The sequence below is a fragment of the Alosa sapidissima genome, chromosome 11 (assembly GCF_018492685.1).
Source record: "Alosa sapidissima isolate fAloSap1 chromosome 11, fAloSap1.pri, whole genome shotgun sequence".
Lineage (NCBI taxonomy): Eukaryota > Metazoa > Chordata > Actinopteri > Clupeiformes > Clupeidae > Alosa > Alosa sapidissima.
In genome coordinates this window covers 335,889-586,618 of record NC_055967.1, presented here as the reverse complement: position 1 = coordinate 586,618, position 250,730 = coordinate 335,889, and the positions used below count along the sequence as shown (strand labels likewise).

The following is a 250,730-nucleotide window of genomic DNA, read 5'->3' as shown; positions in this document are numbered from 1 at the left end:
CCCACAGATGCTGATGCAGTCATAGTTGCAAATTAGCAAAAGGCTTTCTCAATGAAGTGGTGATTTAGGATTCATTTCTTATTATACAACAGTTACGTCTAGTCAAACTATTCATTAATTTCTGATTGGACAAGAGGCATTCAATGAGTCATCAGGAGTGGTGATATCTCAGTACATCCCCACTTGGGCGTTTTTTGCAGCTAATCACTCTGTATATGGCATTGAAGGATCTAACGCGAATATTCCATTCATTCAAAGCGACAGCAGCGATTTCATGTCACATTTGAGTGAGAAAAAGTGAATAAAGAGTAGGTGAATGTTCAATTTAAAGCCCCCCTTGGTAGGATTAGCTATATTTCCCCCTCTGCTGGAGAAGTTATGCTATTTCAAACTATGGAAAAAAGTAATAATAAAGCATATGGATTTGTTTACAAGCTAGCGAATGGTTAGCATAAGTTCCGCAGAACAATGTGGATGTTACAAGGTAAGAAACATGATTTAAAACGAGTTTCTTGTTTCTCACTTCTCTTACCGGGATGGTAGTCCCAATGTTGCAAGGTTGGTTTTCCGCCTGGGGACGCTAGGGGGAGCGGGGAAAGTCATTTTCACTGGAACAGTCATTTAACCATCCAAATGATTTCTAAACGGGTTTATTAAGTTGAAATATTTGCCAAGGTCCCCTTTAATATGAGACGTATACAGGCTCTTCAGCCAGCACATTTATTTCTGGTGGAGCGTCAGTAACGGCATCTTCTGTGTCTTTTCTTGTTCACTCTGGCACTGAATATTTAGTTTATGCCCAACAGGACAACTCTATTCATCTTTGACTCAAGCATAAATCCTTCAGCATTTTAACATGCTCATTCACTAAGTGCAACACCCAACCAGGTCCATGTAAACAGGTACGCTAAAACAATAGCCGCTACAACACCGGTCCATTGGAAATGTTTGTGCTGACTGAAAAGCCTTTCAGGAAGTGTGCAGCATATAGCCAATTGCTCAAGAATGTGCCCCTGGGTCTGTGCAGGTAGCTGTACGGTTAAAAAAGCCACAGACACAGCTCATAGCTTTAAATGGCTCATACGGTAGAATGCAAAACCGAGTGTACCTTGGTATAGTTGAATAACGGCAGCTCGGTGGGTAAAATGGACATACAGAGCCTCAAAATCCCATTGTCACCTCCTTCATGTGCAAATCTCACTACTTGAAACTGCTGCTGTAAAACAGGCGAATCTCAACGGAGCTCAGAACTGATGTAAATTCTGGGACACACACACACACACACACAGAGATATACACTCGCACTTACATAATCTGACACACAAAAAGGCATTGTTATTAACATGACCAGTCAAAAAACACGAGTCTCATTACACACCACACACTCTCCTGCTTCTCTCTGTCACACACACACACACACAATAACACTGACCTGCCTGTACATTGCAAACATAGGAAACATATTTTTCAGAGTATGATTGAGTACAAGAGATTGCAAACAGTTGTGAGACAAACAATAAAGAAGGTTTAAAAATAATATTGGAAAAGGTTTTGTAATTTGTGAAGAACCACACCAATACAAAAAGTGAAGTACTAATAAAGACCTTAGCAATTTAGACGGAAGAAAGGAAGGGAAGATACTATAAGATACAAATTTGAGTTGGGTAATGATACTGAGGAAGGTGGTGTGTATTATATGAAGGAATTGAATTGTGCTTTGAGGAAAGTGGGTAAATTAAGGAACGATAAGGTTTGTTACTCAATGCTAATATGGGTAGAAGGGGTAATCCCATGCGCATGGAAGGATTCAATCATCACTGTCAGGAAATCTGAGAGAAGATACTAAAGTGCCTGGTAATAAGGTATTTTGCCCTTACATCTCAGATGTGAAAGGCTATGGACAAATGGTAAACGACAGACTGGTACTCTCATTAGAGACTAAAGAGTTGATACAGAACTATCAGAGTCGATTTAGGAAAGGTAGGGGGACCATGGACCCAACAGTTACTTGAAAAGATGTCATAAGAATGGCCCAGATAAACAAAGAAACTGTCTTAGCCATATTTTTTTGACCCCCCGCCACACACACACACACACACCATTATACCATATCCCCCAAACATACAACATACCCCCTCCCCCACACACAGACACAACTACTGAGGACACAATTAAGTATAAGTATATACTCTTTTGATCCCGTGAGGGTCTCTTAGGGTGAATTAGTGAAACACACTCAGCACACACTAATCCCAGCGCAGTGAGCTGCCTGCAACAACAGTGGCCTCGGGGAGCAGTGAGGGGTTAGGTGCCTTGCTCAAGGGCACTTCAGCCGTGCCTACTGGTCGGGGTTCGAACCAGCAACCCTCCGGCCACAAGTCCAAAGCGCTAACCAGTAGGCCACGGCTGCCCCAATTTGCCTATTGTGTATCAACAACACTCAATAACAATTATAATGTGATGTGTTAAAGGAGCCATATTATGCAAAACTTACTTTTTCTGTGCTTTTGTACTTCCATTTGGGTCTCTGCTTCTACAAACACTCCAGGTGCGAAACAAAACCGTGCATTGAGTTTTTGTGGGTTAGTTGAGAAATGGTTGATGTCAGAAACTATGCACTTCTGTGAGCTAGTCAGAAATCTCCCTTATTGAGACATCACAATAAGGAAAATTTGAATGTTACTACCCCCAGAGCCATATACTGTAGGGCGCTGACTACTCACCCCCATCTGAAAATTCCCACCCACTATGTTAGGAACTTCCTGTCGAATATCCTTTATTTTGGTCTTAGCCTATCGTTTCCAACATTAGGCTAGGCTACACAAAATAAAAACGTCTTTTACGCACCTGATATCATCCATATTTCAAGTATACAAACAGAAACTCCCAAGGATACGTCTCCTTCTTGTTGCCATAAAAGCAATATGACATGAGTGGGAGCAGGGTTGGTAAAACGATATCCCCGCAATTAACGTTAAACGATATAGTCAGCCAATTTCACAAATGCTTTAAAACTTTTGAATAGCATTTAACATTGTTAGGCCACGTTACATCATACAGGTATCTGAATTGATTTTACTATGGTAGTTAATGTATTCAGCAGACATTTTGGTTAGACTCCAATAACTTGACTAATAGGCTACTAAAACAGAGCCGTCAATGGCGTTGGTCATACATTTTTTATTATTCCTGCATAACAAATTGCATTTTATCACTAGCAGTCAGAGGCTTTCTGGTGGAGAACCCTCTATCGCCGTGTCGATTCGTATTCCCGGTCGACCAAGCATTGACGTAAACATGGAATCAGTTCCTGAGTGAAGCGTGGCCAACAACAGCTCATTTGCATTTAAGGCAACAGGCCCAAGTCTCTAACAATTTGACAACCTAGGCTATTCAACTAGCCCGCTTGCTTGCAAGACACGGTGGCTGCGCAGTGTGCACCCGTTTATTTGAGTTTAGGGTACCCGGTTTTATGACAAAAGAGTTGAAATTGAAAGTAAGTCATTGTGTAGGCTATGTGTAGGGTGTATTTTTCATACACAATTTGGCAACCTGGGCCAGACTAACAGAAAAGAAGAATCCGTGATTTAAAAAAAAAAAAGAAGTTTGATGGTCGTGCAAATTATAGGAGTTTTCCAGGAGAAATAACAAAACAGAAGGGCGCTGGGAGATGACCTTCAAATATGGGAGAAACCCGGGGAAATGGGAGTGTTGGCAAGTATGGCGTGCATGTGTGTGTACTCATTTGTGTTTATATTTGTGAGTGTGTGTGAGACAGTCCTGCCTTGTAGCTTCTCTCCTCATAATCCTCTACCACCAACCCTTTGCTCAACACCAACATCTACAGTTGAACTCTTGCGGTTTTGCTCCTGCAAAGCCAGCATCTGTGATGAAGCTTGCAGTGTTTGTCAAGCAGTGGGCATTTCCTATCGGAAGCCTTATTTAGAGCTGGCCGCATCTCCTGGTGGGCTACAGACACACTGGCTCTGCCCTGCTTGCTCCTTCTACACAGCACAGCACCTTCCATCAGTCTCCTCAAGCATCACCCTTAACGTCCAGCAGATGAGTGTGACCTGGTGTCTCCGGCTTCACCATACACCAACTCCCTTCACTCTGGATGCCTTGCTCCTCTTGGCGCAATGGACTAAATAATAGCTTTTAGGTTAGATGCAACCAATTGGACTAATTTAACATGGATTTTTTTTATGTTTTACTTTTTATCATTTGTTTGTTGTCTGTCTTGTATGTCTTGGTGTCACGGGTACGATGTCGATTACGCTGCTCCGTCTGCCATCTTTTGTCTTGTGTGTTATGTAGTCATGGTGTCGCGAATGGCTACCTCTGTGTCTTTGTGCACTTTGTTTTGTTTTTGTTTGTAAACTCAGTCTGTCTCATCCTAAAATGTTGTCTATTTATTGTGTTATTGTATTTGATGTATTTTAATTATTGTATGTCATGCACATTGAGACCAAAGCAAATTCCTTGTGTGTGAATAGGCATACCTACTTGGCAAACCTGATTCTAATTCAGGCTGATGGGTGTACAGTCACTAAATGCACACATAGCCTAAATTCATTTATTGTATCACCCCCCTATGGACAGATTTCCACAAAACTTGGCATAGCCTACCTCCAGAGGATGTCAGGTTAATCATACACATGAAATTTGGTGCAGAACATCTCAACTGAAGATAGGGGTTATTAAAGCGGTAGGCTAGCCTATAATATTGCATTTTCATTTTTTACTGGGGAGTTGCAAATGGGATAGGTTGCTGTGGACCCTTGAGACCAACCTGTAAAACAGGTTTATTGGCCAAGTATATTTGCATTTACAAGGAGTTTGTTCTCTGCATTTTACCCGTCCGGCTAGTGTACCCAGAGACTTTCTAATGTGGAGACACAGCACTCAAAAAATACTCCATAGAAATGCATGGGGCTAGTTTGTCACGCCAATATGGCCGTTGTCTACATATATCCCACCCCTTCCTCGGCAAAACGTCGACATGTGAATACATTGAGCCAATCATATGGTGTGTTGTGAAGACATCGTGCCAATCATGTGTTGTGATCTCGCCGCTGGAGCAAGATTGGTGTCGGGAAGCCTTGCGCACGCGCATTTCTGCCGAAATGGATGCCCAACGAGTGCCCAAAAAGCGTTGTCAAATGGCTGCCGAGTGGAGGGACTTGCCTAAAATGACTTTGGTGTAGCCTACAACACACCCACCCACACACAAGGATACAAGGAAGTTTATTGTCACATGCATATAGTTACTGGAAGTAAGAAATGCAGTGAAATTATGTCTGGTGTCAGCCTATTTGTGCATTTATGGGGGGGGGGGGTAAAAAGTGCAGTAGAAGAGGGGTTTAGTAGATTAAGTGGCAAGGGCTGCATAAGAAAGGTGGGGAAGGATTGGGATTGGGCGGGGGGCACCAACAAGGAGCACCCAAGAGCAACAGGGGCAAGGAAAAACTCCTTTACCAAGGAAGAAACCTTGGGCAGATCCACGGCTCAAGATGGGATAGTGTGCTGTGTATGTGGGGAGAGGGCAGTGTGCAATATGTGTGTTGGAGAAGCTTCCTCATGAGACAATGTGCTGTATATGGGGGGGGGGGGGGGGGTGTGCTGCAAGTATGGTGAAGGGACGTACTTTTGCAAGCAGAGTACTGTATGTATGATGTATGTGAGTGATGACAGTGAAGATGTGTGTGTGGGCAGGAGGGGAGTGGAGCAGTGACTGTGTGTGTGTGTGTGTGTGTGTAGTGTGTGTGTGGGTAGGTGGGGGCAGTGTGCTGTAAGTATGTAGAGGATGTGTGTTGGAGAAGATCCTGAAGACAATGTGCTGTGTATGTAGGGAGGGGGGGGCAGTGTGCAGCAAGTATGTAGAGGAGGCTTACTGTAGCAAGCAGTGTGCTGTATGTATGTGAGGTGATGACAGTGATGATGTAAGTGTGTGTGTTTTTTTGTGTGTGTGTTGGGGATGGGGGTGGGGGCAGAAAGGCTAGGCAATCAAGGACATGGGTAGATAGATGGAGGAGAAATCAAAAATAATAAATAAAAAGTTCTATGGAGATGTGCAAAAGTTGGAGAAAGTCAGATATGTGTGTATGTGTGTGTGTTTTGACGTGTGATGAAACAAGAAAATAAATAAAAGGTCTGTAGCATAGGAAGAGGGATGTAAAAGTGCCAAAAGTCATGTAGGTGTGTGTGTGTGTGTGGGGGGGGGGGGTCATGAGTGCTGAGGAGTGAATGAGTGCAAAGTCAGTATAGTGTGAGTTCAGAGTTGGGAAATGTTTGAGAGTGCTGAGGAATTAATGTCTGCAAAGTCAGTATAGTGTGAGTTCAGAGTTCAGATGGCCTGGGGATAAAAACTTCTCCTGAGTCTCTCAGTTCTGGCTTTGTGACTACATAGGTGTCTTCTTGATTTCAGCGGTAGGAATAATCCATTGTTAGGATGAGAAGAGTCCTTCAGAATCTTTTGGGCTCTTAGGAGTACTCTTCTGGAATAGATATCTTGTAGAGCAAGGAGTTGAGTTCTTATGGTACGTTCAGCTGAGCGCACTACTCTCTGCAGAGTACTACAATCTCTAACTGTGGAGTTCCCATACCAGGTGATGATGCTACCAGTTAGAACACTCTCAACCGCTGAAGTGTAGAAGGCCTTCATGATGGATGTAGAAACTTTGAATTTCCTTAGCTGACGAAGGAAGTAGAGTCGTTGTCTGGACTTCTTCAGAACATATTGAGTGTTAACCCTTTAGGCACCAGAGGTTTTTTTCCGAAACGATCAATTTTGACATCTTCATTTCAAAAGGCTATATCTTAAAAGTGATAAGAAATAGAGACTTTCTGTAAATTAGAGAAATATTAAGGATGACCCAAAGTTTATGTAGAGATTAAATGTTTATATCTAATTTGCATATTATGACGTCATATGGTGGCGGCCATCTTGGATTATAGAATTTTCATGAAAAGTCGCATGTTTGAATGATAAAATGCACCACTTCTTTCCCCCCAAAATTTCCCTCACCTTCTGTATGCTATATTGCACAATACTGAATGCTCAGGTAAATAGTAAGTAGTGAACAAACTGTGTAAATCATTACTAATAAATGGCCGAAACAAACCAAATGCATGTAGCAGTAGACTGGCCTTTTGCTGTAGAGATTTTCCATTTACTACATACAGTAGGCACTCTGATTCCATGTATGGGGCACATATAGATTATTCAGATGACACACAAACACAAGTAGACAAGACCTGTTTAGTTCAAAAGCTCATTTGCCACGGCAAGGCACAGATCAGGAGTGAGATGACGAGACAAGACAAGAGACAATGTTAGTATTTCTTTTCTTTTTGTTGTTTTTGTTGATGTTTTTTTTTCTTAGCTGACAAAGACACACACATCACAAGGACATGAACACACAAAAAGGAACACATAGTGTATGTCCTAAATGATCAGGGAAATAGATAGCAAATCAACAGTGTAAATCATTACTAATAAATGGCTGACTCTCCTATGAGCACTTCGACCTCGTCTAACATACCCAGTCGCATTAGACAAAGGCTCCACCACGTTACTGTCGCCGCGATTGTGGAGAGGCAAAAGACAGAAGCTAGCGCTATTAGGCTACCTCCAGCCTTGTTCGCCACACCACTAACACCCTGCTAACTTCCCGATGAACACTCCGAACCCGTGAAACATTATTCCCACCAGTGACATTGGGCAAACGATTCAACGTTTGTGCTTGGTGTAAGCTAAACTATGGAGTAAACTCTCACTTTGTCCAGCTGCATCATTGAAGGCAGGGACGCATCTGAAGCCTCACTAAACGAATCACCGTCATTTCCTGAAGGCAGATATTCCCCTTCAGAATCAGGGTCCGCGAATAGAAGACCCAACACTTCATTTCAGGTAAACTTTTTTGATGCCATTAGACGATAATCTAATGCAAATACTCGCTAACGTTGACAATATCGCTCTGACTAAGTGGCTCACACGCACACTAGCTCCGGTATTGCACGCACTGATTCAATGCGCTGTAGCTCAAAACTTTTGTTTAAACCATGACCTTTTTCGGACTCGGGGATGACGTATGACATGTCTGCCACCTAGTGGAGTGGATGTCGAACGAAATATGACACCCTATTTGACTAAATCGGCCGTTTTATTCAGTACCGCATCTTGTCGAGTAAACTCGACAGTGGCGCCTACTTAACAGTCTTAAGTCTTCAGTAATGTGGACACCAATGTATTTAAAACTTGTGACTCTCTCTACAGGTTGCCCGCTGATCATTAGTGGGGTGTAACTGTAGTTCTGCTGCTGCCTTCTGTAATCCACTACCATTTCCTTGGTTTTAGTGATATTCAGTGTCAAGCTGTTAGATTGACACCACTGTGCCACCTCATCAACCTGATCTAAGTAGAGCTGTTCATTGTTGTTACTAATCAGGCCCAAGATCACTGTGTCATCTGCAAACTTGATGATGGAGGTATGACTACTGTTGGCTTTGCAGTCATGTGTGTAGATGTTGTACAGCAGTGGACTCAAAACACAGCCTTGGGGAGCACCAGTGCTGATGGTTAATGAGTCAGATGTCAGACCCCCCACTCTAACCACTTGTGAACGGTTGGTGAGGAAGTCAAATATCCAGTGACACAGGGTGGTGTTCAGTCCTAAGGCCTTCATCTTTGTGACCAAGGTGAGAGGTACTATCGTGTTGAATGCTGAACTAAAGTCAATGAACAGCATCCTCACATAATTCCCATTCCCCTCCTCCAGGTGAGTTAAGGTGGTGTGCATGAGGTTTGAGATGACATCCTCTGTAACGTTAGACCTGTTGGCTCTGTAAGCAAAAAAAAGCACAGTGTACACCCATAAACACACCAGCAGTGGGCAGCCTTAATCCTGGCGGGAGCAGTTGGGGGTTAGTTAGGTACCTTACTCAAGGTGCTCCGTGGATGTAGGATAACACTGTTTAATAACCACCCACAATTTTTCCTACCAGTCAGGGATTGAACTGGCCACCCTTCAGTCACAAGTCAGATTCCCTAACCAATAGGCTACGGATGCCTCGGTTTTTTAAGAAAAACTATTCTTTCTTAGAATAACGGAGTTAATAGGATAAATCATTCAGACCCACACTCCATTTCAGAAGGTGGCGGTAACGCAACCAAACGTTGTTTGCCAACCGCCAACAAAAAAGAAGGAAAAGAAGAAAACTTTGATGGAACAGCACAGCGAGCCGCGCACTCCGTTGCTTGGTAACGCTTGCATTGTAAGTTAAAACAACTGCTTTTGCGCATGCGCGAGATATCTGGACTCCTTGATAACCACCCGCACTAACGTGTTCTACTGCACCCTGATCAGCATAAAGTAAGTGACTACGTAACACCCCCAATTATCACCACTTTTGTTTAGAAATTCTAAAACAACGATGTTTTTTAACACTTCAAAATAACATTTGCTAAATTAACCTGACATTTTTCAGTAGCCATAGGTGTGTAGATTTGAACAAAATCTGTTTTGTTTGTTAACGGGAGCATTTACTGCCTGAAATATCCGATTTTGTTTACCACGCTCGGAGTTATAGTGCTTGGCCTGATTGGTCGCCTATTTACACCGTTTCAACGGCACATTAACGGTGAGACCGAGAATTCTCGTCGTGAAATTAAAATTCCACTGGAGCTCCAAGCGGTTGTGTACACGCAGCCTTACAACACTGTCTACAGCTCTTTGAGTCACGGTAAAATGTCATTTTTGGTACATAGCTAATTTAGATACATCTATGGTGTGGGTGGTTGCGTTTCTTTAGGAGTCTGCTGTCTTGGTTTGTATAGAAATTGATATTAAGTGACACAAACACGCAAGACGGTGGAAATACGGGACCGACGGTAATAGGGGGAGTTCCGATACATCCCTTCAATGACTTTCTTCCCTCTCTGTCCGCCTCACTGGATCATGAGCAGCTAACAATAGATATTCAGATACATCCTACGGAAGAATCAATGTTGTCTCGTTGCAGCTAAAGTTCGACAAGTTGAATCGTTCAACGTTAGCTAACGAAGCAGACTAACGGAAACTTAACGTTTGGCTTTCCCGGATTCTGTCTTTGACCCAGGTGTAATGGTTTAAACCAGGGGGTTTCAACCAGTGGTCCGCGAAGACTTTGCTAGTGGTCCGTGACCATGGATTCAGTCATGTAGTTGCAATGTGGGAATCAGTAGAATATTGAAAACCCCTGGTTTAAATGGTGACTGGTGTAATTGGTGATGTACGCTCGCCCACAGATGTGTTGACTTGACGCAACAAAAGCGATAAGCAATGCCACAGTCTTATTCGACTACCGCCGTCTCGCTAGTATCAGGAGAAATAATCTTTGGTCACCGCTATTTACCGATTTCCGGTTCCCATTGACTTTCATTCAACACGTGTTACAAAACGTCAATTATGTGGTTAAACTAACGCCGCTGACTTATGCCAGCAACCATTTCACTTTGATAATAAACTACGTGTTGGTACATATAGAGCAGGAATAACATAATTTGGCTTAAGCAGTGAGGAGAAATTGTATGCAAAGTGTCGCTCCTTTACCATCTATCATCAAGCAACGGAGGATGCTATCCCGACTCTGCAACACCGTCACTGCTGCCACTGATTCCACCTGTGCGGGCTCTGGTGGAGGCTAATCTCTGCCGGGTAAATCTCTCTAACTGCGGCCCCTTCCAAGAACGTCATGAACAGGACTCTTCTTTGGTTAAGTTTGCGGTCTTAAATGCTCGCTCTGTTTCCAACAAAGCATTTATTCTGAATGACCGTTTTACGTCCCACCATCTAGACTTTCTGTTTATCACCGAGTCTTGGCTCTCTGGTGATGACCTTTGCCCTGCTCACTGTAGTTTTTTAAACTCACCTAGCGTCTCTGGTCGTGGTGGTGGTCTAATTACAGTGTTTAAGAACAGTTTTAAATGTAGAATTGTACCAACTGATCTGTTTTCTACTTTTGAACTACAGCTGTTTAAGATAAATGCATCTGTACTTTGTGCCTTAGTCTACCGTCCACCAAAAATTTATTGTAATTTCATTCAAGAATTTGCTGAACTTCTATCTTTTATGGCCTCGTGCTGATAAGTTATTAATCTTGGGACTTTAACATCCACATATGCTGCCCATCTAAACCTTTGGTCAATGAGTTTTTAGGCCTTGTGGACTCTTTTAACCTTGTGCAGTCAGTTATGGCCCCAACACATCAGAAGGGTCACACACTAATGTTGTCCTCTGGTTTCTCAGTTTCGAATGTTAAAATAGTTGATACTGGTGTGTCTGACCATTTTATGATTTTATTAGAATCTTCACTGTTTTGTCCCCCCCCTCCACCCCCCTCATCCTACTCCCTTGTCAGAGCTATTAATTCCACCACAGCCTCACAGTTCACTAATACTTTTATGCTCTCTCTTTCACCTGCTGTCTTAGATTCTCTTTCCACCTGCACCGACACTGAGGATCTACTTACTCTTTTTAATACATCTTGCCTTGCCACTCTTGATTCTGTAGCTCCTTTAAAACAAAAGCGGTGTAAATCCAATAGGTCAACTACTCCTTGGCTGAATTCCACTACCTGTTCGCTCAGAAAGGCTTGTAGGAAAGCAGAGCGAAAATGGAAAAAAGATAAACTACAGGTCTCCTATGATATATTTAGAGATTCTCTTAAGGCTTATCAAATCACTGTCAAAGCAGCAAAGGCAGCTTTCTATGCTGAGCTTATTCACAAAAATGCTCACAGACCAAAAGTGTTGTTTAACAAAATTAATAAAATCATAAATCCTCCTACTACAATGTCCTCTCTTCCTGCTACAACAGAAACCTGTGAGATGTTTCTCAATTTCTTTATTGACAAAATTGACAACATGAAGTCTCATATCACACCCTCAATTTCTGATCCTGCTTTGTATCAGTCTGTAGTTTGCTGCCTCTAACAATTCCAACCAGTCTCTTCCTCACAGTTGTCAGACGTGGTCTCTCATATGAAGCCCTCTTCTTGCCACTCTGATATTCTTCCATCTCACCTTTTCAAAGAAGCTTTTGCGGCTATTTGCCCTTTTATCTTGAGCATCATTAATAGCTCCCTGGCTAATGGAGTAGTACCCTCTGGCTTTAAACACGCTATTGTGCAACCTCTCCTGAAAAAACCTTCCCTTGATCCCATTGATTTGAAAAATTATAGGCCCATTTCTAAACTGCCCTTTCTCTCTAAGATCTTAGAAAAAGTTGTTCTGTCACAAGTCTCTTCCTATTTAAACACCTCTAATATCCTTGACAAGTTTCAATCTGGTTTTAGACCACTTCATAGTACAGAGTCGGCCTTAGTTAAGGTCCATAATGATCTATTGCTCTCTGTTGACTCTGGCTCTTGTGCCCTATTGGTCCTGTTAGATCTTAGTGCTGCTTTTGACACCATTGACCACAAGATCCTTTTAAAATGCCTGGGTGTTGAAGTTGGTCTGCAAGGCACTGTATTAAATTGGTTCAGATCTTACTTGACTGATAGATCTTTTTCAGTGCATTCAAGCAATGCTTCTTCGTCATCTGCTCCCATTAAGTGTGGTGTCCCCCAGGGTTCTATTTTAGGGCCTCTATTATTTTCTTTATACATGCTTCCCCTGGGCTCCATTTTCAATCAATTCAATATTCGTTACCACTGCTACGCAGATGATACCCAATTTTATATACCGGTGGCCCCTGAAAATTCCTGCTCATTGACAAACCTTTTTCTTTGTCTTAATGACATTAAGAATTGGATGGCTAACAACTTTTTACAGCTAAATGACAGCAAAACAGAAGTAATAATTTTTGGACCACCAAATTCTGTCAACAATGTAAGCAAGTCTCTTGGCCCTCTGTCTGTTAACCATCACAGTGTGGTCAAGAACCTAGGTGTTTTCCTAGACTCTTCTCTGACTTTTAATAAGCAAGTCAACAGCGTTGTCAAGGGAAGTTTTTACCAACTTAGGACAATAGCAAAGCTCAAGTCTTCTCTCTCTCCTACAGTGATTTAGAAATCCTTATACATGCCTTTATTTCCTCTAGGCTTGATTATTGCAACTCACTGTATGTAGGTGTAACTAAATCTACTCTAAACAGACTCCAGCTGGTCCAAAATGCTGCAGCCAGATTACTGACTGGATCTAAGAAACGTGACCACATTTCACCTGTGTTGGCTAAACTGCACTGGCTTCCTGTGGAACAAAGAATTAATTTTAAAATTCTTCTGTTTGTTTTCAAAGCTTTACATGGTTTAGCACCTCAGTATTTATGTGATCTTTTAATTCCTTACTGTCCTCCTAGACCTCTTCGATCATCTTCCCAGTGTCTTCTTTGTGTTCCTTCTGCCTCTCTTAAATCCAAAGGTGACATAGCTTTCTCTGTCTATGCTTCCCAGCTTTGGAATAGCCTTCCTGATGTTGTGAAATCCTGCCCCACTATTAGTAGTTTTAAATCCAACCTAAAGACCTACCTCTTCTCCCTAGCTTTTAACACTCCCTGACTCCCTCACCTCTCCCTTTTTTTTTTTTATATGTTTATATATATGTATTATTGTTGTTATTATTATTATTATTATTTTTATTTTTATTATTATTTTATGTAAAGCACTTTGGTGCAATGCTATTGCTTTGAAATGTGCTATATAAATAAATTTGACTTGACCCCTTAACCCTCTATTGCATGTTGTTGCCATATGGCAACAATTAATTTATCTTAATGTTTCTAATTGGCAGTAACACAAAATCTATATTTTACTATTCATATGTGAAAAAGGGGATTTTAGTTTTGGTATAAAAAAATAATTGTTAGGTCACATGATGAGGATATAGTCTTAGTACTTCCTATTTCTACAGAGAGGTACCTCTACCACTACCTGTCCGCTACCTGTGGATGGTCAAAATTCAGAACTTGCACATAATTTCTTTGAAAATGAAAACACTATCTGGACTATGTAAACATGAACAATGTATCATTAAAACAAGTTTATATATAATGAGTTTTTTGTAAATTGGCAAAATATAATTGTTGCCATATGGCAACAGTATGCAAATACGGACCTTTTTGTGTCCATTCAAATGAATGGTATCATAGGATTACAATAGGATTGCATTGCACTAGGATACTCTGGGAATATATTAATTAATATAACAACTTTTGACAATATTTTATATTTTACAATTTTATATTATAATAATTTGAAGTAAAAAAAAAAACATTATTTACACTTTTATTTGTAATTTCAGACCTTTTGGAGGCTTTTAGGATTTTTTAAATGTTTACCAATTTGCAAATTATCTATGGAGTGAGGTTCCGACAGTATAGTGACTGGAGCAGTAATGATGTATTTTGTGTTATTGTTCACTACACAGTCAACTAGACATGCTGTTTTCATAATTTTTGTTTGGGATTTTGGGAAAGATAAAAGCACATTGTTGGCTCTTCCACCAAAGAACTGTCAGGATTAGCTATAATCCAGCAATGAGGAGAAAAACATTGATATGTGTAGCAGATAGAGGCTGCAGTCACCCATCCTGTCTCTTTAGCTACAGCTTTAACACTTCAGAGGCCCAAAGTTCAAGGGCAAATGGGGTGACCCTTCTCTCCTCTCACTATAAATGGTGTAAGAAGTGGGCTGGCTTGCTGTGGAGCCATCCAAGGCATGCCCAGTGTGAGCCTGTAGTATGACCCACACCAGAGACCCCTATGTTAGGTTGACCCTTGTGTGTGTGACCCCAAATATGGATGAGGCATGGCTTTACAGGGTAGGGAAAGGCTGTCAGGGGGATATGTGAAGGATACCTATGTCTCTCTGTGTGTATGGCATGGATTGGCACACTTTCTGAGAGGCATGGCTCTGTGACTATGTGGTCTCACTACAGTTGAATATGTCCTCTGACTGCAATCTAACCCTATGAATTTGGAAAATGAAAGTCATCTAAATGAAATAGTCATCTAAATGATGACATTATTTAATATTGGTTTTGATCAAAACAATTACTTTATGTCCTTACAGGAAGGCTATTTATTTGGCGGACTACACTATGACAATATTACCGTGACATTATCACTTTATTGCCCAAAATACAGTTGAATTTGTATTATGTTAGGTTTATAACTAGATGTATTAGAGCATAACTAATGCAAGCTTAATTTAGTTAATTTCTAAAAGATTTGTAATGAAATAAAAAGAAGTTTTTAAAGAAAAATTGGATTTGACAGCATTGCGCATTGTTGCCATATGGCAACAATTAAATTCCAAAACGTACCTTAATGATGCTCCACAATTTATAAAGGAACAAAGTTTAAAAAGAAAAACAATGTATCAGATGGATTACACGAATAATAGACAAGGAATTGTATTGGAAAGGAAAGATTTTTCGACGGTCGCTTCTTTTCTAATAAATATAATGGGCTACATTACATATTTTACGCCACTAGATGGTGGCACTTAAGGCCTTTTTTGGGATGTAAAAGCAAGCAGTGAAATGGCGAAGCGGCGTTAGTTTGAGCACATCATTTACATTTTGTTGTTGAATGGAAGTCAATGGGAGCCTGAAATCGGTAAATAGTGGTGACCAAAGATTATTTCTCCGGATAGCGAGACGGCGGTCATTAGACTGGTATTCTGTTTGTTGCATCGAATCGCTCGGTAACACGGACAGACCATATTGTACAAAGCAAGGTTACTGGTGTGCCAAGGTAACTTTCAGGAGTCACCATTCAACATGCCGCCTTAGAAAGAATAGGCCTAGTGTGCAGTGTTATTAAGTGATCAGCGGGGTGGGGTGTTAAAGGAGAACTATGCAACATTTTATTCAACAACACAGTTTAGAAATCATTGTCATGGTCAAACGACCTGTTGTGGCGTGAATGGACCTCTGAAGTTCTTCTACAAAAAAGCTGCCATCTTTGAGATCCGGTAGGGACTCCTGTTAAGACGGCAAACTGACGGTGGATTTCCACACACCAAAATTTTGCATAGTTCTCATTGAGGTTGAATGGAGACGAAATTCGCCCTGGTTGGGTGAAATGAGAGCGAATCGCCGAGGCAGGCGAAACTAAGTTGGCGAAAGTTTAACTTTATTCAAATGAGGACCATTCAAGAACCAATCAGGTCCGCGTGTTTGTGTTTGGAGGCGGGAGTTACAAAGAAGTCTGACCAAGATGGCGGAGACTAAACACGAATTGTGGTTTATATGCCACATGACCTTAGTCAGGGTACATACACCACTAAATAAACAACTGTTAGTTTAAACACTCAAACTTTTCAGCTAGCTGACAGGCCAACTGCTAGTATGTTCGGACATTGGATTTCATTGTAAACCTAGCAAGGCAGCTAGGCTACATGCTGCAACACAGATGAAATATATTATGTCTTAGTGACCTTGTTGACCTATGAACATGAATTGTTGTTTATAGGCAGCATCAACTTAGTCGAGGCATAAAGACCCCTGGATATCTTCATTAAGTACTTAAACTTTTGAACTGATTAGGCTAATCATTAGCTGATTAGTCTAATTAGCTCGCTTGCCACCAGTGGCTAGACACTGCAGTCAAACGGTTAGCGGTTTCGCCGTCATGCCCCCGAGGCGAAATTTCGTTGGCCGAAATTCGCGAGGTGTTAAGGTAGATTTCCACACACTGAAATTTCGCTTCGCTCTCATTGAGGTTGAATGGAGACGAAATTCGCCCTTAGTCATCCAGATCAGCCACAAAACTCAATTTTCCAGCCAGGAAAATACATTGCCTGTATCTATGATGATGACTGGTTCATTGGAAACATTGTTGAAGGTTCAGATGAACATGGTGACGTTTTTGTGTGTCAACAACATCCTCACATGGGAGGTATTCCATCAACCTCGCTAATGAAGGCGGCGCTTAACAGAAATAGCCTGGCTTGAACTAGCGTAGACTTTCACTTGGGGCTGAAGCCGTTCCATTAACTCAAGTTAGCGGCATCTTGGCCTCGTTTATTCAAGCGAGGTTTAGTTCAGCTTCATCTCTGCTCGTGCACGAGGTAGAAAAGTAGACCAAAACAGTAGATTGACGAAAAGACGATATATGTCGTAAAATTAAGACAATACTAGACGATTTCTGTTCGATAGGCAAGCACCATCTACAGGATTTTCATCGAAAGTCATCAAATTTAACATCGAGAGAAAAAAATAGATTGCCTACAGAAATTGGAGAATAAAAGCATAGCAATGCTAATGGTTTGAAATCAATTGCGAGTTTAATTGGCTTCACTCTTGAACACAGACTATACAGTCTGCTTGAACAAAACGAGTGAATGAATAAATAGTATAAACTCAAAAACAACTTTGGCATATATTCAAAACTATCTATACGTTCTTATATTAAAAGAGTTCACTCCAAATTATTGTCTAGGTGTAGGTGGTCATAACATAAATTATCAACATAATAGCCTATTGTCTCCCATAAGTCCCAAAGTGTTTGAAATAAAATGATCTGAAATGCAATGGCTTTCAATTCAATTTATGCTTAGTATTTAATCTGTGTAGCACACAGTTGATTTGACATGAACAATCGTTGACACATGAAGCAGTTTTTATTATTAGCTGCCTAGGCTACAGAATAATTATCTTTTGGCTTGCATCAGATATAATATAGCCCACTGGCAAAGCTGTCACTGGACAGCCTACCAAATGTGCATGACCCTTTATCAGCAGTAGACATATGTCTTTCATCAAAGATTATAACTAAAAATGCCATCATCAAGGTGATAAACAATGTAACCTTAATACTTCCTATGGGAAGCGAACCTGCGAACACGCAAGAATGTAATTCCTTTCCAGTGTTTCCCCTAGAAATTTTTCCAGCAGCGGTGCTGTTGATTGTAGGAATTTATCATTTATAATATATTATTTGTTGACATCAAACCTGAAAGAACGGCAGCTGTTCCTGAAGTTCACTTGCGTGTTTTTTTTTTTTTTTTTTTTTTTTTTTTTTTTTTTAAGTAGGCAACTTTTTTGCAGTGGCGCTTGAATTTCCATGAGCGGCGCTGCGCCGCTGATGAATACATTGTAGGGGAATCACTGCTTTCCTATGCCGTCTCGTTGCACGTTACACCACCACCGAACGTGACGTTAGAGTAACACGATTCCTAGAACCACACGCATGTGAAGTTAACATTTTTAATTGTATAATCTTAATACATTCTTTGGAGCTAGTGAATGTGTAAATCCATGCTTGGTGCACTGTCGGAAAAAACATGTCTATAGGCCTACTTCTATTTTTGAAGTTGTAGGCTACAGGTGACGAGAGCACAGGTTGAAGGAACCATCTTTTTGGACTCGTTTTCCGACTGATTGTTTTTTTTTGCAACACAGCTTAATTTAGCTTGAAAGTTAACCTGCTACAGAGCAGGTTAGTTCTGTGGCATAAATTCCCATGGTTACCAAGCTGGGATTCACGTTAACCTCATTAATGGAACGGAATTCTCACTAAAATTAGCGAGACTTAGTATAAGCCAGGTTTGGCCTTTAGCTAGGTTGATGGAATACCCCCCTGGCCATCGGACCAAAGACAGATCCCCTGTTGGGTGCCATTCCAACATGTCATTTGTTGTGTCAGTGTGCCAGACGTCTATGGACGCAGTGCTCGCCAATACAAACTTGACCAAAAGGACCATGACGCTTATGTCACTGCTTCCACAATTTCTTGGATAATATTTAAAGACACTATTCAATTTAATTTTCAATTAAATTTTATATGGAGAGTGACCGAGGCAAGGAAAAACTCCCTTCTATTTGTAGTGTTCTTACACTATGTAACATTTTGTTATTTAGTTCTTTAAAAGTTTGATGGCGGGTCTCTTTCATGGGGAATAAGGGAATAATCTGTGACAGTCTCGGTATTTAATTGTTTGCCATCACTGAGCATAATATTAAGTTATTTCCTCTATTTTCATGCTTTATCATCACTAAATTCTCCCTACATTCCAGACTTCTGGAAAAAATGTCCAAAATGGTGCATTATGAAGAATAAAATTCATATTATGGAGCTTCATAGTCAAAGGTTTTATTTCATTAAAAGAAAGAACAAATATATCTTTATCTGGTATAAATCCCATTAGGATGGTCATTTGGGGGTCCAAATACGGGGTTCCAAAAGAGTCACCTCCAGTGTTTCCCATACATTGACTTATTTGTGGTGGCCCACCACAGTATCAACATTGACCACCACATAATGATTTTCCATGTTGTACTATTTCAATTGGATGGAATTCTGTCATTGTAAAGCTATGTGCACCTTTGCGCAGCCTCTCCTTGTGTCTCTGTCTCTCAACGAATCTACATGCATGTTTAAAGAAAACGTTAACAATCCTGGAAGGCATAGAAGATGACTGGCAGTCCCTGCACTGGCTTCCAGTAAGTCACAGAATTGACTTTAAAGCACTATTGCTTGTTTATAAATCAGTAAATGGAGCAGGACCTAAATACCTATCAGACATGCTTCAGCAGTACGACACCTTCTCGTCCTCTCAGGTCCCAGGTGAAAAACCTTTTAGTAAAACCTACTGTTAGAACTAAACATGGTGAAGCAGCTTTTAGCTGCTATGCGGCTCAGCTCTGGAACCAGCTTTCGGATGACATCAAAAAGGCCCCAACTGTAGCCAGTTTTAAATCTAGACTTCAGACCAAACTGTTCTCAGATGCTTTCTGCTAGTTACAAATTCTGAATCTGCCTTGATAATTAGTGGGTTTGATCCAGCAAGCCCACTGTTGTTCTTCTTAAGTTTTCTTATATCTTCCTATTCACCCACTTTTTGCAAGGACTACTGCTCCTAGAGCGTTTGAGCTACCGACACGGTTCCAACTAAAAATTCAGGCCCGAACCAGTGTAGCATGCTTACATTTTTCGTGTGGCTGCCCCTTGTTGTTTTTGCGTTATTCCCGTTTTCCGGAGTAGCATAGCAACCATTGAAATGAATGGTGGAATGTTCAGGATTAGAATTTTGATTATGACATCACAGCTCTAATTGCTGAAGCTTGTGTGGGTACCTGATCTACATGGGTTACCAGATCTGCATGATGCGTCACAAAATACATTCTGATTGGTCTATTAGCCGTTGCACTTCGAGAATTTAATTGGTCAGAATGTTGTTTGCTGTTTGATAATTCGCCTGAGTTTATTGTTTTCTGTTGAAGGACCCAACGAGCAGGAAGGAACGCAGTGTCTTTGAAATATTGAACTAGCCGGCAAGCCGCTAAACATTGATAGGCCTACTGTGTCCTACCTACCATTTTTGTAATATAAAACATTTGTTGCAGTATTAAATTGCAAACTTCTAGCCTGTCAGTCCTACCCAGCTAGCCACCAAATATCGATGTACTGTCTAAGGAACGTCACCTATTTATCAACCGTCCCATATTTCCAACCTCTTACCTATATGTCAGTTAATATTAATTTCTATACAAACCAAAACGGCGGATTCCTAAAGAAACGCAAGCACCCACACCATAAGTGTATCTAAATTAGCTGTACAAAACATTACATTTTACCGTGACTCGAAGAGCTGTAAACAGTGTTGTAACTGTAAGGCTGCGTACTAAACCTCTTGGAGCTCCAGTGTAAATTTGATTTGCGTGAGAAATAGGCACCCACCAGCCCAGCACTAAACTCCGAGCGTGGTAAACAAAACGGGATACCGTTTTTGTCATTTAAACAAAGGAAACATTTGTTGCAGTATTACATTGCAAACGTCTAGCCTGTCAATCCTTGCAATACAGAACTACAGCTAGCCACCAAACATCGATGCACTGTCTTACCTACCGTTTTTGTAATTTGAACAAAGAAAACATTTGTTGCAGTATATTAAATTGCAAACTTTTAGCCTGTCAATCTATATGGCTTTGCTATTTCTTATCCTGGACTGCCACCCACTCGATAGAAAAGGGCAACAGCCTTTCTCTTTTCCCTGTATACCTCAGACTTCCAATACGACACAGATAGCTGCCATCTCCAGAAATGTTCTGATGACACAGCTATTGTTGGCTGTGTTAAGAAGGGGAATGATCTGGAGTATAAGGGGGTCATCACCAGTTTTGTTGAATGGTGTGGAAAGAACCATCTGCAGATAAACACCAGTAAGACAAAGGAGATGGTGATTGACTTCAGCCGTAAGGCATTATCAGTTGCACCAGTGAACATCCAGGGAATAGACATTGAGGTGGTATCAGTCTACAAATACCTGGGTGTTCACCTTAACAATAAACTAGACTGGTCCCAAAACACAGATGCCCTGTACAAGAAGGGCTAAAGTCGTCTCCACTTGCTGAGAAGACAGGTCTTTTGGTGTGTGCAGGTCATTATTAAGGACTTTTTATGACACAGTTGTGGCGTCAGCTATTTTTTATGCTGTAGTGGGTTTTCTGAGAGGGACAGGAAGAGAATAAATAAGCTGGTGAAAAGGGCTGGCTCTGTCCTGGGCTGCCAACTAGAGCCTGTTGAGGTGGTTGGGGAGAGGAGGATGATGGACAAATTGGCATCCATCATGGCCAATTCCGCTCATCCGCTCCATGGGACAGTGGCTGCGCAAAGCAGTTCTTTTAGTAACAGACTACTTCACCCATCATGTAAGAAGGAGCGCTTTCGCAGGTCTTTTATTCCATCTGCCATCAGAATGTATAACACCACTGTTATGAAAATTTGTAATGTTAATGTAGTGTCTGAACTTCATTATTAATATGTGCATTTTCCACTGTACATGTGATGTGAAGCTTTTTTTATTCACCATATATATTGGTTCACTCTGCCTCAAAGTATTGGTGAAACCCTAAGGCGTGTTGCAATCACTGTGATTTTTTGTTTTTTAGGTGTGCTTGTATGCTGGGCATACTGTATACAACTTTCTTACTCTCTACTTAAATACTACTGGGCTGTTGTGACAAGTCAATTTCCCAGCTGTGGGATCAATAAAGTCTTATCTTATCTTAGCCTAGTAATTATGTGAATAAAAACCTACATGTTTGAATGACCAAAAACGGACTAATAGGTATACCACACAATTGCACGTCATTGACGGTGAGTAGGAACTTTAGTCATTTGCATTTATCATGCTAAAAATCTGACATCAAAGGGAAAATTGTAAGTCTATAATGTTGGTTTTTAGCAGAAATGGATGCATACAATTAATTTAGATGAATTAATCACAGAGTATGTAATTAAATAAATACATATAACATAAGAAACATATTTATGACCTGACAACATTTGTCAGTGAATTGGTATGGGCACAACCTACTGACATGTCTTGAGGTTAAAATCAGACCCTCGATATATCAGACATTAAAATTTCTCTAATATGATTTACATGCAAACTACTGGAAACATTGAGGTTGTTAACCCTCGACAAAACCAAATCAGACTAAAGAAATTGACGAGATGCATGTATGAATAAAATGGGCAGCAAATGCAATTAATTTCTGTAAATGGGTGGTTGACGTGACGCTCAATTTTTGTGTTCCCAGTGACAAATATAACTAAAATTTGATAATATTTCATTAAAATTCATTTTTTAATATGCAGTTCATTCTTCTACATCGAATCCATCTGCAAACAATGAGTATCGTTCTTCAACTGTGCAAATATTCTGTTTTGAACAAGGCATTTGTCCACCGGTGCAACTGTCCTCGGTAGTATTACTTATCTTAAAACGATTGTAATTTAATGAAAAATTAATCTAAATACATTAAAATACTTGAATGCATGTCATACGAGTGTTTACTTATTGAATCTAGAGGTTATAAGTGTTAAGGTTCCTATGTAGAGTTATTATGACACATTACATTTTGTCCGCAAAACTGGTGTCCTTCTGGAGCAACGGCATTATGTGGATATAAAGCAGACATTAATGTGACCACCCCATTACTGAGAGGGGTCCTTCCAGAATTAGGAAGGACAGAAGACATCACTGGAGCAGATGGACTGCACACAAGGTCAATTCTGTCTCAAATATTTTCATAATATTACTATTTCCGTGCAGTGTTGGAACGGGTCGTCTTAAGGTAGTCCTTTGGTACAACGCAATTTAAGTATTGATCTGAATATTTTTTATCAATTTACATTGATTGATCATTGAAAATAATGTAAACCTTAACACTGTTACTCAGGATGAAGAATGTCTCTCATATAGCTAGGCCGCAAACTAGCATTGATTTCGAAAATGTCCACTGGTGCAACGCACTGTCCTATAGTACAACATGAAGTCAGTTTAATTTATTTTTTTCTTTTAGTCCTATCATAATGAACCTTACTATAGTGAAAGCAAACATGTAAACAAACATTTGTATTACAAGTTTTATTGAAAAATTAGTTAAAATATGCAAAAGAGATATAATCCGAGTCTAAAAAATGAATGGAGGTTAATGGACGGCCGCATTTGGATGGCCCTTCAACTAAAACCTTCCTTCCCTGTTTTGTTAAAGCTACGGTAGTTTGATTTCCATGTTGAAAGTGAGAGACTGAGATGACCACCAAGGAAAGGTCCAGGAAGTTTAGGGAGAGGCTGATAACATACTTGTCCCCTCTTTGTTAAAAAACAAAGCACTACCTGCATGACTACATCATGCATCATCAAACATCAGTCATGCCATAGACAACAACAAACAGGCTATTGGGATATTTCTGGATCTATCGAAAGTATTCAATACCATTGATTCCAATGGTTTACTTATCAAACTGCAGCATTATGGGATCAGAGGCACAGCATGGAGATGGTTCAAAACTACCTTCAGAATAGAGAGCAGTTCGTACTTATAAATGACCATAAATCAGTTCAGAAAACTAGAGATGCACCGATAGATCGACTGGTGACCGGAATCGGACGATTTTCACGTGATCGGCCATGACCGGCGACCGGCCGGTCAGTCTGAGACATGCCGATTTTATCCCGGTCAAATGCACTTGTGCACCACAATTGTAACAACACCCAGCTGAGTTTGCAAGGTTTGAAGAAGCTAGCAACCAGGCCAACACTCAGGGCTGGATGTAGCTACAAAGAAAGCGCTAATAGGCTACTGAGTTTTTCTATGCAGTAAACGATGTGCTTTGCCATTGGCCTACTGCGTGGAATTTACTAAGCTGTCACTTCATTAGGCTACGTAAACATCGCTCATCACCGCCCGTCACTGCCGCTAATTGCGTGCCCACAGCTGAACCACAAGCGCTGCTGAACGGAGATAACCGATTGCGACATTAAAAATAATCAAAGTTTAGCGATCATAGGCTACATAATAAGATGTCAACAAGCAGCAACATTCAGTAGCCCTAGTAGTTCTACTCCACTTAAAAAAAAAATACTCTGAACTATTTACTGCACTTAGACTAGGGCTAGGCCTTAAAATACCCTAGTAGATTGAGAAGTGGATGTCGTGAAAGTGAACAAATGATAGCCTATTAGAAAGGCAAACAAATGTTAAAGTTGCTTTTGACATAGTAGCCTACAATGAAGAAAACTGATGCTCTGAATACTGAATCAGCCGTCTCTGAAAGTTTCTAGGCCTATAGCCTAATTGATGCATTTAACCGGAATTTGGATTAAATTTTTTCACCGCAAAACAGACGTGCACTGTTTTCATATATGGTGGAGCACCTAATCGCTATTAGCACTTCTCCTCCCCTGTGTTTGGTGATAGCCTAGGCTACAACCACTTTTTCCTCGCCCTCCCATAAATTCATCAATGCATATGAAAATATGTTACATGGTAGCATGTTCAAATGTATCATGACAATTTTTCTTATATCTTTAGTTGGATATTGGATGTGAGAAGAATAAAATGGGTGTTCCATAACTTAACTTAATCCATAATTTGATACTGCAACTAAAGTTAGACTTGAAGAAGAATCTGTCTGCTCACCAGTTCCATTTTTTTTAACAGCCATTTCATTATTGATAAGTTGATTACATGTCTATATTAACATGTTCTATCAAAGAAAAGATAGAAAATAACTATTTGTGTGTGTGCTGTAAAATGGTTAGAAGAAATGAAATCGGAATCGGCTAAAATCGGTATCGGCAGGTCAAACTCTATGAAAAATCGGTATCGGCCCAGAAAATTGCAATCGGTGCATCTCTACAAAAAACTATTACTCTTGGTGTCCCCCAGGGATCCATACTCGGGCCTCTTACTGAATGTTCACCCTTTATATCAATGACCTAGATGTCTCTGATGCCTTTCATAAAGTGTTATTTGCAGATGATGCCAACCTGATCCTGTCTCACAAAAATCTTCTTGTCTTGCAGGAAACTGCAAACAAGGGGTTGTTGAAAGTGGACACTTGGTTTAAGTGCAACACATTATCACTAAATATCATTAAAACAAACTATATTATATTTCGCTCCACAAAAAATACAAATAATGTGGAAAATACCTGTCTCTCTATTAATGGCCAAGCCACTCTTGAATTTCCCCTGAGGATCAATAAAGTATCCATCTATCTATCTATCTATCTATTGAAAGAGTAAAATGGGTCCCCGCTATAAGCATTTCTTGCTTCTTAGGGATCGCACTTTTATGCTGCTTTTCGTGCTCTTGTATTGTCTTGCACTTTAGCATGAATAAATAAATAAAAAGTGACACACAAACACACACACTCTGCCCCACACACATACTTACTCTACCTGCTGTCTTTAACCCACCACCACACACTCACACACGCCCCCACACACCTTACCTGTTTTAACTCCACTACCACTCACACACACACACACACACACACACACACACACATATATATAAACACCCACACTCTCCTCCCTCTTTCTAACACACACACACACATCCTCCATCACACACAGACACACTCTCCTCCCTCTTTAACACAAAGACTCACACACACACTCTCCCTCACATACACACCTATACACTACTATCAGACTATTGCATCTACAGTACTAATCACTTCACTCAGGTCATAATAAACCATTCCTACTGTTGTGTATCTTAAGTTGTCAGTCCAGATCAAGATACAATTGAATGGGGGTCCTCAGAAAAAAATCTCTCCCACAAGGGGACTCTGGTACCAAAACCAAATTGAGAACCCCTGTTCTATGCACGTGCCCTATACCATTGTGCACTGACTTCCCCAACGAAAAGTATCCAACAATGGGCAAATGTTTTCTGAGGGCTAACAAGTTAATAATAAACATTATTATACAGCTCTTCACGAACACTCCATTGACAATGTCTAGAATATGGTCAGAAAAATCTACCGAGAAGTGTGAACATTTGAGTATGGAAAAAGTATGGACATTTGAAATGGAAAATGTGTAGGAACCCTGAAAATCTGATTATTTTTCGATTCATGACACTTTTCTTCTTATTTTTTAATGCGTTCTGCGGAGTAGGGCGATTGGCGTTGGTCACGGTTTGGAATGAAAGGGAGAAAACAGGACCGAGTAACACGTTTTTTTTTTTTTTTTTTTTTGACGATGTAGTTAAGGCGGCATGCTTGTTTTGCCAAGGCGGCCGCCTTGACTGCAAAGTGCCGCGGGAAACCCTGAAATGATATAACAAACCCACGTGAGATTAAACGTTGGTCTTCAAACAAACCCACGCACGATTAAATTGTTCCCTGATTGATGACATTTGACAGCTGAAGATACCATCCTGGAGTCACCTAACCCCACATTTAACGTAGGCTATGAGAGCTCCATGTGTGTGTGTGTGTGTGTGTGTGTATGCGTGTGTCCAAAGTCTAGGCTTCTCCAGCTCTCTCCCGTTTTCGCACGTAACACTGGTAAAAGTTAGCCTAAACATATTCGCTTGAAATTCAAAACATAGGCCTGTGAAATGGTTATGACTTTTTTCGGGTTGAATGGTGGCCGTCTCGCTTCCCCCTAGCGCCTGTGAGCGGAAAAACCACCCTTGCAACTGTGGGCTGGCGGGCCGACGGCCTCAGTGTCAGGAAGTATAACGAGTGTAATGAATTGCTTTACTGCATTCAAATACACATACACGCCAGGCACTGGCTAGAAAAAGGTAGCGATGGAGTTTCTCAGACATTCGTAATGACAGAGCCAGCGAAAAAGAAGCAAAAACCGAGAAAACGGTAAGGAAATTGCCAATACTGCATAGTTTACCTTTAGCTCAGTTTTGTACACCAACCTCAGGTTGTCCTCATCCTACTTTGAACACGGTTGTGTTGCATTTTGAGCACCATCAGCTTGGGAAGTTGGAAATGACTAGCCTACTGAAAAGATCAATTTTAATGTACATCTGAGAGTTTGGGGATATTCTGGCATCTTACGCAGTCATCACTCTTCAGCATATAGTAAGCTACTCCTGTTAGATGTTGTTGTAGCCTATGTTGCGTGACAGACAAATGGATCCATAACAATTCCGATGTGAACAGCAAATAACTCAAGTCTGTAGCCTATTTATTGGTGTTGTGTTTATGTGGTAAGAATATGAAATGAATAAATATCAGAAGAGGCTTTTGCGTAAGATAGTCGAAAGATGAACAATAATGTGCCATATTGTAGGCTATATGCAACTGGAAGTACAAGGAATGCTCTGCCATCTGCTTGACCTGGCTGAATGAGTACGCCCAGGATGCGGCGGTCACACCTCCCGGCTTTTCAATATACCGGGCAGACAGGTCAGCTAATCTATCACTCAAGTCTAAAGGTGGTGGTGTATGCTTCCTAGTCAATGATCGATGATGAGTTATGCTCCCCGGATCTGGAATTTCAGGGCTCTCAAGTTTTGAGGACAGGCAAGAGTGACATTCCCCGTCGACAATCCCCCCCCGTCTGGGCGTTAAAGGGGTGGCTGGTCAGACGGGTTGCGAGAATGGGGGTGTTTCATTAATAATACTACAACTTTTTGTTGCTGTTTAATAATATGCCTTCAGATGTTCCAGAGGTTGTTTCGTCCGCTGCTCACGGCCCTCGAACCCGCCACCTCAACACACCGACATGGGAGTCGAGCGCTCTAACCACTGAGCTAAAAGCCCAAGCTTCCAACTCAGCAGTTAGAGCCGTTCTTAAGGTTAGGGGTGTGAGGATTTACACGCGCAACTAGCATCACCAGCTAGCATACACCAGCCCCAGGTCGGTCAACAGTTGATCCAATATTAGTTGGGCAGAAATATAGACCATCTTATACACACCAATTTAATTGAAATAGAAATTGTAAAGATTTGTATTTTTTGTAATTATTCCATATTTAGTGTAGTTATATCAGAACCTGAAGTAGCCTACAATCCAAATGCAAGCATGAAACTTCAGAGTATTACCTTTCATTTGAGGCCAAGATTATGCTTATAAGGGGTTCATATGCAGTAGGCATTTGATTGCCAGTAGCCTACTGTATGCATTTTGGATAACCCAAAGTCCTATGGGGAGTTTTCATAGGGCATTTTACAAAATGCATGAGCATATCTTGGCAAATAATGGTACTCATGTTGTCATTCTATATTGATCTACTTTTGCACACAGCAAGACAAGACCTAATGCTAAGACTCAAGTCATATCAAGTCAAGACCTAGAGGGCTGAAATGTGGTCAGTTCAAAGATGCTTGTTATCCAGTAGAAAAAGAAAATAATAATCTAGCCTTTGTAACTTTGTGTCAGTAGGCTACATCACAGTTATTCTAATTGTTTTCCAACAGTGTCTCAGCTTTCCAAAAGAGAGCAGGCATTTGATTATTGGCTACAGTATGTAGGAGCAATGCCCTCCTAAGTCAAAATGGGGCAAAAGTATAATTTGTAATTGCTCAGATTTGCAAAAGAAAAGATTTGACACATGGCACTGACAATTCAATAATGGGCTTTTTCACCACCTCTGAGCATCCACTAACCTGGACCTTTTAGGGGGCTTTCCTCTCAGGGTGAATGAGAGGATGCTTAATTGCTTTTTACCTGACATTTTTGAATACAGATGCAAAGATTAATGCATCCATGGCCAGGATATAATTATTTGATGATTTTAAAAGTTACCTATAACAATAGGCTATGCAATACACTTTCATTTGTTTAGTGCTAATAAAATGATTAAGCCTATTTGGATTGAGAGATGTTTAGAACGTGACTGTCAGTCATCGTGTGAATGAAAGTAGGCTATGACTAGGCATAGGCTACTTGTTCTGAGCAAGTGTTGTCAATGAACAGGCTGTGAAACTGTTGGCTAAGTTACAGACAGTCATGAACAACTGATGCTAATTGTCTGGGAAACATTCTCTAGCAGCAGTCACGTTGTCAATTTTTTGTGTCAAACAAGTTGTGGATTTGTTGTAACATTAAATGATGACTTACTCTGTGCTGAAACCATGAACTGATGCTCAAAGCTTCAAGGTGAACGAAACAGGTTCGCGTTCAATAATTACCGTTCAACAATTCCAGGATACGCGTTTTTTCATTGGTTGTTGCGTTAAATCTTACCCAGATACAATAGTGCTATTTTCTGATTGGCTATTGTGTAGCCCCTCTCGTTATTTTTGATTGGCTGATAAGTGACAGGCTCAACTCCAGGGGAGACGCGCTTGATTCCTGCCGGGTGAGAGCAGCGCGGCCAGAGACATTTTGGGCGCTGAGGCAGCATACTAAATATATAAATAGTTTTTCTGCGTGAGAAATACTGTGTGTGGCGGGAGAGCGTGACACAAGACTGAAATGAGTGACTGTCACGCTCAATGCGTGACACTTGAGAGCCCTGGAATTTCTTATTGTCACATGCAGACCCTTTTACCTACCACGAGAGTTTATTGTGCTAATTGGTGTTTACATCCCACCACAAGCCAATGCCATCACTGCCACCTGTGTACTAGCACAGCAAATGTAATGTAATGTAATATAGCCGCAACTGAAACATCACATCCAGACGTAATAGTTCTGGGGGACTTCAACCACTGCAATCTGTCTGACGAGCTCCCAAACTACACTCAATAGGTGACATGTCCGACAAGAGGAGATAACATTCTGGATCACTGCTACACCACTATTAGTGATGCACGGTGCACCGATACTACAAAAGTATTGCAATACCCTGAAATTAAAAATGTCACGATACCTAATTTTATTAGTATCGATACTTTTAAGAAGGACTGTGTTCTTTTGAAGTAACGTGCATGTGCGCAAGGCATGCTTTTAGTGCCTCCTCCCGCCTGTGCGTCATTTCACACGACACGTATGCACACGCAGCGGTCCTGCCATAAACAGTGAGACATGCTGCTAGTTTAAGTGCTGTTGTAACCCATAATAGGCTAATATCAAGTTGATTTGCTCACTTGCATCTCTCAAGTTTATGTTGCTAACCTACCTAGGCTATGGGATTTAGGTAATTTAGGCCTACTATTGGGTTTAACGTCATTTAGAAATAGGCTACGCAACCATAGCAAACTTTTACATCTGGAGACAGCTCCTTGCTAACTATCCCGCTAGCTCAGGTCATGTCTCATTCGTGGAGTGGGCACTTAAATCATTAATGAACATTGCAAGACACTTAGCTCTTCTATGATCCCAGAAAGATTTTCTTTTGTCTAATGACATAGAAAACATAATGAATTGCATCCACATATCCTTACGCACTATGCGCAACTATTATTGACTAGCCCAGGGGTTCTTAAACTTTTCCACAACAAGGCCCCCCCAAATACCACTAGGTTCTGGCTAAGGACCCTCTTGATGTGTTATTAAACCCATCGACAATACAACGGCAAATGTAAAAATACATTAAGCTAATCCTAATAATTATTTTAGCCACAAGCACTTCGCAATGGAGTATACAGTGTGTAAAAATTGTATTTAAGGCTTTCTGTTATATGAGGGCTATCACTCTACTATTATTCCCAGTCATTATCATGGGAAATATAATGTTCAGATATGAGTCACATTATTATAATGGCATTGTATAACAACCCTCATAGTAATAGGTATATTTTACATTTTTTAAATGTATTTATTTTTATTTTTCCTTCCAACTTGCTGAGGCCCCTCGCGGCCCCCACTTTGAAAACCACTGGACTAGCCTAAAACCTGAGGCTGAAGGCTAATTAACTCTCAGGTATTTCTTAAAGTGACAGGCACTCAATTACACCTCTACACAACCAATGTGCACTCAATTAGCCCTAACATAAAATATATGCCTAAGTGTAATACTTTAAAAATCAATATGAAGTATTTATATTCATTTTTATGCATATTATAAAATACTATACATTATTAACAATAACTTTATATGAATTCCAAAATATATCAAATAGAAACATATGACATAAGCCATCATTTTCTGTTTGTGTGTGTGTGGAGAGTCAAGCAGAATCTAGGATGGCCACTGGTGGTGATCACACTACATTCAATATTACTTATGACGTGGGTGGGGGCCCCCAAATCAAATACATTTTTTAAAAAGTATCGAAGAAGTATCGAAATCGCAATTCTTGATCTGGTATCGGTATCGAAACAATCATTTTGGTATCTTGACAACACTAACCACTATCACTTCGGCTTACCGTGCATTCCAGAGTGCTCCGCTGGGAAAGTCTGACCATGCAACACTCTTCCTTGTCCCAGAGTATCGCCAGAAACTTAAATCTGTGAAGCCGAAGTCCAACATTGTGAAAGTATGGTCCACAGAATGCTATCGATACGCTGAAAGGCTGCTTTGAAAGCACCAACTGGGACATCTTTAAACACACGTGTCAGCCTAGACGAGAACACAGAGGCTGTGACGTCATATGTCCGGTTTTGTGTTGATGACTGCATTGGGACCAAATGCATCAAGTCATATGGCAATGATAAACCCTGGTTCACCAAAGAGGTTGCTGCACTTTGCAGGAAAAAAAGTTCTGCATTTAAAAAAGGAGACAAGGAGGAGTATAAGACTGACAAGTATGAACTTCGTTCTGCTATGAGAAAAGCTAAAGCTGATTATGCACTGAAACTGGAGCATCAACTGGCCACCAACAACCCCAGATCAGTCTGGAAAAGTCTGAAGGAGATGACCAATTTCAATAGAGGGCCTACTTCACTACCAGATGAGGACCCTGAGCTTCCTGATAGACGATAGATGCATTTTATGCCCGGTTTGAGGACAATCAGTCACCGGCAGTCTTCCCCTCTCCTCCCACCTCCCCCTCTCCTCCCTTTGTCATCCAGGAGGCAGAGGTGTGCAAACTTTTTAAAAAACAGAAGGCCAGGAAAGCAGCAGGACCAGATCAGCTTTCCCCAGCTGTTTTCAGACACAGATCAACTGGCACCTGTCTTCACTGACATTTTCAACACTTCTCTGCAACAGTGTGTAGTTCCACAGTGTTTTAAAGCCCCTCTACCATCATTCCGGTCCCGAAGACAACAAAAACAACTGGGCTCAACGACTTCAGGCTGGTTGCCCTCACTTCAGTGGCTATGAAGGTGTTTGAACGTGTGATACTCTCCCATCTGCAAACCACAGTATCACCACTGATGGATCCCTGCCAGTTTGCTTACCAGTCTAACAGATCTGTGGAAGATGCCATCAACCTAGGAGTTCACTCTATACTGCAACACCTGGAGTCAAGCAACACCTATGCACGCATGATGTTCATTGACTTTAGCTCTGCCTTTAACACCATTGATCCACTCAAACTCTTCTCTAGGTTACAAGCCATGAACATCAACTCAGCTCTGTGTCACTGAATTCTATTCCTCAGGAAGTCCAGTATCTAATCAGTGAAGGTTAACAATACAACATCATGCCCTCTGACCCTCAACACTGGAGCGCCACAAGGCTGTGTGTTATCTCCTCTTCAGTTCTCCATCTACACTAATGACATGATCTCACCATCACTCTGTCAAAGTATTGAAGTACATGCAGATGACACCACCATCATCGGCCTCATTAGTGACAATGAAGAGTCCCAGTACCACAAGGAGGTGCAATGGGCTACGGACTGGTGTACTGAAAATAAGCTCCATCTTAACGCCTCAAAAACCAAAGAAATGGTTGTGGACATGAGAAGGTGGCCTAACACCAAAGCCCCGTCTATTATATGTGAACAGCCTATAACCTTGACTGACTCCTTTAAATTTCTTGGCTCACATATCAGCCATAATTTGAAATGGGACATTAACACCACCCACCTTATCAAAAAGGCGAATCAGAGACTTTATTTTCTAAGACAACTGAAAAAGTTTCATGTCAACAAAACCCTTTTGCTGCTCTTCTACGAAGCATCATTGAAAGCATCACATCTTCAATCACCGTCTGGTATGGGAGCTCCAAGAGGAAATTAGAGAGAGTTGTCACCAAAGCCTCCAACATCACTGGTTGTGGCCTTCCATCAGTCCACTCTCTGTATGCTGAACACAGCTTTAACCGAGCAACCAAGATCATCAGGGACGCCTCACATCCGAGCCATGATCTCTTCCAACTTCTGCACTATGGAAGACGCTATAGATCTCTGAAGACAGAAAAGACACACTTCAACAACAGCTTCTACCCTTCAGCAATTAGACTCCTGAACTCCTGAAGATTTGCAACTCTACTTATTTATTTATGTATTTAATTTATCCCTCCCGCTATTAACCCCCCCCACCGGGCTGAGCTACAAAAAATACCACCAACATTGTTGTGTGGCAATTAAAGTTTCTATTCTATTCTATTCTAATACATTCCCTGTAAATCTTCTGATTTCTTACCAGCACAGCCAGTTCGTCAGTTTTGTTAACCATCAGTCACAGACTTGTTAACTATTTATTTAAAGAATGCAAAAGTAGGGTTCTTTTTGTTTAATATTCAACTGTTTATTTTGTTTTAGGTGACATCCAGGTGATTTCGTTTGAAGATGTCGTCAACGCGAAATATTGGCAACAAAGAGGTAACATGATGATTTACATTTTGAGTACTTTTGACTACATTTTTATTGAGGCAGCATGACTGGACAGCAGGAGCGTGCGATCCATATGGGCAGGTGGGGCAGCGAACTACCTGAAGCATCCTCCACAAAAAATAGTTCCTCAGTAAATCATTGCTCCAAGTCTACTTTTAATAATGTGATTGTCACATTAATTATCTATAGTTTCTGTAGGCTTTCCAACTATTTTTGGTCTATTGACATCAACTTTTGGATGATGGTGGCGATTCTCGTTGAGTTTAATCTGTCATGCAATGTTGGGGCAGGGCACCTCGACGATCGCATTCCTCAATAAATTATCGCATAACCCTGGCGGCTTCAATAAGGATTGCAATCCGCGCTAAAAGACGCCTGTATGGTCATAAAGTAGTCTGCCCCATGGTCATATTCTAGAACCAGCCTACTCAAATTATTCCGCCAGTTATAAATTAGGCCTATCGTTTCATTTCAAGATGCAGAAATGGCGAGTAGTGTTGCACCTGTTAACCGTGTTGAGTTTCTGTTTAAAAAAACTATTTGAGAGGTTGAAATTAGAAGATGCGTTAGCTAACCCTGGTGTCTTCCTTGGTTTAGTAGCTAGCTTCTAGCGGATTTAATAGCATCTTTTGACAGCGCAAAAACGAGAAGGCAACGGTGTTCAAAGGTATGGCATAGGCTGCTGCATTCAGAATGAGCTATCAATATAGCCTAGTTTCTACAGCGAGTTGTCAGACAATTATCCATAACACCCAACTGTCTTGAGTTGCAGTTATAAAACCCAACTACTTAAAAATATTAGATAGTTAGCAGGCCAGACAGAACACAAAACAAATAGTTTTGTTTACCCATAGCAACAACGATACCCATAGCAACAACGTTGCTATGCTTCGCTGGTTTAACGTGATGAGAACGGTGCTGATGGGTTACTGATCTACAATTCTGACTGACATGATTTAAGCATACCGCAAAGTCCTGTAAAATATGTAATTTTAATGTAGCCCAAAATGATAGGCTATTAAAAAAAGTCAGACTTTCTACCCTACCAAAATGTATGGTCACCGCACGCTACTGCTGGACAGTAAAGAATGTATTTGATGTTACTTGGCTAATGTGGGTTAAAGACAAGACGTGGTTTATCCTTGTCCCCAATCTATAAATCTTACAAAAAATAGGTAATAGTTAATGCTTTGAATAGAAAATGCTTTGAAATGACTGAACTTGTAGCTTTTTGTTATACATTAATGGCCCTTTTTCACTGCATGGTATCAACTCTACTCGCCTTTTTGTCTTTCCATTACCAAAACCTGGTAGACAGGGCAAAACCCAGAACGATCTGATTAAGGTCACTACCAAACATTTTTCAATTGATTCTATAGTACTTTTTCGCATAGAATCCATTTCTGCTTGGGATATTTTTAGATCACTCATAGTTAATGAGAATTTCCATATTTGAATACATTAGTGAATATTAAGTCAAGTCAAATTTATTTATATAGCACATTTCAAAGCAATAGCATTGCACCAAAGTGCTTTACATAAAAAAATAATAATAATACAAATAATAATAATAATAACAATAATACATATACATACATATAAACATATAAAAAAAGGGAGGTGAGGGAGGGAGTGTTAAAAGCTCGGGAGAAGAGGTAGGTTTTTAGGTTGGATTTAAAACTACTAATAGTGGGGCAGGATTTCACAACATCAGGAAGGCTATTCCAAAGCTGGGGAGCATAGACAGAGAAAGCTCTGTCACCTTTGGATTTAAGAGAGGCAGAAGGAACACAAAGAAGACACTGGGAAGATGATCGAAGAGGTCTAGGAGGACAGTAAGGAATTAAAAGATCACATAAATACTGAGGTGCTAAACCATGTAAAGCTTTAAAAACAAACAGAAGAATTTTAAAATAAATTCTTTGTTCCACAGGAAGCCAGTGCAGTTTAGCAAAATGTGGTCACGTTTCTTAGATCCAGTCAGTAATCTGGCTGCAGCATTTTGGACCAGCTGGAGTCTGTTTAGAGTAGATTTAGTTACACCTACAGTGGGTCCCCGTTAAGTTTGGACGGGTTCCTTCATGAATCACGCACCCCATTTTCTCAGCAGAAATGGCACATGCAGTTGACACAAACAACCACAAGGTGTCACTTGGGTGCCACTACTATTTTTGATGCGACTGACTTACTGCTTCCATGACGCAGCGGGGGCACGGGAACTTAAATTGATCACGGTAGTTTAAGCTTACACTTGACAACATTCTAATATGAAAATGTAGATGCAGTTGTTGTAAAATGGTGCAGCTCCTTTAAGAAAGCACCGTGTGCAGGGATGGAGAGAGAGAAAGCGAGAGGGGATAGGCCTACAGTAGGCTATGTGTGTTAGAACTTAGCGTGTGGAAAAAGTACGTGCTGTTGAGACTGGAGCGAGTCATATTCAAAATAATGCAAAAAAAACAATTATCCTCATTCATTGCAACCAAAGCATGCCTGCTTGCCGACGTTCAAACGAAAAATATATCAAAGCACCTTTTGCGTTTGAATGTAGCACAAAAAAATGTTTAAACAGCTGGACAAATGATTTAGCTAATTGATTATATAACCTGTACACCAGCAATTGTTGAACATTTACCTGTACAAGTACATTGAAAGTAGCCCATCCTAACAGCATGTTGTAGGCCTACTGTAGAAATTTCACTTAAATTGCAACCGCAACATGCCTGCTTGCCAACGTTCAAACGACAACGAAAAAGATAATAAAACAACAAGAGGGTTGAGTCTGAATGACACTGAGTTTTTAGACACTGAGTTTTTGTAGTTAAGAAATATTTTCGTATAAAAAAATGGTCAATGGTCTCCTTCACTGACGCCTATGGAAAAGGCTTAACGTCCCAAAACAACGATCAATGATCATCAAATTTCTCTCTCACATTGCTCCTCATAACTATCTACAAAAAAGTGTTTTTTCTTTTCTTTTTGAGCACATCCGAATTCCAGGACCCAGGACATAACGCACTGGACCTTATAATAGGCTCGATATATAATTCCAAAGGGGGCAGATAGGGGCCACTGCACTTAAAACTTAAAAAGATGAAGCTTTCCGAACTTTGAAATTGCAATCAGTGACTGGAATCGTGTGAACGAAGCTTTTCGAAGTTGATCAGGCTATTAAAAACTATATGCGCACCTCCATGTCACAGGAGAGACTGGACTCTCCCTTCTATGAAAAAGACGTTAGGCTACCTGCAAACTGGCCTATGATTTCATTGCTGAGTTTGCAGCAAAGCAAGAAAATGTTTTTTTTTCCTGAGTCAGGATATGGCGAGTCAATGTCATTTATTTGTCCAATGTTAGCCTATAGATACAGACCAGTACATCTTATCAATAGTTTGAATGTCGTGTGTTTCTGCTCATTGACAAATACCGTTCAGCACAATGATTCATGCCCAATTAATTCCCCCTGTTAAAGTGTTCGCCTTTGTTACACTATTTGGTTTCGTGATGTAGCCTATGATAAACACCATATGGCAAAATATGTGACTCAGCTAATGTTATAGGCTATACAATTGAATTTCCCCTCTTAAAGGCAAGCTGGTGTAGCTTATTAGACTAGGCTACTATTAAAATACACCGACGGTAGCCTTGGCTATGTGTAAAGTAAGCTATCGCATGATTTCATGCACGTAAGTGAAAAGGGCCTTGCATCTGTCAAGTTCGCACAGGGCCTCGCATCCCCTTGCGACGGCCCTGCAGCTCCTCCTAAGACGGCGAGGAAAAAGTTAAAATACGCAATGAACCCGGGAAAAGTTGACAGGTTTGTTTCGGTCCCGGTGATTATTTGTGAAATTGTGCAAACGACAGCTTTTTCAAGGCATTTCAAGGAAGGAGTCGTAGCATGCAAGCTCCCAAATTGACCCAGTAGCCTAAGGCATCGATAAATTGTTGGGACTGGGGAGGGTCATGCGTTTTTTCTCAATCACTTTGGAGGGTCATAGAAAAAATTCTTGCTGGCGAGGGAGGGTCACGTCTTTTTTGACTAACACTCCCAAAACTCCTTCGGTAGCCCCTTAATTAAATAAATAACGAACAGTCCCTAATTGATTAATAGCCTAGGCCTACACCAGCAATTGTTGAACATTGACCTGTACAGGACATTGACAGTAGCCCAGCCTAACAAGCAAATGTTGCAAAATACATCAAAAGACGCAATTAATCAGAAATAAATAATGTAATCTGCATCGCTTTATTTAACAAACTGCAAGCAACAGGAGCATTGAGTTCGCTGTAAGGCTTTGCTCTTGGGTTTGGCCTATCTGTTAAGGCAGTCGATAGGCTATATAACGAGCTGTGTGCCTGGAAAGACGATAGATGGCGGCTCTGGTCATCCCATACCCTCCCCCCACTTCCTGTAGCCTACCATTATGAAGGCCTGTAGCCTAAAACGACTCATTGCCGTTTTGTGACATTAAGCTTTTTCACGTTAAGCCCCCCTCCCCCATCCCCTTCTTTCACAAGCAGTGGGGGAGCGCGGGGCACAAAGTAACACTTTTTGGTAGACAAAGGAGGGTTCTCAGCGCTTCTGTCGTTTGGCCACAATCCGTTGCAACCAGGCCAGGACAGATATTTTAGAGAGGAGAGACGCCGGTGCAGCTCAGATGTCTTCTTAATTTTCTTTATTCTTTAGTAAAAGGTGCAGAACATTATTAAACTTTGACTAACATGTCGATGTGAACGAACATCGAAACGTTAGTCAAGAGAACTTCTCATGACTACGACAAAGTAGCCTACTGCCAGCTGACGAAGGTCTCATTTTAAAACATTACTGAGAGACAGACACTGTACAATCAAGAAATCTTGCCACTGAATCCAAAACTATGTTTAACATTATGTACAAGGCTTAGGCTACAGTGGACTAGCATGTTGCAGGGGCTGCTAAAAACACAGAGAAACGCACTGAAAACTCGGCCAATCACAGCCCTTGCTGTCGAATGCGCCGTCTGGTTTGACCGTGGAACTCCACAGCGGACTATGCTGCCCCCAAGCGGCTGCAGTTGTACTTACATTTCACCATTCACCATGATCGTGAATGAAGTGTCAATTTTTAACTGGGACCCACTGTACATACAGTGAGTTGCTATAATCAAGCCTAGAGGAAATAAAGTATATAAGGATTTCTAAATCACTGTAGGAGAGAGAAGACTTGAGCTTTGCTATTGTCCTAAGTTGGTAAAAACTTCCCTTGACAACGCTGTTGACTTGCTTATTAAAAGTCAGAGAAGAGTCTAGGAAAACACCTAGGTTCTTGACCACACTGTGATGGTTAACAGACAGAGGGCCAAGAGACTTGCTTACATTGTTGACAGAATTTGGTGGTCCAAAAATTATTACTTCTGTTTTGCTGTCATTTAGCTGTAAAAAGTTGTTAGCCATCCAATTCTTAATGTTATTAAGACAAAGAAAAAGGTTTTTCAATGAGCAGGAATTTTCAGGGGCCACCGGTATATAAAATTGGGTATCATCCGCGTAGCAGTGGTAACGAATATTGAATTGATTGAAAATGGAGCCCACGGGAAGCATGTATAAAGAAAATAATAGAGGCCCTAAAATAGAACCCTGGGGGACACCACACTTAATGGGAGCAGATGACGATGAAGCATTGCCTAAATGCACTGAAAAAGATATATCAGTTAAGTAAGATCGGAACCAATTTAATACAGTGCCTTGCAGACCAACTTCAACATCCAGGCGTTTTAAAAGGATCTTGTGGTCAATGGTGTCAAAAGCAGCACTAAGATCTAACAGGACCAATAGGGCACAAGAGCCAGAGTCAACAGAGAGCAATAGATCATTATGGACCTTAACTAAGGCAGACGCTGTACTATGAAGTGGTCTAAAACCAGATTGAAACTTGTCAAGGATATTAGAAGTGTTTAAATACGAAGAGACTTGTGACAGAACAACTTTTTCTAAGATCTTAGAGAGAAAGGGCAGTTTAGAAATGAGCCTATAATTTTTCAAATCAATGGAATCAAGGGAAGGTTTTTTTAGGAGAGGTTGCACAATAGCGTGTTTAAAGCCAGAGGGTACTACTCCATTAGCCAGGGAGCTATTAATGATGCTCAAGATAAAAGGGCAAATAGCCACAAAAGCTTCTTTGAAAAGGTGAGATGGAAGAATATCAGAGTGGCAAGAAGAGGGCTTTATATGAGAGACCACGTCTGACAACTGTGAGGAAGAGACTGGTTGGAATTGTTGGAGGCGGCAAACTACAGACTGATACAAAGCAGGATCAGAAATTGAGGGTGTGATATGAGACTTCATGTTGTCAATTTTGTCAATAAAGAAATTGAGAAACATCTCACAGGTGTCTGTTGTAGCAGGAAGAGAGGACATTGTAGTAGGAGGATTTATGATAGAATTAATTGTGTTAAACAACACTTTTGGTCTGTGAGCATTTTTGTGAATAAGCTCAGCATAGAAAGCTGCCTTTGCTGTTTTGACAGTGATTTGATAAGCCTTAAGAGAATCTATATAGAAATATATCATAGGAGACCTGTAGTTTATCTTTTTTCCATTTTCGCTCTGCTTTCCTACAAGCCTTTCTGAGCGAACAGGTAGTGGAATTTAGCCAAGGAGTAGTTGACCTATTGGATTTACACCGCTTTTGTTTTAAAGGAGCTACAGAATCAAGAATGGCAAGGCAAGATGTATTAAAAAGAGTAAGTAGATCCTCAGTGTCGGTGCAGGTGGAAAGAGAATCTAAGACAGCAGGTGAAAGAGAGAGCATAAAAGTATTAGTGAACTGTGAGGCTGTGGTGGAATTAATAGCTCTGACAAGGGAGTAGGATGAGGGGGGTGGAGGGGGGGGACAAAACAGTGAAGATTCAAATAAAATCATAAAATGGTCAGACACACCAGTATCAACTATTTTAACATTGGAAACTGAGAAACCAGAGGACAACACTAGGTCTAGTGTGTGACCCTTCTGATGTGTTGGGGCCATAACTGACTGCACAAGGTTAAGAGTGTCCACAAGGCCTAAAAACTCATTGACCAAAGGTTCAGATGGGCATTATATGTGGATGTTAAAGTCCCCCAAGATTTTACATTACATTACATTACATTTGGCTGACGCTTTTTAACCAAAGCGACTAACAACATGGTAAACAGTAAGTTTTAGAACAATTCTCACAATTTTAGGACAGTTTAAAAAAAAACATTAGAGTACAGTAAGAATAAGTGCGTCGGTGAGTGCTGTTTTTAACATTTACTTGTCAGTTTAAAACGGCTGGTGAGTGCTAGGATCAGTAAGACTTGTTGTAAGTGTTGCTATGAGAGTAGATGTTCTCTAAAGAGCTGGGTCTTCAGGAGTTTTTTGAAAGTGGAAAAGGATGTCCCTGCCCTTGTAGGAACTGGCAGTGTGTTCCACCAACGAGGAACAACAGATGAGAAAAGTTTGGATTGGTTTGAGCGCACCGGTGGTAGAGCTAGACGTCGTTCGTCAGAGGAGCGCAGCGGTCTGGAGGTAGTGTAAGTCTGTATGAGGGCATTCAAGTAGGTGGGAGCAGAACCGGAGACTACTTTGTAGGCAAGCGTTAGAGACTTGAATTTGATGCGGGCCGCCATAGGTAGCCAGTGTAGCTGGATGAGCAGCGGGGTAACATGTGCCCTTTTGGGTTGGTTGTAGACCAGGCGCGCCGCCGCGTTCTGGATCATCTGAAGTGGTTTCACTGCGCAGGCTGGGAGACCTGTCAGGAGGGCATTGCAGTAGTCGAGTCGTGAGATGACTATTGCCTGAACCAGAAGTTGGGTAGCATCTTGAGTCAAGTAAGTCCTGATTTTCCGTATGTTGTAGAGTGCAAAACGGCATGACCGGGCGACTGAGGCAACATGATCCGAGAAGTTTAGTTGGTTGTCAAGAACAACTCCTAGATTTCTTGCAGTCCTGGTCGGTGAAACAGACAAGGAGTCAAATTTGATGTTGATGTCGTGGTGTATGGTAGGTTTAGCTGGGATGACCAGCAGTTCAGTCTTTGAGAGGTTCAGCTGGAGGTGGTGTGCCTTCATCCATGTAGCTATGTCTGAAAGGCAATCTGAGATCCGTGCTGAAACCAGGGGGTCGTCAGGTGGAAAGGACAGATAGAGCTGTGTGTCGTCTGCATAGCAGTGGTATGAGAAGCCGTGCGAGCGGATAATCTGTCCCAAGGAGGTGGTGTAGATAGCAAAGAGGAGGGGGCCCAGCACTGAGCCCTGGGGGACCCCTGTGGTGAGATGGTGAGGTGCGGATAGCTGACCAAGCCATGATACGTTAAACGAGCGTCCTGTGAGGTAGGATTCAAACCAGGAGAGAGCAGAACCGGAGATTCCCATGTCAGCGAGTATAGAGAGAAGGATACGGTGATTAACCGTGTCAAAGGCAGCCGATAAGTCAAGCAGAATGAGTACTGATGACCGAGCGGTCGCTCTGGCTTCTTTTAAGGCTTCTGTTACAGACAGCAGAGCCGTTTCGGTAGAGTGGCCGCTTTTGAACCCAGACTGATTTGGATCCAGAAGGTTGTTCTGTGAAAGGAAGTCAGAGACCTGTTTGGAGACTGCTCGTTCAATGCCTTTGGATAGGAAAGGCAGTAGTGAGACAGGGCGGTAGTTCTCGACTTGAGCAGGGTTGAGAGAAGCTTTCTTAAGTAACGGTGTTACCCGGGCCATTTTGAACGCTGTTGGAAATGTGCCGGAGGTTAGCGAGGCATTGATCACGTGTGATGGCTGGAGCGATGGTCGGGCTGATGCACTGAAGTAGGCTCGTAGGTATAGGGTCCAGCGAGCATGTGGTAGGACGGCTGCATGTCAGGAGTCTGGACACTTCACTCTCGGAGAGAGGCGTGAATGCTGAAAAAGATGTTCCAGCAGTCCCTAGAGGTTGTAGGAGTGCGGTATCTGAGTCAGATGCGTTGAGTGGGCATGTAGAGAATTGACTGCTGATTGCCGCCACTTTGTTTGTAAAAAATGAGGCGAGGGTATCTGCAGTAAGGCTGGATGGAGGAGGAGGCAGCTGAGGGTTGAGTAGCGATTTGAAGGTTGAGAAAAGTTTTCGAGTGTCTGTAGCGCTGTTAATTTTGTCATGGTAGAAAGCAGTCTTAGCAGCAGTGATGCTGGCTGAGAAGGAGGTCAGGAGTGTCTGGTAGTTTTTGAGGTCGTCAGCTAGTTTGGATTTGTGCCATTTCCTCTCCGCGGCTCTGAGTTTGGTGCGCTGCGATCGGAGGGTATCATTTAGCCATGGATGAGAATGTTTGGATCGAGCTGGCCTTGTGGTAAGAGGGCACAGCTCGTCTAGACACGAGGTCAGTGTGGAGCAGAGCGAGTCAGTGGCTTCATTAACCTCCAGAGAGGAGAAGGTGTTGAATGGAGGTAGACCGGAGGCAACCACAGAGGAGAAGTGCGTTGGAGACAGGTTCCGGATGTTGCGGCGGAACGTGACCATCGGCTGAGGAGCCGGAGGCTGTTCTGACAGGCTGACGTTGAACTGGATGAAGAAGTGGTCAGAAAGATGGAGAGGCGTCACCATGAGGGTGTCTGTGCTGCAGTTCCGAGTGAAGATCAAGTCAAGCTCTTTGCCAGCTTTGTGAGTCGGTGGGCTTTGAACCAGTTCGAGGTCAAAGGAGTGGACCAGGGCCAAAAAGTCCGCTGAGCCTGGGGCATCTAAGTGGATGTTCATATCACCGAGAACAAGAAGCGGACAGTCATGCTCAGGGATGGAGGATAGCAGAGTGTCAAGTTCGTCAATAAAGTCGCCTAGTTGGCCTGGAGGGCGGTAGATGACCAGCACGTAGAGTTTTGCTGGGGCGATCACTGTGATGGCATGGAATTCGAATGAGACATATTTGTTTGAAGGCAGTAGCGGGGTGAATTTCCATTTGTTGGAGATCAGCAGGCCCGTCCCGCCTCCTCGTCCAGATAGGCGAGGGGTGTGGGATAGTGTAAGGTTAGTGGAGAGTGCAGCCGGGGTGGCAGTGTTCTCTGGTTTGATCCAAGTCTCAGTGAGAGCAAGGAGTTCCAATGAAAGGTGGTTGGCATAGCCAGCTATGAAGTCGGTTTTGTTGACTGCGGATTGACAGTTCCACAAGCCCATGGAGAAGGAGGTTTCTGTCGGTGAGGACCGTTTAAGTTCCTGGAGGTGAATGAAAGATGAATAACTTATCAGCACGAGAGGCCATAAAAGATAGAAGTTCAGCAAATGCTTAAAGGAAATTACAATTAATTTTTGGTGGACGGTAGACTAAGGCACAAAGTACAGATGCATTGATCTTAAACAGCTGTAGTTCAAAAGTAGAAAACAGATCAGTTGGTACAATTCTACATTTAAAACTGTTCTTAAACACTGTAATTAGACCACCACCACGACCAGAGACCCTAGGTGAGTTTAAAAAACTACAGTGAGCAGGGCAAAGGTCATCACCAGAGAGCCAAGACTCGGTGATAAACAGAAAGTCTAGATGGTGGGACGTAAAACGGTCATTCAGAATAAATGCTTTGTTGGAAACAGAGCGAGCATTTAAGACAGCAAACTTAGCCAAAGAAGAGTCATGTTCATGACGTTCTTGGAAGGGGCCTCAGTTAGAGAGATTTACCCGGCAGAGATTAGCCTCTCCACCAGAGCCCGCACAGTTGAAATCAGTGGCAGCAGTGACGGGAGCAGTAGCAACAACAGCAGCAGCAGCAGTAGCAGTAACAGGCATAGTCCGTATGGTGATGAGGTGTTGATGGAAGACTTTCTTGCGGAGAGCAGAGTTGCCTATAGGAGTGGACCACACAGGAGAGCCACACCGGGACTGCAGAGTGCATTTAATTATTAATGCATAATAAAGAAATGTATTGATAATATGGCTGTAAGTAGATAGGTTAATGACTTTAGGCCCAAATAATATTCAAATTATAACAAATGATCATACAAAAGTATGATTTTAGATAGGATATTGCAGTTACATTATGCAAATTAGGTCATTTTTTACCTTTTTCCTTCATGTGTGACTTCACCTTTACAAGAACATTGTGGCAATGCAAGTATGGATGTTTTTACTTAATTAGTGTGAATATGCACTGTGTGAATTATTTTGTGAGAGCTAATTTGCATATGGGTATCATTTTATCAACTAATTTGCATGCGAGGATGGGTCTGTGAAGAAATAGATTCTAGTTTTGAGGCTGTATTGTAACTGATCTTCCGATCCCCTGCAGTTGTCCACTGATTTTAGTAATACTAAATAGAAATAGTGTACAGTAATAATAAAATAAAAAAGAAAACATTTTACCATTCAATGTGAATTGGTAATCAACATTCATTTCTATGAAATGTACCTTTCAACCAGTATTGCCATCAGCATAATTTGCTAGCTGTCATATCAAGACTGGTATGTCCAGCTAACGTAACATTTGCATAGTAGGAGGCAATGGTTTATGTCAAAAAAATCTTATGACAATTTAAAGGTTTTTGGTCATATTTTCAGTGCACAGTGACTTTGTACACAAGCGCTTGTTTCATTCCTATTTTGCATTCGAGTGGAATACAGTGGAATTTTCCCTCCACAGACGCACATCGGTAAATTAGGGAATGAACTTGCGCTCCCGGGGGGTGGTTCAGCGAAAAGAGGAGGCGTGTTCCGGCGCAAACGTTCCCTGGTGCCATTTTGCAGTTTCAGAAAACAATTCCGCCACAGACCAGGAAAAGGTCAGTGGCGCGTTTTTTCAGATGCTATTTTAAGGGTGCATGCTTGGCAATAATGTAGCGTGTCCACAATTTGGTTAAGATGCGCTTGCTCATAATTTTTCTATTGCACAGTGAGATGGAGTACGGCTTGGGACAGAGAATTAGATGCAGGAGGGAGAGGGTCTGCCGGCCCAGACAGACCTATCTCTCCCTCAGTGAGGAGGAATGTAGGCGTAAGCTACGCCTGACCCGTCAGGCTGTGACAGATGTCTGCCATCTCCTGGCAATGCTATTTAATCTAAAACACACACAAACATGCCGTGTAATTGAACGAACATTCGGCATACTGAAGATGTGCTTCAGGTGTTTGGATAGGTCAGGAGACACTTTACGAGCCTGGAAAATCCAGACCCTGGTAATCTAGAAAGATTAAGGGTCTGGCCACGAATAATGAAAATGGCCCAACTTGAGGGGCGGCACCAAGCATGCATTTGAAAATCTCACTGCACGCAATTGGATAACACTACAACCAATGTTTACTGACTGATTCGTTGCAGCACTGTTGTCATCTGTTTAGCTTGCCTCAGTGCCCCCCTATATCAGATACACCGACGTGATTGGTTCCTTGCGATGCAAGGGGTAAAAGTAACGTGCATTATTACTCGTTGCCAGAGTGTCTTGCAGATAGTGTTGTCACGATACCAAAATTATGACTTCGATACGATACCTGCCATAAATATCACGATGCTCGATACTGAAACGATACTACGGCGAAATCCTAAGATATCTGGAAAAGAAAGGACTCATACCTCCTCCAAGTGTATTGAGTCATTTGTGTTGAATTCGGTGCACTTTTGTAGTGTGCAGGTCAATTCTAGGTTCTAAACTTCTAAACTTCCTACATAATTATTATTTTTTATAGTCAGTAAAATAGTAGGCCTACTTTGTATGACTAAGTCCTTTATTGTTTGTTATAGTTCATTTACATGGTGTTGTGTTTTGGCAATAAAGTAGCTTTAAATAGCCAAACTAGGCTAGATCAAGGTCAGTGTTGAAATTACTGTATGCAAATCACTAAAAGCTATGCAGAGGGGGCTAATCTTTAGGCTATTACAGCTCGTTGTCACGTCAAAATTCATTGATGAAGGATGGTTCGCTTTATCCCAGAGAACCATACCTGTCGTTCTTTGAACTCTTTAAAAATGTTGGGATATGTCTGCGAGGTGTTTAGCCAAGTTCCATGCGTAGCCTACTGCTTTTAAATTACTTTTTGAAACGTATTTTACAAACGGGCCTCTGTGTACCTGATGGCTTGCCTTCACTATTCGCGATGTAGGCTATCCGATGTAGTTCCAGATTTCACCTTTTGTTTTATCCACAAGGCCAAAGAAGACTGTCGGGAAAGACTATGTTGATGTTGCCTGCGCACTCACTGCACTCAGAGCTGCCTGCTTGACACGCCCACTTGCCTAGATGCGTGCTTGAGAGCAGCAGTTCAGACACAGAACGTTATTATTTTAACAAAGTATCGATTCTAAAAACGTCGGAAATCATATTGTTTTTTGCGTGAAGGCATCGTGATGCCTTTTTAGTATCAATACACCGTGCAACACAACTCCGAGACAATTCAGATTGTGCTTTCGCAAGAACTCTGGATTTCCAGGGTAGCACTTTACAGTACAGTCCGCGAAAAGTCGCAGCATTCTTTGTGGCATGTTGTGTTTTACACAACATTTCCATTAATCATGGATGTGCTGATGACATAAATGAATAAATATTAGAGGACTTAAAGGTGCTCTAAGCGATGCCACACGTTTTTTAGGCTAAAATATTTTATGTCACTCACTGCAAACATCACCTAACCAACCGCTAGCTGTCTGTGTCCTGAATACACTGTAAAAAACACGATCTCTGTGGACAGCCCAGGCTCCAAAAACGGCAACAAAAACAACCTGGGCAAACCTAGGCCATAAAAACATAACAAACTGTTCCAGCAAATCACAGATGAGATGCGCGTTTAGGAGAGTTTCAATTGCACGGGAGCAGCACAGGAGGGAGGGGGAGGAAGTAGCGAGCTAGCTTTCTGTTTTGTTTGAAAGTCAACAGAAGTGACGTTACCCAGCATCGCTTAGAGTGCCTGGAGACGTGATGTTGAACTGCATGTGCCGATGCCATTTAACCCAAATGCCCCAGCAGCAGCACGGAAGAGGAGAGCTTATCTGGCAGAAGAGCTGCATCGTCTATAGTGAGGTAGAGTGAAGCAAAGTAATCTCGGTCTGATGTTAGACTACATTGCAAAAATATCACCATGCATTCATAACCTCGTGATTCAGTGAGAGTAAGCTCAAAACTTTAGAAAGTATGTCTTTGTGACATTTCTTTATTTACATGTTGTCAAAAAGAAAAATGCCAGCCATGGAAACAATTGTGGCAATTTCCTCCCACGCCTGTTTAACCAAAGCTAATTTGGGTCTGTTTCTCCCATCCCCATACAATGCCATTTCTCTGTCTTTTACGGCCCTGACGAGAACGTCGGTCTCATCAGCTGTGAACCACTCCTGGCATGCACCTGGCAAATCAGCCATTATAATAGCAATCCGCCATGGGACAAGCACGCCTGCTTTTAAAGGGAATGTGAGATGACTCTCTGATTGATTTATTGCATGTGACGCCCAAACCACACCTATGAGTAATGTAGCTACAGACTTTAGATTTGCGTTGGGCACAAGAGTCATTTATCCCGGCGGTATAATAGCAACATTGCCCAGCGATCCACCCACAAAGCTACTTGCGTTTTGCGTTTGATATGCTACTTGTGTTTCCGATCGTTAAGATTGTCCACTCAAGACTTAGGGCCCTATCATTTGATGTGTTTGCTGTGGATGTATACTACCATGGAAGCTGCTACCTGTCATTTGCCTTCCCTTACAGCCGCTCAGAGACTACACTGGACAGAGAAGAAATGGAAAAAATGAAATATTGGGCTATATTTTGGCGATCTAAAAGGCATGGTCACTGGCGTAAAGCTTAAACAAATTTCGGGGTTTGTCCAGTCCACATTGGAGAAGGTTTTGTTATTAAACGTCGGCGCCTAGAGCAAAAATGTTGGTCTTATGTTTCTTAATCACAGTCATGGGTGAGGAGGATCATGGGGGCGTAACATCCTTTAAACCAATGAAACTGACATCTGTCATTCCCTTTAACAGCAAGCAGTGCAACTTCAAACAGCAATGGTATTTTGATAGTCAGCGGCGCAGTTGAAGGAATCTGCTTGCACCCGAGACCGTATGGAAAACTTGGTTTAGTGGAAAACAGGTATTCCACTAAAACATGCTTTACTAAAACCTAGCAGAGTATAGCCTACACACATCTGCACTCGTCTATTATTTGAACTCATTGGCAAAGTGAAACTAACTTCACCGTGGTGTCATAGTCAAAGACAAAAAGTGATACACAGTCAATTACTTTCACTATTGACTGACAATGGGTTATCATTGAAAACATAGCCTGAAAAAAGCAACACTTACCCCAATAATGTTTGAATGACAACATAAAACCAAAAGGACATTTAAAGGACATTTATCCTGCAGAAGAGTTGCTGCTTACATCTCGTGACAGTTCATCTTCAGCTGTGTTCCATATGCACCTCACTAAAAACAAGTTTTTTCTTGGTCAGTGCAATGCTTTTTAGATAGTGTATGATAGCGATTTTTAGATCTTGTGCCAGGCCACACCTTAGGTCGTTAATTGCCATACCCCTGAGCGCATTGTTGAATAAAAGAAAGACGCGCATTTGCGAAAAACTCGGGTGTACAATATTACACTGCAGATACCTTTACACCTGAAAGAGATTGGTTAAAGAATATTCTATCATAAAATGTCACCCAAACATAAGTGGGAAAATCCATACCCTTTATTTCTGCTAATTAGTCAAAATATGCAAAATGGCTCATTAACTATGCGTGATATAAAAAATGGATATTTACTATTACTGTATACTATTTCTATAAGTGTTTTACTATTACTAAATTAAGTGGACAACTGGAGGGAAAGATCAGTTACAACACAGCATGAAAACAATATGTAACAACAGACCCATTCTTGCATGCAAATTAGTCAACAAAATGATACCCATATGCAAATTAGCTCTCACAAAATAATGCACAGAGTGTATATGTGCACTAATTACGTAAAAACATTCATAAATGCTTTGCCATGATGTTCTTGTAAAGGTGAAATGTATTCAAATATGCAAATTATCTCATTAACTATGCGTGATATAAAAATGTCCCAAGCAGAAATGGATTCTACGCGAAAAAGTACTATAGAATCAATTGAGAAAAGTTTGGTAGTTACCTTAATCAGATCGTTCTGGGTTTTGCCCTGTCTATGGTACCTGGCAAAAAAGTTTAGTATGAACTTGCGAGATGGCTTACAATTAATGTGAATCACAAACTATAACCAAATAAATTAAAGGAGATTATTTGTACACAAATACATGCTATGGTTGTAACATGTCTTAAGTAGCTTATTCCTTAACCCTGTCCCCCTCAAATCACGTTAAAATAGTGTGTTTAGCAACCAGATTTTTTTTTTTTATGGGGGGGGAGACCCCCCCCCCCGAGACCCTGTGTTATTATGTTATGTTATGTTCGGCGAAGCCGCCAAACAGGAAGTGAGCTCATATCTCAGCAACCCTTTCATCTATCATAACCAAACTTAGTACATGGACTTATATCCCCATCTGTAGAGCACTCAAGAAATCTGGTGACCTTTGACCTCTAGGGGGCACTGTAATTAAGAAACATGCCTTTTGGCCTGTAGCAGCAGTTGTGCTTAGAATTAAAACCCACTAGTGGTGTCTAGTACTACTGTTGATGGTCCTTAGGCCGACCCAAGCCAACTTGCGATGTCATCGTAATTGATTCGGCCGCCATATTGGATTTAATCAAAAACATGAATAAGTATTCGCAAGTCACAAATTTCAGCTGATCCTCACCAAAATTGGCAGAGACCATCTTCAGACCATGCCTTATCAGTGTATTTTTTTCTGGAACAATTGACCGAAGCGTTCGCCTGTAACAGCCAATCGAAATTTGCGGCGAAGCCGCCAAACAGGAAGTGAGCTCATATCTCAGCAACGCTTTCATGTATCAAAACCAAACTTAGTACATGGCCCTCAGGACCAACCAGGAGGATGCTCGCGAAATTTGGTGACCTTTGACCTCTAGGGGGCTCTGTAATTGGCAGAAATGTATTTTGGCCTGTAGTTGCTGCATTATTCTGCAATGCAGGTCAATGCCAGCCCATAGAACCGTCTGGTTCATCCTGATGATGCACAAATAATTTGGTGACCTTTGACATCTATGGGGGCATTGAAATCACAGCAATCAATCGATCTTTTATTTTTGATGTCAAACTGATGACAGCGAGTTCCATCCAGTTAATTCTAAAGCGTGTGTGCAAGAGTGGGGCGGGGTGGGACGGGCAGGGGCGGTTGCGGCGGTGGGCTGGCTGGGGGAGGGGGCGGCGACACTCAGCCCTGGTTCAGCCCCACAAAATCAGTTATGTTTTGATGTGAAACTTGACCTTGTAACGCAGCCAATCTTGGGTTGTTTGACATGGAACTTGCTGTGACTGCTTAATGCTATATGCCTGATGCCACGGCATTGAGTTGCATGGCAAATCTGGCCTGCTAAACTGTCTGCTTGGTCCCCACATTGCTGCTTGCAGCTATATTTTTTATTATTATTATTATTATTATTATTATTATTATTATTATTATTGGGGGCCAAGCAGCGAAGCTGCAGGGCAACCCTTAGTGATTCTATCTTTTCTTCCCTATTATTATTACGCTTCCGCCATTGAAGTCTATGGCAGCCTATAGAACCGACTGGTGAAAAGTTGTGAAATTTGGTACACTGATTGGGGACAGGCCAATAATTAATTGCACCAAGTTTCATGCCGGCACCTCCAGCGCTCTAGCGCCACCAACAGGCCAAAGTTGGACGTGCATTCACGCACGTAACTTTTGACTCGTATGCCCAATTGCCAAAAATGAGGTATCTTTGGAATCCTTGGACCAAGCCGAGTTCAACGCACCCTATGACGTCAATTTCCGCCATGATGGATTTTCCGCCATTTTGGATTTTGTCAAAACCTTTTAAAGTTTCACGCCTCACATAGTTTGTCCGATTTTCACGAAACTTAGCACATAACACCTTCAGACCAAGCCGCACAAAAGTTATCAATTTTCATCTTCGGAACTATAACTGTTCACCCGTAATATCCAATCGAAATTTGCGGCGAAGCCGCCAAACAGGAAGTGAGCTCATATCTCAGCAACCCATTCATCTATCATAACTAAACTCAGTATATGGACTCATGACCCCATCAGGGGGAAGCTCAAGAAATTTGGTGACCTTTGACCTCTAGGGGGCGCTGTAATTAAGAAACATGCTTTTTTGCCTGTAGCTGCAGTTGTGCTTAGAATTAAAACGCACTAGTGGTGTCTGGTAATACTGTTGGAGGTCCTTAGGCAGACCCAAGCCAACTTGTGATGTCATCGTAATTGATTCGGCCGCCATATTGGATTTAATCAAAAACACGTACAAGTTTTCGCAGGTCACAAATTTCATCTGTTCTTCACCAAAATTGGCAGAGACCATCTTCAGACCATGCCTGATGAGTGCATTGCTTTCTGGAACAATTGACAGAAGCATTGACCTGTACCAGCCAATCGTTCATCGTTCATTCATCGTAGTATTTACAGACGCTATACAATTTCATCAATAATATTAGTCATGGCACATTTGAAAAGGCGTCAGCTTACTGATGAAGAGATCAGGGTTATTTTTACATCTAATGACGACTCTGATGTGGACATTGAACATCCGTCTGAGGTAAGAGCAGAGATATTCGCGTGTCCTGTTATCCTCGTGACAATTGTAACACATTGTCAGCGCGACTTAATTTGCGTAATCAGGTGCATGCATGCAACACGTGATCACATGATGAAAGCATGTGTGTGTGTGGTACTTTGCAATATTCACGTGAAATAAAACAGACCAGGGGCCTCATGTACAAAGCTTGCATACGCACAAAAATGCTGCGTACGTCACTTCTCACGCTCACGTCCGGATGTACGAAGGCTGACTTGAACGTGAGAATGTGAGGTCCTCCACGCAAACTTCATGTCTGGCGTAGGCCTACGCACATTTCCAATGTGTATCGTCAGTTGGCGACACTTAGAGGCAATGCAGCGCAACAACATTAGTTGATCGCGAGTCTAGGCCTTTATTTGCACAGTATATTGTGAAACGTGGGTTATTAAAAATGATAACACTTCGAAAGTAGGCCTTTGTGTCTATATTTAAATGGGCATATAACATGCGCAAATTCTACTAAGTTATGCAACAACCTATCTAATGACAACTGTAGACTTATTAGAGGATCAGAATTAAAAGGGAATGTGAAACCTAGCCTACACAGAGGCGATATTTGGTTACACGATTGTTGATGACTGGCTTATCAAACATTTCAGATTTTGAAGAGCTTTCCACAAAACAAATGGGGTCGGCTTCACGCATTTGCCCATGCCTTAAAATGTGCCGAGTGTTTTCCCTTCATATATCCGATAGTTTTCATTTGAAAGAAATACATATGGGACAGGATCATGCATGTGAATAGATAGGCTGACTATAATAAGCGTGAATATAAGCTATTTCCCTTAGTGTGATTGACTGCATAGGATACTTTGACTTTCCTCGAGTAAGCATTCGCATTATTGTTGTCACACTTGTGTGCAAATATAGGGATATGATCCAGAAATCGTAATGTTGTGGCGATGTGGCCTGGATCGACTTCGTTTATTCCACCTCGAGTGCGCGATGGACACGATTCATTTAATGTTTTTTTTTAATTAATGCAGTTGTGTTGTAATGGTTCGAATGCATCAAACCCAGTTATGCGAACCCTGTCACCTACTTGCAGACAGACCAATAATTCTGCCACAGTCTCTGACCCTATAGCTGCCACTGCTAGTGCTACGCTCTGCCACTACTGTTTTTTGTTTGTTATTAATTACAGATGATAAAGACGTGAGATTCTTGCCATTTCGTCGGATAAACACTTCTATCTCGCATCCGCACTTTTTTTTTATTATTAATTTGATGATTTTAATTATTAAACTTTGGAGCAGGTTCGAGTATGGATCCACAAATTAGTTTTCATTGTTATTAATATTGCGGGATAGGCCATTTTGTCTTTGCGGAGGTCTGCGCTCTCGAGTGGCCTTCTAGTTAGCATATTAAAATGAGTGTGATTGAGGTAGGAGAGAGGGTGGAGTGTAATGCTCGTGCATGTACGCTTAATTTCACGTTAATTGGGATGTACAAAGAAAAGCTGCGTGGAATGCTGCGTACGCACAGTTTCATACATCAGGATTTTGTTGTGCGTACGCTACTTTTCAGGTTTGCACGTACGCAATGTTTTAGTATGAAATCCACACAAGTCTTTGTACATTAGGCCCCAGGCCATGCTAACACTGCATAGATTGTAGGCCACCTAATAATGACTATAGAATGTCAGTGTAGAACGCTAGTGACGCAGCCCAAAAAACTCACCCAGTGGAGTACGTTGGTTTAAATAAAACCTACGTTCTTAAGGGTTAAGGCTATATGTCTGATGCAACGGCATTGACTTGCATGGCAAATCTGGCCCGCTGAACCTCTGCTTGGCCCCCTCATTGCTGCTTGCAGCTATATTTGGGGGCCAAGCAGCGAGGCTGCAGGGCAACCCTTAGTGATTCTATGTTTTCTTCCCTATTATTATTATGCTTCCGCCATTGAAGTCTATGGCAGCCTATAGAACCGACTGGTGAAAAGTTGTGAAATTTGGTACACTGATTGGGGACAGGCCAATAATTATTTGCACCAAGTTTCATGCCGGCACCTCCAGCGCTCTAGTGCCACCAACAGGCCAAAGTTGGACGTACGTTCACACACGTAACTTTTGACCTGTTGATCCGATTTTGAAAAATGAGGTACCGTTGGAATCCTTGGACCAAGCCGAGTTCAACGCAGTTCAATGATGTCATTTTCCGCCATGATGGATTTTCCGCCATTTTGGATTTCATCAAAATCACTTAAAACGTATCAGAGGTCACACATTTTGTCCGATCGACACCAAACTTCATAGATATCATCTATAGACCATGCCTCATTAATGCATTGCTTTTTGTCTTCGGAACTAAAACCGTTCGTGCGTAACAGCCAATCGAAATTTGCAGCGAAGCTGCCAAACAGGAAGTGAGCTCATATCTCAGCAACCCATTCATCTATCATAACCAAACTTAGTCCATGGACTCAGGACCCAAACAGGGGGACGCTCAAGAAATCTGGTGACCTTTGACCTCTAGGGGGCGCTGTAATTAAGAAACATGCCTTTTGGCCTGTAGCAGCAGTTGTGCTTAGAATTAAAACGCACTAGTGGTGTCTGGTACTACTGTTGATGGTCCTTAGGCCGACCCAGGCCAACTTGTGATGTCATCGTAATTGATTCGGCCGCCATATTGGATTTAATCAAAAACACGAACAAGTTTTCACAGTTCACAAATTTCATCTGATTTTCACCAAAATTGGCACAGACCATCCTCAGACCATGCCTTATCACTGCCTAATTTTCTGGAATTATTGACAGAAGCATTGGCCCGTAACGGGCAATAGAAATTTGTGGTGAAGCCGCCAAACAGGAAGTGAGCTCATATCTCAGCAACGCTTTCATGTATCAAAACCAAACGTAGTACATGCACCTTTGAGCCCATCGGGAGGACACTCAAGAAATCGGGTGACCTTTGACCTCTAGGGGGCTCTGTAATTGACAAAAATGCATTTTGGCCAGTAGTTGCTAATGTGCATTATTCTGCAATGGAAGTCAATGGCAGCCCATAGAACCGTCTGGTAAAAAGTTATACAATTTTGCACACTGATTGGGGACAGCCCAATAATTAATTTCACCAAGTTTCATGCCGGCACCTCAAACGCTGTAGCGCCACCAACAGGCCAAAGTTGGACGTGTGTTCACAGACGTAACTTTTGACCCGAATGTCAAAATGAGATCATTGGAATCCTTGGGCCAAACCGAGTTCAACACACCCAATGACGTTAATTTTTGACCACTATGTTTAAATCACAGCAAGTGTGATCATATCTCAGTCAATCTTTTTTATTTTTGATGAGAAACTGATGACAGCAAGTTCCATCCAGTTCATTCTAATGCGTGCGAGAGTGGGGCGGGTGGGATGGGCAGGGGCGGTTGTGGCGGTGGGCTGGCTGGGGGAGGGGGCGGCGACACTCAGCCCTGGTTCAGCTCCACAAAATCAGTTATGTTTTGATGTAAAACTTGACCTTGTAACTCAGCCAATCTTGAGTTGTTTGGCATGGAACTTGCTGTGACTGCTTAAGGCTATATGTCTGATGCAACGGCATTGACTTACATGGCAAATCTGGCCTGCTGAACTACCTACTTGCCCCCCTCATTGCTGCTTGCAGCTATATTTATTATTATTATTATTAGGCTATAGGTCCAAATTAATTAGTCAAAGAGTCATTGGGTGGGTTGTATGGAAGAATATTAGACTCAAAAGTTTTGTACGTGTGTATCACGTTTTGAAACTGTAGAAATTATTTGTAACTTTGTAATTGTCAGCTGTCACTATCTCTGCATTATCTGTTTTAACACTGTATTTTACATTTTCATGCACTGGTAATTCTTCGGAATTACATTTTCTAGTTATTATTATGACCGCCACTAGCGTAGCTTAATGGAAAATACCTGAAAGATAACCTGTCTATGATGCATCCTAAACACTGGGCTGGGACATTTCTGCTTGCAAGCACACTTATTGTTCTTCTTAAGTTTTATTATTATCATTATTATTATTCCCGTCTCCCTCATTTTTTGTCAGCTCTAGTGCCTAGGCCCTTTGAGACAGAGACACCGTTCCAACTTTAAAACGTCCGGTCAGTACCGGTGTAAGTTGGTCGCGAAGATGACGTCAGGTGGGCGTGTCGTTCGTCCGCCATATTGGATTGAACAGAAAGCGAAACTAAATTTTCACAGGTCACAAATTTGGTCCGAACGCCACGAAACTTGACGTACATTATCCTTGGACCAAGCCTCACAAAAGTTACCAGAAGGATTTTTGATTTTCGAAAGCGTTTGCCCGTCACAGCCAAACGAAAGTCGTCCATATCTCAGGAACACTGTCACATATCGATACCAAATTTTGTATATGAACTGGGGACTCCAATGTGAGGGTGCATAAGCTAAAAAAAAAAAAAGAAATATTCCAAAAGTTTCCATCATTTTGCAAACCACCCACAGGTATTTGGTAACTCTCACCATTCACCTTTGCACCATTCACCTTCTATCACAATGCCTTCCAAGTATGCTCAATGCCTCTGGGCAGCCCAATGTCTCCGAGCAACCTTGCCCACTCATGAAATCCTTGCTCTGCCATGGGATAGTATGGACTTACAAACTGAAATAGCAAGGAGAACAGTAGTTATGTATAGCTTACATAAGAGTTGTTTTCACATTCAGGTATTCAAATTAAATTTTTCATTATTTTTAAATATCATGATGGGAGAGTATTATTAAAAATGTTACAAGCATGCAAATTCATATGTTTACGGGAAATTAGGTTTTACTGGGATGTTTTGTTGTAAAGACATGCAAGGCATTCTGGGCCGTAATGAACAGTGGTCGGCAGCACTCCATAGGCTACGTATTAATATGAATAGGTGTTTCTGTAAACCTAGGGACAATAAACAGCTATCTCTGTTACAAAAACGAGCTGGTAATCGCTCATTGAAGAGGGAACTATGATAAAAAGATTTTTTTCCTAAAAGCATGGTGTTGACAAAAGAATAAGCAGGAAATGCCATGTTAATCTTAAATAGCCTACATCTGAACGCTAGGTGGCAACGTTGTATTACATTTCACTAAATGCGGTGGAATTAGTGTGAGCTTCACAAGGAAGGAAGGTGCAAATATTATGTAATTTATCATGGGAAATTATTGGAAATGTTATTTCTTGTTTATTCTAATTGCAAACCACACACATCCATTCGTAATCACACGTACACATTTAATACTGGAAGACTGTCATTTAGCTTATTTGATGTTGCTTAGCAACGGGGACAGACTTCAGAGCAAAGATTCTAGAACAGAGCTTCAGAGAGACACGTTTTGAGTTCGTGGCCAAGTAGGCTACCTAAAATATCGGTTTCCATGTGTATGTGCTGGATGGTGTGCTTCCTTTATGAAAGTAAGTGTTTTATACAGTTAACGTTACAAACATAATGAGTCATGATGTAGTGGTCCACATAAATGTGCCCCTTCTGTTATTAGAATGCTAAGCGGAGATTTTAACATCATTCATTTCTTGTGTGGCTAGAAGCTAGCTAGCTAGGTCATAGGGAGGAGATGTTGCTGTAACGTTATGAGATTTATGTTGCTTAGCGTAATGCCATGGTCATTTGATATGAGATGCTTGTACTCGTAACTTCGTCACTCGTAACTTTAGGACTCCTATTTTTTTATACTAAGAGTAATTCAGGAACCATTTTAGCCCTAAAAGTAGCCCCTGAGTCTGTGACCGCTTAAGCGAGGACTCCTAATAAGACCGATTCACAAACAATGTTTTGTGGTGGCATTTCACGTCGCGATGTTTTGAAATGCGTCTAACAATCACGAGGGAACAATTTTGCATTGTAGGCATAACTAAGGGATGCAGTACACCACCACCAACAACAACAACCAAAACTAGCCTACTCATTGTTTACATGTACATTAAATGTAACGTTTCATTGTGAATCAAATTAAAAGATTCTCCTCTTTGCAAACGTTGGCATAGGCATATGGTGACAGATTAATTTAATAATGTTGCTGCGTGAATCACGGTAAGCGCGAATGAAGTGGCCACTTCTTAATAGGAGTCACTGTATGGAAGTAGGCTAAGTAAAATAGAGATGTTTAAAATAAGATAAAGTTAGGATATGCCCGCTTGACAACGGCAGAGATAACTGGCCTTTGGCCTTAGCAACCATCCATTTAGAACGACTAGCCTTCATAGCAACCAAGGATCTTAGCTGTGATTCATGTAGCTACAGTATGCATACAATGTGATGCAAAGTATAGAAAGGTGATGAAATATACAGAGACAGGTCAAGAAATATAGTGCAATGTAGACAGTAGTATACTATTATACAGTTGATTTACAGAAGGTGGTTTAGAGTAATATGAATTAAATATAAATATGTGCAGTGTATTAGCAGTTATCTCATACAATGAGTAGAATAATGTATGTAGTAGTAACATTATAATAGTAGAAATAATAATATAGATATATGCAGTGTATTAGTGGAATATAATAAAACAGAATAAATATGGATATTCAATATGACAAATATATAACAGATATGTGCAGTGTGGAAACAGTGTCATTGTAGTGCAGAAACAACATTATAAGAGTAGTAAGAATAAGTCTATGTGCAGGATGAATAGTATAAAGATCAGTAGAATAACTATGTATAAATGTAATTACAGTAGGCCTATGTACATTTGTAAATAAATAGAAAACTATGGGTGAGAGGGATAAATTAATTTTATTTAATCGTAAAAGTAAATTGCATTCAATTAAATTGCAATTAAAAATCTTTCCAGTAGGCTTTAATGTCACGCAAAAAGTACAACCAAAGCTGAGCTTGATCAACTAGAACGTCTAAAGAACCAGAACTTGAGTGTAGTTTTTTGCTGGGTCCCAGGCCATGTTGGTCTGAGGGGAAATGAGAAAGCGGACAGTGCTGCTAAGCAAGCCCTCAATGAAGAAGTCACAGAATGTCAAATCCCTGCCCCAGACCTTAAACCTATACTGAACTCTTACATCTCAGATAAGTGGCAAACTGAATGGGATTAATGTACCAACAACAAGCAAGGAATGTGAATTTTGGCACATTTTCATGATCCACTGGGTCGTTATGGGCCACACAAAATACGGTGTTGCTAAAATTACTCCTATTGTAGCTATTAGAGACATGCGTTCATGAGTATCCAGCTACATTCAATGAGTTAAGTAAAATACATTCACACACAAAAAAAACCCCATCACTAATGTTGTGGACATACATCAATAGCCTCTCAAAACAATCCCAAACAGACATAAGGTCTTTATAGAGCAAATCCATATAGATTATTTGTCAAATAAACCAGTAAAACAGAATTAGGGGATGGAATATATAACATTCACACTCATAGCTCATATTTCTAAAATAAATCAGTGAAAAAGTATCCTGACAAACAAGCAGCATTTTAATGCCTTAGTCATATTTCATCATTTCAAATTTTCTCTAGGTTACCTGATAGCCCAGTTTGAGAGGTGCAAGACGTGTGACATTATTTATTTTTGCAGCCAATCACTGCTGTTGTTTTATTTTATTGATTTGATTTTAGCCATAGAAGCTAAATTCAAAGGCAGGCCACAGGTAAAAGCCAACGAACCGCATTCACCCCGCAAGGCAAGAGTTGAATAGAGCTTTTGAGGTATTGCCACTGCTCCAACACTGAAAGGCACTGTTAGAATGCTTGGATCAAGCCAGGTTCAGCATAGCGTATGTCACTGTCTGCTCACGTTGGTGACCGGACCAGGGCAAGCACACTTTCGCAGTTCCCGCCGGAAATGCAGTCTAGTTTTTTCTGCTGTTGATTAGCTCACAGTCCTTGGTGGCCCTGTCAGTGCTTTGTAAAATGTTGCATTAAGACCACAAAAAGTCAAAAAGCATCTGAGCTAACGTTCATTCCCAAACAACACTAGGCTACTTCAATCCTCTATTTTTGAAAGGTGTTTCAAGTAAGGAAGAGCATGGCTCAAAGTAAAGTAACTAGGGCTGAGACAACGTAATTGACTACATAAATTCGTCAACGTGAATAATTTGTGTAAACTCGTCACAGTGTAGATTTATTAACACACCCGTGATGATCAACATCTCCATTTAAACCAAATGTTTTAGAGCACACTTCGAGAGATGTATCAAGGGCAGGGCTGTACCTGTTGCACGTGCTACAAAAATCATTCTGTGCGATGGATGATTTACCAGCGTTACGTCTGATACAGTTTTGCCTATCTATACATGTGTGAGACTGAGATGTTTGTTTGTTTCTTTGTTTGAAGTGCGTGTTTAGGAGAGGGGAATTGATGTGCTTTGATTCCAGCTTGGTAGTGGTAGTCTATACGATTAAAAAGTATGTGTGTGTGAAGTATCCAAACAATGATAACACATTCATTATGGCTGCTTTAGCCACACTACAGACCTTCAGCTACTGTACAGTGGGTCTCATTTAGAAGTGGCCACTTCATTCTCGCTTTCCGTGATTCACGCAGCTGCGTAAAATGTATTACAACTTTTTGCCAAGAGGTGGCAGCTTAAGTCCGCTTGATACTGTAAGCCATTGGTTCCCAAAGGAGATTTTATTTGGGTCGCCAGCATAGCCTAGTGACAATTTATGTTGTGTAATAGGCCTAGCTTGTACCTTATAGGCTATAGCTTAGGAAAGCTAACAGCTTTCTAAAATCTAGTTTGTTAACAGTCACGGTTTTGTCATAACTCCCTCTATGCATTTTTGCATTTAGAATAGCTCTGGAACTGGGGGGCGAACGCGTCACAGAGGGGACGCCAGAGCGTGGATATCTCAATCGCAAAATTAAACAATATTTCTATCGGGCGCCTAACATGGACTAGGCTGGGTGAACCCAGCTTGATCTGTCTTATTTGCACCACTGGTTAGATGTAAAACTGCATTTCGTTTTAGACTACTGGTATTTAATTTGTGCATTGACAAAGTTGAATATCATATGAACTAAAGATGACTAAACTCTTGCATATGTAGAAGAATCCATGGCATGACCTCTCTTATTGATAGCTGTTGAAAACGGCATGGAACTGACCGGGATTGTTCTGTTTATTAATAAATAAATAAAAGTAAAACTGATACCTTCTGCTTTTCCCAAATTCGATGTAGCCTACAGGTGTACATGACCTTTCATCAATCCAGTTGCAATGGATGAACTGTGATGAACTGCCCTACTTGTGATTTGTTTAGAAATTTTAAAGGTTTTATAACAATGCTACACATTTTTTGGCTAATCTATTGACCTTTGTAGCGCCAGTAGGCTACTTTCTGTGTGGCCCTCACACACACACACACACACACACACACACACACACACACACACACAGGCATGCTAAACAAGCATACACAAAAGTGTCAAAGAGTGGGGGATGGAGTAGAAGATGGAGACAAATTGATTACTGTGATTTATTTTCGCGGGAACAGATGTACAGGACTGAGCGGCGGTCATATTTTGTACTGCTATGCGGTACATCTAGTTACTATTTTATTTTTTCCTAAACTTATTTTACTTTTATGGTTGTGTTTAATGCACAGAATGGTGCTATCGTCACAGTCAAATTTCCTTCGGCATGAATAAAGTATTTTTTTTATCTTGTCCTCTTATCTTACAGTATCTTATGCGTGAACCAGGGCTTTGGTTTAGCTATTGTTCTTAGTTGGAAAAAAGCTTCCCTTAGCCACACTACTGACTTGTTTATCAAAATTAAACACCTAGATTTCTGACCTCACTGTGGCAATTTACAGCCAGTGGTCCAAGTGCATTGCTTAGTTTAGCAACAGAGCTAGACGGGCCAAAAATTATTGTTTTCTTTTCATTTAATTGTAAGAAATGTGTAGCCATCCAACTATTTGTCATTAAGGCAGTCAACAGGTTTTCCCAAGTGCAGGCACTTTTGGTTGTTAATGGCAAGTAAAATTGAGTGTCATCTGCACTGCAGTGATATTGAATGTTGTGTTGGAGTGGGAGCATATCCTCCAAAGACCCAGCAATTCATTTGTACCGCTGTGGGGGACATGAGTCTAAGACCTATAACCTTTTATCTAAGACCTGGGGCAGTCGTGGCCTACTGGTTAGGGCTTCGGGCTTGTAACCAGAGGGTTGCCGGTTCGATCCCCGACCAGTAGGAACGGCTGAAGTGCCCTTGAGCAAGGCACCTAATCCCTCACTGCTCCCCGAGCGCCGCTGTAGCAAGGCAGCTCACTGCTCCAGGTTAGTGTGTGCTTCACCTCACTGTGTGTTCACTAATTCATGGATGGGATAAATGTAGAGACCAAATTCCTTAAAGTATACTTGGCCGAGAAACCTGATTTATGATAAGTCAAGCCACATTTATGCCATCTATTTGAGTCCTACTACACTCTCGAAGACATCCTGGGCTTTCTGGTGATGTCACAATTATATGTGTGTGATTAACAGAGCACACAAACTTTCTTTTCAAAATGGCAGAAATAGCATTTTTCTCATTTTATAGTGACTTGACGATTGGTAATTTTTTTTTTTTTGGAGATATTATGTTTTTATTGCTAATAATCAAATTGTTTCCTAAATATGAGGGTCTTAACTTCAATTTAGAGAGATTTTTTCAGAAATGGCCAGTCATTTTAACACTTTCAAAACATAACTTTTATTTAATGTCCTTCATAGTCTTAATACTTCTTGTTTTAAACCAATTTCCATGCTTCAGAAGGTAGAGGGCTGAGTGAGGCAAGGAGGTGTTTTCTCATAATTTCTCATAAATAATAGGGTAGTCAGTCTTAAAGGTGCACTGTTAGAGTCAGGATTAGAAGCAGTGTGCAGGCAAGGGCTTTAAGGTTTATTGGGAAATGAGAACCTTTTAGGTGAATTTACTTAATACAACAAAGCTTGATTTAGCAAACTAATGACACCATTGGCTTATGTATTTGGTAATGCATTTATTAAAAGTGCATTCACACTCAGAATTATCCATCCAAAGATCCCTCTACTGTACTTTTGCCATCCACACTCATATCTCTGCTTAATTTTTCAAACCAACTAACTTAGAAATCCAACTGACCTGGATTTTTTCGTCATCATTTTCCTCTTTTCTGGATTTTTTTATTATACAAGGATACAAGGAAGTTTATTGTCACATGCATATAGTTACTGGAAGTAAGAAATGCAGTGAAATTATGTCTGGTGTCAGCCTATTTGTGCATTAATGGGGGGGGGGGGGGGGTAAAGAGTGCAGTAGAAGAGGGGTTTAGTAGATTAAGTGGCAAGGGCTGCATAAAAAACCTTTATATTAAACCTTTTGAAAAAAAGGTTAAAACATTTTGCTAAAAGTTATGTTTCTTTGCAGTATTTGAAGAAAAGGATTCCTCAAAATCCACGTTATCAGCATGTGAAGTCTAGACTGGATACAGGTAGGATGATACACAGATGTTAATGTAAATGTCCACCGCTAATTTAGAGAACAGTTGAACTTGCAAGCAGACTTTCTTTTTACTGTAACCAAAGAAAATAGTAATGTTTCAACAAACTGAACAGAGTGTTATGTCATGTATTGTCATTATCGGAAAATAAGTCGCAACAGAGTGAACAGAACCCCAACATGAAGCCAATGTGTACCTGATGTAGCCTCCCTGGTATACTCTCATCTAGGATACTATGCATCCTGATAAAGTTCCCCTGGTCTTTGAAATTAAAATAACCCCACATCATCACATACCCTGGCATGGGGTATTTTCCATAAGATCATCTCTCAATGCAAATCAAACCAGCTATTAGGCTAACTGAAATAAAACCATGCCAATCTCTAGGTATGGTGAAGGGTATGTGATGTGGGGCTATTTTAATTCCAAAGGCCAAGGGAACTTTATCAGAATGCATAGGGTCCTGGATCCATGAAATAACTGGCCTTTAAAAATAAAAATCTGCCTGCCTCTATGGTCATTTTAACATAGGGGTATGTATACTTATGAGCCCCTGTATTTTAAGGTAGAACATTTATTTATTTACAATACATTACTCTTTTTAGTCAACTTTCGCATGTATGGACAGGTTATGTAAACTTATGAGCACAACTGTTTGTTTGGTTTTCAATAGGCTGCAGCCTGACCAAGGAAATGGAGAGACTTGAAGAAATGAAGAAAAGTATGTAATGCTGCATTCTTAATTTGTTTTATATAAAATGCATTATCTGCTTTTGTGTGTTTTTGTGTTTCACATTGATTACCCTTAGTATCAAGTTCATAGAAGAGACACTCATTGACGTTTTAAACACATGATGAAAGTACAACAGTATTAATAGACTGAAATGCTATTAGTATCTCACGGGATAACTTGTTGGGGCATCACCATTGTGCCATTTTGCTCAGGGTTTAGTTCCATCCATTCATTACCTGAGCTAGCCTTCATCTTTAAGAGGAAACAAATATTGCTCTAATTTATTGCTCTATTGTAACAAGCAGATTACAGATATAGAAAGGATGAACTTTTCAAGAGGCTCAAAGGGACAACTTTTGCTCAGCTGGTAAGTGAAATGTATGCATGCATGAAGATATATGATAATAATTGCTGTGCCACATCTTGCCATTTTACCATGTCTTGCCCTTTGTTGTTATTTGAGAAGTGTTAAAGAAGTGAATAAAGTTCACTTTAAAAAGTTACTAAGTTAGCAAATGTCATTTGTCAGGTTCTTCAAGTTGCTTCCGTCACAGATCTGAATGAGACTTCCAATGGAAAAGAAAAACAAGGTATTGTGTTCATGCAATAAGAGAAAATCACTGTGTATTTCAAGTTAGTGGAAAAATGAAGATAGTGAGTAATGAAGCATAACATTTTTAGACATGCTTAAATTATCTTTTTGTCATGCTATAGTATGAGTGGTTATTTGTGAATAAAGAGAAACTCTCAACGAACAGTCTGAAAAATGATAATTCAGAATTGGTAGACAAAATAACACATGAAATAAATGAGGATTGAATCATTCATTGGGCATCGGCCACTATGTTGACATTAGAAACAGCATTTTGTTGTTGTTGTTGCTCAGATTGGATTTGCCTATCTGCATGGTAGAAGGTGAGAGTGGAGTGGATTTTCACTCACTGTCTCACTCCCACAAGAATACTCCTGTCCTGCCCTGATACCCTAATTTAAAAAAATCTGTCTCATCCCAGTCCATTTATTTATTTATTTTTGTCAGGGAAAGTAAGGGAACGGTCATGGAATTTTACATTTGACTTAGAGTGAGAAGCCTTCAGTGTTATGCCAAACTCTTAAGAAACTGGCATACTCCCACAACCACGGTCAATGCACAAAGTGCACATTGTGCTTGTGATTCAAATTTAGTCATCAACATGGTTTGTGGGGCCTACCACCTCATTTTTTTTGTGCCACCAAAGTTTTTTGACGGTGTGTGCACAGTGCGCATGAACTGCGCATGAGAAGATGCAACCACACTGAATGGAAATCACTGTCTGGCCCACCTGGTGTGCTCTTTACTTATCACAGAGAATAAATGCATCTCTCCAGATAGCAGATCACCCAACATATTCCAGGACATTCAGCCAGAATGCTCTGCAAAAATACGGAATGCATAATCTTAGTTCTTGGTTAAACATCTGAGCCCACAATGTGTTGTAATTTCCCTTTTTAACGTCTTTGTAATTCATCTAGGTTGCCTGTTAATAACTGTGCCCAGTACCTAAACAAAGTCAAAGTAAACTTTATTGTCTTGAGAAATATTGAATTATTACACAGAAACAACAGCATTTTAGCAGATATTACTTCCAAATAGAAATATAACAGCATGCGGTAATTATCGGGGTCAAAGTAAAGTTGGAGGAAGTTCCCTTAAGCAGGTTGAATGTCACCGAATTTTGACCCACTAGCGGGAAAAACGACATTCTGATCAGTAGCCTGCCAGCCATTCTCAGCTTAAAGGAGAAGTTTGGTGTGATATTGACCAAGTGTGTTGAAACATGATACCGAGTGTGAACTTTTGTCTCATAGCTCATCTTGAATTGTTACAATAAGCATTCCCTATACACTATGTCACTAGAATTGTTTCTATCACAGCATGCGAGTGAATAGGCTACAGTTATTTCCATGTCAATGTGTGGTGAATAAACCAGCAGCAACCTTTCTGTACTTTACAGTTCGGTTCAAAGAGTAAGGGGTAGGGGTAAATGTGAGAAATAGGATTGGGCCTTAAGATGCATTGCTTCTTGGCCATCAATAGTATGTTTAACCATATTAATGTTGAGGAAATAAGAGGCAAGTCAGGCAAGAAATGTTATTGAATACAATTTTTTTGACGAACAGATTATTCCTGTGGACAACCAGAAACAGATGTCAGCCACTTTACAAAGACATCAAGTAGGATACAGCAGCCCTCACCAGTGCAGTTCAGTAATGATGACTGTGGAGATTCCGTTTCTCCTAGATCCACGCTTCAGAGGTAAAGCAAGTTGTCCCTGTAACACTGTGTCCAAACTGCATGTAATGTACTGTTTATGATCTCAATTACTTAATTAAGGTAATTACTTTGTTTGCTGAATGAGTTGGGTGCAGAGATTGTCCATGCTATGGCGAGTGAGACAAGGTACTCATGTGTTGTGTGATTAGTGCTGCCTCTAGCAACTAATTTTCTAACGACTAATCTTTCCAAAACATAAAACATAGGATATGTCAGCCTACTTTTGTTAGGAACTCATTAACCCTTAGAACCCTAAGCTGTTTTCAGGGCATTTTCACTACCTTTATTCATAAGAATTTATTCTGGTCATTGTAAGTGCCACACACACATATTATATTGTTTTTTTCAGCAGAGTCTAGGCTACCCAGATCCAGATCATCATTTCATGTATTAGTACTAGCATTGATTTTATTTTGATTTTTAAAGAATTAAAATATAAAAAGCGTATTATAAAAATTCTTATATTTTGACATGCATCTCACCACAGCAAGCTCATAGCTCTACATGCATTTCATGTGTGTGTAGGGCAGACTGTCCTGAATCTGGCAATGTAATTGCCATGTTGGAGGGATACACTGGGGCTGAGCAATTTACAGAAATATGTGGTATGTGATTGTTACAAATAAATAATGGCATTTATTTCTGTAAAACATGCAATATTTATAAAAATCAAGTGCAATGAACCTGTAACTATATACAACAATAAAAAAAAAATACCAGTTGCACTATGGTGATGTCACCTGAGAATGCCAAGTGCTAAAGCAGTCTCTTGAGGCCAACCCACACAATGGCACGTTGGGCAGTGCCAAGAAGTGTCCATTCTCTTTCCATTCTTTCCACATTGCACACACCTTTTGCGGCCTGGCATTTGAAGAAGCTTATGATCTGGTGACACAGCCATGTTCAAGTCTGTCAAGATGGACGTCACACAAATCTTCTGTCAGCCTTCTTCTGAAATCCAGGTGTGACATTGCGACCTGTCCAATGTCAATGAAATGGAAAAAGAATGTTTTGTACCATCTGAATGTTTTCCGGGATGTTGTGTAGGACTGAAGTCGTTGATCTGACAGATCCACTCCTCCCATGAATTGGTTGTGATCCTTGATTTATGCGGGTATATGTAATTGCCGCATCACCCATGAAGAATCCTGTTGCTTCTGACATCTGGTTACAATGTCTCCGGTGTAGACATTGTGGATGGTGGAACAGACAGAGACCAGTCTTGTGTCCATCCACCTCACAAATAGAAGTGGTCCATCTCTGATCCACCACAGACTGCCACGCTCAGATTTATTGGAAACCCCACTCTGTTTTCTCTTATGGTGCCACAAGCCCCAAACTTCATTTTAAATAGGTCTTTGAACAGAGTGGGGCTTGTGTAAAAATGATAACAGTAGACATTGTAACCAGTGCCAAGACATCGTGGGTTCATCAGTGCAATCACAGAATCATAGCTCAATCCCTGTCCAGTTCTGTGTGGTTCTTTCCCTGTGTAAACATTGAAATCACACGTGTACCCATTTTGTGAGTCACACAAGACAGTTTGTATCCCCATTCATGAGGCCTGTCCTTCATGTACATTTTCATCCCAATTTTAGCTTTAGTTGGGACCATCCTTTCGTCAATAGAAAGCTCTTGTTTGGGATGATAAAAAGTCCTGCAAGCGACTTTCATGCTGTCCATCAATGGTTTGATTTTTGCCAGCCTGTCGTAGTGCGTTCCTCTTCTTGAATTACAGTGGGCAGTGCTTCGACTTGGCCAGCTTCCCTCGCGGTCCGCACGCGGGATCACGTGGTATCACGCGACTTTAATTTGTATTTTTCCAGTGACGCTGCAACAACCAAGCAGGGTGTCTCGTAAAAAGAAATGGAGCCTGGAAAACCCTACACAGACTTCACTACAGACTATAGCAGACTGGTTTAGAAATAATTTAATTGCCAGAAATATGCCTGCCCTGCCCTAATAAAGAAATATTTGGTTACTGCGAGTGAATCCCGTTTGCAGCCGTAGAAGAAACGCAGGACAAATTAAACATTCTGGTTTTCTCCGAGTGCAACGATGATAGACAGACATAATTTGGACAAAATATAACAATTATCTGGTGCGCTATCAGTGTTGCGCGGGTTTGGTCACAAGCGGCCTGCGGTCGACCGATATTTTAATCAACCCGACCGCAACTCGGACCGCGAATATTAATTAGGACAAAATTATACCCGACCTGCGATCTGACCCGCTTATTTACAAAATGTGTGCTTTTGGTTATAGCCTGCATGCAGTGTGACAGTAGGCCATTTCTGTAAAACAAACTAATTTATTTGCGAAACTTTATGCAGTAGAACTACACGCAGTAGGCATGCAGGACATAATGTTTGCGCAGGAGAGAGAATGAGAATAAGAGCGCAAGCACGCACGCAACCACCAAGGATTAGAACACTAGGATAAGATTTGAAGGCCATGGACATGCATCTTTCTTTCGAAAAACAGAAATGGTGAGGCAAGGTATAGGCAAGAGAGATACATTGCTGGTCAAAACGTTAGCGTAAGAACTGGTTTATAATGCTGAATGAAGCACAAAGCACATTTACTAAAGCACATCCACTGTTTAAAGTCACAAACACAACGAACTAAGGTAACTTTTATGCATGCGCGAACCTATACATACCGGTAGATATGGCTGTGTAGTCTGTGCCATAACATTTATTCCTGCAGGCTACCCGTTTGGCTGTCATACTTTAGTATGACAGCCAAACGGAAGTAGGCCTACATAGACCATAACTTGTACTACTGTCATCTTCTTTAAGAATTTTTCCCAATATTTCCCATAGCCTATATCGCTTTTCCTGAAGGGGTGTCTTTATTATTTTAACTCGCGTCTTCAGCTTCTTTACTGTTGACTTTACTGTATTGATGCTAGCCTTCTCGTGATATTTTAAGTAGGCCTATTTGTAGAAAATATATATTTAATTAATTTTAACTGACCCGCCCGCCCGCCCGCGAATATCATTAAAATATTTTGTTTATGACTCGTGACCGTGGACGACCGCTTAATTTCAGGCAGACCGTGCAACACTGTGCGCTATGTAGATCGTTTCTCGTACCATTTAATTTCTCAGAATTTAGGTCTACTAGGCCTACAATAACGTCATCACCAAATACATCTTTTATTTTTAGTTGATCAACCACAAAGAGTAGCATAGGCCTACTGTGCACAGTCCACTGACGACTGTAGCAGCCCAAGGTAACCAGTTGTTGTAGATGAGAGGCAACCCCTTGTTTCAGATAGCCTGGACAACATGTTACCTGGGTGTTGCCTACAATATTAATTAATGCCTACAATAGTTAGCCTACAATAGTTAATTGATTCGCGTAACATATTAGTTGGCTCAAAGAGTAGGGAATCAGGATGGAGAGAGTCACGCGTGTGTTGCTTTTGCGAGATCGAATCCAGTTTAATGCTAGTTTTCAAAACATATATTTTTTTTACATGTCCTTTGTCCGAGTGGCTGTAATGTAGCCGAGCGCTCATGGCGTATGAAAAGCGACTTCAAACCGCCTAAAACAACTTGTTTGTGAATGTCTGACAACTGCTGCAGCGCATGCACGTGCAAGGAAACCAGTAGGTGGAGAAACCAGAAGGCACACAACACCGGAACGATTTTAAGGCTATTTCGCATAGTCCACTCAATGGTGCTATTTCACACGCATTATAGCGACCCCCACTCACCGGGGTTAGGTGGAAGGTGTTAATAGACAATTGGCGTAGCCTACAGTGGACTAGGGCTGTCCAAATTGCTTAAAAATGACGTTTGAATATCCCCTCTAAAATAAACACATGTGTTTGAATATATTGGAATATCTAGGCTATATTATTTGCGCATTATGTCAGTGACGCGCATCATGTCATCTGTTTTTAACTTTTTGTATGGTTATTGCTTGACAGGGGGGATCCCAAGCAGCTTTCAGCCATAAGGCATTTCCTAATTCACCCGACACTGATATTCAAAATGTTGAAACTATTTTGGCATAGCCTATAAGCAGTTTAATTAAATGTAATGTTAGTTGTAAACAAACGGGCTACTTGGTGAGGCTTCACTGCATGAAAAGTGTGATTTCCGTCGGTATGCGGCACTGTAGATTGTCGTGGAAGTTCAGTTTAATGGCTGTTCGCGGCAGTTTGCAGGCAATGCCGAAAACTGCCATGAATTGTCAGAAATTTGACGTGGGCCTTGCTTGGCAGTCGTCCGCCCATGACCCCCCTCCTCCTAATTCTAGGGGAGGAGCTTTAACATGTAAATGAAAATGCTATGAGCTATACAAATGCAAATCAGGGTAGCAGGCCGGGGAGTGAACTGTGCATACTGGCATGACTGTGGCCTTTGGTCTTGCTTAAACAACTCCTAGTAATACGCTCAACAGGCAGAAATGATGCTGGGTATGACATGTCTGTTCCCTGCAAGCTCCAATAATGTAACCTGACTTAAAACAGTCGATAGAGTTTAGATTCAGATTTTCCCTTCACACCAACACAATGCAACGCAAATATATAAAAGATTGTCTTTATCACTATCTTCATTCAACAAAAATATATGCAAAACTGCATATATTTTTGTTGAATAAAAAATATATACCTATATAAGTGACCCTGCTGTGGCGTATAGACTGAGAATGTTTTGGACTGTGTAAATAGTCTACTACCAGGGAAATAGCCAATCTATAATCTATAAATAGTGTAAATAGTCTACTACCAGGAAAATAGCCGATTGGCTATTTTCCTGGTAGTAGACTATTTACACAGTCCAAAACATTCTCAGTCTATACGCCACAGCAGGGTCACTTCAATAAACCACTAAGTCCAACCGTTACGCCCCCACGCCAACAGGGGAGACACTTCCTCTAGTGAGCAGTGGTTGCACTGTGGTCGCGCTTCCACCAGAACAGCTGATAGGATAAACAACAGTCAGTGTGCGGCGGCAAATTCAGAGAGGAGCATCTCCAAGCCTCACCAGCGCTCATTCCTTCTAGAAGAGGGGACCTTTAAACGAGCACTTCCCTTTTTGCTTGGAAGAATGGAGAGCATTGGATCTAGTGCCAGATGAGTGGTTACTTGTCTCGCCAGGAGAATGGACATCTGCTTTCGGAAAATCAGAGCCAGCCGTAGCCTACCAGGGTTCACTCGGAGACACATAGGCACTACCGGAGCAATGGTAAGATTTAAAGAATACTATGCTTTCATTCTGCTGTAGGCTATAAGGAAATAGATAGGCTACATTGATGGATACAGATCTTAACTGTACATTTTGTTTTCACAGACTAACTTTGCCTCTTAATGGGGTCGTGACCTCCTCTTTGCTCGGAGCTGTCTGCAAGTCATTCAAGCAATTAGGTAAACTCTAGGTTGCTGTCCATAGAGGACCGGTTGGCTGCTCTGGAGTCGAAAAACTGTGCGGGAGAGACAAACTTTAAGAAGAGAAGACTGGTGCACAATCCCAAGCTTGCGGTAAGAATATGTTCGATGACTGCTAGCTAAGCTAAAAGTACCCTAGCCTAAAACCAAAGCTAAGAGTAGCCTAGTAGCCTTGCAAAAGAACAAGTGAGCAGAACCAGCTTTATTAAAGTGTATTTTTTTGTGTCATTTACAGGAAGCAGTACGCCGTCTTCACAACTCGGAGACAAATTGCAGGCGCTACGAACCGGAGCAAGGGTAAGATTTAAAGAATATGCTTTCATTATGCGGTAGGCTATAAAGAAATGGATACGTGTAGATACCATAGGATAGATACCGATCATAACTGTACATTTTGTTTTCACAGACTAATCTCGCCTCATAATGAGGCGGTGACCTCCTATTTGCTCGGAGCAATATCTGCAAGTCCAGATTTACACGATGTTGATAAAGACGACATTGTGTGTAAGTGACTTGTTTTTACTGTTTCTCCTTGTTTAATGTTACTGTGACTTGCGTTTGATTTTTATTCATACCACTCTCATTTAATTGTTTTCCAGCCGCCTGTAAGACGTATTACGAGACGGTACGCAGGAGCTTTAGATATACCCAGCCAGAAAACTCATTGCGGGCGGAAGCTGCGAAGAGTTCAGCTCGGAGTTGAGCGAGAAGAAAGAGGGTAAGACTTTATTTGGTGACTATTTTTCAGGTGCATTGATAGATGTGTTGTGTCCATACGCAGTGCATCGCATCGCACAGTACTGATTCATTGTTTTTTTTACAGCTGCTGGAATCGAGACAGTGTGCTAGCAGATGACTAGGTGGAACTCTGGAAGTCCGCCACCGTAGACCTCATGTCTGACGAAGAAGATGGCGTTGTTGGCGGGGTCTCTGGATGGATTGTACGGTCGCTGTCATTTCGTAGGCCGGAGCTCTCTGAACTCTGTGCGAAGCTGCAGTCCCGGTTAGAGGCGACACCGAAGTACAGAGCCACGCACAATAGGCGTCTGCCTAACGGACCTGCCTCGGAAAGAACGCCGCCAGTTACCTACAACCCCGAGGAGGCAAACGGACAGTTCACGGAGTTGTAGTTTTTGGATCATCCTCTACCCATGTGTGGGCAGATCCTCGCTTTGTATATAGTTGTGTTTGTTTTAATAAAGCTCTTTCTTTGCATAAACATGTTCCTGGCAAATGTTCATTTCCTCTATAAATTCATTCATGTCCTTGATGGTAGCCTAATAATAGTGTAGTAGCCTACATAGGATAACATGAATATACAGCATAATATGAATATATAATATATATATACACATTATTATTGGGGATCTGCCAACCAATCACGAGTGATTTTACTTGTTTGAAAGTTGTGGTTTCATCCAATACTGAGTAAGGATATTTAAGCCAGGCCTGGCCAGCCGCGGTTTCGCTGCATTCATATGCTAATTAGGGCCATTAGCACTCTGAAAGCTCTCCACATACGTCATTGTCTGGTTCCGACAATTTGTGGCACAGACAAACGGCGACAAGCGCGGGTTGCAAATTGTCGTCAACTACCGAAAATGAGGGAGATCTCCGGTCGTTTACGGGGACGAAAATCACACTTTTCATGCAGTGCTTGGCCTCACAGATAGGCCTATTAATTGACCGCCCGATTCACGTTGGCTGGGGGGCAGGGGGGGCCATCAGGCATTTGTTCCCAAGGGTCTATGAATTGTTAATCCGGCCCTGCCCCCAACGGACGCAACTTTCCACCTCTGAGACAGCTTAAAAGAAGTCTAGAGGACTCCTAACTCACTGACCTACTTACTGTAGGCTGCGCAAACCACAGGCCTTCGAGGCAGGCTTTCTGTTGAAGAATTTTATATGAATCCTGCACTAACAGTAATCCTCCTACCCCCCGCTACCACAGCTGTGGATAGTGTGGCATGCTCACGCTTTATGTCTCCTCCTTGCAAACTAGGCCTATAGCCCAACCATTTACGTCTTCAAAAAATAACAACTTGCCAGATATGCCTTCATATGTTTGGGCTTCATTCAGTATTTTGTTCTTCCACTGAAAATGACTCTTCTATATTTGCTGCCTGCTGCATCCTTTCTGTTTGTATTGTTTAGAAAAGGTTTGACGTCTTGAGTTAATGCATTAAACATTGTTTGCTGGTAACCAGCCACAAATAGCCTACAGATTCTTGCGTGAGTACATTCTCTAATCTCTCCAAAATGTGCCCGTTCTATAGGCTGGCCAAGTGTGTAATTCTGCGGCATAAAGCAGATGTATTTGTTAATTGTACAGAAAAATAAAAATAACCTGTCAAGCAGTCAATTAACTACATTGCAGTCAATAAGTATAGGGCAAATTACGAAACCAAAACGTGGGTCATAGTTGTCTAAGCCTCTGCTGTGAGGCCAAACCCATGAACAAAGACGCATTGATATCTGCAATAGTGTTTTTTTTTTGGCGAAACAAGGTCACAGCCGAACGAGTCATAGCACTGAAGGGAGAGGCAACTGGCATGTGATCTCCCCACGGGCCAATGGATGTACAAGTTTTTTCCTGTGCCTACGATATTTAATCCAGTGTTTTGTCAAGTTGCAAAATGCTATTCGTTTTAATGAATTTTTATGATAGTATGAAGTACTTTTTGTATAGGGTACTATCTTAATTGTTTTATACTCAATACTTGACCAATGGCTATTGCATCTGTCTATTGAAAGTGAGAATGTGGCATGTGATCTACTGTGTATGCTTCATAAAATAAAATAAACAGATTGCTAATGGCCTACATGGGGTGCATTCAACTAACCAACATGTAAGTTACGACTGTTTCCCAAAACTGCCGTACTTACATAGTACTGTAAGTTTGGACCATGATAGTTTCCAAACTTCAGTAGTCTGGACTAAGGTGGTTAATGACGTTTAGTAGCACGTGAACGGGCACCTGTACATACTTCTGTGGCGTATTGCGTTAAGGCCGGCAGAAGACAGCCGCCGTTGCACAGCAGTTACCAGTCCCCTGTCCAAGAGTTCGAATCTGGGTTAAGATTTTGACAACAATATTGACATCGTTGTTTACCTAAGTTTATCTTTTGTGCAGATCATATTATCAAAATCAGAATCCGCCTTCTTGGCTTGGTTTGCGTAAACTAACAAGGACCCCCCCACCCCCCTCCATGAAAATCAAAGGCTACATATTCTCAGCTGACTCGTCAAAAAGTGCGCACCACCTTATTATTATCTGCAGGTGTGTGACTTTTACTTACGTGCACATGGCTGCAAATTGACTTTTAATTTATGTATTTTCTGCCTGGGGCATTTTAAAATATGGATGTATGGTGGTTAGAAGTGTAAATATCAATTAGAAACCTAAATATATTTATAATTATTAATTTGCAAACAAATAACTGGCGTCAGTGACGTCTTTGACATGAAGATCCCTGGAACTATGCTTCTGCTAGCATTCTACCACAGGTCGAGAGGTGTAGTTGTAACTACACAACTTTACGATAGTGGTTGCGAACGTTCGTTGCTACTATGGTTTTGGGAAACAAACACTAACGTAGTGTAACGAAGCATTGGACTAGGCCTATGTAAGTTCCAAATATGAATGTAATTCTGCGGCATAAAGCAGATGTATTTGTTTATTGTACAGAAAAATAAAAATGACATGTCAAGCAGTCAATTGACTACATTGCAGTCAAGAAGTAGGGCAAATTAATTTACGAAACCAAAACGTGGGTCATAGTTGTCTAAGCCTCTATTGCGTAGCCTGTTAAAAACGTCGCCAGATAGTATTAAATCGGCAACAACATTGTTTTCTGCAGAAGCCTACCCAAGGCTACAGATTAATTCTGAACAGTTATTTCTCTACTGGCTCAATTATCACACCACTGTTTTGATTTGTGTAGTTGCGTTAACCCCAACACTGACAATAATGTAGACAGCAAATTTCGATTTCGATTTTCGTTACCACCGTGTAGTCAAGCCTTAAGCCATACCCAAGTAGCCTAAATCGAGGTAATGTTTAATTATGCATGATTTATTTTGTTATTGAATTCGTAGGCTGGGATTACTCTCGGCAAGAATTATATCCTGATCCTGCTTTTTCAGAAGGGACCGCAGGCAGAGCGATGTACAGTGGTAGAGCGACGCACAGTGGCTGAAAGTGGTACTAAAGCTTCACACAGCTTCACGCCGCGTAATGCGCGAATGAAGTGGTCATTTGAAAGCGATGCCCACTGTAGGCTAGGCCTTTTTATTCAGTTATTTCTTCCGTCCTTGTGTAGCGCACACATTCTCAGACCTGTCACCTGCCACTCATCATAAGGGAGGTGTTTGGAATCATTCCCGCGTTATAATCATCAGCCAATCAAGGTGGTCACTTCAGTCAAGCTCGTGCATGAGTAATAACGTCATCCATAGCAACGAAGACTCACTCACTCTTAGACAATGATTCTAGAGCGCTCAGCTCCAGAATCTGTTCAGGAGTTGTCATTTTTCCTTACTAAGAGTAGGTCTGAAAGGCTTTGTGAATAACTTAACTTATTGAGTGCCAAACTTCCCATGCGTTGAGTGCTAAAAAACGTAATATTAAGATTTTAGCTTTTTTTTTTAATTACGAAACTAGACACTCTAATACACCTTATATGTAATTTTAGGAACTCTGTGATGAATGGAATTGAAATGTATGACGATCAAAAACTCATGAAAACGCACAATCTGGACATTTTATCTGGACATATTGGGCTATATTTTAACGGTCTGAAACGGAAGTGTCTTTGCGCAAAACGCAAGTCACTTTGTGGGCGGATCTTGGGCGCTGATGCTATTTTACCGGCGGGATATTTGACTGTTGCGCCAGGCGCAAATCTAAAATGGGGTGGTCTGAAGTAGCTACATTAATCATGGGTGTGGTTTGGGAGTAACGTGCAATAAACCAATCAGGGCGTCATCTCACATTCCCTTTAACAACAGGCACGCTTGTTCCATAGCTGATTGCTATTATGGTGGCGTATTTGCCAGGCGCAGCCAGGAGCGTTCACAGCGCTATAATTTTACTGTTCAGTTAGGAACTGTCAGCTATTGATTTTTCCTCTTGACAAAATGTAATACAGAATTGTCACAAAGACATACTTTCCGATGTTTTGGGATCACTCTCACTGAATCACGAGATTATGAATGCATGGTGATATTTTTGCTATGTACAATGTAATCTAACATTACCTCTCTATAGACAATGCATATCTTCTGTCAGTTAATCTCTTCTCTCCCGTGCTGCCGCTGGGGCATTTGGGTTAAATGGCATCGGCATGCAATTCAACATCACGTCTCCTCAAGTCATCTAATATTTCCTAATTTATGTCAACAACACATCCGTGATTCGTGAACATGTGTACGCTAGATTTCACATCTTAATGGACACCACACTGATTTCCCTCGAGTGGTAATATTTTTCTTTGAAATTATGTATGGTTTACCGAAATGGGAACTATGTTTTATAGATGAGTGGAGCAAAGTGTGCGTTGCGCAGCACAGGCGGCCTGTGAGAAACAGTTTCCAAGTTGACCTAACTTTCAACTCTGCACAGTATATCCCATTAACTGTATGACAGTAGGCTATTAACAATATTTTCTGTTAAGTAGAGTTTGTAAACACTTTATCATCAACTTAATGCACGCACAACATTCGTTTGAGCAGGAGAGAGAATGAATGGGTGCAGCAACTACAGAAATTGTAGCCATACTTGCTGCTTTCTTGTACTATTTGCTGGTTAACAGCTCATAAAAGCTGATTTAAGCTAATTCACTAACTCAAGACTTTAAGGCCATCATGGATATAAAACGTTTTTTGAAAATAACGAAAGGATGGAGGGAACATAAAGCTTGGAGTTATTTCAGATGGGCTACAACAAGGTAGGCAAAATTCTGGTGCTTAAAACCTTAGCACAGCTGGAATAATGCTTAGGCTGATGTTAAAGCGCACGCGATGTTGAAAGCCATACATAACGGTAAATTGAAACAAAACTAAAGGTAACTTTGGCCTTTATAGGGCTGTATAAAGTTGTCCAAATTAATAGGTCATAATTAGGCGTTGTTGTTGTAAATATATTGCATGTAGATGTTGTAGGCTACTAATTTTTTAGGTCACCAATGCACGAACAAAACCGGGAAATGGACAAATATTATCACGGGGGTGTCTGTAGATTGGTGTGCAACACATTCATTCACGCAGGCCCTCAAAATAGCATCTGCATTTGCGCCACAGACTTTAGACCAGGGAGTTCCTGGTCTGTGGCGGAATTTCTGAAACTGCAAAATATCAACAGTGAACGTTTGCGCCGGAACACGCCCCGTCTTTTCGCTGAACCGCCCCGGTGGGCGCAATCGAATTCCCTAATTTACAGGCACGTACCTGTGGAGGGAAAATTCCAATATGCGCTGACTGCAAAATAGGAAAGACAAAAGCGCGAGTATACAAAGTCAATTGCGCTGGGACGCACGAGCCCTTAATCTTAAAACTCTGCTTTTGATGGTTGCCGCTTTGGGTTGAATCAGTGACACATGCACGTCAGGTCAAAACCAGGCCATTTTTCGTGGGTTTATCACTAGGTGGCAGTCTCGCCAGGTCTCGCTAGGTCACTTCCCGGAAACTTTACAGGCAACACTTCATATTTCATCAAAGACGCTACATCTCCATTTCTAGAAATAAAACAGGGATTTTGATGAAAACTAGCCACTGTTTAGCTTGGGATTTCTTAGGAGCAGAGGCATGTAGAAATAAACGGTTTGTACCCACTGAGAGCTTAGTGTCTCACCTTTCAAACAAGCCATAGTATGTGTCCATAGCTATAACAGAATACGCTGTGGCTCTACAAATCGTCAACAATGATCAAGATTGCTGGCAATCTGGGCCAAAGCTTCCGAAAACAGTGCGGCATTCAATGAGTTAATAAGAGAAACTCCTTGCTAAAATCTTTTATTGCTATTTAGGAGTAGCCTACTCCTAGTGGTAAGATAAAAGGCTTTGTGAATATGGCCCCTGGTGTCTAACCCAATGCATAGCCCATTTACACAAAATAATGGTTGAATATTAGGCTACTGATGATCATTGTTATTTAAGAACATGCAGTGTGCGTAGGGCACCAAAAACATCTTGCTCATAAAAAATCATCATACCGCACATTGTGGCGGGTCTGTTATTTAACCTACTTACTGTAGGCTGCGCAAACCACAGGCCTTTATTTTGGGCAAGCCTGCATTCGAGGCAGGCCTTCTGTTGAAGAATTTTATATAAAGCCTGCGCTAACAGTAATCCTCCTGCCCCCGATACCACAGCTGTGGATAGTGGAATGTTCAAGTAATAACACAATCCAATGTGTGTCTCAATTGTCCCCCGCTGACCACCTCACACATTTCTCTAGATTTTGCAACGACCTTACATGACACAATGCCATAAAATGGCAGTTTTTAGGACACAGAATAATGTTTGTAATGATACCAGTTAGGCCTACGTTCAACAGTAACATAAGTGTAATGAGCTATTCATTGTCGAAGGTGCATGGTGAAGTGAAATTCTTACTTTGGAAAACAAACATTTGCCAATAGGGGATAGGCCTACTTGTTTATTTTTACGTAGCCTACAATGGCCAGTTCAGACAAAGCTGAAATTACTCATTTTGAAACATTTGTATGGTTATATTGCTTGACTTAATTCCCAGAGAGTAGGCTACCGCGCCCCACAGTGATGGGCCTAGCAGTCTTATGAAGCGGATCTGCATGAAGCAAAGGAGAGAGGTGAGAAAGTCTTTATAGAATTGGGTGAAAAGAGGCTACAAACTGATGAGGTAGGACTCTATGAACCAATTAAGAAAATGAAACTCAAGACCTTCAAAGACACTGCAATCTCAACTGTGACAAAAGCAAGATGCAGAGAGAACTCTAAAAGCAGACTGATTTATTTGGCAGATTAATTGTAGTTGGAACCTCAAGAAAGATCGACATACTTGAGATGCTTGCACATAGTTTGGGGCCCTTGCCAGCCTCACTAGCTAATTATGATGGTTCCCTCATGAAAACAAACAAAGCAAAGCTGATGCACTTTTTAGAAACAGCAGTCAACCCATCGGCGATAGTGGAGAACATTCCTGAGGGATCAACTTGGGTGTGGGATGCTATGGCACTCGTGCAAACCATGAAACCCCAAGCAACATTTGGGATGTTTGCAGACAAAGCTCTGAGGTTCATTGTCAGTGTGGCTAAAGCGAGCAAGTCCAAAGTGGTACATTTTGTACCAGACACCTACAAACCCATTAGCATCAAAAATGCAGAAAGAGATTGAAGGACTCTGAAGGGCTCTCAAGTCACCAAAATATATTTAGGCGGGTCAATATAGGGTTCAACGTCAAGAAAATTGATACAAAAGGTTTTTTTTATGGATTCTGGTACTGTTGGACATGCTAAATAACATATTAAAAATCTAGTAAAATCTGACCTTGGGAAAGGGGTCATTTTCAAAATGGCTGCCAAAATGGTTGTCAACAGCTTAGAATGGCTATATCTCAATTACTATTCAGCCTACAGGGGTGAAATTGATTTCAAATGATGGTCAAATTAAACAAGAATAGGATTTTTAAATGTTAAAATTGAAAATGTTTCAATGCTCTACCTTTTTCAGCCATAAATTAAAATCAATGTGTTTTAATACAGAGCAAATGCAATACAGGATTATTAACCATCTCCATGGCATGGAGGAAGATAAGACATGTCTTAACTGGTGTTATACTGTATCATCTAGAGGTTATATACTTTTAGAAAATATATGGTTTGGGGTGTTTAATCTGTTTTGCCTGGACAATATAGGCTAAAATGTATCTCCTTTACACTAGATTCGCCTATACAGAATAGAGGGCAATGCATTGTTCATGGCATGGAGGAAGATGGGACATGTCTTAACTGGTGTTATATCTCATCTGCAGTTATATGCTTTCAGAAAATATGTAGTTTAGGGTGTTTGATTTGTTTTCCCTGGACTGTACATGCCAAAATGTATCTGCTTTACACTAGATTCACCAATACAGAATAGAGGGCAATGTATTGTTCATGGCATGGAGGAAGATGGGACATGTCTTAACTGGTGTTATATCTTATCTACAGATTATATGCTTTCAGAAAATATATATTTTAGGGTGTTTAATTTGTTTCCCCTGGACTTAACATGCCAACATATATCCCCTTTACACTAGATTCGCCTATACAGAATAGAGGGCATTGTATTGTGCATTCATGGAGGAAGATGGGACATGTTTTAAATGGTGCTATATCTTATCTACAGATTAAATGCTTTCAGAAAATATATATTTTAGTGTGTTTAATTTCTTTTTCCTGGACTGTACATGCCAACATATATCCCCTTTACACTAGATTCGCCTATACAGAATAGAGGACATTGTATTGTGCATTCATGGAGGAAGATGGGACATTACATTACATTACATTACATTTGGCTGACGCTTTTTTAACCAAAAAAAAAAAGCGTGGACATATTTTAAATGGTGTTATATCTTATCTACAGATTATATGCTTTCAGAAAATATATATTTTAGGGTGTTTAATTTGTTTTCCCTGGACTGTATATGCCAAAATGTATCGGCTTTACACTAGATTCACCAATACAGAATAGAGGGCAATGTATTGTTCATGGTTGGTGTGGAGGAAGATGGAAATGTTATTTTGTTGATTAATGTTGTATTTCATGTACAGGGTATATGCTTTTACAATATGTAGAGTAGAGTTTGCGAGTAAGTGGCTGTTTTATGACTTTAATGAACCATGACCCATGTACTGTATAGGCATGCATTGTATATTTGTGTAGATCAATAATTGTTGGCATCTATCATTAGGGGGAGCTAATTAAACTGTATCTTAAACTATATGCATAAGTAGATCAGAAATAATTATTGTATCATTATTCATCATCCTCTGACTCCTCTGAAAGGAACTTGTGTGGATTGTCACATTGTTCATTTTGACACGTTCCACAGGCAGCAGTGCAAGGTAATCCATATCTTCTACACGAACAGCGGAGTGTCTTGCCGAAATGCACACAATTAAGAACAGTTGACTGTCTCTGTACTTGGATCTAACATGAAAGAGTATTTGATTGAGGTTGATTCCATTCCATTCGGTAATCAGTATCTGAAAGCTAAACTGAGGGAGCGGTACGGGAATGACATACGTTTCACAGAAGGGAAAGGTTTTGAAGGCATGGTGACACTGAGAGAGAAAACATCATGCATCCTCAGGTCCTACTATAAGAACTCTAAAAAAGGTGGAGATGAAGAGTCATCAGTGACCTCTTAATCTGATAAAACATGAAAAACACTTTCCTAGGCTGAATAATGCATCAGATATAGCCAAAATTAGCTTCCGGTGGCCATCTTGGACGCCATCTTGAAAATTCTAAGTCTTTGAAAATGATGATCTGATACTTTAGTGTGACATATGATTCAGTGACCGCTAAATCTGATTAAACACGAAAAACACTTGACTAGGCTGAAGAATGCTTCATAGCCAAACTTAGCTTCTGGTGGCCATCTTGGACGCCATCTTGAAAATTATAAGTCTTTGAAAATTATGAACTAATACTTTAGTGTGACATATATCAGTGACCTCTAAATCTGATTAAACAAGAAAAACACTTTCCTAGGCTGATTTAATGCTTCAGATATCCCAAATTAGCTTCTGGTGGCCATCCTGGACGCCATCTTGAAAATGACCCCTTTACTGGGGTCAGATTTTACTCGATTTTTAATTTGTTATTAAGTATATCTAAAGGTATCATAATCAGTTGAAAAACCTTTTGTATCAATTTTTTTGAGGTTAGGTGTTTTTTTTTCATATATTGACCCGCCTAATTCAGATGATCAAAAGATACCTAAGCAATGGGTAAAGTTCTTGGCTTGTGGTGAGAACAAAGAAAATCTCCTACATTTTTTCTTTGAGAGATGATGCAAATCTGCAAATGATATAATGGAGGACCTCACTTTGATTGTTGGACACAGAAGAGAGTGCCATGCTCTAGGAAAAATACCAAATACAAACAAACAAATCCATAAATAAAAGGGATTTAGAATTAAGTAAAACTGAAAATTCACAAGGAGATAGATACAACAACACATACATGTACAATACAATTAATGCAGTGAGAAGACCCTGTAAATAGCAGCAGTAGAATGTAAAAAAATGTGATAAAATGTGATAAAAGAAACAAGATAAAAGTAGATAGATACAGTAGATAGATAGATACCTTATTGATCCCCAGGGGAAATTCAAGAAGTGTGTTAACTAAAAGCTCTCGTATACAAGTATGTTTTCAGGTCTTTTTTTAAAGATGTTTACAGAATGTGCCTGTTTAATGTACTGTACAGAGGCAGGATGTCTCATAACTTTGGTGCATAATGGATAAAAATAGCTTCTCCACTTTGCTTGTGGAACACTTTGGGCACAATTAAAAGATTAGCATGGGAAAATCTAAGGTTCCTTTGTGGTTGATACGATATTAAAAGCTCAGAGATATATGAAGGTGCTATGCCATTTAGAGCTTTGTAAGTAATTAACAGAACCTTAAAATCAATTATATAGGAAACAGGGAGCCAGTGCAGTCCAGCTAACTCAGGGGTGATGTGCACCCTCTTTTTGGTCTTAGTTAAAAGTCTAGCAGCGGAGTTCTGTATAAATTTCAATTTCTGTATACGCTTTTTTGAGAGGCCAGTACTGCTAGTGATATGGATTCATTTCTCTGCATCTTGTGTTAAAGAAGGCCGGAGGCGGAAATAAGCTCAGGTGGAAATAAGCTGTCTCTGTAAAGTCAAAGTCAAAGTCAGCACTTTATTGTCAATTTCTTCACATGTTCCAGACATACAAAGAGATCGAAATTACGTTTCTCACTATCCCACGGTGAAGACAAGACATATTTTACCAATTTAAGTCCACAGACAAACATAACATTCAAGTAAACAAAAAAGTAAGTAAATAAGTAAATAAGAGGGCACATATAATAATGAAAAAATAAGAGCAGCAAAATTTGGTTGAAATTGTGCATGGACAGTCAATAAAATATGAGTGCAAAGTCAGGCCAATAAAAGGCTTGGGTAGTTCTGTTTGACCTAAGTAATAAAGAAAGTGGCATAGTGGTGCAAGTTATGTAAGAGCAGCAGAAGTGTTGTGTTTTCAGGACAACAACACCAAGTTGTAAAGTGTACAAGTGTGCAAGTGTGCAAGTGGAGTAGTGCAGGCGGCCATTGTGGGTCCAATGTCCAGGATGTTATGTAGCTGAGGGTGGAGGGGGGAGAGGAGGGAGAGAGTTCAGCATCCTTACAGCTTGGTGTATGAAGCTGTTGGTGAGTCTGGTAGTGCGGGAGCGCAGGCTTCTGTACCTCTTCCCAGAGGGCAGTAGATCGAACAGATTGTGAGCGGGGTGACTTGAATCACTCACAATTTTGGTCGCCTTGCGGGTGAGGTGGGTGGTGTAAATGTCCTTACTAATGTAAGTAAATGTAACTTTGCTGATATGGGGCTTGAAGCTTAACTCTGTATCTAAGATGGTGTACCAGGTTTCCAAGATTACTAAGAAGCTTTTTACAATATGACACACCAGCTAATAAACTAACTAAACTAGTTTCAGCTATTATCTAAGCAAGAAGAACATCAGCGCATGTGGCGCTAGATCCGCTGTGGTAGATCGTTTGTTCTCGCCATAGGGCTTCAGCAGCTTCTTTAGTTGTAGGCTATAGATACCTGTGCATGTGTCATTGTTAAAATAAATCTACAAAACATAACTGGAGGACTTTTTAGATCAAAGGAACATGCTCAGCCAAGACTCCATATTTATGCTGTTTCTCAAAGTCAATGACGGATCCTTCAAAGCTGCTTTTTCAAGTACGTTACGTCATTGAATCTCGCCAAGCACTGTTCCTGTCAGGGTTGCATGGAACTGGAGCTGGAGCCAGAATCAGGACTGGGGCTGGAGCCGGAATAGGGGCTGGAGCTGGAGTGGGGACTGGAGTCATGGGAGCAGGGAGGTCAGGAATAGGAAGGGCCCAGAAGTCGCAGGGAGTTGCCAGAGGAGCAAGACGAGGAGCCGGCACTGGAGTGAGGCTAGGAGCCGGGACTGGAGCGAGGAGGCCCAGTCGTTTTCGTCGGAGGCCCAGTCGTCCTCGTCGGAGGCCCAGTCATTCTCCAAGGCACTGGGGAACCTTCTTATTGCGAGCCGGGTTCCCCAAAAGGCTGACTTCCCAAAACCATCAGAGAAATTAGAGGAATCTTTAATGCGAAAGCACACCACAACCACGAAACAACATCAATGACCGACAGGGGACTGAGGGGAGACAGAGGGTTTAAATACACAGGGGTTAAACAAGGCACAAGTGGACAAGAAACAAGAGACCGGTGAACACAGGGCTGGAAATCATAATTAAACTAGCAGACTAATAATGAGGAACAGGTGAAGGGCGGAGACACAGGGAACTGAGACATGGCAAGACAAACAAAGGAGCACATGGCTGACAGGAACTAAAACACAGGGACAGGAAGTAAACACAGGAGCACAGGAGGTAAACAGAAGGTAAACAAAGGAGGGACAGGGAACACAGGATCGTTACAGTTGCTGTGTCAAGGGTGTTTTAAAATTCTATCAAGTACTCAGGGCCAGATGTACTAATGTCTTAGTATCATGTATGATCGCTAAACTTTCTTTTTCTTTTTAATGTCGCAGGTTGGCTTGTGGTTCAGCTGTGGGCACGCAATTGGCATTGTAGAGGGGGCGGGACGGACAGTGATGAGCGCTGTTTACGTAATGAAGTGACAGTTAGTAGTTAGTAGAATTAGTAGAGTTAGTAGAAAATTAGTAGTTTTTCGTCCCTGTAAATGCCCGGAAATCTCCCTAATTTTCGGCAGTTAACGATAATTTACAGCCTGTGAACGTCGCGTTTGTCTGTGCCACATATTATCGGAAACAAACTCTGGCGTATAGCGGAGAGCTCGCGGAGTACTAATGGCTCTAATTAGCATATGAATGGCAGCGAAATCGCACCTGGCCAGGCCCAGTATTGGATGAAATCATTACTTTTAAACCAGAAAAATCACTGGTTGGCAGATCTGTCACTATTGGTCACCCTGGGTCATTATTAATGTATAAGTAAGTATAAGTATATATACTCTTTTGATCCAGTGAGGGAAATTTGGCTCTGCATTTATCCCAATCCGTGAATTAGTGAAACACACTCAGCACACAGTGAACACACAGTGAGGTGAAGCACACACTAATCCTGGCGCAGTGAGCTGCCTGCTACAACAGTGGCGCTCGGGAAGCAGTGAGGGGTTAGGTGCCTTGCTCAAGGGCACTTCAGCCATTCCTCATTGTAGGGTTACGGCTGATTGGCTACTGCAACACTGATTTTCCGATGGCTGATATCCCTGGCCCGGCCTGAAGTAACCGCTCGCTTGGGAATAGATGATCCAACGCTCACCATTCCTCCAAGCAAAGGGAAGTGCTCGTTTCAAGGTCCCCTCCTCTAGAAGGAATGAACGCTGACAATTGTGGATGCGTTGCTGATGAACCACATTCTTACATCCAGGTAAAGTGAAGTAACCAAACTGTAGCCTTTCTGTTTCAATTTACCGGTGCTGGTTGGACTTATGCTTATTGAAGTGTTCTCTCTGCAAATGGACACTGTGGCGTATGGACTGAGACTGTTTTGGACTGTGTAAACAGCCTACTACCTGGGAAAATATGTATTTTATACGTATTTATTGAACTGCATATTTTTATTGAATTAAAGTAGTGATGAAGACAATCTTTTATATACTCTGAAATTCTCATTGTGTTGGTGTGAAGGGGAAATCTGAAAGTCGGGTTACATTATTGGAGCTTGCAGGGAACAGACATGTCATTGCCTGATTAAAACTAATTGTTCAAATAAATAGTTTTGTGTGTCTTTTTTACATAACATTTGCCATTGCTAATGCCATACACAGTAATTAATCTTGCATACTTTAATTAAATAAATCAATTCAAGCTAACATTTAAGAGTCTATAATTATGCTATACTGAGCCTGATCTATTTATAACAGAGTTTTTCTTAAAATAAAGTTAATACCTTTTAGAAAAATGTCACCTGGAGCAAGGCCCACGTCAATTTCCGACAATTCATGGCAGTTTTCCGTGTTGCCTGCAAATTGCCGTGCGCAATCGTAAACCTGAAGTTCCACAACAATTTACAGTGCCGTTTACTGACAAAAATCCCACTTTTCATGCAGTGTTCCTTAAAGGACAAATCCTGGCGAGTTTTCACATAGATGTCCATTTCTTGAGGTCACCGAGTACTGTCTGTACGAAAAAAAACGAAAACAATTGATTTTACCTAGCTCAAGTTGCTACAACCAGCAGCTAATTCAGCCAGGCAGCTACAGCGCTACACTCTGGATGCATGTCCGTGAGCTCCCATGTACATGAGTAGAGTCTGATTAAAGAGTTTGATTTTCTTATTTCACAGTGTGATTAGTGGTGTTGGAGAACTGGATCTTTATAGAACTGAACCCAACACTGTTGATCTGATGCCTGGGTCCAGTCCCAATGTTGAAGAGAAGCCTTACCCTGATTGTCCATACCTATTATTAGATGTACGTGAACGAGACTTATATGACCAGTGTCATATCATCAGTGGTAAGATATTTTTAGTTTTCCATGAATACTTATTGTTGGTATATCTGGCTTATTTGTCTTGGTTGAACTGTATTTAGAAATATGAGTACTTTCATTGTCTGTATTGATTCAATTAGGATTTGTTCTTCTTTTCTTTTCCTTATACAGCATTAAGTTATCCCATTGCAACCCTTTCACGGACAATGAACCCTTTCACCAAGGAAGTGCTGAATTATGTATCCTTACAAAATTGTGTGTCCTATTTAGGGCCTGTGGCTGGTTGCACAAAGCACCTTAAGTTTTTTCCCTTAAGTATTACCCTTAAGGCTTAATTTCTCCTTATGTAAGGGATTTACTTAAGGGTGTTGCACAGAATACCTTAAAATGTTTCCTTAGTTAAGGAGAAACATTAAGGGATTTACTGCATTGAAAGGGAATGTGTCAAAATGGCGATACAATGAATTTTAATATTCCACCACATGAACAGGAAATGAGTCTTACATTTCCCCATGATATGGCTGAAACTTCACAAGTTATTACACTGCATGAAAATACACTGTACTGTTATTCCTAGGTTTCTTGTTATTATCGTCTTTTATTACAGTGCATGCTAAGCAATGCACTGTATTGTAATCTGGTGGCTTCTTCTACTTCTTTTTATTACTACAGTGCATGCAAAGCAATGGCTTCTTCTACTTTTTTTGTTATTATTCTTCCAGGGTATAATTGCAGTGCATGCAAAAATAATTTTGACAGGTCCAAGTTTGCTGCTACAAATGTTGTATAATATTGGGTAGCATTTGCTAACTAACGTAGGTCAAATCTGGCACATAGACAACAAGTCAAGCGATTTCCGACTAAAATAAATAACGTTATCAAGCCAGAAATACTTAAATGACGTTAAACACGTTGAATCAATGTCAAACTCTGATGTTGATCCGTCATCAGTTTGCTTTTGCACCCTTGATTACTTAATTACTCATTTGACCCCTCCGTTCAACTAGGAATACTGATACAAGGCGTCTTTGATAGCCTACTCATCCCTCCACGAAGTCATCGTCCTGACCGCCTGCCATGATGCTTGCTTCTACGCCATGGCTCAAGATGTTGTGGAGTGGAATTGGCCGGCAGAGTAGGCTTGGTTCTCATCAGAGGCCAGGGAGCGCCGACAGGGTCAAAGATTGTAGTGGAATGAAGACTATAGTTTTCTAGCAACAATGATGTTGTGGACACTCTAAAAGCAGTTCCTTGATAATTCGAGCAGAGGTACAAGCGTAAGTAATCAGAGAAATCACACTTTTACATTATCACTAATCTCGGAAGGCGTTGTAAGGAGTCTGATGCCTTTTTCTCTTGGATCTCTTTTACTTATGAAACGCAAGTCCACTGTTTTCATTTGTGTTTCACTTTTCCAATTTTCCAGAAGTCACTTGTGTTGATGGCTTTTATGTAAGGGCAGAGCCATGTAGGCCCTTGAAGGTGAGGATGAGGACTTTGAAGTCGATCCTCAGTGGGAATACAAATACAATCTTGTATTTGTTATTTATTTATTTATCTTGATTTTAGTATTATCTTATTTTGGCCTTTTTAGTTAACCTGACCCTAGCCAGATGAATTTCGTTCCGCTTAGCTCCGCCTAGCTTCACTCACATCCATCTGGGACCTCTTCCATTGAGAGTGATTTCTGCAACCGATTTTATGGTACAGCCAATCAGGACGCAAGGCGGGAGTTTCATAGATGTGACATAGCGTAGAAACGACTGTGAGACTGTTATTAGCGTCACGGGTTGGCTTCGATGTGAGTGGTTGAAGTAGCATGTCAATAGATGACGGACAAGTGGCTTATTCAATCATATGCAAGCATTTTTGATTAGGCCCAGCCTTCTGAAGCAACACTTCAATGGATCGGTTCCAGATGGATGAGTGGAGCTAGGCGGAGCGAAATTCATCTGGCTAGGGTGAGGCTACTTTTTAGTAGCCCCCATTTATGTATTTATTTGTCTATTTATTTATTTGTTTTTTTTTATATGTTTTATCTCTAGTTTTATGGGCATTATAACCTTTATTCCTAGCTTGTGTCTTATTGTCATCTTAACCCCCTTTATTCTATACCCCCCCCTCCCTTTTTTTATTTGTTTGTCAGTTTCCCTCTCTATTTGTGTAAGTTAGTCTTACCTATGAAGCACTTTGGGTCAACTGTTCTTGTTTTTAAATGTGCTATATAAATTAACTTCTTCCTATCTTAAGGCAGTGATAGATTTTTCAGCATGAGCTCCAGTTCAATTTAACATTCCGCACACGAGTGTGTCAATTAAAAAAATGTGGTGTGGTTAGAGTCTAACCCAGTCGGCAACCTGTGGCTCCGGAGCCGCATGCGGCTCTTTGATCCCTCTGATGCGGCTCAGCTTTTGAAAATAATAATGAGTAGGCCTATTTAATTAAAATGTAGGCCTATTTTATTTTAGTTCGTAGGTATATCTGAGTAATTTACATAACTTCCCACCTCACTTGACTCCGTAACCGTAGCCTGCACAATATTGTTACATTCGCGGTTCGTTGCCATGTCAATATCAAACAAAATCACCGATTTCCCTCCATTTCAGTCAACGAGAACACCTGTCTTTAATTGTTATTGTTGATGTGTGCGCTTGCCAGTGTTGGGATGTAATTCCACTACTTTAGTGGTAACGAGCATGTAACAAAGTATTTTTGTAAATCAAGTAACGCAATTATAATTACTGAAATTTAAATGAGTTTGTTACTTGTTACTCTTGATCTTGAATGAACGACTGCAGACAAGATGACAGATGCACATTTGCTGCTTCTGATCTACTGTCTCCCGACCTTAGCTGTGTTTCCAGCGATTGTGTTTCATGTTTAGATTGCAGATGCATTCTTTACAGTTAATAGGAGCCTCCTCACATTCCTCCTTATTTCGGATTTATGCTAAAACACACAAGAGTGCATTAGGCTACAATTTAAATGGGCATCTTAAAAGCCTTTTCCCTTTCGTTTCCATCTCGTAAGCTCCACTACAGTAAAAGTGCATTGTTGTTTATCTCTGCTCTTGTTCGCCTATTGCGCAAAAGCCTCGTTATATCAATTTCTCATTCTTACAACATAGCCACGCCACAACACCAATAGGCCTACATACAGTAGCCTATATATAGCCTTGGCACAAACAAGCACACGTTTAACTCGTGAGGAAAATGCAGATTTCACTTCCCAGATAAAGAAACCTCCAAATAGCCTACCGTACAGCGACTTGAGTTATTTGCACTTGTTATTTGGTATGTTTACATCGGAATTAACATCCATGGTGTTATGTACTAAAAATGCTAACTAGCATGCTAACATACTACAATGCTAACCATGTTACTTAGCTAACTTAGCTAATCATTTTTAGCAGTTTTGCTAAAAATGCTAACTAGCATGCTAACCATGTGACTTAGCTAACTTAGCTAATCATTTTAAGCAGTTTTGCAAAAAATGCTAACTAGCATGCTAACTATGCTAACCATGTTACTTAGCTAATCATTTTAAGCAGTTTTGCTTAAAATGCTAAGTAGCATGCTAACATGCTAGCATGCTAACTATGCTAACCATGTGACTTAGCTAACTTAGCATGCTAGCATGCTAACTATGCTAACCATGTGACTTAGCTAACTTAGCTAATCATTTTAAGCAGTTTTGCTAAAAATGCTAATTAGCATGCTAACTATGCTAGCATGCTAACTATGCTAACCATGCTACTTAGCTAACTTAGCTAACTAGCTACAGTGGGTAGGAGTCATAGTTGATGACAAGTAACAGTTACAATGGCTGAACAGTTAAAAAGTTCAGTAGTTTAAAGGGTTAAATTGTTTAACAGTAAAATATTATAGTGAGGACTTTTATTTTGAAACAGTTTTTGGCAGAGGAAGCAGTTGAACAGGATGTGTAGTCTTAATAGGGCCAGTTTGTATGCTTAAAGCCTGAGACTGGCAGTTGGTCCAGGTGGCCCGAACACCTGCCATAGGATTCTAATTGCTTAACGGCTCTATTGTGATGTCATCAGCCCATGTTAAGTCTATGGGGAAATTTTGAACAGTTTTTAATTAATAGTTTAAAAAGTATAAAAGTTACAAAGCTGAAAAATACATAGCACCCATGTCCTAAGTAAGACCTACGTAACATAGTTTGAATGAAGTTTCTACGTTAAACGGTTGAAGCTGCATTAAACGCGTTAGAAGAAGAAGAATAAGAAGAAGCCTAGGAAGAACAGTACAGTGCATTTTCATGCACTGTAATAAGAAGCCTAGGAAGAACAGTACAGTGCATTTTCATGCACTGTAATAAGAAGAAGCCTAGGAAGAACAGTACAGTGCATTTTCATGCACTGTAATAAGAAATTTTGGAAGAACAGTATAGTGCATTTTCATGCACTATAAAAAGCCTTGGAATAACAGTACAGTGCATTTTCATGCACTGTAATAATAAAATGCCTTGGAATAACAGTACAGTGCATTTTCATGCAGTGTAATAATAAGAAGAAGCCAGGAGATTTCAAGATAGTGGATTCCATCCACTATAATAATAACTTATTGCTATATTGCAGAATTCAGTGTCAGTGCACCACCATGCATACTACTAGTACTAGCATTCTACTAATAGTAGTAGAAGGCAAGCAGTAGGCAGTGTACTGTACATATCTATCAAATCTATCAAACCACATAGATGGTGAGGGTGGCGCAAAACAAGGTCAGGGAGGCCTTCATGCATTGTAGAATGTTTTGGGGTCGGAAAAAGTTTGACAACTCATGCACGAGGCTATTGATTTGAAGGCCCGTTGAAACTTAGGTCTAAAAATTAGGTTTACTGGTGTGCAGGGTAGGAATTTCACGGTGGCCACGACGGCCATGGCCGTCGTAGCCCCTTGGGTTGGCCGTGAGGCCCCTTTGAAAATCAGAGGTTTACAGGCCACGGTGGCCTTGGTGCCCCCTTCTTTCAATATTCTGCTTTGCGTCCTACTAATGGCGATTTTTATTTAGCCTGTGGCCTGTCAAAATTATCTTCGCATTCACAGCGCAAATTAATTTAGTCTTTTACGCAATGGAGAAAGTGACAGCGCAAAAAAGAAAGTGCGTCCAAATTCACCCATTCTCAGTTGAACTACTCGCGAAGTAGCCTATTCATCACACAGACATCACAAGTATCACATGAAAGAGCTTTTTCTCAGCTTTTAAACAATGTTAGCCGATAATTGTGTTGAACGGTTCGCGATAAAAGTAAATAATATAATTCAATTTAATCATACATTCTACTGAAGGTTTTGCGTCCCATGATCTCCCTACCCATTCATCTCGGTGGAATACTTAACGAACCCTTCTTTTAACACATGACAAACCATATATCAGAATAAACAGCAGACCTTACCGAACACAAAGGTGTAAAGCAGTCCCCTGTACAGTTAGCCGTTCCAGAGTAATCCAGTTTTGAATTTGCAGTAAAGTTCGACATACATGGATGTCTCCAAATTTGGGCTTTAAGTTTTACAATGTGTTTAAATTGTTCCACATGATTTCATAACGGGCCAAATACAAAATAAATGTTACAAATATCACCTAGATATTGGTAAATCAGAGGACAGCTGACTAAGAGTTTGTGAAAGTAGCCTTAATGATCACAAAATGCTAAGCATGTATCTAGGCTATTTGAGTTTCTTAAAGCTGAGCTGTGCTTAAATTGTTCAATACATGATTTCATAACAGGCCAAATATAAAATAAATGTTACATATATAGCCTAGATATCTGTAAATATTAGATGATCAGATGATTTACAGTTCTATGTAATATGTCATGTTTCATGTTTTTGTAATGTTTTATACAGTGATGCAGGTCTACTGCAGTGAATAGGCTAAATACAACTTTGATCATTTTTATAGCCTACTACTGTATAGTTAACTTTGGCCTTGGTGCCCTGACATGTGGCCTTTGTGCCCCCACCAAATATGCCCAACTGAAGGCCAAGTGGCCTTGCCCCCAGAATGGTGAAATTCCAAGCCTGCTGGTGTGTGACTGTTCAGTACTGTTCATATTGACATTTTAAAAGCAGACTTAAAAGTAACTCAAAAGTTACTTTCTCTAGTAACTAATTACTTTTGATATACAGTAATTGGTAAGGTAATTCAATTACTTTTGAAAGAAGTAACTAGTAACTAACTAATTACTAATTTTCAGTAACTTGCCCAACACTGGCGCTTGCTGTAGGCTAGATAAGGAAAATGTCAAAAAGGAAACGTCAGCGACCACAGCTTGCAAGCGCGAACACAAGCAGGCTGAAATGGGAAAGTTTCCATCCGAAGACTGATTCTGAAAACGCGAAATGAACTGCCCGTTATATATCGCACACTGCAACGAGTTAGTATTGCTGTGTTAACCCTATTCCTGCATGTGAGAAATTGTTCTTACATATGAAAAATATAAAGACAAACCTGCGCTCACGTTTAAGGGCAATTCCGCGCAAAACTGTCACATCCATAACACCAACACAATGCCATGGTAGGCTATTTAGTTGGCGTTATGGATATATGACAGTTTTGCGTGGAGTTGCCCTTAAATGATGACGGCCTCAATTCTTGCATGAAACTTCACCTCACTGAATATGAGCCAGCCAGACTCCAAGGCCATCACCAAATCTAATCTCTGGTAGGCCTAATGTTCAATTTCGCCAATGACATGTCAATGAAAATTGAGTGTTGTGTTGTGAACTTTGATGTTACTTTGCATACCAAAGGACACTGGGAAAATAGGGGGTGGTGTTTAGCCTACATGGGAAGCCTAAGGCCTATACTTCTGTCATTCCACTTTACATTTCAAGTTACTTGCACATTACTTTTAAAACTAGTAGAAAATGTATTAAAAAATCCTCTGTTGAATGAAAGTAACTGTACATTAAATATCCAAACTTCTTCTTGTAACCGTCTTTATGTGGCTCTTCTGAGATTAAAAAATAAATAAATTTGGTAAAAGTGGCTCTCCAGGCAAAACAGGTTGCCGACCCCTGGTCTAACCGTTAGATGCATGATCCAAAAGTCGCTATCTAAGGCTACGTTTATAGGGTGACGATGAAAAGAGAAGACGCAGAAGTGGCGTCTCGTCTTCATTTTTTTATTCGCGTTTAGACGAGCATTCTCAGGGGGAAATCTTTGTTTATATGAAGACGCAAGAGTATGTGATATTCGATTGGATATGCATTCCAGACCGCTGGGTGGTGGTGTGATCATAGGGTGTGATAGAACCCCGGTACGTCACGCGCAGACATTCTAAATTGACAGTTTAGCCAGAGAGGTAATCAAGGATCTTTGGTTTAACCGTTTAGACGGAGACGCAACCCGGGTCGTCTTAAAAACTCTACACTCTGGAAGGAGTCTTCAGATTTTTGCGTCTTCAAGCCCCGATGGTGGGGTCGCCGTGTAAACGAAAGGCACTTATGATAAAATATTTTGTCGTCTTCCTTCGTAATCGTTCTTGTATAAACGGCCCCTTAGACCCACTAAAAATCCTTACGCCACTGACCAAAAAAAACCTGGTCTAAAGCAAAAAAATTGTTTTAATTTGCCTATGAGATCAAATAACAGGTAAGTGCAGATGCATGTAGGCTATACTCTGCTAGTCACACAGGTTTTAGTGAAGCAAGGTTTAGTGGAATCCTGGTGTTGCATACACGGTCTCGTGTGCATGCAGATTCCTTCAGATGCGCTTACTGTCAAAATATTGACGCGCTGTCTGATGTTGCGCTCCTTGCTCTTAAAGGGAATGACAGGTTTCACTGTCATTGGTTTAATGGATGTTATGCCCAAAACACACCCATGACTGATTAAGACAGCTAAGAACAACCCTTTTGAACAATGTGCCTGGCGAATTTATTACGGCGTTAAGACAGTGATTTGGACTGACCACACCCTAAACGTATTTAAACCATACGCTTCTGACCGTGCCTTTCAGATTGTTAAAATTTAGCCCCACATTATTTCTGAACCTAATTGTTTCATGTTTGTTTGTTTAAAAACCTTTCATTTACTGTATGTGTATTTGTAATATGTAGCAAGATCTTTCTATTGGCTTCCAGGCTGCTTTTATGTGCTACATCTTAAAATTGATCTGTGTGTTGTGGCAATGGACAGTAGACCTTTTGCCAGTGCGTGTGGGTTAACTTTGGACTTACACTTTTAAATGTAATGCTTTAACTTAACTTTAACAATGAAACATATAGAAAAATGTGATTGGAAAGATCATCATTGTCTATGATGAAGATGAAAGACTTGCAAGTCAGGCAGCCACTACAATGTGTGAACGGGGATTTGAGAACCTCTTCATGCTCTCTGGAGGTAAATTTCCATTCTTCATAATTAACATTTAATATACAATGATATACTTTCTATCTTTGTCATGTTGTGCACACAGTGATATCTAACTCAGACTTTTTTTTTTTTTTTTGAGGCTTGAAGGTTCTTACACAGACATTTCCTAATGGAATGACAACAGGCTCAGTTCCTGTATTGTGTCTGTCTGCGGGCATAGGACACACACGCTCCAATCTCCATCAAGGCTTATGTGAAACTGAGAAGAAATGGAGATTTACTGCTGAAGACCTGCACAACATTCAGAATTATTTAGAGCACTGTCTTGTCCCAGTCAACCCTAACAGTGAGTATTAGAGTTCATTGTTGCAATGAATTTAGATTAACCAGGAAGAAAGTGATATTAACCCTCGAATAGAGGGAGGGAGATTATTCCAGAGGAGGGGTGTGTGGTAGCAAAAAGCTCTGCCTCCTACTGTAGTTTTTTTATTTTTTTGTCCAATATTCTGTGATCGTAGTCGTCTAGGTGGGTTGTATAGGACTAGGAGGTCTTTAATATATTCAGGTGTCCGGCCATTTATGGCTTTCTATGTTAGAAGTAATATTTTGAAGTCAATGTGACTTTTAACCATAGACTGTATATATAGAACTGGACAGTGTGCCGTCTGTTAAGAACAATCTAAAAAGGGCGTGTTTACACCTATGATTGACAGCTGGCTGGCTGCGACGCTTTGTCCATTATGTTTTACCGTCTAGGCTGCAGACACTACCACGCCATCGCTCACTTATTTTAACGACACCTGATTTCGACACATAATCTAACCTAAATAAGTGTTGCTGTCATTATCATTAGGCTATATCTTATCACAGTCTGACTAAATACATATTGATAGTCATACATTGTGTAGTTGTTTGTAAGAGACATCGTTGTTAGTTGTTACAGATTCTTTGTGAAAAAAGATATGTGCTGTTCTTTCGTAGATGCTAAGTATATTAGCTCATAGCATGCTACATCATGCTAGCATTAGCCAGTTGATAGGTAAAGTAAAAGGGCTCTGCTATATTGATCCGAAGTGACGTTAGCCATAGTCCCCATAATTTACAGTCCTACTTGTTTCAAATGGTTTAACGTAACCAGTGATTGCCGCCATCATTGTTGCAACTTCATTTGAATACACTTTGTCACTGGAGAAGGCGATGTTAAGTTTCATTAACGTTAACTCTTGCTTAGTTTTGCGAATGGCAATAAACGCCACCTAGCCTGCTAGGTCGACAACCTCGGTATGCCCATTTATGAATCAGCCCGACAAATAACTTTACTTGTGTTTTAGTGAACACATTATTGGACCATAGCTTAACGTGAGGTAGGATTCAAAGTTACAAATGGACAATTTGCTCAGTATGCTCATAACAGCGGTATCTGAAAATGCTGAGTTAAGGTATCGTTGTGGTACTACGTTTAAAGAAACATTTTTATTCTTTGTTTCAAGTGCATAAGAAAATACCACATTATGATGATGATGGTTATGGTTACCCTTAACAAATACAAAACAATATAATACTTAAAACAGGGATCAATCAATAGCCTAATGAAAAAAACAATGAGGGGGGGAAAGCAATAATAAATAATAATGCCCATTCAATCAATAATATCAAAAACATGGTAAGACTACATTAAAGAGAATATCAATAATAAAAAATGTAAAATTAATCAACAGCCTATAATGAAAATAAAACAGTACTACTGCATACAAACCATAATGTATAAGAAGTGCTTAAAAGACCAAAAACTATCACAAGAACGAAGAGCACTGGGCAACTCATTCCACCAACATGGAACCACTGAGGAAAAGAGTCTTGAATTTGACCTAGCGTTTAAGACTGAAGCTCATCAGAAGACCGCAGTGGGCGGTTGGGGATGTATATCTTGATCATTGAATTAAAATAACAAGGAGCAGATCCAGTCAGTGTCCTATAGGCCAAAGTGAGAGATTTAAATTTAATTCTGGTTACTGTAGGGAGCCAATGGAGAGTAACTAGGAGAGGAGTTACGATGTGTCCTCTTTGGCTGATTGAAGACCAGTCATGTTACAGCATTCTGAATGATATATCACACAAAAGAAATAAAAAAAAAACATTCAATATTGATTTAGTATCAACAAATAATTATTATTTTAGTAACGTCTACATCTTTGTGTAGGCTACAGTTAAATACTAAGCAATGGCCTCTGACTTAAATACCAAGGCAGTTAAATGACCGTGGTATGGTATAGTCTACGTGATACACAGGACTACACAGTAAACCCATTTAAAAAGCATCATCATCTCAGTATACCCATTTAAAATAGGCAAGGATACGTATTTAATAACATTTGGGGTTGCTCACAGTATACCCACCACTACAACTAACTAACTAGACTACACCACTGGTTAAATGGCGCATTGCAATTTACAATTTGTGTGAGTTCAGGGGCATACAGAAAGTTGAAGTTTGGGTGACATCAATAAAGAAAATAGAAACAAAGGGATGTGTACAGACTCAAGTATGAATGATGTCACATTAACAGAAGGTTCAGAGCAGCGGCAGACTTTTCTTGGTGCCACGCAAGTTATTGAAAGTCATGTGTTTTCAGAGCGTAGTGGTGCTGTGCCATGTCCCATGTATAAGGGGCTTCATGTTGATCCAGTGACGGTGGGTGATGATGTCAGGGAAATGGATGTCAGGGGACTTGGAGAAAGGGGGAGGACATGCCACCTCAGACCACTCCAGCCAAACCACTTCACGTAGGCATTCCCTTGCTTGCAGACTAATGTAGATCATGGAGACCACCTTGCCGCCACCTCCAGTACATTCAGCCATCACCCATATCTTACCTGCAAAAAGGAAAGTTACAATAAAGTTAGTCAGACAATTTTACAACATTACAAAGCATCTAATCAGGCACTCAACACCACTAGTAATACCAATTAATTAAATATGTGTGTGCAATAAACTTTACAGCCTACCTAATGTTAACTACACATTTAAATATGCGGTGTGAATGTTATTAACTTGCGTCAGCTTGAAAAATAACGTCATCAGTATGACTGATCATGGACGTTAGATGACAAACTAAGGTCTTTCTCAAATGTTCACCGATATCCCTGGGAAGTGACTGGTTCTTGGCGTAGTGTTTAATGCAGGCGTTTCATTTATCGATCATTCACTTATGCGGTCTACAACTACCGACCTACCGATCTATTTTTTTTACAGTCTATGCTACCGACCTACCATCACAGAAGTAGCTCTAACAGGTGTCTGTCGTTAACGTTAGAAAAAATGCAACGCTGGCAAACTGGCTAGTAGTTACATTAACATGACGGGTTGATGAGGTCCATGCTTCACATTACGTTAACGTTAACTTGCGTTGCTTTATCACATCATACCGTTGCTTTATCACATCATATACTGTACTGACTGTCTAGTGTTATTAATCCCCATGTACAGTCAATGGTTACTCCATGTTGAGATGGCATACATTAAGATTGAGATATTTGAAAACAGCAACAACTAATAAAACCAAGTATATCATGCATCGACTGTTACGGGAGCTGTGTGCTAATCTTCACTTCAACGACTAACTTAGCCTCCCGTTAACGGTAACGTTAATGTAGCTGCTAACGTTAGCATCTAATTCGCTGTCCGTATTTCTGTTGTTAGCTCATTAGTATTCACCATACTAAATTGTCACAGTCTATAATCAACATAATAAGCTCTCTTAGACGTATTTAAGAACACCAATAGACAAAAAAAAACTTTTCAATTGATACGCAACACTTACCAGACAAGAACAAACCGATTGTTGTTTGTACTGTTTAGCTAACTCACAGCCGCAAAATTCATCCAGCCAGCTAGCCTTCTGCGCCGAGTCGACCTGCGTTGTGGAAAGGAGAAGGGGGCGGGTTTCACTTGACAAGGGGCGTGTTTAACTCGCTGAGTGGCAACTGAGTGGGCGTGCCTGACCGCGACTCCTCTTCACTGCGCATGCTTCAACTTTTGCTGCGCAGCCGCACTTCAAATTGGCTCCAAATTTTCCAAGATGGCGTCGCCTCGGCGGCTTCAATTCCATAGAACACTGTAGAATGCAGCCACACTGTCCAGTTCTATATATACAGTCTATGCTTTTAACAGGTAGCCAGTGTAAAGATGCTAGGATGGGGCCTGAATGCAATTCCTTTTGAGAAATAAGTAGCAAAAAACATTTTTTTTTGTTTCAAATAAAAATCCAGTAGTTCATAACTAGCTTAGCCTATTTCACATTTCGGTAACACTTTACGGTAAGGGTACATGAATTATCATGAATTCATGCATGAATTCATTCATGATTTATGCATTATGTATTCTGTTTGATGGTTCCTCAGTAAGTTCAGAGTTTGGAATAGCTATTTAGTTAAAGTGCTTCAGCTGCATGGAACGAGCTCCAGAAACACTTAAAACTGGAGCTCTTCACCTCATTAGATTTTAAGGTCTTTGTTGTCACTGCTATCTTTTTCCTTTGGTCAATGTTGTCTTTTGTCTTTCTGTGTGCTGTCTTCTTGGTCAGGCCCCACTTGAAAAAGAGATAACAATCTCAATGTGTTCTTTTCCCGGCTTAAATAAAGGTCAAATAAAAAATGTAAATTCTGTATTTATGACCTGAAGATAGCAAGTTTCTTAAAATGTTTAAGTTTGAGTGATTGCAGGCAAAATGAGCTTTAAAATTTAGCTATGGAAGCCACAAATAGCTTTTCTGATTATTTTCTAGGCCGGCTCAGCAGAATGTCTACAGGGAATGCACAGTCTAAATCGTTTTGTGTGGAAAGTCAGCTATCCATCTCACCGACAGGGTCCGGGCGGGGAAGAACAGAAAGCACCAGACCTTGGAAGTAACCAGAACCATCTCATCTTCCCATGTGTGATGGAAACATATATACACTGTACATATTTAATCTTTCCTTTTCTTGCCTTTTTCTGATGTACTTCACTAAAATCGCAATGTTACTCTTACATTTGGACAAACATCTGTTCTAAATGGTTTGTTTTTTTTATATATACTGTATATAAATGTCACATACATTGTATGCAAATATTTCATAGATAATACTCATTTAATTTTTTGGTTGTACTTATCCTGTAACATTTTCCTTGTCTGGTAACCATTGAAGTGCTTCTGATATGCCAGATGCAATGTTCATGAATGGTATTGAACATGTTGAACTGTTATTTTTAGCAGACATAGATTTTTTTAATTTGAGTAATAGCTTATGCTGTAAAAGTATTCTTTCAGACAGCATCAGGGTCACACTGATGTGTCCTCATTTCCATAGCGATCTAAGAAATTACATTGTTCTCAGACATATTTTGTGGATTTCTTGTTCAGAAAAAGGGTATTGCTTTGTTTAAGACTATTATTTTCACTGTGATATCTTTTCATTCTAGAGATAGGACATACGTTAATATTACAATAAGACATTAGACAAGACGCAAAATAAAGAAAACAAAGAATATGTTGCAGTTGTGTTTACTTTTGACATTAAAGATTTCCTTTGTCAGTATCTGCCCTTACAGGGAGTTAGCTTTTGTGTGCTCCATGATGGCAATTAGAGCTAGCCATGTCTCCTGGGCGGTTGGAATGATCTGCTTGGCCGGCAAAATGAAACCATAACGACCAGTATCCCTCAGCTCAAATGTGTAGGAGTACTTGATGCCTTGGTTATAGGTCCAGTCAATGGTGCCACCACTGGCCTGGTCTGTTGGACATTAGATTCAATGTAAATAATCAGACAAGATTTAGATCACATTTTGCAATGGTAATATGGACGTGTTATAACACAATGATTACTTGTGTTGTATTACTTCTAACATTATACACATGTGGTAGCTCTTATCTACAACATTGGATTCAGCATGATTCACATGAATAAAAAACAGTCAGTTATAATGGTAACTTACATATGGTATCGATAATACTGCCATATCTGTAGCGTGTACCATAGAGAGAAGCCAAGTCAGTTATGGCCTTAAATGCCAGGTTCTTCTGCAATGATCAAATGTTAAAGTGATTAATTGAATTGAATTGGATTTTATATGCAGAGGTAGAACTTAGTTGTTGCTGTTAAGAAATAATGCTTATAGACTTAAAATTTTAAAGGCCAGCTACATAATAAACATTTTATTCAAGTATTTTCTCACTCCTATAAAAAATACCCCAAACCTACCAGTTCCTCATGGTCTTTTGCAGGTGTTGTGGTATACCCATAAGGGTATAAAAGCATTTGTGAATAGCTGTGTATGGATATAAAGGCCTTGAGGTTTCCATGAGACAGAACAAAGTCCACAATTGATTTCACTTCAGACTCAGAATGAGCACTTGGTCCACGGTATAAGTCAGAGCAAGGAGATCCACTTGCACCAGCACCTATACAAGAAAGTCATCATAAGAAATTATCATTTAAAGCAGGGGTCTCAAACTCCCGGCCCATGTAATTCGGCCCTTGAGGGTATTTTTATTTGCGACAAACAATAACACTGGTTAAAATAGACGATAGATCTAAGTACGGTGACAAATCCCATTTGTGCTCTCCTCCACTAGTTGCTAGACATCCAGGGGCCTCATTTATAAAAGTGTTGCGTAGAAAGCATCCTTCATTTGATCTTAGATAATTTCTGAAATGATCGTACGTGTGATTCAGAGAAAACGAACGTACGCACCCTTCCAGATGTGCCCATTATAAATCACAAATGAACGTCAACTTGTGCGCAGCCGGATGGTTTTAGGTCTCCGCCTTGTAAACACCCCCTCATCAATATCATTAGCATATGTTTTAATGAAATCAATGGCCTAAAAGCTGTAGCCTATGTAAAATTATATATTGAAAACATTATATAGGCCTAGCCTATGCCATCTGATGTTAACTAGCCTATATGCGTCAGTTCGAATAGCTTAACTAATTATATTTTTTCCAAGCAAAGCTTTCTGGAAAGAGATTGTATGCATCCATGTCCATTGTCCTCTGCTCGCTTTCATTCCTCTTGCTTGCAGTAATGTGAATAATCAACATTTAGTATGTTTAGGCCTACTTTGTAGAAACAAAAATTGAGTAGGCCTATGAAGGAAAGACCTCTAGGCCTACAGCATAATCCTGTTATGGTACAGTAGGCTACTGTACGTTTCCAATATGATCCAGGGTAATATGCTGATTTAGCCTACAAAACAGGACTAAACTAGATGTACCGCATAGCGGTACAAAATATGACCGCCGCTCAGTCCTGGACATCCGTTCCGCGAAAATAAATCACACTTCAATTTGTCTCCATATTTTACTCCATCCCCCACTCTTGAAACTTTTGTGTATGCTTGTTTGGCATGCCTGAGTGTGTGTGTGCGGCTGCACAGAAAGTAGCCTACTGGTGCTGAAAAGGTGAATAGATTGTAGAATAGCCAAAGAAGATGTAGCATTGTTATAAAACCTTTAACATCTCTAAGCAATCACAAGTAGGGCAGTTCATCACAGTTCATCCATTGCAACTGGATTGATGAAAGGTCACTTACACCTGTAGGCTACATTGTATTTGGGAAAAGCAAAAGGTATCAGCATAATGTTATTTATTTATTTATTTATTTATTTTATTTATTATGTATTTATAAACAAAAACATCTCTGTCAGTTCCATGCCGTTTTCAACAGCTATCAAAAACAAAGGTCATTTTTGGATGGATGGATGTTTCTTCTTCTACATAAGATTTTAGTCATCTTTAGTTCATGTAATACTTTATTGTCAATGCACAAATTAAGTAACAGTAGTCTGAAACGTTATTGTTAATGCACAAATTAAGTAACAGTCGTCTGAAACGAAATGCTGTTTTACATCTAACCAGTGGTGCAAATAACTGACATGTCCAAATGGGCCTTGATGAAATGCGTCGCTAGACAGTTCATACACATTTTAACGGGCCAAAGTTGAAGAGCTATTGTCCGTTATTGTTCGTGCAAATATAGGCTGATTCATGTTCCCTTGCATTGTGTAACTGAGGTCCATGGCTAGTCTGGCTTTCATCAGACCAAGCTCAATCTTTTAAGAAATCAAAAAATAAATAGCGGGCAGATCAGGCTGGGTTCACCCAGCCTAGTCCATAGGCAGCCGATATTGTTTAATTTTCCGATTGAGATATACACGCTCTGGCTATTCTAAATGCAAAAATGCATCAGGGAGTTATGACAAAACGGTAACTAACAAACTAGATCCTAATAGAAAGCTGTTAGCTTCCCTAAGCTACAGGTAGGATTATAAGGTAGGCCTATTGACAACATAAATTGTCAATAGGCTATGCTGGCGACACAAATAAAATCTCCTTTGGAAACCAATGGCTTACGCCTTACAGTATCAAGCGGACTTAAACTGCCATATCGTGGCGAATGTTGTAATAACATTCACGCAGCTCCATTAGTCAAGGAAAGCGCGAATGAAGTAGCCACTTCTAAATGGGACCCACTACACAGTAGTTTAAGGTGTGTTGCTAAAGCAGCCATAATGAAATGAAGGTGTCATTGTTTGGATACTTCACACACACGTGCTTTTTAATTTCACAGACGACAACTGCCAAGCTGGAATCAAAGCACATCGATTCCCCTCTCACACCCTGCACGCACTTAAAACAAAATAAACAGGCGTCTCAGTCTCACGCATGTATAGGCAAAACTGTATCAGACCGGTGTAACGTTGGTAAATCTTCCATTGCACAGAATGATTTTGTAGCACATGCAATAAATGACAGTCGAAAGATACAAACAGTGCTGCTATCAATTTGCTTGGTATAACCGCATTTATAGTTTTCTACAAATGCAATCAATCAAATGGGCCTCCATCACTCAACCAACGCTAACGGTAACATTACCTAGGTCCTTATTGATATTACAAGATTAACGTACCTGCAGTAAAAACCAAGCATGTCCGATAAACATCCTCAGATTTATTTCGGCTTCAAGAAGAAATGGGAATTACACTTCATGTGAACATCGTCCTATCCTTATTAGATGTTCGCTTCGGTAAATTACAGTCCTTGTAGGAAGCGTCCATTGTTCTTCCAACCCACTTTTAACTTCCAACAAAATTACGTCTCACTGCAACGATGCGCCATCTAGTGGACAAACGACTACTTATCGCCAATACTGAAAATGCAGCCATGATGATGATGATGAATATTTATTTTGGCTTTCTTTTAATCCTACTGAATTTGTAATTATGTATCGGCCGTTCTAATACCGATAGTATGTGGGTGCCTGTGTGTGTGCATGTGTACATGTGTGCACCGCCATTTACAGGCCAATGAGTGTACAGTCACTAAATGTACACATAACCTAATTTTTTTAGACCCCCCCATGGATGAAATTCTACAAAACTTGGCATACCCCCAGAGAATGCCAGGTCAATCATACACATAAAATTTGGTGCAGTTCTGAACATCTTAACTGAAGATAGGGGCGATTAAAGCAGAATAATATTGCATTTTCATTTTTTACCGGGGGGATGGGGACGAAATGAAATTTTTGCGTAAAAGTCTAGTGGGGCTACATACCCACCAAATTTCATGTACCCCGGTGGTTCGGTGTCCCGGGTATCAATGACCAAAAATTCAGGAAGTAGATGACGGGAAAAATTCTTGAATTGTGTGCATGTGTGTGTGCATGTACAAGTTTACAGTATGTTTATGTGTGTGGGTGTGTGTGTGTGTGTGTGTATGTGCGTGCTTGTGTGTTTGCCTGCGTATGTGTGTTTGTGCATGTGCATGCATGCGTACATATGTCTACTGTGTGAGTATGTGTCATACGTATGATTACTGTAAATGTATGTGTATGCGTGTGTATCTGTTTATGCACATGTGTGCACATGGAATGGGTTAACATGACCCCTGGAGGCAAACATACGGAAAAAATTGGTCATCCTAGGCCCTACGGTTCTCAAGATATTCACAGAGAACTGTGTCTGCCCTACCCTCCTTTCGGGGGGTCCAGTCCAGCGGGGGGGCTACAGATCAAAACGAAAAATGACGGTTCCATGCTATCCATGTGGGGGTACATGCCCACCAAGTTTTGTGTACCCCGGTCTTTCAGTGTCCCGGGAATCCTTGTTGGTGTACGTCACTAAATGTACACATAAATTATTTTATTGTAAGGCCCCCCATGAACGAAAGTACACAAAACTTGGCATGCATTCGGAGGGTGTCATAATGATCCTACACTTTTAATTTTGTGCAGTTTTGACCTTGTCAGCCAGAGATATTGTGATGAAAACACCAAATTTTTAGCTTTTTAATTTTTAACTAGGTGGCGCTATACATGAAATAAGTGGTAATGGGATGGGTTAACATGCCCCCTTAAGACCAACATACATAAAAAAGGTGGACCTCCTAGGCCCTACGGTTCTCGAGATATTCACAGAAAACTGTCTCCGGCCACCTACAGGCCAGTTGGTGTATAGTAACATAAATTAATTTATTGTGTGGCCCCCCATGAACGGAATTCCACAAAACTTGGCGTGCATACAGAGGGTCTCATAATGATCCTACACTTCCAATTTCGTGCAGTTTTGACTATGTTAGGTCACAGATACCTTCAATTACAACACCTCATTTTTACTTTTTTGTGTTTAACTAGGTGGCGCTATACATGAAATGAGTGGTTATGGAATGGGTTGACATGGCCCCTTGAGATCAACATACAAAAAAAAAAGGTCCTCCTAAACCCTACGGTTTTCGAGATATTCACAGAAAACTGTGTCTGCCCTACCCTCCTTTCGGGGGGTCCAGTCCAGCGGGGGGGCTACAGATCAAAACGAAAAACGATGGTTCCATGCTATCCATGTGGGGTTACATGCCCACCAAGTTTCGTGTACCCCGGTCTTTCAGTGTCCCGGGAATCATTGACGGAAATTTGGGCATGCGAAAAAGAAAAAAAAGAAAGAAAAAAAAAAAATCTGACTAAACCTATATGACCGCCGCTTCGCTGCGTGGCGGTCATAATTATAAGTGTGATATGTCATGTAGGCTTAACATTTCTTAGGATAGGCTATGTTTTTGCTGAAAAAGTAGCCTAGTTCGCCGGTCATTATTCATTCATTCTGCATATCTTTGCGATCGTTTTCTTTCAATAATATCCAATGGCTTAAACATTGTCCTTTATTGTTTGCTTTAGGCCTACCTTTATATATTTTAGCCTACATTATCCAACTCATGTATTGTCATCTGATCTTGGGCGCTGCCAGTCAAAAAAAGCAAACAGGTGCGCGCTCTGCACCTCTTTACGCAACTCCGCCGCAACACTAAATATGAAGATGCCCTGCCTTCAGAGGATAACTTCTGTCCCTTGGTTGTATAGGCTATATATGATATAAAATATCTATAGCCTACATTGTATAGCTTACATTCAAATATTACCTTTCTGTTACAGAGCTGGGAATAGGCCTATGAGCGCAAATTAGGATGTAGTGGAGGCTAAACGCGAGTAAACACAGTTTATCCACCTCTTATTAGAGTTTATCCACCTCTCAAAAGAGTTTATTCACTTGTTGAGGAGTGAATTATTTAAGACAATGCCATTCCCCAGAGAGTGAATTATTTTCCTGGCTCCTTCTAGAATTCTATGCGAACGTTCTATAGTTTCAGTGTTACAATTGTTTAAAGGCAGAAAAGTCCCTGAGGGTAATTGTTGTGTCATGGTATAGAATCTTTTTCAAAAACGTTCTAATCACATATTTGTGATCATACTCCCAGGGGCCCAGCATAATCATCATAAGCATCTGATCACATATTTGTGACCGTACTCCTCAACAGGTTAACATTCAAAACTGTATTATCCAATACTATCCTATATTCACAATATTGTGCAATAACCTCCACCATTATTATGACCGCCGCAAAGCAGATTTTTTTTTTTTTTTTCTTTTTTGCATGTCCAAATTTCCGTCAAGGATTCCCGGGACACTGAAAGACCGGGGTACACGAAACTTGGTGGGCATGTAACCCCATATGGATAGCATGGAACCATCGTTTTTCGTTTTGATCTGTAGCCCCCCCGCTGGACTGCACCCCCCAAAAGGAGGGTAGGGTAGAAACAGTTTTCTGTGAATATCTCGAGAACCGTAGGGTTTAGGAGGACCATTTTTTTTTGTATGTTGATCTCAAAGGGCAATGTCAACCCATTCCATAACCAATCATTTCATGTATAGCGCCACCTAGTTAAACACAAAAAAGTAAAAATGAGGTGTTGTAATCGCAGGTATCTGTGACCTAACATAGTCAAAACTGCACGAAATTGGAAGTGTAGGATCATTATGACACCCTCTGAATGCACGCCAAGTTTCGTGGAATTCCATTCATGGGGAGCCACACAATAAATTAATTTATGTTACTATACACCAACTGGCCTGTAGGTGGCCGGAGACAGTTTTCTGTGAATATCTCGAGAACCGTAGGGCCTAGGAGGTCCAACTTTTTTTTTTATGTTGGTCTTAAGGGGGCATGTCAACCCATCCCATTACCACTTATTTCATGTATAGCGCCACCTAGTTAAAAATTAAAAAGCAAAAAATTAGGTGTTTTCATCACAATATCTCTGGCTGACATGGTCAAAACTGCACGAAATTGAAAGTGTAGGATCATTATGACACCCTCCGAATGCATGCCAAGTTTTGTGAACTTTCGTTCATGGGGGGCCTTACAATAAAATAATTTATGTGTACATTTAGTGACCGTACACCAACAAGAATTCCCGGGACACTGAAAGACCGGGGTACACAAAACTTGGTGGGCATGTAACCCCACATGGATAGCATGGAACCATCGTTTTTCGTTTTGATCTGTAGCCCCCCCGCTGTACTGGACCCCCCGAAAGGAGGGTAGGGCAGACACAGTTTTCTGTGAATATCTTGAGAACCGTAGGGCCTAGGATGACCAATTTTTTCCGTATGTTTGCCTCCAGGGGTCATGTTAACCCATTCCATGTGCACACATGTGCATAAACAGATACACACGCACACACATACATTCACAGTAATCATACGTATGACACATACTCACACAGTACAGTGGGCAGTGCTTCGACTTGGCCAGCTTCCCTCGCTGTCCGTGCGCGGGATCACGCGGCATCACGTGACTTTAATTTGTATTTTTCCAGTGATGCTGCAACGACGCTGCAACAACCGGCAGAGGTCTCAAGTGAGCAGGGTGTCTCGTAAAAAGAAATGGAGCTGGAAAACCGTACACAGTCTTCACTACAGACTTTAGCAGACTGGTTTAGAAATAATTTAATAGCCAGAAATATGCCTGCCCTGCCCTAAAGAAATATTTGGTTAACAGCGAGTGAATCCCGTTTGCAGCCGTAGAAGAAACGCAGGACAAATTAAACATTCTGGTTTTCTCCGAGTGCAACGATGATAGACAGACATCATTTGGACAAAATATAGAGCATATTAACCTCCGTTGCTCAGCCAAATGCCTTCCTGTTACGTCCCGTTATCACGGAGTTACAGGCGATAAACTATTTTTGATGGTCACAAGTTTACTTCATTAGTGTTTATTTCTTTGATTATTAAAGAGTGTTTTTCATTTAAAGGCTTGACTTCGTGCTTATTCAGAAGAGCATTTAGTGCTCTCCCCAATCCCAGACGTTCACATTGCATGTTTGTTTGTAATGGATGTAACCGCGAGATACGCTTGTCATAGGCGCCGATACCGTGGGTGTTCCGTCTCTCGGGCACCCACTGAAAACATCAAGCACCCACGTGTGCCAGCTTACAGTCCCGGCTAAATTTACATTAATTTAAAATCAAACATCACAGTTTATGTTAAATTCAGCATCTTTCATAATGTGATTGGATATGTTGCTGTCAATTCCCTACTTCATATACTAACCACCAATGAGAGCGTCTCTCGTATGAAAATTCCTGACACTTCCCACCTGAAGAATTAACGCAAGGCTTTGTCGGGTCTTCAGCCCCGAATGTTTAAAATGTATATAGCCCTGAATATTATTTTAAAAGTAGTCTGACAAAGCTTATTGTTTTGTGACACAACACTGGTACCTCATAGAACGTCTACACATAGCCTAGGTGGTCGCAACTCACAAAAGTAAAGCAGATAGAAAGAACTCACGCAAATCTAGCCTACAACACGCAGACAGCTTTATGCGCAGGGGAGAGAGCGCGCGCGCACTGTGCTTTATGATTGTTGCCTTCTGATGGTATCTTGCTAATTCACTGAACTGCATTAGGTGACACAAATGGTATTGCCTTTATCTTATAACTGCCTAACTCCTTGTCTGAGCGACTACCAGGCCTATGGTTTTTAAAAGTCAGATGTTCCCTGACAAAGACATTCGAAAATTAAGAATGTTTATTGACTTGAAAAATACACTTTTTTTTGCAAACTCCCTTCATTCAACCCTTGAAGACATCGCGGTCTGGTGCGCTATGTAGATGGTTTCTCGTACCATTTAATTTCTCAGAATTTAGGTCTACTAGGCCTACAATAACGTCATCACCAAATACATCTTTTATTTTTAGTTGATCAACCACAAAGAGTAGCATAGGCCTACTGTGCACAGTGCACTGACGACTGTAGCAGCCCATGGTAACCAGTTGTTGTAGATGAGAGGCAACCCCTTGTTTCAGATAGCCTGGACAACATGTTACCTGGGTGTTGCCTACGTTATTAATTAATGGTAGCCTACAATAGTTAATTGATTCGTGTAACATATTAGTTGGCTCAAAGAGTAGAGAATCAGGATGGAGAGAGTCACGCGTGTGTTGCTTTTGCGGGATCGAATCCAGTTTAATGCTAGTTTTCAAAACATATATTTTTTTTACATGTTCTTTGTCCGAGTGGCTGTAATGTAGCCGAGCGCTCATGGCGTATGAAAAGCGACTTCAAACCGCCTAAAACAACTTGTTTGTGAATGTCTGACATTCGTTTTTAAGGCTATTTCGCATAGGCTACTCAATGGTGCTATTTCACACGCATTATAGCGACCCCCACTCACCGGGGTTAGGTGGAAGGTGTTAATAGACAATTGGCGTAGCCTACAGTGGACTAGGGCTGTCAAAATTGCTCAAAAATGACGTTCGAATATCCCCTCTAAAATAAACACATGTATTCGAATATATTGGAATATCTAGGCTATATTATTTGCGCATTATGTCAGTGACGCGCATCATGTCATCTGTTTTTAACTTTTTGTATGGTTATTGCTTGACAGGGGGGATCCCAAGCAGCTTTCAGCCATAAGGCATTTCCTAATTCACCCGACACTGATATTCAAAATGTTGAAACTATTTCGGCATAGCCTATAAGCAGTTTAATTAAATGTAATGTTAGTTGTAAAAAAACTGGCTACTTGGTGAGGCTTGGCCTCACAGATGCGCTCGTGCCTTAAATGGCAATACAAATCTTCACGATAGGCCTATTAACTGACCTCTGAGACAGCTGAAAAGAAGTTTAGAGGACTCCTAACTCACTAAGACCTACTTACTGTAGGCTTCGCAAACCACAGGCCTTTTTTTGGGCAAGCCTGCATTCGAGGCAGGCCTTCTGTTGAAGAATTTTATATAAATCCTGCGCTAACAGTAATCCTCCTACCTCCCGCTACTTACCAGATATATGCAGGCTCGGACTGGTAATCTGTACAACCGGGCAAATGCCCGGTGGGCCGGTCCACATGTGGGCCGGTGACCTCCGGGATTTTTTTTTTAAGTCATTTAGCCTATTTGCGGCCCGTCGTGTAGGCCTAGGCAAATGCAGTTACATCCATTTGGCTTGGGGGGTGACTGGTCAATCATTTTGAACAGGTTCAGTGTGTGTTACGATCGCGCCCCCCTGCCCCACCCCTCAAGTGGATTTGTCCAAGCAGCCGCTATTTTGTGGGGAAATATAGCCTACAAGTGCATGGTAGCCTAGGCTGTATAAGTGCTCTCCGCTGGCTGGTGTTCACATCATCGCATTTTAACCATAAACAGCAATCAGAGGTCTAGTTTTATTCCATAAATATATTGTTTTTATAGACGTTAGTTGCACGCGCTACCAAGAGCTTCCATTTACTGCACCATGTAGGCTACTGCGGTTCTGTCAACATAAAAAAACTACGGGTAGGCTAGCCTACAATTTTCGCACAACTTGGTGGTAAAGTGTAGCACAGGTTAAAGAAAACCCATTCATTTTTGGAGCTGATCCTAATCAAAAGGAACTTCAAAGTATTTCCCATATAGTATAACCATAGCTCACAACGACAGTGAAAGTGAAACTTGGAAAGTGGAAGTCTCTCCACCGAGTGTTACATTAGATGCACAATCAATCGCGAGTCGATGCAGGTAAAAAGTATCAACTGGTAGGTTAGTAACGAAGGTAGCCTAATTTTGCAAAATGTGATGACGACAAAAACGTTTAGTATCGGCCTACACTTGTGGTGATAGCCTACAGTTAATGTGAATCGCGGACTATAACCAAAATAGGCTAAAGGATATTTGCACCAAATAAAGGCTGTGGTTGTGTTTCTACAACATGTTTGCACAAAACGTAATTTCTGTCAACTATTGTATGGCGATATCCATGTTCAGTAGCCAATATTTTTCATTTAGTCAAGCAGTGACATGTGGTTTAATGCAAGGGGTAACATGACGTGAGACAGACAGAAGATGAGCCTGTCTTTAGTAGCCTATCCCAAATCCCTCTCAAATCACTTTAAAAAGGTGTGATTAGCAACCAGAATTTTTAAAAGAGACAGAAATTTTAAGAGACACCCCCGGACCCCCGTGTTTTTGTGATTAGGCTCCAAATCTAAATGTTTGGGTTCCGTTTATGAAGTCTTGCTACAGCATAGTGTGTTTGTCATTTATGGGGGGAATCACAGCGGGTGATTTTTTTTGGGGGGGAGGGGGGGTCGTCGGTCCAGTGGTGGGTCGGTCCAGTGGTGGGCCGGTCCAGGAGAAAATTGCCAGGGCCGAATTTTGTTCCCAGTCCGACCCTGGATATATGCCAGATATGCCTTCATATCTTTGCGCTTCATTCAACATTTTGTTCTTCCACTGGAAATTACTCTTCTACATTTGCTGCCTGCTGCATCCTTTCTGTTTGTATTGTTTAGAAAATGTTTGACGTCTTGAGTTAATGCATTAAACATTGTTTGCTGGTAACCAGCCGCAAATAGCCTACAGATTCTTGCGTGTGTACATTCTCTATTCTCTCCAAAATGTGCCCGTTCTATAGGCTGGCCAAGTGCCTAATTCTGCGGCATAAAGCAGATGTATTTGTTTATTGTACAGATAAATAAAAATAATCTGTCAAGCAGTCAATTGACTACATTGCAGTCAATAAGTAGGGCAAATTACGAAACCAAAACGTGGGTCATAGTTGTCTAAGCCTCTGCTGTGAGGCCAAACCCATGAACAAAGACGCATTGATATCTGCAATAGTTTTTTTGCCGAAACAAGCTCACAGCCGAACGAGTCATAGCACTGAAGGGAGAGGCAACTGTCATGTGATCTCCCCACGGGCCAATAGATGTACAAGTTTTCTCCTGTGCCTACGATATTTAATCCAGTGTTTTGTCAAGTTGCAAAATGCTATTCGTTTTAACAATTTTTTATGATAGTATGAAGTACTTTTTGTATAGGGTACTATCTTAATTGCTTTATACTCAATACTTGACCAATGGCTATTGCATCTGTCTATTGAAAGTGAGAATGTGGCATGTGATCTACTGTGTAGGCTTCGTAAAATAAAATAAACAGATTGCTAATGGCCTACATCTGGGGTGCGTTTCCCGTACAACTACGGAGGTTAGCTTTTTACTAACAGGATGCATCGTTCAACTAACCAACATGTAAGTTACGACTGTTTCCCAAAACTGTCGTACTTACATAGTACTGTAGACCATGATAGTTTCCAAACTTCAGTAGTCTGGACTAAGGTGGTTAATGACGTTTAGTAGCGTGAACGGGCACCTGCACATACTTCTGTGGCGTATTGTGTTAAGTCCGGCAGATGACAGCCGCCGTTGCACAGCCAGTCCCCTGTCCAAGAGTTTGAATCTGGGTTAAGATTTTGACAACAATATTGACATCGTTGTTTACCTAAGTTTATCTTTTGTGCAGATCATATTATCAAAATCAGAATCAGCCTTCTTGGCTTGGTTTGCGTAAACTAACAAGGACCCCCCACCCCCCTCCATGAAAATCAAAGGCTACATATTCTCAGCTGACTCGTCAAAAAGTGTGCACCACCTTATTATTATCTGCAGGTGTGTGACTTTTACTTACGTGCACATGGCTGCAAATTGACTTTTAATTTATGTATTTTCTGACTTGGGCATTTTAAAATATGGATGTATGGTGGTTAGAAGTGTAAATATCAATTAGAAACCTAAATATATTTATAATTATTAATTTGCAAACAAATAACTGGCGTCAGTGACGTCTTTGACATGATGATCCCTGGAACTATGCTTCTACTACCATTCTACCACAGGTTGAGAGGTGTAGTTGTAACTACACAACTTTACGATAGTGGTTGCAAACGTTCGTTGCTACTATGGTTTTGGGAAACACTAACGTAGTGTAACGATGCATTGGACTATGTAAGTTCCAAATATGAATGTAATTCTGCGGCATAAAGCAGATGTATTTGTTTATTGTACAGAAAAATAAAAATGTCAAGCAGTCAATTGACTACATTGCAGTCAAGAAGTAGCCTGGGTGTTCCCATGCTGCCTTGCGCGCGATTTGATTCACGCTGCTAAGGCAGCCTGGAGACCATGGAGCAAATTTTCGCCTGAGATAGGGAACCAATCACAGAACAGGGGGGAAAGCAAGACGATGATGAGCTATGCACAGACGCATTTGATAGACATCCGTGGCACCCAATAAACGGATCTGGGCATTTTTTTCTAATACGAGAAAATGAACGTTTGGTTCCCAGACCACGTCTCATTGAGAAGTGGTGGCGCTAGCCAGGCTAGTCAAGAAGTAGGGCAAATTAATTTACGAAACCAAAACGTGGGTGATAGTTGTCTAAGCCTCTATAGCGTAGTCTGTTAAAAACGTCGCAGAAGCCTACCCAAGGCTACAGATTAATTCTGAACAGTTATTTCTCTACTGGCTCAATTATCACACCACTGTTTTGATTTGCGTAGTTGCGTTAACCCAAAACTGACAATAATGTAGACAGCAAATTTCGATTTCCGTTACCATCGTGTAGTCAAGCCTTAAGCCATACCCAAGTAGCCTAAATCGAGGTAAATCAAGCTTTTTCAGAAGGGGCGGCAGGCAGAGCGATGTACAGTGGCAGAGCGACGCACAGTGGCTGAAAGTGGTACTAAAGCTTCACGCAGCTTCACGCCTCGTAATGCGCGACTGAAGTGACCATTTGAAAGCGATGCCCACTGTAGACATATGTACGCATGCATGCACATGCACAAACACACACGCATAAACATAAACGTGTACACGCACACAATTCAAGAATTTCTCAGAATTATGAACAGGCAAGATGGGGGTGGGGTTGTATAAAATTAATTTTACATGTGAAATCTATGAACTAATCATGTTTTGGTACTTGTTGTCTAGCAGATACCAGTGAGAATTGAGTGTGGATAATGCAATTTAGTGAGACAGTTAGAATCATGTAGGCCTTTCAGCGTGATAAAAATGTGCTGGACTGGGCGGCGGTCATATTTTGTACCGCTCTGCGGTACATCTAGTTAAATAAGTTCTGAATGCCTTTTTAAAAATCCGATACCACATGGCGCAGTCCACCTCACCGAGATTGGACATTTTATGGTCAATATTAGATTGGTGAGAACACTAAATATACTAGATCACCTGTAAGAATGTTTCAATCATTCTATCGTAGGTCTTGGTGTTTTTTTTTTAGATATTATGAAATAAGTAAGCTATACGTTTTTTCACTTTCTTAAGTGGGCTATAGTTCTCATTAGCAGTTTTATGCCAAACCATGAGACATTAAGCTGTGTCCAAAAACGACTTTACAAATCTTCTGATATTGATCATGCATATGGCAAAGAAAGACTTGTTGGCATGGATTTGAGTGTACGCACAGTCTAAGATCAAATCTGTGCGTAAGAACGCTTTATAAGTGAGGCCCCAGAGCTTCAATTCAAGCCCAAATTCGCTGCACAAAGTTTTCAGGAAATACTTGTATTACGCGCAAGAAACATGAAGACGTGCATATGTTTGTAATGACTGGAAGCGATGTAGGCCATAATTTTCCACAAATTGAAGCAGAAATAGGCCGACACCAAATGTTGAAAAAACTTTCACGTGTGATGAAGTCTTGGGTAGGCTATGTTATTCACCTATTCTGATTCTGAAGGAGAATATCTGCCTTTTGGAGATTATGATCGACTATTGACAGTGATAGTCACGATGCGTCTCTGAATGGAGGTGCGTCTTTGTGTGTATACGACGGTGTCCACTAAGCATGCCATGCTTATTTCGACTCTCTGCCCAACATAGCTGGAGGAGGTAATCATGATGATAGTGTCTGTAATGGACGTGGTACAGACAGCAGGGGTAGTAAAAATAGGGCTCTGAAGAACTAAAAAGTCACTATGATAACTGTTTGTGGTTATAGGCTAGTAATAGTTTACTATTGTTGGTTTACATCTTAGGCCTACAGTTTTCCTGTTAATTTGTTATATGAGTAATATGACAAAAAAGAAAGTAAACATGCTCAAATATGTTCAACATCCAGTATTTACTGAAAGGTGTATAATTTGAGGTGCTTGCCATCCAGTGGCAAATTAGATGGGTAAATTTACCCCCTTCATAAATGTTTCTTTATACTCAAATATTTTTATATTTACAGTAGGACTTTATCTCTGACTACTTCCAACCCTTTTGAAATTTTTACGTCAAAATCCAATGGTGTTGTTTTCTTAACCCTGGAACCTAAAGTTTGCCATGCAGGTTTAAATACGTTATGAGAGGAAAATATTTTTATTTGGTGTGAAACACACACATAATTGTTTTTATGCTTTTTGTTTGTTTTCATAATTTGTATTAATATTTATTTTATCACTACTTTATTTATAAGCTAAAGTTGCTAGCACAGGTGTCTAAAAAGAGATAAAAAGACTTGCACTTTCTGTTTGCAGTTTTGTGTAGTATTTGAAAAAAAACATTGCATTTTCAGAAATAGCCGTTCTTTTTTGTATTCTTCTTTAACACTGACGTGGCCCTCCAATAAGATGACCATGGCCCCTGATTTAAAGCCTACCGTCAGAACAGGAGAACGGAGGATGCCATCTCTACAGCACTTCACTCCGACCTGTCCTACCTTGACAATAGTAACAACTATGTGAGAATGCTGTTCATTGACTTCAGTTCAGCATTCAACACCATAGTCCCCTCCAAACTGATCACCAAATTCAGTGAACTGGGCATTTATACCTCCCTCTGTAACTGGATTCTGGACTTCATAACCAACAAACCGCAGTCTGTTACAGTAGATCAGATAAACTCACCTCCTCAACCCTCACCCTGAACACTGCCGTACCACAGGGCTGTGTGCTGAGCACTCTCCTTTTCTCCCTCCCTAACACCTACAACTGCATACCTGTACATGGCTCTAACACCATTGTCAAGTTTGCAGAGGACACTATGGTGATTGGTCTCATCAGCACAACGCCTACAGGGAGGAGTAGAGATCCAGCACCTAACATCGTGATACACTCTCCTTAGAGAATGTTTACAATGTCATTGTCAAAACATCATGTTAAATAGAGATGGTAGGCCTACTCTTTGTTATCTCCTTTGTAGCAGATCTAACTTGAACGTTATGCTACTCCATTTAATTGGGAACGCGTCTGAGCTCACAAGATGGAGAGAGAGCGGCAGGTTCCAGCTGGCTTGTCATTGTTGATAATTGATATCTCCTTCTTATAAGAAACTTTTAAAAATAAATCATGAAGGCAACAGTAGTTCCCACTACTGACCTTTTATAAACTGTGAGAGGCTACAGCCATAGGTATAGCACAAGCCATAGCAGAGCGGGCAGAAGATCATTGAGAAATAAACATGAATTATTCTTAAAGCGACAGTGCACAATTTATACATTTTGTTAAAAAACATCAAATTAGCAGTATTTTTTTAGCAATTAATATTTTAAAACAAATACTTTTGATACTAAATGATAGGCTATAAAAAACATATTTGGGGGGGGGGGGGTTGTTGTACGGCTCGCCGGCCAATTTTCAAAACCCAATGTAGCCCTTGAGCCAAAAAGTTTGCCCACCCCTGGTTTATACTGTACCACCTGTCTATACCACATTGCACTTTTCTGGTTAGATGCAAACTGCATTTTGTTGTCTGTAGTCTGTACTTGTACTCTGCACAATGACAATAAAGTCAAATCTAATCTGATGTAATCTAAAAACACCTTGTGAATCTTGGCTTTTATGTGTGATCAAAACTGCTTTCCAGAAAATGGACACTCTGCAAATACAGTTTGTAAAGTCTCTTGAGAAACAGGATATACCAGATAGATGTCTCTTAATAAAGCAAAGCAACAGGTATAACACACCTCCAAAACCTGCATTCCAGTTTCGGTTGGGGTCCACTCCAACACAAGTAGGGTATCCAGGGTTAGGTTTTCTGGTCTTGCGCCACATACGATTCTTTGAACACATGAGTGCTTGGAGTTGGCTTACATTTTAACTACAAAATATAAACTTCTGATTTATGCATCATATTCCTGGAGGTAACAAATTAAATATGGTCACTTACAGAGTTATGAGTGAAATGGTAACCATCTGGATTGGTGACAATTTCAAGGAAGATGTCCATGCTGTCAAGGATTGCAGTAAGAGTAGGGTCGTGTCCATAGTCTGTCACAATCTGATCAGTGAAATGTAACCATGTACATATGACAAGTCACATATTGAGCAACTCACAAATTATGAAGGCAAACTGTACCAAACATATAGAGTTAAGAACAAAATTATTCATACCCATTGCAGTGTGAGTTGTGTGGGTGTGGGTGTGTGCAAGAGATATTTCCTTTCTCTCTCTTTCTGCTTGCTGCCAGTGGTCAGCTTTCAATCCTGTCTACGGCACTAATAAAGGGATTAATCCTATAGTCAATTGGACATCTCCATTCTTTAGGGCCACATCCTTGCCATACCGCGGCATCCCCTCCATTTCTCCACCAGGGGAGCTTGTTTGTCCATTGTTGTAACTGCTGTTGACTAAGTAAATGATGCATCTGTACTTTTGGTACCAAATAGTAACAATGATGTCCTAGTGGTAACAATTCCCATAGGTGGCGTAGTCAGCTACAACTTCCCCTTTGATTTTGCCACATTTGGTAAGGTCTGCTGTTTATTCTGATATATGGTTTGTCATGTGTTGAGTGAACAGTTTGTGAGATATTCCACCGAGACAAATGGGTGTGGAGATGGGTCATTTTTCAACAATTTATCACAGCAAATAGCGGCTGTAGCTAGCACCGTTTAAAAGCTGAGAAAAGGCTCTTTCATGTGATATCTGTGTGACGAGTAGGCTACTTCGCAAGTGGATCAACAGTAAAGAATGTGTGAATTTGGACAACAGTGAACTTTGTGTGCCTATGGTTCTGTCAAAAAGTGAAGCGCTAAGCCCATGCTGCAGGGAGACTGTGGCCCACTGGTAGCCTAGTTGGATAACTTCAAATCACTGCGATTTACCCTTAGGCTATAGGCTACTGATAACATTACATGATCCCTACTACAATACACTTTCTTATTTTTAACTGTTGGGGCCTATGAAAATTTGCACGTATCTGATTTGTGGTATATCTATTTACCCGTCACAGTGGCCATAAGTTGACCAAATTCACCCGCATTTGGCTGGTGGCGGGTGCTAATTTCCATCCCTGATATATATACAGTACCCTCCAAAATTATCGGTAACTTTGGTAAAGTTGACTACAAACGGGTATAAAAAATAATCTTTTGGTGTTTTATTGTAATCTCACAATGGAAACCATGAGGAAAAATACAACCTAGAAGAAAAGCAAATTTATCTGAGAAAAAGGGAAATCTCAAAAACATGTCGCTCACAATTATTGGCACCCCTAGAAAAATCTTATATTCAAAATGTAACAGAATCATTTCCCTATCTGATTTCAACTTCTTTAAGTTAATCAGAGTGTCTGTGAACTTTCAGAAGTAGTTCATGTATGAAAATAACATGACACAAAGGCTAAATCCCCTAGTCATTTTTCAACATAGGAAAGACAAGAAAATACACTAAATTTAAATAAAAAGAAAGTGTTTTGACGTTGTAAGTTTAATAGCTTTATTACACGGCTCTTCAGAGTGCTGCAGAAAGTTCCATTCACATGAATGGGCCTTCCCAACGTTCGGGCCTATGTTAAATCTACATAAATCACCGGCAAAGCATTTAATCACCGCTGTCAATGGCAACGGGTTTTGTGCTTCTGATTAATGTCTTTCATATCACTACGCAAGGACTGGAACTTCATTCAAACGTGAAAGCAGACGGTTGATCAGCTGTGTTCTAAAGAATGTTTGATTCAAGTTCAGCAGTGTGTGTTGTTGCGAACTATTTGTTTCTCAGCAAATGCCACGATGAACGGTAACAAATAGGCTAGGTTATGTAGGCTAAAGTCATATCGTGGGGAGTTTATTATTTCGTTTTGGCAAGTAGCCGTATAATAAGCGGGATAATGTATAGAACGCCGGTCATTACTGTGAAAATAAGTCTCTTCAGGGCGGAACAAGACGGTTGCTGTCCCGACGGTTCGCCCTGTCGGGACTTATTTTCCCAGTAATGACCGGCGTTCTATACATTATCCCTTACGTAAAAACTGGGTATTTTGTTGAAAATGCCAATATTTACAGTTAAAACAATGATTAAAAATGTTTAATCAACTGGAAATGTGACAATATCTTGACCCCATGCACAGTGTTCCCATTGTTGGAAACTTACAGAAAAAGGTTTCACCTTGGGGAAGTCTCCCAAATAATCTTCAAGTGACCTTACTGCTAATAGTTTATTTAGAGGGCATGCCAGGTAAAAGCCTGTCCAGTCATTTAATTACAAAGGTAAATGGCAGGAGTTACTGAATGTTACAGTGATTTTGTCTGGAAGTGCTGTCTACTTTTAGATTAAATGAAATTTGTGCTCTTTGGCCTGAAACACTTTAGGTGTGTTTAGCATAAATAGAAGAATGACTATACTGAAAAGATACCCATGCCCAATGAGCATTATGGTGGAAGGATATTGTTTTTATTCCAAAAGGCCTTGGGAACCTAATTAAGGTGCATGGTATCATGAACCCCAAGAAAAAAACGGAACGTTTTCAAAGGAAATCTGTCAATCTCTGCCAAGACACTAAAAGTGTGTCATGATTGGATCATTCATCAGGTCAATGAACCAAAACAAATGTCCAGATCATAAAAAAAAATTGATTAAACACAAAATCAAACTTCGGCCATTGTCATCTCAGTCCCCTGGGGCCTCATTTATAAAAGTGTTGCGCAGAAACCATCCTTCATTTGATCTTAGATAATTTCTGAAATGATCGTACGTGTGATTCAGAGAAAACGAACGCACGCACAAAAAAACGTGCGTACGCCACCCTTCCAGATGTGGCCATTATAAATCACAAATGAACGTCAACTTGTGCGCAGCCGGATGGTTTTAGGTCTCCGCCTTGTAAACACCCCCTCATCAATATCATTAGCATATGTTTTAATGAAATCAATGGCCTAAAAGCTGTAGCCTATGTAAAATTATATATTGAAAACATAAACCTAGCCTATGCCATCTGATGTTAACTAGCCTATATGCGTCAGTTCGAATAGCTTAACTAATTATGTTTTTTCCAAGCAAAGCTTTCTGGAAAGAGATCGTATGCATCCATGTCCATTGTCCTCTGCTCGCTTTCATTCCTTTTGTTTGCAGTAATGTGAATAATCAACATTTAGTATGTTTAGGCCTACTTTGTAGAAAAAAAAATTGTGAAGGCCTACCTTTAAGGAAAGACCTATAGGCCAACAGCATAATCCTGTACGTTATGGTACAGTGCTACTATACGTTTCCAATATGACCCAGGGTAATATGCTGATTTAGCCTACAAAACAGAGGACTAAATTATAAGCGTGATATGTCATGTAGGCTTAACGTTTCTTTTAGGATAGGCTATGTTTTGCTGTAAAAGTAGCCTAGTTTCGCCAGTCATTATGCATTCATTCTGCATATATATCTTTGCGATCGTTTTCTTTCAATAATGTCCAATGGCTTAAACATTGTCCTATACTGTTTGCTTTAGGCTGAATATTGAGATGCCCTGCTTTCAGAGAATAACTTCCGTCCCTTGGTTGTGTAGGCTATATATGATAGAAAATATCTATAGCCTACATTGTATAGCTTACATTCAAATATTACCTTTCTGTTACGGAGCTGGGAATAGGCCTATGAGCGCAAATTAGGATGTAGTGGAGGCTAAACGAGAGTAAACGCAGTTTATCCACCTCTGAAATGTCAGAAATAGAGTTTACCCACCTCTTATTAGAGTTTATTCACCTCTCAAAAGAGTTTATTCACTTTTAACATTCAAAACTGTATTATCCAATACTATCCTATATTCCCAATATTGTACAATAACCTCCACCATTATCAAACCTATTGAATGCCTTTTTTAAAAATCCGATACCATGGCGCAGTCCACCTCAACGAGATCGCAGAATTCATAGTTCACCCACCTCTTATTTTACCACTACATCCCTGGCGCAAATGTACTTTTCCTCTCCGAGGGAAATTGGACATTTTATGGTCAATATTAGATTGGTGAGAACACTAAATATACTAGATCACCTGTAAGAATGTTTCAATTATTCTATCGTAGGTCTTGGTGTTTTTTTAAGTATTCTAAAATAAGTAAGCTATACGTTGTAAGTGGGCTATAGTTCTCATTAGCAGTTTTATGCCAAACCATGAAACATTAAGCTGCGTCCAAAAACGACTTTAAAAATCTTCTGATATTGATCATGCATATGGCAAAGAAAGACGTGAGATCGTTGGTCGTGGAATTTTGAAAATGCATCGCACTTGGACTTCAGATTACTTGCAGTACCCCGGCATTACCACAAGGAAATGGTCGTACTGTACGTCAAGTTTGAACCTGACGTGGAGATAAGCACTTTTCCACGTCAAAGGCGGTTTTTATAAATCTGAGCGTTGGCATAGATTTGAGCGTACGCACACTCTAAGATCAAATCTTGTGTGTAAGAACGCTTTATAAATGAGGCCCCTGATCTAAACTCCATAGAAAAATAGTGGGGTGAGTCCAAGAGGAGAATGCACAAGTGTGGACCTAGGAATTTGGACAATCTGGGAGGATTTTGTAAAGATGACTGGTCTTCAATCCCTTGCTTTGTATTCCAACTTCATGGGGTGTCATATGAGAATATTACAAGCTGTTTTATTGGCAAAGGGAGGCTAAAGAAGGTATTACAAGCAGGGGTGTCAGTAATTGTGAGCGACATGTTTTTGTTAAAGATAGATAGATAGATAGATAGATAGATACTTTATTGATCCCCAAGGGGAAATTCAAGAATATTTATTATAAAAAATATTTTTTCTTCATGAGATTTCCCTTTTCCTCAAAATAAATGTTTAGTCAACTTTAGCAGAGGTGCCAATAATTCTGGAGGGTACTGTATGCTGAGAAAATACCCTCTGAATTTGCAACAAATTTTATTTCAGGTACTGTATGCTTTTTCTTCAACTATACCTTTATGCACTCAAAAAAGACAACACTGGTTGTGATATTGGTGAGTTTCTGTGACCCAAATAGGAGACTGGACACTGTCAGTCAGGCTCTCTTCTATGTATATCATGTGATAAGGATATGATTTTATCGTTTGTACAATACAAAATGTGTTTCTTAACCACTCTCTTGTTTTGGCTTGGTATCATACTGTAAAATGTCTTTTGATACTGTTCCAACCCTCTTCAACCCATTGCTGTGACAATATTCAAAAGTTTCCCTGGATACAATCACATCTTGACTGTTTATAGTATGAATTTACCTTTCTTTTTTATGTTCAGCAAGGTATTGTGTGATGTGTATATATAATACTGAAATACTGTGTTGATAAGATCTTGGAAAGTGTTACCACTTGCATGTGTTAACTAAATCTATTTCAATTGTCTGCAGCGCACTTTCTCAGCAAATTATTTTGTATACTGTACTTTACACTTGAAATGGTGAAGTGAAGATTCGACTGGCTAGTTAGTGATTGAAAGAGTCTAACCATGTGAATTGTTATGTTTGCTATCTTCCTTTTGCAGACGAGGTATTTTACATTTTCTGTGAGCAGTTTTGTGAATTGAGTAACCTAGTTTCAGAAACCATTTGTAAACGGTTGTAAACAGTTGTAAAAAATGGAATATAAAGATTTAACCTTCTTTGCAAACCAGGTTCCACTGGCCTGTGTGACCCACTCCCGAGAATGTATTCCAGTATCAATCCAGATTCCTGGACGATTGAATCCACCTGTGCTAAACTAACAGAGATAAATGCAACACATCATTGCATGAAGATATCAGCTGTAACATCATCTCTTTTAGCCTCAGTTCACAAGGTGGAACTATACACCTTAGAGGAAAGCACTTTAATCTATCAGCCATGAGAGTTAGACTTAGCGGCGAATTCTCCCCAAAGCTCTTTTTTACGCACTTTTCAGTTACGCGCATTCTCCCATTCTCACTTCTGATACACCCACAGCACGCAAGTTCGAAATCAATGTGGCCTTATGAAAGAGGCGTGATTTATTTAAAATAGAACCAGACTGATCCACCACCTTGTTAATTTAAGTTGATATGAAAACGTAGAACATGGACTTTCTCATTGACCTTCTGAATGCCATTTAAATCCAGAAAGAACACAAACCAGTCTTTGATTTTAAAAATGTAAGCAGTGGTGAACTGAATAGCGAATGGCCTACAGTAAAATGGTGTGTCATCACACAGCCTAACAACGAATTTAATTGATTGAATTCACTTTTGCTTTGAGGTTTGTTTATAAAGTGTCAAGACATGCTTGAGGTGTGTTCATAATTTAAAAACTCACTGTTGAGAAAGAAAGTTTTAATGGCCGCTGCTAATCTCATAATATCAATTTATCTATGCGAACAAAGCTGTGGACTGACACCTGCAGTTTCGAATAGGCCTACAGTAGCATAACAATACCAGCATCCATCACAAACGAATCAAGAGACAGGAGAATATAAACTATGCTGCTCGACAATAGTGCAGACGTTCATGCAAATGTATGGATGACTTCGGTCAAGTTGGAAAGAAACGGTCGGATTCGAACGAAGTAGGCTATGGGATTATGACTTCATGTCAAGTTAAAACTGAAGATGCACAGTCGGTAAGCTCCAATAATAACGAGGTTTTCACTATTTAACAATGTAGCCTCATGGATAAGTTAATGTCGGGAAATATAGGCTACCACCGAGTGACACTGTAATGGGGAAAAACATAAAAGCCGTATCAGCACCCAATTTGATACTGTAATGTTAATTTGTAATATTCTGTGCAACCTACATGTATTTAGAACTAGGCCTAACTGCTGACATCGAGCAACATGCTGTTTCACCTTTTAGTGGCGCTGGACCTTAATACAACCCTCGGGAGCGCATAGCTGAAAAGGTGTTTCAGCCAGTGGCAGAATGCGCGCAAGAGTTACTGTATATACATAAGAAACGGACAGATTTTGGAGTTGCTCCTCCCAAAACTTGTAATTCCCTCCACCGTGCGTAAATGACAGAATTAAGTGGACAGGAGAATTCGCGCAGGCTAAAAAGCGATTAGTTACACACTTTTTTTGACTTGCACATAGGAGAATGCCCCCAAATGACTACCACATCCATGATGTTGGAAAATGAGATTTATAATACAGTTTACAGTTACACATTGATGAAATCTTGGATGTTGGTAGAGATTTACCTTAAGCACATTCAGAGGACGTCCCTCATAGCTCTCACCAATAACAATTTTGCTAACAAGGTTTGGGTTCTCAGCCACCAGCATGTCCATGAAATTGTATATCTGAAATTATAGAAATATACATATTCATTACTCAAAACATGGTGAACAATTCAAAAACTACTCCAAAGCAATAAACCAAATGTGAATTTTGATGACAAGTGAAGCTAACCTCAGTCAGAGTATGGTAGTTGGCATAATCATAGGCATCTGTGTTTTTGAGCTGGCCTGCACGAGCCGCAAACATCACTTGCTGCTCCTCATCAAGGACATCCTAGAAACAGTGTGTGGGCACAGTGAGGAGTAAATGATTGTCCCAGTAACTCAGCGCTAAATTTAATGTACTGTGTGGATTTGCTACTTGAGTTCATCTCCACATTCTCTGGTATTATAATACTCAGATGACTATCTATACCATGAATAGACTTTTTCATATTCATTTTAATGAGTAAGCTAGCCATGCATCATGAGTAAAAGTGAAATTGTGAAATTTGCTAGAATAATGACTATTAATTCACTATGAATGATGAAAACTTTTCAATAGTGTACCAAATATACAATATATGTAATATACACAAAGTACAGTTGTAACTGATTTGTTAATATTATTTCTCATTTGGTGGTGCTGAACCACCTTTTGTTCTATTTCTGTATTTGTTCATCTAGTTAAACATACCATATTATTTCCTGGACTACAAGTCACAATTTGTTCATAGTTTGGCTGGTCCTGCGACTTATAAATATATGAAAAAATATGGTAACGTTTTAGAATAACATGTGATTATTAGGTATTAACAATGCATTATAAGCAGTTAACAATTCATTACTAACAGTTAGTTAACTGTTGTTATCCTTTAAAGGAACACGCCACCCAATGTCAGTAGTAATATATGTTCTTACCTTAACTTTCACGAGTTGAGTCATACCTCTCCCATGTCGGTATGTGCACTCTGGTGTGCGGCGCGAATGTGTTAGCATGTTGCTATGCTAGCGGGCTCAGACGTAGCCAGACGTAGAAGTAATCAAAAACATCCACGTTTTCCTGACTTAAATACAGTTAGTTACACGAGTAGTTGATTAAAATGTCTACGGTCAAACAACATGAAACGTGGCGATTTTCCACGCGAATAAACAGGAGAACTACAATGTTTGGCGCAATAGCAATTTACAAAAGATTCACTGAACAAAAATGCTGATGTGGTACATGAAAATTTAGCTAAAAATGTGGAGAATGCAATGCATTCAAACATTTTGGATGATATATTTGCACAAGCTGGCAGAATAGGCAACATGCCGATGTGCATTTTATTTGGAGACTGTTTTGCGAGACAGAGACTGAGTTTGCTGCTGATATTCTGGGAATAGGCTACAACATAGCCAATGTAGGACTTTAGCCTTTTAATTTATTTGCGGTATTGGATCAGTCTTTCTAGAACAGGCAAGCGCTTTCTAGCCTCACGTCAGCAGCGCTCCATCACCCATAGGCTACATTAAAACAACCAGCGGATGGTGGGCGGGTGCGGTTTTGAAAATTGGTCAAAAAACGTTGGTGCTGATGGATGGCGGATGGATGATAAGTTTTGCTATGCAGTTATGGTTGAAATAATAGCCCATCAGCGCATCTCTAGTGTGTGTGCGCCTCTCTCTCGCTCAGAGGGGAGGCTGAGGGGTCGATCAAGCATGATTCTAAACTCTGTGGTGGATAGGATCTACAATTAGGTGTTAATTAATATTACTACGCTAGGTCGAAGTACTCCCAAGTGCTATTGCACTACACATTGTAGTTCTCCTGTTTATTCGCTTGGTAAATTGCCACGTTTCATGTTGTTTGATCGTAGACATTTTAATCAACTACTCGTGTAACTGTATTTAAGTCGGGAAAAACGTGGATGTTTTTGATTACTTCTACGTCTGAGCCCGCTAGCATAGCAACATGCTAACACATTCGCGCCGCACACCAGAGCGTTTGAGTGCACGTACCGACACGCGAGAGGTATGACTCAACTCGTGAAAGTTAAGGTAAGAACATATATTACTACTGACATTGGGTGGCGTGTTCCTTTAATAACATTAACTAACTGTTAACATGCAGCTTGTAAGTGTTAATAAGCAGCCTTTTAAGTTACTTACAAGCATATTTGTTAAAAGTTGTAAGTGTAAGACAAAGAGGTGGATGACTAATACGCTTATAAGACCTTTCTTAACTATTTGTAGTAAATTTTGCAGCCCCCCAATCTAGAATCTTTGGTCAAGATATTATGCCAGCTGGCCCCAGCTGTGGTGCACCTGGCTGGGGCACCTGCACGGTACGCCGGCGACCTGGGTTCGATTCCCGCCCCGTGGTCCTTTCCGGATCCCACCCCGACTCTCTCTCCCACTTATTTCCTGTCACTCTCCACTATCCTGTTGCATTAAAGGCATAAAAAAGCCCAAAAAAATATATTATGCCAGCTTTGTATATAGTTCAGTTACCTAGCAATCGAGGCTTAAAGACGACAAGTGGGTACGTTCAAAGTAGCAAACATAGGCGAACGTTCGCAATCGATTTGAAACATTTCAGTTTGCCTTAAACAGAGGCGAACATTCGTGGTCTGTTGCTGCATTAATTAAACACCACTTTTCCATTAGAAACATATTTGTAAAAGGCATAGCTGGTATAATATAGAACATTATCGGAATATAGAATCAGAATGAATATTTTCTTCAAAACCACAGATAGGAATATAGCTCAGTCAGTAGGCTAACAGGTCACTCTATGATGCAGCAGACCAAGATGAGTGGTCACTCTATGATGCAAAAGACCAAGATGAAAATTGCGTGCTTTCTTTATCTTAAATCAGCTTTCATTCAAAGATTGCTGAATTCCAACCCATTCCTCCTAAACTCCAATCAGAATGCCTGGGCCCTCATTTATCAACAGTGCGTACACACGGTGCGGAATTTGTTCATACAATCACTCGTATCCAAAGTGTGGAACTTCATAGCTGTCAACATCAATTATTCATTGATGTTGAATCAAAAACATTATTGACTGTCTATGCACAATTTCAACCAAATTTTGCTGCTCTTATTTTTTTCATTATTATATGTGCCCTCTTATTTACTTATTTACTTACTTTTTTGTTTTACTTGAATGTTATGTTTGTCTGTGGACTTAAATTGGTAAAATATGTCTTGTCTTCACCGTGGGATAGTGAGAAACGTAATTTCGATCTCTTTGTATGTCTGGAACATGTGAAGAAATTGACAATAAAGCTGACTTTGACTTTGACTTTGATCAAGAATTGAAAATAAGGGAGATTTCCCGGGTTTCTCATCCCAAAACACGGGCAAAAAATCAACATTTGTCTTTCTGTTATCACTCTGATAACAGCAAGAATTCAGACTACAAAACTGTTGCACTAACTAAACCATATGTGAAGCTAGGTCTAACGTGACTTTGCTTACAGATTGGCATCAAATCGTGCTCTGACAACAAGCATGCCGTTATCTTAAATAGGTCAATATCACTTTAATTTCACCTTCAAGCAAGCAAAACAATGCTTTGAAAACATACATCTGTTTTCCTGGGGTAGCAACAGGACAACAGTACAGAGACTGACAGGTCCGGTGGTAGGGCCAATGTTAGGAGAGTATTGAAATACGGGATATTTTACAGGAAAATATTAAAACGGAAAGACCGCGGGAAAAATGTTTGTGAGAAACCCGGAAAAAAAAACAGGAGGGTTGGCAGGTATGGTGGAACTTGTAGAGATGGAAACAATGAAAAGGAAACATCTCTGAACATGCTTACACACAGTACCCAGCTGTGGAGAACGGCAACAGAAATGCATTGCGAGTGTCATATCAACAGACAGCAGACTCATTTTAGTCAAGGTCAGTGTCTGACTTGCACGACAACTTTGATTTCAATCAAATTCTCGTATTTTAACATACAGTTAAAATACAGTGGGGGCTAAGAGCATGGCTTTTCTTTCCTTATCCATTGCCATTAGGAATCGACACTAACGCTCATACAGCTAGAGGCCGAATAAAGATAGTGATTCTCTGTCATGGTAGTGTAGCCATTATCAATTAAAATTGCACAGACACATTTTTTCCCCTTTTCAGTTTATGCTTTCAATAATCACTACATAATGTATTATTTGTAGTGAATGAGATGCATTTCATAATAAAAAGGAAACATGTTGCCTCAGTCGCCCGGTCATGCCGTTTCGCACTCTACAACATACGGAAAATCAGGACTTACTTGACTCAAGATGCTACCCAACTTCTGGTTCAGGCAATAGTCATCTCACGACTCGACTACTGCAATGCCCTCCTGACAGGTCTCCCAGCCTGCGCAGTGAAACCACTTCAGATGATCCAGAACGCGGCGGCACGCCTGGTCTACAACCAACCCAAAAGGGCACATGTTACCCCGCTGCTCATCCAGCTACACTGGCTACCTATGGCGGCCCGTATCAAATTCAAGTCTCTAACGCTTGCCTACAAAGTAGTCTCCGGTTCTGCTCCCACCTACTTGAATGCCCTCATACAGACTTACACTACCTCCAGACCGCTGCGCTCCTCTGACGAACGACGTCTAGCTCTACCACCGGTACGCTCAAGCCAATCCAAACTTTTCTCATCTGTTGTTCCTCGTTGGTGGAACACACTGCCAGTTCCTACAAGGGCAGGGACATCCTTTTCCACTTTCAAAAAACTCCTGAAGACCCAGCTCTTTAGAGAACATCTACTCTCATAGCAACACTTACAACAAGTCTTACTGATCCTAGCACTCACCAGCCGTTAAACTGACAAGTAACTGTTAAAATACAGCACTCACCGACGCACTTATTCTTACTGTTACTCTAATGTGTTTTTTTTAAACTGTCCTAAAATTGTGAGAATTGTTATAAAACTTACTGTTTACCATGTTGTTAGTCGCTTTGGTTAAAAAAGCGTCAGCCAAATGTAATGTAATGTAATGTAATGTAATAATACACCATCAGATAGGTTGGTGGATGTTACGGCCCTAGTGTTATAAGGTTGTCTGTCTGTGTGCTTCTGCCTTTCCTGTTTTCAGGTTCCACCCACCTCTGATTGGAGTTCCTGTTTGGGTCTGATTGGTCAGCCATAAAAAATATAATTTCAAGCTAACAAGCGCAGAATCAAACATGGATGATCTGAAGTACTGAGTGAACTGGATCTGTTTCGACCTCACTCTGACCGTCACTACGGTCTAAAAAAGGAATGATCACCTTCGTTCTGCCTATCACCGAGACCATATGTCAACAAAGTCATGCCCATGACCTCCGGAAGCAGAACGACTCAAGCTTGTAAATAGCGGAGATTGCTCCCGGTTCAGTCTCACCTTGATCGCCTCATCTGAGACCTGTGATACGTGAGTACTTACTTTCACTGCTTTCTTGCTTGACTTTGTTTGTTAGTCTGCATGTGGCAGTAACCTGTGTTTTTTTTCAGGAAACTTCATTAACTTTGTTTAACTTTGTTTAACTTGTTGACGCCTTTCCTGAGTTCACCCCATACCGCACGGCGGAGGGGCTAGTGTGAGCCTGCTGCCTGCGTTCGCGCACTGCTGCGGGCCACCGTTTTGGTGTTATTTTCCCTTTTGTGTGTGCCAGGTTTCCGGGTTGTTTTTTGTTAACTACTGTGTACCTTATCTGGCTGTTCGTGGCTAGTTGGGCTTGGTGTGAGCCTGCTGGGTGCGGTCGCGCACCGGCGTGGGCCACCGTTATTATTTCTGTTTACTGCTCTGGCAGCCGGAATCTGTGTGGGCCTGATCAGCGCGTATGTGCTCGGCCGCTTAGGCGCTAATGTTACTGTGTGCTAGGCTACTTGCAAAAGGTAAGTTTAGCTGTTTGTGTCTGCTAGGTGCAGTCTTGCACGAGGTGCGGGCTGCTGTGTGTCTTTTCTCCAGTTGTCCACTGGTGTACGTCGGCGCGTGCGTTCGCGCACTGGTGGCCGCCTTCTTTGTGTATCTGTTGTGTACCCCGTCACTGCTGTCCGCAGCTAGCTGGGCCAGTGTGAGCCTGCTAAGCATGTCCGCACGCTGCTTCAGGCCACCCGTGTACTGTCTTACACCACTGCTGTATCTCTTTACGGGCTGCTGCTTGCAGACCCAGTGCGTTGTACGGCCAAGGTAAGTGCCTTATTGTATTGTATTGCATTGTGTTTTTCTGTGGTAGGCTATGGCGGCACACTACTGCAGAGTCTGTAGGGCCACGATGGCCCCCAGTGATGGGCATAGAGAGTGTCCCGCTTGCCTTGGGGCCGCCCACCTCCTGGAGGATGTAGACAGCCCCTGCAGCGCAGCCTGTGACCTTCCTAGGGAGGAACGGCTCCGCCGGGCTGACCAGGCATGTGGCCACGTGCGTGGACGGGACAGGCGGCGCTCACCCGACCGACCATCCCACTCTCATAGGCATGGCCGTAAGCATACGCACAAGCGTAAACGGCAACATGAGTCCCCTTCCAGGCATGATCAGGTGGAGGTCCCTGGACCTGCTAAGCGCTCGGCTCCAGCTGCCGTGACCGAGGGTAATGGCACGGAGTCGCTTCAGATTCTCTCAGCTCTCCAGGCTCTGGCTGTATGAGCCCATTTTAGATGCAGATCTGCCATGGCTGACCCTGCAGGAGCCGGAGAAGGTCTGGGAACCAAGGCCTCGCCGGCCACCGTGGAGCAACCGGCAGAACTGTGTGTTGGCCCTCCCTGATCCTCCGCAGGACCTGAGGTACAAGAGGGGATGGAGGAAAAGCGTACAACAAGCCTGTCGGCCAGTCTTGTGACAGAGCATCTTGGGTAGGCATCCACTGATTGGTCAGTTTTTGAAAGGGGCCCGCTGGTTGCGTCCAGTTCGCACTTTGCGGGCACCAAACTGGGATTTGCCCACTGTTTTAATGTCACTTACTGAAGGCCCGTATGAACCCATTTTAGATGCAGATCTGCGATCTTTGTCTCTGAAAACTAGCTTTCTCCTGGCTCTTTGTTCGGCCAGGCGCGTCGGGGAGCTGTGCGCCCTCTCCGTCAGCGAAGACTGCCTGAGGTGGCAGGCAGGGGGCACTGGCGTGTCACTTTGGCCTAATCCAGCCTTCCTGCCTAAGGTTCTAAGTCAGCAGTCTATCAACCAGGTTCTGGAGCTGACCCAATTCCAGCCGTCTGCTGCCTCACAGGCAGAGCGCGACAAGTTGCTCACTCTGTGCCCAGTCAGGGCTTTGAGAGCTTATCTGGCCCGTACGCAGTCGTTGAGGAGGGAACACACTCAACTTGTTGCCTGTTATGGGGCGGCGAAGCAGGGACTACCGCTTTCCAAACAGCGGCTGTCGCATTGGCTGGTTGAGGTTATTTCCCATGCCTACCGGGCTCTGGGAATGCCAGTCCCTTCGGGTACAAGGGCTCACTCCACCAGGAGTATGGTTACGTCTTGGGCTGCCCTTAAGGGGGTACCAGCAAGCGATATCTGTGCAGCGGCTTCATGGGCGACGCCTTGCACTTTTACCAGGTTTTATAGGGTGGACGTCACTCGCCCAGCTCCGTTTGGCGACGCTGCCCTCATGTCCGTGACCGAGCGAGGTTTTAATGGTTAGCTTGGAGCTCCTCGCGACTTTTTTGGTATGTGTCATCCCTTTTTTTAGACCGTAGTGATGGTCAGAGTGAGGTCGAAACAGATCGTAAGTTACGCATGTAACTATGGATCTGTGAGACCGAGGGATGACCGTCACTATCCTTGTCGCTCGGACCATCCTGAGGCGCTCAAGGTAGGAGACTGAACCAGGAGCAATCTCCGCTATTTACAAGCTCGAGTCGTTCTGCTTCCGGAGGTCATGGGCATGACTTTGTTGACATATGGTCTCGTGATAGGCAGAACGAAGGTGATCATTCCTTTTTTAGACCGTAGTGACGGTCAGAGTGAGGTCTCACAGATCCATAGTATGCGTAACTTACGCTCTGTATGAAAAGTTATTTTGTTTTGCCATGTGCCTGGTTGCTGGATTTTCTGATTCCATCAGATGGAACAACTTGCAGTCAAGTTATAGTAGAGTAGCCCATACTAGAGAAAAGACATCAGAGGAGTGCCCAGCGTCAACCGATGCTTGAAAGGTGGGTGTTTTAATAAAAGATCTTCAATTAGGGAGACTCATCTGAACCACGTTTTTATGTCTTTTACTTTTTTATGGCTTTTACATTTTGCTTTCTGTTCACAAAAGGAATGGCTTCCGTAGGTGTCAGTGCCAGCAGAAGTCAAGTTCAAGCAGTTTTTACCTTTGCACATTCTGCAACTTAGAATAATTTGCATGAAATAGAATGAATTTCGCAGGGAGAGACTCCTCTATCAGCGTGATTTATATCAATATCTTTTTAAGGGACATCCATATCAATATCTTAGGGACAGGTGGGACAAGGGAGCTCTATGTGGTAACTTAAACTTCTTTACATCTGTGCAGATTCTCACCTGAAGATTCTTAATCATTATAGAATAATGTATGTCATTGGAATCCAGGTAAGTCTTGACCATCCGAAGGCTCTGGAGAGGTACACGAACATCCACAGGAAGATCTGTATGAACTGGCTCTGTCCAAAAGTCCAGCTTAGGGAATAGAGACACAGTCAAACTTATGCTTTATATCTTTGACATACTTTTTCCATCTGTGTTAACTTTACATATTAGAAATACAAACACACAAGAAAGCACAATCCATTATTATGATATAATTTGATATGTTTTAATGGGTAGTTAATGTTTGAATGGGTAATAAGGGTAGTTTCACGACTAGGGTAAGCACTTGACATTTCCCACATACATGTCGGTGTACCTGAAAATAAAGGACTAGATGTACCACAAGTACTGCACAAATAAGTCATGCATATTGTCTCCTACTATATCCCCTACTCTTACATGCTTTGTGTATGTAAATGAGTGTGTGCATGTGTCTGCTTCTGTGTGTATGTGTGCTTCTCTCTCTGTGTGTGACAGACCTGCCTTTTCTCTCAACAGAAAAAAAAATCTATCTAAATTTCTTAACATCCCCTACTTCATCCCCTACTGGCAACCCTCTGCTCAACGTCACCATCTACAGGCTGATGGGTGCACAGTCACTAGATGTACCCATGTACAAATAAATTTTTTGAATGGCCCCCCATGGACAGAATTCCACGAAATGGCATGGCATGCACCTAGAGCAGGGGTGGGCAAACTATGGCCCCAAGCACTTTAATCCGGCCCGCCGACCATTTAATTAGGTTATCAGGCTGCTCGCTATTTTTTTCCTGCGGTAGAGACGTTGGTCAGCTTTACAGCAAACTGCTTTTCACTCTTCTTAGAGAACGTTTACAATGGACCTCTGAAGTTCGCCTACAAAAAAGCTGCCATCATTGAGATCCAGTATCTGGCGATGTTTCCTATGGGAAAATAACATGGGGATTTTGAATTATCGCACCTGTTAAACTCTCATGGGGACGAGAAAGTCTGAAATGCAGACGTTTTCCCAAACACACTTTTGTCCTCTGCCTTCGAGTGGACATTGTGATCTCTAGTACGTGAAGGTGGCACACTTTGATTTTTGCTACCCCAGAGCTAACTTGTTTACTAACTTAATGGCAAGTTGCATCGCAAGTTACCTACAGTAGGGGCTGTCAGGGTGGTCATACAATACACATCAGTGTGGTTCAAAACATCTCAGCCGGAGATAGTTGTGATTAAAGCGGCATTCTCAACGATTCCCAGGACACCGGGGCACATGCAACTTAAAAAATGTCTTTTGTAAGGCAACATAGATATAGTATATTGAAGCCTACTAGGCTATGTGTATCTGCCACAGGGACACAGAAGCTGCACAACTGGAACTTGCAAACTTGTTTTTGTTAGACTTGCCGATATTTGCACATTCACATACTGTATTCATCTTCATACTTTCTGTGATGTTAACTGCATTTTCTTGTTCCACAATGTCAAACTGAATTTTCCCTACTGGAAATCAAAAAAGGTATTTAATCTCTTTAGACCTGGGTACAAATAGACACTGCAGTTTTATTACACTATTATGCTACAAGAAGAGGAATTTCAATAAACGTGGAGTTCTCTGGTTAATTATATAAAGTCAGTGAGGTGAACTTAATCTGTTAGAAAGTGTTCAACATTTAAAAAAAACATTTACCTGAAGCTCTTCAACTTCAGAGAGTTCCTTCAAAAGACTTATTTGAGTGTCATCTTTTGCAGTAATGCGAAGAACTTGATGTCTAGGAAGATGTGAAAATAAGTCAGTGCAATATGCATTATCAGGCAGAGGTAGACAAAGTACACAGCTCCATTACTTGAGTCCAAGTATTGTTACTATTATACAATATTACTTCATTTTTCATGTAATTTTCTACTTGAGGGGAATGTTTTAAATTTACATTAGTTTATCTTTGAGTGCAGGGGTGCAGCGGCGGTGACACAGCGTCCACAACATCCACACAGAGGATATAATTGGGACACATATATTGGGACACGAGAGAAACATTTATTTTTCATTTATTATAAGTTGGTTATGCATTCTTAATAATTTCTATGCATGATGTAGCTCTATCAATGCTCTAGTATATGTTCGGGACTCATTTTTACCATTAACTTATGGCGTGACTCCATTAACTATGGATCAACCACCAAACAACAACACTTTCTAGAGTGTTACAAGATCGTTGTTTGAGCGAAAGTTGCATCATTCCATGGTGGTTTAGCAACGACGCAGCGAATGTTTGTAGAAACGCACCACTGACCTGTGGTAATTTCCCAATTCTCTCTCTCCCACTTGCTAGAATTTGGCCTGATCTGTAATTCCACCCAACATAATAAAACACTTATTTCAAGTTACATGATTTCACAAATGTACTAATCAGAAAACTGAACATTTAATGTAAATATAATAAATATCTACATGCGTTTACTGACATTCCATACACACAGATGACTTATCTTCCTTATGAAGAACAGAACCTTCAATATGGCCACAAGATTGAATGTAACATAAAACAATGATTTTAAAATCCTTATTAATGCCAACATTTTACATTAATGCGTCTAGGTGTGCTTGTGCTCTCATGTTTTCCGGTGTGCCTAGTGTATGCTGGGTCATTTCTCTTACCCCTCAGTTTCAAGTAATGCTCTCCTTACACTGAAAGTCTTTGCAAAGATTTGGAAAAGATTTTTGAAAGACTACAGTCTCAGACCCTCTCACATCTAAAGACAAGTGATAGAGTTGTTGAGTCACAGACTAGTCACAGACTATGATTTTGCAACAACTAGGGATCATGCAGGGTCACTAATTACAAGACTGCTACTAGATTCCTTTAAATAATTTCCATCGTGCACTACATATCAACAGGAACTCATATGATAACCTACTCATATCAAAGTCATGTGTGACATCCCTAACAGATATAGCGTTGTTCTGTCACGTGGAATAGCCGACTAATAATTTATAAGAAATTAATTAACAAATAATCATATAGGCTACAGCTGTCACCTACTTTGCCCCTTCCTGTTTGGTGTTGGAGAGAGGTCACTATTGATTTTTATATTGTTCACGTCACTATTTGCATGAGCCACGACTAAAAAGACTTGTGATAATATCAAACATGTTTGATATTGTCGTAACGGCAAAACTAGAAAAAGACGGACTCCGACTGACTTAAAACCGCTTAGATTGGCACCTTACACTAAACGATCTTTGACAGGAGCGCGTCGCGATTCCAGTACAACTCCCATGATTTCTGTCCGACTGGAAATTAAGTTGGTGACTTTGAAAACAGACCAAAATCATACAATGTAATGGCCACCTTACACCAAACAACTTTGACAAGATTTGGGAAAGATTCTTGAAAGATTGTAGTCTTTTAACTAATACCCCCCATTCAATCTTTACTCAAAAGACTCCAATCTTTCAAGAATCTTTCCCAAATCTTGTCAAAGTTGTTTGGTGTAAGGAGGCCATAAGGCCGCCATAAGATCCTGAAGAATTTCAGTTTTAAGGGCTACGTAGCCCTTCCCCTTTAGCCCTACCCCTCAATCCAAAAGAATTGGGATACCCCTTCCTCTCACATGAACACGCAAAACCAAGTTTGTGGAACATCAGTGTGGAATGATCTGGGCTGTCCATTCCAGCAACAGTTCACAGTGTATATATAAAAAAACATTTTTAAGCAGCAACTATCATAATAATTGATTTTTGTTACAATAATATAGTATAATTGACTGCATTATGCATGCTTGTTATTGTTAATGTTGTGAACTTTTGGATGTAAACAGAAATTGTCATGATAATTTTTGTTAATAATATATTATTATTGTTATGAAAGTTGTGAACTTTCGGCAAGTCTTACAGCCATTCTACACTTCAGCGTGCCTGAACTTGACCAATCTCATCATCTAAGCAGGGTCAGGCATGTTTAGTATTTGGATGTATAAGTATAAGTATATATACTTTTTTGATCCCGTGAGGGAAATTTGATGTCTGCATTTATCCCAATCCATGAATTAATGAAACACACTGGTGAAGCACACACTAATCCCGGCGCAGTGAGCTGCCTGCACAACAGCAGCACTCGGGGTGCAGTGAGGGGTTAGGTGCCTTGCTCAAGGGCACTTCAGCCATCGGGGTTCGAACCGACAACCCTTCGGTTACAAGTCCGAAGCGCTAACCAGTAGGCCACAGCTGCCCCAACAGCCGGATGGTAGACTGTCTGGGAATCCCATGCTGTCAGTCACTTTCAATAAAAAACATCTAATGAATACTTAAACTTGACCTTATTATTCAAAAGATTATTATATCTTTTGAAAATAACAAATACTTACAGGTGTGTCATTAACATAAAATTCTGACATAAAAATGTGTCTGTCATAACATAAAAACACACTTTTAGTCAGAGTACAGACTTTACAGATGGCTTTGTTGAAATTAAAGTTTATTCTTTCTAATTGTTCAGTCAACATGTTCTTAACTAACACCAACCCATAACTCTAACCATTATAAGCATTATAGCTTCTGTAAACAATGTTGGTTGCACAACTCACCCCTCAAAACTCTCTCGACAGAACACAACCACAATCAATGTGGCAAAAATCAGAAGTCCCCTCATTCTGAGTAGAGTGAGTGTTTACAGTAAGAGCCTCCTTTTATTGCACAAAGATTTGGTCACGTGATCTCATCAGTGACCTTGCTCTATTTGCATAGTTTGACAAGTAAGTCCTGCTGCCACTCTTCCCACATGTTTTTCACTCTCTAGAGTCTGGAAATTGATGAGAATGCACCATCTGTGTTTAATTTATTTTCCATTTCTCCACATAACATAAAATGATCACTGGGACACTTTCATGCCAGAAGTCTGTAACCTCATTTCACTTCAATTCAATTCAATTCAACTTTATTTCGCCATGTATACAGATATACCAGGAATTTGATTTGGTCTTCTCCATGCAGACAACAAAAAGTGCAACAAAAAGACAAAAATAAAGACAAAAAACACAATACAAGGACAGACAGGACCATTATGAGCAATAAATTAATAGGAATGTAAATAGTGCTGTGTTAAATAAAAATAAAGTGCAATGAAGTCCAAGTTTAAGAGTTATTTAGGAGGGCTATTGCCTGGGGGAAAAAACTGTGGCGGTGGCGTGATGTTTTGGGCAGAAAAGCCCTTTCCAGAGGGGAGAAGATCAAACAGACTATTGGCAGGATGAGAGGGGTCGGCAACAATCTTCGCAGATCTGTTAATGGACCTGGAGCTGTACAGATCCATGATGGGGGGCAGGGGGCAGCCGATGATGCGCTCTGCTGCCCGGACGACTCTTTGTAGCCTGGCCTTTGCACGGGCTGACGCAGAGGGATTGTAGACCATTCATCTTTACACAATCCTCCCAGATTGTCCAAATTCCTAGGTCCACACTTGTGCATTCTCCTCTTGGACTCACCCCACTATTTTTCTATGGAGTTTAGATCAGGGGCCTCATTTATAAAGCGTTCTTACGCACAGATTTGATCTTGGACCGTGCGTACGCTCAAATCCATGACAACGCTCAGATTTATAAATACCGTCTTTGACGTGGAAAAGTGCTTATCTCCACGTCAGGTTCAAACTTGACGTATGACCATTTCCTTGTGGTAATGCCGGGGTACTGCAAGTAATCTGAGGTCTAAGTGTGATCAAAATTCCAAGACCAACAATCTCATGTCTTTCTTTGCCATATGCATGATCAATATCAGAAAAGACGTTTTTGGACGCAGCTTAATGTTTCATGGTTTAGCATAAAACTGCTGATGAGAACTATAGCCCACTTAAGAAAGAGAAAAAACGTATAGCTTACTTATTTCATAATATCTAAAAAAACCACCAAGACCTACGATAGAATGATTGAAACATTCTTACAGGTGATCTAGTATATTTAGTGTTCTCACCAATCTAATATTGACCATAACATGTCCAATTGCCCTCGTTTAGGAGAGGAAAAGTACATTTGCCAGGGATGTAGTGGTAAAATAAGAGGTGGGTGAACTATGAATTCTGCAATCTCGGTGAGGTGGACTGTGCCATGCGGTATCGGATTTTTTAAAAAGGCATTCAGAACATGTTTGGGGGCGTGTTGTGCATGCATTACTTGAAAAGAACTAGCTCCAGTTCTACAAATTACGTTGCCGCAACGTAGTGGCTTGGTAATTTTGATAACGTTGCCTCTTGGTACTGTGAGTGACGTTGCCACAACGTTGCCTATAGGAAGTTGCCATTAAGTAAACAAATTACGTTGCTGCAACGTAGTGGCTTGGTAATTTTGATAACGTTGCCTCTTGGTAACGCAAGTAATGTTGCGGCAACGTAGTGTTGTGGTCATTTACTTACCGTGATACGTCAAAGTTCAGAATTACACCATACGAGTATTAAAGGTTGTTTCCATGTCCAGCACAAAGATTAGGTTTGAATGCTATGCTGGATATGTATGACAATTTCTAGTTTAGAATTTGTATTTCCATTTTATAGTGACGATAAAGGGCTCACCTTCAGACAGCAAAGCAAAACCCATAGGCTAACATGCTATAAAATAACAGATTTTTTTCTAAGTCAAACTATCTTCGAGCCGGAAAAATTAACCACTGGTTTGTATTGTTTATTCACTACCTAGGGATGACTCAATTCCCACAGAAACTATTTGTGCTCAACTAGGATTAATCCAGAACTACATAACAACTCTCAGTTCCACAAACTCTGACCCAGTTGAAAAAATACACTCTAAAAAACACTGGGTTAAAAACAACCCAATTTCAACCCAACCACTGGGTAAATAGTGGTCGAGCCCAGCACTGAGTTATATTAGCCCCGAAAATTGGGTTGTTCGGTCAACCCAATGAGTTGGGTTGATAGTCTAACCCAAACATTGGGTTATCGTAACAAAACTTAGGTTAAACCTACATAATTGTTGAGTAGGCTATCTTATACAACCCAGGATTTATATTATTTTCACTGTCATTTCTGGGTTATGCTGACCTAATTTATGGGTTATTCTAAGTATCTTATTTTTCTCCTTAATCCAATCACTATTAATTGATAATAATTCAAATAAATGTTTGCAAATCATTAATGTTACAATATAATGTTTTAAAATCCATCCAATGGGCAACAATAGCCATGCAATGAAATAAAACAGTTCGACATTTATTTATTTGGCAGTTTATTTTTTGAACAGATCGCTAGAAAAAGCTTGTGATACTTCCATGAAGGCAGGCAGATTCCACCGTCCGTTTTGGGGATCACCCCTGTGAATCAAAGAAGAAAAAAAAGAGTACAGTAATCACTGTTATTTATAGAACTTTATATCAAGATTTTCATGAACCATTATCATTGAATGATGTTGACAAATATTAAAAATCCACCAGGAGACAAAATATTAGCGCAACACACTAGGAAACCATGACCACCTATGGAGTTGTTATAATAACTTGTAGCTTCTAGTTCTAGCTAAATGACTGATGCTTCAACCAGAGCCCGTCTTCTCTGCTACAACCAAAAACACCCAGTAACGTTAAGGTACATGGCTATAATATGAAGCTACCCTGAATGAATTAATAAGATGTTGTTTGCCATTATTAATACCGTAGCACTACCGTGTGGCTTGTGAAGAGACGTACATTACTTCAACTGTGTTGGCTAATATTAGCTGACAAACGTTAGCTGCACCCATAGTCTAGGCTACAACCACCACGAAGCATATTTAATTAGCATTGATGCTAGCTATATGGTCTGCTAATGTTAACCAGCTTGGTATGCTCATTTCAGGTCGTTGTAAAAGTTTGTTTTGTTTCTGTCAGCAGTTCATACCCAGTGAACAAAGAACTATGTTTTTATGAGTCTGTCTTTGTGTATATTTAACATGAACAGTAATTGTAAGTTAATGTTAGTAGCTAACGTTAGTTAGCATGAATGACACAAATGTTAACATGTTTGAGGCTGAACAAAATTGGCAGGCAGAATATCCATTCATATCATGAAGGGTAGCTTCTACCAGAGCCATAGAGAGAAAGAGTTGCGACACTCCCATTGGACTCTGTTGTACGCTTTTTGCCGCCTACTTCCGGGGTATGCAGCCTCGCGTAGTTCCAAAAAGCCATTCTATGGCGTTGGACATCATTCACTTCCATTGCTGACTGTCGAGTAACTTCTGAGGTAAGTTGATTAAATAGCTACCTGTTTTGAATTGTCAACTGTCTATATTGTATCATAGGCCCTTTATGATGCATATACTGATCTTTTGTTGTATGTACACAGCGTAATTATATATATATATTTTTATCTTGGTAGACGATAGGGATGGGCAGAACGAGGCTTTGTGAAACAACGAAACGTTCGAAGCAATTGCGCCGGAATGTGTCGAGGTTTCGAAACAATCCGACACACGTAACTCCATGGTGACATCTAGTGGCCAGTTTTGCTAACATCACATTTTGACCGTGAAGCACAACTGCTTCAGACGAAGAATATAAATAGCCAACATGGAACGCAAGATTTCGTCCACAGCCACGTGGTTCAGTGGTTAACACACTTGCATTCGGCCGGAGCGGCCGGTGTTCGACTCCCTGCTGGTGCTTAGAAATTTCAGACTAGTATATGCGTTCAGAAACTAGAACATTTTTATATCTGCCAGTTAGATGTTTTGTTATTTCAGTTTCATAGTACATTATCCTTTGGAATATGCTGGAGAGGAAAATGCTACAATGGTTTTAAAATGTAGGCTATGCTTATGGCCCAGGGTTTTTTTTTGGAACATGTTGTAGGGAAATAAAGGATACATGTGAAGCAGGTTAGACTAATCAGGTACATCATGGGAAAAAAATGTATGTCAACATACATTTTTATTATAACAGTTGTTCTGCCGTCTTGGCATTTAATCTGTTTCTTGTTTTTGAATAAACCTCCCCAGCCTTGGAAAAAAATCTTTCACAAGGCACACTTGTTGCTGGCATGCACAAATATTTTTTTGCCATCACAGTTAGGTTTGGATAAACCACTCTCCTCTCCTGCCAGTATTTCAAAGGGTCAGCTGTTCTTGAAATAAAGGCATCAGTCATATATTTTTTTTTACTTCTGCTACTATCTAAATATTAACGTCACTAGACTATATCTATCTAAACTATCGCTCACTGTCTGTCTAGCCTGTCAATTAATCTATATCACTAACCTATCAATCACAAGTGCACTATAAATCGCTATATCTTTATATGTCTCTATGTCGCTATATCTCTCAAAATCTCTCTCCTCACAAAAAAGCTACAAAGATAGGATGTGTTTGAATGACTTTTAAGCATTCTGGGACTTTGTAATTTAGATCAAACAGGTGTTTACTCGGGTAATTGGCTCGCGCAGCAAGTGTGCCACCTGTCCAAACCAAATTGAAACACCACGAAGCCTCACTAAGCCATGGTCACGTGACATGGGCGTTTTGAACCACACTTCGAAACACTGTTCGAAACACTTGCGTTTCGGAAGCTCGACACTGTTTCGAAACGTCAGCTTCGAGCGTCACATCCCTAGTAGACGACCGATTGCCTGCTAGTTTGTTAGCTTGACTTGCCTACTGTGAAGGTAACGTTATATCCAGGCGTAAATTGATTAAATAGCTACCTCTTTTGAATTGTCAACTCTGTATATTATATAAATAGGCCCTTTATGGTGCATATGCTTACATTAATTTTTATGTGCACAGTGCAATTTATATATATTTTCTTAACTTGGTAGACAACCGATTTTCAGTCATTGCCTGCTACTTAGTTACTTAGAGTACTGTGTATCTGATGCTAGTAGAAATAAGGTTTGTTTAATTACACCCTTGAAATGGCTGTTGGATTGCATGTAGGAATACAAATTATTACACACAAAAAAATATCATAAGCCATAATGAGCTTTAAAATGTTTATTACTCAGACAGTAGTGTGACTAATTTGTTCCCCAAACACTGCTGCTGCAGGCGGCTGCTGCTGGAGGCGATGACTGCTTGAGCTGGCTGGTGTTGGAGAAGGATGGTGATGGCGGCTGCTGCTGGTAATGGTGGCGGCTGCTGGTAATGGTGGCTGTTGCTGCTGGTGGCGGCTGCTGCTGGTAGTTGCTACTGCTGGTGGCGGCAGCTGCTGGTGGCGGCTACTGCTGGTGGCTGCTGCTGGTGGTAATGGCTGCTGGTAATGGTGGCTGGTGCTGGCCATGGCTGCTGGTGGTGTCTGTCCATTGTTGAATCTATTGTCGCCCTATTTCACTTTATCTGCTTTTTAGGTGTGAGTCTGATGTATGCAAGAGAAAGTATTTTTTAGGCAGTCCTGAGTGAACTGGCTTGTTAGAACATATTTGTGCCCCTGTCTCAACAGATCTTGCTGGACCACCAGTATCGTTGTTGTGGCCACTGTACGTATGTTTGTTGATATTATTCATGCTTGTTCCCATTTTTTTTTGTTCCACACTGTTCATTTTTATCTTATGCCAGGTACCTTTATTATGAATGTTGTCCTTCCTTTCAGCCCTGATGCACTCTGAAGCCTGATTTGTGGAGGATTTTTTTTAAATGTATTAATCACTTATAATATTCCTCCCTGTTCCTTCACTTTGTTCTTGTTTTTCCAGTTAGATACACACATTTACACACACATCTTGTTGTCTCACTCAGTATTTTTTATTAAACAATATTTGATTCATTCATCCAAGCTTAATGAGTTGTTATTCTTTAATATATTTGATTCTTTGTGCATTGCTTAGTATTAAAATGATCATGGTTGTGTGGTCAACTCCTGCCTCATCAGAAGAAGTGGGTGAAAGAACAGTCCATTCAGCATTTTCTCAAAAAAGCCAAAAGGTACAACGGAGTCCAATGGGAGTGCCGCCTGTCACTGTTCTCTATCACTCTCTCTGCAGCTAATCTTACTCTGTGCATTAACCCAGAGCCGTAGAGAAAAATCTTAATAGCTCTGCACTTACCTATAGACCCAAACATATAAGCATAATGCTTTTGATAATATGTGAATGGCTTAATCTTAAAATTATATTCTTAGTCTTAACATGATCATGTTTCACGTTGTGGTCTGGGGGTGACCACTTATCAGAAGTGAGCTAGCTGCTAGGCGAATGCTGAATGGACCACGGCCGACCTAACGCTACCACGAAGGTAAGCTAATGGCTGAATCGGAATTTATAAGCAAAATCACGGTAATCAATAATACAGCCCAGTTGCGATAAAATGAAAATCACGAGACATCTGTCATCACATGAATGATATGGAAAAGAAAGCTTAAGTTAGAGCCGTTCTAGCCTGTACTTCTGTCCATGCGAACATGAACATAAGCTTTTCCCTCCAAAAATGTAAAACGTATCTAAGTAATATACAGCTTTTCTTTTCACCCTGCCTCTCAAAATGCAAAACTGACATTAACAAATATGTAATCATGCAATAACATCTGAAAAAGTAGTAGAGTGTATGTTTATATATATATTTACCGTTAAATAACGCAATCGCTGCTGTCTGTACCATAGAAGAACATGACAGCCAGCGTATGTTTTGGAACTATAGCGGTTTACACGAACCACGTGACTGCCCTGGCGGTGACATCAAAGAGTGTCGCAACTCTTTCTCTCTATGGCTCTGGCTTCTACTAATCTGACAATAGCCAGATGAATGTCGTTCCGCTTAGCTCCGCCTAGATTAGCATTGGTTGAGTGATGGAGGCCAATTTATGGTAACCTGACCGTAGCCAGATGAATTTCGTTCCGCCTAGCTTCACTCACATCCATCTGGGACCTCTTCCATTGAGAGTGATTTCTGCAACCGACTTTATGGTTCAGCCAATCAGGACGCAGGGCGGGAGTTTCATAGATGTGACATAGTGTAGAAACGACTGTGAGACTGTTATCAGCGTCACGGGTTGGCTTCGATGTGAGTGGTTGAAGTAGCACGTCAATAGATGACGGACAAGTGGCTTATTCAATCATATGCAAGCATTTTTTGATTAGGCCCAGCCTTCTGAAGCAACACTTCAATGGATCGGTTCCAGATGGATGAGTGGAGCTAGGCGGAGCAAAATTCATCTGGCTATTGTCAGGTTAAGCTTCTACATCTCTGGGTGTACTTTTAAAATCCGTCTGGATAAAACATTTAAAAAAAGTTAAAGATACATACCTTACAAAATCGCCTGATTTCCATTGCATGCTGACAACTGGTGGACTGGACGGTTGGAAGAATAACGATGTTTTTTCGAACTCTCAAATAACTATACAGCTGTGTTAAAGTCACCCAGGTGCTGGGTAGTGTACTCCACGTCAGGTGGGAGAGAGTAGGGTCGCTGTCCTAAACTATCAACCCAACAAGCTGGGTTACAGAAAATAACCCAACATGAGTAAACAACCCCACAAAATGCCCTGACAGCCTCAACCCAGCGTTTGGGTTGAGAAAATAACCCAGTATTTTTTAGAGTGTAGCAATGACATATATTCAGATACTGAATTGATGAAGCATTTATTTTAAATGCATATACAGGGACCACATAAATAAATCACAACGACAATTATTTCTATTAAAACAACATTTGAAGTCAAATTCATGTGTTTCACAGATTGAAGTGATGTACTAACAAACCACATTGCAGGGTAGGCAGTCAACCAGTACAGAGCATGAAGGCCTTGGAGCGGCTGAGGTGGAGAGTAGCTACACAGTGACTGCTAATCAGAATCCAATCCTAATGTTAATGCTGTCTAGTGCAATTTTGACTAAGATCTCCCTCTTGTTATCCAATTACTGGCCACAATAACAGTCTTTTCTCCCAAAAACTCCACAATACTCATTTTGTAATCAAACACAGAGAAATTACAGTAAAAAATATTGTGTCTGTATGAAAAATTGCAATGATAATACTCTGATAAGAGCACAAATGACAACATACTGCAATGTCATGAAGAATGGCCATGAAGATTATTTTTCCCTAACAGGAATCTTGATTGTACTTTGTTTCAGTCACCTCAAAACAGTCATTGATCTTGAATTTTAGTACTCCGACTAATGTTGAATACATGCTAAAAACCTTTATGTCAATCATGTCACAAATTCTATGCAAGTTCTGCAAAACACCAATGCTGTTGTGAGGGTTTTTTTGTTTGTTTTTGTTTTCCATTTCAGAGGAAAGCTACTGGCCACTCAACAACCCCACACAGAGGGCAAAATAAAAAAAGCTTCTATTTGACAAAGGACCAAGACCACCAAAAAAAGATGACTACACAGCATAAACTCACTTGCACACCCTAAAACTCGCCATGGTCCAAGGTCCTAGGTCAAGCTAAGCCTTATAAACACAATTTTCCACAGACCTTCCAACAAAACACACAAAGTAGCACACAGAGTAGCACTACATAGAAAGAAAGTAAACCCATCAAATGCTTCCACTTGAACAGGTAGACTAGGAATAATGGCCTGACAAGAAATGCGTTGAACAAGCTGGTGCTGTATGGACAAGGCTTGAGGTGCAGCACAAATGTAATACAGCCATGGGTATATAATTTACTAATCACACTCTCACGCATTTGCCCAATTAACAGAACTATATAAGAGGCTATTTCAAAATACTATTGGAAACAACAAACAAAAACTGTGGTCGGCATCTCCCATTTAAAACAGTGATTCACAAGGCATATAAGGGACAGGGAAACACTAGACCCCAAAGGTAACTGCCCCCCAGTTTTCTATCAAGCTGATGTTGTCCTTAAGTCGCAGAGGGGCTGGTTCTGCTGTTGCAGCTGAGGGTTGTCAAGATGTCCTTTTGCCTCAAGTCGTCTTTAAAATGGTGGATCCCAGCATCTTCAGTTCGGTTCCTGGAAAAGGAAAAAAAAAGGTAAGAATGTCTTACTTTCTGTTCACATACATACATTATGCTGAGAAACAGTTGAATAAAATATCCAGCGAAATGAAAAAGTGTGAGAGGGCAGCTATAAAAGAACAATTGTGTCTAGCTAGCTGGGTTTGACAAATTGGACTTGTTTTTATGCCTGTAGCTCACAGATAAGTGTGACCAAGTAATCTCCATGCTTGGTCACAACTGAATGGTTCAAAATAGAATAATAAACAGACTAAATTAACATACAAATTAATATATAGTAATAAATATATAAGACATTTCTTAATAAATACAATTGTTACCAAAAGCCTTCAACTTTAATAATTTGTATGATCACCACTTTTAAATTAATGTTACTGCCCCTTTAAGACGCCTTCCTAGCCACGAGCTAGTATGAGTTAGACGCGAGCAAGTTCACCTGACGGAAAAAACGAAAAGACGCAAAATCATTCATCATGGGACAACATACAGCACCGAACTATATAGGAATTAAACACCTTTCACATCTTTTCTATCACCAAACCGAGTCTGTTCTATCACATCTAAGCGACAATTTCGTGGTGCGCGAAAGTAGGCTATGTGTGAGCGCAGATAGGTGCGTCCGATGTATCAGCTGGAATAGTGATGTGAGTCGCCGAGCAGAGGTGATGGATGTCACAGGTGAGCTACATGAAACTTTGAGAATTCCAATTCAAATTATGTTAGGAAAAAACAGTGAGTATCCTAGTGTAGCAAGAAGCATATTTTTTCAATGTCATTAGCGTGAACAATATTAGACAGCTAACCGTATGTTGCATTGCATTGCATGTTTGCACGCGAAAATGTATAACGAGTCTATTTGATGGAGAATACGTGAACTTTAAACCATTAAGATGGGCAATAGGTGAATAGGCAGACATCATTAGTCTATTAACCTAAAGGCTAATGAATAACTTTAGACAAGGTGCATTGCTCCTAAACTCAAACAAGTTTAACCTGGTTTGGTCCAACAAAGATAATCTTAACATGGACTATGCTGGGCTGTGTTAAGCTCTGAACAATGTCCGTTTTACAGTGAAAGGCCCGGTCGCGAGTGACGATTATTGCGATGGGGGGCCCGGCCGTCAATCATGTATTTCCAGTGTGATGCGGGCCCCTGATTGGTCCGGGCCCATAAGCAACCGCGTACCCTGCTTACCGATAGTTACGCCCCTGGTGTAGGCTATCTGTAATAACGTGAGTTCAATGAAGATATTACAGAACATGCTAGCTGCTAACTGTATAAAACCATCACCATTACCCAAATACATTTCAGTTCTGTAAGTGTTTTTATTGTTTTCTGATGTGTTTATGTTAGAAAGGGAAATGTGTTTAAGATTATTCCCTATCTTTTGACATTTTGTGGATTATTTTACGGTTAAATAACGTTACGTTAATTCAGCGTTTTGTGAGACGGTTTGGTGTTGCCATGGCGATACAGTCAGTGGCGAGGGAAATGGCATGTACTAACGTTATTTACTGAGTGTTTTATTTACTTTTATGGCCTGTTTTTTCTATGATATACAGTTAGCTGTGCACTTCATCTCTCCCTGAGTGTTAGCAACACGCCCATTTTTGGGCCTGTCCTGTGCTGTGGTTCATGGACTCGTATGCTTTCAGAAAAATAAAGTGTCTAATATCTGTAAGTGTTTGCCTGAAATTTGATCACAAATTCAATCTTATTACAGAAGCGATCATGAAATGGAAGCCAGGGCTGGAAGAGGAGGTGGAGCTCCTGATAGCTGAGGTCTTAAAACATGCCCCTGCAGCCCACACCAAAAGTTTAAAGGTGAGTTGAAACGAGAGAGGCAAATATCCCTCTAAATCAATTATACTAACATGCCGACTATTAGGGAACAATTATCATATTTTTGTACACCACCTCAAAATGATATGCAGATCCATGCCCTACTTTTTAAGCTTGTTCACAAGACATGGTTACTCGTCTTCATCTTCAAGCCAAACAATAACCTTGGCGGCTCGACACCATCTACACGAAGCTGTTTTGTTTTTTTTAAACCGGTTATTATTTTCCCCTGTCATGATGTATGTGCACAATGTATCAGCTTTTTGTGGCCAAGTTACTGAAGCACACCATTAGCTTAACTTAGTTAAACATTAGCTAAGCTTACTACAACCTATGATTGACGCATGCTAATGTTTTCTCCAGTAGTGCTCAGACCTAATGCAATACGTAGGCCTAAGCATTTGAAATTCCACATAAGTCACATACCTTGAAAATGAACTTTAGTACTTTAACAGCTGAATTGAAAACCGAATTGCATGTAGTCTCCTTATTTCATGCGACAGCTTAACAAACTGTTTCAACAATGTTTTGTCTTCTACGCGAATTAGGCCTAAATGTGAAGCCTCTGCATGGCCCGCAACGCCATCGACTGGTCTGGCATATGCACTACAGTACTTTTAGCCGCTTTCACCTCTGTGCACGCAAGTTTTTTCCTTACCGGTAGGCCTATCGTTAAAGGTGTGAAAGCGGTAAGAGGAAATAGAGCATCACAGTCCCGCCCCTCCTCCGAGAGAGCTTAGTTTCCGGAAGTAAATTTCCCATTAATTTCTCCCATTGACGTTTTGGAAAAATCCGTATCTAAAGAGTTTTAGAGCATGTCTTAGGCTAATCAGCTACGGCGTAACTCATAAGCATATAACATATCATTTCGAGTGAAAAAACGAAGAGAAAGTCCAAAAAAAGTCAAAGGTACAAGACTGTGTACATATATTCATTTCCGAGCAAAGGAACTACTCATCCCATAAACCACCGCACCTCACTGAAAAATATATAAGCAGCACGAACCAGCGCGAAATCATTTCCAACCGGCGACAGCACGCGAACCCTTTCCTCCAAACAATGATTTTTATATAGTTAATAGCAGTTATTTCAGGAGTAATCGTGTAAATAATAGTGTTTTGGTATTGAATGTTATATTCACCATTGTGTATTTTATATGTGTATGTGAAAGCAGTTAACGTTAACGTTAGCAACATTGTGCAGTGCTTCGTATCGGACTGCCATCCTGATGCATGGACCGGTGCATGCTCTGCTCTTGGACCACCATATTCAGTTTATTAACTTCCTGTGAATTATAACACAAAATGTTCATTAAATGTACGAAGAAGTATTTCTAGGTTAATGATTGATGATATGGCTCGTACAGTATGAAGGCTACAGTAGCCTAGCTAATGTTAACTAGCATTACCAACCTCCCTGCAAAACTCACCACACAACTTTGTAGGTTTGATAGGTCTTGTCCCTCATGCTGGCCCATACAAAACCCACAAGCTGACCCTCGACACACAACAGTCAATAATGTGACCAATAATGTTTTCACCCCTTTGGACACTCTTGATTTCGTCCTTGAAACTGAAATATTCACGGGGGCATGGACGGTTTGCTAACCATTTTACTGCAGTGCTGCCCTACAAAGGCAAAAGACCTTAACTCGCCAGAGTGTGAAACTGAGAAAAATGACTTTAAAGTTTTTTTGTTGTCCAGCCAATTGTATGATAGGTAGGACACTGAAAATGTGCCAAGTAATTGTCATAATGAATACATGTATCTACATGAAAAAAAAAATCAGCTCAAACTTGACCTTTGACCCTTATTTGGAAGTTACTGTATTCTGCCTTTGCATTATCTGCAAAACAATAATGGGTCATACAAAGGCAAAATACCTTAACTTCTAATTTACTGACCATTTGGACTTTTATCACTCTATAGAAACATTTATATGATAACAATGATAGCCTTAAGATAACATTTAGTGAGTTTTGTCTAGTAAGGCTTAATATTAGGCCTCCATCAACAGAATATTACAAAATACAAAATAATGAGAAGGCTACACTGGAACATTTTAAAACTTTATCGTTGTACTTAATTTAAGTAAAATAACACTTTAAGAGCCAGAAAACCAAAAAACAGCCACAACATGATCCAAGCCAATGCCATTGGAAACGTATGCAATTACAGGAATTTTGCTACTCATGGACACATAATAATTTACTGTCTGTGTCGTGCGGGCGGCGAAGGAGTCACACATTGATTGGATTTCTTTCTTGACAAATTAAAGGGACATCGACTTAAGGACATGCTGTGTAGTTTTGTTCGTATGGGAGTCAAATATTTTGCAACCAACACTGTCTAGCTTTAGCTAATAGCTTACTCATAGCGACACTTAAAATTGAATTACAACATCCGAACAACGTTGCACTTTGATAGATTTTAGGCTAGCTAGCCTGCACATAATTATATTGCGAATGGGGTTGCTGAAAACTTGTGATGGATTTAAACAATGGATTTGTCTTCTCAGTGGATGTTGTTTTCCATGGATTTTTTTAAAGGTAAGCTGCGATCTAAGTTCTATCTGCTGGGTTAGTTTGTGTGCGACATGTTCTCCTCGCCGGGGAGGGACGGGGAGGTGTATCGTGAGGCGTCCCCAACCCACTCGCTTTGTTTTCTGCCAGTGAGTGGACTTGCAGATTGGCAGGCAGCTAGCCACCCTGTATGGCACGAGAAAACGTGTACTAGGCTACTAGTTAATAGTATCCAGGCTTTGAGACATTTATGGTGTCTTACAGTTGCCTGGCACAACATCTATCATGTAGGCTATTTGTGGATCAGGAACAGTTAACTAGCTAACTAGGCTACATCCTAGCTGAATTTCACAAAATCTGAAGTAGTTAATGCTAGATAGTAAAACAACCACTGCAACATTTTCTTTTCACTTTATTGAAGTGTGGCTGAAGTGCTTCAATTAGGCCTACATACAATACATAGGCATAATACACTCTGCCTTTGTTTTACCCACCACCAATGTTAATATGGTTTGCTGCGCTGAAATTACGGTGCACTGTAACTTAATTGCAGCGTTCTATAGAGCCGCGAAACAAAGCTGAAGAACCACAACTGAAGTTACGGCCTTTTGCCTTTGCACGGCAGAGTGTCTACCCGGTGGTAGCATCCAGCTTTGCTATCAGCTAGCTAGCTAGTTGAAAGGTTTAAGTTCTTAATGGGGATATACAGGGCTTTTTATGCCTCGACTAAGTTGATGTTTCATATAAACAACAATTCATGTTCATAGAAACAACAAGGTCACTAAAACATAATATATTTCATACCTGTGTTGCAGCATGTAGGCAAATTTTAGCAGCATTATAATGACATTCTAATGTCTGAAATGGCTACCTGAAAAGTTAAGTGTTCAAACTAGCATTTCCAGTGTTTTATTTGATGGTGTATTGGCCCTGACTAAGTTCGTGTGATATATAAACCACAATCCTTGTTGATACAAGTACCAATGTTCGTCTAGAAAGTCTTTATTCACATTAAGATTTTTGCCATAGGCAGTAAAAGACTCCGCCATCTTTGTCAATAATTTTCGCTGATAAAGTTTCAAACTATGACCAAGCGGCAACATTCTAATTTGAACAATGAAGCCTACCCGGAAATGCGAAAAATTGCAATACATCGAAAATCCGCTAGGGGCAGGTCCCAAAAGGGAGCAAATGTCCATAGACCCCCATGTTAAAATGTCCGTTTTCACAGCATAAAATCATGCTTTTACAGGTTGGTTCCATGGACTTTTATTGTATTTGTTGGTAGTTCCCGAGTGCCTGACAACTGTGAGGGGGGTGAATTTTTTTCTAACTCCTTAGTTTAGATCGCATTTAGATATTAAATGTAGGAATAATTAAGGGCGTGGTCAACTTGATTGACGGCTGGTGTCAAGGCAGCAGACGACGTCACTAGCTGAGTGTAGGAAACTCCGAAATTATGTCTTGGCTGTGATCCTACACACCACATCCTTTCTGAAAATGTTTATTCAAATATCAGACATAAAATGGGTTGCTATTAACTGAAGCCTACTAACCGACACTTTAAGAAGACTTCGCTCCAGTTTTTCAGGTAAGTGACATTCCACTACTATTTCACGTAGATGTTAGCATTATAGCATCCATGTTAATGGGCACTGTAGCAGCTATAGGCTACGCGTCAAATCATTTCAAATAAGTTTATGTCGAAAATGATGACCGAATGACTGAAGCACACACATAAATTTAGTTAACTTGAATAAAGTTAACGTTAGTGAAAACCGATTGTGCTGCCGTTGTGAGTTAGCTTAACGTTTGCCATACTAGCCAGGTGTTTGAGTCAATGATCAGACAGCTGTAACGTTAAGCACGTTAACGTTAGTTCACAAACATACTGGGGTAACAAAGCATGTGTTCTCGTCAAAAAACCTTTTGTAAATACTCTCTGTGTGAATGCTTAGTCCGTTGTCAATTTATATAGTCTTTGGGTTGTCACATTTAAGATAGAAAAGCGTTCGTTCAGATGATAACTTCAGACGAAGCATTAGCTAGTGGAGGTAAAATTGTGAACCACTATGAACCATTGACTATACGTTGAACATGGAGCTGATAACGAGCGATAACGTTAGCTAGTCACCATAACTGTTGTTAGTTATAACTGACGTCTGAAACTCTTATTGATGCCGTTTATTTGTTAAACACAAATTTGAAACAACACTTCTTGTCTATGCAAAGTTTACCTGTTGGTGATCCAGACAGGCTTGGTGCTGGAGAGGGCTCTGGACTCCTAACTTCACTTCTCGTCTTTGCAGTCGACTCAGAAGCATCACTTCAGTACTGATTCCGTGGTACTTTGAAATTTTTCATACATTTAAATGGAGCAACCTACTGGATTCAATAGGCCTAGCTGTCTATTCCAGACATGGTTAGCATACTGAACAAACATGAATGCATTTCAGACATTTAGAGTGGCCTTTTATTGTGAGCAGTCCGGGGCACATCTGTGCAATAATTATCATGACTTCTTTTGATAAGTCACACATGGAAAGTAGCCTTTAAATCAGCAGGTTTTGGTTGGATACAGATTGGATAATTAAAGAATATGGCATCAGTGACTGGCTATTGTTTGACTGGACCTTGGCCTAACTGTTAATAACTACCTCAATGGGGTGTAGATATGAGCTTACACTGTTCCACTGAAAACATTAAAATACAAGAAATGGTTGTTCTACAGAACTTTTAATACACCAAATTTGGTTTTGCTTATTGCCTGCATAAACAGGACATGTGCAAATAGTTGAATACGCCTGTCCTGTCCCCATTCAGCTAAGTGTTCTGTGAGTTTGTTCATTATACATATTGGGAGTATTTTTTAGCTTAATTTGTGAGCACTTGTTCATAGTTTGCAGTAAGTTCAAGGATGTTACATATACCAATATTTCTGTTTTCAGATCTGGAACATTTTGAAATCCTACCAGATGGGGCACAAGTCATTGAGCAGTGGCAGCTTCTGACTTAAAAGACTTTGTTCACCAGCAGACCCCTTGATTACCTTTATTTACAGCATTTGCATCTGTCAGTCTTTAAAGTGATCTAATATGTATTGACTATGTACTAGCTTAGTACATATTAGTTTTTGTTATTTTAGTTTCACAAATTCAGTGGTTACCTGTAATGCTCAAGATATACAAGTAAAAAATCACCTTTACTTCTGCATCTGGGTCTTCAATTCAACCTACTGACTAAAGCTGACAGATTTGTATAAATGTTTTTGAGAGCACAGGCAAATTGGTTTGATAGATAGATAGATAGATACTTTATTGATCCCCAAGGGGAAATTCAAGGTCTCTGTAGCATACAGACATCACACACAACATGCACTTACAGCAGAAATGGTAAATATAAGTATAAACATATAACAAAACTCCACTGTACAATAGACAGTTGAAGATAAGAAAAACTAACAAAACTAAATACTGGCATGCGTTTTAATGTAATTCACAGTTCAGAAAAGTTCCATAAACATTCCCAAGTTCAAGTTCAGTGCCATCAACAGTTAGCCTGGCAGGCCATCCTATATCATTGAAATGTATAGTCTGGCATCGAACCATTCACCTCGCTTAATCCAAGGGGCGGGCAGAGAATTGTCTTTCAAACTGCCTAGGCATGCTATAGGCCAGCGCTACGACCATATCCGTATCCGGTCGGAAAAACGGCAAATACATCCTTCTTCGAAAGGAATGACTTAAGTGCATTGTGTTGCTCAACTTTCAAAGAAAAGCACAAGTCCAACTTCTCCTAAGTTGACGCCAACGCCGATTCAAACAACCGCTCTTCGTTCGCCATAGCCACCTTCCTTGTTGTTCACCGTCGCAGGACTGTCGTTATCCTGTTAAGCCCGCCTTAAGACTCTCTAACAAAATAGAGCGCTGTGATTGAATAACATCCACGGAGTTAGCCAATAGAAATCCCTATGGTTTGATACTAGACGTACAGGCTGAGCAAATTAATTTGCCGCTGCTAGGGTGCGTCTAGATTTCTAGGCTAATCAACAGTAAGTTTGCTTTCTGATATTTAAAGAACAGAAATGGGTTTGGCATAAGTTAAGGGTAGGTGTAACATTCATCAATAGACATAAAGTGAAATGTACTGTATAGTCTCAATGGGTTCAATATCAACACACCCCAGCCAAACCACTTCACCTGGACCACTAGTCCCAGGTTAAGAGCCCATGGACCTCCTTGCCGCCTCCTCCCCATGGTGAACTGCCAAAACAGAAAGGTAAACATTTTATTAGTCATACCTACTTACAAGATAATACAATAATGCAAACCAACACCACTTGTTGTAATCAACAAAAGTACAGTTGTTTTACAATGCTGTAGTACTATTGTGCGATTTGAAATGGGTCTTCAGTGACAAAGTACACTAATATTGGCATTGTTATGCCAAACACCGGACACTGTAACTGGATTTAACGTTTTGATAATAGCCTGATAAGGCAAGCTAACCGAACATGAACGCTGGATCGTGAAATGGCCACCGATGAGAAATTTCAATGTCATCTTAGACCAAACTACCACTGACAACTTTAGCGCAATATAGCGATTTCAAAACGTGATATTAAGAGTTAATCAAAAATAATTAATGATGTACAAGTTAATTAATACCCTACGATTTTGTTATCAATTCACACCATACGTTGACAGAATACAGCGAGCTGACTGATGTTATCGTAAATTAATTAGCTAACGTTACAATGATGGCTGCCACTGAAGATATGAGATGGATAACGCTAATTACAAAACAATAAAGGCAAAGATACATTTGTCAGTATGAGTTGCTGAACCTGTAAACTGCTAAACCTACGTGAGTTGGTAAACCTGTAACGCTAAATTACTCTACGTTATTTGACCGTAACTTCAGCAAGGGAGGGATAGCTTACGTTAGTTTATTTTACCTAGAAGCTAGAATCTGCAAACTCAACTCTTCATTCTCAACTTTTCAACCGTTCACCTGAATATAACCTTTCAGCATACAACATTAAAAAGTGTCTGAACATGGCATTAAGAAACATACATGAACTTCACGTTAGCAGATCAAACTTACCAGCAATGTTACAGCAACGTCTGTGCCAGTCCATCTTGTAGGCCTCACGTTAGCTGAGGCTGCTCGGCTGATGACGAGGCGGGTTCACCGGCTTGCTCAGTCTCATACAAAGCCCCGTCCTTTTACCCATATATGGATTGGCTAGGAGGTGGGCGGGGTTAGGATTTCCCAAGGTTTTCCAAGATGGCGCCGCCCATACCCCCCATAAACGGCTTCATAACCGTTCTTCAGAAAATCTATGGGTGACGTCACAGACGCTTTGTCCATATTTTTTACAGTCTATGACTATGACCTTAACGGCCTTTCCACCAATCAGAGGCATCACTGTGGGATTGTGGGATTGTTCAGGATTGTGGGTAATGAAGTACTTATCCAAGACATCGCGAATAAAAGACATTTATCTCAAAACGAGGTTAGTGCCCCGTGAACTTTTGGCGTCTATATGAGCATACACAATCGCTTAGTACAGCCGTAGCTGGTTTTGAGTCTACCATGTGCAGTTAAGTTTTTATGGCTTATACCCGAATTGTCAATGGAGAAATTGCATTGAATTCTTACTTCCGGAAACTCCTGTGGGCGGGACTGTGATGCTCTATACACCCGATGGTTTTGTGTAGACATAGCCCAATTCTAGGCGAGACATCTTTGTGCAACAAGCTACAAAACTCCAAAACAATGAAGCTTATAGCCAAAAACGAATGAAATCATGGTTCACTAACATTACAGCTATAGCAGCAATGTAAACTGTAGGCCTACAGTTTAGCTGCAATATGCTGGTGAATCAACACAAGATTATCTCCATGTTTATAAAGTAACTGTCAGACGTCGTACATTAAATGTGCATACCGTATACCGGATCATACCGCGACCATTTCACTCTCACACTCGCGTTATATCAACGCATTTACAATCCTCAGTAATGCTTCTAACGAGCACAGACTGATAACAGTTTGAACTAAACTTAACAAAGGAGCAGTATCAATACTTACGGCCGGGTAGGCTATCTGAACGCACAGTTATAATAATATTAATACAGAAACACCATCTGCATCTCCAGTCCACTGCTCCGTTATTCCCGCGACTTGGTAGCCTACCGTCGGCGCCGGCATCCTCACACTTGATCTAGGCTACAAGTGCAAGGGCGAAGGAATGACCCAGCAGCAGCAAAAAAGTCTAGCGTAACCAGCTATTGGCATATCCTATTTAAGTTTTGACTAAATGTAAAATGACTGTTGACTGAATATAAAGGCACTCACCTGTTCTCTTTTATTTGTTCTTCACAGGGTCGGATGGAACAGCAGGTGGAAGACCATCCGCAGAATTGAATTTCCACATTATTTAAAATAAAATATCATCTGTTAGTGTACAGTTGTCTTCTCTTTTGAATAGGCTCAACATTAGCAACAGCCAGTCAAAATGCAGGTAAAATATGAATGTGGCTTGTCTAGGCTATCTCAACTAGATTTTGTGCGTGGCAGTCATAAATTGATACTTGTTAGTGCAGCTGTCTTGAATAGGCTTGGGGTCAACATTAGCAACAGCCACCAGCCAGAAGGTTTATAAATGTGACTAGATTTTGTGGATTCTATGGGCAAATGAGGACTGCACATGCAGATCCGCCCTAACGTGCTGGCGACATTATGGCAACCTTTCTCAGGAAGGTTGCTACAATGTCGCCAGTATGTCTTTTGGTTGCCGCGACGTGGAGGTTACGTGCGAGAAACGTTGCCAAGATATGTTGCGGCAACGTAATCACGTCTTTCACCCGCACGTATCGGCAACGTTAGAACTTACGTGGCGGCAACGTATGTTTGGTAATAAAGTTACGTAACCGCCACGTAACGGCGACGTAACTGTGTTAGCTGGGATGTATGGTCAAAACCTATTGTTGTGTCTCGTAGGCCTACTCTTACTCAGAGATGAAAAGAAGAGATAGGATGCGAACTCCGGCCGAGCTCTAGTGCACCAACGCGCTGCCGTTAAGCCACGAGACAGTTGATAACCTATGGGATACCCAGATATTTGGCCAGGCTATATATTTTTTCCAACACATAAATAGTTAACACAAATAATGACTCATATTGGTCTGCTTAAGTTAACTGTGTATATGCTTGCAATAGGTTTAGGTTTTGGCTGATGGCAATGACAATGCCAGCATTAATCACTCGGTTTAGATTTGAAAAATGTCGACATATAGGCCGTGACAGAACATTTCTAGGGAGTGGGGTATTACACGTTTCCACTGTTTCCACGAATGATATGTATCGCTGCATCATCAACAACGTTGTTGGAACTACGATGTTCGAACGTCGGAGGTAGCGAATTGCGACACAGGTACGATGCTTTCTGGAAACAGGTGTAACAGTGTCGCTGTTTGGTCGCAAGTTGGGTCGTACCATGGTGGTTGAGCAACGTCGTTGCTAACTTTTCTAGAAACGACCCCCAGGTCGGCAGGCACAGAGCTAGCGAACTTAGGTCGTAAATCTAACAAGTTAGAAGCTATGCCTTTTACAACAAGGCTTTTGATGGAAAAGTGGTGTTTATTTCCATAATCTTTGTTTAGTGAACGCATAAACCATCAGTTTGTAGGCTAAGCAAGAAGAATCAAGAATTACGATCTTTGAGTTTGTTTACCGTAACCTAGCAACCGAGACTTTAAAAATTAAAAATTATTGCAGTCCAGCATCAATCATTCTGCCAATGTTAGTTTTGGACTGGATATTTACTTGCCAACACAAAAAAGTAGCCAAATAAGAGTTTGTTATACCAACCCACCCGACCTACCAATTAAATATTATATAACCTATAGCATTAAATATCAACCCCCAGGCAACCTGCAAATTGCTATCTTTAACGTTATAGTCAGGAACGCCTCATATAGGGATCACGTTTTAATGCAATTTAGGAAAACAGTGCTCCTATAGGATTAGCAAACATTACAAAAAAGCCCTTTCATTCCACGGCTAACTGTAACAAGTATAACTGATGTTACTCTGTCGGACTCTTCCTTTCCGTCTGCCTCTCTCACCTTCACGCACGCAAACGTGAAGCACTGCCTTGCAGTTGGGAGGAGAAAATAAATCCAACTGATAATAAGCTACTTTACCATGATAAGCCCATATAAAACTGTGAGAATGGAATAATAATAATGGTTTCCACACGCACATAGACATAAATAGACCTACCCTGTCCCGGCTTGAAGTAAGCCTATAGCCTTTGATGAAGGTACACCTACATTAAAAGAAGACAGCTTTGTGAATTATGGTGTTTAAATCGCCTCCGCCCAAGCAACACAAACCCATAATCAGCAATAGCCTAGTCCTACCTCACTATAGCTACCAATATAAATGCACTTAAACTGTAGGACTAGACACACACTAACGAACTCTTATTTGGCTACTTTTACAACCTTTTGTTTTGGCATGTAAATATCCAGTGCAAAACGAACATTGGCAGAATGATTGATGCTGGACTTGAACCAAAGATCCTTAGATCAAAGCTCGCCCCTCTAACCACTGTGCCACAGCACAGCTACTGAAACTGCAATAATTTTTAACACTTAAAGCCTCGGTTGCTTAGCCTGGCGAGCCAGACCCACATTAAAATGTAGGGTCTGGGCACTGACCGTTCGCAGTGCTCAGTCCGAGGGGCGGGATAATCAGTTGTCTTTCAAATTCCCTCTGCACGCAATAGGACGCAATAGGATATTTGTTTTCAAGTAGCAGGGAATTCAAGCCAAACCGTTGCAACTCTGCCATCAATCATTATGTTAAGCCGACCAAACGACTCTATACACAATTTCAATGCCCTGATTAAGTTCCGATTTCTGGAGCTCACAAGCCAACGGAGAGTTGCTAGACTAGCCCTGGCAGCAAATGTAATTTGCTGCCGCTAGGGGCGCGTCTAGATTTCTAGGCTATCGGTTGCTAGGTTACGACAAACAAACTCAAAGATCGTAATTCTTGATTCTTCTTGCTTAGCCTACAAACTGACGGTTTTATGCATTCACTAAAAAAAGATTATGGAAATAAACACCACTTTTCCATCAAAAGCCTTGTTGTAAAAGGCATAGCTTCTAACTTGTTAGATTTACGACCTAAGTTCGCTAGCTCTGTGCCTGCCGACCAGGGGGTCGTTTCTAGAAAAGTTAGCAACGACGTTGCTCAACCACCATGGTACGACGCAACTTGCGACCAAACAACGACATTGTTACATCTGTTTCCAGAAAGCATCGTACCTGTGTCGCAATTCGCTACCTCCGACGTTCAAACACTGTAGTTCCAACAACGTTGTTGATGATGCAGCGATAGATATCATTGGTGGAAACAGTGGCAACGTGTAATATCCCACCCCCTAGAAATTCTCTGCCACAGCCTATGTTGACATTTTTCTCATTTAAACCGAGTGATTAATGCTGGCATTGTCATTATCATCTGCAAAAATCTAAACCTATTAATTGCAAGTATATAAAACATTTTACTGAAATTGCCGACCAATATGTGCCATTATTTGTGTTAAATATCTATGTTGGAAAAAATATATAGCCTGGACGAATGTCTGGGTATCGCAAAAGTTATCAATTGTCTCGTGGCTTAACGGCACTGCATCAGTGCACTACTCGCTCGGCCGGAGTTCGCATCCTGTCTCTTCTTTTCATATCTGAGTAAGAGTAGGCCTACGATACACAGTAGGTTTTGACCATACATATTTATGTATATAGTTACTCTACATCGAGAGACCATAGGTACAAGACATCAGTCAAAAACAATTTAATCTACGTGTCACACTAGTTCACCTGCAGGTAGCGAGAAGCAAGCATCATAAGAAAATCAAACCTACAACGTTGGGATAATAAGTCATCTGCTTTAGCCACTACACCATTTATCACTAGGCTACTGTTATAAGGGTCTGGGAAGATTATAATACTAAAAGCAAGGCAATACTTGAATTAACATAAATAGCAAGAATGAGCCAAGTAGGGGAGTCAGTGTCTTAATCAAAATTAAGCTACAGGATAGATCAATACTTTGAGTCACGAGATAAACATCCACTTCGCAATTTATGGTTAGGCGGTTGTGATTTTTGGTTGGGCGCTCCTGACACCAACAGGAACTACCAAGGAACGACACAAGTGCGACTGCCTAGGGGCAGTAGTTCAAACGACCAAACTTTGCGTCCTTGTTTGCGATTGAGAGTTCGAACTACCCTTTCTAGAAACACCAAATCCAAAAACGATGGAGTGAACTACCAAGGTTGCGACGCAAGTTAGCAAACGATGCTTTCTAGAAACGACCCCCAGCTCTGTTCTAGAATCTTTGCTGCCGACCCTGGTCGAGAGATGTGACGTAGGACGTCCCCTGATTGGCTAGTCAGTAGGCGATGCAATATGTTGATTGGCTCTACAGAAACTGACAAGACAGTGCCAAAATTCACTGATTGGCTCTTCAGAAACGACGACAAAACACTGCCAAAATTCGTGTCTGTAAAAAAGTTTTGTCTACTGTAGCAGTGTGGACAATTTTGTTTTGTCTGAAATGATTCAGTAACCTTAATTTAAACATGGAAGTGTGCTTGGTAGGTCTAACTAAAAAAAACACAATAATAGGTGACATACCCAGGCCATCTATTGCCCACATAGAGATATTTATTGGCCGCTTTCAACATCGTTATCGTGCGAGAGAGACGCTCATAGCTTTCTCCAATGCAACCCACAGGCGTTTCACAGGACGCATTCGGATTTGGCCTTTCAGTCCAAGGGCAACAACATATCGGACGCTTTTAGTAAAAGCGCGGACAATTTGCTTTTGTTATAAATTATACAGTAGCCTTAATTTAAACATGAATGTGTGCTTGGTAGGCCTAAGCAAAAAAACACAATAATACGTGACATGCCCATGCCAGCTATTGCCCGCATAGAGAATTTTATTGGCCGTTTTGAACACCTTTATAGTGCGAGAGAGACGCTCATAGCTTTCTCCAATGCAACCCACAGGCATTTCACAGGACGCGTTAGGATTTGGCCTTTCAATCCAAGGGCGACATATCGGACGCTTTCAGTAACAGTGCGGACAATTTGCTTTTGTTTTAAATTATCCATATCCTTAATTTAAATATGAATGTGTGCTTGGTAGGCCTAACCAAAAAAGACAATAATAGGCCTAGTGACATACCCAGGCCATCTATAGCTCGCATAAACGAGTTTATTGGCCGTTTTCAACACCTTTATTTTTTATTATTGTGTTATTTAAGGGCAGCCTTGGCCTACTGGTTAGCGCTTCGGACTTGTAACCGGAGGGTTGCCGGTTTGAACCCCAACCAGTAGGCACGGCTGAAGTGCCCTTGAGCAAGGCACCTAACCCCTCACTGCTCCCCGAGTGCCTCTGTTGTTGCAGGTAGTTAGTGTGTGCTTCACCTCACTGTGTGCTGAGTGTGTTTCACTAATTCACGGATTAGGATAAATGCAGAGACCAAATTTCCCTCACGGGATCAAAAGAGTATATATACTTATACTTATTTTGCGAGAGAGACACTCATGGCTTTCTCCAATGCAACACTTATATACACACAGGCGCTTCATAGGACGCATTCAAAGTTTTGACTTTCAATCCAAGGGCGACATATCGGATGCTTTCAGGACAATTTGCTTTTGTTTTAAATGATCCAGTAACCTTCATTTAAACGTGAATATGTGCTTGGTAGGCCTAATCAAAAAGACAATAATATGTGACATGCCCATGCCATCTATTGCCCGCTTAGAGGAGTTTATTGGCCGTTTTCAACACCTTTTATTGTGCGAGAGGGACGCTCATGGATTTCTCCAATGCGCCCACAGGCTTTTCACATGACGCATTTGGTACGTGTCCATAATCGCGGCAAAGCCCACCGCGGCGCACATAGCCCATTGATTTTCTATAGAGAGCGGCAAGGCGTAGTTAACACGTTTATTGCGTGACACAGCAGAAGTGGGGCTTTCCAACGAGACTACGCACTTGTCTGTATGATCAAGTGTAAAAATTAAAAGAAATCATGAAATAAAATAAAATTGATTCATATTAAAAATTGTCAAAGAAATTGAAAAAAAATTGGTCTGATTTTTTTCGTACTATTCAGATTTTCTTAGTTTTCGCGGTCAGGACGAGAGACGGATTTTTTGACAAATTTCAAAATCTGTCATATATTGTCCAAATTATTTTTTATTTACCGTCTAGACATGTGAAATGAATAAACTAGGGCAAAAAAAGTTTTAAAAAAAATTAATCTTGATTATTTTCATAATTTTCAGATTTTCTTAGTTTTCGCGGTCAGGATGAGAACGATTTTTTGACAAATTTCAAAATCTGTCAGATATTGTCCAAATTATTTTTTATTTCACATCTAGACATGTGAAATGAATGAGCTAGGGCAAAAAAAGTGAAAAAAAAATGGTCTGATTTTTTTTCAAAGTTTGCACTCCAAAATCTGGCGCATCTGAAAATAATTCAGTGGAAATGCATGGATTCCAGTTGCTGCTACTGGAAGAAACGTGGAGATACATTGAGCCTCGTAAATGGGTGTAAAACAGTGATTTATTTGCATGGCTAGCCCGATGCCGAAGCACCACTACTGAAAAAGCTGTTGGTAGCATCGGCTAACTAGCGCCAGATTTTGGAGTGCAGGGGACAAGTCGAGATGGGCTATGAGACATACGTTCACACTCGGTATCATGTTTCAATACACTTTAGGTCAATATCACACCGGAATTCTCCTTTAATAGGGGGAGCCCATCTGCTTCTGGCTGGCTGCGCCCTCCAATAGTAGCAGATGTAGAATAATCTGAAAATGTAGTCTACAGGATAAGATGAGTTAACTAAAAGCTTTCCTGTACAGGTATGTTTTCAGATCTTTTTTAAAAATATTTACTGAACTCGCCTGCTTGATGTACAGAGGCAGGGTGTTCCATAGTTTGGGGGCATAATGGATAAACGCAGCTTCTCCACTTTGTTTGTGGAGCACTTTGGGTACGATTAAAAGATTAGAATTGGATGATCTAAGTTTCCTTTGTGGTTGATAAGATATTAAAAGCTCAGAGATATATGAAGGTGCTATGCCATTCAGAGCTTTGTAAGTAATTAACATAACCTTAAAATCAATTCTATAGGAAATAGGGAGCCAGTGCAGTTCAGCCAACACAGGGGTGATGTGTTCTCTCTTCTTAGTCTTAGTTAAAAGTCTAGCTGCAGAGTTCTGTATGAGTGCCAATTTATTTAGATGTTTTTTGGGAAGACCAGTGAAAAGTGCATTGCAGTAGTCTAACCTGCTAGTGATAAAGGCGTGAATTAGTTTTTCTGCATCTTGTTGAGTTAAAAAGGGCCGCACTTTGGCAATGTTTCTCAAGTGGAAATAGGCTGTCTGAGTAACTTTACTGATATGGGGCTTAAAACTTAACTCTGCATCTAAGATGACACCGAGGCTTGTTACTTTTGGTTTAACCTGGTGTGCCAAGTTCCCCAGATTACTAAGAATAATATCTCGCTTTAGTTTTGGTCCAACCAGAAGTACCTCTGTTTTGTCATCATTTAGTTTCAAAAAGTTTTTGCTCATCCACTGATTAATGGAGGTTAGGCATGCAGTGAGGGAGCAAAGGCCATCTGGGTTAGTTGGCTCCACAGAAATATACAATTGGGTATCATCTGCGTAGCTGTGTAAGTTTACATTATGCTGACTTATGACGTTTCCCAATGGAAGCATATATATAGAAAATAGCAGGGGACCAAGGCAGCTCCCCTGGGCCACACCAAAAGGCAAGTCATGTTTTTCAGATACATGATCTCCTAGACTGATATAAAAATCTCTGCCAGTAATGTAGGTTTGAAACCAGTTTAGAGCATTATCAGAGAGACCCACCCACTTCGCAAGGCGGTGAATTAGGATGCTATGATCAATGGTGTCAAATGCCGCACTCAAATCCAGAAGAATAAGGATTGAGACTTTGTTTGAGTCAGTAGCTAGTCTGAGATCATTGACTATTTTTACTAGAGCCGTTTCTGTGCTGTGATTTGATCTAAAACCTGATTGGAATTTTTCAAGGATACTGTTTTCGTTGAGGAAGGTATTTAACTGATTACAAACAACTTTTTCAAGTACTTTGCTCAAAAACGATAGATTTGATATAGGCCTGTAGTTGCTCAGATTGGTATGGTCAAGATTTGACTTTTTAAGTAAAGGTTTCACAACAGCGGTTTTAAAAGCAGTTGGAAATATACCTGTTTCTAATGAGGTATTTATTACCTTGAGAAAAAAGGGAGCTAAGCTATCATATACTTTTTTGAGGAATGTAGTAGGGATTGGATCTAAAACACATGTTGAGGAGCCGGTTTGAGTTATAATTTTACCAAACTCAGATTGAGTAATTGTCATGAGCTCTCTCTCTGCCTGGTAACACACGCTGATTGAAGTCTGATGACCTCCACCTGTTCCTGCTCTGCTCTGCCTCACCCTCGTTACCTACCAGCTGCACTGCATTCACCACTCATCATGCCCTGTATATAAAGCCTTGCTTTTCAGTCCACACTTGTCAGATCGTCTGCAACCAGCACCAGTTACCTGCCTGTTTTGGAAAACGCCTCTGACTCTTTGCCTGTGATCCCGGACCCGCTCGACTACTTCTGTGTTCTCCAGCCCCGGTAATCTTGACCTGCCTTCCGTCCCTCTTCTACGAATACCGCCTAGTCCTTGACTGTACTGCTGCTTCGTTTCAATTGCTGTTGTGTGGGTGTTTCCCCCAGGACTTCCCGGATCATCCAGCTCCTGCCATCGCTGTTCGGCTACTGGGGGAACACACACACGCAGACTCTTGGAACTCCTGTACCCCCCCCGGAACCCCTGAAACCCCCTTAACCCCCAACCCTTAAATAAACTTTTGAACGTGACGCTTTTGTGGTCCTCGTCCTGTTTGGTGTCTGACAGTAATAGTGCTAAAGGACCTTAATTTTGGGGGGCTGTTTTTGGGTGTACTATCAAACATATTACTTGTGTTACCAATAGCCTCCCTTATAGAAATGACTTTGTTTTTGAAGAAGTCTGCAAATTCTTCGCATCTTAGAGAGGATGCCTGACTGAGTGTATCAAAAGGTGTTTGATGCAATAGCCTATCAATGGTAGAGAACAACACCCTAGAGTTTCCACTGTTTTCAGCAATTACCTTAGAGAAGTGGTTCCTCCTCTCATTCCGAATAGCTCTATTATAATTTGTTATTTTTTCTTTTAGAATGGCACGGTGAACCTGTAACTTAGTTTTTCTCCATGTTCTCTCAGCTTTCCTACATGATCTTTTTAGATCATGGATATTTTCGTTCATCCAAGGTGTCAGTTTGCTACAGGGCCTTTTTTTAGTCTTTAAGGGTGCCACTCTGTCAAGCAGAGCGCCTAATTCACGATTGAGAGCCTCTACCATTTAATCAATGGGATGATGTGAAATATCTAAATTTATGGAGTCTATAAGAGCTATGAACTGCTGTTCTGCTCTAATGTCCAAGAGTCGCGATTTGATTGCAATTTCGGGATGAATTTTTGGAGTATGTAGTACTATATTAAAAGATACACAATGATGATCAGACATATTTATATAATTTACTGATAAGTCTGTGACTTCTATCCCTCTAGAAATGACTAGATCGAGGGTGTTGCCAAGGTTGTGGGTGGGTCCTGTAACATGCTGCTTTAGCTCTAAACTGTCCAACACATTAAGGAACTTACTGGCTTTAGCATCAGTTGTCTTATTGACATGAATATTGAAGTCGCCATTTACAATTATCCGATCATAGCTAGTGATGATGAGCGACATAAGTTCAGAAAACTGGTCGAGAAAGCCAGTCCATAGTTTAGGAGGGCGGTATAAGGTTAATAGAAGTACAGCTGGGTCAGCCTTCAGAGTGAGGGCAATATACTCAAAGGAAGCGAATTCGCCAAAGTTGACTCTAGTGCAACTATATTTGTTTGAGAGAATGGAGGCAATTCCACCACCTCGTTTGCCTTGTCTAATTAAGTGGAAGAAATTATAATTTGACATATTAGACATATTTCAAAATTTGTCAGATATTGTCCAAATTATTTTTTATTTCACTTCTAGACATGTGAAATGCATGAACTATGGGAAAAAAAGTGAAAAAAAATTGGTCTGATTTTTTCGTACTTTTCAGATTTTCTTAGTTTTCATGGTCAGAATGAGAAAAAAAATGTTTTTGACATATTTCAAAATTTGTCAGATATTGTCCAAATTATTTTTTATTTCACTTCTAGACATGTGAAATGCATGAACTATGGGAAAAAAAGTGAAAAAAAATTGGTCTGATTTTTTCGTACTTTTCAGATTTTCTTAGTTTTCACATAAGGTCCGGGGTCAGGAAAAAAGACAGATTTTTGATAAATTTCAAAATATGTCAGATATTGTCCAAATTATTTTTATTTCACTTCTAGACATGTGAAATGCATAAACTATGGAAAAAAAAGTGAAAAAAAATTGGTCTGATTTTTTTCGTACTTTTCAGATTTTCTCAATTTTCGCGGTCAGGACGAGAGACCGATTTTTTGACAAATTTCAAAATCTGTCAATTATTGTCCAAATAATTTTTATTTTTATTTATTTTATTTTTCACATCTAGACATGTGAAATGCATTAACCCTTAAGAACGTACCGTCACACTGGTGTGACGGCCGTTAACTATCCGTAAAAGTGTACCGTCACACTTTTGTGTTTGGAATGTTGCTACATAAGTATTAATGGGCTACCACCCATGGCTAACATTGGCTGACATTGTACATTCTCAAAGTCAAAGATGGTCTCGCAAATCACTTTGCCACTACCATTTTGTTATGTCCACATTTTGCAGATCTAATTTATATTATGATTGTGTGGTCGGGCTATACATGACAAAATCCACGGAAGTGGCAAGTATTGGGAAGACGTTTACTTATAGGAGGCTACAAATGTTGCTAGCTTCACTGCCATTCATTGCCATATTTCTGAATGTCAGTCATTACACCAAGCACAATAAAACAAGCAAAAATAGTGATTTTTTAAAATTAAATGATGATGTTATTCAGTGTTTCACTAGTTCGCCCTTCTATATGATTGCTTCAGCTAGACTAGAATGTATGGGAGAAGTGCGTGTTTGGCAAGGTAGCTGTCCGTGGTCCTGGAGTGCCTGGAGCGGATATCGCGATAGAGCGATGACCGCTTGCACCCCAAAAGATCACAGAGAAAGGCCGCTACCAACTACATAAGTGCTTGCTGAGCGAGTCGTAAATCCGCTAGATTGGAGCGGATGTAAGACTGGTAGGCATCCGAGGACCAACGGCCCAGTATTTTAATTTGTTGCTCCGATAAGCCGTTGAGCGCAGCTGTTGTGGCAGCTCCTATCCTGAAGGAGTGTGCGGAGTAGCGATCCGCGGGAAAACCAGATTTGACTAGAATGGTTTTTAAGAGTGTCTGGAATCTGTGGCGAGTGATGGGTAGCCCTTCGTCTGACACGAAGGGCGGGCTAGTAGACGAAGCTTGAGCTGACCGATATGAGATGTAGTGAGATAGGTATTGGAAAGGCTGAAGATCTGAGGCGGAGTTAAATGGATATGGAGTGTCCTTTTCGGGACTGATCGGTTTTACTCTGTTTGATGGTAAATCGAATGGTGTCTTGGTCTAGCTGCTCTAGATCTGCGATGCACGGGTGGACATCGGGAATGAAGAGAGACGAAGGGCATGTAAACTCGCTACATCTCAGCAGCCCAAAAAAAGGCCAGTAGAAACATAACGGAGATGGTGGAATCGGAATGCGGTGACATGACCCTTTGCGAAGGGTAGCGAGGCGGGTGGCGAGAATGCTTGAGGTAATAGGAAGGCGGGAGTCTTGGGGGACTGGATGTTGCCTACGGATACCTTTAATTAACAAGCCTATCCTGGTGTCGGAGAAGGGGCATTCGGAGCCGTGGGGGCGTTTGTAGAAGAAATGAATGCCAGCTAGGTAGACTCTAATGGAAGAAACTTTGATCCCGAGTGAAGTGTGGGCGTAGGTGATAAATGATGATATGGTGACTGCATCGAAACTGGGAAATGGTAGTGAGTGCTTTGCGTGGAACTGTTTGAAGCACGACCAAGCAGTCCAGTAGGACTGCATGGTCCTGGGTGCGAGGGCTTGAAGGGCTAGGTCGGCCGTGATGGGCTGAAGATAGCTGAGGGGGTGGTTTATGGGAAATGATCTCCGAAAAGCTGGGGAGTGGAGTAGGGTACGGGTCCGCCTCTGGAGCCGAGCTTCTGAATCTCTGGAATTTAAGACGAGAGAGAGAGTCAGCAATTCCATTGTGGCAACCGGGGACGTGCGCGGCTCTTATAATAAGCTGGTAGCTGGCTGCTATCCAGATTAGACGCCTAATAAGAGGGGGAAGCGCAGGCGATTTTGAGCTCGAGTTATTAATGACGTGCACTACGGCTTCGTTGTCGCTGTGGATTAGAGGTCCACTCATTCCCCCAGGTAGGGCCGTGATGGCTACGGGGTAGAGTTCGAACACGGCTGACGATTCGTTTCCAGTTGTTAGCTCTCTGAACTCTAGTGGCCACGGGGACGCAAACCAGCGCCCTTTGAAAAAGCCTCCGAAGCCTGTTGAGGGGGCTGCGTCGGTGCACAACTGGAGCTCTTCTGGAGATGATTGGCAGTCGTCGTAGAACATGCACAGACCATCCCATTCGTCTAAAACATCCTCCAGAGTTTGATATCGGCCAGACATCGGGCATCTAGAGATACGACGTCTTCGAGAGATGGGGTTGCTGAGCGCAGTTTAGGAGATGCGAGATGAAAGGGCGGCCCTGGGGAATGAGTTGACTAGTGGACACTCGACCGCGCCGTGACTGGGGCTATTGCAGAGGGGACAAGATGGCTTAAGTCCTAGGAAAACGCGGTTATGGAGCTCCATATCGAGCGCGCCCCAGTAGGGGTTTTAGTTCCAGAGGCCGACTCTGGCAGCGCATTTTGCTGAAAACAGCCGGTGGTAGCCTACGTATGAAAATGAGCTCCACCGTAGGATACGGCTAGGCCGGCGATGATGGCCAGGTAGTCATTTAGCTTAGTCATTTGCGTCGACTGGAGAACACGAAACAGACGACTTCTGTGTAGTTGGTAAAAGCTACGGTGAACTCGGGAAATGACAGGGTTTTTGATGCTGGGCCAGAATTTTTTTTTTTTTTTTTTTTTTTTTTTTTTTTAGAGAAAAACCAGTTCGCCGCAAACTAGATCCCGGTTATGAGAGGGAATAGGAAGGGAGGGAAGAATGGTAGAAAGGTCTACGTCTGCACCTGACAAGATGAGGTTCCTGGTGGACGCTGTGACGAGTGGTGGTTCGAATGCTGCAGCGTGAGGAGGCGGTGGCAGGGCCTGTGCTGTGGCTAAAGAATAGTTTTGCTGCCGGAACGGGACGTCGTGGTCCGAAGCACTCGCTGAGTGCTGATGACCCGCTGCTGCGGGCTGGTCTAGCGCGGAGCCGGGGAAGAGATGGGAAGGGAGAAAAGGGGGGAGGGAGGGAGCAGTCGCTGACGCGACCGGAAGGGGAGCAACCTGGGACAGGGTCGCGGGAAGTGGGACGGGGAAGGAAAGAGGGTTAGGGGGGAGTAGCGACGCTGTCGCTATCGGCGCCGACTGAGACCAGGTGCTCGCTAACTCATAAGAGAGATGGGGAGCTAGTGAGGTGACTCTTCGAGCTGACGCTTCGTGAGTTGAGGCGTGCTGTACAGACGTGGCTCCCGGAATGGAAAGGGGAGGGGGGAGAGGGGGGAGGGAGGGAGCAGTCGTCGGAATGACTGGAGGTGGGGCAGGCCTGGACCGAGTCCTGGCTAGGGGAGGTGGATGGGGGAGGGAAAGAAGGAGTGGGGGGAGTAGCGACGCTGTCGCTACCGGGGCCGTCTGGAGAAGTGGGGTTGGACCCGGAAATACGGCGGAGATGCGGCGGGAATGGGCCTGAGCCGCTGACGTGGCAGTGGCTGTGGCTGAAGCAGCGGAATGATACGCTCTGAAGCGCGTGGTGCCGGAAAGTGCTGTCGGCGTGCCCGGTTCGCGAGGTGGCTGGTGGTGTGTGCTTCGTCCGGCTGAATGGCCGGCGGAAGGAACCGCGTCGGGATGCCAGAAGGAGCAGCTTGCTTCCTGGTCTGGGGAGGAAAACAAAGTGAGGGAGCGGGAGGGCGAAAAGACCGGGTTATCCGACTGCGTTAGAAGGCGGAGGAGATGGAACTTCCTATCCGACATACGGAACGCGATGCCGCGGGAATGGAGAGTGCTGCGGATGCGAGCCACTGTCCAGTGGGTAGGGTCAACGCCTTGCTGGCGCTGGGTGGATTTCCAGTTCCATGAGAGCTGTCTTGTCAATGCGAACAATACGCAGACTGAATGATTTCGCGAACGTCGGAGCGTGTGACGTATGGAAAAGGAGGTCGGCTTAAATAGGCCTACCCTGCGGCGGCAGTGGGTGAGTTAATTGCTGTCAATCATCCCGAAGGCTCCACCCGAACTTTGTTTATAAAACATCATTTAGTCAAATCTCATGGCCACCGATAAGATGAAAATCAAAATGACCGCGAAATGTACGGAATGCTGGAAACAAACATCACGAGCTATGTAGCTTTGAGTAACGCACTGCTCAGGAAACATACATGTAGTTTGCTACATTCATGACATTAAAACTCATGAAATTCTCAATTCATGAAAGAAATGCGCAATTCTCAATTCATGAAAGAAATGCGCATACATCTTTATCTTGTCCCATTATAATCACAGCTTTATTTGCGCAATAGCAGCACATCCATCAAATCCGTCAATGCAAAACATTACAGCGACCGGCATCTCGAAGTTCATTCATTCAGAAAACAATCGTAGTATTTACAGACGCTATACAATTTCATCGATAATATTAGTCATGGCACATTTGAAAAGGCGTCAGCTTACTGATGAAGAGATCAGGGTTATTTTTATATCTAATGACGACTCTGATGTGGACATTGAAGAGGTAAGAGCAGAGATATTCGCGTGTCCTGTTATCCTCGTGACAATTGTAACACGTTATCAGCGCGACTTCATTTGCGCAATCAGGTGCATGCATACAACACATGTGATCACATGATGAAAGCATGTGTGTGTGTGGTACTTTGTAATATTCATGTGAAATAAAACAGATTCAGGCCATGCTAACACTGCATAGATTGTAGGCCACCTAATAATGACTATAGAATGTCAGTGTAGAACGCAGCCCAACCCAGTGGAGTATGTTAGTTTAAATAAAACCTACGTTCTTAATGGCTTCTAGATACCTGACGCACCCGACCGGTAGCGCGACAATGTGACGTCAAAATGACGTAGATCTCTCTGGTGCGCCAGGGTTTTGGCCGTGTAGCACACGGTATCGCACCACTCATTTTTTTTCAGACGAGCGCGATAAGGCGGAAACAGGAAGATGGACTAGTTCGAGGGCAAGCGAGTTGCAGTGTTTTGTTACAGTTGTGAATTTTTAATAGTTTGCTGGATAAGTTAACAAAGTTACCAGTGAGAGTTGCAACACATGGAATTAAAGGAGAATTCCGGTGTGATATTGACCTAAAGTGTATCGAAACATGATACCGAGTGTGAACGTATGTCTCATAGCCCATCTCGGCTTGTCCCCTGCACTCCAAAATCTGGCGCTAGTTAGCCGATGCTACCAACATCTTTTTCAATAGTGGTGCTTCGGCATCGGGCTAGCCATGCAAATAAATCACTGTTTTACACCCATTTACGAGGCTCAATGTATCTCCACACTTCATTGGTAGACTTCCGAGGGCCCTGACATTTAAAACGAGACATTGAGAACTTTGAAAAAGCACTGGTAGTTTACTTACAAGACGATTTATACAGACAGTATCTTCACGAAGTTTAGCGTTTGCAGCCATCTTGAATTTAGTCACGATAAGTCGAGCAACGAGTAAGAATGAACAGCTATGATAAGGGATCAGATTCCAAAAATAATTCAGTGGAAATGCATGGATTCCAGTTGCTGCTACTGGAAGAAACTGGAATCCATGCATTTCCACTGAATTATTTTTGGAATCTGATCCCTTATCATACCTGTTCATTCTTACTCGTTGCTCGACTTATCGTGACTAAATTCAAGATGGCTGCAAACGTTAAACTTCGTGAAGATACTCTCTGTATAAATCGTCTTGTAAGTAAACTACCAGTGCTTTTTCAAAGTTCTCAATGTCTCGTTTTAAATGTCAGGGCCCTAGGAAGTCTACCAATGAAGTGTGGAGATACATTGAGCCTCGTAAATGGGTGTAAAACAGTGATTTATTTGCATGGCTAGCCCGATGCCGAAGCACCACTACTGAAAAAGTTGTTGGTAGCATCGGCTAACTAGCGCCAGATTTTGGAGTGCAGGGGACAAGTCGAGATGGGCTATGAGACATACGTTCACACTCGGTATCATGTTTCAATACACTTTAGGTCAATATCACACCGGAATTCTCCTTTAAGAGGAAAGAATAGAAACGATTTATTTTGAAACAAAGGATATCTATTAAGGCCTGAACAAAATCTCTTTCCACTTCAGGAAATTACACAAACTCAGCCAGCTGCTAGCTAGCTAGCCAGCTAACTAAACTGTTTAAATTATTAAAATTTCCCTCGGGATGACTAAAGTACCTATCTATATATCCATCTATCTATCTATCTATCTATCTACCTGTGCACACACCTTGGAAACTACATGATAATGATGATGGTAGTTGTGAATAGTAGCAACCAAGTAGCAAGCAAGTCTGAAGTACCATCACAGAGGCTAGCTACTGGTGTTTCTTACTGCAGCTTCTTCTGCTGTGTAAGTAGTTAATGTTAGTCTTTTCACAACAGCGACACCTCTGTTCAGGAGAATATTGCAACTAGTGTTGCTACCACCACGCGCGAGTATAAATGGTTACGGCGCTTCTGTGACGTCACATTGTCGCGCTACTGGTCGGGTGCGTCGAGCATGTGGGACGTTTAAGGGTTAAGCAGCTCCCGTAGCACAATGGACTAGACGTCGCTGTGCAAAGCACTTGAAGCATTGTGCCAGCGTCACAGGTTCTAATCCTGCTTCGTGACTTGACCACCGTGATCGCGAGAGAGTGCGAGCGTGCTTGCGTGCGATCTCTTAAGAAGCCAATTGCGTGACTGTATCTAACTGTTTGTTGCGCTGTTTACTGAGGGCACTCATATTAACCACTGATATCAATTGCAACAGCCAGAGAAATAAAAATCATTTTTTACGAGGACGGCCTTTGGCCTACACACGCTACGGCCAGCGTCACGAGACTGTCATAATGGATAGAACACCGAGCACTACATTAAGCAGCTCCTGTAGCACAATGGACTAGACGTCGCTGTGCAAAGCACTTGAAGCATTGTGCCAGCGTCACATGTTCTAATCCTGCTTCGTGACTTGACCACCGCGGTCTCCAGTTAATTTTACCGGTGTCCGGTAGCCTAGTCAGTGCGATCGCGAGGTCGCGAGAGCGTGCGTGCATGCATGCGTGCAATCTCTTAAGAAGCTCTAAATTGCGTGACTGTTTCTAACTGTTTGCTGTCTGTTTGTTGCGCTGTTTACTGAGGGCACTCATATTAACCACTGATATCAATTGCAACAGCCAGAGAAATAAAAATCATTTTTTACGAGAAGGAGGGCCTTTGGTTTACAAACGCTACGGCCAGCGTCACGAGACTGTCATAATTGATAGAACACCGAGCACTACATTAAACAGCGATCCCATAGCACAATGGAGTAGTCGCTGTGCAAAGCACTTGAAGCATTGTGCCAGCGTCACAGGTAATCCTGCTTCTTGATTTGACCACCGCGGTCTCCCGTTAATTTTACCGGTGTCCGGTAGACTATGTCAGTGCAATCGCTGATCGCGAGAACGTGCGTGCGTGCGATCTATTAAGAAGCCAATTGCGTGACTGTTTCTAACTGTTTGCTGTCTTTTTGTTGCGCTGTTTACTGAGGGCACTCATATTAACCACTGATATCAATTGCAACAGCCAGAGAAATAAAAATTATTTTTTACGAGAAGGAGGGCCTTTGGTTTACAAACGCTACGGCCAGCGTCACGAGACTGTCATACTTGATAGAACACCGAGCACTACATTAAACAGCGATCCCATAGCACAATGGAGTAGTCGCTGTGCAAAGCACTTGAAGCATTGTGCCAGCGTCACAGGTAATCCTGCTTCTTGATGTGACCACCGCGGTCTCCCGTTAATTTTACCGGTGTCCGGTAGACTATGTCAGTGCAATCGCTGATCGCGAGAACGTGCGTGCGTGCGATCTCTTAAGAAGCCAATTGCGTGACTGTTTCTAACTGTTTGCTGTCTTTTTGTTGCGCTGTTTATTGAGGGCACTCATATTAACCACTGATATCAATTGCAACAGCCAGAGAAATAAAAATCATTTTTTACGAGAAGGAGGGCCTTTGGTTTACAAACGCTACGGCCAGCATCACGAGACTGTCATAATTGATAGAACACCGGGCACTACATTACACAGCGAACCCATAGCACAATGGAGTAGTCGCTGTGCAAAGCACTTGAAGCATTGTGCCAGCGTCACAGGTTCTAATCCTGCTTCGTGATGTGACCACCGCGGTCTCCCATTAATTTTACCGGTGTCCGGTAGACTATGTCAGTGCAATCGCTGATCGCGAGAACGTGCGTGCGTGCGATCTCTTAAGAAGCCAATTGCGTTACTGTTTCTAACTGTTTGCTGTCTTTTTGTTGCGCTGTTTACTGAGGGCACTAATATAAACCACTGATATCAATTGCAACAGCCAGAGAAATAAAAATATTTTTTTACGAGAAGGAGGGCCTTTGGTTTACAAACGCTATGGCCAGCGTCACGAGACTGTCATAATTGATAGAACACCGAGCACTACATTAAACAGCGATCCCATAGCACAATGGAGTAGTCGCTGTGCAAAGCACTTGAAGCATTGTGCCAGCATCACAGGTAATCCTGCTTCTTGATGTGACCACCGCGGTCTCCCGTTAATTTTACCGGTGTCCGGTAGACTATGTCAGTGCAATCGCTGATCGCGAGAACGTGCGTGCGTGCGATCTCTTAAGAAGCCAATTGCGTGACTGTTTCTAACTGTTTGCTGTCTTTTTGTTGCGCTGTTTACTGAGGGCACTCATATTAACCACTGATATCAATTGCAACAGCCAGAGAAATAAAAATCATTTTTTACGAGAAGGAGGGCCTTTGGTTTACAAACGCTACGGCCAGCGTCACGAGACTGTCATAATTGATAGAACACCTAGCACTACATTAAACAGCGATCCCATAGCACAATGGAGTAGTCGCTGTGCAAAGCACTTGAAGCATTGTGCCAGCGTCACAGGTTCTAATCCTGCTTCGTGATGTGACCACCGCGGTCTCCCGTTAATTTTACCGGTGTCCGGTAGACTATGTCAGTGCAATCGCTGATCGAGAGAACGTCCGTGCGTGCGTGCGTGCGTGCGATCTCTTAAGAAGCCAATTGCGTGACTGTTTCTAACTGTTTGCTGTCTTTTTGTTGCGCTGTTTACTGAGGGCACTCATATTAACCACTGATATCAATTGCAACAGCCAGAGAAATAAAAATCATTTTTTACGAGAAGGAGGGCCTTTGGTTTACAAACGCTACGGCCAGCGTCACGAGACTGTCATAATTGATAGAACACCTAGCACTACATTAAACAGCGATCCCATAGCACAATGGAGTAGTCGCTGTGCAAAGCACTTGAAGCATTGTGCCAGCGTCACAGGTTCTAATCCTGCTTCGTGATGTGACCACCGCGGTCTCCCGTTAATTTTACCGGTGTCCGGTAGACTATGTCAGTGCAATCGCTGATCGAGAGAACGTCCGTGCGTGCGTGCTTGCGTGCGATCTCTTAAGAAGCCAATTGCGTGACTGTTTCTAACTGTTTGCTGTCTTTTTGTTGCGCTGTTTACTGAGGGCACTCATATTAACCACTGATATCAATTGCAACAGCCAGAGAAATAAAAATCATTTTTTACGAGAAGGAGGGCCTTTGGTTTACAAACGCTACGGCCAGCGTCACGAGACTGTCATAATTGATAGAACACCTAGCACTACATTAAACAGCGATCCCATAGCACAATGGAGTAGTCGCTGTGCAAAGCACTTGAAGCATTGTGCCAGCGTCACAGGTTCTAATCCTGCTTCGTGATGTGACCACCGCGGTCTCCCGTTAATTTTACCGGTGTCCGGTAGACTATGTCAGTGCAATCGCTGATCGAGAGAACGTCCGTGCGTGCGTGCGTGCGTGCGATCTCTTAAGAAGCCAATTGCGTGACTGTTTCTAACTGTTTGCTGTCTTTTTGTTGCGCTGTTTACTGAGGGCACTCATATTAACCACTGATATCAATTGCAACAGCCAGAGAAATAAAAATCATTTTTTACGAGAAGGAGGGCCTTTGGTTTACAAACGCTACGGCCAGCGTCACGAGACTGTCATACTTGATAGAACACCGAGCACTACATTAAACAGCGATCCCATAGCACAATGGAGTAGTCGCTGTGCAAAGCAGTTGAAGCATTGTGACAGCGTCACAGGTTCTAATCCTGCTTCGTGATGTGACCACCGCGGTCTCCCGTTAATTTTACCGGTGTCCGGTAGACTATGTCAGTGCAATCGCTGATCGCGAGAACGTCCGTGCATGCGTGCGTGCGTGCGTGCGTGCGATCTCTTAAGAAGCCAATTGCGTGACTGTTTCTAACTGTTTGCTGTCTTTTTGTTGCGCTGTTTACTGAGGGCACTCATATTAACCAATGATATCAATTGCAACAGCCAGAGAAATAAAAATCATTTTTTAGAGAAGAAGGGCCTTTGGTTTACAAACGCTACGACCAGCGTCACGAGACTGTCATAATTGATAGAACACCTAGCACTACATTAAACAGCGATCCCATAGCACAATGGAGTAGTCGCTGTGCAAAGCACTTGAAGCATTGTGCCAGCGTCACAGGTTCTAATCCTGCTTTGTGATGTGACCACCGCGGTCTCCCGTTAATTTCAGTGCAATCGCTGATCGAGAGAACGTCCGTGCGTGCGTGCGATCTCTTAAGAAGCCAAATGAGTGACTGTTTCTAACTGTTTGCTGTCTTTTTGTTGCGCTGTTTATTGAGGGCACTCATATTAACCACTGATATCAATTGCAACAGCCAGAGAAATAAAAATCATTTTTTACGAGAAGGAGGGCCTTTGGTTTACAAACGCTACGGCCAGCATCACGAGACTGTCATAATTGATAGAACACCGAGCACTACATTACACAGCGAACCCATAGCACAATGGAGTAGTCGCTGTGCAAAGCACTTGAAGCATTGTGCCAGCGTCACAGGTTCTAATCCTGCTTCGTGATGTGAACACCGCGGTCTCCCATTAATTTTACCGGTGTCCGGTAGACTATGTCAGTGCAATCGCTGATCGCGAGAACGTCCGTGCGTGCGTGCGTGCGTGCGATCTCTTAAGAAGCCAATTGCGTGACTGTTTCTAACTGTTTGCTGTCTTTTTGTTGCGCTGTTTACTGAGGGCACTCATATTAACCACTGATATCAATTGCAACAGCCAGAGAAATAAAAATCATTTTTGACGAGAAGGAGGGCCTTTGGTTTACAAACGCTACGGCCAGCGTCACGAGACTGTCATAATTGATAGAACACCGAGCACTACATTAAACAGCAATCCCATAGCACAATGGAGTAGTCGCTGTTGAAAGCACTTGAAGCATTGTGCCAGCGTCACAGGTTCTAATCCTGCTTCGTGATGTGACCACCGCGGTCTCCCGTTAATTTTACCGGTGTCCGGTAGACTATGTCAGTGCAATCGCTGATCGAGAGAACGTCCGTGCGTGCGTGCGTGCGTGCGTGCGATCTCTTAAGAAGCCAATTGCGTGACTGTTTCTAACTGTTTGCTGTCTTTTTGTTGCGCTGTTTACTGAGGGCACTCATATTAACCACTGATATCAATTGCAACAGCCAGAGAAATAAAAATCATTTTTTACGAGAAGGAGGGCCTTTGGTTTACAAACGCTACGGCCAGCGTCACGAGACTGTCATAATTGATAGAACACCAAGCACTACATTAAACAGCGATCCCATAGCACAATGGAGTAGTCGCTGTGCAAAGCACTTGAAGCATTGTGCCAGCGTCACAGGTTCTAATCCTGCGTCGTGATGTGACCACCGCGGTCTCCCGTTAATTTTACCGGTGTCCGGTAGACTATGTCAGTGCAATCGCTGATCGAGAGAACGTCCGTGCGTGCGTGCGTGCGTGCGTGCGATCTCTTAAGAAGCCAATTACGTGACTGTTTCTAACTGTTTGCTGTCTTTTTGTTGCGCTGTTTACTGAGGGCACTCATATTAACCACTGATATCAATTGCAACAGCCAGAGAAATAAAAATCATTTTTTACGAGAAGGAGGGCCTTTGGTTTACAAACGCTATGGCCAGCGTCACGAGACTGTCATAATTGATAGAACACCGAGCACTACATTAAACAGCGATCCCATAGCACAATGGAGTAGTCGCTGTGCAAAGCACTTGAAGCATTGTGCCAGCGTCACAGGTAATCCTGCTTCTTGATGTGACCACCGCGGTTTCCCGATAATTTTACCGGTGTCCGGTAGACTATGTCAGTGCAATCGCTGATCGCGAGAACGTGCGTGCGTGCGATATCTTAAGAAGCCAATTGCGTGACTGTTTCTAACTGTTTGCTGTCTTTTTGTTGCGCTGTTTACTGAGGGCACTCATATTAACCATTGATATCAATTGCAACAGCCAGAGAAATAAAAATCATTTTTTACGAGAAGGAGGGCCTTTGGTTTACAAACGCTACGGCCAGCGTCACGAGACTGTCATAATTGATAGAACACCTAGCACTACATTAAACAGCGATCCCATAGCACAATGGAGTAGTCGCTGTGCAAAGCACTTGAAGCATTGTGCCAGCGTCACAGGTTCTAATCCTGCTTCGTGATGTGACCACCGCGGTCTCCCGTTAATTTCAGTGCAATCGCTGATCGAGAGAACGTCCGTGCGTGCGTGCGTGCGTGCGATCTCTTAAGAAGCCAAATGAGTGACTGTTTGCTGTCTTTTTGTTGCGCTGTTTATTGAGGGCACTCATATTAACCACTGATATCAATTGCAACAGCCAGAGAAATAAAAATCATTTTTTACGAGAAGGAGGGCCTTTGGTTTACAAACGCTACGGCCAGCATCACGAGACTGTCATAATTGATAGAACACCGAGCACTACATTACACAGCGAACCCATAGCACAATGGAGTAGTCGCTGTGCAAAGCACTTGAAGCATTGTGCCAGCGTCACAGGTTCTAATCCTGCTTCGTGATGTGAACACCGCGGTCTCCCATTAATTTTACCGGTGTCCGGTAGACTATGTCAGTGCAATCGCTGATCGCGAGAACGTCCGTGCGTGCGTGCGTGCGTGCGATCTCTTAAGAAGCCAATTGCGTGACTGTTTCTAACTGTTTGCTGTCTTTTTGTTGCGCTGTTTACTGAGGGCACTCATATTAACCACTGATATCAATTGCAACAGCCAGAGAAATAAAAATCATTTTTGACGAGAAGGAGGGCCTTTGGTTTACAAACGCTACGGCCAGCGTCACGAGACTGTCATAATTGATAGAACACCGAGCACTACATTAAACAGCAATCCCATAGCACAATGGAGTAGTCGCTGTTGAAAGCACTTGAAGCATTGTGCCAGCGTCACAGGTTCTAATCCTGCTTCGTGATGTGACCACCGCGGTCTCCCGTTAATTTTACCGGTGTCCGGTAGACTATGTCAGTGCAATCGCTGATCGAGAGAACGTCCGTGCGTGCGTGCGTGCGTGCGTGCGATCTCTTAAGAAGCCAATTGCGTGACTGTTTCTAACTGTTTGCTGTCTTTTTGTTGCGCTGTTTACTGAGGGCACTCATATTAACCACTGATATCAATTGCAACAGCCAGAGAAATAAAAATCATTTTTTACGAGAAGGAGGGCCTTTGGTTTACAAACGCTACGGCCAGCGTCACGAGACTGTCATAATTGATAGAACACCAAGCACTACATTAAACAGCGATCCCATAGCACAATGGAGTAGTCGCTGTGCAAAGCACTTGAAGCATTGTGCCAGCGTCACAGGTTCTAATCCTGCTTCGTGATGTGACCACCGCGGTCTCCCGTTAATTTTACCGGTGTCCGGTAGACTATGTCAGTGCAATCGCTGATCGAGAGAACGTCCGTGCGTGCGTGCGTGCGTGCGATCTCTTAAGAAGCCAATTACGTGACTGTTTCTAACTGTTTGCTGTCTTTTTGTTGCGCTGTTTACTGAGGGCACTCATATTAACCACTGATATCAATTGCAACAGCCAGAGAAATAAAAATCATTTTTTACGAGAAGGAGGGCCTTTGGTTTACAAACGCTACGGCCAGCGTCACGAGACTGTCATAATTGATAGAACACCAAGCACTACATTAAACAGCGATCCCATAGCACAATGGAGTAGTCGCTGTGCAAAGCACTTGAAGCATTGTGCCAGCGTCACAGGTTCTAATCCTGCTTCGTGATGTGACCACCGCGGTCTCCCGTTAATTTTACCGGTGTCCGGTAGACTATGTCAGTGCAATCGCTGATCGAGAGAACGTCCGTGCGTGCGTGCGTGCGTGCGATCTCTTAAGAAGCCAATTACGTGACTGTTTCTAACTGTTTGCTGTCTTTTTGTTGCGCTGTTTACTGAGGGCACTCATATTAACCACTGATATCAATTGCAACAGCCAGAGAAATAAAAATCATTTTTTACGAGAAGGAGGGCCTTTGGTTTACAAACGCTATGGCCAGCGTCACGAGACTGTCATAATTGATAGAACACCGAGCACTACATTAAACAGCGATCCCATAGCACAATGGAGTAGTCGCTGTGCAAAGCACTTGAAGCATTGTGCCAGCGTCACAGGTAATCCTGCTTCTTGATGTGACCACCGCGGTTTCCCGATAATTTTACCGGTGTCCGGTAGACTATGTCAGTGCAATCGCTGATCGCGAGAACGTGCGTGCGTGCGATCTCTTAAGAAGCCAATTGCGTGACTGTTTCTAACTGTTTGCTGTCTTTTTGTTGCGCTGTTTACTGAGGGCACTCATATTAACCAATGATATCAATTGCAACAGCCAGAGAAATAAAAATCATTTTTTACGAGAAGGAGGGCCTTTGGTTTACAAACGCTACGACCAGCGTCACGAGACTGTCATAATTGATAGAACACCTAGCACTACATTAAACAGCGATCCCATAGCACAATGGAGTAGTCGCTGTGCAAAGCACTTGAAGCATTGTGCCAGCGTCACAGGTTCTAATCCTGCTTCGTGATGTGAACACCGCGGTCTCCCATTAATTTTACCGGTGTCCGGTAGACTATGTCAGTGCAATCGCTGATCGCGAGAACGTCCGTGCGTGCGTGCGTGCGTGCGATCTCTTAAGAAGCCAATTGCGTGACTGTTTCTAACTGTTTGCTGTCTTTTTGTTGAGCTGTTTACTGAGGGCACTCATATTAACCACTGATATCAATTGCAACAGCCAGAGAAATAAAAATCATTTTTTACGAGAAGGAGGGCCTTTGGTTTACAAACGCTACGGCCAGCGTCACGAGACTGTCATAATTGATAGAACACCGAGCACTACATTAAACAGCAATCCCATAGCACAATGGAGTAGTCGCTGTTCAAAGCACTTGAAGCATTGTGCCAGCGTCACAGGTTCTAATCCTGCTTCGTGATGTGACCACCGCGGTCTCCCGTTAATTTTACTGGTGTCCGGTAGACTATGTCAGTGCAATCGCTGATCGCGAGAACGTGCGTGCGTGCGATCTCTTAAGAAACCAATTACGTGACTGTTTCTAACTGTTTGCTGTCTTTTTGTTGCGCTGTTTACTGAGGGCACTCATATTAACCACTGATATCAATTGCAACAGCCAGAGAAATAAAAATCATTTTTTAGAGAAGAAGGGCCTTTGGTTTACAAACGCTACGGCTAGCGTCACGACACTGTCATAATTGATAGAACACCGAGCACTACATTAAACAGCGATCCCATAGCACAATGGAGTAGTCGCTGTGCAAAGCACTTGAAGCATTGTGCCAGCGTCACAGATTCTAATCCTGCTTCGTGACGTGACCACCGCGGTCTCCAGTTTATTTTACCGGTGTCGGTAGCCTATGTCAGTGCAATCGCTGATCACGAGAACGTGCGTGCGTGCGTGCGATCTCTTAAGAAGCCAATTGCGTGACTGTTTCTAACTGTTTGCTGTCTTTTTGTTGCGCTGTTTACTGAGGGCACTCATATTAACCACTGATATCAATTGCAACAGCCAGAGAAATAAAAATCATTTTTTACGAGAAGGAGGGCCTTTGGTTTACAAACGCTACGGCCAGCGTCACGACACTGTCATAATTGATAGTACACCGAGCACTACATTAAACAGCAATCCCATAGCACAATGGAGTAGACGCTGTGCAAAGCACTTGAAGCATTGTGCCAGCGTCACAGGTTCTAATCCTGCTTCGTGATGTGACCACCGCGGTCTCCCGTTAATTTTACCGGTGTCCGGTAGACTATGTCAGTGCAATCGCTGATCGCGAGAACGTCCGTGCGTGCGTGCGTGCGATCTCTTAAGAAGCCAATTGCGTGACTGTTTCTAACTGTTTGCTGTCTTTTTGTTGCGCTGTTTACTGAGGGCACTCATATTAACCACTGATATCAATTGCAACAGCCAGAGAAATAAAAATCATTTTTTACGAGAAGGAGGGCCTTTGGTTTACAAACGCTACGGCCAGCGTCACGAGACTGTCATAATTGATAGAACACCGAGCACTACATTAAACAGCAATCCCATAGCACAATGGAGTAGTCGCTGTTCAAAGCACTTGAAGCATTGTGCCAGCGTCATAGGTTCTAATCCTGCTTCGTGATGTGACCACCGCGGTCTCCCGTTAATTTTACCGGTGTCCGGTAGACTATGTCAGTGCAATCGCTGATCACGAGAACGTGCGTGCGTGCGATCTCTTAAGAAGCCAATTGCGTGACTGTTTCTAACTGTTTGCTGTCTTTTTGTTGCGCTGTTTACTGAGGGCACTCATATTAACCACTGATATCAATTGCAACAGCCAGAGAAATAAAAATCATTTTTTACGAGAAGGAGGGCCTTTGGTTTACAAACGCTACGGCCAGCGTCACGAGACTGTCATAATTGATAGAACACCTAGCACTACATTAAACAGCGATCCCATAGCACAATGGAGTAGTCGCTGTGCAAAGCACTTGAAGCATTGTGCCAGCGTCACAGGTTCTAATCCTGCTTCGTGATGTGACCACCGCGGTCTCCCGTTAATTTTACCGGTGTCCGGTAGACTATGTCAGTGCAATCGCTGATCGAGAGAACGTCCGTGCGTGCGTGCGTGCGTGCGATCTCTTAAGAAGCCAATTGCGTGACTGTTTCTAACTGTTTGCTGTCTTTTTGTTGCGCTGTTTACTGAGGGCACTCATATTAACCACTGATATCAATTGCAACAGCCAGAGAAATAAAAATCATTTTTTACGAGAAGGAGGGCCTTTGGTTTACAAACGCTACGGCCAGCGTCACGAGACTGTCATAATTGATAGAACACCTAGCACTACATTAAACAGCGATCCCATAGCACAATGGAGTAGTCGCTGTGCAAAGCACTTGAAGCATTGTGCCAGCGTCACAGGTAATCCTGCTTCTTGATGTGACCACCGCGGTTTCCCGTTAATTTTACCGGTGTCCGGTAGACTATGTCAGTGCAATCGCTGATCGCGAGAACGTGCGTGCGTGCGATCTCTTAAGAAGCCAATTGCGTGACTGTTTCTAACTGTTTGCTGTCTTTTTGTTGCGCTGTTTACTGAGGGCACTCATATTAACCAATGATATCAATTGCAACAGCCAGAGAAATAAAAATCATTTTTTAGAGAAGAAGGGCCTTTGGTTTACAAACGCTACGACCAGCGTCACGAGACTGTCATAATTGATAGAACACCTAGCACTACATTAAACAGCGATCCCATAGCACAATGGAGTAGTCGCTGTGCAAAGCACTTGAAGCATTGTGCCAGCGTCACAGGTTCTAATCCTGCTTCGTGATGTGACCACCGCGGTCTCCCGTTAATTTCAGTGCAATCGCTGATCGAGAGAACGTCCGTGCGTGCGTGCGTGCGTGCGATCTCTTAAGAAGCCAAATGAGTGACTGTTTCTAACTGTTTGCTGTCTTTTTGTTGCGCTGTTTATTGAGGGCACTCATATTAACCACTGATATCAATTGCAACAGCCAGAGAAATAAAAATCATTTTTTACGAGAAGGAGGGCCTTTGGTTTACAAACGCTACGGCCAGCATCACGAGACTGTCATAATTGATAGAACACTGAGCACTACATTACACAGCGAACCCATAGCACAATGGAGTAGTCGCTGTGCAAAGCACTTGAAGCATTGTGCCAGCGTCACAGGTTCTAATCCTGCTTCGTGATGTGAACACCGCGGTCTCCCATTAATTTTACCGGTGTCCGGTAGACTATGTCAGTGCAATCGCTGATCGCGAGAACGTCCGTGCGTGCGTGCGTGCGTGCGATCTCTTAAGAAGCCAATTGCGTGACTGTTTCTAACTGTTTGCTGTCTTTTTGTTGCGCTGTTTACTGAGGGCACTCATATTAACCACTGATATCAATTGCAACAGCCAGAGAAATAAAAATCATTTTTGACGAGGAGGGCCTTTGGTTTACAAACGCTACGGCCAGCGTCACGAGACTGTCATAATTGATAGAACACCGAGCACTACATTAAACAGCGATCCCATAGCACAATGGAGTAGTCGCTGTGCAAAGCACTTGAAGCATTGTGCCAGCGTCACAGGTAATCCTGCTTCTTGATGTGACCACCGCGGTCTCCCGTTAATTTTACCGGTGTCCGGTAGACTATGTCAGTGCAATTGCTGATCGCGAGAACGTGCGTGCGTGCGATCTCTTAAGAAGCCAATTGCGTGACTGTTTCTAACTGTTTGCTGTCTTTTTGTTGCTGTTTACTGAGGGCACTCATATTAACCAATGATATCAATTGCAACAGCCAGAGAAATAAAAATCATTTTTTAGGGAAGGAGGGCCTTTGGTTTACAAACGCTACGGCCAGCGTCACGAGACTGTCATAATTGATAGAACACCGAGCACTACATTAAACAGCGATCCCATAGCACAATGGAGTAGTCGCTGTGCAAAGCACTTGAAGCATTGTGCCAGCGTCACAGATTCTAATCCTGCTTCGTGACGTGACCACCGCGGTCTCCAGTTTATTTTACCGGTGTCGGTAGCCTATGTCAGTGCAATCGCTGATCACGAGAACGTGCGTGCGTGCGTGCGATCTCTTAAGAAGCCAATTGCGTGACTGTTTCTAACTGTTTGCTGTCTTTTTGTTGCGCTGTTTACTGAGGGCACTCATATTAACCATTGATATCAATTGCAACAGCCAGAGAAATAAAAATAATTTTTTACGAGAAGGAGGGCCTTTGGTTTACAAACGCTACGGCCAGCGTCACGAGACTGTCATAATTGATAGAACACCTAGCACTACATTAAACAGCGATCCCATAGCACAATGGAGTAGTCGCTGTGCAAAGCACTTGAAGCATTGTGCCAGCGTCACAGGTTCTAATCCTGCTTCGTGATGTGACCACCACGGTCTCCCGTTAATTTTACCGGTGTCCGGTAGACTATGTCAGTGCAATCGCTGATCGCGAGAACGTCCGTGCGTGCGTGCGTGCGATCTCTTAAGAAGCCAATTGCGTGACTGTTTCTAACTGTTTGCTGTCTTTTTGTTGCGCTGTTTACTGAGGGCACTCATATTAACCACTGATATCAATTGCAACAGCCAGAGAAATAAAAATCATTTTTTACGAGAAGGAGGGCCTTTGGTTTACAAACGCTACGGCCAGCGTCACGAGACTGTCATAATTGATAGAACACCTAGCACTACATTAAACAGCGATCCCATAGCACAATGGAGTAGTCGCTGTGCAAAGCACTTGAAGCATTGTGCCAGCGTCACAGGTAATCCTGCTTCTTGATGTGACCACCGCGGTTTCCCGTTAATTTTACCGGTGTCCGGTAGACTATGTCAGTGCAATCGCTGATCGCGAGAACGTGCGTGCGTGCGATCTCTTAAGAAGCCAATTGCGTGACTGTTTCTAACTGTTTGCTGTCTTTTTGTTGCGCTGTTTACTGAGGGCACTCATATTAACCAATGATATCAATTGCAACAGCCAGAGAAATAAAAATCATTTTTTAGAGAAGAAGGGCCTTTGGTTTACAAACGCTACGACCAGCGTCACGAGACTGTCATAATTGATAGAACACCTAGCACTACATTAAACAGCGATCCCATAGCACAATGGAGTAGTCGCTGTGCAAAGCACTTGAAGCATTGTGCCAGCGTCACAGGTTCTAATCCTGCTTCGTGATGTGACCACCGCGGTCTCCCGTTAATTTCAGTGCAATCGCTGATCGAGAGAACGTCCGTGCGTGCGTGCGTGCGTGCGATCTCTTAAGAAGCCAAATGAGTGACTGTTTCTAACTGTTTGCTGTCTTTTTGTTGCGCTGTTTATTGAGGGCACTCATATTAACCACTGATATCAATTGCAACAGCCAGAGAAATAAAAATCATTTTTTACGAGAAGGAGGGCCTTTGGTTTACAAACGCTACGGCCAGCATCACGAGACTGTCATAATTGATAGAACACCGAGCACTACATTACACAGCGAACCCATAGCACAATGGAGTAGTCGCTGTGCAAAGCACTTGAAGCATTGTGCCAGCGTCACAGGTTCTAATCCTGCTTCGTGATGTGAACACCGCGGTCTCCCATTAATTTTACCGGTGTCCGGTAGACTATGTCAGTGCAATCGCTGATCGCGAGAACGTCCGTGCGTGCGTGCGTGCGTGCGATCTCTTAAGAAGCCAATTGCGTGACTGTTTCTAACTGTTTGCTGTCTTTTTGTTGCGCTGTTTACTGAGGGCACTCATATTAACCACTGATATCAATTGCAACAGCCAGAGAAATAAAAATCATTTTTGACGAGAAGGAGGGCCTTTGGTTTACAAACGCTACGGCCAGCGTCACGAGACTGTCATAATTGATAGAACACCGAGCACTACATTAAACAGCGATCCCATAGCACAATGGAGTAGTCGCTGTGCAAAGCACTTGAAGCATTGTGCCAGCGTCACAGGTAATCCTGCTTCTTGATGTGACCACCGCGGTCTCCCGTTAATTTTACCGGTGTCCGGTAGACTATGTCAGTGCAATTGCTGATCGCGAGAACGTGCGTGCGTGCGATCTCTTAAGAAGCCAATTGCGTGACTGTTTCTAACTGTTTGCTGTCTTTTTGTTGCTGTTTACTGAGGGCACTCATATTAACCAATGATATCAATTGCAACAGCCAGAGAAATAAAAATCATTTTTTACGAGAAGGAGGGCCTTTGGTTTACAAACGCTACGACCAGCGTCACGAGACTGTCATAATTGATAGAACACCTAGCACTACATTAAACAGCGATCCCATAGCACAATGGAGTAGTCGCTGTGCAAAGCACTTGAAGCATTGTACCAGCGTCACAGGTTCTAATCCTGCTTCGTGATGTGACCACCGCGGTCTCCCGTTAATTTTACTGGTGTCCGGTAGACTATGTCAGTGCAATCGCTGATCGCGAGAACGTGCGTGCGTGCGATATCTTAAGAAGCCAATTGCGTGACTGTTTCTAACTGTTTGCTGTCTTTTTGTTGCGCTGTTTACTGAGGGCACTCATATTAACCATTGATATCAATTGCAACAGCCAGAGAAATAAAAATCATTTTTTACGAGAAGGAGGGCCTTTGGTTTACAAACGCTACGGCCAGCGTCACGAGACTGTCATAATTGATAGAACACCTAGCACTACATTAAACAGCGATCCCATAGCACAATGGAGTAGTCGCTGTGCAAAGCACTTGAAGCATTGTGCCAGCGTCACAGGTTCTAATCCTGCTTCGTGATGTCTCCTCCGCGGTCTCCCGTTAATTTTACCGGTGTCCGGTAGACTATGTCAGTGCAATCGCTGATCGGGAGAACGTGCGTGCGTGCGATCACTTAAGAAGCCAATTGCGTGACTGTTTCTAACTGTTTGCTGTCTTTTTGTTGCGCTGTTTACTGAGGGCACTCATATAAACCACTGATATCAATTGCAACAGCCAGAGAAATAAAAATATTTTTTTACGAGAAGGAGGGCCTTTGGTTTACAAACGCTACGGCCAGCGTCACGAGACTGTCATAATTGATAGAACACCGAGCACTACATTAAACAGCAATCCCATAGCACAATGGAGTAGTCGCTGTTCAAAGCACTTGAAGCATTGTGCCAGCGTCACAGGTTCTAATCCTGCTTCGTGATGTGACCACCGCGGTCTCCCGTTAATTTTACTGGTGTCCGGTAGACTATGTCAGTGCAATCGCTGATCGCGAGAACGTGCGTGCGTGCGATCTCTTAAGAAACCAATTACGTGACTGTTTCTAACTGTTTGCTGTCTTTTTGTTGCGCTGTTTACTGAGGGCACTCATATTAACCACTGATATCAATTGCAACAGCCAGAGAAATAAAAATCATTTTTTAGGGAAGGAGGGCCTTTGGTTTACAAACGCTACGGCCAGCGTCACGAGACTGTCATAATTGATAGAACACCGAGCACTACATTAAACAGCGATCCCATAGCACAATGGAGTAGTCGCTGTGCAAAGCACTTGAAGCATTGTGCCAGCGTCACAGATTCTAATCCTGCTTCGTGACGTGACCACCGCGGTCTCCAGTTTATTTTACCGGTGTCGGTAGCCTATGTCAGTGCAATCGCTGATCACGAGAACGTGCGTGCGTGCGTGCGATCTCTTAAGAAGCCAATTGCGTGACTGTTTCTAACTGTTTGCTGTCTTTTTGTTGCGCTGTTTACTGAGGGCACTCATATTAACCATTGATATCAATTGCAACAGCCAGAGAAATAAAAATAATTTTTTACGAGAAGGAGGGCCTTTGGTTTACAAACGCTACGGCCAGCGTCACGAGACTGTCATAATTGATAGAACACCTAGCACTACATTAAACAGCGATCCCATAGCACAATGGAGTAGTCGCTGTGCAAAGCACTTGAAGCATTGTGCCAGCGTCACAGGTTCTAATCCTGCTTCGTGATGTGACCACCACGGTCTCCCGTTAATTTTACCGGTGTCCGGTAGACTATGTCAGTGCAATCGCTGATCGCGAGAACGTCCGTGCGTGCGTGCGTGCGATCTCTTAAGAAGCCAATTGCGTGACTGTTTCTAACTGTTTGCTGTCTTTTTGTTGCGCTGTTTACTGAGGGCACTCATATTAACCACTGATATCAATTGCAACAGCCAGAGAAATAAAAATCATTTTTTACGAGAAGGAGGGCCTTTGGTTTACAAACGCTACGGCCAGCGTCACGAGACTGTCATAATTGATAGAACACCTAGCACTACATTAAACAGCGATCCCATAGCACAATGGAGTAGTCGCTGTGCAAAGCACTTGAAGCATTGTGCCAGCGTCACAGGTAATCCTGCTTCTTGATGTGACCACCGCGGTTTCCCGTTAATTTTACCGGTGTCCGGTAGACTATGTCAGTGCAATCGCTGATCGCGAGAACGTGCGTGCGTGCGATCTCTTAAGAAGCCAATTGCGTGACTGTTTCTAACTGTTTGCTGTCTTTTTGTTGCGCTGTTTACTGAGGGCACTCATATTAACCAATGATATCAATTGCAACAGCCAGAGAAATAAAAATCATTTTTTAGAGAAGAAGGGCCTTTGGTTTACAAACGCTACGACCAGCGTCACGAGACTGTCATAATTGATAGAACACCTAGCACTACATTAAACAGCGATCCCATAGCACAATGGAGTAGTCGCTGTGCAAAGCACTTGAAGCATTGTGCCAGCGTCACAGGTTCTAATCCTGCTTCGTGATGTGACCACCGCGGTCTCCCGTTAATTTTACTGGTGTCCGGTAGACTATGTCAGTGCAATCGCTGATCGCGAGAACGTGCGTGCGTGCGATATCTTAAGAAGCCAATTGCGTGACTGTTTCTAACTGTTTGCTGTCTTTTTGTTGCGCTGTTTACTGAGGGCACTCATATTAACCATTGATATCAATTGCAACAGCCAGAGAAATAAAAATCATTTTTTACGAGAAGGAGGGCCTTTGGTTTACAAACGCTACGGCCAGCGTCACGAGACTGTCATAATTGATAGAACACCTAGCACTACATTAAACAGCGATCCCATAGCACAATGGAGTAGTCGCTGTGCAAAGCACTTGAAGCATTGTGCCAGCGTCACAGGTTCTAATCCTGCTTCGTGATGTCTCCTCCGCGGTCTCCCGTTAATTTTACCGGTGTCCGGTAGACTATGTCAGTGCAATCGCTGATCGGGAGAACGTGCGTGCGTGCGATCACTTAAGAAGCCAATTGCGTGACTGTTTCTAACTGTTTGCTGTCTTTTTGTTGCGCTGTTTACTGAGGGCACTCATATAAACCACTGATATCAATTGCAACAGCCAGAGAAATAAAAATATTTTTTTACGAGAAGGAGGGCCTTTGGTTTACAAACGCTACGGCCAGCGTCACGAGACTGTCATAATTGATAGAACACCGAGCACTACATTAAACAGCAATCCCATAGCACAATGGAGTAGTCGCTGTTCAAAGCACTTGAAGCATTGTGCCAGCGTCACAGGTTCTAATCCTGCTTCGTGATGTGACCACCGCGGTCTCCCGTTAATTTTACTGGTGTCCGGTAGACTATGTCAGTGCAATCGCTGATCACGAGAACGTGCGTGCGTGCGATCTCTTAAGAAACCAATTACGTGACTGTTTCTAACTGTTTGCTGTCTTTTTGTTGCGCTGTTTACTGAGGGCACTCATATTAACCACTGATATCAATTGCAACAGCCAGAGAAATAAAAATCATTTTTTAGGGAAGGAGGGCCTTTGGTTTACAAACGCTACGGCCAGCGTCACGAGACTGTCATAATTGATAGAACACCGAGCACTACATTAAACAGCGATCCCATAGCACAATGGAGTAGTCGCTGTGCAAAGCACTTAAAGCATTGTGCCAGCGTCACAGATTCTAATCCTGCTTCGTGATGTGACCACCGCGGTCTCCAGTTTATTTTACCGGTGTCGGTAGCCTATGTCAGTGCAATCGCTGATCACGAGAACGTGCGTGCGTGCGTGCGATCTCTTAAGAAGCCAATTGCGTGACTGTTTCTAACTGTTTGCTGTCTTTTTGTTGCGCTGTTTACTGAGGGCACTCATATTAACCATTGATATCAATTGCAACAGCCAGAGAAATAAAAATAATTTTTTACGAGAAGGAGGGCCTTTGGTTTACAAACGCTACGGCCAGCGTCACGAGACTGTCATAATTGATAGAACACCTAGCACTACATTAAACAGCGATCCCATAGCACAATGGAGTAGTCGCTGTGCAAAGCACTTGAAGCATTGTGCCAGCGTCACAGGTTCTAATCCTGCTTCGTGATGTGACCACCACGGTCTCCCGTTAATTTTACCGGTGTCCGGTAGACTATGTCAGTGCAATCGCTGATCGCGAGAACGTCCGTGCGTGCGTGCGTGCGATCTCTTAAGAAGCCAATTGCGTGACTGTTTCTAACTGTTTGCTGTCTTTTTGTTGCGCTGTTTACTGAGGGCACTCATATTAACCACTGATATCAATTGCAACAGCCAGAGAAATAAAAATCATTTTTTACGAGAAGGAGGGCCTTTGGTTTACAAACGCTACGGCCAGCGTCACGAGACTGTCATAATTGATAGAACACCGAGCACTACATTAAACAGCAATCCCATAGCACAATGGAGTAGTCGCTGTTGAAAGCACTTGAAGCATTGTGCCAGCGTCACAGGTTCTAATCCTGCTTCGTGATGTGACCACCGCGGTCTCCCGTTAATTTTACCGGTGTCCGGTAGACTATGTCAGTGCAATCGCTGATCGGGAGAACGTGCGTGCGTGCGATCTCTTAAGAAGCCAATTGCGTGACTGTTTCTAACTGTTTGCTGTCTTTTTGTTGCGCTGTTTACTGAGGGCACTCATATAAACCACTGATATCAATTGCAACAGCCAGAGAAATAAAAATATTTTTTTTACGAGAAGGAGGGCCTTTGGTTTACAAACGCTACGGCCAGCATCACGAGACTGTCGTAATTGATAGAACACCGAGCACTACATTGCACAGCGAACCCATAGCACAATGGAGTAGTCGCTGTGCAAAGCACTTGAAGCATTGTGCCAGCGTCACAGGTTCTAATCCTGCTTCGTGATGTGACCACCGCGGTCTCCCATTAATTTTACCGGTGTCCGGTAGACTATGTCAGTGCAATCGCTGATCGCGAGAACGTCCGTGCGTGCGTGCGTGCGTGCGATCTCTTAAGAAGCCAATTGCGTGACTGTTTCTAACTGTTTGCTGTCTTTTTGTTGCGCTGTTTACTGAGGGCACTCATATTAACCACTGATATCAATTGCAACAGCCAGAGAAATAAAAATCATTTTTTACGAGAAGGAGGGCCTTTGGTTTACAAACGCTACGGCCAGCGTCACGAGACTGTCATAATTGATAGAACACCGAGCACTACATTAAACAGCAATCCCATAGCACAATGGAGTAGTCGCTGTTCAAAGCACTTGAAGCATTGTGCCAGCGTCACAGGTTCTAATCCTGCTTCGTGATGTGACCACCGCGGTCTCCCGTTAATTTTACCGGTGTCCGGTAGACTATGTCAGTGCAATCGCTGATCGCGAGAACGTGCGTGCGTGCGATCTCTTAAGAAGCCAATTGCGTGACTGTTTCTAACTGTTTGCTGTCTTTTTGTTGCGCTGTTTACTGAGGGCACTCATATTAACCACTGATATCAATTGCAACAGCCAGAGAAATAAAAATCATTTTTTACGAGAAGGAGGGCCTTTGGTTTACAAACGCTACGGCCAGCGTCACGAGACTGTCATAATTGATAGAACACCGAGCACTTCATTAAACAGCGATCCCATAGCACAATGGAGTAGTCGCTGTGCAAAGCACTTGAAGCATTGTGCCAGCGTCACAGGTTCTAATCCTGCTTCGTGATGTGACCATTGCGGTCTCCAGTTTATTTTACCCGTGTCGGTAGCCTATGTCAGTGCAATCGCTGATCGCGAGAACGTCCGTGCGTGCGTGCGTGCGATCTCTTAAGAAGCCAATTGCGTGACTGTTTCTAACTGTTTGCTGTCTTTTTGTTGCGCTGTTTACTGAGGGCACTCATATTAATCACTGATATCAATTGCAACAGCCAGAGAAATAAAAATCATTTTTTACGAGAAGGAGGGCCTTTGGTTTACAAACGCTACGGCCAGAGTCACGACACTGTCATAATTGATAGTACACCGAGCACTACATTAAACAGCAATCCCATAGCACAATGGAGTAGACGCTGTGCAAAGCACTTGAAGCATTGTGCCAGCGTCACAGGTTCTAATCCTGCTTCGTGATGTGACCACCGCGGTCTCCCGTTAATTTTACCGGTGTCCGGTAGACTATGTCAGTGCAATCGCTGATCGCGAGAACGTCCGTGCGTGCGTGCGTGCGATCTCTTAAGAAGCCAATTGCGTGACTGTTTCTAACTGTTTGCTGTCTTTTTGTTGCGCTGTTTACTGAGGGCACTCATATTAACCACTGATATCAATTGCAACAGCCAGAGAAATAAAAATCATTTTTTACGAGAAGGAGGGCCTTTGGTTTACAAACGCTACGGCCAGCGTCACGAGACTGTCATAATTGATAGAACACCTAGCACTACATTAAACAGCGATCCCATAGCACAATGGAGTAGTCGCTGTGCAAAGCACTTGAAGCATTGTGCCAGCGTCACAGGTTCTAATCCTGCTTCGTGATGTGACCACCGCGGTCTCCCGTTAATTTTACCGGTGTCCGGTAGACTATGTCAGTGCAATCGCTGATCGAGAGAACGTCCGTGCGTGCGTGCGTGCGTGCGATCTCTTAAGAAGCCAATTGCGTGACTGTTTCTAACTGTTTGCTGTCTTTTTGTTGCGCTGTTTACTGAGGGCACTCATATTAACCACTGATATCAATTGCAACAGCCAGAGAAATAAAAATCATTTTTTACGAGAAGGAGGGCCTTTGGTTTACAAACGCTACGGCCAGCGTCACGAGACTGTCATAATTGATAGAACACCGAGCACTACATTAAACAGCAATCCCATAGCACAATGGAGTAGTCGCTGTTCAAAGCACTTGAAGCATTGTGCCAGCGTCACAGGTTCTAATCCTGCTTCGTGATGTGACCACCGCGGTCTCCCGTTAATTTTACTGGTGTCCGGTAGACTATGTCAGTGCAATTGCTGATCGCGAGAACGTGCGTGCGTGCGATCTCTTAAGAAACCAATTACGTGACTGTTTCTAACTGTTTGCTGTCTTTTTGTTGCGCTGTTTACTGAGGGCACTCATATTAACCACTGATATCAATTGCAACAGCCAGAGAAATAAAAATCATTTTTTAGAGAAGAAGGGCCTTTGGTTTACAAACGCTACGGCTAGCGTCACGACACTGTCATAATTGATAGAACACCGAGCACTACATTAAACAGCGATCCCATAGCACAATGGAGTAGTCGCTGTGCAAAGCACTTGAAGCATTGTGCCAGCGTCACAGATTCTAATCCTGCTTCGTGACGTGACCACCGCGGTCTCCAGTTTATTTTACCGGTGTCGGTAGCCTATGTCAGTGCAATCGCTGATCACGAGAACGTGCGTGCGTGCGTGCGATCTCTTAAGAAGCCAATTGCGTGACTGTTTCTAACTGTTTGCTGTCTTTTTGTTGCGCTGTTTACTGAGGGCACTCATATAAACCACTGATATCAATTGCAACAGCCAGAGAAATAAAAATATTTTTTTACGAGAAGGAGGGCCTTTGGTTTACAAACGCTACGGCCAGCGTCACGAGACTGTCATAATTGATAGAACACCGAGCACTACATTAAACAGCAATCCCATAGCACAATGGAGTAGTCGCTGTTCAAAGCACTTGAAGCATTGTGCCAGCGTCACAGGTTCTAATCCTGCTTCGTGATGTGACCACCGCGGTCTCCCGTTAATTTTACTGGTGTCCGGTAGACTATGTCAGTGCAATCGCTGATCGCGAGAACGTGCGTGCGTGCGATCTCTTAAGAAACCAATTACGTGACTGTTTCTAACTGTTTGCTGTCTTTTTGTTGCGCTGTTTACTGAGGGCACTCATATTAACCACTGATATCAATTGCAACAGCCAGAGAAATAAAAATCATTTTTTAGAGAAGGAGGGCCTTTGGTTTACAAACGCTACGGCCAGCGTCACGAGACTGTCATAATTGATAGAACACCGAGCACTACATTAAACAGCGATCCCATAGCACAATGGAGTAGTCGCTGTGCAAAGCACTTGAAGCATTGTGCCAGCGTCACAGATTCTAATCCTGCTTCGTGACGTGACCACCGCGGTCTCCAGTTTATTTTACCGGTGTCGGTAGCCTATGTCAGTGCAATCGCTGATCACGAGAACGTGCGTGCGTGCGTGCGATCTCTTAAGAAGCCAATTGCGTGACTGTTTCTAACTGTTTGCTGTCTTTTTGTTGCGCTGTTTACTGAGGGCACTCATATTAACCATTGATATCAATTGCAACAGCCAGAGAAATAAAAATAATTTTTTACGAGAAGGAGGGCCTTTGGTTTACAAACGCTACGGCCAGCGTCATGAGACTGTCATAATTGATAGAACACCTAGCACTACATTAAACAGCGATCCCATAGCACAATGGAGTAGTCGCTGTGCAAAGCACTTGAAGCATTGTGCCAGCGTCACAGGTTCTAATCCTGCTTCGTGATGTGACCACCACGGTCTCCCGTTAATTTTACCGGTGTCCGGTAGACTATGTCAGTGCAATCGCTGATCGTGAGAACGTCCGTGCGTGCGTGCGTGCGATCTCTTAAGAAGCCAATTGCGTGACTGTTTCTAACTGTTTGCTGTCTTTTTGTTGCGCTGTTTACTGAGGGCACTCATATTAACCACTGATATCAATTGCAACAGCCAGAGAAATAAAAATCATTTTTTACGAGAAGGAGGGCCTTTGGTTTACAAACGCTACGGCCAGCGTCACGAGACTGTCATAATTGATAGAACACCGAGCACTACATTAAACAGCAATCCCATAGCACAATGGAGTAGTCGCTGTTCAAAGCACTTGAAGCATTGTGCCAGCGTCACAGGTTCTAATCCTGCTTCGTGATGTGACCACCGCGGTCTCCCGTTAATTTTACCGGTGTCCGGTAGACTATGTCAGTGCAATCGCTGATCGCGAGAACGTGCGTGCGTGCGATCTCTTAAGAAGCCAATTGCGTGACTGTTTCTAACTGTTTGCTGTCTTTTTGTTGCGCTGTTTACTGAGGGCACTCATATTAACCACTGATATCAATTGCAACAGCCAGAGAAATAAAAATCATTTTTTACGAGAAGGAGGGCCTTTGGTTTACAAACGCTACGGCCAGCGTCACGAGACTGTCATAATTGATAGAACACCGAGCACTTCATTAAACAGCGATCCCATAGCACAATGGAGTAGTCGCTGTGCAAAGCACTTGAAGCATTGTGCCAGCGTCACAGGTTCTAATCCTGCTTCGTGATGTGACCATTGCGGTCTCCAGTTTATTTTACCCGTGTCGGTAGCCTATGTCAGTGCAATCGCTGATCGCGAGAACGTCCGTGCGTGCGTGCGTGCGATCTCTTAAGAAGCCAATTGCGTGACTGTTTCTAACTGTTTGCTGTCTTTTTGTTGCGCTGTTTACTGAGGGCACTCATATTAATCACTGATATCAATTGCAACAGCCAGAGAAATAAAAATCATTTTTTACGAGAAGGAGGGCCTTTGGTTTACAAACGCTACGGCCAGAGTCACGACACTGTCATAATTGATAGTACACCGAGCACTACATTAAACAGCAATCCCATAGCACAATGGAGTAGACGCTGTGCAAAGCACTTGAAGCATTGTGCCAGCGTCACAGGTTCTAATCCTGCTTCGTGATGTGACCACCGCGGTCTCCCGTTAATTTTACCGGTGTCCGGTAGACTATGTCAGTGCAATCGCTGATCGCGAGAACGTCCGTGCGTGCGTGCGTGCGATCTCTTAAGAAGCCAATTGCGTGACTGTTTCTAACTGTTTGCTGTCTTTTTGTTGCGCTGTTTACTGAGGGCACTCATATTAACCACTGATATCAATTGCAACAGCCAGAGAAATAAAAATCATTTTTTACGAGAAGGAGGGCCTTTGGTTTACAAACGCTACGGCCAGCGTCACGAGACTGTCATAATTGATAGAACACCTAGCACTACATTAAACAGCGATCCCATAGCACAATGGAGTAGTCGCTGTGCAAAGCACTTGAAGCATTGTGCCAGCGTCACAGGTTCTAATCCTGCTTCGTGATGTGACCACCGCGGTCTCCCGTTAATTTTACCGGTGTCCGGTAGACTATGTCAGTGCAATCGCTGATCGAGAGAACGTCCGTGCGTGCGTGCGTGCGTGCGATCTCTTAAGAAGCCAATTGCGTGACTGTTTCTAACTGTTTGCTGTCTTTTTGTTGCGCTGTTTACTGAGGGCACTCATATTAACCACTGATATCAATTGCAACAGCCAGAGAAATAAAAATCATTTTTTACGAGAAGGAGGGCCTTTGGTTTACAAACGCTACGGCCAGCGTCACGAGACTGTCATAATTGATAGAACACCGAGCACTACATTAAACAGCAATCCCATAGCACAATGGAGTAGTCGCTGTTCAAAGCACTTGAAGCATTGTGCCAGCGTCACAGGTTCTAATCCTGCTTCGTGATGTGACCACCGCGGTCTCCCGTTAATTTTACTGGTGTCCGGTAGACTATGTCAGTGCAATTGCTGATCGCGAGAACGTGCGTGCGTGCGATCTCTTAAGAAACCAATTACGTGACTGTTTCTAACTGTTTGCTGTCTTTTTGTTGCGCTGTTTACTGAGGGCACTCATATTAACCACTGATATCAATTGCAACAGCCAGAGAAATAAAAATCATTTTTTAGAGAAGAAGGGCCTTTGGTTTACAAACGCTACGGCTAGCGTCACGACACTGTCATAATTGATAGAACACCGAGCACTACATTAAACAGCGATCCCATAGCACAATGGAGTAGTCGCTGTGCAAAGCACTTGAAGCATTGTGCCAGCGTCACAGATTCTAATCCTGCTTCGTGACGTGACCACCGCGGTCTCCAGTTTATTTTACCGGTGTCGGTAGCCTATGTCAGTGCAATCGCTGATCACGAGAACGTGCGTGCGTGCGTGCGATCTCTTAAGAAGCCAATTGCGTGACTGTTTCTAACTGTTTGCTGTCTTTTTGTTGCGCTGTTTACTGAGGGCACTCATATAAACCACTGATATCAATTGCAACAGCCAGAGAAATAAAAATATTTTTTTACGAGAAGGAGGGCCTTTGGTTTACAAACGCTACGGCCAGCGTCACGAGACTGTCATAATTGATAGAACACCGAGCACTACATTAAACAGCAATCCCATAGCACAATGGAGTAGTCGCTGTTCAAAGCACTTGAAGCATTGTGCCAGCGTCACAGGTTCTAATCCTGCTTCGTGATGTGACCACCGCGGTCTCCCGTTAATTTTACTGGTGTCCGGTAGACTATGTCAGTGCAATCGCTGATCGCGAGAACGTGCGTGCGTGCGATCTCTTAAGAAACCAATTACGTGACTGTTTCTAACTGTTTGCTGTCTTTTTGTTGCGCTGTTTACTGAGGGCACTCATATTAACCACTGATATCAATTGCAACAGCCAGAGAAATAAAAATCATTTTTTAGAGAAGGAGGGCCTTTGGTTTACAAACGCTACGGCCAGCGTCACGAGACTGTCATAATTGATAGAACACCGAGCACTACATTAAACAGCGATCCCATAGCACAATGGAGTAGTCGCTGTGCAAAGCACTTGAAGCATTGTGCCAGCGTCACAGATTCTAATCCTGCTTCGTGACGTGACCACCGCGGTCTCCAGTTTATTTTACCGGTGTCGGTAGCCTATGTCAGTGCAATCGCTGATCACGAGAACGTGCGTGCGTGCGTGCGATCTCTTAAGAAGCCAATTGCGTGACTGTTTCTAACTGTTTGCTGTCTTTTTGTTGCGCTGTTTACTGAGGGCACTCATATTAACCATTGATATCAATTGCAACAGCCAGAGAAATAAAAATAATTTTTTACGAGAAGGAGGGCCTTTGGTTTACAAACGCTACGGCCAGCGTCATGAGACTGTCATAATTGATAGAACACCTAGCACTACATTAAACAGCGATCCCATAGCACAATGGAGTAGTCGCTGTGCAAAGCACTTGAAGCATTGTGCCAGCGTCACAGGTTCTAATCCTGCTTCGTGATGTGACCACCACGGTCTCCCGTTAATTTTACCGGTGTCCGGTAGACTATGTCAGTGCAATCGCTGATCGTGAGAACGTCCGTGCGTGCGTGCGTGCGATCTCTTAAGAAGCCAATTGCGTGACTGTTTCTAACTGTTTGCTGTCTTTTTGTTGCGCTGTTTACTGAGGGCACTCATATTAACCACTGATATCAATTGCAACAGCCAGAGAAATAAAAATCATTTTTTACGAGAAGGAGGGCCTTTGGTTTACAAACGCTACGGCCAGCGTCACGAGACTGTCATAATTGATAGAACACCGAGCACTACATTAAACAGCAATCCCATAGCACAATGGAGTAGTCGCTGTTCAAAGCACTTGAAGCATTGTGCCAGCGTCACAGGTTCTAATCCTGCTTCGTGATGTGACCACCGCGGTCTCCCGTTAATTTTACCGGTGTCCGGTAGACTATGTCAGTGCAATCGCTGATCGCGAGAACGTGCGTGCGTGCGATCTCTTAAGAAGCCAATTGCGTGACTGTTTCTAACTGTTTGCTGTCTTTTTGTTGCGCTGTTTACTGAGGGCACTCATATTAACCACTGATATCAATTGCAACAGCCAGAGAAATAAAAATCATTTTTTACGAGAAGGAGGGCCTTTGGTTTACAAACGCTACGGCCAGCGTCACGAGACTGTCATAATTGATAGAACACCGAGCACTTCATTAAACAGCGATCCCATAGCACAATGGAGTAGTCGCTGTGCAAAGCACTTGAAGCATTGTGCCAGCGTCACAGGTTCTAATCCTGCTTCGTGATGTGACCATTGCGGTCTCCAGTTTATTTTACCCGTGTCGGTAGCCTATGTCAGTGCAATCGCTGATCGCGAGAACGTCCGTGCGTGCGTGCGTGCGATCTCTTAAGAAGCCAATTGCGTGACTGTTTCTAACTGTTTGCTGTCTTTTTGTTGCGCTGTTTACTGAGGGCACTCATATTAATCACTGATATCAATTGCAACAGCCAGAGAAATAAAAATCATTTTTTACGAGAAGGAGGGCCTTTGGTTTACAAACGCTACGGCCAGAGTCACGACACTGTCATAATTGATAGTACACCGAGCACTACATTAAACAGCAATCCCATAGCACAATGGAGTAGACGCTGTGCAAAGCACTTGAAGCATTGTGCCAGCGTCACAGGTTCTAATCCTGCTTCGTGATGTGACCACCGCGGTCTCCCGTTAATTTTACCGGTGTCCGGTAGACTATGTCAGTGCAATCGCTGATCGCGAGAACGTCCGTGCGTGCGTGCGTGCGATCTCTTAAGAAGCCAATTGCGTGACTGTTTCTAACTGTTTGCTGTCTTTTTGTTGCGCTGTTTACTGAGGGCACTCATATTAACCACTGATATCAATTGCAACAGCCAGAGAAATAAAAATCATTTTTTACGAGAAGGAGGGCCTTTGGTTTACAAACGCTACGGCCAGCGTCACGAGACTGTCATAATTGATAGAACACCTAGCACTACATTAAACAGCGATCCCATAGCACAATGGAGTAGTCGCTGTGCAAAGCACTTGAAGCATTGTGCCAGCGTCACAGGTTCTAATCCTGCTTCGTGATGTGACCACCGCGGTCTCCCGTTAATTTTACCGGTGTCCGGTAGACTATGTCAGTGCAATCGCTGATCGAGAGAACGTCCGTGCGTGCGTGCGTGCGTGCGATCTCTTAAGAAGCCAATTGCGTGACTGTTTCTAACTGTTTGCTGTCTTTTTGTTGCGCTGTTTACTGAGGGCACTCATATTAACCACTGATATCAATTGCAACAGCCAGAGAAATAAAAATCATTTTTTACGAGAAGGAGGGCCTTTGGTTTACAAACGCTACGGCCAGCGTCACGAGACTGTCATAATTGATAGAACACCGAGCACTACATTAAACAGCAATCCCATAGCACAATGGAGTAGTCGCTGTTCAAAGCACTTGAAGCATTGTGCCAGCGTCACAGGTTCTAATCCTGCTTCGTGATGTGACCACCGCGGTCTCCCGTTAATTTTACTGGTGTCCGGTAGACTATGTCAGTGCAATTGCTGATCGCGAGAACGTGCGTGCGTGCGATCTCTTAAGAAACCAATTACGTGACTGTTTCTAACTGTTTGCTGTCTTTTTGTTGCGCTGTTTACTGAGGGCACTCATATTAACCACTGATATCAATTGCAACAGCCAGAGAAATAAAAATCATTTTTTAGAGAAGAAGGGCCTTTGGTTTACAAACGCTACGGCTAGCGTCACGACACTGTCATAATTGATAGAACACCGAGCACTACATTAAACAGCGATCCCATAGCACAATGGAGTAGTCGCTGTGCAAAGCACTTGAAGCATTGTGCCAGCGTCACAGATTCTAATCCTGCTTCGTGACGTGACCACCGCGGTCTCCAGTTTATTTTACCGGTGTCGGTAGCCTATGTCAGTGCAATCGCTGATCACGAGAACGTGCGTGCGTGCGTGCGATCTCTTAAGAAGCCAATTGCGTGACTGTTTCTAACTGTTTGCTGTCTTTTTGTTGCGCTGTTTACTGAGGGCACTCATATAAACCACTGATATCAATTGCAACAGCCAGAGAAATAAAAATATTTTTTTACGAGAAGGAGGGCCTTTGGTTTACAAACGCTACGGCCAGCGTCACGAGACTGTCATAATTGATAGAACACCGAGCACTACATTAAACAGCAATCCCATAGCACAATGGAGTAGTCGCTGTTCAAAGCACTTGAAGCATTGTGCCAGCGTCACAGGTTCTAATCCTGCTTCGTGATGTGACCACCGCGGTCTCCCGTTAATTTTACTGGTGTCCGGTAGACTATGTCAGTGCAATCGCTGATCGCGAGAACGTGCGTGCGTGCGATCTCTTAAGAAACCAATTACGTGACTGTTTCTAACTGTTTGCTGTCTTTTTGTTGCGCTGTTTACTGAGGGCACTCATATTAACCACTGATATCAATTGCAACAGCCAGAGAAATAAAAATCATTTTTTAGAGAAGGAGGGCCTTTGGTTTACAAACGCTACGGCCAGCGTCACGAGACTGTCATAATTGATAGAACACCGAGCACTACATTAAACAGCGATCCCATAGCACAATGGAGTAGTCGCTGTGCAAAGCACTTGAAGCATTGTGCCAGCGTCACAGATTCTAATCCTGCTTCGTGACGTGACCACCGCGGTCTCCAGTTTATTTTACCGGTGTCGGTAGCCTATGTCAGTGCAATCGCTGATCACGAGAACGTGCGTGCGTGCGTGCGATCTCTTAAGAAGCCAATTGCGTGACTGTTTCTAACTGTTTGCTGTCTTTTTGTTGCGCTGTTTACTGAGGGCACTCATATTAACCATTGATATCAATTGCAACAGCCAGAGAAATAAAAATAATTTTTTACGAGAAGGAGGGCCTTTGGTTTACAAACGCTACGGCCAGCGTCATGAGACTGTCATAATTGATAGAACACCTAGCACTACATTAAACAGCGATCCCATAGCACAATGGAGTAGTCGCTGTGCAAAGCACTTGAAGCATTGTGCCAGCGTCACAGGTTCTAATCCTGCTTCGTGATGTGACCACCACGGTCTCCCGTTAATTTTACCGGTGTCCGGTAGACTATGTCAGTGCAATCGCTGATCGTGAGAACGTCCGTGCGTGCGTGCGTGCGATCTCTTAAGAAGCCAATTGCGTGACTGTTTCTAACTGTTTGCTGTCTTTTTGTTGCGCTGTTTACTGAGGGCACTCATATTAACCACTGATATCAATTGCAACAGCCAGAGAAATAAAAATCATTTTTTACGAGAAGGAGGGCCTTTGGTTTACAAACGCTACGGCCAGCGTCACGAGACTGTCATAATTGATAGAACACCGAGCACTACATTAAACAGCAATCCCATAGCACAATGGAGTAGTCGCTGTTCAAAGCACTTGAAGCATTGTGCCAGCGTCACAGGTTCTAATCCTGCTTCGTGATGTGACCACCGCGGTCTCCCGTTAATTTTACCGGTGTCCGGTAGACTATGTCAGTGCAATCGCTGATCGCGAGAACGTGCGTGCGTGCGATCTCTTAAGAAGCCAATTGCGTGACTGTTTCTAACTGTTTGCTGTCTTTTTGTTGCGCTGTTTACTGAGGGCACTCATATTAACCACTGATATCAATTGCAACAGCCAGAGAAATAAAAATCATTTTTTACGAGAAGGAGGGCCTTTGGTTTACAAACGCTACGGCCAGCGTCACGAGACTGTCATAATTGATAGAACACCGAGCACTTCATTAAACAGCGATCCCATAGCACAATGGAGTAGTCGCTGTGCAAAGCACTTGAAGCATTGTGCCAGCGTCACAGGTTCTAATCCTGCTTCGTGATGTGACCATTGCGGTCTCCAGTTTATTTTACCCGTGTCGGTAGCCTATGTCAGTGCAATCGCTGATCGCGAGAACGTCCGTGCGTGCGTGCGTGCGATCTCTTAAGAAGCCAATTGCGTGACTGTTTCTAACTGTTTGCTGTCTTTTTGTTGCGCTGTTTACTGAGGGCACTCATATTAATCACTGATATCAATTGCAACAGCCAGAGAAATAAAAATCATTTTTTACGAGAAGGAGGGCCTTTGGTTTACAAACGCTACGGCCAGAGTCACGACACTGTCATAATTGATAGTACACCGAGCACTACATTAAACAGCAATCCCATAGCACAATGGAGTAGACGCTGTGCAAAGCACTTGAAGCATTGTGCCAGCGTCACAGGTTCTAATCCTGCTTCGTGATGTGACCACCGCGGTCTCCCGTTAATTTTACCGGTGTCCGGTAGACTATGTCAGTGCAATCGCTGATCGCGAGAACGTCCGTGCGTGCGTGCGTGCGATCTCTTAAGAAGCCAATTGCGTGACTGTTTCTAACTGTTTGCTGTCTTTTTGTTGCGCTGTTTACTGAGGGCACTCATATTAACCACTGATATCAATTGCAACAGCCAGAGAAATAAAAATCATTTTTTACGAGAAGGAGGGCCTTTGGTTTACAAACGCTACGGCCAGCGTCACGAGACTGTCATAATTGATAGAACACCTAGCACTACATTAAACAGCGATCCCATAGCACAATGGAGTAGTCGCTGTGCAAAGCACTTGAAGCATTGTGCCAGCGTCACAGGTTCTAATCCTGCTTCGTGATGTGACCACCGCGGTCTCCCGTTAATTTTACCGGTGTCCGGTAGACTATGTCAGTGCAATCGCTGATCGAGAGAACGTCCGTGCGTGCGTGCGTGCGTGCGATCTCTTAAGAAGCCAATTGCGTGACTGTTTCTAACTGTTTGCTGTCTTTTTGTTGCGCTGTTTACTGAGGGCACTCATATTAACCACTGATATCAATTGCAACAGCCAGAGAAATAAAAATCATTTTTTACGAGAAGGAGGGCCTTTGGTTTACAAACGCTACGGCCAGCGTCACGAGACTGTCATAATTGATAGAACACCGAGCACTACATTAAACAGCAATCCCATAGCACAATGGAGTAGTCGCTGTTCAAAGCACTTGAAGCATTGTGCCAGCGTCACAGGTTCTAATCCTGCTTCGTGATGTGACCACCGCGGTCTCCCGTTAATTTTACTGGTGTCCGGTAGACTATGTCAGTGCAATCGCTGATCGCGAGAACGTGCGTGCGTGCGATCTCTTAAGAAACCAATTACGTGACTGTTTCTAACTGTTTGCTGTCTTTTTGTTGCGCTGTTTACTGAGGGCACTCATATTAACCACTGATATCAATTGCAACAGCCAGAGAAATAAAAATCATTTTTTAGAGAAGAAGGGCCTTTGGTTTACAAACGCTACGGCTAGCGTCACGACACTGTCATAATTGATAGAACACCGAGCACTACATTAAACAGCGATCCCATAGCACAATGGAGTAGTCGCTGTGCAAAGCACTTGAAGCATTGTGCCAGCGTCACAGATTCTAATCCTGCTTCGTGACGTGACCACCGCGGTCTCCAGTTTATTTTACCGGTGTCGGTAGCCTATGTCAGTGCAATCGCTGATCACGAGAACGTGCGTGCGTGCGTGCGATCTCTTAAGAAGCCAATTGCGTGACTGTTTCTAACTGTTTGCTGTCTTTTTGTTGCGCTGTTTACTGAGGGCACTCATATAAACCACTGATATCAATTGCAACAGCCAGAGAAATAAAAATATTTTTTTACGAGAAGGAGGGCCTTTGGTTTACAAACGCTACGGCCAGCGTCACGAGACTGTCATAATTGATAGAACACCGAGCACTACATTAAACAGCAATCCCATAGCACAATGGAGTAGTCGCTGTTCAAAGCACTTGAAGCATTGTGCCAGCGTCACAGGTTCTAATCCTGCTTCGTGATGTGACCACCGCGGTCTCCCGTTAATTTTACTGGTGTCCGGTAGACTATGTCAGTGCAATCGCTGATCGCGAGAACGTGCGTGCGTGCGATCTCTTAAGAAACCAATTACGTGACTGTTTCTAACTGTTTGCTGTCTTTTTGTTGCGCTGTTTACTGAGGGCACTCATATTAACCACTGATATCAATTGCAACAGCCAGAGAAATAAAAATCATTTTTTAGAGAAGGAGGGCCTTTGGTTTACAAACGCTACGGCCAGCGTCACGAGACTGTCATAATTGATAGAACACCGAGCACTACATTAAACAGCGATCCCATAGCACAATGGAGTAGTCGCTGTGCAAAGCACTTGAAGCATTGTGCCAGCGTCACAGATTCTAATCCTGCTTCGTGACGTGACCACCGCGGTCTCCAGTTTATTTTACCGGTGTCGGTAGCCTATGTCAGTGCAATCGCTGATCACGAGAACGTGCGTGCGTGCGTGCGATCTCTTAAGAAGCCAATTGCGTGACTGTTTCTAACTGTTTGCTGTCTTTTTGTTGCGCTGTTTACTGAGGGCACTCATATTAACCATTGATATCAATTGCAACAGCCAGAGAAATAAAAATAATTTTTTACGAGAAGGAGGGCCTTTGGTTTACAAACGCTACGGCCAGCGTCACGAGACTGTCATAATTGATAGAACACCTAGCACTACATTAAACAGCGATCCCATAGCACAATGGAGTAGTCGCTGTGCAAAGCACTTGAAGCATTGTGCCAGCGTCACAGGTTCTAATCCTGCTTCGTGATGTGACCACCACGGTCTCCCGTTAATTTTACCGTTCGGTAGACTATGTCAGTGCAATCGCTGATCGCGAGAACGTCCGTGCGTGCGTGCGTGCGATCTCTTAAGAAGCCAATTGCGTGACTGTTTCTAACTGTTTGCTGTCTTTTTGTTGCGCTGTTTACTGAGGGCACTCATATTAACCACTGATATCAATTGCAACAGCCAGAGAAATAAAAATCATTTTTTACGAGAAGGAGGGCCTTTGGTTTACAAACGCTATGGCCAGCGTCACGAGACTGTCATAATTGATAGAACACCGAGCACTACATTAAACAGCAATCCCATAGCACAATGGAGTAGTCGCTGTTCAAAGCACTTGAAGCATTGTGCCAGCGTCACAGGTTCTAATCCTGCTTCGTGATGTGACCACCGCGGTCTCCCGTTAATTTTACTGGTGTCCGGTAGACTATGTCAGTGCAATCGCTGATCGCGAGAACGTGCGTGCGTGCGATCTCTTAAGAAACCAATTGCGTGACTGTTTCTAACTGTTTGCTGTCTTTTTGTTGCGCTGTTTACTGAGGGCACTCATATTAACCATTGATATCAATTGCAACAGCCAGAGAAATAAAAATAATTTTTTACGAGAAGGAGGGCCTTTGGTTTACAAACGCTACGGCCAGCGTCACGAGACTGTCATAATTGATAGAACACCTAGCACTACATTAAACAGCGATCCCATAGCACAATGGAGTAGTCGCTGTGCAAAGCACTTGAAGCATTGTGCCAGCGTCACAGGTTCTAATCCTGCTTCGTGATGTGACCACCACGGTCTCCCGTTAATTTTACCGTTCGGTAGACTATGTCAGTGCAATCGCTGATCGCGAGAACGTCCGTGCGTGCGTGCGTGCGATCTCTTAAGAAGCCAATTGCGTGACTGTTTCTAACTGTTTGCTGTCTTTTTGTTGCGCTGTTTACTGAGGGCACTCATATTAACCACTGATATCAATTGCAACAGCCAGAGAAATAAAAATCATTTTTTACGAGAAGGAGGGCCTTTGGTTTACAAACGCTATGGCCAGCGTCACGAGACTGTCATAATTGATAGAACACCGAGCACTACATTAAACAGCAATCCCATAGCACAATGGAGTAGTCGCTGTTCAAAGCACTTGAAGCATTGTGCCAGCGTCACAGGTTCTAATCCTGCTTCGTGATGTGACCACCGCGGTCTCCCGTTAATTTTACTGGTGTCCGGTAGACTATGTCAGTGCAATCGCTGATCGCGAGAACGTGCGTGCGTGCGATCTCTTAAGAAACCAATTGCGTGACTGTTTCTAACTGTTTGCTGTCTTTTTGTTGCGCTGTTTACTGAGGGCACTCATATTAACCACTGATATCAATTGCAACAGCCAGAGAAATAAAAATCATTTTTTAGAGAAGGAGGGCCTTTGGTTTACAAACGCTACGGCCAGCGTCACGAGACTGTCATAATTGATAGAACACCGAGCACTACATTAAACAGCGATCCCATAGCACAATGGAGTAGTCGCTGTGCAAAGCACTTGAAGCATTGTGCCAGCGTCACAGATTCTAATCCTGCTTCGTGACGTGACCACCGCGGTCTCCAGTTTATTTTACCGGTGTCGGTAGCCTATGTCAGTGCAATCGCTGATCACGAGAACGTGCGTGCGATCTCTTAAGAAGCCAATTGCCTGACTGTTTCTAACTGTTTGCTGTCTTTTTGTTGCGCTGTTTACTGAGGGCACTCATATAAACCACTGATATCAATTGCAACAGCCAGAGAAATAAAAATATTTTTTTACGAGAAGGAGGGCCTTTGGTCTACAAACGCTACGGCCAGCGTCACGAGACTGTCATAATTGATAGAACACCGAGCACTTCATTAAACAGCGATCCCATAGCACAATGGAGTAGTCGCTGTGCAAAGCACTTGAAGCATTGTGCCAGCGTCACAGGTTCTAATCCTGCTTCGTGATGTGACCATTGCGGTCTCCAGTTTATTTTACCCGTGTCGGTAGCCTATGTCAGTGCAATCGCTGATCGCGAGAACGTCCGTGCGTGCGTGCGTGCGATCTCTTAAGAAGCCAATTGCGTGACTGTTTCTAACTGTTTGCTGTCTTTTTGTTGCGCTGTTTACTGAGGGCACTCATATTAATCACTGATATCAATTGCAACAGCCAGAGAAATAAAAATCATTTTTTACGAGAAGGAGGGCCTTTGGTTTACAAACGCTACGGCCAGCGTCACGAGACTGTCATAATTGATAGTACACCGAGCACTACATTAAACAGCAATCCCATAGCACAATGGAGTAGACGCTGTGCAAAGCACTTGAAGCATTGTGCCAGCGTCACAGGTTCTAATCCTGCTTCGTGATGTGACCACCGCGGTCTCCCGTTAATTTTACCGGTGTCCGGTAGACTATGTCAGTGCAATCGCTGATCGCGAGAACGTCCGTGCGTGCGTGCGTGCGTGCGATCTCTTAAGAAGCCAATTGCGTGACTGTTTCTAACTGTTTGCTGTCTTTTTGTTGCGCTGTTTACTGAGGGCACTCATATTAACCACTGATATCAATTGCAACAACCAGAGAAATAAAAATCATTTTTTACGAGAAGGAGGGCCTTTGGTTTACAAACGCTACGGCCAGCGTCACGAGACTGTCATAATTGATAGAACACCGAGCACTACATTAAACAGCAATCCCATAGCACAATGGAGTAGTCGCTGTTCAAAGCACTTGAAGCATTGTGCCAGCGTCACAGGTTCTAATCCTGCTTCGTGATGTGACCACCGCGGTCTCCCGTTAATTTTACCGGTGTCCGGTAGACTATGTCAGTGCAATCGCTGATCGCGAGAACGTGCGTGCGTGCGATCTCTTAAGAAGCCAATTGCGTGACTGTTTCTAACTGTTTGCTGTCTTTTTGTTGCGCTGTTTACTGAGGGCACTCATATTAACCAATGATATCAATTGCAACAGCCAGAGAAATAAAAATCATTTTTTACGAGAAGGAGGGCCTTTGGTTTACAAACGCTACGACCAGCGTCACGAGACTGTCATAATTGATAGAACACCGAGCACTTCATTAAACAGCGATCCCATAGCACAATGGAGTAGTCGCTGTGCAAAGCACTTGAAGCATTGTGCCAGCGTCACAGGTTCTAATCCTGCTTCGTGATGTGACCATTGCGGTCTCCAGTTTATTTTACCCGTGTCGGTAGCCTATGTCAGTGCAATCGCTGATCGCGAGAACGTCCGTGCGTGCGTGCGTGCGATCTCTTAAGAAGCCAATTGCGTGACTGTTTCTAACTGTTTGCTGTCTTTTTGTTGCGCTGTTTACTGAGGGCACTCATATTAATCACTGATATCAATTGCAACAGCCAGAGAAATAAAAATCATTTTTTACGAGAAGGAGGGCCTTTGGTTTACAAACGCTACGGCCAGAGTCACGACACTGTCATAATTGATAGTACACCGAGCACTACATTAAACAGCAATCCCATAGCACAATGGAGTAGACGCTGTGCAAAGCACTTGAAGCATTGTGCCAGCGTCACAGGTTCTAATCCTGCTTCGTGATGTGACCACCGCGGTCTCACGTTAATTTTACCGGTGTCCGGTAGACTATGTCAGTGCAATCGCTGATCGCGAGAACGTCCGTGCGTGCGTGCGATCTCTTAAGAAGCCAATTGCGTGACTGTTTCTAACTGTTTGCTGTCTTTTTGTTGCGCTGTTTACTGAGGGCACTCATATTAACCACTGATATCAATTGCAACAGCCAGAGAAATAAAAATCATTTTTTACGAGAAGGAGGGCCTTTGGTTTACAAACGCTATGGCCAGCGTCACGAGACTGTCATAATTGATAGAACACCTAGCACTACATTAAACAGCGATCCCATAGCACAATGGAGTAGTCGCTGTGCAAAGCACTTGAAGCATTGTGCCAGCGTCACAGGTTCTAATCCTGCTTCGTGATGTGACCACCGCGGTCTCCCGTTAATTTTACCGGTGTCCGGTAGACTATGTCAGTGCAATCGCTGATCGAGAGAACGTCCGTGCGTGCGTGCGTGCGTGCGATCTCTTAAGAAGCCAATTGCGTGACTGTTTCTAACTGTTTGCTGTCTTTTTGTTGCGCTGTTTACTGAGGGCACTCATATTAACCACTGATATCAATTGCAACAGCCAGAGAAATAAAAATCATTTTTTACGAGAAGGAGGGCCTTTGGTTTACAAACGCTACGGCCAGCGTCACGAGACTGTCATAATTGATAGAACACCGAGCACTACATTAAACAGCGATCCCATAGCACAATGGAGTAGTCGCTGTGCAAAGCACTTGAAGCATTGTGCCAGCGTCACAGGTAATCCTGCTTCTTGATGTGACCACCGCGGTTTCCCGTTAATTTTACCGGTGTCCGGTAGACTATGTCAGTGCAATCGCTGATCGCGAGAACGTGCGTGCGTGCGATCTCTTAAGAAGCCAATTGCGTGACTGTTTCTAACTGTTTGCTGTCTTTTTGTTGCGCTGTTTACTGAGGGCACTCATATTAACCAATGATATCAATTGCAAAAGCCAGAGAAATAAAAATCATTTTTTAGAGAAGAAGGGCCTTTGGTTTACAAACGCTACGACCAGCGTCACGAGACTGTCATAATTGATAGAACACCTAGCACTACATTAAACAGCGATCCCATAGCACAATGGAGTAGTCGCTGTGCAAAGCACTTGAAGCATTGTGCCAGCGTCACAGGTTCTAATCCTGCTTTGTGATGTGACCACCGCGGTCTCCCGTTAATTTCAGTGCAATCGCTGATCGAGAGAACGTCCGTGCGTGCGTGCGTACGTGCGATCTCTTAAGAAGCCAATTGCGTGACTGTTTCTAACTGTTTGCTGTCTTTTTGTTGCGCTGTTTACTGAGGGCACTCATATAAACCACTGATATCAATTGCAACAGCCAGAGAAATAAAAATATTTTTTTACGAGAAGGAGGGCCTTTGGTTTACAAACGCTACGGCCAGCATCACGAGACTGTCATAATTGATAGAACACCGAGCACTACATTGCACAGCGAACCCATAGCACAATGGAGTAGTCGCTGTGCAAAGCACTTGAAGCATTGTGCCAGCGTCACAGGTTCTAATCCTGCTTCGTGATGTGACCACCGCGGTCTCCCATTAATTTTACCAGTGTCCGGTAGACTATGTCAGTGCAATCGCTGATCGCGAGAACGTCCGTGCGTGCGTGCGTGCGTGCGATCTCTTAAGAAGCCAATTGCGTGACTGTTTCTAACTGTTTGCTGTCTTTTTGTTGCGCTGTTTACTGAGGGCACTCATATTAACCACTGATATCAATTGCAACAGCCAGAGAAATAAAAATCATTTTTTACGAGATGGAGGGCCTTTGGTTTACAAACGCTACGGCCAGCGTCACGAGACTGTCATAATTGATAGAACACCGAGCACTACATTAAACAGCAATCCCATAGCACAATGGAGTAGTCGCTGTTCAAAGCACTTGAAGCATTGTGCCAGCGTCACAGGTTCTAATCCTGCTTCGTGATGTGACCACCGCGGTCTCCCGTTAATTTTACCGGTGTCCGGTAGACTATGTCAGTGCAATCGCTGATCGCGAGAACGTCCGTGCGTGCGTGCGTGCGATCTCTTAAGAAGCCAATTGCGTGACTGTTTCTAACTGTTTGCTGTCTTTTTGTTGCGCTGTTTACTGAGGGCACTCATATTAACCACTGATATCAATTGCAACAGCCAGAGAAATAAAAATCATTTTTTACGAGAAGGAGGGCCTTTGGTTTACAAACGCTACGGCCAGCGTCACGAGACTGTCATAATTGATAGAACACCTAGCACTACATTAAACAGCGATCCCATAGCACAATGGAGTAGTCGCTGTGCAAAGCACTTGAAGCATTGTGCCAGCGTCACAGGTTCTAATCCTGCTTCGTGATGTGACCACCGCGGTCTCCCGTTAATTTTACCGGTGTCCGGTAGACTATGTCAGTGCAATCGCTGATCGAGAGAACGTCCGTGCGTGCGTGCGTGCGTGCGATCTCTTAAGAAGCCAATTGCGTGACTGTTTCTAACTGTTTGCTGTCTTTTTGTTGCGCTGTTTACTGAGGGCACTCATATTAACCACTGATATCAATTGCAACAGCCAGAGAAATAAAAATCATTTTTTACGAGAAGGAGGGCCTTTGGTTTACAAACGCTACGGCCAGCGTCACGAGACTGTCATAATTGATAGAACACCGAGCACTACATTAAACAGCGATCCCATAGCACAATGGAGTAGTCGCTGTGCAAAGCACTTGAAGCATTGTGCCAGCGTCACAGGTAATCCTGCTTCTTGATGTGACCACCGCGGTTTCCCGTTAATTTTACCGGTGTCCGGTAGACTATGTCAGTGCAATCGCTGATCGCGAGAACGTGCGTGCGTGCGATCTCTTAAGATGCCAATTGCGTGACTGTTTCTAACTGTTTGCTGTCTTTTTGTTGCGCTGTTTACTGAGGGCACTCATATTAACCAATGATATCAATTGCAACAGCCAGAGAAATAAAAATCATTTTTTAGAGAAGAAGGGCCTTTGGTTTACAAACGCTACGACCAGCGTCACGAGACTGTCATAATTGATAGAACACCTAGCACTACATTAAACAGCGATCCCATAGCACAATGGAGTAGTCGCTGTGCAAAGCACTTGAAGCATTGTGCCAGCGTCACAGGTTCTAATCCTGCTTTGTGATGTGACCACCGCGGTCTCCCGTTAATTTCAGTGCAATCGCTGATCGAGAGAACGTCCGTGCGTGCGTGCGTGCGTGCGATCTCTTAAGAAGCCAATTGCGTGACTGTTTCTAACTGTTTGCTGTCTTTTTGTTGAGCTGTTTACTGAGGGCACTCATATTAACCACTGATATCAATTGCAACAGCCAGAGAAATAAAAATCATTTTTTACGAGAAGGAGGGCCTTTGGTTTACAAACGCTACGGCCAGCGTCACGAGACTGTCATAATTGATAGAACACCGAGCACTACATTAAACAGCAATCCCATAGCACAATGGAGTAGTCGCTGTTCAAAGCACTTGAAGCATTGTGCCAGCGTCACAGGTTCTAATCCTGCTTCGTGATGTGACCACCGCGGTCTCCCGTTAATTTTACTGGTGTCCGGTAGACTATGTCAGTGCAATCGCTGATCGCGAGAACATGCGTGCGTGCGATCTCTTAAGAAACCAATTACGTGACTGTTTCTAACTGTTTGCTGTCTTTTTGTTGCGCTGTTTACTGAGGGCACTCATATTAACCACTGATATCAATTGCAACAGCCAGAGAAATAAAAATCATTTTTTAGAGAAGAAGGGCCTTTGGTTTACAAACGCTACGGCTAGCGTCACGACACTGTCATAATTGATAGAACACCGAGCACTACATTAAACAGCGATCCCATAGCACAATGGAGTAGTCGCTGTGCAAAGCACTTGAAGCATTGTGCCAGCGTCACAGATTCTAATCCTGCTTCGTGACGTGACCACCGCGGTCTCCAGTTTATTTTACCGGTGTCGGTAGCCTATGTCAGTGCATTCGCTGATCACGAGAACGTGCGTGCGTGCGTGCGATCTCTTAAGAAGCCAATTGCGTGACTGTTTCTAACTGTTTGCTGTCTTTTTGTTGCGCTGTTTACTGAGGGCACTCATATTAACCACTGATATCAATTGCAACAGCCAGAGAAATAAAAATCATTTTTTACGAGAAGGAGGGCCTTTGGTTTACAAACGCTACGGCCAGCGTCACGACACTGTCATAATTGATAGTACACCGAGCACTACATTAAACAGCAATCCCATAGCACAATGGAGTAGACGCTGTGCAAAGCACTTGAAGCATTGTGCCAGCGTCACAGGTTCTAATCCTGCTTCGTGATGTGACCACCGCGGTCTCCCGTTAATTTTACCGGTGTCCGGTAGACTATGTCAGTGCAATCGCTGATCGCGAGAACGTCCGTGCGTGCGTGCGTGCGATTTCTTAAGAAGCCAATTGCGTGACTGTTTCTAACTGTTTGCTGTCTTTTTGTTGCGCTGTTTACTGAGGGCACTCATATTAACCACTGATATCAATTGCAACAGCCAGAGAAATAAAAATCATTTTTTACGAGAAGGAGGGCCTTTGGTTTACAAACGCTACGGCCAGCGTCACGAGACTGTCATAATTGATAGAACACCGAGCACTACATTAAACAGCAATCCCATAGCACAATGGAGTAGTCGCTGTTCAAAGCACTTGAAGCATTGTGCCAGCGTCATAGGTTCTAATCCTGCTTCGTGATGTGACCACCGCGGTCTCCCGTTAATTTTACCGGTGTCCGGTAGACTATGTCAGTGCAATCGCTGATCACGAGAACGTGCGTGCGTGCGATCTCTTAAGAAGCCAATTGCGTGACTGTTTCTAACTGTTTGCTGTCTTTTTGTTGCGCTGTTTACTGAGGGCACTCATATTAACCACTGATATCAATTGCAACAGCCAGAGAAATAAAAATCATTTTTTACGAGAAGGAGGGCCTTTGGTTTACAAACGCTACGGCCAGCGTCACGAGACTGTCATAATTGATAGAACACCGAGCACTACATTAAACAGCGATCCCATAGCACAATGGAGTAGTCGCTGTGCAAAGCACTTGAAGCATTGTGCCAGCGTCACAGGTAATCCTGCTTCTTGATGCGACCACCGCGGTTTCCCGTTAATTTTACCGGTGTCCGGTAGACTATGTCAGTGCAATCGCTGATCGCGAGAACGTGCGTGCGCGCGATCTCTTAAGAAGCCAATTGCGTGACTGTTTCTAACTGTTTGCTGTCTTTTTGTTGCGCTGTTTACTGAGGGCACTCATATTAACCAATGATATCAATTGCAACAGCCAGAGAAATAAAAATCATTTTTTAGAGAAGAAGGGCCTTTGGTTTACAAACGCTACGACCAGCGTCACGAGACTGTCATAATTGATAGAACACCTAGCACTACATTAAACAGCGATCCCATAGCACAATGGAGTAGTCGCTGTGCAAAGCACTTGAAGCATTGTGCCAGCGTCACAGGTTCTAATCCTGCTTTGTGATGTGACCACCGCGGTCTCCCGTTAATTTCAGTGCAATCGCTGATCGAGAGAACGTCCGTGCGTGCGTGCGTGCGTGCGATCTCTTAAGAAGCCAAATGAGTGACTGTTTCTAACTGTTTGCTGTCTTTTTGTTGCGCTGTTTATTGAGGGCACTCATATTAACCACTGATATCAATTGCAACAGCCAGAGAAATAAAAATCATTTTTTACGAGAAGGAGGGCCTTTGGTTTACAAACGCTACGGCCAGCATCACGAGACTGTCATAATTGATAGAACACCGAGCACTACATTACACAGCGAACCCATAGCACAATGGAGTAGTCGCTGTGCAAAGCACTTGAAGCATTGTGCCAGCGTCACAGGTTCTAATCCTGCTTCGTGATGTGAACACCGCGGTCTCCCATTAATTTTACCGGTGTCCGGTAGACTATGTCAGTGCAATCGCTGATCGCGAGAACGTCCGTGCGTGCGTGCGTGCGTGCGATCTCTTAAGAAGCCAATTGCGTGACTGTTTCTAACTGTTTGCTGTCTTTTTGTTGCGCTGTTTACTGAGGGCACTCATATTAACCACTGATATCAATTGCAACAGCCAGAGAAATAAAAATCATTTTTGACGAGAAGGAGGGCCTTTGGTTTACAAACGCTACGGCCAGCGTCACGAGACTGTCATAATTGATAGAACACCGAGCACTACATTAAACAGCAATCCCATAGCACAATGGAGTAGTCGCTGTTGAAAGCACTTGAAGCATTGTGCCAGCGTCACAGGTTCTAATCCTGCTTCATGATGTGACCACCGCGGTCTCCCGTTAATTTTACCGGTGTCCGGTAGACTATGTCAGTGCAATCGCTGATCGGGAGAACGTGCGTGCGTGCGATCTCTTAAGAAGCCAATTGCGTGACTGTTTCTAACTGTTTGCTGTCTTTTTGTTGCGCTGTTTACTGAGGGCACTCATATAAACCACTGATATCAATTGCAACAGCCAGAGAAATAAAAATATTTTTTTACGAGAAGGAGGGCCTTTGGTTTACAAACGCTACGGCCAGCATCACGAGACTGTCATAATTGATAGAACACCGAGCACTACATTGCACAGCGAACCCATAGCACAATAGAGTAGTCGCTGTGCAAAGCACTTGAAGCATTGTGCCAGCGTCACAGGTTCTAATCCTGCTTCGTGATGTGACCACCGCGGTCTCCCATTAATTTTACCGGTGTCCGGTAGACTATGTCAGTGCAATCGCTGATCGCGAGAACGTCCGTGCGTGCGTGCGTGCGTGCGATCTCTTAAGAAGCCAATTGCGTGACTGTTTCTAACTGTTTGCTGTCTTTTTGTTGCGCTGTTTACTGAGGGCACTCATATTAACCACTGATATCAATTGCAACAGCCAGAGAAATAAAAATCATTTTTTACGAGAAGGAGGGCCTTTGGTTTACAAACGCTACGGCCAGCGTCACGAGACTGTCATAATTGATAGAACACCGAGCACTACATTAAACAGCAATCCCATAGCACAATGGAGTAGTCGCTGTTGAAAGCACTTGAAGCATTGTGCCAGCGTCACAGGTTCTAATCCTGCTTCGTGATGTGACCACCGCGGTCTCCCGTTAATTTTACCGGTGTCCGGTAGACTATGTCAGTGCAATCGCTGATCGCGAGAACGTCCGTGCGTGCGTGCGTGCGATCTCTTAAGAAGCCAATTGCGTGACTGTTTCTAACTGTTTGCTGTCTTTTTGTTGCGCTGTTTACTGAGGGCACTCATATTAACCACTGATATCAATTGCAACAGCCAGAGAAATAAAAATCATTTTTTACGAGAAGGAGGGCCTTTGGTTTACAAACGCTACAGCCAGCGTCACGAGACTGTCATAATTGATAGAACACCTAGCACTACATTAAACAGCGATCCCATAGCACAATGGAGTAGTCGCTGTGCAAAGCACTTGAAGCATTGTGCCAGCGTCACAGGTTCTAATCCTGCTTCGTGATGTGACCACCGCGGTCTCCCGTTAATTTTACCGGTGTCCGGTAGACTATGTCAGTGCAATCGCTGATCGAGAGAACGTCCGTGCGTGCGTGCGTGCGTGCGTGCGATCTCTTAAGAAGCCAATTGCGTGACTGTTTCTAACTGTTTGCTGTCTTTTTGTTGCGCTGTTTACTGAGGGCACTCATATTAACCACTGATATCAATTGCAACAGCCAGAGAAATAAAAATCATTTTTTACGAGAAGGAGGGCCTTTGGTTTACAAACGCTACGGCCAGCGTCACGAGACTGTCATAATTGATAGAACACCGAGCACTACATTAAACAGCGATCCCATAGCACAATGGAGTAGTCGCTGTGCAAAGCACTTGAAGCATTGTGCCAGCGTCACAGGTAATCCTGCTTCTTGATGTGACCACCGCGGTTTCCCGTTAATTTTACCGGTGTCCGGTAGACTATGTCAGTGCAATCGCTGATCGCGAGAACGTGCGTGCGTGCGATCTCTTAAGAAGCCAATTGCGTGACTGTTTCTAACTGTTTGCTGTCTTTTTGTTGCGCTGTTTACTGAGGGCACTCATATTAACCAATGATATCAATTGCAACAGCCAGAGAAATAAAAATCATTTTTTAGAGAAGAAGGGCCTTTGGTTTACAAACGCTACGACCAGCGTCACGAGACTGTCATAATTGATAGAACACCTAGCACTACATTAAACAGCGATCCCATAGCACAATGGAGTAGTCGCTGTGCAAAGCACTTGAAGCATTGTGCCAGCGTCACAGGTTCTAATCCTGCTTTGTGATGTGACCACCGCGGTCTCCCGTTAATTTCAGTGCAATCGCTGATCGAGAGAACGTCCGTGCGTGCGTGCGTGCGTGCGATCTCTTAAGAAGCCAATTGCGTGACTGTTTCTAACTGTTTGCTGTCTTTTTGTTGAGCTGTTTACTGAGGGCACTCATATTAACCACTGATATCAAATGCAACAGCCAGAGAAATAAAAATCATTTTTTACGAGAAGGAGGGCCTTTGGTTTACAAACGCTACGGCCAGCGTCACGAGACTGTCATAATTGATAGAACACCGAGCACTACATTAAACAGCAATCCCATAGCACAATGGAGTAGTCGCTGTTCAAAGCACTTGAAGCATTGTGCCAGCGTCACAGGTTCTAATCCTGCTTCGTGATGTGACCACCGCGGTCTCCCGTTAATTTTACTGGTGTCCGGTAGACTATGTCAGTGCAATCGCTGATCGCGAGAACATGCGTGCGTGCGATCTCTTAAGAAACCAATTACGTGACTGTTTCTAACTGTTTGCTGTCTTTTTGTTGCGCTGTTTACTGAGGGCACTCATATTAACCACTGATATCAATTGCAACAGCCAGAGAAATAAAAATCATTTTTTAGAGAAGAAGGGCCTTTGGTTTACAAACGCTACGGCTAGCGTCACGACACTGTCATAATTGATAGAACACCGAGCACTACATTAAACAGCGATCCCATAGCACAATGGAGTAGTCGCTGTGCAAAGCACTTGAAGCATTGTGCCAGCGTCACAGATTCTAATCCTGCTTCGTGACGTGACCACCGCGGTCTCCAGTTTATTTTACCGGTGTCGGTAGCCTATGTCAGTGCAATCGCTGATCACGAGAACGTGCGTGCGTGCGTGCGATCTCTTAAGAAGCCAATTGCGTGACTGTTTCTAACTGTTTGCTGTCTTTTTGTTGCGCTGTTTACTGAGGGCACTCATATTAACCACTGATATCAATTGCAACAGCCAGAGAAATAAAAATCATTTTTTACGAGAAGGAGGGCCTTTGGTTTACAAACGCTACGGCCAGCGTCACGACACTGTCATAATTGATAGTACACCGAGCACTACATTAAACAGCAATCCCATAGCACAATGGAGTAGACGCTGTGCAAAGCACTTGAAGCATTGTGCCAGCGTCACAGGTTCTAATCCTGCTTCGTGATGTGACCACCGCGGTCTCCCGTTAATTTTACCGGTGTCCGGTAGACTATGTCAGTGCAATCGCTGATCGCGAGAACGTCCGTGCGTGCGTGCGTGCGATTTCTTAAGAAGCCAATTGCGTGACTGTTTCTAACTGTTTGCTGTCTTTTTGTTGCGCTGTTTACTGAGGGCACTCATATTAACCACTGATATCAATTGCAACAGCCAGAGAAATAAAAATCATTTTTTACGAGAAGGAGGGCCTTTGGTTTACAAACGCTACGGCCAGCGTCACGAGACTGTCATAATTGATAGAACACCGAGCACTACATTAAACAGCAATCCCATAGCACAATGGAGTAGTCGCTGTTCAAAGCACTTGAAGCATTGTGCCAGCGTCATAGGTTCTAATCCTGCTTCGTGATGTGACCACCGCGGTCTCCCGTTAATTTTACCGGTGTCCGGTAGACTATGTCAGTGCAATCGCTGATCACGAGAACGTGCGTGCGTGCGATCTCTTAAGAAGCCAATTGCGTGACTGTTTCTAACTGTTTGCTGTCTTTTTGTTGCGCTGTTTACTGAGGGCACTCATATTAACCACTGATATCAATTGCAACAGCCAGAGAAATAAAAATCATTTTTTACGAGAAGGAGGGCCTTTGGTTTACAAATGCTACGGCCAGCGTCACGACACTGTCATAATTGATAGTACACCGAGCACTACATTAAACAGCAATCCCATAGCACAATGGAGTAGACGCTGTGCAAAGCACTTGAAGCATTGTGCCAGCGTCACAGGTTCTAATCCTGCTTCGTGATGTGACCACTGCGGTCTCCCGTTAATTTTACCGGTGTCCGGTAGACTATGTCAGTGCAATCGCTGATCGCGAGAACGTCCGTGCGTGCGTGCGTGCGATTTCTTAAGAAGCCAATTGCGTGACTGTTTCTAACTGTTTGCTGTCTTTTTGTTGCGCTGTTTACTGAGGGCACTCATATTAACCACTGATATCAATTGCAACAGCCAGAGAAATAAAAATCATTTTTTACGAGAAGGAGGGCCTTTGGTTTACAAACGCTACGGCCAGCGTCACGAGACTGTCATAATTGATAGAACACCGAGCACTACATTAAACAGCAATCCCATAGCACAATGGAGTAGTCGCTGTTCAAAGCACTTGAAGCATTGTGCCAGCGTCATAGGTTCTAATCCTGCTTCGTGATGTGACCACCGCGGTCTCCCGTTAATTTTACCGGTGTCCGGTAGACTATGTCAGTGCAATCGCTGATCACGAGAACGTGCGTGCGTGCGATCTCTTAAGAAGCCAATTGCGTGACTGTTTCTAACTGTTTGCTGTCTTTTTGTTGCGCTGTTTACTGAGGGCACTCATATTAACCACTGATATCAATTGCAACAGCCAGAGAAATAAAAATCATTTTTTACGAGAAGGAGGGCCTTTGGTTTACAAACGCTACGGCCAGCGTCACGAGACTGTCATAATTGATAGAACACCTAGCACTACATTAAACAGCGATCCCATAGCACAATGGAGTAGTCGCTGTGCAAAGCACTTGAAGCATTGTGCCAGCGTCACAGGTTCTAATCCTGCTTCGTGATGTGACCACCGCGGTCTCCCGTTAATTTTACCGGTGTCCGGTAGACTATGTCAGTGCAATCGCTGATCGAGAGAACGTCCGTGCGTGCGTGCGTGCGTGCGATCTCTTAAGAAGCCAATTGCGTGACTGTTTCTAACTGTTTGCTGTCTTTTTGTTGCGCTGTTTACTGAGGGCACTCATATTAACCACTGATATCAATTGCAACAGCCAGAGAAATAAAAATCATTTTTTACGAGAAGGAGGGCCTTTGGTTTACAAACGCTACGGCCAGCGTCACGAGACTGTCATAATTGATAGAACACCGAGCACTACATTAAACAGCGATCCCATAGCACAATGGAGTAGTCGCTGTGCAAAGCACTTGAAGCATTGTGCCAGCGTCACAGGTAATCCTGCTTCTTGATGTGACCACCGCGGTTTCCCGTTAATTTTACCGGTGTCCGGTAGACTATGTCAGTGCAATCGCTGATCGCGAGAACGTGCGTGCTTGCGATCTCTTAAGAAGCCAATTGCGTGACTGTTTCTAACTGTTTGCTGTCTTTTTGTTGCGCTGTGTACTGAGGGCACTCATATTAACCAATGATATCAATTGCAACAGCCAGAGAAATAAAAATCATTTTTTAGAGAAGAAGGGCCTTTGGTTTACAAACGCTACGACCAGCGTCACGAGACTGTCATAATTGATAGAACACCTAGCACTACATTAGACAGCGATCCCATAGCACAATGGAGTAGTCGCTGTGCAAAGCACTTGAAGCATTGTGCCAGCGTCACAGGTTCTAATCCTGCTTCGTGATGTGACCACCGCGGTCTCCCGTTAATTTCAGTGCAATCGCTGATCGAGAGAACGTCCGTGCGTGCGTGCGATCTCTTAAGAAGCCAAATGAGTGACTGTTTCTAACTGTTTGCTGTCTTTTTGTTGCGCTGTTTATTGAGGGCACTCATATTAACCACTGATATCAATTGCAACAGCCAGAGAAATAAAAATCATTTTTTACGAGAAGGAGGGCCTTTGGTTTACAAACGCTACGGCCAGCATCACGAGACTGTCATAATTGATAGAACACCGAGCACTACATTACACAGCGAACCCATAGCACAATGGAGTAGTCGCTGTGCAAAGCACTTGAAGCATTGTGCCAGCGTCACAGGTTCTAATCCTGCTTCGTGATGTGAACACCGCGGTCTCCCATTAATTTTACCGGTGTCCGGTAGACTATGTCAGTGCAATCGCTGATCGCGAGAACGTCCGTGCGTGCGTGCGTGCGTGCGATCTCTTAAGAAGCCAATTGCGTGACTGTTTCTAACTGTTTGCTGTCTTTTTGTTGCGCTGTTTACTGAGGGCACTCATATTAACCAATGATATCAATTGCAACAGCCAGAGAAATAAAAATCATTTTTTACGAGAAGGAGGGCCTTTGGTCTACAAACGCTACGACCAGCGTCACGAGACTGTCATAATTGATAGAACACCTAGCACTACATTAAACAGCGATCCCATAGCACAATGGAGTAGTCGCTGTGCAAAGCACTTGAAGCATTGTGCCAGCGTCACAGGTTCTAATCCTGCTTCGTGATGTGACCACCGCGGTCTCCCGTTAATTTCAGTGCAATCGCTGATCGAGAGAACGTCCGTGCGTGCGTGCGATCTCTTAAGAAGCCAAATGAGTGACTGTTTCTAACTGTTTGCTGTCTTTTTGTTGCGCTGTTTATTGAGGGCACTCATATTAACCACTGATATCAATTGCAACAGCCAGAGAAATAAAAATCATTTTTTACGAGAAGGAGGGCCTTTGGTTTACAAACGCTACGGCCAGCATCACGAGACTGTCATAATTGATAGAACACCTAGCACTACATTAAACAGCAATCCCATAGCACAATGGAGTAGTCGCTGTTCAAAGCACTTGAAGCATTGTGCCAGCGTCACAGGTTCTAATCCTGCTTCGTGATGTGACCACCGCGGTCTCCCGTTAATTTTACCGGTGTCCGGTAGACTATGTCAGTGCAATCGCTGATCGCGAGAACGTCCGTGCGTGCGTGCGTGCGTGCGATCTCTTAAGAAGCCAATTACGTGACTGTTTCTAACTGTTTGCTGTCTTTTTGTTGCGCTGTTTACTGAGGGCACTCATATTAACCACTGATATCAATTGCAACAGCCAGAGAAATAAAAATCATTTTTTAGAGAAGAAGGGCCTTTGGTTTACAAACGCTACGGCTAGCGTCATGAGACTGTCATAATTGATAGAACACCGAGCACTACATTAAACAGCGATCCCATAGCACAATGGAGTAGTCGCTGTGCAAAGCACTTGAAGCATTGTGCCAGCGTCACAGATTCTAATCCTGCTTCATGACGTGACCACCGCGGTCTCCAGTTTATTTTACCGGTGTCGGTAGCCTATGTCAGTGCAATCGCTCATCACGAGAACGTGCGTGCGTGCGTGCGATCTCTTAAGAAGCCAATTGCGTGACTGTTTCTAACTGTTTGCTGTCTTTTTGTTGCGCTGTTTACTGAGGGCACTCATATTAACCACTGATATCAATTGCAACAGCCAGAGAAATAAAAATCATTTTTTACGAGAAGGAGGGCCTTTGGTTTACAAACGCCAGCGTCACGAGACTGTCATAATTGATAGAACACCGAGCACTACATTAAACAGCAATCCCATAGCACAATGGAGTAGTCGCTGTTCAAAGCACTTGAAGCATTGTGCCAGCGTCACAGGTTCTAATCCTGCTTCGTGATGTGACCACCGCGGTCTCCCGTTAATTTTACCGGTGTCCGGTAGACTATGTCAGTGCAATCGCTGATCGCGAGAACGTGCGTGCGTGCGATCTCTTAAGAAGCCAATTGCGTGACTGTTTCTAACTGTTTGCTGTCTTTTTGTTGCGCTGTTTACTGAGGGCACTCATATTAACCAATGATATCAATTGCAACAGCCAGAGAAATAAAAATCATTTTTTACGAGAAGGAGGGCCTTTGGTTTACAAACGCTACGACCAGCGTCACGAGACTGTCATAATTGATAGAACACCGAGCACTTCATTAAACAGCGATCCCATAGCACAATGGAGTAGTCGCTGTGCAAAGCACTTGAAGCATTGTGCCAGCGTCACAGGTTCTAATCCTGCTTCGTGATGTGACCATTGCGGTCTCCAGTTTATTTTACCCGTGTCGGTAGCCTATGTCAGTGCAATCGTTGATCGCGAGAACGTCCGTGCGTGCGTGCGTGCGATCTCTTAAGAAGCCAATTGCGTGACTGTTTCTAACTGTTTGCTGTCTTTTTGTTGCGCTGTTTACTGAGGGCACTCATATTAATCACTGATATCAATTGCAACAGCCAGAGAAATAAAAATCATTTTTTACGAGAAGGAGGGCCTTTGGTTTACAAACGCTACGGCCAGCGTCACGACACTGTCATAATTGATAGTACACCGAGCACTACATTAAACAGCAATCCCATAGCACAATGGAGTAGACGCTGTGCAAAGCACTTGAAGCATTGTGCCAGCGTCACAGGTTCTAATCCTGCTTCGTGATGTGACCACCGCGGTCTCCCGTTAATTTTACCGGTGTCAGGTAGACTATGTCAGTGCAATCGCTGATCGCGAGAACGTCCGTGCGTGCGTGCGTGCGTGCGATCTCTTAAGAAGCCAATTGCGTGACTGTTTCTAACTGTTTGCTGTCTTTTTGTTGCGCTGTTTACTGAGGGCACTCATATTAACCACTGATATCAATTGCAACAGCCAGAGAAATAAAAATCATTTTTTACGAGAAGGAGGGCCTTTGGTTTACAAACGCTACGGCCAGCGTCACGAGACTGTCATAATTGATAGAACACCGAGCACTACATTAAACAGCGATCCCATAGCACAATGGAGTAGTCGCTGTGCAAAGCACTTGAAGCATTGTGCCAGCGTCACAGGTAATCCTGCTTCTTGATGTGACCACCGCGGTCTCCCGTTAATTTTACCGGTGTCCGGTAGACTATGTCAGTGCAATCGCTGATCGCGAGAACGCGTGCGTGCGATCTCTTAAGAAGCCAATTGCGTGACTGTTTCTAACTGTTTGCTGTCTTTTTGTTGCGCTGTTTACTGAGGGCACTCATATTAACCACTGATATCAATTGCAACAGCCAGAGAAATAAAAATTATTTTTTACGAGAAGGAGGGCCTTTGGTTTACAAACGCTACGGCCAGCGTCACGAGACTGTCATACTTGATAGAACACCGAGCACTACATTAAACAGCGATCCCATAGCACAATGGAGTAGTCGCTGTGCAAAGCACCTGAAGCATTGTGCCAGCATCACAGGTTCTAATCCTGCTTCGTGATGTGACCACCGCGGTCTCCCGTTAATTTTACCGGTGTCCGGTAGACTATGTCAGTGCAATCGCTGATCGCGAGAACGTGCGTGCGTGCGTGCGTGCGATCTCTTAAGAAGCCAATTGCGTGACTGTTTCTAACTGTTTGCTGTCTTTTTGTTGCGCTGTTTACTGAGGGCACTCATATTAACCACTGATATCAATTGCAACAGCCAGAGAAATAAAAATCATTTTTTACGAGAAGGAGGGCCTTTGGTTTACAAACGCTACGGCCAGCGTCACGAGACTGTCATAATTGATAGAACACCTAGCACTACATTAAACAGCGATCCCATAGCACAATGGAGTAGTCGCTGTGCAAAGCACTTGAAGCATTGTGCCAGCGTCACAGGTTCTAATCCTGCTTCGTGATGTGACCTCCGCGGTCTCCCGTTAATTTTACCGGTGTCCGGTAGACTATGTCACTGCAATCGCTGATCGGGAGAACGTGCGTGCGTGCGATCTCTTAAGAAGCCAATTGCGTGACTGTTTCTAACTGTTTGCTGTCTTTTTGTTGCGCTGTTTATTGAGGGCACTCATATTAACCACTGATATCAATTGCAACAGCCAAAGAAATAAAAATCATTTTTTACGAGAAGGAGGGCCTTTGGTTTACAAACGCTACGGCCAGCGTCACGAGACTGTCATACTTGATAGAACACCGAGCACTACATTAAACAGCGATCCCATAGCACAATGGAGTAGTCGCTGTGCAAAGCACCTGAAGCATTGTGCCAGCATCACAGGTTCTAATCCTGCTTCGTGATGTGACCACCGCGGTCTCCCGTTAATTTTACCGGTGTCCGGTAGACTATGTCAGTGCAATCGCTGATCGCGAGAACGTGCGTGCGTGCGTGCGTGCGATCTCTTAAGAAGCCAATTGCGTGACTGTTTCTAACTGTTTGCTGTCTTTTTGTTGCGCTGTTTACTGAGGGCACTCATATTAACCACTGATATCAATTGCAACAGCCAGAGAAATAAAAATCATTTTTTACGAGAAGGAGGGCCTTTGGTTTACAAACGCTACGGCCAGCGTCACGAGACTGTCATAATTGATAGAACACCTAGCACTACATTAAACAGCGATCCCATAGCACAATGGAGTAGTCGCTGTGCAAAGCACTTGAAGCATTGTGCCAGCGTCACAGGTTCTAATCCTGCTTCGTGATGTGACCTCCGCGGTCTCCCGTTAATTTTACCGGTGTCCGGTAGACTATGTCACTGCAATCGCTGATCGGGAGAACGTGCGTGCGTGCGATCTCTTAAGAAGCCAATTGCGTGACTGTTTCTAACTGTTTGCTGTCTTTTTGTTGCGCTGTTTATTGAGGGCACTCATATTAACCACTGATATCAATTGCAACAGCCAAAGAAATAAAAATCATTTTTTACGAGAAGGAGGGCCTTTGGTTTACAAACGCTACGGCCAGCGTCACGAGACTGTCATACTTGATAGAACACCGAGCACTACATTAAACAGCGATCCCATAGCACAATGGAGTAGTCGCTGTGCAAAGCACTTGAAGCATTGTGCCAGCGTCACAGGTTCTAATCCTGCTTTGTGATGTGACCACCGCGGTCTCCCGTTAATTTTACCGGTGTCCGGTAGACTATGTCAGTGCAATCGCTGATCGCGAGAACGTGCGTGCGTGCGTGCGTGCGATCTCTTAAGAAGCCAATTGCGTGACTGTTTCTAACTGTTTGCTGTCTTTTTGTTGCGCTGTTTACTGAGGGCACTCATATTAACCACTGATATCAATTGCAACAGCCAGAGAAATAAAAATCATTTTTTACGAGAAGGAGGGCCTTTGGTTTACAAACGCTACGGCCAGCGTCACGAGACTGTCATAATTGATAGAACACCTAGCACTACATTAAACAGCGATCCCATAGCACAATGGAGTAGTCGCTGTGCAAAGCACTTGAAGCATTGTGCCAGCGTCACAGGTTCTAATCCTGCTTCGTGATGTGACCTCCGCGGTCTCCCGTTAATTTTACCGGTGTCCGGTAGACTATGTCACTGCAATCGCTGATCGGGAGAACGTGCGTGCGTGCGATCTCTTAAGAAGCCAATTGCGTGACTGTTTCTAACTGTTTGCTGTCTTTTTGTTGCGCTGTTTATTGAGGGCACTCATATTAACCACTGATATCAATTGCAACAGCCAAAGAAATAAAAATCATTTTTTACGAGAAGGAGGGCCTTTGGTTTACAAACGCTACGGCCAGCGTCACGAGACTGTCATACTTGATAGAACACCGAGCACTACATTAAACAGCGATCCCATAGCACAATGGAGTAGTCGCTGTGCAAAGCACTTGAAGCATTGTGCCAGCGTCACAGGTTCTAATCCTGCTTTGTGATGTGACCACCGCGGTCTCCCGTTAATTTTACCGGTGTCCGGTAGACTATGTCAGTGCAATCGCTGATCGCGAGAACGTGCGTGCGTGCGTGCGTGCGATCTCTTAAGAAGCCAATTGCGTGACTGTTTCTAACTGTTTGCTGTCTTTTTGTTGCGCTGTTTACTGAGGGCACTCATATTAACCACTGATATCAATTGCAACAGCCAGAGAAATAAAAATCATTTTTTACGAGAAGGAGGGCCTTTGGTTTACAAACGCTACGGCCAGCGTCACGAGACTGTCATAATTGATAGAACACCTAGCACTACATTAAACAGCGATCCCATAGCACAATGGAGTAGTCGCTGTGCAAAGCACTTGAAGCATTGTGCCAGTCACAGGTTCTAATCCTGCTTCGTGATGTGACCTCCGCGGTCTCCCGTTAATTTTACCGGTGTCCGGTAGACTATGTCAGTGCAATCGCTGATCGGGAGAACGTGCGTGCGTGCGATCTCTTAAGAAGCCAATTGCGTGACTGTTTCTAACTGTTTGCTGTCTTTTTGTTGCGCTGTTTATTGAGGGCACTCATATTAACCACTGATATCAATTGCAACAGCCAAAGAAATAAAAATCATTTTTTACGAGAAGGAGGGCCTTTGGTTTACAAACGCTACGGCCAGCGTCACGAGACTGTCATACTTGATAGAACACCGAGCACTACATTAAACAGCGATCCCATAGCACAATGGAGTAGTCGCTGTGCAAAGCACTTGAAGCATTGTGCCAGCGTCACAGGTTCTAATCCTGCTTTGTGATGTGACCACCGCGGTCTCCCGTTAATTTTACCGGTGTCCGGTAGACTATGTCAGTGCAATCGCTGATCGCGAGAACGTGCGTGCGTGCGTGCGTGCGTGCGTGCGTGCGATCTCTTAAGAAGCCAATTGCGTGACTGTTTCTAACTGTTTGCTGTCTTTTTGTTGCGCTGTTTACTGAGGGCACTCATATTAACCACTGATATCAATTGCAACAGCCAGAGAAATAAAAATCATTTTTTACGAGAAGGAGGGCCTTTGGTTTACAAACGCTACGGCCAGCGTCACGAGACTGTCATAATTGATAGAACACCTAGCACTACATTAAACAGCGATCCCATAGCACAATGGAGTAGTCGCTGTGCAAAGCACTTGAAGCATTGTGCCAGCGTCACAGGTTCTAATCCTGCTTCGTGATGTGACCTCCGCGGTCTCCCGTTAATTTTACCGGTGTCCGGTAGACTATGTCAGTGCAATCGCTGATCGGGAGAACGTGCGTGCGTGCGATCTCTTAAGAAGCCAATTGCGTGACTGTTTCTAACTGTTTGCTGTCTTTTTGTTGCGCTGTTTATTGAGGGCACTCATATTAACCACTGATATCAATTGCAACAGCCAAAGAAATAAAAATCATTTTTTACGAGAAGGAGGGCCTTTGGTTTACAAACGCTACGGCCAGCGTCACGAGACTGTCATACTTGATAGAACACCGAGCACTACATTAAACAGCGATCCCATAGCACAATGGAGTAGTCGCTGTGCAAAGCACTTGAAGCATTGTGCCAGCGTCACAGGTTCTAATCCTGCTTTGTGATGTGACCACCGCGGTCTCCCGTTAATTTTACCGGTGTCCGGTAGACTATGTCAGTGCAATCGCTGATCGCGAGAACGTGCGTGCGTGCGTGCGTGCGTGCGTGCGATCTCTTAAGAAGCCAATTGCGTGACTGTTTCTAACTGTTTGCTGTCTTTTTGTTGCGCTGTTTACTGAGGGCACTCATATTAACCACTGATATCAATTGCAACAGCCAGAGAAATAAAAATCATTTTTTACGAGAAGGAGGGCCTTTGGTTTACAAACGCTACGGCCAGCGTCACGAGACTGTCATAATTGATAGAACACCTAGCACTACATTAAACAGCGATCCCATAGCACAATGGAGTAGTCGCTGTGCAAAGCACTTGAAGCATTGTACCAGCGTCACAGGTAATCCTGCTTCTTGATGTGACCACCGCGGTCTCCCGTTAATTTTACCGGTGTCCGGTAGACTATGTCAGTGCAATCGCTGATCGCGAGAACGTGCGTGCGTGCGATCTCTTAAGAAGCCAATTGCGTGACTGTTTCTAACTGTTTGCTGTCTTTTTGTTGCGCTGTTTACTGAGGGCACTCATATTAACCACTGATATCAATTGCAACAGCCAGAGAAATAAAAATTATTTTTTACGAGAAGGAGGGCCTTTGGTTTACAAACGCTACGGCCAGCGTCACGAGACTGTCATACTTGATAGAACACCGAGCACTACATTAAACAGCGATCCCATAGCACAATGGAGTAGTCGCTGTGCAAAGCACTTGAAGCATTGTGCCAGCGTCACAGGTTCTAATCCTGCTTGTGATGTGACCACCGCGGTCTCCCGTTAATTTTACCGGTGTCCGGTAGACTATGTCAGTGCAATCGCTGATCGCGAGAACGTGCGTGCGTGCGTGCGTGCGATCTCTTAAGAAGCCAATTGCGTGACTGTTTCTAACTGTTTGCTGTCTTTTTGTTGCGCTGTTTACTGAGGGCACTCATATTAACCACTGATATCAATTGCAACAGCCAGAGAAATAAAAATCATTTTTTACGAGAAGGAGGGCCTTTGGTTTACAAACGCTACGGCCAGCGTCACGAGACTGTCATAATTGATAGAACACCGAGCACTACATTAAACAGCGATCCCATAGCACAATGGAGTAGTCGCTGTGCAAAGCACTTGAAGCATTGTGCCAGCGTCACAGGTAATCCTGCTTCTTGATGTGACCACCGCAGTCTCCCGTTAATTTTACCGGTGTCCGGTAGACTATGTCAGTGCAATCGCTGATCGCGAGAACGTGCGTGCGTGCGTGCGTGCGATCTCTTAAGAAGCCAATTGCGTGACTGTTTCTAACTGTTTGCTGTCTTTTTGTTGCGCTGTTTACTGAGGGCACTCATATTAACCACTGATATCAATTGCAACAGCCAGAGAAATAAAAATCATTTTTTACGAGGAGGGCCTTTGGTTTACAAACGCTACGGCCAGCGTCACGAGACTGTCATAATTGATAGAACACCGAGCACTACATTAAACAGCGATCCCATAGCACAATGGAGTAGTCGCTGTGCAAAGCACTTGAAGCATTGTGCCAGCGTCACAGGTAATCCTGCTTCTTGATGTGACCACCGCGGTCTCCCGTTAATTTTACCGGTGTCCGGTAGACTATGTCAGTGCAATCGCTGATCGCGAGAACGTGCGTGCGTGCGATCTCTTAAGAAGCCAATTGAGTGACTGTTTCTAACTGTTTGCTGTCTTTTTGTTGCGCTGTTTACTGAGGGCACTCATATTAACCACTGATATCAATTGCAACAGCCAGAGAAATAAAAATGATTTTTTACGAGAAGGAGGGCCTTTGGTTTACAAACGCTACGGCCAGCGTCACGAGACTGTCATACTTGATAGAACACCGAGCACTACATTAAACAGCGATCCCATAGCACAATGGAGTAGTCGCTGTGCAAAGCACTTGAAGCATTGTGCCAGCGTCACAGGTTCTAATCCTGCTTCGTGATGTGACCACCGCGGTCTCCCATTAATTTTACCGGTGTCCGGTAGACTATGTCAGTGCAATCGCTGATCGCGAGAACGTCCGTGCGTGCGTGCGTGCGTGCGTGCGATCTCTTAAGAAGCCAATTGCGTGACTGTTTCTAACTGTTTGCTGTCTTTTTGTTGCGCTGTTTATTGAGGGCACTCATATTAACCACTGATATCAATTGCAACAGCCAGAGAAATAAAAATCATTTTTTACGAGAAGGAGGGCCTTTGGTTTACAAACGCTACGGCCAGCGTCACGAGACTGTCATAATTGATAGAACACCGAGCACTACATTAAACAGCGATCCCATAGCACAATGGAGTAGTCGCTGTGCAAAGCACTTGAAGCATTGTGCCAGCGTCACAGGTAATCCTGCTTCTTGATGTGACCACCGCGGTCTCCCGTTAATTTTACCGGTGTCCGGTAGACTATGTCAGTGCAATCGCTGATCGCGAGAACGTGCGTGCGTGCGATCTCTTAAGAAGCCAATTGCGTGACTCTTTCTAACTGTTTGCTGTCTTTTTGTTGCGCTGTTTACTGAGGGCACTCATATTAACCACTGATATCAATTGCAACAGCCAGAGAAATAAAAATAATTTTTTACGAGAAGGAGGGCCTTTGGTTTACAAACGCTACGGCCAGCGTCACGAGACTGTCATACTTGATAGAACACCGAGCACTACATTAAACAGCGATCCCATAGCACAATGGAGTAGTCGCTGTGCAAAGCACTTGAAGCATTGTGCCAGCGTCACAGGTTCTAATCCTGCTTCGTGATGTGACCACCGCGGTCTCCCGTTAATTTTACCGGTGTCCGGTAGACTATGTCAGTGCAATCGCTGATCGCGAGAACGTGCGTGCGTGCGTGCGTGCGATCTCTTAAGAAGCCAATTGCGTGACTGTTTCTAACTGTTTGCTGTCTTTTTGTTGCGCTGTTTACTGAGGGCACTCATATTAACCACTGATATCAATTGCAACAGCCAGAGAAATAAAAATCATTTTTTACGAGAAGGAGGGCCTTTGGTTTACAAACGCTACGGCCAGCGTCACGAGACTGTCATAATTGATAGAACACCTAGCACTACATTAAACAGCGATCCCATAGCACAATGGAGTAGTCGCTGTGCAAAGCACTTGAAGCATTGTGCCAGCGTCACAGGTTCTAATCCTGCTTCGTGATGTGACCTCCGCGGTCTCCCGTTAATTTTACCGGTGTCCGGTAGACTATGTCAGTGCAATCGCTGATCGGGAGAACGTGCGTGCGTGCGATCTCTTAAGAAGCCAATTGCGTGACTGTTTCTAACTGTTTGCTGTCTTTTTGTTGCGCTGTTTATTGAGGGCACTCATATTAACCACTGATATCAATTGCAACAGCCAGAGAAATAAAAATCATTTTTTACGAGAAGGAGGGCCTTTGGTTTACAAACGCTACGGCCAGCGTCACGAGACTGTCATACTTGATAGAACACCGAGCACTACATTAAACAGCGATCCCATAGCACAATGGAGTAGTCGCTGTGCAAAGCACTTGAAGCATTGTGCCAGCGTCACAGGTTCTAATCCTGCTTTGTGATGTGACCACCGCGGTCTCCCGTTAATTTTACCGGTGTCCGGTAGACTATGTCAGTGCAATCGCTGATCGCGAGAACGTGCGTGCGTGCGTGCGTGCGTGCGTGCGTGCGATCTCTTAAGAAGCCAATTGCGTGACTGTTTCTAACTGTTTGCTGTCTTTTTGTTGCGCTGTTTACTGAGGGCACTCATATTAACCACTGATATCAATTGCAACAGCCAGAGAAATAAAAATCATTTTTTACGAGAAGGAGGGCCTTTGGTTTACAAACGCTACGGCCAGCGTCACGAGACTGTCATAATTGATAGAACACCTAGCACTACATTAAACAGCGATCCCATAGCACAATGGAGTAGTCGCTGTGCAAAGCACTTGAAGCATTGTGCCAGCGTCACAGGTTCTAATCCTGCTTCGTGATGTGACCACCGCGGTCTCCCGTTAATTTTACCGGTGTCCGGTAGACTATGTCAGTGCAATCGCTGATCGAGAGAACGTCCGTGCGTGCGTGCGTGCGTGCGATCTCTTAAGAAGCCAATTGCGTGACTGTTTCTAACTGTTTGCTGTCTTTTTGTTGCGCTGTTTACTGAGGGCACTCATATTAACCACTGATATCAATTGCAACAGCCAGAGAAATAAAAATCATTTTTTACGAGAAGGAGGGCCTTTGGTTTACAAACGCTACGGCCAGCGTCACGAGACTGTCATAATTGATAGAACACCTAGCACTACATTAAACAGCGATCCCATAGCACAATGGAGTAGTCGCTGTGCAAAGCACTTGAAGCATTGTGCCAGCGTCACAGGTTCTAATCCTGCTTCGTGATGTGACCTCCGCGGTCTCCCGTTAATTTTACCGGTGTCCGGTAGACTATGTCAGTGCAATCGCTGATCGGGAGAACGTGCGTGCGTGCGATCTCTTAAGAAGCCAATTGCGTGACTGTTTCTAACTGTTTGCTGTCTTTTTGTTGCGCTGTTTATTGAGGGCACTCATATTAACCACTGATATCAATTGCAACAGCCAAAGAAATAAAAATCATTTTTTACGAGAAGGAGGGCCTTTGGTTTACAAACGCTACGGCCAGCGTCACGAGACTGTCATACTTGATAGAACACCGAGCACTACATTAAACAGCGATCCCATAGCACAATGGAGTAGTCGCTGTGCAAAGCACTTGAAGCATTGTGCCAGCGTCACAGGTTCTAATCCTGCTTTGTGATGTGACCACCGCGGTCTCCCGTTAATTTTACCGGTGTCCGGTAGACTATGTCAGTGCAATCGCTGATCGCGAGAACGTGCGTGCGTGCGTGCGTGCGTGCGTGCGTGCGATCTCTTAAGAAGCCAATTGCGTGACTGTTTCTAACTGTTTGCTGTCTTTTTGTTGCGCTGTTTACTGAGGGCACTCATATTAACCACTGATATCAATTGCAACAGCCAGAGAAATAAAAATCATTTTTTACGAGAAGGAGGGCCTTTGGTTTACAAACGCTACGGCCAGCGTCACGAGACTGTCATAATTGATAGAACACCTAGCACTACATTAAACAGCGATCCCATAGCACAATGGAGTAGTTGCTGTGCAAAGCACTTGAAGCATTGTACCAGCGTCACAGGTAATCCTGCTTCTTGATGTGACCACCGCGGTCTCCCGTTAATTTTACCGGTGTCCGGTAGACTATGTCAGTGCAATCGCTGATCGCGAGAACGTGCGTGCGTGCGATCTCTTAAGAAGCCAATTGCGTGACTGTTTCTAACTGTTTGCTGTCTTTTTGTTGCGCTGTTTACTGAGGGCACTCATATTAACCACTGATATCAATTGCAACAGCCAGAGAAATAAAAATTATTTTTTACGAGAAGGAGGGCCTTTGGTTTACAAACGCTACGGCCAGCGTCACGAGACTGTCATACTTGATAGAACACCGAGCACTACATTAAACAGCGATCCCATAGCACAATGGAGTAGTCGCTGTGCAAAGCACTTGAAGCATTGTGCCAGCGTCACAGGTTCTAATCCTGCTTGTGATGTGACCACCGCGGTCTCCCGTTAATTTTACCGGTGTCCGGTAGACTATGTCAGTGCAATCGCTGATCGCGAGAACGTGCGTGCGTGCGTGCGTGCGATCTCTTAAGAAGCCAATTGCGTGACTGTTTCTAACTGTTTGCTGTCTTTTTGTTGCGCTGTTTACTGAGGGCACTCATATTAACCACTGATATCAATTGCAACAGCCAGAGAAATAAAAATCATTTTTTACGAGAAGGAGGGCCTTTGGTTTACAAACGCTACGGCCAGCGTCACGAGACTGTCATAATTGATAGAACACCTAGCACTACATTAAACAGCGATCCCATAGCACAATGGAGTAGTCGCTGTGCAAAGCACTTGAAGCATTGTGCCAGCGTCACAGGTTCTAATCCTGCTTCGTGATGTGACCTCCGCGGTCTCCCGTTAATTTTACCGGTGTCCGGTAGACTATGTCAGTGCAATCGCTGATCGGGAGAACGTGCGTGCGTGCGATCTCTTAAGAAGCCAATTGCGTGACTGTTTCTAACTGTTTGCTGTCTTTTTGTTGCGCTGTTTATTGAGGGCACTCATATTAACCACTGATATCAATTGCAACAGCCAGAGAAATAAAAATCATTTTTTACGAGAAGGAGGGCCTTTGGTTTACAAACGCTACGGCCAGCGTCACGAGACTGTCATACTTGATAGAACACCGAGCACTACATTAAACAGCGATCCCATAGCACAATGGAGTAGTCGCTGTGCAAAGCACTTGAAGCATTGTGCCAGCGTCACAGGTTCTAATCCTGCTTTGTGATGTGACCACCGCGGTCTCCCGTTAATTTTACCGGTGTCCGGTAGACTATGTCAGTGCAATCGCTGATCGCGAGAACGTGCGTGCGTGCGTGCGTGCGTGCGTGCGTGCGATCTCTTAAGAAGCCAATTGCGTGACTGTTTCTAACTGTTTGCTGTCTTTTTGTTGCGCTGTTTACTGAGGGCACTCATATTAACCACTGATATCAATTGCAACAGCCAGAGAAATAAAAATCATTTTTTACGAGAAGGAGTGCCTTTGGTTTACAAACGCTACGGCCAGCGTCACGAGACTGTCATAATTGATAGAACACCTAGCACTACATTAAACAGCGATCCCATAGCACAATGGAGTAGTCGCTGTGCAAAGCACTTGAAGCATTGTGCCAGCGTCACAGGTTCTAATCCTGCTTCGTGATGTGACCTCCGCGGTCTCCCGTTAATTTTACCGGTGTCCGGTAGACTATGTCAGTGCAATCGCTGATCGGGAGAACGTGCGTGCGTGCGATCTCTTAAGAAGCCAATTGCGTGACTGTTTCTAACTGTTTGCTGTCTTTTTGTTGCGCTGTTTATTGAGGGCACTCATATTAACCACTGATATCAATTGCAACAGCCAAAGAAATAAAAATCATTTTTTATGAGAAGGAGGGCCTTTGGTTTACAAACGCTACGGCCAGCGTCACGAGACTGTCATACTTGATAGAACACCGAGCACTACATTAAACAGCGAACCCATAGCACAATGGAGTAGTCGCTGTGCAAAGCACTTGAAGCATTGTGCCAGCGTCACAGGTTCTAATCCTGCTTCGTGATGTGACCACCGCGGTCTCCCATTAATTTTACCGGTGTCCGGTAGACTATGTCAGTGCAATCGCTGATCGCGAGAACGTCCGTGCGTGCGTGCGTGCGTGCGTGCGATCTCTTAAGAAGCCAATTGCGTGACTGTTTCTAACTGTTTGCTGTCTTTTTGTTGCGCTGTTTATTGAGGGCACTCATATTAACCACTGATATCAATTGCAACAGCCAGAGAAATAAAAATCATTTTTTACGAGAAGGAGGGCCTTTGGTTTACAAACGCTACGGCCAGCGTCACGAGACTGTCATAATTGATAGAACACCGAGCACTACATTAAACAGCGATCCCATAGCACAATGGAGTAGTCGCTGTGCAAAGCACTTGAAGCATTGTGCCAGCGTCACAGGTAATCCTGCTTCTTGATGTGACCACCGCGGTCTCCCGTTAATTTTACCGGTGTCCGGTAGACTATGTCAGTGCAATCGCTGATCGCGAGAACGTGCGTGCGTGCGATCTCTTAAGAAGCCAATTGCGTGACTCTTTCTAACTGTTTGCTGTCTTTTTGTTGCGCTGTTTACTGAGGGCACTCATATTAACCACTGATATCAATTGCAACAGCCAGAGAAATAAAAATAATTTTTTACGAGAAGGAGGGCCTTTGGTTTACAAACGCTACGGCCAGCGTCACGAGACTGTCATACTTGATAGAACACCGAGCACTACATTAAACAGCGATCCCATAGCACAATGGAGTAGTCGCTGTGCAAAGCACTTGAAGCATTGTGCCAGCGTCACAGGTTCTAATCCTGCTTCGTGATGTGACCACCGCGGTCTCCCGTTAATTTTACCGGTGTCCGGTAGACTATGTCAGTGCAATCGCTGATCGCGAGAACGTGCGTGCGTGCGTGCGTGCGATCTCTTAAGAAGCCAATTGCGTGACTGTTTCTAACTGTTTGCTGTCTTTTTGTTGCGCTGTTTACTGAGGGCACTCATATTAACCACTGATATCAATTGCAACAGCCAGAGAAATAAAAATCATTTTTTACGAGAAGGAGGGCCTTTGGTTTACAAACGCTACGGCCAGCGTCACGAGACTGTCATAATTGATAGAACACCTAGCACTACATTAAACAGCGATCCCATAGCACAATGGAGTAGTCGCTGTGCAAAGCACTTGAAGCATTGTGCCAGCGTCACAGGTTCTAATCCTGCTTCGTGATGTGACCTCCGCGGTCTCCCGTTAATTTTACCGGTGTCCGGTAGACTATGTCAGTGCAATCGCTGATCGGGAGAACGTGCGTGCGTGCGATCTCTTAAGAAGCCAATTGCGTGACTGTTTCTAACTGTTTGCTGTCTTTTTGTTGCGCTGTTTATTGAGGGCACTCATATTAACCACTGATATCAATTGCAACAGCCAGAGAAATAAAAATCATTTTTTACGAGAAGGAGGGCCTTTGGTTTACAAACGCTACGGCCAGCGTCACGAGACTGTCATACTTGATAGAACACCGAGCACTACATTAAACAGCGATCCCATAGCACAATGGAGTAGTCGCTGTGCAAAGCACTTGAAGCATTGTGCCAGCGTCACAGGTTCTAATCCTGCTTTGTGATGTGACCACCGCGGTCTCCCGTTAATTTTACCGGTGTCCGGTAGACTATGTCAGTGCAATCGCTGATCGCGAGAACGTGCGTGCGTGCGTGCGTGCGTGCGTGCGTGCGATCTCTTAAGAAGCCAATTGCGTGACTGTTTCTAACTGTTTGCTGTCTTTTTGTTGCGCTGTTTACTGAGGGCACTCATATTAACCACTGATATCAATTGCAACAGCCAGAGAAATAAAAATCATTTTTTACGAGAAGGAGGGCCTTTGGTTTACAAACGCTACGGCCAGCGTCACGAGACTGTCATAATTGATAGAACACCTAGCACTACATTAAACAGCGATCCCATAGCACAATGGAGTAGTCGCTGTGCAAAGCACTTGAAGCATTGTGCCAGCGTCACAGGTTCTAATCCTGCTTCGTGATGTGACCTCCGCGGTCTCCCGTTAATTTTACCGGTGTCCGGTAGACTATGTCAGTGCAATCGCTGATCGGGAGAACGTGCGTGCGTGCGATCTCTTAAGAAGCCAATTGCGTGACTGTTTCTAACTGTTTGCTGTCTTTTTGTTGCGCTGTTTATTGAGGGCACTCATATTAACCACTGATATCAATTGCAACAGCCAAAGAAATAAAAATCATTTTTTACGAGAAGGAGGGCCTTTGGTTTACAAACGCTACGGCCAGCGTCACGAGACTGTCATACTTGATAGAACACCGAGCACTACATTAAACAGCGATCCCATAGCACAATGGAGTAGTCGCTGTGCAAAGCACTTGAAGCATTGTGCCAGCGTCACAGGTTCTAATCCTGCTTTGTGATGTGACCACCGCGGTCTCCCGTTAATTTTACCGGTGTCCGGTAGACTATGTCAGTGCAATCGCTGATCGCGAGAACGTGCGTGCGTGCGTGCGTGCGATCTCTTAAGAAGCCAATTGCGTGACTGTTTCTAACTGTTTGCTGTCTTTTTGTTGCGCTGTTTACTGAGGGCACTCATATTAACCACTGATATCAATTGCAACAGCCAGAGAAATAAAAATCATTTTTTACGAGAAGGAGGGCCTTTGGTTTACAAACGCTACGGCCAGCGTCACGAGACTGTCATAATTGATAGAACACCTAGCACTACATTAAACAGCGATCCCATAGCACAATGGAGTAGTCGCTGTGCAAAGCACTTGAAGCATTGTGCCAGCGTCACAGGTTCTAATCCTGCTTCGTGATGTGACCTCCGCGGTCTCCCGTTAATTTTACCGGTGTCCGGTAGACTATGTCAGTGCAATCGCTGATCGGGAGAACGTGCGTGCGTGCGATCTCTTAAGAAGCCAATTGCGTGACTGTTTCTAACTGTTTGCTGTCTTTTTGTTGCGCTGTTTATTGAGGGCACTCATATTAACCACTGATATCAATTGCAACAGCCAAAGAAATAAAAATCATTTTTTACGAGAAGGAGGGCCTTTGGTTTACAAACGCTACGGCCAGCGTCACGAGACTGTCATACTTGATAGAACACCGAGCACTACATTAAACAGCGATCCCATAGCACAATGGAGTAGTCGCTGTGCAAAGCACTTGAAGCATTGTGCCAGCGTCACAGGTTCTAATCCTGCTTTGTGATGTGGCCACCGCGGTCTCCCGTTAATTTTACCGGTGTCCGGTAGACTATGTCAGTGCAATCGCTGATCGCGAGAACGTGCGTGCGTGCGTGCGTGCGTGCGTGCGTGCGTGCGATCTCTTAAGAAGCCAATTGCGTGACTGTTTCTAACTGTTTGCTGTCTTTTTGTTGCGCTGTTTACTGAGGGCACTCATATTAACCACTGATATCAATTGCAACAGCCAGAGAAATAAAAATCATTTTTTACGAGAAGGAGGGCCTTTGGTTTACAAACGCTACGGCCAGCGTCACGAGACTGTCATAATTGATAGAACACCTAGCACTACATTAAACAGCGATCCCATAGCACAATGGAGTAGTCGCTGTGCAAAGCACTTGAAGCATTGTACCAGCGTCACAGGTAATCCTGCTTCTTGATGTGACCACCGCGGTCTCCCGTTAATTTTACCGGTGTCCGGTAGACTATGTCAGTGCAATCGCTGATCGCGAGAACGTGCGTGCGTGCGATCTCTTAAGAAGCCAATTGCGTGACTGTTTCTAACTGTTTGCTGTCTTTTTGTTGCGCTGTTTACTGAGGGCACTCATATTAACCACTGATATCAATTGCAACAGCCAGAGAAATAAAAATTATTTTTTACGAGAAGGAGGGCCTTTGGTTTACAAACGCTACGGCCAGCGTCACGAGACTGTCATACTTGATAGAACACCGAGCACTACATTAAACAGCGATCCCATAGCACAATGGAGTAGTCGCTGTGCAAAGCACTTGAAGCATTGTGCCAGCGTCACAGGTTCTAATCCTGCTTGTGATGTGACCACCGCGGTCTCCCGTTAATTTTACCGGTGTCCGGTAGACTATGTCAGTGCAATCGCTGATCGCGAGAACGTGCGTGCGTGCGTGCGTGCGATCTCTTAAGAAGCCAATTGCGTGACTGTTTCTAACTGTTTGCTGTCTTTTTGTTGCGCTGTTTACTGAGGGCACTCATATTAACCACTGATATCAATTGCAACAGCCAGAGAAATAAAAATCATTTTTTACGAGAAGGAGGGCCTTTGGTTTACAAACGCTACGGCCAGCGTCACGAGACTGTCATAATTGATAGAACACCTAGCACTACATTAAACAGCGATCCCATAGCACAATGGAGTAGTCGCTGTGCAAAGCACTTGAAGCATTGTGCCAGCGTCACAGGTTCTAATCCTGCTTCGTGATGTGACCTCCGCGGTCTCCCGTTAATTTTACCGGTGTCCGGTAGACTATGTCAGTGCAATCGCTGATCGGGAGAACGTGCGTGCGTGCGATCTCTTAAGAAGCCAATTGCGTGACTGTTTCTAACTGTTTGCTGTCTTTTTGTTGCGCTGTTTATTGAGGGCACTCATATTAACCACTGATATCAATTGCAACAGCCAGAGAAATAAAAATCATTTTTTACGAGAAGGAGGGCCTTTGGTTTACAAACGCTACGGCCAGCGTCACGAGACTGTCATACTTGATAGAACACCGAGCACTACATTAAACAGCGATCCCATAGCACAATGGAGTAGTCGCTGTGCAAAGCACTTGAAGCATTGTGCCAGCGTCACAGGTTCTAATCCTGCTTTGTGATGTGACCACCGCGGTCTCCCGTTAATTTTACCGGTGTCCGGTAGACTATGTCAGTGCAATCGCTGATCGCGAGAACGTGCGTGCGTGCGTGCGTGCGTGCGTGCGTGCGATCTCTTAAGAAGCCAATTGCGTGACTGTTTCTAACTGTTTGCTGTCTTTTTGTTGCGCTGTTTATTGAGGGCACTCATATTAACCACTGATATCAATTGCAACAGCCAAAGAAATAAAAATCATTTTTTATGAGAAGGAGGGCCTTTGGTTTACAAACGCTACGGCCAGCGTCACGAGACTGTCATACTTGATAGAACACCGAGCACTACATTAAACAGCGAACCCATAGCACAATGGAGTAGTCGCTGTGCAAAGCACTTGAAGCATTGTGCCAGCGTCACAGGTTCTAATCCTGCTTCGTGATGTGACCACCGCGGTCTCCCATTAATTTTACCGGTGTCCGGTAGACTATGTCAGTGCAATCGCTGATCGCGAGAACGTCCGTGCGTGCGTGCGTGCGTGCGTGCGATCTCTTAAGAAGCCAATTGCGTGACTGTTTCTAACTGTTTGCTGTCTTTTTGTTGCGCTGTTTATTGAGGGCACTCATATTAACCACTGATATCAATTGCAACAGCCAGAGAAATAAAAATAATTTTTTACGAGAAGGAGGGCCTTTGGTTTACAAACGCTACGGCCAGCGTCACGAGACTGTCATAATTGATAGAACACCGAGCACTACATTAAACAGCGATCCCATAGCACAATGGAGTAGTCGCTGTGCAAAGCACTTGAAGCATTGTGCCAGCGTCACAGGTAATCCTGCTTCTTGATGTGACCACCGCGGTCTCCCGTTAATTTTACCGGTGTCCGGTAGACTATGTCAGTGCAATCGCTGATCGCGAGAACGTGCGTGCGTGCGATCTCTTAAGAAGCCAATTGCGTGACTCTTTCTAACTGTTTGCTGTCTTTTTGTTGCGCTGTTTACTGAGGGCACTCATATTAACCACTGATATCAATTGCAACAGCCAGAGAAATAAAAATAATTTTTTACGAGAAGGAGGGCCTTTGGTTTACAAACGCTACGGCCAGCGTCACGAGACTGTCATACTTGATAGAACACCGAGCACTACATTAAACAGCGATCCCATAGCACAATGGAGTAGTCGCTGTGCAAAGCACTTGAAGCATTGTGCCAGCGTCACAGGTTCTAATCCTGCTTCGTGATGTGACCACCGCGGTCTCCCGTTAATTTTACCGGTGTCCGGTAGACTATGTCAGTGCAATCGCTGATCGCGAGAACGTGCGTGCGTGCGTGCGTGCGATCTCTTAAGAAGCCAATTGCGTGACTGTTTCTAACTGTTTGCTGTCTTTTTGTTGCGCTGTTTACTGAGGGCACTCATATTAACCACTGATATCAATTGCAACAGCCAGAGAAATAAAAATCATTTTTTACGAGAAGGAGGGCCTTTGGTTTACAAACGCTACGGCCAGCGTCACGAGACTGTCATAATTGATAGAACACCTAGCACTACATTAAACAGCGATCCCATAGCACAATGGAGTAGTCGCTGTGCAAAGCACTTGAAGCATTGTGCCAGCGTCACAGGTTCTAATCCTGCTTCGTGATGTGACCTCCGCGGTCTCCCGTTAATTTTACCGGTGTCCGGTAGACTATGTCAGTGCAATCGCTGATCGGGAGAACGTGCGTGCGTGCGATCTCTTAAGAAGCCAATTGCGTGACTGTTTCTAACTGTTTGCTGTCTTTTTGTTGCGCTGTTTATTGAGGGCACTCATATTAACCACTGATATCAATTGCAACAGCCAGAGAAATAAAAATCATTTTTTACGAGAAGGAGGGCCTTTGGTTTACAAACGCTACGGCCAGCGTCACGAGACTGTCATACTTGATAGAACACCGAGCACTACATTAAACAGCGATCCCATAGCACAATGGAGTAGTCGCTGTGCAAAGCACTTGAAGCATTGTGCCAGCGTCACAGGTTCTAATCCTGCTTTGTGATGTGACCACCGCGGTCTCCCGTTAACTTTACCGGTGTCCGGTAGACTATGTCAGTGCAATCGCTGATCGCGAGAACGTGCGTGCGTGCGTGCGTGCGTGCGTGCGTGCGATCTCTTAAGAAGCCAATTGCGTGACTGTTTCTAACTGTTTGCTGTCTTTTTGTTGCGCTGTTTACTGAGGGCACTCATATTAACCACTGATATCAATTGCAACAGCCAGAGAAATAAAAATCATTTTTTACGAGAAGGAGGGCCTTTGGTTTACAAACGCTACGGCCAGCGTCACGAGACTGTCATAATTGATAGAACACCTAGCACTACATTAAACAGCGATCCCATAGCACAATGGAGTAGTCGCTGTGCAAAGCACTTGAAGCATTGTGCCAGCGTCACAGGTTCTAATCCTGCTTCGTGATGTGACCTCCGCGGTCTCCCGTTAATTTTACCGGTGTCCGGTAGACTATGTCAGTGCAATCGCTGATCGGGAGAACGTGCGTGCGTGCGATCTCTTAAGAAGCCAATTGCGTGACTGTTTCTAACTGTTTGCTGTCTTTTTGTTGCGCTGTTTATTGAGGGCACTCATATTAACCACTGATATCAATTGCAACAGCCAAAGAAATAAAAATCATTTTTTACGAGAAGGAGGGCCTTTGGTTTACAAACGCTACGGCCAGCGTCACGAGACTGTCATACTTGATAGAACACCGAGCACTACATTAAACAGCGATCCCATAGCACAATGGAGTAGTCGCTGTGCAAAGCACTTGAAGCATTGTGCCAGCGTCACAGGTTCTAATCCTGCTTTGTGATGTGACCACCGCGGTCTCCCGTTAATTTTACCGGTGTCCGGTAGACTATGTCAGTGCAATCGCTGATCGCGAGAACGTGGGTGCGTGCGTGCGTGCGATCTCTTAAGAAGCCAATTGCGTGACTGTTTCTAACTGTTTGCTGTCTTTTTGTTGCGCTGTTTACTGAGGGCACTCATATTAACCACTGATATCAATTGCAACAGCCAGAGAAATAAAAATCATTTTTTACGAGAAGGAGGGCCTTTGGTTTACAAACGCTACGGCCAGCGTCACGAGACTGTCATAATTGATAGAACACCTAGCACTACATTAAACAGCGATCCCATAGCACAATGGAGTAGTCGCTGTGCAAAGCACTTGAAGCATTGTGCCAGCGTCACAGGTTCTAATCCTGCTTCGTGATGTGACCTCCGCGGTCTCCCGTTAATTTTACCGGTGTCCGGTAGACTATGTCAGTGCAATCGCTGATCGGGAGAACGTGCGTGCGTGCGATCTCTTAAGAAGCCAATTGCGTGACTGTTTCTAACTGTTTGCTGTCTTTTTGTTGCGCTGTTTATTGAGGGCACTCATATTAACCACTGATATCAATTGCAACAGCCAAAGAAATAAAAATCATTTTTTACGAGAAGGAGGGCCTTTGGTTTACAAACGCTACGGCCAGCGTCACGAGACTGTCATACTTGATAGAACACCGAGCACTACATTAAACAGCGATCCCATAGCACAATGGAGTAGTCGCTGTGCAAAGCACTTGAAGCATTGTGCCAGCGTCACAGGTTCTAATCCTGCTTTGTGATGTGGCCACCGCGGTCTCCCGTTAATTTTACCGGTGTCCGGTAGACTATGTCAGTGCAATCGCTGATCGCGAGAACGTGCGTGCGTGCGTGCGTGCGTGCGTGCGTGCGTGCGATCTCTTAAGAAGCCAATTGCGTGACTGTTTCTAACTGTTTGCTGTCTTTTTGTTGCGCTGTTTACTGAGGGCACTCATATTAACCACTGATATCAATTGCAACAGCCAGAGAAATAAAAATCATTTTTTACGAGAAGGAGGGCCTTTGGTTTACAAACGCTACGGCCAGCGTCACGAGACTGTCATAATTGATAGAACACCTAGCACTACATTAAACAGCGATCCCATAGCACAATGGAGTAGTCGCTGTGCAAAGCACTTGAAGCATTGTACCAGCGTCACAGGTAATCCTGCTTCTTGATGTGACCACCGCGGTCTCCCGTTAATTTTACCGGTGTCCGGTAGACTATGTCAGTGCAATCGCTGATCGCGAGAACGTGCGTGCGTGCGATCTCTTAAGAAGCCAATTGCGTGACTGTTTCTAACTGTTTGCTGTCTTTTTGTTGCGCTGTTTACTGAGGGCACTCATATTAACCACTGATATCAATTGCAACAGCCAGAGAAATAAAAATTATTTTTTACGAGAAGGAGGGCCTTTGGTTTACAAACGCTACGGCCAGCGTCACGAGACTGTCATACTTGATAGAACACCGAGCACTACATTAAACAGCGATCCCATAGCACAATGGAGTAGTCGCTGTGCAAAGCACTTGAAGCATTGTGCCAGCGTCACAGGTTCTAATCCTGCTTGTGATGTGACCACCGCGGTCTCCCGTTAATTTTACCGGTGTCCGGTAGACTATGTCAGTGCAATCGCTGATCGCGAGAACGTGCGTGCGTGCGTGCGTGCGATCTCTTAAGAAGCCAATTGCGTGACTGTTTCTAACTGTTTGCTGTCTTTTTGTTGCGCTGTTTACTGAGGGCACTCATATTAACCACTGATATCAATTGCAACAGCCAGAGAAATAAAAATCATTTTTTACGAGAAGGAGGGCCTTTGGTTTACAAACGCTACGGCCAGCGTCACGAGACTGTCATAATTGATAGAACACCTAGCACTACATTAAACAGCGATCCCATAGCACAATGGAGTAGTCGCTGTGCAAAGCACTTGAAGCATTGTGCCAGCGTCACAGGTTCTAATCCTGCTTCGTGATGTGACCTCCGCGGTCTCCCGTTAATTTTACCGGTGTCCGGTAGACTATGTCAGTGCAATCGCTGATCGGGAGAACGTGCGTGCGTGCGATCTCTTAAGAAGCCAATTGCGTGACTGTTTCTAACTGTTTGCTGTCTTTTTGTTGCGCTGTTTATTGAGGGCACTCATATTAACCACTGATATCAATTGCAACAGCCAGAGAAATAAAAATCATTTTTTACGAGAAGGAGGGCCTTTGGTTTACAAACGCTACGGCCAGCGTCACGAGACTGTCATACTTGATAGAACACCGAGCACTACATTAAACAGCGATCCCATAGCACAATGGAGTAGTCGCTGTGCAAAGCACTTGAAGCATTGTGCCAGCGTCACAGGTTCTAATCCTGCTTTGTGATGTGACCACCGCGGTCTCCCGTTAATTTTACCGGTGTCCGGTAGACTATGTCAGTGCAATCGCTGATCGCGAGAACGTGCGTGCGTGCGTGCGTGCGTGCGTGCGTGCGATCTCTTAAGAAGCCAATTGCGTGACTGTTTCTAACTGTTTGCTGTCTTTTTGTTGCGCTGTTTATTGAGGGCACTCATATTAACCACTGATATCAATTGCAACAGCCAAAGAAATAAAAATCATTTTTTAT

General features: G+C 42.5%; 2 protein-coding genes and 2 long non-coding RNA genes across 8 annotated transcripts; 3 read left to right on the top strand and 1 right to left on the bottom strand.

Moving 5' to 3' along the window:
* The first annotated feature begins 9,259 nt into the window (after window positions 1-9,259).
* cep41 (centrosomal protein 41) lies at window positions 9,260-101,806 on the top strand. 4 transcript variants are annotated; one of them, XM_042109549.1, is made up of 12 exons: window positions 9,260-9,374; window positions 33,804-33,863; window positions 63,867-63,930; window positions 64,613-64,660; window positions 64,978-65,039; window positions 65,202-65,262; window positions 66,833-66,968; window positions 87,978-88,147; window positions 88,295-88,362; window positions 96,381-96,495; window positions 96,608-96,814; window positions 101,253-101,806. In XM_042109549.1, exons 2-12 carry the CDS (start codon window positions 33,831-33,833, stop codon window positions 101,375-101,377), a joined length of 1,089 nt encoding a protein of 362 aa, XP_041965483.1. In that variant the 5' UTR covers window positions 9,260-9,374; window positions 33,804-33,830; the 3' UTR covers window positions 101,378-101,806. The 4 variants fall into 4 exon arrangements, with proteins under 4 accessions (XP_041965483.1, XP_041965485.1, XP_041965484.1 ...); XM_042109551.1 differs by lacking the exon at window positions 9,260-9,374 and adding an exon at window positions 27,329-27,338; XM_042109550.1 differs by lacking the exon at window positions 9,260-9,374 and adding an exon at window positions 31,021-31,069.
* LOC121723651 lies at window positions 71,741-73,609 on the top strand. 2 transcript variants are annotated; one of them, XR_006035001.1, is made up of 6 exons: window positions 71,741-72,190; window positions 72,296-72,483; window positions 72,626-72,687; window positions 72,797-72,890; window positions 72,990-73,108; window positions 73,214-73,609. It is a non-coding gene; the product is annotated as an uncharacterized LOC121723651 (long non-coding RNA). The 2 variants fall into 2 exon arrangements; XR_006035000.1 differs by having other exon boundaries at window positions 71,742-72,190; window positions 72,797-72,894.
* A 186-nt stretch (window positions 101,807-101,992) lies between the features above and the next one.
* Window positions 101,993-140,431, bottom strand: LOC121724067 (carboxypeptidase A1-like). The gene is made up of 11 exons (XM_042110402.1): window positions 140,325-140,431; window positions 136,711-136,858; window positions 135,009-135,143; window positions 126,725-126,826; window positions 126,514-126,615; window positions 124,965-125,066; window positions 119,278-119,388; window positions 119,075-119,168; window positions 102,706-102,905; window positions 102,440-102,524; window positions 101,993-102,237 (listed from the first exon to the last, which is right to left on the bottom strand). The coding sequence occupies exons 1-11, from the start codon at window positions 140,429-140,431 to the stop codon at window positions 102,050-102,052; spliced, it is 1,374 nt and encodes a 457-aa protein (XP_041966336.1). The 3' UTR covers window positions 101,993-102,049.
* Window positions 140,432-154,708: 14,277 nt separating this feature from the next.
* LOC121723652 lies at window positions 154,709-156,490 on the top strand. Its single transcript, XR_006035002.1, has 3 exons — window positions 154,709-154,876; window positions 155,518-156,119; window positions 156,234-156,490. It is a non-coding gene; the product is annotated as an uncharacterized LOC121723652 (long non-coding RNA).
* Window positions 156,491-250,730: the final 94,240 nt, after the last annotated feature.

Bases quoted from the DNA above. Each gene is read 5' to 3' on its own strand.
- cep41 (XM_042109549.1), top strand. From the start codon at position 33,831: ATGTCGTCAACGCGAAATATTGGCAACAAAGAG. The intron at 64,661-64,977 runs GTATGTAATGCT...TGTAACAAGCAG, and splicing joins ACTTGAAGAAATGAAGAAAA to ATTACAGATATAGAAAGGAT. The intron at 88,148-88,294 runs GTAAGATATTTT...TTCCTTATACAG, and splicing joins CCAGTGTCATATCATCAGTG to CATTAAGTTATCCCATTGCA.
- LOC121724067 (XM_042110402.1), bottom strand. From the start codon at position 140,431: ATGGTCTACAATCCCTCTGCGTCAGCCCGTGCAAAGGCCAGGCTACAA. The intron at 126,616-126,724 runs GTTAGCTTCACT...CTATAATTTCAG, and splicing joins ACTACCATACTCTGACTGAG to ATATACAATTTCATGGACAT. The intron at 125,067-126,513 runs GTAAATCTCTAC...TATCTCTGTTAG, and splicing joins GTCCTCTGAATGTGCTTAAG to TTTAGCACAGGTGGATTCAA.